Below are 241,222 nucleotides of genomic sequence, written 5' to 3' on the forward strand. Positions count from 1 at the left end.
TTTTTTTCTGGTTGCGAGCATGTGTAATTCAACGGCAGGTAGGAATGGAAGAAACTCGCACAATTATATTAAAAAAATGTATTAAGTGTGTAAACGCATGATATATATTATTATACACTATGACTGACATTATCCACTAGATAATTTAATATTAATGTATGCTTTCATTGTATTAAGCAGATATTCTCCCTTCGTATTTTCGTCCTTCTTTATCTTGGTAACAACAATTTTAAAATTATAATTCCTGTAAATAAGATGAACATGAAACAGAGGAAAACATATTTTATGTAATAACTATTCTTGATGATAAATGTGTGTATATAAAACAAAGGACCATATTTACTAGCTACGTGGAAAAGTATAATATCACGTGGAAAAAAATCAGTTATTAAAAACAACTATAAAAATAAAAGTTTCAGTCACGTGGAATTATGCATTATTCTTTACCGGATTCTCTACAATAGATAACTTAAATTGTGAAAATTGCAAGTGACATAAAAAAGTGCTGTGCAAATTTTAAGTTTTTTTTAGTTCCGATATCTTTTCTGTTGTTGATGATCGTCTTTTCAAAAGTCTTACTTTTACAGCACTGATTATTCAACTATCATGTTCAGACATCATTTCTGAGTTTAAGATGATATTAAACTTTCAATTTAAATATAATAGCAGCACGTTCGGCATCAAATTCCCCATGTATTTAAATGGGAGAACAAATGCCTATCAAAAGCATCGGGACACAACAGGGCTGCTGCCACCTACAATAGTTTGCTTTGACCTGGCCCATTCAAGTGGTATTCTTTTGTAAATATATTGAATTTTGAAAATTGGTGCTTTCCTGCATATTGCAGCAGAAGAAGGATGCATCTTTTGATGCATCGGCATACTTTATTTCACTTTACGTGCAAGTGAAGGAGTAGTAGTATTTAAAATGTCACCAATTTATGCCTGCATCTAGTTTATTTGCCCTCCGTGCAACAGAATCGGCATGACATTCCGTACTATTACCTACAGAAAGCATATAATGAATCAGAAGAAGCTTCTCAATCAAATCATTGAGAAATTTAACAACAACCAACATTATGTATGTATGTGGGTATATTGATTGATTGACTTAGTTTATTTCACTTTGTATTTTGTGCCTCTTGGCTAATTTGCGAAGATGAGGATGAGTGATGAAATGATGAAATTGATGAATGGACATTCACAAACAACCAAGCCTATATATATAGGGTGTTTCAGAAATACTTTTACAAACTTTGAGGGTTGGTTCCTCAAACCAAAACAAGAAAAAAGTTCGTATAAACATATGTCCGAAAACCCTTAGTTTCTCAGTTATTAATGAAAGAACATAATGACACATCTGTTAGACATTGTCAGCTTATTAGCAAGTGTTGAAACTGTCATCAACTCACAAACTCATAATAAATGATCAAAATGTCCTCCTCCTTCTTCCACACACGCATGCACACATCGGACCATGGACCGGCGCACCTTTTCACATACTCCCACATGTTGATGAAGTGTCTCTGCATTAGGAATGTCTGTGGCCCCTCAGATAAAAATTCAAAGGGTTGAGGTCGGGGAAATGTGCAGGCCATTGAACTTGTCCTCCCCTACCTATCCATCTGTCATGGTAGATATCAGGCAGTGCATCTCGAACAATGCGAGTGAAATGTGCTGGCACCCCAGCATGCATAAACCACATGCTTCTTCTTATTTGAAAGCGCACATCCTGTAGCAAGGCTGGAAGAGTATTCTAAATAAAGTCCCTGTAGACAGCGCCTATAAGATGTGCTGGGAGAACATATGGACCTACTAGACAGTCACCTACAATTCCAGCCCACACATTATCATTAAACTGATGCTGGTGTCTAGCATAAGAAATTTCAAACGCCCACAAATGTTGATTGTTAAAATTTGTTATTCCATCTCATGCAAATATTGCATAAATCTGTAAACAAGACAGACGAGACAAACAATGGATTGGCAGTTTGTGCAACTAACCACTGGCAAAAGTTCGCCCGTCGTGGGTTTTCGGCAGGAGAAAGACCTTGCACACATTGAAGATGATACGGATACATGTGCTGCTTGTGAAGTAACCTCCATGCGGTGGTAGGAGATGCACCACGTACTATGATCTTCTGCAACAACCTTATAATGTGTTCTTCCTAGTCAGGCATACGAGTGACTCTTGGTCTTCCTCGATCCATAGTTTGTGGTGCTACGGATCCTGTATCAGCAATTCGACGATAAACAGCAGCAAATGTTGGATGACTTGGCTGATTTCAGTCTACAAACGCCATCTAATACAACTGTGCAGCCTCGCGTCCATTACCATTCGCATGACCGTACATAAAAATCATATCTGCCTTCTCACGATATGGATGTCCTGCCATGGTTCACCTAACTTGCAACACAAGAGAAACAGATTACCCACGAATGTACACAAATGACAAATGTAGACAACTCACCATGGCAACACATCGCCATCTAGGATACAATGAGTACATCACCAAACTTCTATCGATAACATCATTCGACTATCTAACAAAATTCATTTTATTATTGATTTCAAACTTAAGTTGGTGGATTGTACCTTGAAATGCATTGAACGTAAACTTTCATTAATACGAGGGTGGATTGAAAAGTTCGTGGCCTGACCTAGAAAACGAGAAGATATTTGAATAAGTTATGTTTTATTTTTCCACGTAATCCCCCTCGAGGGAGATACATTTACGCCACCTCTCCGGTAACGCTGCTATACCACTTTTAAAAAATGATTCCTCAAGGTCTGCAAAATACCCCAGTACAGCACTTTTCACCTCTTCATCCGAAGAAAATCGCTGACCCCCCAAAAACTTTTTCAGGTTTCCAAACAGGTGAAAGTCCGAGGGGGCCAGATCAGGCGAATAGGACGGGTGCGGCAACAGTTCGAACCCACAGGAATGAATTTCTGCCATGGATGCAAGGGACGTGTGAACGCGCGCATTATCCTGGTGAAACAACACCTTTCTTCGCAGCATTCCTGGCCTCTTAATTTTAATTTCCTCGCGTAAACGTCGCAGCAGGGTGCAGTAGTATTCAGAATTGATAGTCTTTCCTTTTTCCAAGAAATCGATTAAGATAACGCCCCTAGCATCCCAGAATATTGATGCCATAACCTTGTTTGCCGACAACACCTGTTTGGCTTTCTTTGGGGTAGGAGATCCTTGTCGTTTCCATTGCTTTGATTGTTGTTTTGATTCCGGTGTATGATGGTGCACCCATGTCTCGTCCATAGTCACAAATCTGCCAATAAACTCCTCCGGATCATTTTCAAACAGTTCCAAACAATCACGGGAAAGGGTGAGTCGAGTGCGTTTGTGTTCAACTGAAAGCAACTTGGGTACCCATCTCGCAGACACCTTAGAAAACCCTAAATCGTTCACGATAATGTTTTGTGCTCGCTCATAGGAAATACCCACAGTCTCAGCTATCTCACGGATTTTGATTCTGCGGTCACTCAAAATCAGGTCACAAATTTTATTGACATTTTCTGTTGTGGTCGACGTTGCAGGCCTGCCACTGCGGGGGTCATCTTCAATGCTGTTTCTTCCACGCTTAAATTCAGCCACCCACTTTTTCACCATGGAATACGAGGGCACGGAGTCTCCAAGCGTCTCTACCATGTCCGTATGAATTTGCTGTGGTGTTAAGCCCTTTTTATGCAGGTACTTAATGACAGCGCGATGCTCTATTTTCTCCATGTCACAAATTTCCGTCACTTCTGCCTACTAAAAGTCCTCACCTGAAACAATAGAGCAATGAAATGAAATGAAATTTTACACAGTGACTACCAAAGGATATAGCTATGCAACTAATGTATGAAACTTAAAATTAAAAGCTTCCTTCCTACTCAGGCCACGAACTTTTCAATCCGCCCTCGTAACTAAGAAACTAAGGATTTTCGGACATGTGTTTATACGAACTTTTTTCTTGTTTTGGTTTGAGGAACCAGCCCTCAAAGTTTGTAAAAGTATTTTTGAAAAACCCTGTATATACATACATACATACATATACAGGGTGTATCATAAGTAATAGCGCAAACTGACACAGTTGAAAGTACACAATAATAGAAGCAAAAAAGTCTCAGTAAACATGGGCCTGCAAACGAGCCGTTTTCAAGGTAATTGCGAATGTGTGGTTACAAGCCACCACTGACTTCATTGCTTGTAAATGTCATCCTAGTTGGTAAAATGCTAATAATGTGTGCGAATGTGTGGTTAGAAGCCGTCACTGATTGCATTTTGTAAACACCGAGTGCTTTACTCCATGCACGTTCCGAGGTTTGCTCTTTGTTTACAAAACAGAACATTTCTGAGAGGAGGCATTGTAATCAAACAGGATGGATACAATCACTCAGTACAAAGAATTGTACTTAGTTCATTCAAATGAGGTCCATTTTATTTTTTCTGAAAAAGCGTTTTATGTGAGACAGTAATTTCATGTGATTTGTATACCCACAGGTATATGTGACATTTTAGTTATGAGACATCTGCACATGCGCAAGTGTGTCCAGTAGCACCTGTCCGTTATCTAATCACCTTCACTTTCTTCCCCTCAGGTGGAACACTGTGCTGAACAATGGAGCTGCCATTAAGGAACGTGTCCAAGGAAGACCAGCGGGGTATCATTCGATTTCTTCATGCCAAAGGAGTACATCCAGAGGACATTCATAGGAGAATGAAAGTTGTGTATGAAAAATGTATATCAGACAAAACAGTGAGAAAATGGTGTAGGTGTTTTCGTGGTGGAAGAAACACATTGAAGGATGATGCTCAGCTGGGACAGTTGAAAAATCGCATTCCTGATTGGATAGTATCTGCTATTGACAACTTTATTCAAGAAGACAGACGAATATCCCTAGCAGCCATTAGCAAACAAGTGAACGTGTCATTGGGTAGTATGCATGACATTGTGAGGCACAGACTGCATTACAGGAAAGTGTGCGAACAATGGGTGCCAAAGTGTTTGTCAGAGGAACAAAAAATGTGCAGAATGGGAATGTCATTGGTTCATTTGATGCGATACAGGAATGAAGGTGATGACTTTATCAGCAAAATCATTGCTGGAGATGAATCCATCTGTCCGTATTACCAGCCAGAATCAAGGAGGGACAGTATGGAATGGAAGCATACAGGATCACCAAAACCAAACAAAGCAAGTCACAACCTAAAGTCGGCAAACTTATGATGACCGTATTTTTCGATGACCAAGGGTCACTGCTAGTGGAGTTTCTTCCGGAGGGACACACAATTAACGCAAACACATACTATGAAACACTGCATCGTCTACGGATATCAATCAATAATAAGCGTCGAGGAAAACTCAGCAAAGGCATCATTGTACTCCAGGACAATGCTCGTCCCCATACAGCCAGACAGACACAGGATCTGTTGCTATCATTCCATTGGGAAGTGCTAGACCACCCTGCATACAGTCCTGACTTGAGTCCATGTGATTTTCACATTTTCAGACCTATCCTCAGAGGATGACGCTTTGCCTTGAGTCCTTAGCTGCAGGAAGCTGTCAGGGAATGGACTTCTACCAAGGAATTCATAACCTTGTGTTTCAAAGTTGGATCAGTGTCTTACCTCATACAGTGAATATGTGTAGCCAACTGCTGTAATAAAGTATCTGCAAGGAAATGGACCTTTTCAATTTAATGCACCTAATACATGCTTGTGACCAATTCCGAAATGAACCGGGGGTGTTCAAAAGCATTCAAAACTCAATGTGGAATCGCATACAGTATTGCATCCAGATGCAAGGACAACACTTTGAACACCTCCTTTAAAAGGTATGAGTATACAGTAATTGTAACATGTAACATACAGTAGCGATGGTTAGGTGGGGCGAAGGGGGGATGCTGCCCCTACTTTTGCCACTTTTGCCCCTACTTTTGCCACTTTTGCCCCAACTATGCTAAACCTTATCTACCAAGGGAAAGTAAACTATCCTCCCCCCCCCCCCCCGTTTTGGGACACAATCGCCTTTACTGGTAGCATACTACTGTTTGTTAGAGTAAGTAGAATGTTCAATAAAAGCAATGAGATCTACAATAACTTTTCTTACTTTATTATTAGCATTTTACCAACTAGGACGATGTTTAGAAACAATGGAGTCAGTGGCAGCTTGTAACCACACATTCGCAATTATCTCGAAAACGGTTCATTTGCAGACCCATGTTTACTGAGACTTTTTTGCTTCTATTATCGTGTACTTTCAACTGTGTAAGTTTGCGCTATCACTTATGATACGCCCTGTATGTGTGTGTGTGTGTGTGTGTGTGTGTGTGTGTGTGTGTGTGTGTGTGTGTGTGTGTGTGTGTGTGTGTGTGTGTGTGTGTGTGTGCATGCTGTTAGCAACATGTCGATTAAGTGTCCAGGGTGTAGTAGTTTTTTCACAATTAGTAGTTTTTTGGTCGCAAGTCGGAATATGGCAATACAATCTACAAACTGCAATAACTCGAAACCTATTGATTTCCGACCCCCTGTGCATAGGGTCAATTTTGTTGCAAATGTGCTCTAGTATTACCCCTTTCCAGGAATAGGTCGAATTACCAATCACCCTGTATATTAAGAAAAAATAATAATCGTGGCTTATTTTAATGGAGGTTTGCTTCATTGAGTTGGAGTTTTAAGCCCACTTTATGCACAGGAAGGTTAATCGGTACTGGACCTACAGTTTGAAGTGTGATACGAACCACTGTGTGCCTCCGCTGGGGTCCGAAACCCGGAACCCTTGATTTCAAGCGGCGACGCTACCACTGCGCCATCAGCGAGGCCAGTAATGGCGGTTTGCTTGATTGATTAATTTGATGGACTTTACTTCGCTTTTCTGCCACTTTTGGCTAATTGCGAAGATCAGGATGAGTGGTGATATGATAAAATTGATGAATGTACACTTAACAAACACCCATGCTCAGACTGAAATTCGAACCTGGGTCCTCTGGCGTCATAGCGCGATGTGTTAAGCACTCCTTCATGGAGGCGGCTAAGGGGGTTTGCATTTGCCACTTTTTTTCTTTCTTAGGTTACCAGTCCAAATTCTCTGACAGACCGACACCGAACAGCGGTATATTTATTTTATTTGTGAAACAAAGTTTCTACCGATTTCACTTCATAAACTATTTCTGGAAAGAGTACATTCGTGATTCTATTGTGTTCAAGCCGACAGAGACAAATTTGAGGGTGTACAGCCTCGCACACTTGCATTTAGGGTGTGACCAAATTGAGGAAGGATGAAAAGAAAGGGACAGACCGTCGGCCAAAGACAATGGGGTACATCCCATTCTCTCTGCCGTCGGCATTCAATGCCAGAAGCCAGAAGGTCCACTGGGCTCTTTTCCTCCCTCTCGTGTTTACAACCACGGGAGGGTTTCTCTGACATGAAATTGCCTTCCGAGTATCTCATACTTCAGTACTACAAAGCACGTACTGCTGTTGTTTCTTAGAGTAATGAGCAGGGGTGTAGATTTATAAACGCTAAAAAAAATAATTAAAATGGCAGGCAAATAGGCACACAACATGATGAAAATACACGTATGCACTTGATGGCACAAGCGTTGACTTGATTGTTTGTTATTTTATTGTATTTTTCTTATAGTTGCGTCACTTTATTTACATTCGGTTAATCGCAACGAATATGGTGAATAGTAGTTAGATGAAATTGATGATATGGAAAATGCTTTATTCAAAGACGATAAGAAGAAGAAGAAGAAGAAATGTGAATTTGATCATATTGCAGGGAAGAACTTGGAAATTGGGGATACATTTACTGCTTTTGCTTCATTGTTATCCTCCCCTTTTATTCCTACGATGAAAGGAAAATCACGAAGGAACATTGACAAGACAAAACAGAACCCGTCATAGGATTACACTGGCTGTGGGTCCACATACCGGAGCCTCATTAATCTGCAGCAGTGTAGTCGACGGTATAACTACGTGGAAGAAAGGTTGATAACTCAGCGCCCTCCGTAAACACCACTCCCTATTATAAATAATATTGGTGGTTTAATGGGATACCGCAAACGTGTGTGTGTGTGTGTGTGTGTGTGTGTGTGTGTATGTGTGTGTGTGTGTGTGTGCGTGTAACAAAAAATAATTATTACACAATATTAATAACCATGTTGGTTTTGAGAGTAGAATTTTACTAGAAATGGATGTTGTCTTGTCTGTTATTTCAGTTTTCATAATGTAACATAGACGCCGACATAAGCCTTGAGCGGTGGGCACTTGCGCCAAGATAACTGAAACATCGGAACTACAGACTTCCCTTCCTCTTTCTTTCACCCTGACACTTGTATGCTAGGGTTTCGAATGCGGTGATGGATCTGTAATATGGAATTTAACTCCAATAAATCCTCAGCTGGGCATCCCATGTATATAGTTTATACCAGAATCGAACCTAGAATCTTTTATTTCAAGGCGATCGTGTTACCCACTACCCTTCGGGGAGGTCCCTGTCTGTTTTCCAACTGGTTGTGAACTTCAAGAATGATGACGCTGCATAAGAAATTTAAATACGTTTATGGTATAATTTCTTAAAAAATAACCTTGTTTGTGAGTGGAGAACTAAATATTTGACCGTCGGTAACGCGTCTGACTACCATGCTCAAGGTCCCGGGTTCGATCCCTGGCCGGTTCAAATCCGGGAACTTTTCTAACGGTGGAAGCGGCCCCGGCGCCCACCCAGCGTCGAATAACATGGGTACCTGGGGGAAACCCTGGGGGGTAAAGGCGGTCAGGGGCGTGATGCTGATCACATCACCCCCACTCACGACCGGATCAAGAAAGTGTGGGGCGTTACCCCCACACCCCCTATACGCCTTCATGGCGTGGTGCTATACACAGGGGAACACTTCACTTTTTTTTTTTACTGGATATAACAGATTTCGTACAGTTATTGGCTAATTTTATTTTTATGCGTGAGCCGAACGTGGCTTTTTATGCATCCAGCGATGCTACTTTCCTTCAGCCCACTTTTACAGTTTTTGCAAAATTCCGCTTTCGACGTGTAAGCGTAATACGCTATGAAACCAGATGCGCCGGGCTCTAACTCTGGTCATGCTTGTCCCATCGCAATTTTTTCAGTTCATCATTCATCCTCACCGCCGCGATTAACGAAAAGCAACGAAAAATAATCAACCTAGGAATGGAAATAGAAAACGTTCTCTCGAAATGGCACAAGTTGAGTACACTACCCCGTGGGAAGAAGATTTCCTCTTCTATGAGTAATGATTAATTGACTTACTTTATTTTACATCGCTTTTTTTAGGCCACTTTTGGCTAATTTGCGAAGATGAGGATGAGTGATGATGAAAATCAAATAAAAATATATTATTATTACTACTACTATTATTAATTACATAAAGGAAACTAATTTGTTACTTTTATACATATTAGATATTGCAAAGCAGCTAATAATTAATTCCTTTACTAACTGGTTAAAGATGGTAATGAATTATGAAATAGTTTAAGTGGTTTTATTATGTGTAAGTTTTTGTTTAGTTTGTGGTTTATGATAAATCAATTAGATTTCATAGTTATTTTTGTCTTGCATTTTTGTTTTACTTTTATTGTGCGTATTGATATAGATTTGTTAACGATCTCTTGAGAGAGATTGCATTCAATACTCACAACCAGGGTTGGCATGTTTAAAACACTTTGTTTTAAACGTTTAAAACACACGGCTATGTTTTTTTTACAAATGTTTTAAACGTTTAAAACATGTTTTTTTTAGAAGTGTTTAAACACATTTTGGTACTTGATATTTTATAGTCTGTGATAATTTTTTTGTTTGGCAACCCTGTCTTTTCATTAAATCTCCGCGCTTTTCAGATTTCACCGGTGGACAGGCCGGTGCACCGCTGATGCACGCTTCGGTTTTCCGTATTTCACCGGGGTGCACCAAAGCTTTCACCAGGTTATACCATGACGTCATCAATTTACACCAGCCTCAAGAGGTGGTGCGGCTGCTGAATCAAAATGGCGTCGTCTGCACTGAAGCTTCTTCCGATTCGTGATATGCGTTCTGTAGGCAATAGCATTCTATGGCAATAGTACGGAATGTCACGCGAATTATGTTGCACGGAGGGTGAATAAAGTGGATGCAGGTAAAAACTGTTGACATTTTTAATACTACTACTCCTTCACTTGCACGCAGAGTGAAATAAAGTATGCCGATGCATCAAAATATGTGTCCATCTTCTGCTGCAACATGCAGGAAAGCATCTATTTGCAAAATTCGATATCATTACAAAAGAATACCACTTAAATTCGTACTGCACATGCAAAATAAGATGTCGTTAAGTGATAATATATAATATTCATGAAATATCTTCTGTGATTTAGTCACTGATGGTGATTTTTTTCCTGATAAACGCAGATATGCGCGCTCATTCCGAATCTATCTTCCATTTGCTGCAGCATGAAGCTTTCCGAATTTCACCGAAATTGACGTTATTTTTGGTGTACCAGTCTGACGTACGCTGATGAAATCTGGAAAGCGCAGTCAATCTCAATTAATCCGTGCTTTACGGGTCTCACTTATCGGACAACATTTGATCAATCTTATGTACTGACGTCACGGGAGAAAGCTTTTTAATTTTAGGCTAAATGCCTACGTTGTTAGGTTAGGCAGGCCAGCTACGTATGCACAAGGTAGCAAAACTGTTGTGCGACAAGCAAGACCCGTGCTTTACTGTAGAAAGCATTCGCGGAAAAAGGGGGCTATTACCCCAACTTTTGTCCCTGCAGTAGAGGTGTGTATGAGTAGTGGTTATGGACCGGTTGAACGTCATCAAGTGGCTCTCGAAAAAACCTCAAAAATTCACTTTCTCTCCACGTTCCGCGCCTCATTTATTGCGCTGACGATGTTTCACAGCATAGAAAACAGCACCAAAACATCAAAAACTCACTTTACTCATTTGGGTCTCACCAAAATCTCAAAAAACTCATTTTCCCTCATTTATTGTGCTGACGATGTTTCACAGCGAAGAAAACAGCACCAAAAAAACCTCAAAAAAACTCACTTTTTCTTATTTATTGCGCTGACACAGCGTGATGAGTAAATGCGCGAATTTCTTCCGGAATGTCTTTCAGCTCGTACATCTGACCGTACATGCTATTCATCATCAATTTAGCCGTATTCTGTTTGGCGTCCATTTCGAGCAGTTTGCCCGGCGGTAAAGTCTTATCGTTTTTAAATTCTTTGATTTTTTTACGCAAGGCCATGATCTTGCGTATGCATGTGGCATTGAGCGTGTCCCGTGAGAAATACACGTGAAGATCAGCTTCCGTGCAGCCTGTTTGGGATTCTTAACGCCGCGATAAACATCAACTTCCGTGCCGGGCGGAACGGACGTTCCGGTATGGAATTCGCGCCACTCCCAAAGTTCACGTTGAAAGGGGAGAGGCAGGGTTGGCATGTTTAAAACAAAAGTGTTTAAAACACTTTGTTTTAAACGTTTAAAACACACGGCTTTGTTTTTTTTACAAATGTTTTAAACGTTTAAAACAATGTTAAAACAATATGTTGTTAGGTTAGGCAGGCTAGCTATGTATGCACAAGGTAGCAAAATTGTTGTGCGACAAGAAAGACCCGTGCTTTACTGTAGAAATTGAAACCTCTCAGTTCCTTGTTTCGTATCGTCCTGTAAGTTTGAGACTGGTGGAAGCTAGAAATGGAATCTAATATCTAAATACACAATGCGTGATTTTGATCATGACGTGATTTTTTTTTCTTTTGCGATACGATTCATTGTTCTGTATAACTGAATGAAGCGCAGATGCTTACTTTTGGTAACATAATTTTGTACTTTGAAAGATAAATTCATCTGGAGAATCTATTATGACACTGCAGGTTGTTTTCTGCTATATAAACTGTCGGGAAGCAGGAAATATTTCGCCGTGATTTTTTCAGGACGAGGATAGTAATTCTATAATATTTAGTTTCTTGAAATTTAGATGATATAAATCTTAACCTACTTCAGTAGTGGCGGAAAAAGGGGGGCTATTACCCACAACTTTTGTCCCTGCAGTCACGGGCGCCGACTTGTCAAAATTATTGGGGGGGCTCTGATCACTGAAATAAATTAATGAATGACTCACTCTCTCCGTTTTTTAAGTTTTGGCCTCAGTGTTCGGAATCTCATAAAAGCTAGGGGTGTGCGGGATCCCGAAAAGTTAGGACCGGGACCCGTTCCGATCCGGACTTCGGGAAAAAAATTTCCCGTTCCGATCCGGACTTCGGGAAATGATTTCCCGAATTTTCGGGATCCCGTGCAGTCGGGAAATACCGAATTGTCATTTGAAAATGTCGTTATTTCTCGACGTTTTCTGCATTGTCAATTTCTGGAACTTACCGTAAATTGTTAGTTTTTAATCCAGAAATCACTTAAAGTGAAAATGACGTGTATAATTCGAGATTTTCAGAGCTTCGGGAAATTTTGAACATTTCCCGACTCAGTAGGGAAATTTAAAATTTTTCCCGTCCCGATCCCGTCCCGCACACCCCTAATAAAAGCCCATGAATTCCTCAAAAATACCATTATTTTATTCACAGTTCGAATGCATGTTCGTTAAAACGTCGTCAATTCTAGGCGTTCTCTGCATTGTGGTTTTGTACCAGAAGTGCAAAAACAAGCACTTAAGATGGAAATTACGGGTAGAATTCGAGATTTCAAAAGAGCTTTGGGAAATTTCGAACACATCCCGTCCCGAAAATTTTCCGACTTTTTCGGGAAATTGAGAATTTTCCCCGTCCCGAATGTCGGGATTTAAAGAATTTCCCGTCCCGACCTAAAAAATTCTGTCCCGCACACCCCTACCCTGCAGTATGGTAAACCTTATCTCCAAAGGTAAATAAACTGTCCTTGTCGCCAATGTACTCATAAAAATGAGTATTTTTTCCTCTTTAACGACTTTAACTATAATTTACTGGGAAAATGTTGAATTTGTTTAGTTTAAAACATGTTTAAAACATGTTTTTTTAACTCATGTTTAAAACTATGTTTAAAACAAAAAAACATGTTTTAAACAAAAAAAAACAGTTTGTTTTGTTCTTTTTTAAAAAAAAAACACAAATTTTGCCAACCCTGGGGAGAGGCCGGCGGCTACCATGACGCTCGGGTAGAGTGACGTAAAGTCTAATACCAAAATAATCTCGTCCTCCGTCCTGTTCTTGAGCGCCACGTTCATGTGCGGGTTACGGTATACGTAACCCCCAACTAGCTTGTGATGATACTCGAGATGTTGCCGTGGGAAACACAAACATCGCTTGTTTTGCAACGCTTCGCTGAAATAGTAATGCGAGAGATGCAAGTTGAGTTTGTGCCCTCGAATCTGGTCCGCACGCAACACGCTCTGGCAACACGTTGAGACGATCGTTTGCACGAGTCCGTTTTTTCAGAAACATACGTCCCTCACAAGCATCGAATCCTGGACGTTGTACTGCAACAGATCGTCTATCTTGTTTTTCTCGTAGAGCGTCTGCACGGTTTCGCCCTCTGGCATCAACTTCTCGCCCAGGTTGAAGTACAACGAAACGTACTTCAGCGTGTACGAGGAGTAAGGTTCCCGAAAAGGTAACGCACCACTTCGATGCCGTCCAATTCGAGTTGATGGCGTGCAGCGACGGTGTTCGGCTGCACACCCCAAACCGCTCGCACAATTCGGGTCGCCCTAAACTCAGAGGCCTAGTGAGTTGGCAATACTGACACGACCTAGTTTTTTGCTTATATTGTCATCGCAACCGGATGCGACGACGGGAGGGGGAGAGATGACTTTCGTTCTGTGGTGTGGATGTAGGTCAGATCAAACACAGTACTGTGAAAGTTTCTGTACAGAAGAGTAACGTTTTTTGCAACTGTACGCGATTATACTACCGTTTTGTGTGTGTTAAATTGCTAGCAGCTTTTTTGTAGGTAAGTTTTGTTTCTTGTTATTTCTCTTGCATGTGTGTGTGTGTTAATAATAATAATTGCGAGTTGTGTTAGTGAACAGGAAGTGTTGTTTTGATTAAACAACGAAAATTACGCTAAACAAAAATATGAGCATACATAACGTGCGCTTGAAGAAAAACTATTCTTCATCGCGAATAACATAAAAGCGAGGTAACAATCGGAGGGAGGGGAGGGACGATGATTATGATCATGTTAGTTTACTCATGGTGGATGGTATTGACGCGTGTACTCTGGGTTGCATTTGTTGTTTTAAGTCTACTTTATACACAGTAAGGCTAATCGAAACTGGACCTACAGTGGGATCCGAACCACCTCCGCCGGGTATCGAACTTGATGTTTTAAATTATACAAGTGTACAGTGGGAAACTTTATCTTTTTGAATTTGTTGATACTCTGGGTTGGATTTGTTGTTTTAAGTCTATTTTATGCACTGGACTGGACCTACAGTGGGATCCGAATTATACATGTGCACAGGGGGAAACTTTGTCTTTTTGAATCTGTTGATACTCTGGGTTGCATTTGTTGTTTTAAGTCTACTTTATACACAGTAAGGCTAATCGAAACTGGACCTACAGTGGGATCCGAACCACCTCCGCCGGGTATCGAACTTGATGTTTTAAATTATACAAGAGTACAGTGGGAAACTTTATCTTTTTGAATTTGTTGATACTCTGGGTTGCATTTGTTGTTTTAAGTCTACTTTATGCACAGTAATGTTAATCGAAACTGGACCTACAGTGGGATTCGAATTATACATGTACACAGGGGGATTTTTTTTTTTTTTTTTTTTGTCTGTGAAGGTTCTAAGGTTTTGTGAACATGTTGGAAAAGCACTAGTATATACATAGACCAAAGTTACAAGGTTCTAGGTCCCATAGGAGTCGAGATAATCAACGTCTTGTAAAATGTCTTGGCTTAGTTTTGACCCTAATTCAAAAATTTTAATAGCATTCGATAAAAAAAAAATTGGAAAGACTCTACAACCTATTGGAGGGATGATGACTTGTGCTAGCTGTTTCCGAGTTATTTTAGATTAAAATTTCAAGATGAAATTTCTAAGATGTTTTGTAATTTATAAACTATGAGTTGTAGGAAAACGATTCTTGCTCTATCTGCTATTGCTCGACGAATACTATAAACATAAATAATGCTTATGGTTTGATTTCAAAAAAATGGCGACCGGAAATAACTCTGTTTTCTGAAATTATGATTTATACTTCATACGCCAAGAGGATTGAGGGTTAGAAAGAGATTGTTTGGTAGAACAACTTAAATAGAATTATGTACACATAATATTTTTTGTGTTTTCTATCCACAAATATATTTTTTTTTCCATTTATTTACAGGATTGATTACGGAGCAACAATATCAGCACCATTGCGAAGTAGCCTTCCAAGGTTTTTTTTTTATTATTATTGCACAGCATTTATTTTGTGACACTCTACTATATATATAAAATAACATACCCCACAAATATTTCATTATCGGGAATTAGCCTTCCAAGGTTTTTTTTTTTAATTGCAAAAGCATTTATTTTGTGGCACTCCACTATATATAAAATAACACCCCACAAATATTTCATTATAGCGAAGTAGACTTCCAAGATTTTTTTAAATTGCAAAAGCATTTATTTTGTGACCCTCCACTAAACATACCCACAAATATTTTCACCAAGATGCAATCTGTGAAAATTTGCCCCACGTGTGAAACTGGCGTTTCAAGGAAAAAATTCCAAAGGCACTGTCGTACCTGCGCACCTGGTAAGCGTGTGACCGCTACAGAACCATGTCCCAGGTGCGACAAACATATTACCATTAATAATTTGAAAATTATTTGAATTTGAACCAGTCTGCTTTCCAGCGTTTGTTAGAGGACTTTGTCCTCACTTCGGAGGGCTCATGCGACGTGCGTAGTTTTTTGGAGAACGTGCAAGCCAAAATTATTTCCATCCTCGGCGATGCGCTTGCAACGCACTCCACCAAATTCTACGCATCGCTACGTTGCCAGTACAAGAAGCCGTCTGATGAAATTTACAGCTTCTGCCACAACACCAAGGCGAAGACGTTGCATCTGGCGGATGTCGAAAACCTAGAGGTCATCTACAACAAGTTTGCGGAGGAGCTGGTGACCAAGCAAGAAGAACACCAAGCTAAGGGCTCGGGGGGTTCGCTGTGTGGCGAGCCTCACGAACTGTGCGTCAAACTTTGCAAGTTTGTGCCTCTCTCCGCGTCCAGCTACGTTCCCTTACCACCTACCATTGCTGCAAAGAAGGCCGTCCTGAACATTCAGAACAGTGACGCCAAGTGCTTTCTCTGGTCGGTGCTTGCAGCATTGCACCCAGTTGAGCCAAAAAATAATCCAAAACGCGTTACCCACTACCTACCCTACGAGCCAGAGCTGGAAGATGCGATGGCTGGGATCGACTACCCGGTGGAGGTCCCGGACATTCGCAAGTTCGAGGCCCGTACAAACAACCATCGGTTGGCCATCAACGTTTACGGTCTCACTGAGAACAAAAATGTGGTGTACCCTATCCGGGTGAGCGATGTAGACGACGATGGTGCGCAGGAAATTCACCTTCTGCTCATCAAGGACGAGACCCATCACCATTACACCCTCATTCGCTCGCTCTCTCGGCTTGTTTCGAGCCAACGGAGCAGTGAAAGTCACCACGTCGAGGTGTGTCGCAGGTGCTTGTCCACTTTTGATAATCGAGAACAGCAGGATTACCAGCGCATCAGAGGTCCCAACATCGCTGTCGAGAAGCTCGCTCGCCACAAACTTTATTGCAATGCCAACGAGCCTGGGGTGGCAGTCTTGCCCAAACCTGGCACCGTGGAGCGTTTCCACATGCACGGTGCCATGGTGGAGCACCCCGCTATCATCATCGCGGATTTCGAGGCCTTCCTCAAACCCCTGTCCACTTGCGATCCCGATCCCGAAGTTTTCTCCACTACCCCTTACCAACTCCACGAGGCATCCAGTTTCGCATACGTTGTGGTGCGACGAGACCAGCACATCGCCCCCGAGCCCTACGTGTACCGTGGTCCCGACGCAGCCAAACACTTCCTCGAGAGGATGGTTGTCGAGGCCATCGAGATAGGGAAGGTACTGTTGGCCCCCAAGTCTATGCTCCCACTGTCCCCCGACGATCAACGTAGACACGACGAGGCCATCGCTTGCCCTGTCTGCGTCAAGGAGTACACCGCCAACAACGGTAAAGTTCGCAATCATGACCACTTCTCTGGAGATTACGTTGGTCCTTGGTGCAACGGATGCAACCTCATGGCCCGGGACCCGCGATTTATCCCGATCTTCTTCCACAACGGCTCGGGGTACGACTTTCACCACCTGATCAAGCATCTTGGGTACGACAACGAGGGAATCAACGTTCTCGCCCAGAACGAGGAGCGTTACATCAGTGTGAGCAAACGAGTGTCAATCCCGGGATCACGCTCTACCGTCGAGCTTCGCTTCCTCGACTCCCTGAGGTTCCTCCCGGCAAGCCTCGATGCTCTCGCGGGGAAGCTTAGCGACGAGCAAATACTCATCACCTCTGCAAACTTTCCGAACTTGGACGTCGGTCTCTTCAGGCGTAAGGGGGTCTACCCCTACGAATACGTCACAGACCCTACCAAGTTTGCGGAGACGTCGCTACCTCCCCAGGCGAAGTTCTACAGTCAGCTACGAGGCTCGAACATCACCGACGAAGAATATCACCATGCCCAGTCCATGTGGCGCGAGCTGGGTTGTCGAACTCTCGGGGACTACCACGACGCCTACCTCAAACTTGATGTGACGCTCCTCGCCGACGTGTTCCAGACGTTCCGGGCGACCGCAATGAAGATCTACCAGCTGGACCCCGCCTACTTCTATAGTCTCCCCGGACTGGAGTGGTCAGCCATGTTTCTGGTGACGAAAATCGAGCTGGAGCTTCTTTCCGATTATGACATGGTGCTGTTTGTGGAACGCGCTATCCGGGGTGGCATGGTCCAGGTGTCGCAACGGCACGCGCGCGCCAACAACCATCACATGGCTACTGGCTACGACTCCTCCCAACCGTCGAGCTACATCATGCACACGGACGTGAATAACTTGTACGGGCACTCCATGATGCAGCCACTCCCCTTTAGAGGGTTCGAGTGGGCTGATCCTTCCAAATTCGACGTTGAAGGTTTCGACGATGTGGAATGCGGATTTTTTGCCGAGGTGGACCTTGAGTTCTCCGAGAAGCTGCAGGATTTGTTCTGCGATCTTCCCCCTGCACCCGAGTTCAAGTGTCCACCCGATTCCAACCAGAAGAAGCTCTTCATGGATTTCGAACCCAAGACGAATTACGTCCTGCACTACCAGAATCTCCGGTGGTTGATGCAGCGAGGGGTCACGGTCCACGCAGTTCACCGCATCCTCAAGTTCGAGCATTCTCCGTGGTTGCGTCCATATATTGAAGTAAACACTAAACACCGCACCGCAGCCACGTCCGAGCTTGATAAGGATTTCTTCAAGCTCATGAATAATGCGGTGTTTGGCAAGACCATGGAGAATGTACGGAATCGCGTGGACATAAAATTGGTGACGAGGAAAGAGCGATGTCGTCAGCTTGTCGCGAGTCCATTGTTCAAGTCTCGAACAATCTACAACGAGCAGCTGGCTCTGATTCACATGAAGCAAGGTGAGGTGAGGCTCACCAAGCCCATCTACGTCGGAGCCACGGTTCTCGATCTTAGCAAGCTTCACATGTTCGAGACGTACTACGACATATTACGTCCACACTACGGCCACAACATCTCGCTTCTCTACACGGACACGGACAGCTTGGTGTACCACGTCCACTCAGCCGACGCATACGGGGATATAGCCGCAGTTCCATCTTTGGTTAACCTCTTCGACACCTCGGGCTATCCCCAGCCGAACCAATACGGTATCCTGGCCCGCAACAAGAAGGTGCCTGGCAAACTCAAAGATGAGAAGGACGGAGACGTGATTCTTGAGTTTGCTGGACTTCGGGCCAAGGCCTATGCCATCAAAGCCGAGGGCAGCGTTACTAAGAAGGCCAAGGGTGTCGGCAGACAAGTGGTTCGGGAGCATCTCACATTCGAGGACTTCGTCGATTGCCTCAAGACCAGGTCGTCGGTTCTAAGAGCAGAACAGCGCATCCAGAGCGTCGACCATGTGTTGACCACCAACGAGGTGAGGAAGATTGCCCTGGATCCCAACAACGACAAGAGGTGCGTTCTCCAATGTGGAATCCACACACTCCCATGGGGACACAACCGTTTGAGAGATGGAAAAAATGTTACAAATGTCCATAAAAAAAAAAAAGTGAACCTAATATCAAACTAAAAAAAAAAAATTGAAAATGACAAAAAAAAAGTATACCTAACATCAAACCAAAAATTTGAAAATGACAAAAAATCTTGCACGTACAAAAAAATAAATAACCAGCATGCCTATGAACTTGTTCGGATACAGAAAGCAGACCATCATGGAAACTGCACCACCAAATTCCAATAACCTCTTACCTTCCGTGTTATCTAAACTCAACGGTCTACTGATCGTTCACCTCAACAGCATTTGGACGAAATTGGATGATGAAATCGGCAAGATGTTTTACGTATTTAATAACAATTTACATTTCTACGAAATTCCGATCGACGGGAAACTTCGCATCACCGTGAATCCGGACAACGAAGGACGAAATATTAAAATTTCTACCGGCAAGAACATTTTTCGAATCAAGCACGACAAGATGCTTTCTAACATTACGTACGATGTTTCTGCAGGAGATTATCTTTACGTGGAACTCCTAGGAGATTACGATAAACTCGTTCCTCTCTTCGTAGAATTACGAATCGTCTATCCTATTATAAATAACCGTTAACCAAAAATGCCTAACGACATTTTCGGCCAAACTAAGCGTGTAGACCACGCAGAAGAGATTCTCATGTTGGATGTCCGAATTAAAAAGTTGAGGAGCGATTTGATCGCTTTGCAGGAGACCTTAAACAAAAGTTTAGAGTCGGAAATCGCTACGCTCCAAACGCAATGTCTCGACCCCATTCTGAAAATCGATTCCGAACTGAAAACGCTCATAAAAAATTATGTTGACGTACCTTCTTACGACAACGTTCAAAATATACAGTTGAGCGTGGATTCGCTTCAAAATGATTTGGCCAAATTACAGCAATTTCAATCGAAAAATGAAGATTTGGAAAAATTGAAACTCGAAATCGAAGAACGAACTTCGGCAATCGAAAAGAATTTCTCTGAACTTCAAACCGTCGTGAAGGATATAGATGTGGAACGCTTGCACGTCGTCGTTTCCAAATTACAAGAAGAATTCACCGGCACGTTGGAAGAAATTAAATCCAAGTTGCAGACTTTGGAAGATACCATGACGAACCTACCATCGTCAGACGAACTGCAGGTCATCGGTAAAAGCGTCGCGAACATAAAAATTCAATTGGAGGCCTATCAAGATTTCGAACACATTCAAACCACCATCGCTACGCTTCAGGCGTCTCTGGAGTTGATCAACGAAGAAATTAAAAATATTCACGCTGAAGCGAGCGCGTTGACGAGCATTCAAGACACGTTAAGCACGGTTCAGCAGAAGATGGAATATTTAGAAAATTTGAACGTCGAAACGAATCTTGCTCATTTTCATCACGTGCTGGACAACATACAGGCTGACTTGGAATCGTTACGGACGAGCGTGCCTTCGAGCGAAGATTTGGAAAAATTGAAAACGGCGGTGACGGCATTATCCGAATCGAGCGACGTCAAAAGTTCATTGAGCGATCTCGAGAGTAGGGTGGCCAATCTCCCCACCTCCAAAGAATTGCACGCTTTGAAAAGGAACATATCTCGAATGCTGAAACGACTAGAAACGGAAACGGCGAACGTGGAACAGATTCGAGACGAACTTGCTTCGCTGGTGTCGACGCTGCCCACTTCGCAGAGCGTCGCCGACCTTCACACGCAGTTTACCGAGATGCGAAGCATCGTGAACGATCTTACCGAGAAAAGCTCGAAATTGAATCAAGTCGAGAACCTTCAGAGTATTGTCGTCAACATTAGGGATCAAGTTGGAGTGCTGGAATCCACGCAGGAATCGACGCTGGCCTCTTTCGGTGCCAAGTTGCAAGAACTCAACGAAAACTACAAGCAGTTGAACGTGGAAGTGAAAATCAAACCGTCATTTTCTACAGTAACGGATACCATCGTCGAACATTTGTTGCCCGTACAAAATACACTGGGACAGCTTCACAGCAACCTCGTTAGCGTCGATACTAAATTCGCCAAACTGCATTCTCTGCAAGCCATCGAAATCAACAGCGTACCCAATCAACAGAGAATCTCCACGTTCGTCGAAGGTAACAAACTGTACATGTTGCATCCTTATCATCCGTACTACAAGTTTCTCCTCGATGGCACGATTCAGATAAACGAATTTTCGTACTGGTCTCACGGCAGAAAAGCTAGCGTTCCCACCATGACTTTGATATCGAATCGTGGTGTCCAGAAAGCAGGAAACATTCCTCTGGCACGTTGGAACGAAACGCGCAACGTATATGAAATACACGAAGACGAAGATCTTACCGTTTTCGACGTGAGTGCCGGCGATAAGCTGATCGTTCAAAACACAGGTGAGGTGCCACCTTCTTTGAATCCCATCAAGCTGGTGCTTCTCTTCAAACGTAATCTCTAAAAAAAAAATGTCTAGGCAGGCCATCGTCGAAGAATTGCATAAACCTGCACGCCGCAACTACGAACGTTTGGCGGTGGTGACCAAGGGAATCGATGACCTCTGGCAAAGTGACCTCGTGGAGATGAGCAGTGGCAATTTAAAAAATGTACATAAATTGAACAAGGGCAACAAGTACCTCCTCACCGTCATAGACACGTTTTCGAAATTCGCATGGGCTCTACCTTTGAAGGCGAAAACGGGAACGTGCGTCACGGAAGCATTCAAGACAATTTTTCGCGAAAGCGGCGGCAGACGACCTCGGTTTCTGCACACGGACAAGGGGAAGGAATTTTACAATGCCGTATTCCAAAAGTTTATTCGCAAACACGACGTTCGACATTACTCGACCTTCAGTGACGTCAAAGCCAGCATCGTGGAAAGATTCAATCGCACTCTGAAATCGCGCATGTGGTCACGCTTCACGCTTCAGGGAAACTACAAGTGGGTCACCATTCTTCCGGAACTCGTTAACGACTATAATCACACGGTGCACGGAACGATAGGCATGAAGCCAGCTGACGTTACCAAGTCCGACGAGCAACGTTTAATTTCCAGCGTTTACTGTCCAAAGTACACACCCACGACAAAGAAAGCTAAATACAAAATTGGAGACCAGGTGAGGGTCAGTAAATTGAAGCGAACGTTCGACAGGGGTTTCACACGAAACTGGAGCACGGAACTTTTTACCGTGGTTCGAGTTCTACCCGGGAACCGTCACACGTATATAATAAAGGACAGTGGCGGTGAAATTTTATTGGGGCGCTTCTACGAGGAGGAACTCTCTAAAACTAAATACCCCGACACGTACCTTATCGAAAAAGTTTTGCGTAAGAGAGGCGACAAACTTTTGGTGAAATGGCTGGGACTTCCGGACACGAGTTGGATCGATTCAAACGAAGTGATTCTATGAGTACATGGAATGTCGTGAAACGTCTACCTGATTCGGAAAGTCAAACGAAGAAAAGGAACGGAGAATTGCTCCCCGACAGCATACGATGTCTGATCGTAGGACCTTCGGGGTGCGGAAAGACGACACTGCTCATTGATAATTTTATCCTCGCACCCAATTGGTTAGACTGGGAAAACAGACACCTCTACGTATTTTCGAAAAGTCTCGAACAACCGAAATACCAGCAACTTATGAAACTGTACGAGGGACTGGGCATTGCAACTTTCGCATCTGAAATCATTCCACTGGACGATTGTCTCGAGAATTCCGTTGTGGTGTTCGACGACATGATCCTGGAAAAACAAAACGAGATTCGTAATTTTTTCACTCGAGGACGTCACAAAGGATTAGATTGTTTCTACCTGGCACAAACTTTTTCCAAGGTTCCAAAACAACTGCTACGCGACAACGCTAATTTCATATGTTTGTTTAGACAAGACCACACCAATTTAAAACACGCACATGATGATTACGTAGGGGCTGACATGAATTACAATCTATTTTCTAAAATCTGCTCCCAGTGTTGGAACAGTGACGATTTCGGATTCGTGACCATCGACATGACTCGAAAAGCAAACCATGGAAAATATAGGAATAAAATAAACGTTTTACTAGACGTCTCAGAGGCTAACAAGAGGACAATTTCAGATTTGCAACAAGAAGAAAAAAATAAAAGAAAATCAAAAATCGTAAGAATCTAAAAAATAAAATTTGAAAAAACGTTCTTTTTTTTTCAAACGTCTGACAAGCATATATAAAATAACCATTACAACAAAAAGTGAGTGTTAGAAAAAGTGGATAATCTCAAGCGGTGACAGCAAGAAAACTAGGAGAACCGAACGTATAGGCTGAGAATTCGACGTTTCAAAAACGTTTCAACGTATATAGCAAAATGTCAAAACGTCAATTTCAAGAAGAGGACAATCTCAAGCTTCGCGATTACCTCGTGAAACGCTTCAAAGGTTGGAAATCCGAGAATCGCGGATCCTACGAAGAGAAGAAACGTCAAGATAAACCTGTGATCGACGCCATCAGCGGTCTAGGTAAAGAAATTAAAAGCGTCACGGAACAAAATAAAAATTTGATCAACGAACTCGTACCGCTCGCAGCTAAAAGTTACGCCGTACCCACGCCCATTTCGAGCATTCCTTCGACTCCGTTCGAACTGAAGGATGTACCGGTACGACGTCGAGCCATAGGTAGCACGTCTTCGGATAAGATCGAGTTGGGACCTTTGGCACGAGACTACCTGAGCACGGGGAAGTTCGACAAGGACGAAGTGTTCGGATTGTATCCGAGCATGGAAACCAACGAGGGTGTCGTGTAGAAGATTGGGAAATCGAAGGTGACCTTCGAAGGCAACGACATTAAAGTCAATTTAGGCGATAAGGATAGTTGGACCAGGTATCCGGGTACGGTGGGACTGTGGGAACTCGTTGCCAAAAAGCAGCCGAAAGATTACACCGACGAAGATTACCAGAGTTACAAGGAAATTTTGATCATGACGGATGCCTTGTACCAGAACAACGACGCCTCGCAGAATAGGGTGAAATCGAGCAGCGGCGAAAAATACAAGAACCTCATCAAACCGATTTGGAACCAGGTCAAAACAGGCAGCGGCGTCAAACGCTACAACACGTTACCCAAAGAATTCGTTTGGGTGGACGACGTGCGCAAGCTCATAGACAGGTTGTTGGTTATTGCAGGAGAGGAGAATGCAGGCAATCGTAATTTCTACAACGAGAAGGTCGGCATCGTGGACATGATCAGCGCCAAACTTTCCAACTTCATCGTGAACGACGACAAGGGCATAGGGTACCTCATTAAAATTATCAACACGCTGCCTCCGAGATTCTGGAACGTGGCCGAAGGAAAGGGACTCGTGAACGACATCATCAACAAGTTACCTTTCGAGATGCATTTACCTGGCTACCAGTACTGCGGACCGGGTACCAAACTCGAGAAAAGATTGGAGAGAGGAGACAAGGGTGTGAATCCGTTGGACGCCGCATGCAAAGATCACGACATCGCTTACAACACCACGCAGACGGATCTGGATGCACGTCACGAAGCAGACAAGAAATTGGAGCATGCAGCTTTCGAAAGATTCGTCAGCAGAGACGCATCGCTGGGTGAAAGAGTTGCAGCATTGGGCACCACCATCGCCATGAACACGAAACAAAAATTTGGATGGGGTGTGTAAATAAATAACATACAGTAAAAAAAACATGTCTCGTATAACCGACTTACCGCCCGAACTGCTATGTAAAATTTTCAAACAGGTAGTAAACGGAGATGTTAATAAACTTTTAATCATAGCGAGATCAACGCCGGATTTTCGCATCCCTTGTGAAATGGCTGTCAAGGACCGTCTTCGGGAGATCAGTGGCATGAGGTGCGGTGATCTCGACACTCTTCTTTCGGCTGCAGGGGAAAAATTAAACAAGAGAATGGACGAACTGCACGAGGCGAGGCAGGGGAGAAGACGATACACGGATGATTGGCGTAAGTCGAAACAAGAGACGGAAGATATCATCACGCACATCATCGCGTTTTCCGAAGCACGAACTTTCTTCCTCCGTTAAAAAATAAATAAATAATAATATATATACGTGTCAAAACTTGATATATAAATAACACACATGGTGAAAAAAAAAATCTTTCGGTGTAAATATAAATAACACACATTGTGAAAAAAAAATTAAATTTCTCTAACACACACACTGAAAATTTTTCTCCTTCGATATGAGTGGAAAAAAAAATGAGTGATCTCCAAGCATTAAAACAAATGCTAAATTTGTAAGTCGAATATGTAAAAATTCAGGAATTGGAAGTCGACAAACCTTACACGATAACTTCCGGTTCAATCGTTTCTACCCAGTATGGTCCCAAGGTTCGTCTGTTGCTCAACGGACAATACAGTCTATTTTTACCAGATCGATACGCTAACATGTTATCCGACGAGAAGCTATCTATCTTAATCGAGAACAAAACTCGAATCGTGTACAAGGGGACAAAGGAACTTCTTGGTAAGAAAACAAAGCACGTAATAGAATTTGTTTAACGACGCTGCGCGGAGTATATATAAAAATAACATACCTTGAAAAAAAAAATTACACGAAACAAAAAAAAAATATCTCGGAACATACATATATATAAAATAACATACCGCGAAAAAAAAAAAATTACACGAAACAAAAAAAAATCTCAGAACATTTATATATATAAATAACATACCGTGAAAAAAAATATATATATAGAGCATCAACATGAAGCCCAAGGGTGTCGTGTACCAGATACCATATTCGAATCTCAAAAATCTAGGTGCCCTGGATGGGTTACTCACCAAGAAACAACGCGAGAAGAAACGTTCTTGCTTGACGAAAGGACACGGAATGAAATTACTTCTCAGCACACCTCAATTGAGACGCTTGCAGCGTTCGCGGAAACAGCAAAAGATCGGAGGTTTCATATTCAGCATCCCGGCCATCCTGGCAGCATTGGGGGCCGTTGGAAGTTTGGCTGGGGGTAGCGCCGCCATCGCGAAAACCGTCATCGACTCGAAGAAGAACAAGGCGGAATTGGAAGAACAGAAACGTCACAACCTGGCCATGGAGAAGAAAGGGGGGAAGGGGGTGATGAAAAAGTTTAAAAAGAAGAAACAGCAGCACTCACCAACCGAGACATTGAATCTCTGATCGAACCATTACAAATCAAAAACTTCAGAGGAGTTTTCATGTCCGACTCGTTACCTTCAACCGTCAAAAGAAGAGAATGTGGAGTAGTCAACTTGGACGGTCAAGAAAATCCAGGCACGCATTGGATATGTTACCACAAAAATGATAAAGCATTCGTTTTCGATTCTTTCGGAGGTGTTCCACCTACAAATTTAATTCATTATCTGAAAACGAACAAAACCTCTATATACTACAACGACGAACGCATTCAAAATTTCGGAGACGAGAACTGCGGTCATCTCTGCCTCTCCATGCTCGCGTTTCTCTCTAAAATAAATAAGCCGCAGGTGGAAGATTTCCAGAAAGCATTGTGGAACCTTAAACACGATGGGCGTGTTCCATCTCACGAGCGAATCTTCGATCTTGAAACTCACGCTGCACGACGACATCGTCTATCCTAAATCCGTGGCTCTGCGTGCATTCTACAGCATGTACCTCATACCTAACGTCACGCAGCACAACAACAAAATTAGCGTCGGAAGCGAACAAATCGTCGTCACGCCAGGTCAATACAATCTTTCTACTTTGCAAGCTCAGTTACCCAAAGGCACGTACCTTTCTCAAAATTCAGTCACGCACAGAGTGGAAATCGTGTCGGCGACGGAGACCGTGGACCTGGGCACCATAGGAGAACTTTTAGGTTTCGAGAACGACACCAAACTCGAAGCTGGCATCAAGCACGTAGCAACCAATATTCCTAAATTTTTGGCCATAGAGACTCTGAACGTACACTGCAACGTGGCGGAAGGCATGATCACGAAATCCTCGGACGGATTGTTAGGAAGTCACAAGCAGACGGGAATCATCGCCACGTTCAAACCCAGTTCCGAATTCATGGAACCGATCATCTACACACCCTCTTCGCCGATCTATTTTCCAGTATGTCGCAACCGCATAGACGACATAGAGTTGGTGGTGACGAACGAGAAAGGAGAGGTGGTGGATTTCGCAGGTGCAACGACCACGGCCGTCGTGGAGATCAACGTATAATAAATAACACGCATAGTGAAAATGGAACAAATCGAAAGTTACGAATTGCAATCTTTTCCTCCCAACCGTCGCACGTTCGCCAATTTGAACGAAGCGAACCGGGAGATCGAATACGACGTGGACGTAGGGGATGGGTTCGTTCATCCTCACAGAGCGGACCTCTACATTCAATTCGACGTGGTGAAGAAGGAAAGCGGAGACGCGTTTCCCGCAGCAGCAAATTTGATACTCGTGGACAACTTCGTGCCTCACCTGTTCTCGCAGGTGGAGGTGAGGAAACACAACACGGTCATCGACAGAATAGATTATCCAGGCATCACGTCGACGGCAGTGGGAACATTGAAATTATCCAAAACGGACGCGGCATACTATCAGGCGGGAGGATTCGAAGCGGGGACGAAAATATCGACGAGAAGTCACACGGTGCTCTTTCCCATGCGTCTGCTGCCGGGTTTCTTCTCGGACTACAAGGAGATCATGTGGAAGGGAGGACTGAGGATCACGTTTCGAAGAGCGGCCAACGACAACGACGCACTGATGCGATACAGTAACTTGAATGCAGACGGCACGCCACTGCCCAACACTTTACCCGAAGCAGCGAAATGCGTCATCCGGAGCATGGAGTTGAGAATGCCGATCGTGGAATACGAGACGAACTACGCCCTCAAGTACAAAGCGGAGATCTTGAAAAGTCCGCAGGTGCCGATTCACTTTCACGGTTACCAGTGCGTGCAGAAGTTAGCGTCGGGGAGTCACATGGAATTCGACGTGACGACGCAGTTCAACAACATACAGTTCGACATGCCAGATTTCGTTATTGTACTCTTTCAGACCGGGAGGGACAAGAATCAGGAAAAGGATTCCAGCAAGTTCGACGACTACAAGATCAAGAACGTTTATCTGAAGAATGGTAGGAACGAAGTGTTCCCGCGCGAGAATTACAACCTCGACATGACAAAAGACGATTACCTCAAACTTTACGAAGCTTACACGGCTTACAAACGCGTGACCGAGGGAAGCGTGGACATGTACTACGCGCCCAGCGAATTCAAAGCACGCAGACCCATGTCCGTCATCAATACCACGAAAAGAAAGCAGGTGGTGGTCAACGATCGCACCAACATCAAGATCGTCTGCGAGTTCAACAGTCCGTTGCCCGAGGATACTCTATGCAGTGTCATCCTGGTCGCTCGTCCACGACGTGAAGAACGAGAGGGTCACAGAGCAGTTTTAACAGGTTTTTAACATATTTTCTTGCACAAATAAGGAATTTTTGTACTAGCACAATCAGTTGCAATGGCACAATACGAATTTCACTAGTTCAGATCAGCTACAATGTCAATTTCATCAGTTATCAGTTACAATATCTTTTTTTTTTTGCACTATAGCACGAGACAAATCAGAATTTGCACAAAAAATTTGTTATTTTTTTACACGAGAAAATTAACAATAAAATTCTTTCTTTTTTTTATCGTTTCAGATGCTGTCGAACATCAAAAAACACATACACATACACACACACTAGAAAAAAAAAAGCATGCAACTTTATTTGTAACACACACACATACATTCTCCATCTTCATCAAGAAAATATTATAATAAACATAATTATTTTTTTATCTATCTCACAATAAAACTCTATATCCAAAAATATTACAACATCAAAATAACACTAGAGTCGTTAGTACACGTTGCATGCATTACGGAGGTCCTCTGTAGAGTTTCATGGAAGTTTGAGAAAAAAAAAGAAACACGTGAAACTCTATAGAGGTGTGGTTATCTACAACCGCAGCCGTTAGAGAACCTTTTACTTTTTTTGGTTGGGCACCACGCACCCTGGCGAGGTTATAGGGGCCAGGAATCCTAAAAAACAACAATTATTATTATTATTATTTGTTTGTTTGCGTCACAATACGGAAAATAATGAGAGGCGCCAGCGCGCGCGTGTGGCACATCGTTTTTCCCCCGAGAGAGAGGTTTACAAAAGGTCACGATATATATAAACATTTGGTCCGGACTTAGAAAAAAATTACGATAAGGTACATTCGTACTTCAAGGATGAGAAAGTGAATTCTCTCGTACCGGCTTTTCTGCGCTGTGAAACATCGTCAGCGCAATAAATGAGGCGCGGAACGTGGAGAGAAAGTGAGTTTTTGAGGTTTCGGTTCGATTTTCTGAGGGGTCGAAAAATCAGGGTTGCGGTCAAAGGCATATTTGTGACACTACTTGTATGATCCCAAAAAATCGGAACCGGGATCGAGAAAAAAAATCCCTTCCCGATCCCGACTTCGGGAAATGACTTCCCGACTTTTCGGGATCCCAAGCAGTCGGGAAATACCGAATGGCCATTTTAAAAAGTCGTCAATTCTCGACGTCTTCTGCATTGTAAATGTCTGGAACGTATCGGAAATTGTTAGTTTTTGTACCAGAAGTGCAAAAACAACAATTAAGATGGAAATTACGTGTAGAATTCGAGATTTCAAGAGCTTTGGGAAATTTCGAACATATCCCGTCCTGAAAATTTCCTGACTTGTCGGAAAATTGAGAATTTTCCCCGTCCCTAATGTAGGGATTTAAAGAATTTCCTGTCCCTACCCAAAATTTTTTGTCACGTACACCCCTACCCTGCAGTATGGTAAACCTTATCTCCAAAGGGAAATAAACTCTCCTTGCCGCCAATGTACTCATAAAAATGAATATTTTTTCTTCAACGACCTTAACTATAATTTACTGGGAAAAGGTTGACATTCTTTTGTTTAAAACATGTTTTTTTAACTATGTTTAAAACAAAAAACATGTTTTAAACAAAATAACAGTTTGTTTTGTTCTTTTTTTTAAAAAAAAACACAAATTTTGCCAACCCTGCTCACAACACAAAGTATATTTGAAATTAAAAGTAATTGCGTATCTTTTGTTTGTTATAACAAATACTCTCCCCCGGAAATTTTTGGAGGGGGGCTCTTTGAGGCCAAGATTGTTGGTGTGGGGAAATCCCCTGTCCCCCAGGATTTCGCACCCTGCCACCTTATTAGAACTTTGTTGAGCCTCTGTACAGTTGGATTCATGAGTATTACCGTGCAAATTGTCCACGACTATTTTAATTAATTTTTCTCTTATATCCTATGTGTTTTAAAGCGATGGATTTTTATGTATGCAGGTGCAGAAGTTGTCATCAGTTTGTTTTGAGTTTTCATTTAATTCTTGAAGCTCTTATTGGGTCAAATAAAGTGCACGAACATGGTGATGGACAATTTGCACGGTCATACTCATGGATCCCACTGTACGCGAAATTTATCTTTCCACATATCCCAGGACCCGCACCGGAAGTGATAATGAAATCCAGATTCCGGGGCCTCACAAAATCAGAGTAGCCAACCCAGAAAAATAAATAGCTTTAGAAAGAAGCTACGGACGTATGCGAATATGCCGTTTTCTTTAAACAAAAATGAGAGTTGTTAGTTAGCAACATTGCGACTGAAAGGCACATGGGCACAAGCACAGATTAGGCCGGATTAGGGGCACAAGCAAACGCAAATACAAACTTCGTGGCAAAGATGTTGCAATTGCTTCTGGAATTTTTTCTCTGCGACATTTGTGCAAAAACCTACAAATAAATATAAAGGGCCGGTAACAGTTTCATACATCGGAGACACATTTCTTCATTTTTACAGAAGAAACTACTTACGGAAATGAGTTTCTCTAAGCATAGAACGCCAGACTTTCGGCAACAAGATCGTGAGTTTCATGAAATAACTTCCCTTCCAAAGAATCGAATTCACCAAATCTTTCTTACGTGAATAACTCCCTCCAAATTTCCAAGCACTTTACATGGTGTCATTTCAAGCTGCAGCAATCCACTGACATGTAATATTACCTTCATTTGTTGTACATTTATGAGCTCATTTGGCATGTGCATTCAATGGCCCTTTGGTAAATGTCTGTTATATCGGAGACACATTAAAATCGGATATTTTGTGTTTCGGATGGTTCATACTTACCAATTATGTATTGCGGAACATAGTTGAAGGTGCCATTATGATTTTTACACAAAAATAACATCGAGTTTTCACATTACGAGTAATTCTTTTGGTTCCTTTCTTCCGTTGCGGAACATACAATATGCCACGCACAGCTGTGGATCATCGCACGTCGTGCTTGTGTTTTGTCGATTTGGAGTGGGTATGCAGTGTTTCAACCTTCTTAACCGAAAAATGCCTACTTTCGTGTTCATTATGTCATCCAAACCATTGGCTGATAGCCCCACAAACCATTGCCGGATAGCCCCAAAAATCATTCATGATAGCCCCACGAACCATTGACGGATAGCCCCAAAAACTATTCACGATAACCCCACAGACCATTTCCGGCAAGGTTAGGTTAGGTAAGCATAGTTAAAAAAAATTCTCATAAAAAAAGGCACCTTTGGAAACACTGGCGAGACCGCGTGACTTTCGACGCTCGTGCCATCTGCAGGTACATAATGGAAACAACAGCATAATGTTGTCGCTTTGCACAAAAGTTTATTATATCAAAAGTGCTTGTTTCTTGTTGTGCAGCATTCTACGGTGAGAAAATACCTCCACGAACTTTCCAAATGGTACAGAAACTCATTTCCGTAAGTAGTTTCTTCTGTAAAAATGAAGAAATGTGTCTCCGATATAACAGACATTTACCAAATTTTCTTTGAAAGAAACTAGAAATTCGTATCCAGGGGTGCTCTGGGAAGGAAGTGACATGGTGGCACACATTTCTGCACAAATCTAGTGAAAGCAAAAAGTGCCTACGTTGTTAGGTAGTTAGGGTTAGTTCTCTTAGCCCAAAGAATAATTTTTCATTGTATTTATGCTAATGGAACCTAACCTAACAGGCCTCACCTAACCTTGCAGGCATTCCTCGTCTGACATTGGAAGACAAGGTAGCAAAACTCTTGTCCGGAGAGAAAGACCCCGAAACAAATGACAGCAACTGTGTGTAAACAATATGGACGCGAACAAATGGAGAAATGCATTGCTTTTAGTAGCAGGAACAACTTTTTTTATGCGCAATAATATAATAGTAATCGGAAAAGTACCACCGGAAAATGGATGTAGAAGGTACGTACTTTCAGGGGATATAAATTTTGTACGTCTATTTAGAGGAAAAAAAGCAGCCCATGTACTGCAGTGAGACAGTTCTATTTCATCTTATCGTTGCATTATCCTCTACAGCAAGGAAAAAATATATATAAAAAGATGAAAATCAGTCAAAATTTAAATGTATTTAAAATTAACAAAATTTAACAGTATTAAATGTGTGTGTTGTAAAACTAGTTTTTCTATGTATCTTCTAAAACATTTCTTGAGGTGTTAATTGACTGCTACTGACATCATAATCTACTACACACTTGACTACTAAAATAATTTTGATGATACAGATATATACATCATACAAAATGAATGCACAATATTCAATCATAGTGCCTACCATGTATTCCAGCCCTTCCTTCCCAAAACCTGTGAGCTGTTGACCTTTGACGCAGATGTGGAAGGAATGTGGATTATGACATCAAGGTCAAATTCACAGATTTCTGTTTAAACGGGAGGTTGCAACAGGGGCAGTGAAGGCATAGCTCCCCTATGAAAGAAAATTCTAAAATCTAGAGAATCTAGAGATGGAGAAAGTGATGCCCATAACTAGATACAGAGTGGCCAAAAGTGGGAAAACATGTCATCAAAAATTTTAAATGTTTTCATCTTTTGGGAATTATGTATAGAATAAATTTGACCATATGACAAGATTCACAAAACTTCAAAGTATACATTTCAAATCTTCCAAAATCAATATCAATTTTTTTATGATACAATATTACATCTACAGTACAAAAATGTCTTAAGGTGACCATAACCGTTGCTGGAACGAGTTTACAATACCGGACCACTCTCCAATTTCTATGAAATGTTACCTACTCACTAATTGTGAACTCCTAAACACGAATCTGCATGTAATAATTGCGGTCAAGTATGGAAATCGAGGAAAAAACTAAATTATGTTTTCCTAACGTAACGTAACGTAACCCTACCATAAGAACAAAAGCTCCACGGAAGACGCCATTTTCTCAACATGAAGAAATCAACAGGCAAGACAAGGTATAGTTCTCATAGTTAAAATATTAATTTTTCTTTGTATTTATGCTAATGGAACCTAACCTAACCTCTTAGGTATTACTCGTCTTACTTTAGCAAGATTGTTGTGCATAAAGGAACACCATTAATGAAATGCGAAAGAAAGATAGTTCCGAATTGCTGTGTAGGGACAATCACCGTGGTAAATCGCAAGGTTATTTTACAATTTCTAGACGTAAATGTACAATATTAACAAGTGACTGCCAAATATGAACTACAGTTACGTCATCAGGACACCGAAATTAGTAAGTAGACGAAATTTTATAGAAATTGGAGAGTGGTCCGGTATTGTAAACTCATGCCCCGGTGCCTCCACCCTAATCACTTTCTTATAAATGAACACACAACATTTCAAATGACCATGCTTATTATTAGTTAATATTGTTTCATGCATACATGTATGTATGTGATCAGGGGCGTATCCAGGGGGTCTGGAACTCCATCCCCCCCAAATTTGGGAAATAACTATGGTTGATTCATAATACTTCCCGATGAGACACGATGTAGCAGGTATAGAAGAATTCTTTCTGTGTGCATGGTTTGTGGATTCTGAGAATAATATACACTGGGTGGTGATATGTCAGCTGAAAATCTGACATCAGTTCTTTTTGAACAATGTCACAAACTTGGTCTTGACATGAAAAAAATCACAGGTCAAGGTTATGATGTGAGTGGCAGATGTGTTCAATCGTGAATAAATCAACAATACCCAAAAGGAATGTGTGCACACTGTGCCAGTCATACTGTAAATGTAGCCCTCTCTTTAGCCATGTCGAACTCCACCGTGAGAAACTGTTTTGGTACAGTAAGTAAAGTTTTTTTTTTTTCCGTCAGAATAATACATGCAGTGGTGAATTCCTAAAAACAATATATTGCATTACTACCAGGCAGTAAGAAACACTATTTAAATACGGAGAAACTAATACTCACTTTATCCTGTTTTTTCTTCTTCGTTCTATTAAACACTATTTGTTAGTGTGTGAAACATGATTTTAAGCAAAACATGATTCACTTCGTATGTAGTAAATTTTATTATTATTAATAATAGATACGCTGTCGTCATTAAATACTTGATGTGGGGGGGGGGGCATGCCATTGGGAATGGGCACCCCTGGCTGGATTCTATTTCTGGATATGCCCGCGTACACTTGAAAAATTACAAAGCCTTCAATAACAGAAGGCAAATATCCACAAGTAGAGATGAAGCAAACACTGTCTGGTACTTTGGGGAATAGTTGTGCAATGATAAATTAATCAGATTGGGTGTACTGTGATTAAGTCCATTAAGATGAGACTGAGGGAGATTTCCAAGCCATAGCACCATTGCAGGCCACATTTGATTGGTGAAATCATCAAGTTACAAGTGTCTCCCATCACTTGTCAGTTTGGTGTCACTTCGAAATGATGAAATGGTGTGAATTCTCCCTAAGATCTCTCAAAAATGTGGATTATTCTTCAGAACAAACTCAAGGGAACCTATGTTATCATTTTAACACAATAACTTTATGTGGATACACTGTCTGAGAAACGAATAAGTGTCTTGAAGGATGCAAATCTCTCGCACAATGAATTAGTTTTATTGCTACATGAATTTAAACCATGTGTATGGACCCACTAAGTTAAAAAGCATATTAGTAAAAACAATTTAAACAAATATTCATGATGAAGCCATGTTCGATTTGATGGTAACCAGTATTACAGAATAATACAAGGTCTCCAAATTTTTGTTTTCAGGCCTCTTTGGATCTGAACCACTGGGTAATGTATCTCCATTGCAAATTGAATGTGGGATCCTTTAACATGTTGACTGTCAAGCTCCTGAGCTAATGATATTGCTTGGGGCCAAACTACTTCCTGATATTTGCTTATATGATCAAAAGGCTTGTATCTAACATCGACAATACCCACTAAGAGTTTGAGTTTAAGCCCACTTTATTCACAGTAAGGCTAATCACGACTGAATCTACTGTTTAATGTGAAATTTGAACCAGTATGTACCTCCACTGGGTATCAAACGTGGGACACCTTGATTACAAGATGGTTACCACTACAACATCAGGGAGGCCCTGCCAATATGATAAATATGCATGTAGTGAAGGCCAGAAAAAATTGTTGGCAATGAAGCCTGCAGGCGTAACTTGCAGTTTGATGTAATATTTGCATTAAACTAGCACCTGAAGTTGAAAATTTTATCTGGGGCAGGGTGTCTATCAGTTAGGAATGTCAAGGAAGTCAAGCAATTAACAGGTAGGCCAAGAAAGTCAAGAAAAAGTCACAAAATTATGCTTGTGGTCAAGAATTGTTGCTATTTTTTTTACAGTATAGTGAATGTACATTGTACTGGGATTTGATAAATTGTATTGAGTTGTGGTAAAGATTTGTTCACTGTTTCTCAAGAATTACATTCTTGTATGCGTGAAGTTTTGTAAAACTATTAAAGTAATGTGGCCATTCCCCATCCAGGGTGAAGTCTGAAGCATTAAGTTTTACATGTATTATTAATTAAAGCAAGTCTAAATCTCTTTTTAAAGTAGAGCTTCAATTTTCATCTTAACTGGCCTTGCGGTAGGGGTTTTTCATTGAATAAAAATATATATTTTCTTTACTACACCTAATTAGAGGACAATTAAATAAATGTTAAGAAAAAAAGGGGGGTCAAGAAAATGTAAAGTCATGAATTTTGGATGTTATTGTGGTAAACACCCTGTGGGAGATGCTCTTATGGTTTGACATGGTGACAATGGGACTGTTGAAGGATGCTTTGGGAAAATTTTGCTAGCTGGGGATACCATGTTTACTACTGAAATTAATGATGATTGGCACTGTGCCTAACAAGAAAAGATACACATTGTTTTCCAAACCTAGTGGATTCACAAAGAATGGAGGAAGCTCAAAACAAAGAAATCAAGGACACAAACTGAATAATCAATCACATCATTTGTTCATTCCACAAAACTTCTGGTCAAGCAATAGAGGATCGGTCAAGAATGATGGTGTCGATACTAGTAATTAAATAAATTCTTCCAATCAGCTAGTTTACTTCTGCATAGCAAATAGAAACCTGTCTAAATAGAAACCAGATATCATCCATCAGCACTCATCACATTCCTGCTGCAGCCTCCGGCGAGGTATGGTTCAGTTTGTTTTGGATTAGTGTTCTGTTTTTACTGTCAGATTATGGACTGCACTACACTCATCCTTTTGCCAGATACAGCATTTAAAGAAATCAATATATATATATATTATTTGCTTTTACTAATGAAAAGTTTGAGATAGACACTGTCTCCCATCTCTATTGACACTCCACTACTGCAAGCATTTATTATCTGATGTGATGGTTCTTCCATTACCATGAGATTTTAATGCACTGATTACATTTCTTACAACTACAAGCATGTACAATTCTTGTAGAATTTTTGAAGTGGAAACAGGAACTGAATAGAACCAACTATTTCAACAGATCAGGACAAAAAAACATTTCAGGATGGATGCATAAAACAGTGGTATGTTCGTCAACTAGCAATCGAACGTGTAAACTGTCCAGCAAGAATTGAAGCCACAGTAAATGAAGAAACTGGGCACATAACTGTATTTTATCATCATACTCATGTTGTTCATGCACAGCAACCACAAACCCTTCGTAAGCATGGCTATTTCAATTGAATTTCAACAAAATCTTAGTGTTCCCCCTTCCTTATATGGAAAATAGGAATTATGGTTGTGCATAAATAAGTCTAAGGATTGGGTTTAGAAAGTTGAGAAGATATTGTGACAGAAGTCTACTTACAGTGCATGAGTCATCTAAAGAAAGATGGTAGTTGTCGTCCTCAGAAGAATGTCTTGACACAAAATTTTAGATTGAGTATACCAAAAAAAATACTCGTACCAGGTGTTGTTAAACAGCTTCTTTGCACAGAATTTTAGTATAATGCCTTTGAAACATTAAAATAGCAACAAATATTTTGCCTCCTGTAACGTTCTTTAATGAGATTGGACTATTTTTTTGCAGGGTCAACCTGAAGAGTGTGAGTGTGTGTGTGTCACACACACACACATATGTGTATATATATTGTAGTGTGGCATCTGGTTAATTATGGGATCGAGTCACACTGGGACGTAGCTCAATTAAATAAACATAAGATTTCAATTTGGGTCACGCTTGACCACCTCTACCCTGAATGGTGTGGACTAAGGATGTTGGGAGCCTTAGTCGGTTGAATGATACTCACCACTTGCGTGATGATTTGGCCCTCGGCTATTGGCGTCGGCGACAGTTGGGCAGAGATGGGTGCACTGGAGATGGCGGGAGATGCTGGAGACTGCTGGCCTAGATGTTGACAGCGATAGGAGGCGGCAGGAGTTTTGGTGGCTTATCGCTGGACCGCTACTTCTCCGGACTTGGGCTGGCTTCTTAGCTTCTGGCTCTCTGTAGTCCAGACTGCTGGAATCGTACCGCACGCTTGTTGCGACCTCGTGATGATGTGATCTTGTCAATCAGCGTCGATGGTGTCTATTTACCATCTCCAGGTTTATTTTTATACTTCAGAATTCCTTTGAGATGTGGTGGACTTTGCACCTCAAGATATTCACCAGGGGTATCCCTTGATGCTGGTGGAAAGTTATAGTGGAGGTGCAATCACTGCTGGTAAGGGTCATTGCCTTGCTGACTGTGCAGAGCCGAGTGGAAATTTCTTATTACCAGGCTCTGCATCCGGTAGAAATTGCGGTGAATGAGCATTCAACCAATGAGCTTCAGGGTTATGCTTTAACAAATGGAGATTTCAATTTTTATGCTCCCAATTCCTTCATATCTATCTCTCTCTCTCTCTCACTCACACACACACACACAGAGAGAGAGAGAGAGAGAGAGAAATATGTATACACGTAAGTATAAATGAAACAAGATTAAGAACTCCAAATAAAAAAGATGTGATATTATACCCAATTCATAACATGAAGAACTGTTCCAAAGAGAAAACATTATTGGCATGTGTTACTTTCTTCTCATTACACATTGAGTGTTTGGGAAGGTGTTGAAAACAGAATGTTATAATACGGTGGCGCTTAATTGAACCTAATGACATGGAGAAAAATCTGACATGATGGGAAGAAATTTGTCATATCCTCCATCAGCATTCAAAATACTTCCAGAATCGCCTATTGGTTTGTAAACAACCGAAATTTCCCATGTTTAAATTAAGTTTATTGCATTCTGTAATAAGTGTAATGGAATGGTGAATGTGAGAATTTTAATTGTGAAATTTTGAAAAATCCTGACATGATGGGGAAAAAAATGGATGCCATTTCTGTGATCTGCGCTCAAAATACTATTATACTTTCAGAATCGCATACTGATTTGAAATCATCCAAATTTTTCCCCCAAAATGGAGGGCTGTGTGATTATATAATTGCAGCAGTTTAAAATAAGAAAGTCTAGTTACTGAGTTATGACAACTCATCACATCACATTAAATAACTCCTAAATTGTTCTCATGTAGCATTATAGCACTTTAAAATGTCTTGTGACATTTTATGTGAACTTCTTTCTAGACCCACAGGATGCAAAAGGAAGAAGTTTTTGAAATGTTGCAAGCCTTTTTAAAGTGTTGCAGTTACACCAAAAAATTGGTGGATTATTATGAGCGTCCCTACTTCAATTTGATGTAATCAAGATTCTTGTTGTTTGGGTTAACCTGGAGAGGGAGGAAAATGGCATAGAAATATATACAAATACAGAAAAATAATAATGCTAATTTGACCAGCTCTGTTTATGCCCCTGCTGCCCATTCTTTTCTGTCATGTCCAATAAAAACAAGCTGCTGCAGTGTAGGTATCAGTCAGCAGTCCCAGAAAAGACTTACACAGAAGGGTAGGAATCCACAACCCTCCCTCCACACAGTGACATTCATTCCTTTCTCAAGAACTCTGGAATCGGCCCAGCATGATGATAATGGTGGTTTTGAAAATGTCCACGTTCTTACCCAAGAGTTTGCAAGCAAGAATTGGCAATGGATGATTTGTTTCATTTTTCCACATAGCATTGACCACTAGGCAGTTACATGCCTTCGATGTCACATTTGGGTGCAGCACATCAGTTCTGTCTTGGTTCTTGTCATCTGCTTTCCAGAAGGGTACAGCATTTCTCGAAAATCTGTGTGGAACTTCCTGTGTCGAACCCCCAAGTCACAAAGGTGAATGAACCTTTGAAAATTACATATCTTGACTAAAGAGTTGTTTCTCTTGGCTGCTCGTCTAGTCACTCAAGATCATTGGCAACAGTGGAGAAAATTCAAAAGATACTTATCGATACCAACATGGCTCAGTCCTACTGTTTTTATGAATTCTTGTTCAGATTTCTGGCCTCCCCGATGGCATTGTCACCTTGTAATAATCAAGGGGTCCCAGGTTCGATACCCGGTGGAGGCACATAGTAGTTCGGATCTCACTTTAAACTGCAGGTCCAGTCCCAATTAGCCTTAATATGCATAAAGTGGACTTAAAACACCAACTCAATCAAATTGTTCAGATTTCTGTACAGCAATTGCAACAATTTTTTCACAAGAATAGAGTGGTTTAAGGAGTAAAAAACTCTGGAGATACATTTATTTGAATTTGAACTTAAAATTTTGGGTGCGTTAGCACCTAGGCTATTTTGCACCTGTCACGTTATACGGGGTCCAGCCCTTACCATAACTAAAATAGCATAATTGCAATGTTGTTTTACTAAAATATTAAAATATTCTGACTTGTTAAAAGCTAAGATGTGAGAAAATGCCATGTAATTCAAGTGGTGACATTTTATGATAAATACTACTCCCTCTGTCCCATAATTATAGTCCAGTAGGTGACGAAGGAAAGCGTGGGAGGGAGATCGGCAGTCGGTAGGTATGCCTAGGCCCTTCATGGGCTGTTGCGCAACGGATTATTTATTTTTATTTATATATATGCCAAAATGGTAGTACAGGAATGACAGCCGAAGAGGCAGATGGAAAGCACAATTTGCACTGATCCTTGAGTAGTAAAGTTGTATGACTCATTCCCTTGTTTCATGTTCTTCTGCCTACATCAATATGTCAGTTTGAATATCGGGCAATTATTATGAGACAACAAACAAAGTTGTACCGGACAATAATTATGGGACAGAGGGAGTAATATTTTTTTGTGACTTGCAAACTGTAAGTTATAGCAAATACTGCCATGTCAAACAAAGTAAGGAAAGAACATTTGACAGCCATAACTAGGAGTATTCAAGGATAAAAATTTGTGATGAGAACATGTGTAAAATTCAAGATTTTCACCATGTTCACAAATTTTGCAAGTTTCCCATCCCGAAACTGGTCCATAAATGGCAAATTTTATCAGTTCCGTATGATAGGATTTCCCTCCCCAATCATGTTTTGGGAAACTTACAACATTTGTGAACTGTAGGAGCTGGAGTCATTGGCTGTGAGTATGCGACTATTTTCGCAACAATTGGCACACATGTCTATTTGATTAACGATAAAGAGAAAATCCTCCCCCATCTTGACGAAGAGATCTCACGGTGAAAATCTTGAATTCTACACACTATCCCCCTCCCTCTTAAGTGATTGTTTTTGCACTTCTGGAATAAAAAAACATTAATTTCAAAAAATTTAGACACTTTTAGCAGAAAAAATACCAAGAAATAACCATTTCCCAACACAATCCTTTGGAATTTCTTGATTTCTCGGGATCTCGAAAAGTCGAAAATCATTTCCCCAAGTTGGCAATTCTCATGCTGTCATTTTGAATTACTTTTCTTTTATACAGTAACCTTTGATGCATAAAAACATTGATCATTGGTGCCACGATGGAGAGCAGATTAAGTGCTCTCTGCTTGATATCAATGCATCATGAAAAATTTCAAAATGATAAAGAAGTGTTCATCATCAAAGTGATAGATATTTATGTAAAGGAAACAAGGCAAATCCAAATTCTATTTAAATAGTGGACTCAAGTCAGAATTTGTCAACAGCGCCAAGGTATTTTCACTCAATTTCAATTTTATAATTTGTAAAATAATAATAACAAGAAAAGGTAACAACTTCTGTAACTGAGGGTCAAGATATGAAATCTTACTTTGAGTCTCCCTGAGAAAAAATCCTGCGGACACCTTTGTACCACATTACAATTGTTAACTTTGGATTGAACTCCATCCCTTATCACAAACCTCTATTTTACTTCTTTTGTATTGACCTGTGTTATCTCCCATGGCTCAATACTGTTGTCTTCATTACATCATTCACCATAACATGTTTTTCCTTGTTCTTTGTTGTCTGACAAAAAATGTTTGCAAAGAACCACTATTGAATTTTCTGGGTGCCTTTGGATAATTCTATTGCTGTGTTGTTCCTAAATAGTATTCATTATTTGTTTAGTTCACCTCTGTGGCAGCGGGTGTCCCAGGTTTCAAATCCCAGTCTGGACATGGGTGTTCTTTATGACTGTCTCTTCACCATATCATCTCATTCTCATCATCATGAATAGACAAAAGTGACAGAAAAGTGATACTAAACAAAAATACATTTGTTTTTTTTTGTTTAAGTGATCTTGCAGGTTGGCAACTTTAGGACCATGGTAATATTCAAGTATAATTCCCAGTTTTAAAGGTGAATTTTCCAAAAATTCAAGGGTACATGCAGATAGATGTTCTCTCTATTTCATTCCTACATATTAGTACCGTCTCTCACCACCTACACACAGATATAGTAAAAATATAAAGGGTCCGAGTCATTCCAATGGATCCAAAAATTCTAATTCAATTAAATGGTGTACATACTTCAAAAAATATTTAATTTATGGTGCAGAGTTTACATTTGCCATTTAACATACTAAGACTCGAAATGCATCTACAAAGATAAATCACAAATGTTACGGCATATACTAATCTATGAAAGATTGTTAATTGTATAAAAATTTCAAACTCAATTTAACATCAACTTCGAGATATTTTACCTTGCAATAATCTTCAGTCTGTCAGATAGATTGTTCTGCAAAGGATACTAACAAGGTAAACTGATTGAGAGAATTCTGTTCTATTTTCCATGCAGCTTTCTTTTCCTTCTTTGATAAAAATAAAGCTGAACTGTGAAAAACGTGCCTCAGGGAATTCATAGACATGTATAAATTCAATGGAATTTTGATTCACAAAAGTTGCTACTTTCACGTGCACAGAGAAAAATCCATGCAGAATTAGAATTGGTCGGGAAAAAATGGCTTTCTGCGGCTTTTTTCACAAAAGTGTGTCAAATCAATGAAAATACAGGAGTTGGCAGTAATTTTCCTGTTTCATTGTTTTCGTTTAGCTCCCTACTGTAAAGTGGACACTCATTTCATAATATAAAATACAATTTACAATATGAAATTCGTAGCTAGACATAAACATTGTTGAAACGGTTCCTACCGAGTGTTATCTTCATATTTTGGTTGGCTTATTAAATAAATCTATGTAGTATAAACATATTCATGTAATTAGAGTAGTTTTGTATGTTTTTTTTTTTTAATATAACCTAATAGTATGATCAGTAAGATACTATTTACGATGTTTGAATTTGTTATACGAACACGTACATGAAGCAAAAAAGAAAATACTGCTCTACCTTTTGAAAGTCTAGTATCAAATCTCTTTACATTAAACTTTGTGTTCAGTAAAATATGTATATTTGTATTCTGGCTTTCCCGCACATCATGTATAATTTGGATAAATGGCTGCTAACCCTGGTCGCAGAGCAACTAGTGGTGTATTTTCGCTGCTTGTTGCAAAATTCTCAACATTTGTGAGACCTCAGCCCAGTAAATTTATTTCTTACAAGTCGATGCCCTGATCCCAACAAATTTAACTGATAAATACATTTCTGATCTTTAAAGTTTATATGGAAATTAATATGCACCCTTAATTAATATTTATATATCAACTCTGGCATAATCATGGTTCAATTATGTATAGACTTGCTGTCAAATATAAAATTAGATTTAAATTTGTTGTCAATCCCTGGGTGCAATGGATTTTTGCGGCCCTGCAGTTGAAAAACACTGGCACTAAAACTGAAGCAGAAGCAAATAAGACTGGTAGCAAATGTCAAGCAAAAAAATCCTATTTTAGAACTCTGGACTGGACCTACAGATTGAAATGAGATCCGAAGCACTCTGACCACCGAGGTTCAACCTTCTTGTTACAAGGCAACATTAATAATTTATTCCACTCCAGAGGCCCATTCGTGATTATAAAAGGAAACTTCTATCAAAAAGCCGGCCTTTTTACAACAATAGGACTAGCAATTTGTTCTCTGTGATTTACAGGCTAAATTAAATCTTAATGTCTGATGAAGTAGCTAACAATCTTGTTAAGTTTAGAGAATATTCAGACCAAAGCAACACATGACAGTGGGGGGCCATGACAACTGACATGGGCCCCTTCAGTCTGTAAGCAAGCATCCACCATGCATGCACAAGCAAGACCAAGGTAAAATTATGTGCGCCATTGAAGGAGCTTTCAGACTGAAGTCACAGATGACGAGCGACACAGTCTCATTCAGTATAAAGTAAAACATTCACCGTGCATACCATTGAGAAAACAGTGTAGTCCGAGCAACATGCAAGTGACATGTTTAGGTTGTTGTCACACTTTCTTTTAAAAGGTTGAATGGTTTACTGAGAGTCTGCTTCCAAGTGACTGACACATGTCACTTGTTGCTTCGGTCTGAAAGTTCCCTGAGAAAATAGTACAGGCCAAGTAACAATTGACACTTGCTTCGGGGTCATTGGATGTCAATTCATCCAAGTTATGTCACCCACCATCCCCGATTTTGACTAAATTCAGTATACTTATATAATTTTTAATGCTGATTACAAAAACGACAATATTTTTTAGATTGGTCTAGGGGTTCAGAAGTTAACGCACTTTCTAAAATCTCCGTGTACGCCACTTGCAGATCCACTTTGAATGACACGCATTAGGTTATAAATGATAGTATCTTTCCTCAGGTTTGCCGTAGAAACTTCAAGTTTCCTTTCTTTTGTTAAAAATGGTGTAAGCTTTCATTCAAATAAGGTTTCAGATGAATGTATTAATAACCATGTATTTTTATGTATAGTTCCATGTAATTTTACAAGAATAAATTACTTACTTCAATAGTGAATTTCGTGCAATACCCCCCCCCCCCCCCTTCAATTTCCCACCAATTTTATATGTGGGTAGCTCGGAGTGTGTGCTAATGCCTGGTGGAAGAATTGGGATGGGCGGTTCAGAGACAGGGTGATAAAAAAAACCTGAGGGAAAATACCATCATTTATAACCTATTGTGTGTTATTCAAGGTGGAGCCGCAAGTGGCGTACACAGAGATTTTAAAGAGCACGCCAAGTTACAGGCTTGGTCACATGACAAGTGGAGTTGTTCATTTGTTTGAAATTGCAGAGGTAGAAAGCCAGCAAGTTGTTTGTTGCAGTTCTTCAAATGTGTGGAAATGTATGTATAAGAACATTTGCTATGTGATTTCTGTGGTGAAACACAAGTAGTGTTTAAAATGTGGAAAAGCAACGTGTTCTCGGTTATATCTACTGATAGTATTTGGCACTGCAGTCGAAGTGCAGTTTGAAAGATTTACACTTCCAGTCAACACCTTCAAGACCACACTGCAAGATCATTCTCGAAGTATACTCGCTTCAAGTATGGTCTTGCATCTTTTGGACATGGCCTGATACTCTCTTTGAATATTCCATAATTCATGTATTAATGTTAAATTTCAAGGGTACATATTAATTAATGTATAAAGTTGAAAAAAATAGGATGATATTTGCGAGAAAAATTGTTGGGATCGGAGCATCAACTTTGAAAATACGAATTTACTGGGCTGTGGACTTACAAATGTTGAGAACCACTGTTGTTCAGAGCATCCATTTTCTTGTTCACCTTCGACGCTTCATCATTTACAAATGATTTTCCTATGAGATCATGGCACATGGCAATGAAGGAGATTTCGAATCAACATTTTTAAAACTTTGTTTACATCACCTATCCCAATACATGTTTATAAACCTTTACTGTACACTAATGCCTTGCAATAACAAGTTAGTATTATGTCACTCATTAAGGAGAAGTCTGATTAGATAGTGTGTCTAACTTGGCTTGGATATCACCCTTTTTGTGCTACATTTTCCGTTGATTCTTCCATTTCTAGTAGATTCAGCCACATGTGATAGATATTGAAATAATCTAATGTGTCTATTCAGCCGACATCAGTGTTACTATTAATACCATGATCCTGGGTGGATTACAGTTGTAACTTTATGCACACAAAATATGCCTGTTATGGCATGCAAGACCTTTTAACACATATTTTGATTTTGAATTTGCTAAACAAGCTGTGATTGCTCAATAGTTCCAAAGTTATTGAACCTTGCAGTTAGCTACAATACTTATTGGTCAAATATGGGTCACAATTTTTGTTGTGCACCACCTTCTTCCACAGGCTATAGCTTTAGAACTATTTCTCAGCGAAACCTAATATTTGTATAGAACCTTTCTATACATAACTGGACCATCATCCAAATCCAAGACTTTCTGAAATTGGTCTGACAAGGAATGACCCATATAATTTCTTTACTGATATTTAAAAGTAGTTGCGGTAGCTCAGTCATTAAGGCATCTGACTACCACGTGAGAGACCCGGGTTCGATCACCGGCGGGGGAGAACCAGGAATTTTTCCACCTGTTCAAGCAGCTCCGATGCCCACCCAGCGTCGTATAAAGTGGGCACCTAGAGAAAACTCGGCGGGGGGGGGGGGGGAAGGCAGCCAGGGGCATGGTGCTGATCACATCACCCCCACCTTCGGCTGTGATCAAGATATTGTGGAGACCTAACCTCACACCCCCTATACGCCATCATGGCATGGTGCATAACACACAGGAGCACTTTACTTTACTGATATTTAAAAACTGTTTAAGCAATGTATATGATTCATCATATCTGGTTGAAAATATATGTAACTTTTTGAATTTGGTATTGCCTAGCCTTTTTATATAAATAAAGTTTACTATAAGTTGTCTTACTTCTGTGTACATGGACATCTCCAGGATCTTTTCGAGGGGGGTGGGCAGGAATATTTTTACCCCTCAAAAAACACTATTTCAGTCTGAAATTATCATGTTTCTTCAATGAATTTATAATAAATAACATGAATTACGGTGACTGAAATGAAATTATGTGTGAAATATGTAGTTTTTAGGTGGACAGTCATTTTCCTTGGCTCCTTTCGGATGTCCATATCTGTGTATGTAAATTACAGTGGCACATTCTCCTATTACCACGTTTACAGCTAGTAAACCAACTTTTTTCATATTGTATTTCATTTAAAGTATGGTTTATTGCTCATTATATATTCTGCAAGCTACGAAAACCAGCTTCTAAACCAGAATTTAAGTAAATTATTTAAAAAAAACTTAAAAACTGGTCTCCATCACACCTTCTGATGACCAGGTTTCCTCCCAGATTGTAGGTAAGGGAGACGAAAAGAAAGTAGGAGAGTGGTTATTTAAAAACATGAGGCTTCAGGGTGCTTGGCATAGGCAGTGTTGTTATGTGAAGGGAAATTTATCTTGGTACAGGGAAACCTATGTCCAATTGTAGGTAAAGAGGGAATTTTATGAAAAATTAAAAAAAGCAGAACATCTGAAGTTGGATTTCCATTTTCTTTCATTTACTTGCATGCCTTCATTAGTGTTTTTCTTCTATTACATATATTACATCTATTACATAGGCCTATATCTGGTACACGAGATCAAATTTTCAGAAACCTGTGCGTTACTGTATAAAAAGCAGGGTACCAGTTAGATATAGTGAAAACACATTTAACTCGTTTATTTCCGAATTATTTACATTTGTACTTACCTTATATGCATAGCGGAATATTTTTCAACTTGGGATTATGTTTTTTTCACTGAAAAAAGTGTAATTTTTCACATTACAAGTATTTATTGGTCGTTGCTAAATCGCTTTCGTTACACACAATATGGCGGGCAAATCTTGACTCACGTTGTCTATCGTCAGCTGATATGCAGTGTTTCCAAACTTATGAACCGAAAAATGCCGCACAAACTATTCACAAAAATTTTTAAGCGAAAATTGATCCACAAACCATTCATGGAAGGTTAGGTTAGATTCAGTTAGGTTAGGCAAACAGAAAATTAAATTGGGGGAAAAAAACGCTCACACTTCATCTTGTAAAACTACCGTGTGGTTGCTACACTAACACTTATTAACCGAAAAATGATGGTTTTTAGGCTAACATTGATCCACAAACCATTCACGGAAGGTTAGGTTAGGTTCAGTTAGGTTAGACAAAAATAGAAAATTAAATTGGAAAAAAAACCTCGCTCATATGTCATCTTGTAAAACGACTGCGTGGTTGCTACACTGACAGGGGGTTACATATTCGAATGAACGGAACATTTGATTCACTTAGTTGACGGTAATGGTGGCACGAGCTATCGTGCAACGGAGATACATTAATGTCGAAAATGACATTATTTACCGGCTGAATAAGTTGCACGAATCGAAAGAACACTATTCCCAGCTTCCAAAAGTCCACAGGAACTCAATTCCGTAAGTACTTTCCCATCATTTCTCCTGTAAATTTGAAGAATTCTGTTTTCACTATATCTAACTGTTACCAAAAGCAGAATTTATACTAGCATTAACGTGAACTCATTTCCTAAAGTATATATTTTGGCCCTTTTCATCGTGGACATAATGGCATTTTAACTTTGTGTTCTGTAATTTATCATCAAATTCTAAACAGGGTCATTCCATGTGAAAATGCTAAAAGAACTAAACCTGACCCACCTAACTACGAAAGTATGAGTGCAAAATGTGCAATTTTTTCAACACCTTTAAATTGCAGTATTTTGGCAATCATGGCACCTGTAGAAGGGTATTGAACAAAATTGGTATTGGAGTGCTTCCGCCGCTTTTTATTATTAAAACCCTTTGTATGCACACTCAAATAGCAAAAGAACAAGTCGATAATAACTATTGGTACCAAACCTAACCTAACTATGTAAAATTATACTTGCTGTTGTAGAATGTCGTTTTGGGTGCTAGATTCAATTGCTCGAAGCTTTCAGGCTCTTATTGGTAAAGAAACACTTTATTTCACAGTGGCACATTTTCGCGAGCTAAAATCAACTGAAAACGTTCACAAACAACAAAATATTCATATACCATACAAAACCTTTCACATTCTATAGAGGGTGTACACAGGGTCAAGGGTGCCAAACTCCACAGTATGTGTTAACAGACGTAAATCGAAATCGAACCATGTAAAAATTACGTACGTAGCATGATGAAATCGCAATAAAACAAAAGGAACTTGGGCCCCAAAATCACTATAAATTGGGCATTTATGAAAAAATGTGGGGGTTGTACGGATATATCACTGCCTCACATAACACACTCATATCAACATATTTCAAGAAGCTTGCACTAAAATATCATTAACTATTTAATGTAAAAAAAAAACAGTGCATTACAACCCCTCACAGAAGAGGTTTATTCGGAAATATTAATCTGGCTAGGTCTAACATTGCATTTAGAGGGGTGTAGGGGTAAATTTAGAGCCAAAATAACTGTAAATTGGGCATTTGTGAAAAAATGTGGGGTTTGTGCTGATAAATCACTGCCTCGCAGTACATACTGATATCAACATGTTGCATATTGCTGGAATCTTGCACTAAACGATCATTACGCCAATGCTAAGGTTTCTCTTACAGACATTTCTTTCGTCACAGCTCCTCTTGCAGTTTTCAATATCATAATTTTATACTCCAGTTATTGCATTATCGATTCAACTGTCTACTCACTTTCGGGAGTATGTATCTTGCAGTTTTCAATATCATAATTTTATACTCTAGTTATTGCATTATTGATTCAACTGATTGATTCTACTCACTTTCGGGAGTTTGCAAAAGGATTTCACCTGAAAATGATATCAATCCGACAAATTATTCACACTCTTCTTTATAATTAACATATATTCAATTAATATACAGAATAGGACAACAACAAACAACACGGCTTCGGTAACTGATCTTCATTTGTTTACATGACGATTGCGCGAGGCCCCTTAATCAGGATTTCATCATCACTTCCGGTGCTAGTCCTGTCCTATGTGGAAAAAGAAATTTCGCCCACTGTACAGGGTCAATGAAGTTAGTAATAAGTTGTGTTTTACACAGCCTATATTTGATAAATTTGTGTTTTACACAGCGTATATTTGATAAAGTTGTGTTTTACACAGCGTATATTTGATACACTTGTATTTTGAATTGTAACTTCTGCAAATATGCTGTATAAAGAAATGAACTGCCGGAGTACTAATTGAGTACGTACATTCTCAATCTTTGAATGCGACAAGAAAAGCGGTCTCTCTTATCGCACAACGCGAGGAGAACCTTTCGTTCTGACGTCAGTGCGAAATATTTTCATTGTTAGGCTAAATGCTTAAGTTGTTAGGTTAGGCTTGTTATAATTTGTTCTCTTAGCAAAAATAATACATTTACAGTGATTTATGCTAAGAGAACCAAACCTAATACACTTAATGTAATAACGTAGTAATTTTCATCTGACGTCAGTACGCAAGGTTATCCTCACGTTGTGCGATAAGGGAGACTCTACCAGAAGAAGTCGTTACCGGCGAGAATTTGCGCAACAAGCTTCATCCAGGTAGTACGATTTAGCACAGTTTTCGCAGAAATTTCTACGTTCATCTAGGTCGATTGCATTTCTATGGTAGATTGCGAGCAAAGTTTTCAGGCAAGGTAATTTCCATGTGTTCAAGCCTAATTTTAAGATAAATAAATGTTATGTGAAACAGAAACGTTATTCGTTTTGTAGTCGTACAGGAACCGGAATGGTGTTTTTTAAAAATTTGCTAGCGACATTTGATTGATTATATGAGTCGTGTGAAAGATTTAGCAGGTAATGCAAAACATGTTTCAATATTTACACATTTATTGAGAAGGAAAAGGATGAGTGAAATTACATGCTGTCACATTTTAATATATTCAGTCAGGTTTGTAATTTACATGTTGAACGTTTGTCAGTTGTATATCCTGTAATTTGCAAAATAAGAATTGAACAAATTATTGAAATGTGACAAAATTCTATATCTGTGTGCTTTAGGTGATAAAGGCATTATAAAAGCTTGTATTATGCTTATTTGTTGAGAACTGCTTGTGTGTAGTTTGTTACCTTATACTTAGGAATACTTATTGAAAAACATGATAACAATTACTATAGATAGACCACAAGGAAAAAAACCTTGGGACCAAAAGTCCCCGTGCAGCTTTCCCTTATTCCCTCCACCTCCGGCCATAAGGAAGCATGGTCCACTCTCCCCCTCCCCTACTCCCGGGGGTACGGTGTACAGGAAGCGGGGGTCTGCGCAGGTTGTTTTGCTCGTCGTTCCACTATACTTGAATTTTCCTGTTACAGAAAAGTACTGGTCATCTGTTTTAATATTTTAGTAACGTCGTAAAGCGTCTCTTTTTTGTTCATGTTGGTGTTTTAAGTCCACTTTATGCACAGAAAGGCTAATCGGGACTGGCCATACAGTTTTAAGGTGGGATCCAAACCACTATGTGCCTCCACCGGGTATCGAACCCAGGACCCCTTGATTTCAAGGCGATGATGCTACCACTGCACCATCGAGGAGACCCTTTTTGTACATGCCCACATGTAGCTACTTATTTTATAACTCCATTTCAGATAAATAATGATATTTTTTTGTCTAAGCTTCTAATTAATTAATATGGCAACCACACAAAAACCCAATTTATGTATTAATTAAATGCGCTTACATTATATCCATGGTTACATGAAATGCTGAAGTACCTGGTGAAAGCACGTTGTGGTTCGGATCTTACTTTAAACTGTAAGTCCAGTGCGAATTAGCCTTAGTGTGCATAAAGTTAAATTAAAACTTGTTCGAAATGCTGAAACTGAACTATTCCATGCCATGACTTTTGATCTGACCACTGAAATTCCTAGCTTTTTCCCCAGCCTGAGCTTATAGGTGTTATTTGTGATGACCCCTTCATCAATTTAATTTAATAGCAACTTATCCTCATTTCTATGATAGCAAAACGTGCGGGAAAAGTGATGTAACAATAACAATGTGCTGGTGAAATATGTATAATGAACATGTTTCCCCAGTGGCGTGGCGTGACTTTTTCAGAAGTGTTATCGACCATCAGTGCGACAATTATGCCCGCTAGACGTTTTCACCCCCCCCCCCCAGAAAATAAAACATGTCTTTGATCTAGATTTTTGTGCAATCCGCACAGTGATTTATCCACAAGCACTCCTAGAAAGAGCTACCACTCATGAAACAGTTACTGCAAAAATCCAATGAATCAACCCTTCTCAATTCTTCATCTGCCTCTGTTTCTTTGCAATGAGGTGCAAGGGGGAAGATGAACATCCACACTTTTCTCGGGTCAGATTGATGTTTGTGTGGTGAGCAGACGACAGAACTCACCTCCTCCAGCGACAGTCAAGGGAAGCCCAGTTGTATGTACTACTGTTGCCAACTTAGTATTTTGGAGCATGGTTTGTCCAAATCACGAATCACAGCAAGGGACTATCTTTCATCTAGGCGAATACCTAACTGGTCTCATTTGTAGTTAAATCCAACCTTGGCTTTGCAGTCTACCTCTAGTTGCTTCACAGAAATAGGATCCCCATTTGAGGCAGGATTTAGCTCTTTTCTGCCAATCCATTGTGACAACACTGGCCTGGGCCCCTAAACAGGCATATGAATAACCCAAGAGCACACTTGCCCCAAACTCTTTCCCTGCTCTTCCCTTGCATTGGCACCCCCTTCTCTTGTTACCTCTTGAGGGTAGCGGTACGGCCTCCCTCTTCACTTCTGTTCTCTACAATATCTACTCGACGGCAACGCTATTGTTAACGTATTTAACAATGTTGTCATTTTATTGAAGCAACTAAGCCTGGCGACAGACAGGTTAAGTTTGAAGCAGATTTTATGTATTAAACCACGCGAGAATGGCACTCTCCATCTCCCATGCAAGTTTTGCCTCAACTGCCGAGCTGTTCATATCACACACTGAGAAAATTGGCAGTATTACAGCGGAACTACATTCTGTGTGCACTTTTGGGTCTACTATATGTGAAAAGTTGCTGCAAACTTAACCTGTCGCAGGGCTTATTTAATTCTTTACATTTTGCTGTTACCTATGGTAACACCGGTTACATGCATGCCATGAATGAAGATGAGTCTCTCATGTATAAAACAAACAATGCCATTTCGTCCATTGAGAATGCAAATGTTCTATCTGAAATTCTAAACAAATTGAGATATTTTGGCTGTAGTCTATTTAGGATGCAATTGTTTCATCTCTGCTATAGTCTGAGGTAAGAATTTACAATACCGGACCCCTCCCCGATTTTTGTAATATTTCGCATACTCACTAATTGAGGCCTCCTAATCACGAATTTGAAGTTAAAATTTGAGGGTCACATGTAGAAATTGCAAAATAAGCTAAATTTGGCAAGGAAATTTTGCAGTTACAGTGCTATCAAACTAACATTTTTTATCAGTCTGTGATCGAAATTGGCCCACAAACTATTCACAGATAACCCCACGAACCACTCTCGGTAAGGTTAGGTTAGGCAAACATAGTTAAAATTTGGGGTTGTAGAACCATACATGGGTAGCTCCACAAACCATTCACGGATAGCCCCAAACCATTCATGGTAAGGTTAGGTTAGGGAAGCATAGTTAAAATTTGGGGTCGTAGTAATATCAGGAATATATACATTTCATTCTAAAAGGTAAAATGTTGCAATAACCATTGTTTTCGTGGAGAAATCCAGGATTTCTGTTCTGATTGCGGACCACTCAGTTTCGCTTATTGTGCACGTGACCCCCAAATTTTAACTTCAAATTCGTGATTAGGAGGCCTCAATTAGTGAGTATGCGAAATATTATAAAAATCAGGAAGGGGTCCGGTATTGTAAATTCGCTCCTAGTCTGATGCATACATACAACCAATATTGATATATTGAGAGTATTTTTGATTCATGTGCAAAATTAGGAAGCAGCCACAAAAATTCAAGCTCCAACAGCTAATGACACCTTACGACAATTTCCTCAACCAACTACAAGTGCTATCGGAGTATGAGATAAACCACTTACATTCTAACCTCAGTAACTTGTGGGGGCTGCTTAGAAATAGTAGTGGTCTTCGGTTCTTATTTTTGTTGGTAAAATACAAAGTTTTAAATAATAGTGTAATCAAAGTAGTTGATTGATTTCCCAAAATTTGAATTATTTATTTTACATTGCCACTGAATGAAAAATTTACAATGAAATTGTTTGATCTCCATCTCGTTTCCAGAATGCTGTGTTCTATTTGGTAGATACTGACACTCTCAAATCAAAACTAGTGTTGCTTTCAATTGTTCTATCTAGAATTTCAATTATTGACTACAGCATAAATACCTAACGAAACAACTACTTCTTTTTAGAGAGTCTTCAATATATCAGCCTGCACAATGCACAGTGAACCAGAATTCTGAAAATGGGGACAATCTGATTTGGTGCATAGAGATACTTTATGCTGTCAGTATTTCTAATAACAAAATATAATACATAACAAACATAAAGTGATAGAAATTCTGTTGTTATTCACATGATGACAGTGCAAAATAATAAAGTAACGGAATGTGTACAATGTACCAAGAAAAACTGCAGTTTGTAATATCACAAAAAATCAATTATATGCTGTGCATATTGACATGAACACTACCAAATCCTACAGTTGGAAGGGTGTTTGACTGCCAAGCGTAGACTCGGGTATGATTCTCAGGGTGGGTGATCTACAGTCGGGATTTTTTCGGGCTTTGGTCTTGTATAAAGTGGCTGTGAGGTTAACACAGCATGTAATGAATGGGTATCTGGAGGTAACCCGGAAATGTGTGTGGGGGGAGGGGGTAACGTGGTGCTGATCACATTACCTCCACAAAGGTCTGAGATCGTGAATGTGTGGAGCTGCCACGTTCTCCCATATTCCTTCAGGGCATGGTGCATTGTGCACAATGAAGTTCACCTACGTTACTCTACAAAATCAATTGTAAAGTGCACTGTGTTCATGTACTGACTGAGATGTACCTTAACCTTCACTGTTAGCACTTGATAAACATTTCAATTGGTCAGGGGGATTGTTGGGCTTGTACTTGACGCTCCGTGATGTCGAGCAAGCCAGTGACGTCTTCTGAGAGCGTGCATGATTTCTTAGTAGGCAAAGGCCGAAGGCTTGATATTAGTGGATCGCATGAGATAAGCAGATGATGCAAAAGATCTTTGTTTAGAGAAATTCGGAGCTCTCGGGGAAGTCACTCTCTAAATTCTCTTGATTCTTTCTTCTTAAGCCTCCTTTCAGAGCTGCCGACTGGAAAACAGCTGCTGATAAGGCATCTGGTCAGTGCACCAAGATCTTGTGTATGCCATCGGGCATACAATACTTGAAATATTCTGCTACAAGATGTTTTGCAGTTGACAACGTTTGTCGCATTATGAGTGATCTTGTCAAAATTGTTTAAATTTCTGTCTGCCAAGTGCCACAAATGTAACACACCTGAGCAGATGATGTACCGCTCACTCTGCTGCAAACTAATGTGTGAAACACTGTCAGATCTTCCCGAATGCCAGTTGAGAGGTACGTAGGACTGAAATGCTGTATCTAGTCTCCAATGTATTCTGATTCTGCTCGTTTTACTTAAATACTGTGTTCTATTGAAATTCTATTTCAATGCAGGCATATTTGTCATTGTGAAGCTTTATGTAACTGACATTCTTTTTCCATCTCGTAATTGCACATTAGCACGAGTTAGCAGCCAGGTTTCTCTTGGTTGCATTTACAAGACCCATTGAATCATTCACCATAAACATCTTCATCTCACCTCGTCGCACAAATTATGAAAGTCAAAGGGAATAAACACACATCATTGTAACTCAGCTGAAAACAGCAGCGCATGGACCTGCTCGTATAACAATGCCTACAACACAGTAAATTAATTCATACTCTACCCACAGAAAGTGCATACCTTGATGATATGTAGAATATGTACAACAGAAATCCACACAGATAATGTTCCGATAGTTCAACACCAGTCTCAATGGGTGAAACTGTGTGTGAGACGTCTGTTAAATGGCATTTGGAAAATGTATGTGTTTTGCCCATCTTAAATCCTCATTTATGTTAACACCTGGATGGAACTATTTGCATTTTGAGACAGTCCCAGCATTGCTCTACAGGGAACAAATGCTTTAAAGGCTCTGCTTTGAAGTATGAATTTCGATTTTTGTTCCCATTTTCAGAATTCTGGCCCACTGTGCATTGGTGACAAAGATTCAATCATGTCAAACTTTAAAGGGCTCTCTTGAAAAAATGAAAAGTGGTGGATGATTTGCTACATTCTATGATTGTTATCGTACTTTTTCAGTGATTCGAGTAAAAATTGTTGGGGAAGGGGGAATGGGGTGGATGACTGGGGGATGCTCCTATAATGAGACAGGTGGGGAGATGCTTTGCATAAATTTTCCCAGCTAAAGGGAATTTTTAGGAGGAAACATATTTTTTTCCTGATGCTTCGGAAGTCTGCCAAACTCAGTATAAGTGCCGACCATATGCCTACAACGTACTCTTCAGCCTTATTTAACATAAAAATGCATAATTATACCTTTAGCACAAATAACACATATTTCTAGGGAAAGAACATAAAATGTACATTTTTTAGATGTTCCAGACAGTATAAAGTTTCCAAATGCTTTGTGCAAATATATATTTTGGAGTTAATGCATAAAATGCATGTCCCGCACCATGGCCATGCAGTCTAAAGCATTAGGCTCTGGGCTCCATCTACGAGATGCGTGCAGGTTCGAGTCTCCTGAGGGAAGCGTAACAGCTTTTCTCCTGATATTTTGGGATGAATTTTGGGGAGCTACGAATGAGAGGCGTAACCTGGTCACTGAAACCTACAACATCATCTGATATCCACCTATCACTTGGCACTTTTTTTTTTGATTGTTTTTGAATGAAAATATTTTTAACTTTTAACCACTATTTTTAGAACATAATATTTTAAAAGAAAATTAGCACCTAAAAATCCTCTCCCTACCCATTATGAGTGGGTGAAACTGATCTGCCTTCCATATACTGGATGTTTTATTTTTTTTAAATTTGTGAGGAGTAAAGAAGCATTTTTGAAGATAGACCTAGGGGGTCAGCGTTTCGCATCAGATGAAGAAGTGGTTCAAAGAAATTGGACGGAATTTTTACACACAAGGAATTGAAAAACTAGTCACACGATATGAATAGTGCTTGGAACACCTTGGTGACTATGTTCATGCATTTTCGTCCAATAATTTTTTTCTGTCTAATGTGTTTCATTTGTTTTTAGAGGGGGGTGTAACTTACTTTTTGATTCACCAACATATTATGTGGAACTGAAGTATAATAGCAAATCATTCTTCTTTCTTTGCTTCCACCACCTTTTTTCCATTTTATTTTGTAATTAGACTAGAATAGAATGGGTCTTGATTTAAGTAAGTGTAATTGCAAGAAGCATATAAAAAAGGTAAAAAAAAAAAAGGTAAAGTGCTCCCTTGTGCATAGCACCACGCCATGAAGGCGTATAGGGGGTGTGGGGGTAACGCCCCACACTTTCTTGATCCGGTCGTGAGTGGGGGTGATGTGATCAGCATCACGCCCCTGACGGCCTTTACCCCCCAGGGTTTCCCCCAGGTACCCATGTTATTCGACGCTGGGTGGGCACCGGGGCCGCTTCCATCGTTAGAAAAGTTCCCGGATTTGAACCGGCTGGGGATCGAACCCGGGACCTTTAGCATGGTAGTCAGACGCGTTACCGACTGAGCCACCGCGGCCACTGCAAGAAGCATATGTGGGCATTTATTAGTGACGATATTTGGTTGATGCGTATAAAAGTGAAAACAGACCTACAATTGACAGACTATCATAAATAGGACTTGGAAGTTGACATAAAAAATCTTTAAAATATGACCTATAGAATAACCTTAAAGTTACAAAATATGATCCAAAATTTTTTAAAAATGACCTAAAATAATTTTCACTTAAAATGGAAGTCCAGTTTTTTTTATAAATTACAAAAGAGTTGTTGAGTTTTTCGATAAAACCCTTGTTTGGTGGTTTAAATCACCGAAGCAAAGGTGTGAAAAGCCTCCTGGTACCTATTGATATGAGACTGGGTGGGCCTAAACAGGGAAATGGCTGGAAAAATTCCTGGTGTAGATCAGCTGCTCCAGGATTCGAATCCGGGGCTTTCGTGGGGTGGTCAGATGGTCCACCAACTAAGCTACCGCAGCCCTTTGTAAGCATTAATGTAGTTTTAGTTATTTTTACTTTGAGTTTACATAAACTATATCACAAGGTTTTCTGTATAAGACATCTACCTCCTTTCAAACCTTGCACAATACAGTAGTCGGTTAGCTTTGAAAAATACAGTTGTATTTTGCTTGTATCAGATTATAATTTTTTATGTTCTGGTTGATTTTACTTTAAAATCACAAATTAAATTGATAATAGTGGCCAGCGAGGGAACCTCAAACTAGGCTTCAGCCAAAGTATTTTAAGTTTGCTGGAGGTATAATAAATTTACCACCATTATAATCCATTGCCAAAGATTTCAATAAAAATTAATATTGTGCTTTTGCATTAACCATATTTTTTATTAATGATGTACCTGCTGAAAGAAATTTAAATTATGCTAGCAAATGCATTCTTCAATTCCCAGAAAATATATGATTTTTCATCAACCTTCGAGCACTAATTATAAGGAATTGACAACAATGTAACATCATTAGGAAAGTTGATGCAGGATTGGGAATTTGAAACTTGAGTGAAAATTTATTTCCATCTGGAAATTAACATCATTGACTTATTTCCAAAGTTAACATCTTTATACTTTCTTATCACAGAGCAGTGGTTCTCAACCTTTTTCTGTCTGGGATCATCTTGAAGGATATTATACTTCCTGGGACCCATAAGCATGGGCGCTGGCAGAATTACTTGTAGGGGTGTGCACCCAGTTTATAACCATATTTTTGATAATATCGAGTACTTTAAGAAGCCAATTTTTACACTTGGTTAAACAAATTACACATACTTCATTCTAGAAAAGTATATATGTAATTTAAAAGACTCCATGTGAGAGACTCAGGTTCGATCCCCAGTGGGGATAACTGGGATTTTTTGACACCTGTTAAGTGGCTACAGTGCCCACCCAGCATCTTAAAAGTGGGTACCTAGAGGAAACTCCAGGAGGGTAAAGGAGGTCAGGGGTTTGGTGCTGATCACATCACCCCCATCATCGCCCGAGATCAAGAAAGTGTGGGGCCCTAACTTCACACCCCCTATATGCCTTCATGGCATGGTGCAAAGTACAGGGGAGTAGGGATCCGTTTGGATCCGGATCCGAGAGTTTCGTATCTCAATCCCATTATAATATTACCACACCTTAAAAGGTATTATGATCTTCGATTACAAAGAAATTTTTCATTAGTTAGTTCTACAAGAATTTTTTTCAAGTGTTTTCCTAAAATACTTTGCTACGGACGGCTAACACACTCATGCACAAAAATAATCTTACTTATTTAACATAAAATGTCAGAGGTGATTTTGTAAATGCCATTGAAACGAACATGTATTCATTCAAATGTATTGGAAATGGAAACACACATAAATATGAGACATTCCATTCCAGGATGAAACCTTTAACACATTTAACAAGATAGAAATGTTTATACAAAAATTATACAATTGTTCTACAGTTACAGTTTTAAAAATTAAAAACATTATAATATATGCAGTGTTATATAATTACAAAGTGTAAGACTAACAAGGGAGGTTATTTAAGTGTCCCCCTCTGATTTCCATGAAACTTGGCAGGTGTATAGAGGGGCCCAAAGGAAGAAATTCGTGTTTTTTTTTGTTTCAGCTAAAAAAACTGTTTTAGGGGGCAAAACCCCCCTCAAATGTCAAGATGAGGACAAATAACCTCCCTTGTAAGTGTATTAATTACAAATCGCGCAAGTGAGCACACATTCTTACTTTCCAAAGAAGCGCTCATGTGGGATGGCCAAACGGATTCGAAAATTCCGGATCCGGATCCGAAAAATTTTAGGGTCCGGAACCAACCGGATCCGGATCTGGCCGTCCCTACAGGGGACCACTTTACTTTTAATTAACTCCAGTCTAACATGTAACTAAACACACACGCAGAAATTGAAAACTTTTTTTTTTACTCACATGACAGGAAGTGTTGCAGGGCAAAACAAAGAACATTGAATGACTGCTCACTTTTTTTGCTAGCACACAGTCTTATGTGTTTTGCTCACGTGTATTTTGGTTCCTGCATGGCTATGTGCATTGTAAAGGGTGCGTCATGGGAAACTGATGGTTTTCAAATGGAGAATTCGAAGCAGTGAGGGGGAGGGGGGATAAGATGGAAGTAGGATGGCATTGAACTCTCTCGGCTATGCCATTTTCGGTTTGGATCGGTTTGGCTTGGCTGTACTTGCATGGCAGCAGTACATGCAATGTCAGTTGCAGTCATGGTGCCGTGGACATTTGAGCATCGTTTGTTTGCATACCATAGTTTCGTGAAAAGTGGCAAATGATGAAACAGTACTGAAAGAGCCGCTACTTTTCATGAAACTGTAGTTTGTGAAGACACAATGCTCTTAACTACAACCAGTGGCTGCTCAAAGTACAGAGATGTCGTGCCATGACACTACCCTTAGAAAAAACGCATACCTCGCCAAAGTATTGTTAACTTAATACATTTATAATTTCCATACAAGCAGATTCGAATCTCGGCAATTCGTCAAGCTCTTGGTGGAAAGAATTGGGCCAAGCCGACGACCGCCCCAACCTCATCGCTGCATTGCCAGCTGTTTCGTACACTCGCGAGGCAATGGTCCGAGCTGTCCAAGAGCTGGCCTAACCAAGTTGAGACATGTGCAGAGGGTTCAAGAAGTCTCAGTGGGGAAAAAGGTGGTGGGGGGGTAGCCATAAGACATCAGCCGAGCCCGTTTTTGCTTGGCACAACGAGGGACATAGTTGTCATCTCTAGAGATAAATCACTAAATACAACAGATTTGTAAGACCCGTTGGGAAGTAATTCGTGAGAAAGGTACTATCTACTTTTCTGCCTAATTTTGGAAAAGGAACGTAGTATTTATCCAAAGTTAAGTGAAGATTTAGATATAAGATAGATCCCTCAATTACAAGGTGACGAAGGGTAAATATGTTAATGACGACGATGAACAGATGTTACTATACACTTTAAATCGGTGGTTCCCAAAGTGTGTGCTGCGGTGCCCTGGGTCACCCTGGGTCACCTTGATTAGCTTACAGGGGCGATACAAACTGTTCCAATATTTTCATTGAATCGTTAGTCAATGCTATGAATGTTTCAAATATATGCTTATTTAGTATTTTTTTTTTTTTACATATAAAATGTTTCTGAATTTGAAATACGTGTTTAATTTTTAACGTAAGACAAGCAATCTTACAAGTAACTGAGCGTTGCAAGTGTTAGAGAAGGCTACATTCTGGCCCCCGCGGTAAAGTCTTGAAAAACTAAGGGAGCCGTGAAGCAAACAAGTCCTTTCTTTAAATGGTCGAAAATCAATATCTCTGAACCATGGCTAGGAGGAAAAATGCGAAACACTAGGAAAGAAGGAATACAAGCAATGTCACATTGACTGATACTTCAATCACAACCGAGTTAATGTGGGCGGGGCGAGGGGACATTCTGTACAATACCCAAATATCTTATACTATATACAATTTTTTTTTTCTGGACTGGAGGCATCCTCCCCTCTGTCCCGCTAACGATGCACGTGCTTTCAAAGCTGAATGAATGTCGTTCGTTAACATATGGTCGGTGTAATAGAAAGTAGATTGCAAAGTATGATAATCTTGCGTTGTACATACCTGAGATTGCATCTTATACTAATTAGTTTGCACTAGCCATCACTAATTGTAAATAACTTAATTAAAGGGTGTTAATTGAATAAAAAAGGATTGTATTGCTTCAGATATAGCATGATTTTGGGGGGAAATTGTTGAAAATAAGTTGAACTGTTATTCTTACTTGTTCAATATTGAAGATGAAGTTACAAGGGAGAGTAGTAAATCTCCAATCAGTATAAAAAATTTATTGTGAACACTCGTATGTGAACAGCACGGGGCGCCACTGTATTATGTGTAGTGTCTTATCTATAAACCACCCACTCAGTGGCGTGGCGTGAGATTTTTAAAAGTGTTACCGGTTATCAGTAGGACATTTAAGGAAGGAGCCGTAAGACTTGGGTGCCTCCCCACCTCATGCCACCCCCCTTCCCATGTCTTCCAAGTAGTTCGTATAATATTATTCTGGTACGACTGCAATTCAACATGATTTTGGTAAAGTTATTAATCAGGAAAAAAATGTCGGCATAAGCACTGAAGTGAAATCGCAGACATTGGTTGTTGACACGATAAACATTAGCCTAATAAAGAAATACTTAATTTGATACTTACAGAAACATCGAAGTAATTAACACCGCTTGTTAATTAATTGACAATGCCCGAAAACAACAAAAGGAGGAAAGACACCACTCACAAAACTCGCACTGCACAGTCCCTCCCCCCAACCCTTGTTTACTTTTGTAGCATAAGAAGCACCCTCCTTGCCCCCTCCCCTCTCAGCATCAGCGCTCCCCCAACAGACAATATTTCCTTTGGAACCTTACACTGCAAGAAATCCAGTTCTACTACTGTTGCTATCTTATTTCTTTTGAAACCAGATTTGCCCAAATCGCAAAACTTTTCGTTTCAAATAAGATGTATGTAGAGGAGATGTAGACTTCATCTGTTTCCTAACTACTCCCACTCCCATGTTTCGCTAAATCCACAGAAATCTCATTTCTCACACCACTACTATTTCGTATATTTTACGTTCCTTGCTCGCTTAATCATAATCGTGACTATGAGGATGCATGGTGAATTATTGAAATAAAATTATTATTACTTTGTGTATGTAATTACTAATTTTTATAATTATGTAAGTAAAAAAATAACAACGAACATTGAAATAACAATTTCTTGCTGAGGATTCAAACCTGCGACACTTGACACTTCAGAGCATGCTTAGATAACAATCGGGAAATTATGCTTCTAAGTAATGTTTTCACCCAAAAACAGTGCTGCTACCTCAAAAACATTGCTTCAATCCGAAATTATCGCATTCCTGTGATAACGTATGTCAATCTCAATAGGCCTTTCAACAATTATCACAAATTCCTGTAACTGAAATAATATTATATGTGTGAAATATAGAATTTTAGGTTGACATTTCTAGAAGGACAGCAGACCCCTTGATCATCCCCATCCTTCTCGCCCATGATGCCGAAGAAGGACAAAGAGGACTTTTGTAATCGCTGATATTTAGTGTAAAAACAAAATATCACTTGGTAGTTTGATTTTCCTCAGTGTGATTTGATTTTTTTATTTTGATTTGGCGTTTTAAGTCCACTTTATGCACAGTAAGGCTAATTGGGACTGGACCTACAGTTTAAAGTGGGATCCGAACCACTTGTGCCTTCACCAGGTATCGAACCCGGGACCCCTTGATTACAAGGCGGCGACGCTACTACTGCGCCATCGTTACCCAGTGTGAGTGGACACCTTCAGAGTAAGATAGACCGGATTAGGTGACTTAGGTCTTTTCTGTCAATTGAATATGGCAACACTGATCTGTATCCAGTAAGGATCATCGGCAACTGTGGCGGTTAAACCCGTGGCAATAACCTGCCTCCTCCTCCCACCGTCAGTCTTTGCCTCAACGCGAAGTCTTCCTTGCGTGGGCTCATGACCCTTTCCTCATGTTACCTGAGGAGGGTACTGGATCAGTCCTCCTCTTCGCTTTTGCCGGTGTCAGAAAAAATGTCAGTCTGCAATATTTACTTTACGACAATATACCAGTTTATGTATGTAATAATATTTTAAGACAGGTTCTTCCAATTCTTTATATTTTTTTGTTACCTGCGGTAACAGCGGTTACATGCATGCCACGCCTCTGCACCCACTCTATAATGTAATATCCTAGTGTCCGAAGACGAGGCCCAACATAATATATGTTCAGTTTGGGTCATTGTAGGCCAGAAAAAGGTGGGTTTTATTTGTCCTTTTTTGCCTTTTTCGGCGTTTTTTGGCTTATTGGTCCTTTTTTAGCCTTTTTTAGGTCTTAACAGTTTTTTTTGCAACTTCACCTTCTTTCGACTACGTTTTTACTGCCCATTCTCAATTCGAATCATCATCAGATCATCACCATCACCTCTTAAACATCCTTTCTGTAGTAACGAAATAAAAATAAATAAATATATTTGAACCATCCCATTTTTGAATTTGAATTTAAAATTTTGGGAGCATCAGCACTTAGGCTATTTTGCTCCCATCACACTATATGGGGGCCAGCTCCTTACCATTACATATAACAACTCTTAATGTTGCATAACTAAAAATCTTAAAATCTTCTGACTTCTTTTAAAAGCTGAGGCTGTAAACGGGCACTCAGCACACACAAAGACAAAAAACAGGACAACACACACAAAATTATACTGGCCATAGTGCCAGTCGCCAGAGCCTCGGCCTCGTTAGTCTTTAGCCCAGGGTGCACTATGTGGAAGTGAGGTTGACTTTTGGGAGCCTATGTGGAAGGTACCCCGTACACCCCTGAACCATCCCTGAAACGAGAGAAAAAAAATTTTGGGCGACTGAAGCAGGCACGGTACAAGGTCCTTTAACCGTAACTTGTCTGGAAGGTCGTGCTGTAAGTGGCAACTTTTCTTGTTTTGAAGCTTTCAGCACGGTGTATACGACCATATACATTAAATATGTAATTAAAACTTAAGTTATTAATTAATTTGGATCACATTTATACATACTTTTTTCAGTTTTAAGGTCCTTTTTTTATATATATTTTTAGGTCTTTTTATAGGTCTTTTTTGTGGCAATTTATAGGTCTTCAACTTCCGAGCCCTAGTAATTACTAAACACAATTTCTTTATGTTTCTTTATTTATTGTAGGAACTGATGTATTTTCTAAAACCAGTGAAGACTTCAAGATTTGAATGTCAGAAATGAGGAGGTAGTGAAATTTTCAAATGCCAAAATGAGAAGGTATTCCCAACACATGTCCAGAAGTGGCAGGACAAAGAGAATCACTGATGAAAGTGGGATGAGTTCTAATGTTCAAGCTTCATCTAGAGAAAATAACTCATCTGATTTGTCAAAAGATAATCTATTGAATCCAACTTCAGATAATTGGAAATTGTCAGCATCCAATTCAAGAGAATTGGGAACAAAGCGGAACGCAAGTAAAAAGAAGAGTGATTTTTACGGTAATAGTTCAAGAACTGACTTCTCGCAGCAAAACTTGAAGAATTCTGATAGCAAGAAGAATAGACAGGTTTCTGTTTCTGAAGTTACTAAACCTGGAGCCAAGAAAATGCCTGCTTCAAGTGTTGCTGAAAGACAAATTACAAATGTAAATAAAGTTTCTGAAGGAACTAAGAGTGCTAAGAATGAATTCTCGAAGAGTGGCCATTTGATGAATGCTTCAATATCTCATCAAACCCAACCCTTGCATGCTTCTGTTACTCGTTCCCAGTTTGTTGCTCAGGAAAAAGTGGAAGCAATGAAAAAGGAATTTGAAAATAATCCACATTGTGCAGTTGAAGATATACGCCCATTTGTAGCTCAAGTAAACTCACGGCCAGAAATAAATTTTGGTGGTCATAAAGTTGGAACCCATTTGCCACCAGTTCAGAGTGAAATTAATTTTACCAGTAGTGGATTTCAAAATGTGAGGACAAGGGTTATTTATCATGCAGGGGAAGGTAGAAGAGAGGCATCAACCAGTGTACTGGGAAGAGGCATAAGAGAAAAAGAACAAAGAAGTAGAATTGGAATCAGCAATTCTCAACATACTAATATTGGTGTTACAAATGATAGCACAATGCAATTTGGACGTAGTAACTCGGAAAGCGAGAATTCAAGTATGACCCAAAAAGAAAAGAAAAAGAAGAAAAAATATTTCAGGCCTATTTTAGGTTCAAATATAAAAAATGGGGTAAATGCAGAAAATAAACAAAATACTTCTTACCTGGGAAAAACTGAAGTAAAGGCCTACCAAGAAGAACCTGCTCTTACAAGAAACAAGGATGGAAGACCAACAAGCAGTGGAAGAGTGCCTCTGGAAACGTTAAGCAAACGTGGTCAGAGACAGGAATTTTTTGTGGTGCCCCCGTTCAACCCTTATGGTATAAATGCTTACGGCAACTATCTTCAACCAGAGTGGTGGCCATGTAATTATCAGTTTGCCATGCAACATGGTTCATCAAGGAAACAGGATCACAGAGATGATTCATTAATATATTTAAAATCCTTAATAACTAAAAGGCTTACGGCAGAAGTAATGTCTGAGTTGATGTCAGAAAAATCCAAATTTGGCAGAATTTTATGCTCTCCTCCCAATCCTTTGTGCATTGTATCTACTGTGCAAATTTTGGGAAATGTGTGTGAAGCCAATGTTCAAGGAAAGGATTCCTTGATATCGTCTGTTTTTGTAAAGGCTCACACTAAATTTCATGAAGGTCTTACACAATTTACAGCCAGCATGTATGAGCATAATATTGATTATGAAACTATTACATGTTTTCTTCGGAGCCTGTATTCATTATATCTTTATAGCATAAAGCTGCTTTTACCAGGAAGGTTGCTCAACAGGTGGAAAAATGTTCTCTGTAATGTGTCCTTAGTAATAGGAAGGTCTCAAGATAGAAACAGTGAAAGTGAGTGGAGAGATAAATTTGAGAATTTGTATGCTTACTTTTGTGATTATATAAATGAGAAGGAAACTTCTGATGAGTTCAGAAGCATCCCAGTACTCCCATTATCAGAGGATCTTTTGAATCTATCAAAGCCACCACTAAAACGCAATGTAGTAAGAGGCCCGTACATAACTGTTGACCAGTATTTAGATACCCAGTTTAGGCTTCTCCATGAAGATTTCAGCAGGCCCCTCAGGGAAGGAATATCGACTTTCATCCACAAAGCCTCTGATGAAATGAAGTTGAGAAAATTAAAGAATGTAAGGTTTTACAATAATGTGACCTTTGTGAAGCACAAAATAATAGGCAGAAGCATAGGGTATTTAGTTGAGTTTGATTCTGATGGCAAGTTGAAGAATTATCAGTGGCAAAATTCGAAGAGATTTCTGTTTGGATCACTTCTTTGTTTCACAAAAGACAATTTCAAAACACTTTTGCTTGGAATTGTATGCGACAGAAAGTTAACTGATCTGAAAAAGGGATTAACCTTGGTTAATATCTATACACCAGTAGATGACGATGACTTACAAGGTTCTTTTTTAATGGCAGAATCTGAAGTTTATTTTGAACCTTATCGTTGTGTGTTGCAGGCTCTTCAGACAATCACAGATGAAAATTTTCCAATGAAAGCTCATATTATAACAGTTGAAAATAAGAGAACAGCTCCTTTGTATCTGCAAACAAATACTCAAGTTTTGTATACAATTGAATCTCGAGTCGGTCCAATTTTGCAACTCTCAACCTGGCTTAAATGTGAAACTTTAAACTTGGATCAGTCACAGTTTCAAGCACTACAAACAGCTCTTACTACAGAATTTGTTGTTATACAAGGTCCCCCAGGCACTGGTAAAACTTACATTGGTCTAAAAATTTGTAAGATCCTCTTAGATAACTTGGGTGTATGGAACACTACGAACACACCTCTGTTTGTAGTATGCTATACAAATCATGCTTTGGATCAATTTCTAGAGGGAATAGCAGAGTTTACACAGAATATTGTTAGAGTTGGATGTCAGTCACAAAGTGATATGATGTCTAAATTTAGCTTGAAAGCAAAACGGAAAGAATTTAGAAGAGATGTACAAAATATCAGTGAAAGTAGGGATGCTAGTATAAATGTGGATGAAATTCTGTATAAAATAAGATCGATTATCTTAATTTTAGAAGAAATCAGTAACAGAAGAGGTATTATTTCCCTGCAGGTTTTCAGAAAATTTAGAGTTGTTGGTGAATTGCATTATCAACAAATAGTGAAGCAATCAGATGCGGCAGATTCATTCCTGAAATGGTTAGAATATGGTAAAGATGCAGAGGAAGTAGAATATTTGAATTCTTATCAGTCAGTGATACAGTCAGATAAGGACAGCGAAGAAGATCTTGCATTCCAGGAAAATGACATAGATGAGGATAGAAGATTTGAAGATGACCCTTTATTTGAAACAGATGAAACCATTCTTTCCTCGGACCTCAAATATATTGTGACAACAAAAAAATTAGAAAATGAAATTTCAGATCTAGAAGGAATGAAAAAGAGTCTCCATTCTGATATTGTTGATAAAGATGTGTTACATAGACGTGGGTGGATGATTGAAGATGAATTAACTGACTCAAAGAAACAAATGGAGTTTTTATTGAGGAAGATGGTCGAGCCTTCTGTTCAAGATGCAAATAAAATAGAAAGCCTTCTGACGGAGAAGAATATGCTGACTTTGTCAACAAATGAAAAGTGGCTTCTGTATTGGTTTTGGGTGTCCAAATTGAAAGAAGTGTGCAAGGAAGAATTCAAAAAGCTAGAGAAAGATTACAAAGTTGAATTCCAAAAATACCTTCAAGCTCAGCAGAGGGACGATGCTCTTATTCTACAAAAAGCACATGTAGTTGGTATGACAACAACGGGTGCTGCTAGACTGCAGACGATGCTACAGTCCCTCAAGCCTAAAATAGGTAAGTACTTTCAATTTCATGTAAAAATGTTGAACCTCAAGCCACATGTCCACATGCACCATAAATGGCCAATGACTAATGTCTAGACATGCTCCTTCAAATTCGAAGGATCCAAGCATTGGATGAAATTTGAAGTACATGTCTAGACAATAGCCATTTCACAATTTGTTTTTAATTTGTAATTCTGAAAAGAAAGTGTACAATGTGCAGTTAATTCTGGATATACTTGCTTTAATTCTGTAGTATTAAACCCCAGGTGAAAAAAAGCTTCGTATAGGGTTCATCAACATTCATAGCATAATTTAAAGTTGCAATTTTATAGTATGTGGAAAAAATATTTTTATCGAATGATCTTAGCACCTAAGTGTACTAAAAGGAATTTCATTTAGCATTTAATGATTGAATATAACCCCCGGCACCACACTTCACAGAGTAACAACTGAAGCACAGTCTACTGTAAATAGCAATTCATGCAAATTATAACGACACTGTTGCTGCATCGTGTATAACATACATACTGCAAATGCTATTATCGGGGTTGATGCAAGAATGATGGCTGAAGTGCTTCGCTGTGTGTTTTCCAAGTAATTTTTCCTAATACATCTCATTGATTATATTGTTTGTTTATATGTAATTTTAAAGCTTATTTATTGCTTAGTCGATCTGTCTTAAAATAATTTTTCTAACTCTTGGTTTATCTTGATTATAAGCTATTTACAACAAATGCGCATCATTCTGCTTCATGAGTTCAAACTCGCTCGCAGTACCACAGAAGCAACTTGAAATGCCACTAAAGCGTGAGGCGAGGGAAGCATTTTTGAGTGTATAGTGCCCAGGTGGTTCAAAAAATTCAGTACTGGTTATATGGGTTTCGAAGATGAGGAGGTTATGGAAGTTGACAATGACCACCTGAAGGTGATAATCGAAGCTGACCTGCTGGAAACAACACAAGACGTTGAAGAAGAACTCGGTGTTAATCAGCCAACCATTGTCTGCCATATGAAGCAAATTGGAAAGATGAAAAAACTCAACCAGAACAAAAATATCGCAGTTTTGAAATGAGCTTTGCGCTTCAATAACGACTAATTTTTCAAATGTATTGTGATGTGTGACGAAAAGTGGGTATTATACGACAATCCACATGGACCAAGACAAAGCTCCTAAACACTTCCTAAAGCCTAAATTGCATCAAACTAAGGTCATGGGGGCTGTTTGCTGGTCTGCTGCCTGCATCATCCACTACACCTTCCTGAATCGCAGCGAAAGCATCACAGCAGAGAAGTATTATCATGAAAACAATGGAATGCACTGAAAACTTCAACATCTGTGTCTGGCATTGGTCAACAAGAAAGGCTCAATCTTTCTACACGATAATGCTCATCTGCATATCCCACAACCAATGCTGCCGAATCTGAACAAATTGAGCTGCAAAACTCTGTCTCACCCACCATACTCACCAAACCTCTCACCAACCGAATATAACTTCTTCAAGCTTCTGGACAACATCCTACAACAGAAACGCTTCAGCAAGTAGGATGCTGTCGAAAACTCCTTCTGAGAGTTTGTCAACTGGAGAAGCCTGTAATTTAATGCTGCGAGAATAAATAAACTTGTGTCTCATTGGCGAAAATGTGTTGATTGCAATGGTTTTTATTTTGCCCAAAAAAAAAAAAAGCAAGTTACAGCATTTCAAAGTTAGCGTTCAGATTCGGCCATTATTTTTGCATCAACCCGATATCTGATTTTTTTACATTTTGCACTGTTGTAGGTGTTAAAACATGTAAAATAACCACAATAGAATGGAAATAAAGTATTAAGGGGAGGAGGTACAATTGTGCATTTATTTCAATATCGCCAGATTGGGCACTGATACTAAAAAAAAATCGTGGGTGTATCAAGAGTATGAATTTCTCTCCATGTTGCAAGTGGAAGCATTTTTTTTATATGTTGATTATTAAGCTGGACACGATATTTGAAAAGTATGATGAATAAGAATTTTCGGAATCCAATGTATTCCTTATGGTGAATCAACTTCAACATCTAGTTACGGCTAATCAAATGGAAGTTTCGATATTTCCGTTTGTCAAACCCATCTTCAAACTGCCCTCTTTCCATTGATGTCATTTTCTATTCCATCGGAAGTTTGATATTCCCAAGAGAGCAAATCAAATAATAAGGTCAATGCATTTCTCCTTGCCTGCTACGGCCATCCTAGCAGTGTTGCAAAACCTGTTGCGCATAGAAGAGCTAAATTTCACCTAAAATTGAGTTAAAACTAACTTTCAAGGAGCTAGATTTACGAAGTCGGGATAAAGTGCCTCCTAGGTAATGTTAGTTGTCAAAGAGGTGGAGCACTGCTATTACCGTTAACTCTAAATTGATGATGATTTATTTTTAGTTTCCACCATCTAGATCCGGCAGCATCACCCATCTCAATAATCCACCCATGGTCATATGAAATCGAAAATAAAGGATTCCCTGATAACAATATTATGTCAATTTCACGTCAACACAGCACTATAAAAAAAAGTAGCTGTGGATATAGGATGCAGACAATATAACAGTATCACGACACTTGCAAAATGTATTATCATGGCAAAAGTTAGTCCATGTGGGCCGGAACAGAGATGGCATCATAGTGGGGCAAGGGGCCAGGCACCCCAGTTCACAGCCAAATGAGTGCACGAAAGAGCCAGATCTGGCTCCAAAAGAGCTAAGTTGGCAACACTGCCACGGGGAAAGAACTTGGGAAGATCCCTGTGGAGACTGTTCCACATGCCCTTAAGCTGCAGGAGTTATTTGCTTTTTTATTTTCAATGGAAATTGAGTTTTTCAACCATTGGCTTGTAACCTAGACTGTACTGAAAAAGCGAGCTATACTTTGTAACTCTAGCATTTGCAGTTACCAAGTTATACATTTTTATTTAAAACCTTGCGCAATTTTAAACTTCCAGCTGAAAACGTCCTCAGCATTCAGGCCTCAGCTTCGAAAGCAAATTAAATTTCAGTCAAAGTTTTAGTTACATAGAATAGGACCCAGCATGAGAAAATACTGTTGCTTTAAGTCTGTATTAAGTTTATTGTTTTTGTGTGATTAAAGTACAATTACAACTTAATATATTAAATCATGAAACTGTTTTGTGGTGTTACTGTTAATCTTCTGTTATGTTTTCAGTTATTGTAGAAGAAGCTGCTGAAGTTTTGGAATCACATATAATTGTATCTTTGACACACTACTGCGAACATCTTATACTAATAGGTAATGTATTTTTTTTTTTAATGTAAATATCCATTACGTGTATATGTTGTATTCTTGATTACATCCTGGAAATTATTCCTGCAGGCTAACAAGGGACTGACACCTGGACCCACAGCCACGCTGCAGTGGGGCTTTGAGATTTTTTTATGCTTTATCCTTATATGTCCTGAGTATCTCAGCTTTTATGTGGGATGTGGCAGGTTTTGCACAAATGTGGAAAATCTGGAGAGCCTGGAAAAGTCAGGAAAATATATCTCTGAGCAAAAGATTAATGGAAAAGTTGAAGAATGTTGAAAATATATCTAAAACCTTTAAAAGTCAGGAAAGATCAAATGTTTTTTGTACTTGCTGGGATTTGGGAATGAAAATAAATCCCAATTTAGCAGTCAAATCCTTGTCCTGCCAGAAACCTCTTCAGTTAAACAAAGAGATGAAAGTAGGTACATGCAAGGCCAAGGCTGTACAGGGAGTGGTCCAAGATGTCTCACCTGAAGTGATGCAAAGGGCCCACGTTTACTCAGCTGTATGGGGTTGTGCACATTCGATTGGCCTTCCGTGAATTGTCTGCACCATCATCTGACCATACTATCACTCACGACGTCCGGTCTGCACACCTCACACGATTGCTGGTGGTTCTGTGCCAAATTCTGAACATGCAAAAATCTGATTACTACACGTAGGCTATATCACAGTCGGTGGGAGACTGTATGAGAGCTGCAATCTTTAACCTAGAACTGTCCTAAAAAGGCTGCATTGCAACTGTACCAGATTACAACTACATGCCACTCCTTCCTGTCTGCATGTGTGTGTGTCACTCTCCGACCACTAGTGCTGCGTATAGGCATCATTGGAGCTTTTTTTCAGGATGCCCCTCGTATATGAACTTTCAAATGCTGTTATTAACAGTGTGTTCCTGTGTTAGTGTGTGGTTAGGTAAATCAGGTACCTATACAATGCAATGGACATTTCCACTCAATTTTTTTTACAACAATTTTAAAAACTTACTCCCTGGAAAAATGACCCCTGCAAGTTCTCGTGTTTCTCTGCGTCCAGTTTAAGGCAAAAACGAGACTTCCAAAGTTGCGAGGCTAGCGTTGCGCTGAAAACATGCCCCGCCATGTTACTACGTCACGACTTAGAGAGAGCTCGTTTGTCGTTTGCTTCGAGCATCCAGTTTACTGCGGGTAGCCCACGGTCAGCGAACATGTGCAGCAGTTTTACAAATCTGTACAGATTTAAGTAATGCAAGAAGGAGCGATAGTGGAAAAGAAAGCTATGCTTTGTAATGATGATTCTTCCATGAAATATCCCTGCTGCTCACGTTCAAGATAAATGAAAGGGTTCTGCTGCATGCGTGTTCTCAGGTCATGCGATAAATATTGCTTGTAAAATTGGTTGCTGACCAAACTTTCAAAAATATATATATTTTATATATATATATATATATATACAGGGTGTATACAAACATGTGTCAGAAACTTTAGGGATTTATTCTTGACATCAAAACATAACAAAAAGTTCATATGAACATGGGTCCAAAAATCCTTCGTTAGGGAGGTATGAAAGGAAATAATATTCATGGCAAAAAAATTAGACATTGACCAAACAAATTTACATGTATGAAAGGATTTAATATTCATGGCACAAAAATGAGACATTTACCAAAATCATTGCCATTTACAAAAATTGCTCGAAGTGACCACCTCCTGCTTCCATGCATCCCCTGAGCCTGCGTTCCATACTTTGCCGTACGTTGTGGAAAACTCCTGGTGTGTTCCGTATTTGGTCAAATCCATGTTGGATACGCTCCCTCAGAACATCAACATTGGGTACGGGAGTTGAATACACCAAGAATTTTAAATGTCCCCAAAGGAAGAAATCCATTGGGTTTAAATCTGGCGATCGGGCAGGCCATGCAATGGATCCCCCGCGACCAATCCATCTGTTCGGAAACTGGTTATCGAGACACTGGCGAACTATCCGTGTAAAATGCGGTGGAGCACCATCGTGCATAAACCACATTCGTTGGATGAGGTCTAGAGGTACATCATCAAGTAAATGCAGAAACTCATGTCTGAGAAACTGTAAATACGTTTGTCCAGTCAGACGTTGAGGAAAGAAGTAAGGGCCAATGAGATGATCATGAATGATTCCACCCCACACGTTGAGACTGAACCTCTGTTGATGTTTGTCTTGTCGCACTGCATGAGGGTTTTCATAAGCCCAGATGTGATTGTTATGAAAATTGAAGATCCCATCACGTGAAAAGCCAGCCTCATCAGTGAATAAGGTACATGCTAAGAACTGCAGAAACACAGCACACTGCCCTAACATGCGTTGACAGAAATTTATTCGTGGCTGAAAGTCTGCCTCATTTAATCCTTGCACCCGTTGAAGGTGATACGGATACAGAAGATTTTCATGCATAATGTTCCAGATCGTCATGTGATTAACGCCTTCCCTTCTCGCAATTCTCCTTATATTGGTTGATGGAGTTTCATCCACAGTTCGAAGAACCCGTTCTTCAAGCTCAGGCTTTCGTACATCGCATGGTCTCCCACCATCTGCAAGTCTCTTCTCAAATGTGCCTGTCTCTCGCAAGCGTTGGTGTAGTCGTACAAACGTTCGTGCACAAGGTAACTGTCTCACAGGGTAACGTTCAGCATAACGTTGACGTGCTGCGTCCGCATTCCCATCTGCTAGGCCGTACATGTAGTGCATATCCGTCATTTCAGACACTGAATACATCGTTGTGATGTGTTGTGATGGAAGTTACTGTAAAACAAAACAAACAACAATGAAAAAATAAACAAAAAACAAATGCCATGCCCAACTGTACACAAGAAAGTGAGTACAAATGCACATTTGAGGTACATTACACAGCCAGGAGTCACTACAGGGAATTCCTTTCATACCTCCCTAACGAAGGATTTTCGGACCCATGTTCATATGAACTTTTTGTTATGTTTTGATGTCACGAATAAATCCCTAAAGTTTCTGACACATGTTTATATACACCCTGTATATATATATATATATATATATATATATATATATATATATATATATATATATATATATATATATATATATATATATATATATATATATCAAAATTTACCGTAACCTATGTAGTGCAAAATAAGAATTTTCACATTCTTCACTTTATTTATAAAGAATATTTAACTTTATTTTCCATAAAGCAATTTCAGTTTGTGTTTCATTTCTGTTGTGCAAGTTATGATCAAATATTTTTGGGCAATTAACAGAAAATACCTGAGAAGATTGCATCAGTTGCACAGTACATATTAATACTTAGTTTATGTATAATTAATACAAGGAAATAATGTGTATAACCAAGGGACGGTTCAATGGGTCCACCCCCCTTTGGTTCAGTAAAATTACCAGAGTTACCTGTTCATCCGCTTCTTCATAAAAATTTCTTTGGACTTATTTTATTGTCTTAAATTAGAGACGCAGGACGGGATACGGATGGGAAGGAAGTTACGTAATTCCACACACCAGATGGGACTGCAGACCAAATGTCTGCAATTTCCTGATAGTTTCAGAATTTCTGCGATAGGAAACTGCATTGAGACTGTCAAATCAGTTATTTTTTCACCCTCGAGTCATCTTAAAAATATTTGGTTTTTAAAAACGCAGTGACACAGGATGAACAGAAAAATATCAATACTAGTGTGACTTCATGACTACATACACACAACTTTGTCGGGTCCAGCACTCCATGCTCCCCAACAAGCTTCCGGCCAGCAGTGTCGTGATTTTCACTTACGAAGTAAAGCAACCCTAATCATACCAAAAGTTGATCCATCCCCCCCTCTCCACGTGAACTCTATATACGCCCATGTGTATAACAATATCCCATACTGAAATGGTACGATATATTTTGAATTTTGTACTGCGAAAAAAGCCACCTCATATCGTTATCCTGAATGCATTAATTTGTTGGTTCACAACTTCACCACTATAGATCCTATCGAGACGAGACATGGCAGCCTTGGTCTCGTTCTCGTTGAGAGTTGTAAATGTCTGTCTCTTGTTTATTTGTAAATGTCTCATTGACAGTCTCATCTCTATTTCATCTCTATTTATAAACATCCATCTCGGTTTGGAAGGGCAATTCTCGTTCTCGTCTCAAGTCTCGAAAAATATGGAATTAACAACGTATGCAAAGGCTTATCATTATAAATATATAAAAAAACTTTCTTAATATATATATATATATATATATATATATATATATATATATATTTTTTTTTGACTCCTCGTTTTGACGGTACGAGCCCTCGAAAACTGAATATTATCCTGCTTATATATGCAAACCAAACTGCAGATTCAGAATTACCAGGAATGAACTGGCATTGTAATAATGATACACAAAATTCATGATTTATCTAAGGAAGTCGCATGTTCCAGGGTTGACTCTCGGCCTGGGCATGATTGTTTCCTTGTGAGTGACATTTCATTGAACTGGAAATTGTTACATGGGAGGATGTTTGCTCGAGACTTTGGGGACAACTAGGGGGATGCTTCTATTGTTAATGTTAGTGTTGCTCACGAGACGAGACATTTTCCGCCTCGTCTCATAAAAGGAGATGGTACAAGTGAATGTTTTCGAAATGAAATGGGACAGAAGAAAAAGTTCATCTCGTATCGTGGCAGGTCGGGCGATACTTACATTGTGCTTGTTGGTGGTGATGGTAGTGTGTGTGTGTGTGTTTGGGGGGGGGGGGGGGTGTTCTCCTGCACCCCGACTTCGAATACTGCTTGTAGTCATTGATCTTCATTGTAGCGATTAGCCAAAAGTTAGAAGAAATGTGATGTTAGAGAAGATATATACTAAATTAACCATGCGTTCTCATCGTTATGGTTAAACAAAGTGACGGAAAAGCAACGTGAAAGTAGGCTAAATACAAGAATTTGCAATATATATATATTAGTTGAAGAAAACTGTCATTTACTGCAGGAAATTTTAAAACTCCCCATACCTTTTTATACCGTATCACGTCTTATACAAGGGTCACTATTTATATTTTGAGCCTAACAATGAAAAAACAGGAATTTGGCATTGAAAACTGCTTTATTGTTTTTCGAAGTATTCTCCTTTATGGTCAATACACTTCTGCATTCGTTCGAACCATTTGTCAAAGCAGTTTTTCCAATCTTCTTGAGACACCTCTATAATATGGTTTTTGAACGCATCAACGGCATCTTCTGCCGACGAAAATCGTTGTCCACGCAATTTATTCTTGACATTCAGGAACAAGAAGAAGTCATTGGGTTCCAAATCAGGACTGTATGGCGGATGACCCATCAATTCGATTTTTGGACTGTTCATAATGTCGGTTGTTAGACGAGATGTGTGACAGCTGGCATTGTCTTGATGAAGAATGATCCGACGGCGTTTGTTTGTTTTCCGTATTTGACCGAAGACCTCTGGCAAACAAATTGTAGTGTACCATTCAGAGTTGACCGTTCTACGTTCCTCTAAAGGCACAGTTGCCACATGACCAGTTTTCCCGAAAAAACGGGAGACCATTTGTTTCAATGTGCTTCAAGCGCGAACAACTTTTGTTGGATTGGGTTCATCTTGAAACACCCATACAGTCGACTGCTGTTTACGTTCCGGCTCATATGCATATATCCATGATTCGTCACCTTTTACAATCTTATATACGTCTTTTGAAGCACCACGATTGTATTTATTGAGCATTTGTTTGCACCAATTGACGAGAGTGTCTTTTTGAGTTTTTGTCAAATTGTGTGGGATCCAACGAGAACATACCTTTCTCACAGCTAAATGATCATGTAATATTTTATATATGCTGGTGGAACTAATGCCTATGGTTGCCTCAATCTCACAGTATGTCACATGACGATCTTGCAGTATTAGGTTTTGCACAGCATCAATGTTTTCTTGAACAACAACTGATTTTGGACGACTTTCGTGAATCTCGTCGGTGAGCTAATGGCGGCCACGATTAAATTCGTTATACCAGCATTTCACAGTGGCAAAGGATGGGGCTTCATCGCCAAATGTGGAAGTAAGTTGATCGATGCACTCTTGTCTTGATAATCCACGTCGAAAATCGTAAAAAATCATCGCACGAAAATGTTCACGAGTTAATTCCATTTTATTGTTGTCGCGCAATCTCCAAGGCAACATAAAGAACACAAATGAAGCTATTGACAAAACATTTGAAGTACGTTATGGTCAATAATGCCAGACGATTCCGTGCAAACGTCAAATCGCGCCTAACTTCAATCAGTGTTGCCAAGGCTCAAAATATAAATAATGACCCTCGTATTGCAGAAATTGGCATGTAAACCAGAGTATCTAAATGTATTATCTTAAAATTTGTGAAGAAAATATTGTGACGAAAATAATTGTAATTCCAGAAAAGGCATTCCTATAACATTAAGTTCTTGCCAGTCAGAACCAACCTATGTATTCACAATGAACAAGGCTGTTCATGTGTTCAGCCATTGACTGTTACAAGTTTTGCTTTGTCACCCTAATGGGAAAACCCTCTACCGAGTGGCTGATTTATAGTAAATACTGCTATACTGCTAGGGCATAATTCATCTCCAAGAAATGGAGCACAGATTTTTGCACTGGAAGTTACAAGATACTTGTTTTACACAGTAACAAGTGACTTTGCTGTCGCTTCATGCTAAATTGATGGGACGAGCAGAAGCCCTGCTTGCACGCATTTCTAAGTGATGACGTCAGAGGACCTCTTATCTGTGGAGAAGACGTTTTCAAATCCGTGACGTAGCAGGTGAATTTCAGCAGTGTTTGAAGGCGTGTTTCTCGAGAACCAAAACAAATATCGCCGAGATATTTTGCACATCTCATGTTTGTGTCATTATCTGTAAAATGAATGGATTTAAAGCGTTTTTCATGTCAAAGTGGAAATGTCCATTCTATAAATTCCTTGCGTTAAATTTCTAATACCTACATACCCTTCTCGTCAGCAATAATGGTATAACTGCATGTTGTCAGTTTCACAGTACTTCACTTGGATATACTGTACTGAAACAGAAATCCCATTGATAATGTAAGGAAATATGACACTTTCTTTTGTACAATTCAATTGTTTCACTTATATGCAAGAGTTAAGTTGTTTGCTTTACAGAGAATAGAGAAGTAGATTTATGCATCGAAAAATGAATCCGCACTCATGGTTCTTGCAAGCCGAGGGTTCCAAACCTCAGTGGAAATATCAACATATAATACGGAGAATGTATAAGGAGACTGATAAATTACAAATTGCATTTCTTAATCACTCTTCACTCTAATCCCATTTAGTCGTAACTTTAAAAATAATCAAGTATTTTATTTTAAACTTACTGCGTTAGATAAAATTCCGTAATCCTTCCCTAGCTTGTGAATTGTAATAATTTTCCAAATTCACTATTTTGCTGTTTGAATTCAAATCGCAGAGAAGAGAAAAATTAAGTCAATTTCATAGAAGATAATATTACTAAACAAATCCGAACCTGGATCTGTATGAGTTTATTATTTCCATTTGCAAAAATATAAATTTACAGGGTTATTCAAAATGATGGATACACTTTCATTCATGTATATTTCCTTGAATATACATTGAATATGAATAATATACATACAAGAGAGAGGAAAACATCTAAAGTTTCTAATACTACCGCTAGAGTGCAGTTGCGTAACCAACCACTCGAGTGTGCATGCTCGTGCCAAGAGCATTCACTCTTCGATTCGGCATAGAACCACCAATTAGGAGGAGCATATACCGTAACCAATTTCAGCAAACTGGATATGTCTGCAAAGGAAAATGCACGGGCCGACCGCGTGTGTCAGAGGAGGATGTGAGACAAATTGAAGGCAGTCTTAGAAAGTCAACTAATACAGCTAGTAGAGAACTTTGAATACCTCAAGCAACTGTATGGGGAGTTTTGAGACGCCGTTTCTCAATGAAGCCCTTCCTCACCGATGGATAGGTCGCATAGGAAATGAAGACCTGGCTCTTCTCTCGTGGCCCCCGAGATCTCCTGATCTCACACCATGTGACTTTTTCCTGTGGGGGTACGTCAAACAAGCCGTGTACGTACCTCCTCTACCACAAACTCTGGGCAACCTGCAGAACCTTATCACAGCTGCAGTGAAATCAGTCACACAAGAGATGCTTCTTCGTGTGTGGAATGAGTTCGGCTACCTCTTAGACGTTTGTCGAGCAGCAGGCGGCTGCCATATTGAACATCTGTAACCTCTATCGTAAGATTGTAAACTTTAGACTTTCCTCTCCCTCTTGTATGTATATTGTTAATATGTAATGTATATTCAAGAAAATATACATGAATGAAAGTGTATCCATCATTTTGAATAACCCTGTTGTTTAGTTTGTAATTCTCAGCGAAAAATGTAAATTTTGTCCTGGAAAACCTGGAAAAGTCAGGTTATTTCATTTCTTCTTGTTTGTAGCCACCCTGGTTATTGTAAATGGCATTGTTGTTCGAAGCGAATTGTGTTACTCTTGATGTTTACTGGATGTTTAGGTTTGTACAGTAGGATTCTTGAGTATTACCGTGCAAATTGTCCATTTCATTAATTTTCTCTTACATCCTAAAATATATTTTTTCTGCTACTTTTGGCTATTTTTTCCCCTTTTTTTCATTATTTTATTGTTATGCCATCTACTGTTGTAGTTAATGCCAACAATTACACAACCGCTAAAATTATTTGAGCTGTTCTTTCGAATGGTATCAATATAAATTTTGTAATATACGTAATTAAAATTTTGTGGTCGTTTATATTCACGGAATGTTTTTGTGTGTATATCGATCCTTGAATTATGTGTGTGCATGGGCGTCCGGAAGGGGGGGCAAGGGGTGGCCGTGGCCCCCCCTGAAAATTGAAAGTCAACCAAAAAATATGAATTTCACACATATAATTTCATTTTATACACAATAATATGTGTTAATTATTGCATGAACACCATAAATTCAAATTTAAGCAACGTTTCTTAGGGATCAACTCTATTTTTGGGGAAAATTTGCCTTCGTTTGCCCCCCCCCCTGGAAAAAATACACCTTCCTTGCCCCTCCCTGGAAAAAATCCTGCGGACGCCCATGTGTGTGTGTGGTACCTTGTTCACCTACTGCCAGCTAGCGACATGCAGAATGTTTCGTTTTTGCCTTCTCGACACTTGGCAGGAAGAGTGGGATGTGGCAACGGGGAAGAAGCTTCATGCCCTCCTCGTCCCGGTCCTCTCGACGAGAAGAAGTTCATCTTACCCAGCTAAGTATTGGACACAGCCGTCTAACACATGGTCACTTGCTGTAAGGGTTGGACCCTCTGATGTATTGTGTTTGTAATGTCGTTTTAAGTATTCGGCATGTTGAATGTTGTTGAATGTGCGATTTTGCTTTTTTCAGACAGACTTTTAATCTTTCCAACTGTTGGGTGATGACAACAGTGTTTTATCAAATGTTTTTAGCTTTTTCCGAAGAGCTGGTCTCTTCCACCATCTGTGCACTACTTGTTTTAACTTTTTTAAGTTAAAATTTTAGTTAAGGAGATATTTGCCCATATACATTGAAGGGTACAAAATGGTCGAAAGTGCTGACGCACCCAAAACTTTTAATTCAATCAATCAATCTACACTGCCATTACACTAATGTGAGGAATCTTGTTTATATCTAAAGTGCAGCTGCTTTCACATAACATATGGTAACAGAATTTTAATTCCCACTATTTTTGTTGCTTTCATTTACATCTATAAAAATAACATACATAATCAGACCCAATGCGAGTAGGAAGAAAACACTTGAAAATAACATATTTGTTTGAATCAGTTCTGAGATGGTTCATTATTTATTATTGACAAAACGCAATCGCTCAATGCCAGGTCTTTTGTTTTTATGCCAAATTTTTATTTTTTATCAGTAGATGATACTGTCTTCATTGTATATTAGATTATTCATTTCAAAGTACTGTTTTGTTCTTAACTCGTATGATAAGTTAATGTTGTGTTTTATAGGTGACCACCAGCAGCTTCGCCCCTCTACAGCATCCTATGATCTGGCTAGAGAATTCCATCTGGATATTTCTCTGTTCGAGAGAATGGTGAACAACAATGTCCATCGTGAACAGTTGTTGGTCCAGCATCGCATGCGGCCTGAAATTGTTCAGCTGATTGTTCCTACAATATATCCCAGATTACTGGACCATCATTCAGTGCAGAAATATGAGAACATAAAAGGAGTATGTAAAAATCTGTTCTTTGTAAACCACAATTTTCCTGAGGAACATGTGAGTAGAATTCTGGATTACCTTAGAGTAGATGTTGATCATTAGGAAGTAATTTAAAAATATCTAGCAATATATGTACCCAGTTTCAAAATATGGTAAAATAACTTCTTGCAATGACCTGCTCATTTGAAATACTTAAACTTAATAGTAATTATTTTTTGCTTACTTACTTTATTTTTGTGAATCATTGAGACATTACAGAATATAGAAATAAATGTGCAATACAAGTATTAGAAGTTGTGTATTGACTGCTGTCAATACGCGGCCTCCTTAAATTCTTTGTATAAGTGAAACATAGTTGATTGTGGCAGTGCATCTTGCTCATAAGTCTACTGCAAAACAGACACAACACGGAGCATGGTGCTCCTCCTGTGGCAACTCTGTCTTGAACAAGGTTGTAGCCTGTGGGGGGATATATTCATTTGCTGATTTGTCAATCGTCCACTGTTGCAACTTGCAGTTCGTCCACATCCACACTAGTAGTGAAAAATATCCTCATTCTCTCACAGCCGTATACTTATACTTCCTATTGTAATTTTACTCTAGAGGGCAGTTTTGTTCCAATAAATTATCTTTCTTATCATATTTGCTCATAAAACCTTATGAATATAAATGTCACTTAAGTGGGATGGAGATTTAATAGTGGCAACTATTTATTCACCAATGATACAAAATGTGAAACTTGAAACGTTTATAGCCCTTCAATGTAGTCACCAGCATTGTGTACAACCCGTTGGCAGCAATGTGGGAAGTTGTAGTATTTCTGTAACAGTGCCTGTTTTGTTGATGGTTCAAATGGAACGGTCTAATGCCTGAAGAATCTCTGGAACAGTTTGGATGCGAATGCCACGAAGTGGTTCCTTCATCTTAGGGATCAGATCAAAGTCACAGGGACTTAGGTCCGGGGAGTATAGGGGATGATAGAGCACCTGCCAGCCCCACTGAGCTAACAAATCACCCTCAGGTTGTGCTACACGCACCTGAGATTTGTCCTGCAAAATGATGGGAGGATTCAGCAGAAAGTGTTGCCTCTACTTTCGCAATGCAGGTCACAGGTTGTTCCAAAAATGAACAGTAATAGCATTGATGGTCTGTCCTTGAGGTACGGTATGCATTAAGATAACACCATCACAGTCATACACGAGAATCACCATAACTTTCATATTTGTGGGGTTCTGACTACGCAACTACACAACTGTAGATGGCCAGCTCCAACGATACTCTATTCCTCTCGTCACTGCACATGTGCCTAGTGTTAATGGGAGGTAAACTAGGTATCAAACTAATGTGTGGCATAAGCGAGAAGAACCGGTTCCATTTAATGGTCTATATACAGAAAGTGTTGCTACCATTAAATCTCCAACACACATATTTTTACACAGTTACTACCTCAGGACTTCCATCACATCATGTGGTAAAAGTCTTGAGGTATGTATCAAAATAAAGTGATTTTATATTCACAATGTTGGCGCATGCCGTGATCATGGTTTTATACAAGAACTTTTGTTACTGGAGCAATAGACTTGCAGGTTTAGGAATACCAGAGAGATAGTTATATTTGCTAGCTGACATTACTGTTTGCTCTATATTCCTGCTTGCCAATGGACATGAGCAGATGGAGATCAAACACAGTAAAACAAATATCCACAATCGAGACAGTCAAACAAACAACTAAACAATAAACATATCTTTCAAATCAGCATTGTCTGTTAATAAAAATAAATTGTTTTACGTATGTCTTTTTCTTATTTTGTGATCCTATAAAAGGCACAAAACCCACAATTATTAATTGTAAAAACTTATAAAAATCATGCAACCAATATTATTAGACTACAGCTTGTAGATGGCACTTCTATGTATGTTGGAAATTTAATAGTGGCAAACTTCTGTATATACGCCATGAAACGGCATTATACCACATGTTAGTTTGATACCTAAGCTACCTCCCAGTAAATGGACTCTTCCTTCCAACACTAGGTGCATACACAGTGACGTGAGGAATAGAGTATCGTTGGAGTTCGTGGTCTAAAGTTATGTGGTCAGAACACCACTAATGTAAAAGTTCTGATAATTCTCGCCATGCCTCCAGGACAGACCGTCAATGCACAATATTACCACAGACAAGATAATTTTATTAATTATTAACTTGTCTGTGGTGTTACTGTTCATTTTTATAACATAACGTGCAACCTGCATTGCGAAAGAAGAGGGGACACTTTCTGCTGAATCCTTCCGTCATTTTGCAGGACAATGCTTGGGTGCATGTAGCACAACCTGTGGCTGATTTGTTACCTCGATGGGGCTGGCAGATATTCTACCATCCCCCATAGTTCCCAGACTTAAGCCCCTGTGACTTTGATTCGATATTTATGATGAAGGGCAATCGCTTCTGAACTGTTCCAGAGATTCTTTAGGCAATAGATCACTTCATTCAAACCATCAACAGAACAGCCACTGCTACAGAAATACTACGACTTCCACATCCCTGGCAACAGGTTGTACACAATGCTGGTGACTACGTCACAGAGGTATCTCTTTCGTATCATTTGTAAATTAATAGTTGTCACTATTAAATTTCCAACTCATGGATTTATGCAATTTAGAGAAATGTGTAGTCGGTAAAATACAGCAGACGATTATTAATGCTGTAGTACATGATCAACCATTTCTCTAACACCTTACTACAATGTATTCCAATTTGTTACAGATTAATGATTCCTGTAGTCACCAGAATAAGCATGAGGCCCATTTCTTACTAGAATTGTGCAGATACCTGGTGTATCAAGGCTATCATCAAGACAACATAACAATACTTACTTTTTACTCAAGCCAGATGTTTTATTTGAGAGCCGTAAGTACCAATAGTGTGTTGGAAATTTTTAAATTGCTATCTGCCATTCATTAGATAAATGTAGACATACGTTTTTCAGCTTTGTTATTTATACAATTAATTGGAACGTAGTGCAACCCTCTTCAGATAATAATAGCATAAAACCAGTAAATGATATCCAAATAAGTTTTTTAAAATTTTTAAAGCCCCATCCATTGAGATGTTTTAAAATTAGTGAAGTGGTAGTAGCCAAAAGATTGGACAAAGGATCCAATATTCCCTATATTCAAGAAGAGAAACAGAAAAGAATGTAAAAACCATGGTGGAATAACAGTACTGTGTCACACAGCAAAGGTATATAAGATAGTAGTAGAGATGAGAATAAAAGGTGGCCATGGAGGCACAAGAAGTGTGTGGAGGTAGGGCTCCACAAATTCTTGATCTCAGCTAAAGGTGATCAACACCATGTTCTGGCCACCTTTACCCCTAGGGTTGCTCTCAGGTGCACATCGATGGAGGCTAGCCGAGCCCAGAGCTGCTCTTGCAGAGATATTGACACCCACCCTGGGAATCAGATCAGAGCCTCCCTTTGTGGCAGGTAAATGCCCTGCTTACAGACCCCCATATATTTGAGGGAGAAACAGTATGGCTTTAGAAGGGGCCTATCGCCAATGGACCTGACATTCGTCATAAGACAGTCTCAGGAGGAGAGAAAGGGTAAGAGAGAGAGAGAAAAGATATTATCGTTATATGAGAACCAGAGGAGCGTAACTCCAAAAAATCAGTTTTTAGTTTTGTTTAATGTATCTGCTCCAAAGAGCTCTATTTGGAGTCATCTTCACTTCTAATCCGTAGCAGTCGTGTCTCCAATTTACTGACTCTTTTTAGAGTCTGACATATTCCTAAGAAAGCTTTATTTCCTGTCTCCTGTAAATTTGATAAATTGGAGTCCTGTCCCTCTGGTTCTCACACTACTCTACAAGTGTGGAAGTGATATAATTATGGCACACCTAGATATAGAAGAAAACATATGATAATGTTATAATCAAGATTTGAACTGCACTAAGAAAAAAATAGTGTGTAGAATGCAGAGCACATGCAAGATGAACCAGGACTAGAGGCACAGATGCTGATGTGTTGGTATCAGGAAGTATCAGTTGGATACCTGTCCGATATTTTCCTGCCATTTTGATCTTTTGTTGGCTGTGAAAAATGTTACACAGCACTTCCCGGAGCTAAATTACCCTGGAAATCATTCAAAATTCTAAATTTCCATTTATTTTGTACCAATATTGAGTGAGGTAACTACCGGGTGATCTGTTTGGGATGTCATAAAAGTATAGTGTTATATACCAGAAACCATTCAAATTTATTGCCTGTTAATGGTACATACATGTGTAGGAGGGTCACAGGTTTTGTATCCCAGCACACTCAACAGGTCCACCATTGCGGACACGGCACAGTTCATACTGTGCAGACATGTTGCGCCACGTGGTGTGCAGCATTTCTGAAGTGAATTGTTGAAAAGCTTCTCTAATCTGCATTCGCAGGTCAGCTTCAGTCTGGTTTTTGTGCATACACCAATGACTTGATGTACCCCCACACAAAAAAATCTTTAGGCATTAAGTCCAGGCTATTCACAGGGCATGGGATGGGTTCACCACGGCCACACCAACGATCGTTGAATATCCCATTAAGATGATCCCACACTATGAGAGTCCAATGTGGTGGATCACCATCCTGTTGAAAGACAATGATGTCCAGTATCCCAATTTTGCATACCATACAACGCACTGACCACGCTGTCGTAGTGTGACCACCATTTTGTCTCTCATGCACGCATGCTAGCGCCGCCACGCAGTTGAAGTCTGCAAACCTCCACTCACTCGAAACTTACGATCTTACTGCTTAGAGTACGGCAAACTGTTCAGAGATATGTACATTATCCTTGTGTGTATAACACTTTACTTTTATGACATCCCAAACGGATCGCACAGTATATTAGATGATTACATAAGAGATATTTTAATATTCTGATGTAATTCTTGAATATTTTGAAATAGAACTCTGATAAATTGATGCTTATAATTGCAGTACAATACTTATACACTAATGCTAAACAACATTTTTTTAAACTTTTAATTACAGTCTTAAAGTATCAAAACTGGTGATAATTAGTAAGAGTATCAGTATTGTGTCCTGCGCCATGGCTGTGTGGTGTAACACATTATACTTTGGGCTCTTGACTATGGGACGCATGCAGGTTTAAGTCTCCTGGGGGAAGCATAACAACTTTTGTCATGAGATTTTGGCCTGTATATGGAACTGGTTGCCACCCACCATCATGAGGAAATTGGGGAGCTATGAATGAGTAGCATAATCTGGTCATGCAAACCTACTACAATGACTGGGGGTTCGACAAACAAAGATTACTATCAATTCATCAACAACCAGTTACGTTTTCTGTTGTTTCCTCTTTGCATTGTGTAACAAAGTCTTCCCTTTTCCCCTGAGGATATTTTCAACTTAAATTTCTTTAGAACAACATGCTGACATGAAGGCACAATACTTTTCAGTTTAAACAACCTGAAACTACACTGGTTACACAACTGGAAAGTGTGTGTGAAGAGGAGAGGGGAGAGAAGAGAAGTGAAGCTAAAATAAACACACTGTTTTATGTGATTGCTCGTTTTCTTAAACTTTCTACAGAGTTAAATATGCAGATGCAAGAAAAGGCAAATTACTATACGAAATCACAATCTTTGCATAGAATTTAACGTTTAGCAGACAGACTCGTGCATCTGTAAATGCTCTCTGGACGGGAACTTTTCAAGCATGCTCTCTTCAAACTTGCTGAAGAAGAAGAAGAAGAAGAAGAAAAACTCGTAGCTCGGGAACTAATTGTTGTAGAGAGATGAAATTGGTTTTGTTTTACATTGGAATGACAGGTATTTGAGCCAGGATGAAATATATACATGGGAGTTCCCAATAATTAGTGTTAATGGAAAGAACATGAAGAAGAAAATTGAAATTTTAAAAAAGTGGCATTCGACACACCCTGTGCCCATCAGAAGAGACCGAACTGAATGAAAGAATGTACGAGGGTAAGTCAATATATAAGTCTCAAAATGGAATAGAAAGAAAAGTTGAAATAGTTACCTGATGAAATGTGGTTTATTTTTCAATGTAATCTCCATGAATATTTAGGCACTTGTCTCAGCATTTCACGAGTCCGTCAAAGCCAGCAGCAAAAAGGTTTGTGGTTGGTGTCGTAGCCAGCTGGTAACTTCACGATGCACCTCCTCCATATCCTGAAACCAGTGACCACCCAGGTGATTCTTCAGTGGGCCAAAGAGATGAAAGTCGGATGGTGCCAAATCCACACTGTAGGCTGGATATTCAAGTCGTTCCCAACCTAGGGACCGTATGTGAGTGACTGGTATTGGCACTGTGTGGACGAGCCATGTCATCCAACAGAAGAACTTCTGTAGGACAACCTGAACAAACGGTATCACTGATGCTGGTTCGACCACGATTGAAATATTCCACCCAGTTGTAAACGACTTTCCTGGATAAACATAAACAGGTAACATTTCCTTGTGCACTTGCTCAGCGGATTTGCCCTGTGCCCACAGAAATCGGATTACGGCCCGTTACTCACCACGCGTACGCACTGCTAACACACCTGCCATCTTACCCACTTGGCACTCGAATGACTTACCCCCGCATGAGAACGCAACTACTAGCGCCGTGTACGATACACGGTGGTGCTGCCACCTACACCGACACTTGCCGAAAGGATCAGTGCAACGACTGATATTTATAAAACAATTTCACATTGCAGCAATTCGAAGATATTTCATTCATTTTATACATTAAATACATTTGGTTAAGAAAGGAGTTATTAGTGTTCTCCATGGAACATTTACAATTTGGTTGAATATCTGTTACTGTGTTATACTTGACCTGTATTTGTTAGATATTCATATTGGTCCACCTTAATCATCATAATAATAATAACAACAACAATGATAATAGAAATGTTTTTGTGCTTTCTTGATTAGTAACTGCTGTATGAAACAATTTTGGCTTCACAAACCAGCTCCAAAATGGTCAGCTTTTTAAAAAATTAACTTCCATTTCTTTTACAAAACATCCTACTATCCGTGACAAAAATATTGAGCCCTCTGTTTACGTGCTTGTAAAATTGTACTCAATGGGAGGAAAGAAGTCAAATATACCTCATTGGAAAGCCAGAAGTGTCTGCTTTTAGACAAAAGCAAGGCAAATTGATTTTAGCTCCGTCTGTTCTCTATTCAGACAAAAATGTTCGTAAATTCGTGTGTATTTTATGTAAGTCGAATTCAATTGTGTGTAGCTTCTTGTAACCCAGTTGTAAAAATATGAAATTTATTGTGATTGAAGCTTGTTTATGTGGGAATATCTCAGCTATATATAATGTTTCTATAATTTTTGGAACAGCCACAATTAATGTCTAATAACAGTGTTGCAATCTCGATAATGATCAGCCCAATGGAGATGCAAAGCATATCCAAATGATGAGCATGGAATAAAAATCAAATTTCCATGTGTTATTTTTTCATATTCTGCGAATTGAAAACGACAGATAGAATTGTTTATCTTGGCAACCGGCTCGCGCGTTTTCAGTCTCGTTGATAAGACAAAATGCGCTTTGTTGCCACATGCCGCCACCTGTGTTCAGCCAGCAGCTTTTACATGGAAAGTGAGCTGAAAGATTTGGTTACAAAGAAAATTGTTCTGCACAGGGAAGCATTGTTCAGATGCTGTAATTGACAAATACAAATTTTCTTTTATCACTCTTGTGTTCCTACCATGAATTATTGCCTGAACTCGCACATATACATAAGATCCCTTACTTGCACTTTTTCTTTCCTGTTTTCCTTTGTTTTGAAGTTACTCTACATCGCAGGTACATTATTTTTTCTTATTCAGAGGAGACTGCAGAACCAAAAGTCACAGGTTCAAACATTTGGTAAGATCTTTTATCACCTTCATCAAATCGTACTCATCATTGCACTTACTCTGTTTAAATGAGCGACATAAAATGACGTTCATATAAAGATTGGATAAAAGCTAGAAAATGTAACAAAAACTAAAGTATACGAAGAACATGTATTTCATTCATAATATGACAAATTGTTCATTCATTATTTTACACTGCCACAATGCTTTGGATCGGACCAACGGAACGCACTTCCAGTATTCCCGCAGCAATGACCGCGTAGCTGTAGCGAGGCGGCAATGCTGTGTAAGTCACCTGCATCCTGCGGAGTTTGAGATTGGCCGCATCGCCATACGTCATCCACGCGTTTTCCATATTAGGAGTGGTCAATAATAAATTTTATCTGTGGTCATACTTGAAATACAAATGTTAAACTTCTAGATTTGGATCAAATGTGTCATATAAACGGCATTTTACAATTTCAATGAATTTGCAATTATGCATTTCAAGATTGCACGTTTGCCTAAAATTTCAATTTTTGAAGAATGTAGTAAGGATCTGCATTTCACTTTTTCCACAGAGGTGCAAAAATAATCCGTCTTCAAGTACAAAACATATCATTATTATATCAATAGTTGATTATGAACTGTATGATATTAAGTTCCCCGTTCTTGCAAAATGGAAGAAAAAACTACACTTTTTAGTGAATTTTTCATTATAATAAGAAAATGCAATGAAGAATATTTTTTTTGCAGTGAAGAGTAAAAATGTAGACAGCACATATTATTTTGCTCACAACTTTGGTGAAGTATAAATTCATATAACATAAACATAACTACAGTAGAGCGTCGATTATCCGAACGTCGGTCAACCGAACGACCGCTTAACCGAACTGTGTACTCGCTCACTTTCAGATATCTGTAATGAAAAAAGTACGTGACTTAGCTGCTCGTAAGCGTGTAGGCTTGCTTAGACAGACCAAAATAAAGGATTAAATAAAGGATTTTTTAAACGTTAATTTTGTGTACTGTGTGTATTGTTCATGCAAAATGCGTATGTAATATGTACATATTTTTGTTTAATAAACTGTACCACATACTATATATTCCTACTAAAGTTGTCTTTGTACGTTACTTTGTAATACATACTTAAAGAGATGCCTGTTTTTATGAATAAATTTACTGTACAGTACTTCTTTTTGGCAAATAAACATGTACAGTTCGATTATCCGAACAAACCAGTTTTCCGAACACCCATGTCCCCCAATTACTTCGGATAATCGACGCTCTACTGTATTACATTATTTATCTGTACCTTCGCTACCCCTGTTGTGACCTTCCTTTTAAACAAAAACTGTGACTTTCATGTCATCATGCAAATTCCCTCCGCACCTGCGTCAAAGGTCAACAGATCCTAAGTTTTGAGAACGAAGGGGAGTTTCATTGCTTCGGCCGGGGGTGGAATGTACAGTAGGCACTGTGATTGAATATTGTGCATTTTTTTTGTGTAATTATAAATATCTCTATCATCAAAAGTAGTATGGATTGTTTTGATTTGAATTGATTTAGTTTATTTTACTTCGCGTTTTGTGCCTCTTGGCTAATTTGCGAAGATGGGGATAAGTGATGAAATGATGAAATTGATGAATGGACATTCACAAACAACCAAGCCTGACCGGGATTTGAACCCGGGACCCTTGGCGTCGCAACGCGATGTGCTAACCACTCGGCCACAGGGTCGGGCTAGTATGGATTGTGTAATAAGGGATGACTTCAATAGCAGTCAATTTACATTTCAAGCGATGTTTTTTATATATTTGTAAATCTTATGTAACTTAATTACCCCCCCCCCTTTCCACACACACACACGCACATAATTTACCTTCATTTAACACTGTTAAACTTTTCAAAAATGGACTTTTTTTTTACAAAGCCCCCCTCCCTTAACCTGTGAGCCCTTCCCCCAGAGATCAATTCTATCTACAGGCCTGAGTGGTACAAAAGACACACACTCCCCCTCTGCATGCAGATCATGCATGATTGAGAAATTTTGTTGGACTGTGCAGGAATTGTACCCGACATAAACTGATGTGGTATTATAAATTAATCACTCATGTATATTATTGTCTTCATTTCTAGGAACGGAACAAAGATGACTTACTAAAATTGGTAAGGGTGTCAGTTGTGGACAATTTCCAAGGTGAAGAAAATGACATAATTCTCCTGTCTCTTGTACGAAGTAATCCACAAGGGGACATTGGGTTTCTGAGAGACAGGAATAGAGTCTGTGTGGCCTTGTCCAGAGCTAAGAAAGGATTTTACATGATAGGAAACATGGAAACTCTAACGCAAGAAAACTCATTGTGGAAATCTGTGAGAAAATCATTAGAACATCAAGATGCCGTAGGGAGGTACCTAACCCTAAAATGCCAAACCCACAATGCACAAACGTTCGTGTCAAAGAGGGAAGATTTCCGCCAAGTGCAGGAAGGTGGTTGCTCCAAACAATGCAATGTTGCATTAGATTGTGGACATTCCTGTAGAAATATGTGCCATTCGCGTGACGTGAGTCACAACTTGTACAGATGCAAATTGAAATGTTCTAGGTTCTTGTGTTCGCGCAAGCATCAGAAGTGCAGCAAATTATGCTGGGAACCATGTGATACATGCAATGCAGAGGTAAACCAGCAGCTTCCGTGCGGACATTGCATTGTAGGGTTTTGCAGCAAACTTCCAGAAAAGTACACGTGTGAGCAAGTTGTTGAGAAATATTTACCTCTGTGTGGACATAAGCTGTCCGTTCCTTGTAACACTGATGTCAGTAAGATTCAGTGTACGATGAGATGTGAATTTCAATTACCTTGTGGTCACAAGTGTAAGAAGATATGCCATCCTTTGGACGACAGAGAGCACTTAAATTACAAGTGCCAGGAGCTTTGCTTGAAGGTAATACGAGGCTGTTCTCGTAACCATGTATGCCCCAAAAGATGCTGGGAAGAATGTGGGGAATGTACACTGTTGGTAATGATGAAACTACCAAATTGCAATCACTACTACAAGTTAGCTTGTAATAAGAATCCATCCTTTGCAAAGTGCAAGGAAAGATGCAGAAAGATGTTAAAATGTGGACATCCATGTTACAAACTGTGTTATGAACCTTGTGGAAAATGTTTTGTTGAAGTAGAGAAAGTAATTCCTGGTTGTGCACATACGATAAGAGTAAAGTGCTGTGAAGAGCCAAGGAGAAACATGTGCAAGGAAGCATGTCAGAGAATTCTTCCCTGTGGACATAAATGTAAAGAATTTTGTGGGCACATGTGTACACCCAGTTGCAAAGAAGTGCTTGATGCAACTGTCGAAGCTTGTTGTAAACACAGTGTGCCATTGTTATGCTATGAAAAATCTCAAGGTAAGTTTCTTATCTGTAATTAAAAATAATTTAATATAGTTTTTGGCAGTTTTCAAAATCAAGATAACTTTATTTTTTCCTCACAAGTGTTGTTATCTTTGATTTATTGGGGAGAGGGTAGGGGTTATTCTCTTTTACATGCACATAATACATTTTCCAGATTATTGGGGGTTCAGCACCCTGTTACATTACCCATCTTTAGCAACGTAAAAAATGTTCTTTTGCTCCTATGCGAAGAACAAGATGTTAACCCTAGAAAACTAAGGCTTTGTCAAATTGATGACGTGAAAATACAAAAATGTTTCCCCCTCCCTTTCTTACTACATGATGCACTTCGTACCCTCAGTACCTTCAATTGGCCTTTAGCTGTGGGGGAGGGATACTGTCTGTATTGAATTGCTGTCCAGTTGATAAATTATTTGGTATTATTTTACCTTGCATAGTTGTTCTGACGAAGCGTTAACTTTAATGTAAGCAAATTTGGCACATCTATATTTTGTTTCAACAATGAAAAATTCACTTGTGTTATACAAAATCAAAATTAAGCAATGTGGTTTTCTGATTTTGTTGTGTTCTGCTTCATGGCACAGCATCCTTCTATCAGACTTCCAAAAAACCTGTAATAGAGTTTTACAATTCAACTAAGGTTTCGGTGGACACATTGAGTCTAGTTACTAGCAGCAGAAAGACAAGAAGATGGCCGCTCTTTGTCTTTTATGGCATGATAAATATTGCTCTAGTGAACAGTTGTGATTTACACACACAACAAGGTTATCAATAATGATGAACCACTGAAACGGCGGCAGTTTGAAAACAAACTACACACTTAACTTATGAAGCCATGGATGATGAACCATTTTGCAAAGTGCATCTTATCGTGCCTGCTACGTTTGTCCATGGTAAAAATGTTAGATGTGTATACTCCTACAAATGAAATAGACGCAAAGGAAAGAAGGAGAAACAATATCAGCACTTTCTGTCCATGAAAGAATAGGAAATTGACAAATATGTTTTGCACCCATTGTTCCGAAGCAATATATGGAGAATACAAAACAGATTGTTGCTTTAAATGTAACTATGGACGTTAAATCATGTTATAACTTTTTTCCTTGTTAATTCCTTCTTATAGAAGGCTATAAGAATTAAATTTATGTTATAAGTAAATTTTAATTGCCAAAATAAAACTCTTCCTTGGAAGCAAAAGAGTAAAGTTGTCAAAATGACTATGGCTTAGCTTTATCGTTACTGATTTTCCATTTTAGCTTTCTAGTGTTAACAGACTACTCTGAAGCCATCTCGGATGTGGGATGAACCTTAAGACAGTGGATGAAGTATCATAAGTATTTACACTATTTTATATATTTCTTTTCAATCAACACTAATACAGCTTCCACTGATGTTAATTTCATATAATTCACACTTAAAAGAGAAAACATTGAACCAGGTAATAATGATATTAATGTCAAATAAGCTTTCTTCAATTACACCTGTCCAAATGCCACAAAACAGAAACCCTATATCTTTGAATCAGCACACATCATGTACAGTGGAACCTCGATTTTACATTTCTCAGGGAACCAAGCCATAAAAACTTAAAATACGATAAAATATAAAATTGAGGAAAATTTTGAAATATTTTGCTCTGTTAGGACCATCAGTATTGAATGTATAATGCGGGAAAATGTAAAATCCGGGAACTTAAAATTGTGGTTCCTCTGTACTCTGTCAACATCTACCATCTTCTAGCAACTGGAAGGGAACTTACAAGTTAGTGAATAACCATTAGATAAGATTACAGAACTGTGTCATAACAGAATTGAAGTTATAATAGAGACAAGTATTCTGTTTATAAAGGTAAAGGTAAAAGGTAAAGTGCTCCCCTGTGCATAGCACCACGCCATGAAGGCGTATAGGGGGTGTGGGGGTAACGCCCCACACTTTCTTGATCCGGTCGTGAGTGGGGTTGATGTGATCAGCATCACGCCCCTGACCACCTTTACCCCCCAGGGTTTCCCCCAGGTACCCATGTTATTCGATGCTGGGTGGGCGCCGGGGCCGCTTCCATCGTTAGAAAAGTTCCCGGATTTGAACCGGCCGGGGATCGAACCCGGGACCTTTACCATGGTAGTCAGACGCGTTACCGACTGAGCCACCGCGGCCACCCTGTTTATGAATTTAACATTTTAAATGTTGTATTATTGAGTTAGCTGATTATTATGTTTGAATTGAACCCCCTTTCTCCTGCTTATGATGCTAATGCTTTTATGAAACCTCATTGTATATACTTCACGTCTTGCTACTTCAGTATTAATACAAATGAGTGTTGAGAAATTATCCATGAAAATTATGAAATTGCATGCTGAACTAGCAAAAAGACAAACTTATTATGTTGTAAAATAATTGTATTATAAATATTTAAAACATTTATTTAGTATATTAATATAATTAGCTGCCTCAGTAAGTACTATCTTTATTTTTACTTATGATTTGGCACATACAGGAGATGTAATACGTAGAAATTTTAAAACTGAAAGCCAACCCAGGTCTCTGCCATACCATGCAATTGCTCTACCAACTGAGCTTCTGACTCAACCCTGGATTCTTTTTTTTTTCTGTTGATGTTTTGTCTGGGTGGAATTATCTGTCAGTGCTACCACAACAGGATCTGTTGCCTATGAGTCACTTAACGTTGCATGGTTCCTCCCAGCATAGAGATGTAAATTACATTAAAGTTTGGTATACGCAGATGTACTATGTATAAATTTTGTCGAAAAATGCAGGCTCGACCAGGACTCGAACCCAGGTCTTTGCCATTCTGTGTCATCAATTGCAAGAGTGACAGTGGAAAATCAGGTAAAGTCAGGGCTGGATCAGTTGGTAGAGCAATGGCACAGTATGGCAGAAATCCAGGTTTGAGTTCTGGTCAAATCTGCATTTTTTGCTAAAATTTCTGCATCTTTATATTTGTTTATATTATCAAAAAGACAGTAAAAAAGTAGTAATTTGCAGTCTTCAATAATTTATTCACTTCTAAACACGATTGTATAGCATGTGATAAAGTAAGTTAAAAATATCAATAACTAATAATTGTTGAAAATATTACCTGATAATACAGTAAACTTTTGTTAATGTCAGTATACAGGCGGTGGATAAAAAAAATGAACTCTCTGATATGACAGAAATCTTCATTCGTAGAAAATTGACCCAACCTTGGCCTGAATTACAGCCTGTATTTGATGTGGGTGAACAAATGCTGGACACGGACAATGCTCAAGAGAATACACATCCATTCCTTGTGCAAAGGTGTCTCAGGTTCAGAAAGTGTGGCTGGAGGAGGAAACCAAGCCACACTTTGGTCCCCGAAACACTCCACAAATGTTCAATTATGTTAAGATCAGACAACTTAGAAGGCCAGATGAGATGTTCCACTACAACTTCGTGCTCATCAAAACATGCTTTAGGATGGGAAATTAATGTCTTGGAACATAGTCTGGATCATAAGATGAATATGTTTGCCCAGAATGATGCAATATTACTCTGCTGTGACCCTTCCATGGAGGACTACAAGGGTCCAAGACCACACCAAGATATCACACACCACACCATCAAAGAACCCCCTCCCCTTCATGTTTAACAATAGGAAGGAGGTAGTCCACATGAAAGGCTTCTGCAAATGTTCTCACATCCAAAAACACCCCACCCGGTGGTCTGGAATAATGTGAATGCAGATTCGTTAGACCAGATGACCTGTCCCCACTATTGTTGTGTCCAGATTCTGTGCTCTCGGCAACATTTCTGCCGAGCTGTTTTTCCATGAATGTTCCCAGAATGCAATTCCCACCAGTTTTAGTTGATACAGGGTCCTCCTCTCATAGGTTATCTGGGACACCGTTGTCTAGTGATTTTGGGCCACTATCCACTTCAACACCCATCTATCTCTCTCGGTGAGCTTCAACTTTCACCCACTGTTTTGTTTCGAAGACTGCACCTTACTATCTTTACTGTAGGCTGTCATCACAGTTGACACCTACCTTGAAAAGTTTAATTTTGAGCCAAAGTGTAATTTAGTGTTTTCATTAGTTGTACATCTTCACATGTTATAATTTTCATGTAATTTCAGGGATTGAGCTGAAACTGGACGATTTGCTATCAAGGTGTACTGCACGATGTGAGGTGATATTAAACTGTGGGCACATGTGCAAAGGTTCTTGCAAAGAATGCTTCCAAAAAAGAATTCACATGCCTTGCATGGAACAGTGCCGGAGAACTCTTCTTTGTGGACATAGGTATTTAAACTATTCCAAAGTGTCTGAAATTAACAAAGTGTAATTACCTAGCCTTGCATATCTATGTGTAAATTTCATAATTTCAAATTTTTTTTTTTTTATATAGTGAAAGCTAGCTATTATTTTATGTTAAATATTTTATTCTGTGCCCTGCCTGCATGATCTAATGCTTTTAATTCTGTAATTTTTGGTGCAATGTTTTAGCTTCTCAAGATGAAACTTCTTATGGTTTTTCACCTTCAATGACAACCACAACTATGTTACTTCCTATGGCAAATTCACTCTTGTAAAGTCTGTGGTGCAACATCCCTTTGGGGGGCCAAGACTTGCCAAGTGGCTTTTCATTGGGTGACACATGGTTATCGTATCGTGCCCCAATGCTTCTTTTACCTGGCTTTCTAGAACAGAGCCTGGTGCTTCTTTTCATGCGGCTACATATTTGAAGAACTTACTTCCAAAGTGTCGTACATCCAATTTTTAAATGTTTTGAGCTTACTATCAGGGTTGTTAAAGGGTCCACGAACCCCTAAATTCTAATGGGTTCTATTGGGTTCTGCTGCAGGACCAGAACTTTTTTTCTCACACAATTTATATTTGGCCCAAGTTGCTTGTCGTTTCATTAGAAAAAGGTTCCTGAACCATATTTAAACTGATCTGTAAAAAAGGTTCCTGGACCATATTTAAATTCAGACGGAAAAAGGTTTCTGGACCTTATTTAAATTCATCCGGAAAAAAGGTTCCTGAAACGAATTGAAATACTTTACAGATAAAAAGGTTTTTTACGGTCCGGAACCCATTTACGCTTGCTGATTTTCTATCCTGGACTGGAAATGAATTTATTTAAAATTCCTATACCTTTAACAACCCTGCTTACTACATCATCACATTTGTTTACAGTACTAAAAAATAATGTTGCATATTTTGAAAACATCATACATATCATATATATTTGTGACGGTGATTCTGTGCTCATGTGCTGCAGAAGGCATTGCATGCTATGGCCAGCTTATTCACCCAACCTCAACAGCATGAAAAATGCACGATCACTCCCGAACACGGCTATTGCCAATCATTTGAAAATAACATGCTCCCAAACATAGGGTGGGGTGCACATACATACATACATACATGTATGTATTCACTGTCATTGGTAGTTCATCGATCAACTATCCCCTAAAGATAGACTTAAGACTATGATCAATCATGGTATTTAAGATATTATTGTAGTAACTTTTTGTTTTCCTCACACAACGAGTATTAGTAATAGTGCAGAATGCACTTCAGGGAACATGGAATGTAAAGCATTATAAGTTTGATGGCTAGTTTGAAAAAGTTGTTTTCTACATAGTATAGAGGATATATTCTAGTCTTCAAGAAACAAATTCAGATTCAATCCCAGGTGAAAGCCAAGACTTTTGTCGTTGCCCAATCTTTAAAAAATATATATTAGAAGGCTCTTAAAAAGGTTGTTGCATCCATTGTTTTTGAAAATATTATCTATGATTTTTAATGCAATTGTATGGTCAGTACTTAGGGACATGCTTTCTGCATCTGTTGACGAAATTATGGACTGCTAGTGTTTTTATCCAAGCATATATGCCACTAAAATGCCACTTTTTTCACTTCAATAAAATCGTTCTCAAATACAGTAAATGTTGCACATGATCTCTACCGCTGACAAACCATATGTCACAAAACTGAATTCTAGCCCTTTGATAATTACTTATCTCTTTTTCACCCTTGATATTGCCACTCTGAAAAAAGAAATACTCTGACATGAAACAATAATTAATTTTTAAGACTTTCTTATATGAAATAAATTGCCAATCAGAAGTATTTAAAATTATCTCAATGGATGAGGCTTTGTAATAAAGAAAACCCTTGCACTTTTTGTGCTCACTCAATTTAGGGTCGAGTGCTTTTTGACTCTGTATAATGTCAGTAAGATTGAATTAATTTCCCTTTCCTTTTATCTACAGATGCAACTTTTTGTGTGTGGATAATTGCCCTCCATGCAAGCTAAGATGCAAGTACGGATGTAAGCATTCTACGTGCTCAGAACGTTGTGGAGATTGCTGCAAACCTTGTAAGGTAAAGTGTAACTTTATTGTAGGATTCTTGACATTTCACAGGTTTCTCATCTGCATAGTCAAGAAAGAACTGAAGAAGAGTAAGAGCAAGGTGCTGAAAAATCTTTTTTAACTTTTACTTTGTTTTCCACCTTCCTTCATTGACAATGCAGGTGTGAAACCACGGCCAGCTCTATTAAGGCCAGAATCCTGAAATTTGGCAATGGTGTCTCGCCAGCTTAAAAATCAAGCTACAAAGCATGGGCGCGAATAGAAAATTGAGGTTGACTTTTAAAGAAACAAGGGAATCGGTGTAAAATGTTTTTCTCTTTCCAAATCTGGACAGAAGATTGGCATTACCATGTAAGTAGAAAACACATTACAATAGAAATGGAAATTTATCGTTAAATAACTGGAAATAAACAGAAAACCCAAGACCAACTTTACATATCATATGCAGCATGGAACTTTCCAATAATGTGTACAGTAGTTTGACCATATTTTATTTGCTTGAATGTCGGAATGACATTAGAAACTCTTTAGAAACTGAATATTTAAGTGATGGAAGATCTAATACACTGGCTTTACAGTTTTAAAAGTAAAACGTAAGAGTAGTTCTGGATGTGATAAACCAACATCGGCGAGTATTACACAAAGTGTAAAATGTATCTTAAACATAATATTTCTGTACAGCATCTTCATTTTAGCAGTTTATGACATAATTTGCCAAGATTTTATTCAACAGACAACACATTCTAATTACAATGTGCTTATGAGCATATTGTTTTGTGTGCATATATATGTACAAGGCTAAAATAATGCCTTCCACGAAATTAATTAACTAATAAAAATAAATGTTTCGAAACAAGTTGCATTTGTGATGTTGGTGGTTATATATTCCCTGAGAGAAAGTGGATAATTTTGCATGGTTTAGGAATTAGTTTTACATTTCCATTGTTTTTCTCTTGCGGAGATATATTACAGTGAAGGAATGAGTGCTGTGTTCTACTGCTTTCGTTTGGTTAGGCCTGTTAAGTTTATGCTCTTAGAGGTTATACGAATTGTTTTTTTTGTTTTTTTGGGGTGTTGTAGTTTCGCCCTTGTACTTAATACCAGTAGCATGTGGTGTCTCAAGCCAGCGTGGAATTTGCTTTTTGCGAAACATGTTTTAAATTAGTTTGCCTCTATGTCATGGTTATAGCTTTTCAACGTCGCTGATTTATTTTGCACATAATTAGAAAGCATAATGACATAATTATTGGATATTTATTATATTTGAGGGCCTCCCCGATGGCACAGTGGTAGCGTCGTCATCTTGTAATCAAGGGGTCCCGGGTTCGATACCCGGTGGAGGCACATAGTTGTTTGGATCTCACTTTAAACTGTAGGTCCAGTCCCGATTAGCCTTACTGTGCATAAAGTGTACTTAAAACAGCAAATCCATTCATTATATTTGATTATTCACCACATGTAAAAAGTAGGGAATGCTCCGTGAAATCCTGGTATGCGGCTCAAAAACTTTAATGCATATTTTGTAACGTACTTCAGTTGGACACCAGTCGTCAGAAAGTTGGTCTGCAACTCCTTTAGTCGGGAACATTAGAATCTTTGCAAATCATGAGGGCTTGCTGGGTAGAAAAGAAACACAACACAGTATTCAAAGTTAAACGCAGTTTTATAATCACTTATATTTCCTATCGTATGTGGACTTACAAGCAAGGTACAGATTTGCTCACGTTTCTGGCTGAAGAGGAACAATTCTATATCATATTAAATCACATCACAATCACTAAACACACTTGCATAAAGAAAGTTTCTGTACTTAATTATTATTTCGAGTATAGCCAGAATGAAATGAGAGAGAAAGTGACGTCAACACGAACAGATTATGACGTATTTATAAACATATATACAATTTCCAACCACAACTGTATCAATCTAACTATAGTTGTCTGTGACAGTTTGCACATTATTTGAAGTAACAAACATTTAAAAAATCTTAACTTCTTACAAATATAAAACCTTAAACTCTCAGGTTCGTTACAATTTTTAACAACTTAATAACATACTGCTTTACTTATGAAAAATAACGTTGAATAAATTAGTGAATACAATTTGAGCAAATGAAGTGATTACAGGATGCTACAGAAAATTTTACTTTTTTTACGTTTGGACATTCATTCTCTAATGTTTCTTGTGAATAACATTGGCTGACTGATGTCACAGTTTACAGGGTTGCCAAATTGAAGGCTCCGGCCTCCTTCGGATTAAAGATGACCATGGTGAAACCCATGAAACATCAGACTTTCAGTGTGTTATTTCGTGTTGCATTTTCTTCGATATCTCCTTGAAGGCCACTCAATGGAATGCATGCAAGCTTAGCCAGCATGTGAGGTTGTGAAATGTTATTGTTGATGAATTGGTTTGTTTTCAAGCGATGTGTCTCACTCGTAATTTGCTTTGTTTCACATTAGAAAATATATTATTCTGTTACTGTACAAATTCCTTGAGTATTACCAGTAAGTCTCATTTCAGCATTTGATGCTTGTATATTCTTGCAAAGTTGCACACTGTGGCCGTGCAGTCAAGGCGTCATGCTTGGTCTCCTGCTCTCTCTAACTTGCAGATTTGAGTCTCCTGGATTGATTGATTGATTGATTTGGTGTTGTATGTCCACTTTATGCACAGTAAGGCTAATCGGGACTGGACCTACAGTTTAACATGGGATCCGAACCACTATGTGCCTCCACCAGGTATCTATCCCGGGGCCCCTTGATTAGAGTCTCCTAGAGGAAGTGTAACAACTTTCTCCTGAGATTTCGGCCTGTGTATGGGACCGGTGGCTGCCCACCATCGTGAGGAAATTGGGGAGCTACGAATGAGTAGCGTAACCTGGTCATAAAAACCTACAACAATGACTGGGGGTTCTTTGAGCTGACCACATGTCACCCCATAACTGGTTGGATGATCGTTTCTAGACCTTCGAAGAGTTCAGACATGCGTGAAGAGCTCTCTCTTTCAGCTTGAGTTGCCCACTGTGAACCGCATGTATCAACAATAACGTCTACCCAACTTGAGCTTGGACGAAGGAGGGAATACTGCAGTCAAAGTACTTACTTTCTTGTGAAAATTACACTGATGAACAAATTCAAACTTTTTTTTTTGCTCCTTTGAACGAAAATAGGTGATTATTTATAATTCGACCTCGCTGAATCCAAATCTGAAAGTAGAAATGCTGTATCACCTATCGTTTTCCCTGGATTTTCATTTTTTGTTTTTAATAAAAATTTAATTCCCTTTGCAATAATACATCGAAATTTGAAATTATTTTTGTTTGTTTGCTCATGAAATAAGATTTAAATATTGAAGTGAATAACTATGAAATATAAAGAAATTATATATATATATATATATATATATATATATATATATATATATATATATATATATATATATGACCGATTTTGACTGTTCAATGAAGAAATTTCATGCAAAAAAAGAGTGAAAAAAAACAACACATTTTTACTCACATTTTCAAAATTTCTTTCTTGAACTCTGCCGTTTGTGACTGCCACCAGAAATCTATTCCTTGAGGTTCCAACAGTAGTCTGCTAAAATGTTCTGTACCAATTTTCCTGCATATCGTTTCTCCATGACAGAAATGTCTTGGTGAAATCTCTCGCCGCATTCATCACTAACCGTGCCCAAGTTAGGGGGTAAAATGTCCAAATGCAAATGTAAAAAGTGAATTTTGAAGGACATATTGCACCCCATCTGCCGATAACACTTCAAGTTCTTAACAAGTTTCTTGTAGTTGTCAGCTTTCACATTTCCAAGAAAATTACAGCATACTTGTCTGAAAGCTAACCATGTTTATTTCTCTTTTTCTGTTAGCAATTCCACAAAGTTGTCATCATGAATGATCTCACGGATTTGCGGCCCAATAAATATGACATCTTTTAACTTACTATCACTGAGTTTAGGAAATGTTTTTCTCAAGTACCCAAAACCCTCACCATGTTTATCCAAGCCTTAACAAAATTTTTCATCAGCCCTAACTTTATATGCAACGGTGGTAACAAAATCTTGTCTTTCTCAAGTAGAGGGTGATTCCTAACACTCTTCTCTCCAGGAATTAAGTTTTTTTTCGTATGGGCCAATCCACAATGTTGTAATGTTTATCTTTTGCCCGGCTGTCCCATTCGCAAAGAAAGCAACAAAATTTTGTAAACCCAGACTGCATGCCTAACAGTATACCAATCATTTTGAGGTCTCCGCATATCTGCCAACCATATTTTTCATAATTTATCACTTTTAATATTGTATCCATATTTTCATATTTTTCCTTCACAGGGGAAGAATAGGCAAGGGGTACGGATGGGTATATATTGCCATTATGCAACAATACTACTTTTAAAGTATTCTTAGATGAATCTAAAAATAGTCTCCACTCATTTGGGTTGTGACTCCTTCCAAGTTCTTGCAGAAGGGCTTCTACATCATTGCAGTAAGTTAACTCATTACTAACAGAAAAACAATGTTTCAGTGATTGTTGGCATTTCCGATATGACACCTTAACACTATCTTGTAATAAATTCCACCCTCGGAGATGAGAACCTAATAATTCCGCTTGAACTTTAGAAAGGTTGAGATCTCTGACTAGATCATTTAGTTCAAATTGGGAAATAAAGTGAGGTATATTCGGATCAGAAAAATTTGGATCGGTGTTTGAATATGAGGGTCCAGGTTCGTCATCTGGAGAAGCAGTGCTTGGTTCTGTTTCAACCACTGTCCATTCTTTACGAGGCTTAGGTATTGGTATAAAATCATGACTCATAGGTTTCTTGGCTGAAGGAACATCAGGATAAAATATAGAATGTTTTGATTTAGAACTATATCCCACTATGTTTGTTAAACAGAAGTAACAATCCGTAGTATGATCTATCTGTTCTGTCCATATTACAGGGTTTCCGTAGGGCATTGATTTGTGAGTGCCATTAAGCCAACCACGTAAAGTTCGCGAACAATTACAACGAATTTTACCTGGTGCCCAGCTTTTTCCCTAGTCTACTTTACTTCCAAAATACAACTCATATGCTTTTTTCACTATAGGAGTGATAGTATTTCTCTGTGACTTCGGAGTAAATTCCCCGCAAATATAACAAAACAAGTTTGGGTTATTCACACATTTGCATGACATGGCGAACTCATTAATTTAGTTATAATATATTTCTTTAAAAAAAAAAACAATTATGAATGCTCTGATCGTTTTGTTAAAATACAACTTACACTTCACTTCACTATACGCAATATAACATTCACAATTTCACGAACATACACAAACATAAAATACGGCTACTCGCGAAGGCTACTCGCAAAGTTATCGGAAAGGAAGTTAAGACTCGACTAACCCACAAAAGAACAAATTTAATCAGAGAAACAGTAAATTACTCTACTGACAGATGTTTCCTCCATGAAATATTAAGTGCCAGTCATAAACACACAAGGTCGCTAAAAGGGTCTTATCCATTTGCTAGGAACCGAACGTTAAGCCGGATACGGAGCAGGGTGCGGAGACCTGAAACCATAAAACTATAAAATGTGGGTGTTCTGAAAAAAATTTAGGTGATACAGGAAAACGGATGCGATATTCGTTATCAGCACATCTGATTACATAAAGATCACTTAGTTTTATTTAAAGGAGTATTTCATTGTTTATCAGTGTTATCAGTGTTAAGAGCAGTATTGTCCGGAAAATGAGAATAAGCAAAGCTGAGTGGCAACGCATTGAAAACTCCATCTCCACAGCAATAGCGAAGGAACTGAACCGGCAGTTTTGAGATCTAGACAGACACATCGCCCTGCCTTTTGCAAATGATGATGTGCTGAAAGAAATCAAACCAGCACTGACCACCATCATCAAAACTGTCATGGAGGATGCGATCCATGAAGTAAAAAGCAATCTCGACATAAAAATCTCTGACTTAGACAAACAGGTGAAGCAAGTGCGGAAGGATTTGAATTCCTTGGAGCAGTATGACCGTCGCCTTAACCTTTTTCCATGGCATCAGTGAAAGCGAGGGTGAAAATTGTGAAGTGATGGTGTCAAAGGTCATCAACGAGCAGGTGAAAGTAAAGGTACCTCAAGATGTGTTCCATCGTGTTCACCGACTGGGAGCACCACGACATGATGGAAAACCCCGGCCGATCATCTCACGCTTTGTGACCTACGCCCAGAGAGACTTGGTCTACAAGAACAAAAAACAATAAAGGCTACAGGGACAGGCATCTTCATAACTGAAAACCTCACAAAAACAAATCTGGATCTCTTTCACAAGGTAAGACTAAGGAAAATTTTCGAAGGAGTGTGGACAACCGATGAAAATGTACTTGCCCTACACAATGGAAACCTGGTTAGATTTAGTGACTCTGAGGACATTGCAAAGTTCAGCAGAAAAAACGCTGCTCTGCTTCGCCAAACTCCCTTCCTAAGGGTGGTGTGTCTATTTTTGGAACCTCTTCCCCCATCAACATAGGGCACCTGTCTGTGGCTGGTCAAAAACAGAGGTGGTCACCCTCCGGAGGGCGACCCTCATTAGGGCAGACCTCACCCTCACCCTCCAAAGACTTGTGAGGGTGAGGGTGGGTGAGGGCGAGATCGACCCATGAGGGTAAGGGTGTGAGGGTGAAGCCAAGCCGTGAGGGTGAGGGCATGTGAGGGTGAGGGTGAGTTGTGAGGGTGAGGGTGAAGCCGAGCCGTGAGGGTGAGGGCGACTGGTGAGTCGTGAGGGTGAGGGCGTGTGAGGGTGAGGGCAAAAGGCAAATCGTGAGGGTGAGGGCATGTGAGGGTGAGGGTGAAAGGCTAGTCGTGAGGGTGAGGGCATGTGAGGGTGAGGGCCATGACAATCCATGAGGGTGAGGGCAAAATGCGAGTCGTGAGGGTGAGGGCATGTGAGGGTGAGGGCCATGTCAATCCATGAGGGTGAGGGCATGTGAGGGTGAGGATGAAGTTGAGTCGTGAGGGTGAGGGCATGTGAGGGTGAGGGTGAGGGCAAGGAAAATCCGTGAGGGTGAAAGGCGAGTCATGAGGGCATGTGAGGGTGAGGGCAAGGCATGAGGGTGAGGGCGAGGCATGAAGGTGAGGGCGAGGCATGAAGGTGAGGGCGAGGCATGAAGGTGAGGGAGATTGAATGAAAATGACCACCTCTTGTTTAAAGTTGGATCCGAACTACAATGTGCCTCCTCCACCGGGTCTAGTAAGAAATAGGCTTTAATATTTTTAATTCGTTTCATTGTGTTTCTAGTCCAAAAACGCATTTTTATATTGCCTATAAATGCCTATTAGGTGAGTGCCTATTTTGCTTAATCGTCCCTAAAATGCCTATTCTGCCATTTTTGCTTATTTCAGCTTTGTTATGTGCCTTTGGCTTTCCCTATGTTGAATGTAAGCGTTCGTTGACATTGAACTGCCTGAAAGCCTCAATCGGGGTAAGCAAACTGGACAACCTGTTAGTGACTCATCATATATGTGGACGTAACGACGCCAGCTCTCCCCTTCTTTTTTTTTCCCCTGAAAGATTTGTGGGAATCAATCAGTACTCATTTGCTTTGTTGTGCCTGTGAAAAAATGTGGTTGTATGAGGAGGTATCATGTGTTTCAAAATGACAAGGGATATGACAGCCAGAAATGTATTAATCAGTGGCGTGCCAAGAGGGGATCGGTGGGGTTCATAACCCCTCCCCTTTGCTCCAGTATTATTTTAAAAAAGTGAAAGGCAGTAAATGATAGAAATTACTGCGAAAATCCTGGACACGCCACTGGTATTAATTAATAATTCATCTTCGCAGGGAATTGTGAATTAAAGTAATTCTGATATAAAGAACTTGCACTTACCATTCGGCCAATTTGAACAAATACCCCAATTTTGGATGGCATCCCATTTCGCCTAACCGCCTAAACCGGTCGGAAGGGGGAATGAGGGAAATTTTGATCCAAGTAAACACCTAACAATTCCCAACATGTGCCCATGCCAAATAGTCAGGTGTTGCTCCGAAAAAGGAGCATTGTCACACAATCCAGCAGCCGGGGATGTTTGTTATATTTTCTATAAGATAAAGGAAAATAGGACTCCATTTCTTGGTCGATCTTTTAGTAGGCAAAAACAATCCTCCACTCGACCCCCTTCAATCTCTGACTTTAGTCGGTTTAGAAATTCTAAGCTGCTTCATTGACGCTTAATGTTCTGCTTGTTCTTGTTTTATCTAACCTAACCAGGTGTGTGATATCAAGGATAACTAAGAATGACTTTCATAACTTGCACCCGAGTTCGGGCATTTATTTTGGTTAGAATAGGCAGACAAAAAGGCATTTATAATGTGGAAAATAGGCACCAAATTAAAAAAAAATAGGCACAATAAACAAAAATAAAGTGGGAAAGTTCCAAATAATTTATCTCTATAATTTCATTTTAAAATCAACTAGTAAACAACATATTTACTTTCATTTGTTGCCTTGATTACACACAACCACTAGTTTTTTTTTGTTGTTTTTTTTTTGCTTTCTTGAATATTCATCTGTCATAAAGAATGATTTTCATAATGAGAATGATCTCATTTGACCACCCATGAAATAGGCTATTGTAAGAACTGGATTCATATCGTGAATAAAATATTTTTTCTCGTTTAAGAATATCACAAATCGTTTTCAAGTTTTCCAGTTCTACATTTTTACTCATTACACCTTTGCACTTTTCTGCAACAGCTAACTTTTTCTCCTGACACTTCAATTAGTAGCCGCACCGATTCCTCCAAGAGTTTAATGGATAAGAGTTTCACCTCTTTTTCCCAGCTTTGTAATTGTTTCTGGCAACTGGCAACATCGTAATGTGCTAATAAATAATGTTTTTGAAAGAAAACTAAGTTATGTACAATTTTTTAAAAACACATTCTAAAAATGTCATTGAAAATTAAAAAAACAGGCGTGAAAAGTAAAGATATAGGCAGTAGGGTATAAAGTAGGTAAAACGAAAAACTTTCTAAATGTACATATATTAAGACAATTTTTTTCAATAAATGCAGCAGGAAAAAACAGGCATTTCGGCCTGTGGAGAGACCGTTAAATTTCATAAATCACATTATACGCGTACTGTGCCGATAAGCAGTTCTAACAAAGGGGATTAGGCGAAACTGGACTACATGCAATTTTGTGTTCAATTGTACGCACAAAAAGGGATGAAAAGCAATTTGCATCCTTTTAACCAAAAAAAAATATTTTAAATGGTGTTCCAATTAAAATTTCTGGGAAGAAATGAACTAGCGTTACCTATTGCGCTAATTGCGCACAAATGTTTCATTGACAATGGGTTATAATTTTAATCATATTCTCATTTGCATGAAAGCTAAGATAACATAACCTGATTAATTGAAAGCATTTGCATTATTTTATTTTTGTACGATTATATGACCTGTTTATCTGTGTATGTGCATCAAATTATAGAATAAGAAAGATTTGATTTTGATCTTCTAAGTGCACATGTTCTGGTGATCCAAGAGAGGCCATTATCCAAATTATTAGAATTATATTATTTAGTAGGAGAGACAATGAGCGAGCAGGTTAACCGAATGGGCATAAAGGTGTAACATTTCTCAAATAGGGCAAGTAAAATGTGCTGTAAATTTACCTTCTTGTGGAACTGTATTTTGTTTGTAAAAGAATAAATACAAGTGATGTATTAAGTACAAAAATGTGTTGAATTTAATTGTACAGGGTGGCTCAAAAAGTCACTTAACACCTCCGGTAGAAGGCCACTGCAGCGCGCAACATGGAAATGGTGATGACCAATCGTTATCAGGCCAAGAAGGAACCACATTGACGCCACCCGCGTGGTCGACGGCCATCTTGATGTCAGCCATCTTGAATTCAACTTCAGAATTTTAAATGGGAAGGGGGTGATATGATATATCAAATCAGGCTAGAATTTCACGAGAAATGCAATGGTGAAGGTTTTTTCGACGTATCTTTAACCAGTAAAAGGTTATTACTGAATTCTTGTACCAATTTGCTCCTTTTCAAGGTGTTAGAAAAATGTATTAAAATTTGTTTAGCTCATCGGTAGCGCATCAAGATCAAAGAGATGTCTAGGGAGAGAAGTTCGCATGCCATTGCACACGATTTTAAGAAGAGCTGCGCATTATGAATGGTTGATGCGAACAATTTACAGTGTGACGCTTCCATTGAATTAAAAGTCCTTCACAATGACAAGACCGTTTCGTTTCTACCTGGAACTGGTGATGGTGAGTGGTGAGGCGGTGGAAAAACGTATGTCAAGTGGAAATCACCACATATTAATAAATTATGAAATTATATCTCAAACGTTTGCACATAGTTAGCACATGAATGCACACTATGTATTTTTATAAGCACACAAATATTAATCAAGATATTAATGAGTTTATTGTGGCGATTCTGGCTTGATATCGCCACAAATCAAAAAAAATATTTTTCAGCAACAAAATTGTACTATCTTTTAGGCATTCGCTAGCACATGAAAGCACACTATTTATTTAAATTAGAATACAAATAGTAATCAAGATATTAATAACATTATTGGCAATTCTGGTTTGATATCAAGATAAAATCGCCACAAATCAAAAAAATATTTTTCAGCAACAAAATTGTACTATCTTTTAGGCATTCGTTTAGCACACGGAAGCACACTATTCATTGCCAGCTGATCTCACCGAGGGACGAGAAGCATGTGAAAGAAAAGTGTTGTATGTGAACTGTGGCTTCAACAGGACAATAAATATTGTGATTTGAAAATTAGATATGTGAGATTGATTAATCTATCTCTGCTAGACTAGCTACTCCTCAGTGCACGTCACTCCGTATTTTACTTGATCCGGAAAGAAGGTTCTACCTCACTCAAATATTATGAGATTTCAATCGAAGTTGTACCAATTACACCTGAATGTAGTCAGTTCAATGCCATGAATCTAACCTTTAGTGATCAGAGTGAGATTAAATTTGCTCGGATCATAGAATGCATCACCGTGAATCAATTTCGGTGCAGTGGCGGCGATTGGATTCCAAAACCGGAAGGGGCAATGTGCCAAAACTAGGAGGGGGGGCACAAAGGCACTATATTTTCCTTTGTAGATAAGGTTTAGCAAAGTACGAGGGGAAAAGTGGCGAAAAGTTGGGGGGCAATTGCCCCCTCGCCCTCTAATCGCCGCCACTGCCTCGCTGTTGTATTTCCTTTTTCATGACATAGGAGCTCCAATAATTATTTTAAACTTTCGTTTCAGAAGTAACTCAAACAAGAAAATAGTTGCTGGAGGGTAATTTAAAGGGAAGTTTTCCCAACTTCTTTAGATTTTCTTATTGTCAAGAAATTTCGGGGAGGGGTTATAGCCCCTTATTCCCATTCCCCCTCCTCCGCGTACGCCAATGGGGTAAGCAAATTGTGTGTCTTGATGTAGTGGATTCCCGAGATCCTTGGATTTCAAAGCGAAAGCGTGGGCACTACATTATATGGGAGTTAACCATAGGGAACCCAACGATACAATTAACCATGGAAAATAATTGTAGAAATTGACTGACATATTTAAAATTATAACACAGTACTATTGTACTTGTACTTTGATTGTTGTTCTGTCTCATTCATTTTCTCTTTTCAAAAACTTCCACCCAGTACATTATATTTCCATGTCCACTCTGTCTTCAAAACTCTTCATTCACCAAGCTATAGTAAATGCTCCTGTTCCTTCTGTGAGATTACCATCATGGTTTCCAAGAATGAATGTCTTTCTTCAAATCGAATCTGTCCCTCTTACAACAAAGGATGGGGTGGAGGAAGGGGTTTTGAACACCTGCGGGGCAAGTCTTCCTTTTCCATGGAATTCTAGTAATTGTCACGTAGTGAGATCAAGTTCAACATATTTGTGCAGAGGATGAAGTGATCCCACAACTTAGATGTTTACATATCAATAGCTTGCGGATTTTTTACGTATTTGCCTTTTTCATTCTTTCGTAGTAAAACATAGGCTTTAATATTTTTATTTCGTTTCATGGTGTTTCTAGTCCAAAAACGCATTTTTATATTGCCTATAAATGCCTATTAGGTGAGTGCCTATTTTGCTTAATCGTGCCTAAAATGCCTATTCTGCCATTTTTGTTTATTTCAGCTTTGTTATGCGCCTTTGGCTTTCCCTATGTTGAATGAAAGCCTTCGTTGACGTTGAACTGACAAAGCCTCAATCGGGGTAAGCACACTGGACAACCTGTTGGTGACTCATCAGTCATCACCGTGGACATAACGACACCTACCGCCTAACTACCCTTTCTTTTTTCCACCTGAAATCTTGTAGCAGTCAATCCGTACCCATTTGCTTTGTTGTGTGTGTGTGTGAAAGGAAGTAGACAGTTATCTGTGGAGATATCATGTTCATATTTTTGAAAATGCCAAAAGCGCAAGACTGCCAGATGTATATTGATTTAAAAATGGATTTCTGCAAAAGTTTGTTTAACCACCGACGGAAAATTTGATTTTTGTTATTCAGCATCGCTTTTTTTTCACTTTTGGCTAATTGCGAGGATTCGGATGAGGGATGACATGATGACATTTATGAAGGAACACTCGCAAAGAACATCCATGCCCAGGCCAGGATTCGAACCTGGAACCCCTGCTGTGCTATCCACTTCCCCACGGATATCGGCCCCACTGACAGAAAAGTAATTTTCTGTCAAGCTTGTGTTAAATTACTATACAAATAAATATTCTATCCCACATACACATACCTATATAGTTTTACAAAATATCCTTGTTCAAAACTCAGGTTCTCTGTACGTGATTTTAGGCTCCTCTGAAAATGTTTTTCTAACTATCGCGTTATTAGGAAACAAGAATAAATGGTGAACAATGCACACCGCGATGAACCCTCTTACATTGCCTCAGTTCTGAATGAAACAATTCTAAGTTATGTGAAAAACTTAGTGTAGTGCCTTTGTGTTGCATAAGTCAATGATGCTATTTATTCTAAAATGTAATGCCATACAAATTAACAGCTCACGTATTGGTGTAATGTGCGCAATCAGCGCAATGAGTAACCCAAATTCATTTCTTCAGATACATTTTATTGGGAACATCCACAATTTTTTTTAAGGGTGCAATTTTTTTTTCATAACTTGCAAACAATTGGGCATGAAACTGGTGGAATTTACGTAAAAATGGCAAAGGCAATAGTGGCAATGGAAAAGTGGCAAATTGAAAATGGCAAGAGGATAAAATGGCAATGATAAAAATGGTGAGAATAAAAGTGGCAAATACAATTATTATGATTTTACTTGAAAATTGAGAAATTTCTCGCATTTCACAGTTTGAAATTAAAATTTAATATAATGGTATATTTTTGCAGATATATTTACAAGAAGTATAACTTGCACATGTAGCTCAACACTGGACGAAGCAGAACTAAACCTGAAATCTTCTTCAAAAAAAAAAAAAAAAAAAAAAAAATGGCGGCCGGTACTGTTGTGCGTCGTTAGTGAGCGTGTAAAAATATCCAAATGTTCATCGAAATACACACTAAAAGTACGTCTGGAATACTACATACTCGTTGCGAGCATATAAAGATACTACAGAGCTGAAATAACAGGTAAAATAACGTGAGAGTGAGTGAAACGTGATATAAGAAAAATGCCGGGCTGCTGTGATTGCAACAGAATGTTACGAGAAATGGAAAGACTGAAACTGGAGTTATCGTCTAAAGACGAAATCATAAAACTGCTTGAAACAGACAAACTTGAACTGCTAAAAACGAAAAAAGGACAAAAAGGGGAAAATGTGTGGACAGAAGTAGTCAAGGGTAATGTAAGCAAAAAACCACTAATGCGTACCAGCACAAACGGACAAAACTACAAGGTATCAAACCAATTTATACATCGAAATCCATATGAGGTACTATACAATGCAGAAGCTAACCCCTCGACAACAAAATCTGTCAATTTAACCGGGCTAAGCAAAGAAGAAAATGGTAGGGATGGGACCGATTAATCGGTACTCTATCGGTATCGGCCGATATAGGCATATCGGTGTATCGGTTTATCGGTAAAATTACCGATTATTTTACCGATCCGATATATCAATAAATATCTGATAGTTTAGTGCAAAATTATGCCATTTTTGTTGTAATTTTTATGGATAATCTCCATGCCCTACTTTTTTAAAAAGTAAATGTCTAAATATGCAATTTCTCTTGCACTGCAGTCACTTTGAAACACACATTTTTAAGGAGGTCAATGAACCTTACAGGTTCTTCCAGGACCATTTCTAATTTTATATCGGATCGGTAGAATATCGGTTATCGGTATCGGTAAATTTTATATCGGTACTTTATCGGTATCGGCCAAAATTCCATATCTTCCCATCCCTAGAAAATGGTAACGAAACTGGTAAACTCAAAAAGCAAAACAAATTTAACCCAAATAAACAGTTCAAATGCAAGGTCTTAATTTTAGGCGATAGCCATAGTCGTGATATTGCATCGAAAATGTCAGAAAAATGCAATAAGTACGAAATAACTGGATACACTAAACCAGGGGCTCCACTGAATGAAGTAGTGAAATCAGCGGCTTCCATGAGCAAAAACTACGGAAGCAAAGACTGTGTAATCATAATGGGTGGATCAAACGATGTCGCCAAAAACGAGGCAAAAAATGTGATACCAGTACTAAAAAAGTGCCTCGAAAGTGTACAAAACACAAACGTCATTGTTACAGGAATCCCACATAGGTATGATCTCATTCCAACCTCTTGTGTAAACATGGAAATTGAAAGGGTTAACTCAAAAATCTCGAAAGTGTGCAAATTCTTCCCCACAGTAAAAATGTTGAGTGTCAACGACATTGGTAGAGAAGGGCATACTACGCATGGTCAGCATCTGAACAGAAGAGGCAAAGACGTTCTGTGTAATAAACTCGGCTTACTGCTGAACAATTCATCTCCACAAAACAGCAATGTTACCATAGTCCTCCCTGCACCTCAATCTATTGGAAAGGAGAAGGAAACAATCCCAGTGCAAGTGCTGAATAGTGAAAATCATCTCGAGAAGATAACTGAAAAATCTGCAGTTGAAAGGGAAAAGGTAACAAACAACACTACCAAAAAGGTGAGTAAAGAATCTTTGTGTAATGTGCTCCACCGTGAAGATGAAGTGAGTGACAACCTACCGGAAAAAAGTGAAACATCTGAAATTGCGAATACAAGTGACGGAGCTCTAAGACTGTCAAGAAGGGAAAAACGTGTACCACAAAAATTTCATGAAGATTTTTTATTGTAGAACCTAGTGACAAGAGTGATGATAAAAAAACAAAAGAAGGGAAAGGTACTCATGATAAAAAATTAAATGCAAAAGAAAACACATTAAATATATTTCATCAAAACATACAAGGCCTTACCACAGCAAAAAAGCTTAATTTAGAAATATTTATGCAAAATGAATTATGTAACATTGATGTAATTTGTCTGACAGAACACTGGCTGCGAAATGATGATCTTAACTACATAAACTTTCCAAATTTTACACTAGCAACCAGTTTCTCCAGAGAAAATAAAATCAGGGGTGGGTCATGCATATTCATAAAAAATAACATTAAGGCAAAAGGGAGCAAACAATTCAACTACCTGAATGAGGAAAAAGAATTTGAAAGTTCCATAGTTGAATTTCCACCACTTAGGCTAGTATTAATTTGTGTATACAGAACACCCGACAGTAATATCAACAACTTTACTAGGAAACTAGATGTAATATTAGATGCTTATTCCAAAAGAAAAATCAAATCCATACTAATAGGAGATTTTAACATTGATTTCCTGAGTCAAAAAATAGGACATGAGGTAGAAATATTCATGAAAGCTCACAATCTGACAGCAGTTGTGCGAGTACCCACACGAATCACATCAACTTCAAAAACAGCAATTGATCAGGTTTTCTTAAACACCAACTTATTTGTATACAGTGTCAATACAATTAGTACTGGCTTTTCAGACCATGAGGCACAATGCATAAAACTTACTGCAGCACAAAACACAAACCAAACACACACACCTTATAGACACATAAATACCACAAAAAGAGAATTTAATGAAGCTAATTTTAGTTACTTTAACTACTTAATAAGTAGAGAATCGTGGGATGACCTATACTACCAAACTGATGTGAATGAAGCATACGAGACATTGCTGTCTGCCATTTCATACTCATTTAATTTAGCATTTCCCAAAACAACAAAAAAAATATACATTGAAACAAAATCAAATTGGATAACACCCGACATCAAAGAAAACTGGAAAGATTTCATCATAATGAATAAATGTAGACACCAATTCAAAAGTGAAACATTCAATTCATATCTAAAGGAAAAAAGAAAGGAGTTTGAAAACTCAGTCAAGGAAGCAAAAAAAGACTATAATAGCAGTATGATCCTAGACTCAAATAACAAACAAAAAACCTTGTGGCATATTGCAAAAACCGAATTAGGTATGGTAGGGAAAGAAAAATACAAAGACAACATATCACTAAAACACGAAGGCAAAAGCGTGGTCAATCCCCAAGATGTAGCATCAACTTTCAATAAATACTTTACTGGGATAGTAGAAAAAATAACAAAAAACATCCAAAAACAAAATCATAAAACTAGTAATATAACTAAAGTAGATTCTAGTATATACTTACTCCCAGCAGACGAGAAGGAAATATTTAGCTTAATAAGTCACTTGAAAAACAATTATTCTGCCGGCATAGATGAGATACCTGACATTGTAATAAAAAAATGTGCCGCACACCTATGTGGCCCAATACGTCATGTAGTTAATCTAAGTCTCCTTACCGGTAAATATCCAGAACAGCTAAAGACTGCCATAATAAAACCTCTGCACAAGAAAGGGTCAAAAAATGAAATGAGTAATTACAGACCAATCTCTCTTCTCCCAGTCATCTCAAAAATACTTGAAAGGGTTATGTACAATAGATTAATAACATTTTTTAACAAATTTTCCATCATTTCTGAACAACAACATGGTTTTTGCAAAGGAAAATCTACACAATCTGCTATACACACATTCACAGAAGCAATTAGAGAAATTTTGGATAAAAAAGAACACTGTGTAGGGCTCTTTCTTGATCTAACAAAAGCATTTGACACTGTCAACCACAAACTCTTGGTAAAAAAAATGGACCAGTATGGGATCAGGGGAGTAGCAAAAGAATGGTTTAAATCATATTTAACAGACAGGAATCAGATAGTAGAAATAACTCACATCGATAAGGATAATAACAAGGAAAATTATCGATCAAAGAAACAACGTATTACATATGGTGTACCCCAAGGATCCATTTTAGGACCCTTACTTTTTTTAATTTACATCAATGACCTTCCACAAAACTGTAAAGATGCAAACACAACTCTCTTTGCTGATGATACAACTGTTCTTATAGCAGGAACAAACACAGAACGGTTAAAACACAAGGTAAAGAATACAATCACTCACATCTCGGAGTGGATAGAAAAAAATGGTCTTGTGGTAAACACTAAAAAAACAAATGCAATTAGATTTCAAATCAACAGCTGTAGCAGTGAAACTCCAGAAATTAACTTTCAAGATCAGGACATAGAATATGTATCTAACATAAAATTTCTTGGTGTACAACTGTCTGAAAATTTAAAGTGGGATCTACACATTGAAGCTACAGCAAACAAGGTTAGTGGGTTTTGTTATGCGATAAGAACAGTAAGAAATGTAGTAAATCTAGAAGCAGCAAAAACACTATACTATGGCATCATTCACTCTGTATTACGGTACGGCATCATTTTCTGGGGGAACAAGAACAAAAGCATTACATTATTCAGACTACAAAAGAGAGCTGTTAGAATTCTGGCAAATGCTCCAACAGATGCACCATGCAAACCATTATTTCAAGAATTACAGATATTGCCAGTTCCATGCATATACCTATATGAAATCCTAACAAGCATGAAAATTTGTCAAAATACACACACAGCAAATAAGGACTACCACACCTACAACACCAGGGGAAAGAATGACTTACATATGGAAGTACACAATACCACATTCTACCAAAAAGGGGTAACATATAATGGTATACGCTTATTTAACATGCTACCAAATGCATTCAAAAATATAAAGTCATTGCCAGTATACAAGTTACATCTAAAAAGATTCCTAAAGGAACATTGTTTTTACACAGTGCAAGAGTACATTGATACCGTAAGTGACAGGAATAATAACAATAATATAACAAAGTAGAACTGCCCTATCATCATTATTTTTTTATTTTTCCTTTGCTGTTCGATGTAATTTATCTAGGTGTAAGTATAGGTGACTATTTAATGCTCAATTTATGTTTGTGTGTGTTATATATGTTTGTATATATATATACATGTGTGTACATAATGTCATTGCAAATGAAGCGAACATTGAATATAGAAAACATATTTTTAGCCAATTTGTCTCAAGAAAATAACATTGAGCATGCATTTATTCTCTTTATACGATATCTTGTATCTCATACTATCTATTGTATTTTATATTATATTATGCCTATAATTTTATAGATGTATTCTAAATGTACATGTACAATGTGACAATTCCAAACTTTTGTAAAGTTGAATGGATGCTAATAAATCAATCAATCAATCAATCAATGTACGAATTTCCATTGATTGATTCTGTTTATTTTACTTAAATTTTCTTGGATGATCGCGAAGATGAGGATGTGTGATGATTAGGGTACGGATTTATAGGCACTAAAAACCTCTGAAATAGGCAGGCAATGTGCACGAAAATAATGCAAATAGGCACTTAAAAGGACTCTAAAATAGGCAACTAAAATAAAAATACATTAAAATAGGCATTTTTTACTTCCAATGCACATGCATACTGTATTAGCATTCCAGTTTACATATAAAAGTGTGCTAACAATTCACAAATTTCAGAGAATCATCAGTTAAAGTAATTCTCGCAGAAATAACTTGAGCTAACGATTGTTACGTGAATAATTGTTCTGAAGTGATGAAAAAAGGATTTGCACCATTTTAACAAAAAAATATTTTAAAGGATGTTCCGATTAAAATTTCTCCGGAGAAATGAATTTCTGTTACCCACTGTACTAATTGCGCACATATATTTCACAAAGAATTGACAATAGTTTGAATGAAATGATCATTTGCAGGGAAGCTAGGATAACACAACCTGGTTAATTTATTTATTTGAATGTATTTTACTTGCACTTTTTGCACGAGTAGATGAGCTGTTCATCTGTGTATGCGCATAACATTTTAGAATAAATAATATCGTTTGACTTAGTGTCAGTGCTCGAAGTGAGTCGGCATGCGAGCAGATGGCATCCTCGCAACTAGCGCCAAGACATGCTATTAGTGTAATTCTCCATATTCAACACAAAGCCACTAAACGAAGTTTGTCACATAACATAGCATTGTTACATTTAGAACTGAGGTAATGTAAGCTGAAGGCTCGTCACAGTGTGCATTGTTCACCATTTATCCTTGTTCCCAAACAACACGAGAGGTAGAAAAATATTTTCTGTGGAGTGGGAATTTATACGTGAGCAGCTCAGAGTTTTGAACAAGTGCAATACATAAAACTATACATATGTAGTACCTAGGTACATGTGATATTTCCCATGTGAAAGAAATTGTTTATTTGGAAGTAATTTAACAGTTAAAGATGTCTGCTTCATACAAGCTTGACAGAAAATTACTTTTCCGTGTGGGGACGACCTCCGTGGCGGAGTTGTTAGTACAACAAGGCTACAACTCAGGGGTCCCGGGTTGGAATCCCGGCCTGTGCATGGGTGTTCCTTGTGAGCAGTGTCGTGCCCAGGATTTTCGAAAGGGAGAGGTTATGTATATTTTTTCTTGGTAGTCAGCCCTCATTTTGTCATATTTTCCTACCTTTGACGTTCCTTTTTTTTAGGAATACTTTGCGAAAGGGGGTTATAACCCCCATCAAGCCCCCTCGTGCACGCCACTGCTTCTGAGTGTCTCTTCATCAGTTTCATCATATCACTCATCCTCATCGATGCGATTAGCCAAACGTGGAGAAAAGCGGCGCTAATAACAAAAATCAAATTTTCAACCGTAAAACAACCTTCTGCATCAATCCATTTTTGATTAATACACTTCTGGCTGCCTTGTGCTTTGGCATTTTTAAACATATGAACACGATATCTTCACACGTAACTGCCTATCTCCTATCACACGCTCAACAAAGGAGATGAGTACTGGTTGACACTAGAGGATTTCAGGTGGAAAAAAAGAAGTAGTTGGTTCAAATTTGGCGAATACCATATTTCAGTTAGTTCAATGTAACCAATGGCTTACCTTCTTCAATGTAGGGAAAGCCAAAGACGCATAAAACAAGCTGAAGTTATCAAAAAAGGCAGAATAGGCATGTTTAGGCACGATTAAGCAAAATAGACACTAGCCCTCAAAATAGGCATTTATACGCACTAAATGCGCTTTCGGACTGTAAACACCATGAAACGAACTTTAAACATTAAATCCTATGTTTTTCTGCAAAGGAATAAAGAAAGCAAATAAGCAAGAATCCGCACCCTAGTGATGATACTTTAAAACTGAAGAAGGGACACTCACAAAGAACACCTATCCAGGCCAGGATTCCAACCCGAGACCTGTGCCATCGTAGCGTGCAGTGCTAACTACTCCGCTGCGGAGTAGTTCTCTTAGAAGAAGATGAAAAACGGTTGTAGCAGCAATACCGACCTAGTTTAACTTTAATGTGGTGACATGATGACAGTGTGGCAGCGGGTGGGATGATCTTTGAAAATGTTGCTAACTCGGGGAAACCATGCCCCCTCACTTCGAGCACTGCTTATCCCCTTTTTTTTAAAGTGATAGGTAGAAAAACAATCCCTGGCCTGGATACGTTTTCGGAGTAGCCGAAAATCACGTAACCAGCTGATAGTTTTAAACAAGGCCATTACATAAAATAACATATTTTTCCCATATGGGAAATAAATATTAATCTGTCTTTTGATTTTAGGGTGTTTTTGAAGTGCTTATTTTTCTTTATTTTTGTGCCCATATGTCTGCCTATTTGAGGGCTTTTTAGTGCTTTTAAATCCGCACCCTCATTGTTAGACATTATACACGTACACATTAATATCTACTGTTTTCCGGGCTCGGTTTAAAAACTGAAAAGTGGAGTTTGATCTTTCCAATTTCCCTTCAATTATGTCCATGGAATGATAACTACCAATTTTATTGTATTGTCTTCACACATGTATATTTCTCAACATTTATCCCTTAATAATCAAGTAATGTAATTTTATCATAAATCGAATGTGTTTTAAATAAGAATGAGAACTTAGCAATATTCCAGTGGTTTCGAGGCCAAATATCTGACGCATACATAAAACATAAAAACTTTCACTGTCAAACGGGAGGAAAGCAAAGTAACAAGAGGATAAAAAATAACGGATCCTGGTGTGTCTTACAGTACCAAGTTTAGTTTTAAAGAACATATGTATCCACTATGTCGCAAACCAAGGGTACGAAAAATTCGGTTTTTGTCAGATGTCGTGGATAAGATCTGGCAAGCGTAAAAAATATTAGAAGTTGTTGATTGATGTGATGAATAAAGATAGAACTCTAAAATTAGTCTGCCAATGTTTTCGACATTGTGAAACAAAACATCGCAGTGTCTGCATGCCAATCGTATATTTCTTTAACTTTCCTATTGTTTTTTTGGCACTTGACAATTAATTAATTAAATATTTCCTCAATTATAGTATCAGTTACATTTCTTATATATATATATATATATATATATATATATATTTGTGTGTGTGTGTGTGTGTGTGTGTGTGTGTGTGTATTTGCATGCATTCTTTTACAACATACTTGTTTCTCTTAACATATTGCCCTCTCACCCCACATCAGTCCTTTTTATTCCTCTTCTTATCTATGTTCCTCTTTTTTAATTTACTTGTTGTTGCTATCCCCTCATACTACACAGGTCTTGTGAAATATATGCCGTCAAATATTTCTCAGTGTTCACATTATGTATAGATATGTAGACAGAGGCAAAGGAATTGAGAATGGGAAAGAAATAATTTAATAATTCCCATTCAGTATAGATGCCTCATATGCAAACAGGTAGGAGCAAGCGAGTACTCGACTGTTTCCCCTATTGACAATGACGTTACTGTAACCACATTCGTTAAAAGAACAGCATTCATATCATGACGATCAGATTTCCATTTACCTGGTAGAGGTTAAATCAACAAATTTTCTTGACGGAAAATAAACTAAACTAAATGTTTAGTAATTGCAACGTTGTGTTCTCTTAAAATCGAGACAAATTACATGGGGTGTAGGCAGCAGTAGCATATGATATTCGTAGTATCTTTGCCATAACCCACTCTGTTAAACGCATGTGATTATTTATTAATCGAAACACTGACCGTGTATTATGACGGATTTCTTCCGAAAAAAAAATGAAGTGAAATAGTTTTTTGGGGAGAGAAAATGAAATGAAAAGTTTCATGTGCCCAGATATAGGTTTTTCTTTGTGTTCCCTCGCCTATTCCTTATTCATGTATCTTTATCGTTGCTATTCTAGAGAAGTATAATTGGAACGTGAAGAAACCAAAATACGATTTGATTGATTTGCTTTATTGTACTCTGCTTTTGTGCCAATTTTGGCTAATTGTGAAGATGGGATGCGTGATGAGATGATATGATGAAATTAATGAATGGTGACTCACAAACATCCATGCACAAGCCGACAGTCGAACCCGGGACCCCTTGCGTCGTAACGCGATTTGCTAACCACTCCGCATCAGGGGCTGGTTCAAAATAAGAAGAAAAAGAAGCAATGTACATTGCCCATCAACAAGGTAGTAATATTTTATATTCGTTATCAAGGGATGTAGTTTGTTAGACGTAAACTTTATTCTCAAATAAGCTAATATCTATTGCACCTACAATTACAATGGGAGAAGTACTAAATTGTCCACCAGCTAGAAGTGGAATCCTTGGATTCCAAAACGCAGAGGTGCAACAACGAATTTTGTCGGTGGGGGGGCAAGTACCAGGGTAAAAGTACCAATAGTTGTAGTAGTAGTAAAAATGACATTATTATTATTATTATTATTAGTAGTAGTAGTAGTAGTAGTAGTAGCAGCATCAAAAACGTTATCATCCTCTTAAATTACGCAAAAAGGGGGTAGAAGTCGGTGCTAAAGTATTTGTTTGGTCAAACTATTTGAAATATCTTTTCAACACGTTCAATTTCACATTAGCTAATAATGGAAAACAATCACACAAACTGTATTTTTGAATGGCAGAAAATGCACGATAAATGCATTCTGATTATAATTCTTTTTGTACACATGACATGTATAACTTTCATGTACATCACATGTTGAACACATATGCAACATGGAGCGACATAAAATAAGAAAATACATATGCAACATGCTGCCACTAAATTGTGTACAAATTCAAAATTTATTCAATACATATATGTACAACAGATGTATATTGCCTAAATATATTACATTACAGAAAACAATTGTATTGCGAGCAAAGCGTATATGAAAATTTTTAGATCCAATTTTTCCAAACTGAAAAGAATATTGATTTAATATGACGCAAATAATTTCACGGGGCGCCATGGCATTCTCTCTTTTATAGCTTTTTTTTACTTTTAATTTAGATCGCTCAGCGTCCACGGCCGACTCCCGCCGCCCCCTAACTACAGCTCTAAACATGACGAGATTGAGAAAACCAGACAGTGCGAGCGAAGCGTGCAAGAAAATTTTACGAAATGTATTTTTATTTGCACAATATTTGAAATCAATGGGGGGGGGGGGCAATTGCTGCTATGTGCCCCCTGGAAATGCCCTTGGCCGTCAACGTTTGCCCCCTTAGAATTGACTTCCATCGAAGCTTTGGGGGGCAATGCCTCCCTGCTCCTCTGTAGTTGCGCCACTGTCAAAACGACAGCGTGGGCACTAGTCTGTTTGACAAAGGAAAGTTTATTTAACCACGACACAATACAATCAGCGATTCACGAATCAATGAAAAATAATTTTTGAAATTGACTGACATATTCAAAATTGTAGCACAGTACTATTGTACTTTGATTGTTCTGTCTTCATAACCACGAAATTTATGCCTCGTCAATATATTTGCCCCTTTTAAAAGCTTCTACGTTCTATTTAGTGAACATATTTCCATTTCCAAGCTGACTTCAAGCTACTCTAAATACTCCTGTTCGCGGTGCAGATTTCCATCACGGTTTCCAAGAAGATCAGTGAATGGAATGTTGTTTTTCAAATCCAAACTGTCCTTGCAGACAAGAGGGTGGGGGTAGGGGCTTTGAACGCCTGCGGGGCAAGTCTTTCTCATCTATGGAATTCCGGTAATTGTGACGTAGTGAGATCAAGTCCAACATCTCTGGGCAGAGAATGAAGTGATACAACTCAGATACTTGTATATTATCATTGTTATAGTGTGATAAACAACAATAAATAAAGACGGAGCAGTTGCATCTTCCATTGATAAGGTGTTTATAAAGTGAACGCTACTGTCAGTGGCCCACCCACAATACTGTATATGACACGATTTTTGTGACAACGTATAGTTAAAAATAATAAATATATTAAAAATAATAAATATATTAAAAATAATAATTATACTTGATGTAAATTAATTATGCAATATATAACTCAAATAATCTTAGTCCAAAATGATACTCATTGTTAAACCTTATTGCTTAATAAAGAAAATGTATTATTATTATCATTAATATTAACTTTCTTCACATGAATGAGTTAACAATTTCGTGTCATTTCAATGTATGAAATGCACGTGGTAAAGGAACCAGTTATTTCTTCAAACATCGCTAACTGTCTACGGAGGGCAACCCTCATGAGGGCAGACCTCACCCTCACCCTCCAAAGACTTGTGAGGGTGAGGGTGTGTGAGGGTGAGGGCGAGATCAATCCGTGAGGGTGAAAGCATGTGAGGGTGAGGGCGAAAGGAGAGTTGTGAGGGTGAGGGCAAAAGGCAAATCGTAAGGGTGAGGGTGAGGGTGACTTGTGAGCCGTGAGGGTGAGGGTGAGGACGAGAGGCAAGTCGTGAGGGTGTGTGAGGGTGAGGGTGAAAGGGGAGTCGTGAGGGTGAGGGCAAAAGGCAAATCGTGAGGGTGAGGGCGTGTGAGGGTGACTGGTGAGTCGTGAGGGTGAGGGCGAAAGGCAAATTGTGAGGGTGAGGGCGACTGGTGAGTCGTGAGGGTGAGGGCAAAACGCAAATTGTGAGGGTGAGGGCGAAGCCGAGCCGTGAGGGTGAGGGCATGTGAGGGTGAGGGCGATAGGCAAATCGTGAGGGTGAGGGCAAAGCCGAGGCGTGAGGGTAAGGGTAAGGGAGGTTGAACGAAAATGACCACCTCTGGTCAAAGGTAGAGGGGAGGGGAGTGAAGGAGAACATTCTGCGCAGAACCACACAAAGCATGCAAGACTCTGCATTCCTCAATGGTGGCGAAAAAAGGGCAAGAACCTGTCACATAATAGTCTGTTCAATGTAAACAACCCTCAGCTACTATTCCAACTCATGCCAGCATATATGCAAGCTCACCAATTCTTAGTTCTCCCATTCTTAGTTATCAACAAATACTTCCATTATTTTTTTTCTTTTGTGCTAGTACTGTCATTTTATACTTTTTTTTTTTACATTTTTATTGTTTTTTTCTTGACTTTTTACTTTTCTTTACTTTCTATTTTTAATATTTTTAAAATTTTGATTGTAGGTAATAAGTCACTATGAAAACTATCATCTGTTTTTTTTTTAATTAAATGTTATTTGCATACACATTTCCATTGTTATTGCCTTATGCAATTCACACTCAGGACAGTATATATACTCCATGACCAAGAGTGGAGGAAACGATAGATCAAAAGGATCCCACCAATGTAGACAATGGTGCAGCGAATCCCAATTAGAATTCACTCCAGTTACTATGAAGAGTCACCCATTAATATCTGCCAGAGCAATTACAACATCAAGAAACAGCTCGAAGCTGAAATAAATAAATCTAAAAATGGCTTTAAATTATGTCATCTAAATATTCAAGGTTTACTAAACTCCATAGACGAATTTAAACAAATAATATTGGACTTAAACTTTCACCTGATAGCCATTACAGAAACCTGGTTAAAACCGAATATTACTAATAATATGGTAGACATCAAAAATTGCACATTAGTTTGACAAGATAGATTAAACAAATGTAGAGGTGGTGTATACCTATACATATCTAAATCGCTTAAATGGAAATTTTTAGATGAGTTTGTTAATAATGATATCGTCGTAGAGTCCTTTGTAATCGAATTAACTATCGATAGGAAAAAGATTGGAATTATGGTAGCATATAAACCCCCTAATGTCAGCTATACTCACATCAGCCATGTAGCTGATATCCTCCTACTTAAATTATGATTACTTCATTGCGTTAGGCGACTGGAATATCAACATGTTAAAAAAAAACGAAAGTAGCACTCGACTCTTTCAGAGTATAATCAAGGAAGTTCACGGGAAAGAATTAATTACTAAACCAACCAGAGTGACAGCGACGTCAAAGTCATTAATTGATTTAATCTTTTGTTCACAAGATTTAATTGTAAAACAAATTGGGCAGAGTGAGTTACCAGGAATTACAGATCACCAAGTAACCTACTCCGTATTTGACCTGCACGCACCAAAACAATTTAAAAAATTTATCAAAATTATAAATTTCAAAACCATCGACTTGGACAAGTTTCAAAAAGACACTGAAAATGTGAAATGGTGTAAAATCGAAAGAAACAATGACATAGATGCAGCGGTGGAGGCCCTGAATGATAACATTAACTCTTTCCCTGGTGGCAAGATTATGAATTTGCTGTCTCTATCCTGGCGGGCAATTCAAATATTGATGTGCATACCGATTTGTCTCAGTAGTTATGTGACTTATGAAATTTTCGTCCAAAATTATTTTCAAAAAATCAGATGGGCTTTTTACACTTGTTAAATCAATTTTGATTACAGAATCTCCTGTAAAAGGGGCAATTGTAGGCACAATGTCACTCTTTGTCCATGCAATGTGTGTATTATGCACTGGGGGTAAGATCGAAGTATCTTCACTATCACTTTCGTCTGATCCATTAGAAGATATTACATCTTGAATTTCATCAAGTTCGGAAATATAGATTTCATTTTCACTTTCTTCATCAGCACAAATTTCATTCACTACTCTTTCAAAATCCTGCAACTTGATACCCTGATTTCCCTTTCGAAATGCTATCCATCTTCTTTCCTTTGATCTGCCGCAAACACACTGAGCTCTGGAACACAATAACAACAATGGGGATAAAAATAGACTTGCACCTCACAAAACAATGACTCAAACGTTTCCAAGGTCTAGAGCAATCTTCCCTCAACACTTGCGAAAGATTTCGCAATCATGTGTTCAGCTGCTAGGCGGCAGGATAGATCAGACGAAGCACATGTGTCTGGGTGTGCAAACACGCCCACGCTAGAAATAGGTTGGATTCTCTTCGGCGTGAAACATGCCCACACCAGGGAAAGTGTTAACAGGCTAATAGATAAGCATGCCACCCAGCAAAAAATTTGTGTAACCAAACCTCCCACCCCCTGGATTTCATATCGAGTAAGGGAATTCTGGAAGTTGCGCGACTACTTTCATCTGAGGTATGTAAATACAGGAGATCCAGACACTCTCCTATCATACCAATACTTCAGAAACAGAGCCAAAAAAGCAGTCAGCAACGCAAAATATAAACACTATAACGAAACAGTAAATATGAATATAAAATATGCTAAGAACTTATGGTCTAACCTCAGAAGCCATTGACTTTTACCAAATAAAAAGAGTAATGCGCTCTCCTCAAATACATTTCAGCCTGATGCAGTAAACTGTTTTTTTGTTAACCAAATGCACCCTCAGATAGCAATGCAGTGGTGAGGGATGAAACTAACACTTATCTCCAGTAACCCAACAATGGCCCATTCTTTTTTACCCCAGTAATTAGTGAACAAGTACGTAAAATAATAAACAAAATGAAATCAAATGTGTGCGGTTATGATGGAATAAACCTAACTGTTCTGCAACAATGCATCCCCTTTTGCTTAGAGGTTCTTACGCACGTTATTAATTTTTCCCTTTCCAAAGGTTTCATGATGAAAGTTGTGCGAATTACTCACAAATTTAATATAAATATATTAATAACTTACGTTTTGCGAGTATCTAGGTAACTCCTGTGACATATATCCTGAACTCCTGCGACGTATATCCTGTACCTATGGAGAGGTCAACGTGGTTATGATTTATACATAACCTAAACGTGAGCAGCCTGAGGAAGGGAGCAGTTGCATCCCGAAACGTTGCAGAAGTTACCTAGATACTCGCAAAACCTAAGTTATTAATATATTTATATTTCCAAAGGTTGGTTCCCTCAAGAATGGAAAAAACGTAACACCTATACCTATACCTAAAAAATCCAACTCCACAGAAATTAAAGATCTAAGGCCGATTAGCATTCTATCAACAATGTCCAAAATACTTGAAAAAGTAATTTATGAACAAATACTTCCACATATTCAAGGTTTCCTACCACACTTGCAATCTGGTTTTAGAAAAATGCATAGTACTTGCACTGTGCTGGTAGATATCGTAGACAATATAAGCAGTGATCAGAACGCTACATTTTAAAAGTAGCTTCGCTACATCTACAGCTACTCTTCCAAAATATAGCTTCGCTACAGCTACAACTACATTTACCAAAAAGTAGCTCGCTACGCTACTCCTGTTCGCTACTCGCTACTTCGCTACTTTTTGCGCTACTTATGCATAAAAAAAATGAAAACAACCATATGGATATTAAAAAAATCCCCTGGTAAATAGATTCTCTTATTTATTATCATGATTCCAGTCATTCGATAATTTTGATAGCAGTGTTACTTCAGTTACTTATTTTTACTATAGTTTTTGAGAATACCATACCTATGCAAGTGGCATATCAATTCAAATTTGATATATGAATATTGCAATTAGGGTGTTACTCAAATTAATGATTACAACTATACACAAATAAAATTTGGTAGGATTACGTATTTATGTTCACATCAACATATTTTTCTTTAGAATAAATATTTCATTTTTTATAGACTGATATGAAGTCAGCATTTTGAATGAAAAGTACCTGGAGCCCTTTGACTACAAAAGGGCCCCAGGTTCGATACCCAGCGGAGGCACATAGTGGTTAGGATCCAGTCTCGATCAGCTTATCTATGCATAAAATGGACTCAAAACGAAAACTAGGAAAAACGCCAAGTTGGGAGGATGAGATTCTCCATTCCCCACACTGCTCATCATTCATCATTCTTCCTCGTTCTCACAATTAGCCGAAAGTGGCAGAAAGCGACTATAGATAAGAGAATAATTAAATAAACCATTCATCCTTCATTTCATAATTGAGAGAAGTGGAAGAATAGATGAGGAGGTAAACAGAAGAGGATAAATGGATGGTGGACTATATCAATGCGTTCGAAGATTAATATGGAACAGGGATGTACCTATGAAATGCAAGAAGGTAATATATAACACATACTATGTGCCAATAATTAAATATGGAGCAGAGGCTTGGACAATGCCATAGAGAGACAAAGAAAAGATGCAGGCAGTGAAGATTAAATTTTTAAGGAGTTTTTTGAGGAAGACTAGAAGGAATAGAATAAGGAATGAGGAGATCCGACAGACAGTGGGTGTGGTGAAGCTTCATGACAGGATAGGTCAGGCACAGATAAGGTGGTTCGGACACATGAAGAGGATGGATGCAGAAAGACTACCAGTAAGAGCTTACAATGCACAAGGAGTGGGAATAAGGCCAAGGGGAGACCAAGATGTCAGTGGAAAGAGCAGATAGTGGAGAGTGTTAGGAGAAGAGGACAAGATTGGAACACTGTGGATAGAGAGGAGTGGTGGGAGACCAGAACAATGGAGAGGCTTGACTTCTATGCCGACCCAGCCAGAGGCAGGAAACGGCGAAGGATGATGATGTCATGATTAGCAAAAGTTACAGAAAAGTGACGCAAAAGTGGGAGAAATATATAAATTTGAAAACTATGTATATTAACTAAAGAAAGACTTCCCCGATGGAGCAGTGGTAGCGTCATCGCCTTGTATTCAAGGGGTCCTGGGTTCGATACCCGGTGGAGGTGGAGTGGGTTCGGATCCCACTTTAAACTGTAGGTCCAGTCCGATTAACCTTACCGTGCATAAAGTGGACTTAAAACAACTTAAATTTGTGAACAAATACTATCACGAAAATAATTGTAATTCCAGAAACTCTTTATCATTCTTGTAACAATAATTTATTGCTGGCGAGATCCTATATACTGACGATGATCAATGCTGTTAACGTACTGAGCCATTTATTGCTGGCACTATTCCCTTGTCAGTGCAGTGCAAAATCCATTGCTCGTTTTTGCACTGCAAGTTGTGTCTTACACAGCAATTAATGACATTTTGGTGTCTCTTACACCATGAATATCCACAGGATTTGTTCCGGGGGTGATGCAAACGAGGCACTTTTTTCCAGTGGTGCAGCAAACGAGGCATGTTTCTCCCCAAAATAGCGATGCAGCTAAAAAAACGTAGCTGTTAGCAGGAATATATTCATATATGTCAGTTAGTTATCTGGATATGTGAATTATTCAGATACTAATTAAATAAATTACGCAGATATCTATAATCTACAGTCTAGATAATCTGTATCTCCATGTAATAGACTGTCTTTATGAACCTCCTGCAAAATTAAGGGTCATTGTCGATTTTTTCTGACGCTGTTGCCACATTCAAAATTCATCTCAAAATGCTGAGAAAAAATGTAGTGAAATTTTCGCTACAACTACAGGAATTTTGTAGCTTTGCTACCACTACAACTACAATTTTCAAAATGTAGCGTCGCTACAGCTACAGCTACAAATTTTGTAGCTAGCTACAGTAGCGACGCTACAAGTAGCTCGCTACTTCTGACCACTGAATATAAGTAAAGGGATAGATGAAAATAAAGTTACACTTTTAGTCTTGTTGGACTATTCAAGAGCATTCGACTCGACCAATCATGAATTGCTATTGGCCAAACTGTATCATTATGGTGTTACCGGTGTTACTATATATGATTTACGTAGCTGATTTCGACCGTGCTGTTGAAAATTGCCACTACCATCAGTATGCTGATGATTCTCAAATCTATATTCAGTGTAATACAGAAAACTACGATAATGTGATGACCAAACTCCAATTCGATCTTGATGCTATAACAAATTGGTCACGGAGAAACTCCCTTCAATTAAATCCAACAAAATCTTGCTTCATGATCATAGGAACTCATGGTACACTTAAAAAATTTCACAAAAATGCACCTTCTCCTCCAACTCTCGGCAGTATACCGCTAAGCGAAATGGATACAAGCACAAACTTGGGGATTGTGTTCAATAGACAGTTAAATTGGGAGGCACAAGTAGAATTTGTTGTGAAAAGCTGTATGGGGAAAATTACATCTTTGTATGATTTAACACATACTCTGGACACTAATGTTAAAGATCACCTTATGCAAGCACTCGTTTTATCCACACTAGACTATTGCACTCCAGTGTACAGTAATATCTCCCAGGGCCTAAACTATAAACTTCAAAAAATTCAAAACTGTTCTATACGTTTCATATTTAACCTAAATAGAAAAGAACATGTTCGAGAATATAGATTTCATTTTCACTTGCTTAATCAGCACAAATTTCATTCACTACTCTTTCAAAATCCTGCAACTTGCAATTTAAAGAAACTTTCTTGGCTAAACATTAACAATAGAAGAAAATACTTAATACTCACCTTATGCACAAAATACTTATTTGATAAGATCTGTTCTCGTAGAACATCGGTCGAACATAATATCCGCAAGAAAGACAATCTAAAAATCCCCAAACATAAAACCACCACATATAACAAGTCCTTCATTGTCACAGGGATCAGGGAATGGAAAAAAACTGCCTGCACCATTGACTAACATTATTTGCCATCAAAATTTAAGAAACAACTAAAGAACTTACTATTGTCCCAACAACTACATTAACCTTCATATGTTCACAATTTCACCTGCACTTACACATCATACAATGAACTACTGAAGACTTATTACTTATCTTTTATACTAATCAATTCAATGTATCATTTTTTTATTGTATAATCTTTATATTATCTTTATTGTATTATCATGATCAAAGTGTTTTTTTCTTTGTTTTTATTCATTTATTGTATCTTTGACAAGGGTTGGTTGTAAGAATGGCCCACGAAGCCGAAACCACCTTCTTTAATAAAGAATTCTATTCTATTCTATCTCCCACCTTAGAAGAGTAAGTGAGTAGAATCAGGTGGGAGTAAGGCCGGCAGTCGGTAGGTAGGCCCAGGCCCTCAGTGGGTGGTTGTGCCAAAGGTTATATTCTTGCAAAAGAAACTATTAGACTATAATAATTTTTCAGACTTGCTTTACTTGAGATTCTTGTGACTTAAACACAAATGTAATTTTACAGGAACCCTGTGATTGGAAATGTCCACATTTTACCTGCACCAAGTTGTGTTTTCAACCATGCGATCGACCTCCTTGCAGGCAGCCGTGTGACAAACTTTTGAGCTGTGGACACAGCTGCATTGGCTTCTGTGGTGAACTCTGCCCTCCTTTGTGTAGGATCTGTGATGAAAGCCAGATGAATACAGATTGTGTTGCATACACAGGAGATGAATATTCACGGTAAAATAATTATTTAACATATATTAGTTTAGTTCAGTGCTTCTTATCTTTATTGAGACCGTGACCTGCTTCGATCCCACCAATTTCACTCTTAAATACTTTTCTAATTTTTTAACTTTGTGCGTTATTATATACACTTGAAATTAAATATTAATAAATAAATTATGGCATAATCATAAAGTAATAGTTAATAGTAAAGTAATGTGCTTGTTGATAATAGAAAATTACGCTTAAGTTAGTTGTCAAGGACTGGATCCAATGAAATTTTGCACTTTTCTCAGGCCAACGTCATTCAATTAATCTAGAACGAGCTGATTTTAATTGCCATGTTACATTTTGAACACTGAAAAATTCTAATTAATACTAATTTGGAAATTGATGACTATATTTCCATAGTTTGAAAACTGATAACTACATCATTAATTTAATTGTAGTAATATTGGTTGTAGAAGAACTGTTCCATGAGAACCTCTCACAATCTGGTATAATTGATGTTAGGATCCGGTGCCAGGCCACGGTCCAGCAGTTGAGAAACACTGGTTTAGTTTATTATTTCCTTAAATAATTAAGACCACACCTTCAAAGTCAATACAGCATTATGAATAATGAAAATATATTAAGAGTACACAAGATTAAATCTGAGCAAGTACCAAAATTGTATAAGATGTAATACAATGTTTCACTAGCTAAGACACACACACATGAATACACACCTGTTGGTGCACCCTACATTTCTTGCCACTGAAGTTTGCCACATGCAATATGTGTAAGTAGCCATAACTTTCACTCTATTTATACACCTCTCAGTTTCTTTGAGTAGAAGTTGGGATGGAATATACTAGACTTCTAGAAAAATAACCACATAACTGGAGACATACGAAATGAGTATGCAAACCAACTCGCCACATACAAACACAGCAGGTTTATTTATTAGAAAAGTAAAGAGTCAGTCGGAGCGTTTTGTGTGCATATCCATTAAACATATGTTAAAAATAGTTGGTTGTATGATGTACAAGCTGCATCCTGCAAAATTGTGAGGCTCTCATGGAACCTGATGGGATGGTGTTGGAGGGAAACAGAACGATCAGTGCAAATGCACAGAACATGTGTGTAATCAGAAAATTTGGCTATATTTGGTCCTCCTTCGTGGCCATGCGGTGTAAGGCACCTTGCTTTGGATGGCGGCTGCGGGACGGCATGGGTATGATCCCGGGTTCAGTCTCCAGGAATTTTCGGCCTGTGTATAGGGCCGGTGGCAACGCACCATCGTGAGGAAATCTGGGAACTTTGAATGAGTAAGCGTAATCCGGTTGGGTAGACCTACTACAACGGCTGGGGATACGTCGGGCTGCCCCCCGACTATTCCAGTCCTGGTTGAAGATCTCTACGCTTAGAGGTGACGAGGGAAAGTGTGGGAGGGAGACTGGCAGCCGGTAGATAAGCCAAGGCTCTTCATTGGCTGTTACACACAGGATTATTATTATTAAATAGGCCTTGAGCCAGGCAAGTTGCCGGTATCAGATGGGTTCTAACATGATTTTTTGGTAAGGTTAGGATGCCTAGAGATGGAAAATATGTGACAGCATGTCACAAGTCTTTGCCTTCTGTGTGTTATCACTCCATTTCCAAGATACCTTGATGTAAATGGAAAGCTTTGATAATTTTTAATATTTTTACTTTTACCATTAGAAATGACAATTACAGAATTCTGATCTAAATTAATAATAATGATAATAATTATTAAGATTATAATAATTTCACCAATTAAAATATGTGAATATTTGAATGATTTAATTGACAAGTTGGATTCATTTGGCTATTGGCCCATCATTATTGCCGATATATCTGAATTGACAACTGAAGTATGCAGCTGTGAGGATTGCAGTAGCAGTCCAACGATAGTGTAAGAGTTCATTGAGGAACGTGAGCAAGTGGTACAATGCCTCTAAAGTGCAATTTACTTGAATCCATGGCATGGAGATCCATAGGAAGGATGGAAGTTGGACAGACAGCGAGAGATATCTGTAGCCCTTGGCATGTCTGTAAGTGCCATTTCTTGCCTGTAGATTCGGTTCCAAACAACGGAAAATGTGCGACGAAGGCAAGGTCAAGGCCATTCGCGAGCAACAACAGCAAGAGACAATGGGTACCTCTTGTTAACAACCGATTGGAACAGATGACAGAATGCAATGAAACTACAACATGCCATCATTCTCATAGCAATAGGGTGCAGGTGTCATCTCAAACTGTCTGCAATCGCTTTCTTATAGATGGCCTTTATGCATATAGACTCATGGTGTGTGTTTTATCACTGTACGTACAGCTTTCAGTCCATAGAAACTTGACTGAGGAACATCGCAATTGAGGTCACAACGAATGGGGTTGAGCAGTGTTGTCTGATGAGTCGTGGTTTAGCCTCCAGCCTTACAATAGACGTGCCTAATCTGGAGTGAATGTGGGAAACGCTATAACCCTGCTCTTGTACAAGAAACATTCTAAAATGAAGGTGGTGGTCTGATGCTGTGGGCTGGAACCAAAATTGAGGGACATACGGACCTCCACGTCATCTAAAATGGCGGTTTGGCGATAGTATGCAGTGGCCAGCATGTTTACTAGACTTAAATCCCATAGAGAATGTCTGGATTTGCTTGGCAGACACATTGTAGGTAGGATGACACCTCCCTCAAATCTTCCAGGGTTGAAGATTGCCCTAAGTGAAGAGTTTTGAGGAATCCTACAAGATCTCATCGATCACCTCATTGAGTCCATGCCACACAGATGTGCAGCAGTGTTGGCTGTTCGAGATCACACACCATGCTAGGGTGAGTTACTGCTGTAGATTACTGCATTGAACCACTTTCGCTCGAAAATACTCGACCGAATCTCCTATGCTCAAGTGTGATTCGCTCAAATATCATTTTCAATGGGACAATAATCGTACAAATATATGTTTAAAAATTCATCCTGGTAGTTTCAGCCCATAATCATCCTTTCATTTTCATATATTGCTATGTATTGATGCGATAGACTAAATTATATTTTAACATGCAGAGGATAACAATGTTCACTTCAGTTTCAATGTCACAGCGTCTTACACTTCATGATCCATATTTGGAGGCCCACTACTACAGAAAAATTACGGTTACAGATGAACTACTGGGCTTCGAGCATATACCGATCATTTGAATGTTGGATGGTTATTCGCTCGAGCGAAGAAACTGTCCATTTCGTAAGCCATCTAGCGTCATCCGTGCAAACTATTAGACAATTGAGCAAAAAAACCTTGATGCAGCACTATCCTCTCCGTTTCTGAGCTGATCTATTAATACACACATTGCTCTATAGTGACGCACATCATGTGAGCATTAGTTCAAGCGATTGTAGGGTCTTTCTTTTACCTGTACTAATCCATACTGTACTGTATCTGATCTCTAAATGTTCTTTCAGTTGCATAAATATGTACATGGTTTTTGTCTATACTAATGTCCAAAGTTAGAGCAACAAACAGAAATTCTTTCCCCTGTGTCCATTTGACCACATAATACGATCAGGTGATAGTAACGTGTAAACAAATAATACTGCAGCGATGATGTCAGTGCCCCTATTAGCAGATGTACGTGGTGTGTGTGTATTGCCGTATTCGTCCAACTTACACGTTCACTGTGTAAACAGTCAGCTATGGCACAGAGAAGATGCCTGGACAACTCCCTGCAGTGGAGGGCGACTGGACGAATGGAAGCTGGACAGTCGCAAGCAGAAGTGGCCAGATGGCTTAATGTACATTGGTCTGTCATTTCCCGGATGTGACACTAGTTTTTAGAGTCCGAAAATGTGTCCCAAAGACCAGGACAAGGATGACCAAGAGTGACATCCGAAAGAGAGGACCGTTATTTTACCATACAGGTGAGATGGTACAACCATAGGACTGCACGGCAGCTGGCATCTGACCTCACAGCAGCCACTGCAACAGTTGTATCGAGGTAAACGGTGTACATAAAGCTTAGGCAGAGAAGCTTTACTGTCAGCGATCGGCTGTATGTGTACCCCTGACACTTTTGCACAGAAGAAGACGTCTAGAGTGGAGTCAACAAACAACATGTCACCTGGACAGCCGAACAGTGGGCCAATGTTCTGTTTACGGATGAGTCCCGATTCGGTCTTCAGAATGATTCACGACGGATTCGCATCTGGCGAGAACCTGGAAGACGGTTTCGGCCCTCACACATTGTGGAAAGAGGGAGGCATTATGATAACCCCTCGAACACCTCTCCATGAAGTTGTACGGGTAAACTGGCAAGGTTTGACAGCCATCAGGTATTGTGACGAGATCTTGGCACCTCTTGCTCGTTTGTTTCGAGGTGCTGTGGGCCCACATTTCGTACTGATGGGCGATAATGCATGTCCTCATAGAGTGCAACTGATTGAGGTCTTCTTGCAAACTGAAGATATTGCTCACATGGATTGACCTGCTTGCTCTCCCAACTTAAACCCGATAGAGCACGTCTGGGATGCTCTTGGGAAACGCATTGCTTCACGTCTGACTCCACCAAGCACTCTCCAGGAGTTAAGAGTTGCTGTACAGGAAGAATGGGTGTTAATACCGCAAAATGAGATTGATGACCTTATTCAAAGCATGCAATGTCGTTGTCGGGTCTGTATTACTGCCAGAGGTGGTCACATGCTCTATTGAGAAGCAGTATCCCATGTTCTGGTGTTTGTGACAGTGGATACATTTTGCAGCACAGCAGACAATGGTGGTTTGTGACTGTTCTTTCATCAACAACAAGTCAACACATACTGTGACAGTGTTTACTTTGTTTATACTTTATATTTGACTATACCTGACACTATTTTGTGATAAATGAATCAAACGCGGAAAGGATTTCTGTTGCTTTAATTTTGGACACTAGTGTAGTTCTCTCTGTTCCTCTCTTGATACAAGAAGAAGGCAGAGGATAGTAATTATCAGACACGACACAGAATCGGAATCTTCAAATGGGCTTTCTTCTAGCCAGGGTGGTGACAGACCTGGAAAACCGGGAAAAGTCAGGGAATTTGAGAGGTCAAAAAAAGTCAGGGAAATGTCTGGGAATTTTGTCTTTATAGACTTTTTCTTTCATGCGATATGGAATGAATGTGCCAGGTGTTTGCTTCGAAAGATGTTGTTATGTAGTGCTGCATGAGAACAGGAAATCTTATTGCAAAATCTCGGCCTCAACTTTTAGGCCCCTTTTATACACAACACAACTATGGCACCAGAACAGAAACCAGTGATGGGGGGAGGAGGGAGGGGGAGGGAGAGAGAGAGAGATTTCCAGGCGGGCAGAAAAATTTAATAAGCCTCTAAGTATAACGTGGAAAATGCATTGAATTTTCATTTTTCTTGTCTGTATGGAAGTAGTAAGGGGGCAGAACACTCAACAGATGGATGGTGGGGGTGGGGGTGGGGACATCACCACTGTGGCACTGTCCGATAGTTGTTGGACGTTGTACCATGGCATTTTGTCGGACATTCTGAAGGAACATGGAAACAAAAAGGGTGCTATGCGACCCTGTAATTGGTTGAATGTCATGGTACAGCATTTATCGGATGAATAGTCTGACTAATGTTGAACTACGAAAAAATGTTCACTACAAAAATTCCATGCATAAACAGAGCCTTGTACATCCGAGTTTGTCTGGTGTGGTACAACATTTCATTGAACAAACTTTTTGGCTGCATGCGATTTTTGTCGAACGTAGCACTTCAATACTTCTCATTCTTCGACATCCGACAAAAATCACATGCATTGCACTCTCATGAATCCGATGTTTCTTGGATGTTCCAGTATGACATTTTTGGTTGTTTACGATGTTTATCGGATGCAACATCCAACAAAAATGAAGCCTTAGTCTGCTGCATAACTGCAAATGTGCTGCTGGAATTTTATTACTCTTCTGCCTCACTTAATCTTATTCAATGTAGAAAAGCATACGAAGGTTATCTTTCATCATCCAGGCATAATACTGGTTTTTCACAGGATGACATTCGTTTACAATGACATGGGTAATTCCATGTCAAGAAAAATCCAACAAATCGGGATATATATATGTTGAATAATGTCACAAAAAAGTAAAACAGAACTCTGCATTGGTAAACGTCCTAAATTTGACAAGTGCATGATGCTCCAAACCTCAAGTTTTCTGCAACACTCGTATTGCAATTCATGCCCCCCCCCCCCCCCAACTTTCAGTTCTGTCTGTTTAAACTCGTGTCTAATGTTATGAAATAAAATTATAATAATAAATACGTAAATATTTTAATATAATATTTACTCGAATCATTCAATTCTAAAAGCATATCACTTTCTTCTTGATGTTTCTCTGCCAGATCTGCTAAATTTTCACATTTCATCTACTGATTGGTCCAAATGATGTAAAAGAGCCTGCATGTACTCAGCTGTATGTAGTCGTGCACATTGGATTGGCCTTCATCGTCTGATCATACTATCGCTCATGATGTCTGGTTTGTACACATCACACGATTGCTTGTGGCTCTATGCCGGATTCTGGATGTGCAAAAATCTGATTACCACATGCACCTCTCAGTCGGTGGGAGACTGTATGAGAGCTGCCATCTTTAACTTAGAACTGTCCTAAGACGGCTGCATTTTACTGCACCAGATTACAGCCACATGACACTTCTTCCTGCCTGCATATGCATGTTGCGTACCGACCCCTAGCACCGCGTACAGGTGCCTTTGGAACTTTTTTCTGGACACCCCTTGTACATAAGCTTTCAGAAGCTGTTATCAACAGCGTGTTCCTGTTTTAATATTTGATTAGCTAGATCAGGCACCTTTACAATGCAGTAGATTGCCCTTCCATAAATTGCTTGCGTTTAATTTTCAATACATATATACCCTTTTCGGCAGTAATAATGGTATAACTGCATGTTTGTGATTGAAAAAATACAAATTCCTTTTTGCATCAATCACTTCACTCTAATCTCATTTAGTCCTAACTTTAAAAATAATCAAATATTTTGTTGAAAAAAATCCTTAGTAATAATTTTCCAAATTCACTATTATGCAGTTTGAATGCAATAGACTTCATGTAGAAATGAAGTCAATTTCGTGGAACCTAATATAGGTACTTAATGTACCTTGATCTGTATGACATTCTTATTTCCATTTGCAAAACACATGAATTAAGTTTATAATTGTCAGGGGAAAATCTAAATTTTGTCCTGGAAAAGTCAGGGAATTTTATTTCTGCTTGTCTGTAGCCACCCTGAGAACCATTATCATGGTCTATAAAGACATACTGGCAGCAAAATGTTTTCCCAACTGAGGAAATATGTGGAAATTCAGCCACGGCGATTGATGGTATGGCTCTTATTCAGAGAATAAAGAAGAGGAGTCAGACTTAGGTGAGGTCTATTTATCTGCCTTGTCCATTGCTTTGTGCATGGATATGGGAGTCAAAGAATTGATGTCTGTTTGATACGTACAATGAGACATCTATAAAGAACACCGAAAGGACAATCACATGGGAAGAACTCGGCCATCAGTCACAGAGCATCTCATCTTCCCAGGTTGTCAGGAAGTGAAGAAAATTGCTATGCCCTATAATGAATAAAACAACTCTAATTGCATTTCTTAATAACGAATGTAGGAAACCAGAGCAGTTTGTAAAACATTTGAATGCAACACTTCACGAACTGTGGAGATAAATGATGCAAAATCACATCTGAAGGGAGCCCCAAAGTGCTGAATCTCAACACTAAACTTGAAGAAGATATGGTAATTTGCTAGTGAATACTGCCGCTGCTAATGAAGGTTATGAAGCAGAAATGAGAGGCTCAGATGACACAGATATGTGTGTATTATATGTTTGAGATTCCATGAAAAAATCATGGTTAAATTGTTTCTGAAATATAGTACCAAAATACCCATGATGGTCCTTGACATTAGGAAAATAGCTTCAATTCTTATTAAAAATGTTTGTCGAGGTATGATACGCATTTGCAGGAAAAGGAATAGTAAGTGCATTGAAAGTCCTTCTTGCCAACAGACATACACAGGAAATATTTTCGCAGCCTCGGAGATCAGTGGGATCTCAATGAAAAAGTAATGGGCAAATTGTAGTTCTCATGCTTACTGTATGCTCCAAAATCTTCCGTACATTGTGTGAATGACATGGCATGGCATCTAGTCTGTACAAAGAAGGCTGACATATTGTAATTATTATTGTGAAACTTTCTGGTTTTCCTTAGCCATGATTCACTTTTCTATTGTTCGGATGGCAGAGGTGGGAGATCATCCAAGCAGCCACGGAAGTTTCCACGCTGATTTTTGGAGCTCGATGAAGAGAGGAATGAGTTAACTAAGCACAAAATGTTAGAAAACATGTCAAGTTAGAATTTTTCAACTTACACCTTGAAGGAACTGTCTTAGAAACACACTTAACATGTGATTATCAAGCCGCTATAAGCAAGAGATGTCTTCTGAATGATCCATGTACACCTAGTCCAAGTGGAAGAAGGTGGACATTGAAAGAAACACGATGAAGCAGAGCAGCTGGTAGTGGATTGGATGAGTAGCAGCCAGCACCTCAAACTGTGTTAGATCTACTAGCTTGCAACTCCTTAGGAACTACAAACTGCCAACGTGCGTCTTCTGTCTAAATAACATCAGATGCACTGACAAGTGCAGACTTCCCGCATGTGAAAATCAAGGAGTGATGGCACCTATTCAGAAGATGATGATGAATATCAATAATAAGATTTTGTTTATATTAAATCATAACATATGTGTATTTAAGGTTTAGTCACTATTATTATTGAAGATTGTAAGTAAACTTATGTATTTAATGTCAGTATATAAGCAATATAAGAAAGTTTTATTATTATTATAATGATTATATTAATAATATTACACTCAATACTTTGGTTGAAATTAAATTTATTTATTCAAAAATTGTGATGAATTTATATGCTATTTATGAAAAATATGGAAGACCATTATTTTTCTGCTTTGGTTACTAATTCAATAATATTTTATAAAAGGCAAAGAGTTATGAGATGATGTCACTTATTTTCCAGCTCCAGGCATCCAGACCTTCCAAAAAAATCATATGAAAACCCACCTGAGTGGTACCGATTTCCTAAATTTGAGGTCCTGGCTCATGGACTGAAAAAGAGTCTATGTATGTGGACTCACACACTTTTGACATGACCTTTGGCCATGTCTTGTGCATTCGCATGTTGAGATGGGGTCCCTTAATGCTCCTTGTGACTTTTCAAATACCGGCATGTAGTAGAGAAGCAAAGGAAACAAGTGAGTTTGCTTGCTTGCAACATTAGAATGCAATGTTATGTGTGTAAATGCTCTAATATTGTACAATGCCAATGCTTTATTGACAGGTGTTTTGTAAGTATCGGGACCATTGTGTCCTTGACTTACTATCGTGTTCTTACAAAGTAGTGTATGTACAATATTTCTCTTGCTATAACTGTTGGCCAGGATTTGGACAATAGTTCATTTGTATTATTTCACTAATTTGGAATTGTTGAGTTCCTTGTTATAATTTTGCATTGACAGATGAAGGAAATAATCACTATTATTTTTCCAAGCATATTATAGTTTGATGCACTGATGAAAAGTTCTAATCACAAACTACATTTTTGCACACTTTAAAGACACATTAAACATAAAGTAACCGCATAGAATAATAATAATGATAACAATATATAAGTAACAATAAGTAACAAAGAAACAACAAAATCACAATCTGTGCTTTTATAGCTGCACTATCAAGGAACACTCATCTGCTCCATTGAAAACAGTACTTTGAAGTACTCATAAACAAGGAGTATATGTAACACATAACATAATAATACAATATCATTTTTGAATTTAGATTTGTTCAAAATTTCGGGGCATGGAGTGGGACATCCGGACCTGTGGTCGAGTTGCAATGTACCGAACTGCTGGATTTGGATGCTGTTGGATCTGGGCCCAGAAGTTGTAACACATAGCAGATTTAACATAATCTAGTTCATGATCCTCATGGATTTGTGAGATACGAGTATCTTGGCTAGGTCCAGTAATAAGTCGAGTTACATTATTCTGTATAATCTGCAATTTCCATATGACTGAAGGTCGGAGATGACCCCAAGCTGGTGTCGCATACATGAGTGTGGGACGTATCATCATCTTATACACATGCAAGCGAGTCTTCAGTTATTGTACAAATACCTAATATATTAGTCAATTTGTTAATAATAGACTGTGTAAATTCTGTCCATTTTACAATTTTTATAACCAAATTCAATAGTGACACCTAAGCAGAAAACCAATACTGGGGCTACAAGAAAGAATGGTGGCGTTTGGTGAGGTTATTGTGACTGATACATTACAGGATATGCACTGAAATGACTTATTAGTTATTACATGCAGAAACTCAAACATTTTATACAGTGAGGTAACAGGTGCTTTAGAAACAGAAATAAATTCTGCATGAACGTACACACAATACGGAGAGCATTTATGTTAGTAGTTTGTAATCACAAACACTTGGGGGTTGTAATGACTGCATTGCCTTTGAATAGAGTTGTTACAACCCATGAGTGTTCGTGACTGTACACCATTGACAGCAAGACACACGTCATAACGGCCTTCAATTTCAGTCCACACACTGTCAATAATGTCTGGAGTAATGCTGTCAGCTTCAGGTGCTTCTCTGGTGATGGACGCTGTGAATGGTTTCACTGTAAACCATATTCTTGACGTGGTCCCAAATGAAGAAGTCTAATGGGGTAAGGTCTGGACTTCTTTGGGGTACGCGATGGGTCCTTGTCTTCCGATCCACATCTCTGAGAATCAAACATCTAATGAATGTTGCATGTGAACTGCATGGTGTCCCATCTTGTTAAAATACGATCTTAAATGTTTCGTTAGCGTAATTTTGTCTTTCACTGTTGTGTTATGCTGTCGGCTAAACATGCATCACCTGTGCCGAAACTATTTGAGTTGCTGAACATAATGAACACATTTTTGTTGTCTCCCCGTGCCAGGTATCTCTCGCATATTTTCCCACCAAACCCCACCATTCTTTCTCTGTATTTACTTATTTTGTTAATGTGTGTTTCCGGGGCCAACAACAAACATGGGCAAATACGAAAGTAAGGCTGCTAGCAGGAGGTCAGAGAGGGGGTGGGGGAGCAGTTGCTTCCTTGAGATATCTGGAAAAAGTTAATGTAATTAAAATGGTGAAATGGTAGCGATGTTTTATTACAAATAATTCTTTTTCTGTGATTTACAGGCTGTCAGTTACAGCACTTAACTGCGCATGTTCAACAAAATAATGAGAGAATGTTTTCACAAGAGACATTAGAATCATGCAGACTGCCGTAATAAGAGATTTGTGGGACAGAGAAATTTAGGTTGGTACGGGATTGGGAAAGAAGTATTAATAATCTTGATGTTTGGGACTGAAAAAAATTCTGCATTTCCTGACCAAGTTGTGAAATACTCAGAACGGAATTTTTGAAAAATTTCCCAATGCGGTGAAAATCTCGAATTGTACACACCATTTCCCCTTGAAGTGATTGTTTTTGCACTTCCGGAATGAACCTGTTAATTTCAGAGACTTATAATGCAGAAAACATCAAGAATAATCCTCTTTTAAATAAGATCCATTGGAATTTCTCGGCTGTTCTGGGTTACCAAAAGTCAGGAAATAATTTCCTGAAGTCGGCATCTGACCTCGATAATAAACATCCTATCTTTTTAAATTATTACTTTTTTTTTTTCCAGTATCCTTCAACTCGTAAAAGCATGGATCAGAGGCAGCCTCGTTGCAAGGGGTAGGCTGGGGGGGGGGGGGGGGGAGGCTGAAGACTAAGGGTGTCATTCACAGTGGGTGCCAAACCCTTATAAAAAACAAGATCCAAATGTGTGACGGAAGTACTAGGGTGAAGTCAGCTGGTTTAGTATACGAGTAGTCACAGTGTGAGTATGGCACGTCGTATTGAGGTGGAGTCAAACATTGAGGTGCACTCCATCGTCTGATTTTTGTAGGCACAAAGGCATAATCGGAGTGAAATCCATCGCCAAATTGTCGAGGTGTACGGTGAGAATGCGATGTCATGCCCCATGATCGCAAAATGGTGCCAAATGTTCGAAGAGGGAAGATCGAACATGAACGACGAACCGCGTGTCAAATGACCTGCAACTGTAAACACTATCGACAACGCGGAGCGTGTGAATTGTTGCTAACCGCCAAGTGAAACTGAAAGAGATTGCAAGTGAACTAAACATATCCTATGATAGTGTGTCTATGCTGATTTGTGATCAGATGGGTTATGGTAAACTGTGCTCTCGCTGGGTGCCACGCTTGTTAACCGACTGGCACAAAAATCAATGTTTTGATGCTGTGCTGTCATTTCTTCGGCGTTATTCCACGGATGGTCCTCAGTTTCTGAGCAAAATCATCACAGGAGACGAGTCTGGGTGCACCAATACACTCCCGAGACAAAGAGTGCATCCATGGAATGGAGACACAAGGATTCGCCAACACCAAGAAAAACCAAAACCTGTCCAACGGTTTGAAAGGTCATGCTGACGATCTTCGATTCCGAAGGCGTTGTTTACAGTGAGTTTGTGCGCCGAGGAACAACAATCAATGCTGCAACATACTGTGAGACTTTAAAGAAGCTGAGAAAAGCCATTAAAGATTGAAGGCCCGGAAGATTGAGTGATGGGGTTGTTCTTCTTCACGACAACGGTAACCCCCCCCCTCCCATACAGCTGCTGTCACACAGGATTTACTGCAGAAATTTAAGTGGAAAGTGTGGTCTCACCCTCCCTATAGCACCGATTTGGCACCCTGTGACTACCACCTTTTCGGTTCTCTCAAACAAGACCTAGGGGGTCAGCGTTTCTCGACAGATTAGGAAATGCAAGAAGCAATCTCAAAGTGGTTCAAAGAAATTGGACCGAATTTAATCGAAAAACTGGTCACACAATACGAAAAGTGCTGGGAACACCTTGGTGACTATGTCAAAAAAAAATTAAATGTTCATGCGTTTTCGTCCAATATTTTTTTTTCTTCTAATATGTTTTGTTTGTTTTTTACAGGGGAGTGTAACTTACGTTTTTAATTCACCCATGTATATTGGCAGAGGTATGGTCTGGTAACACCCTGCCGAAATTTTCTGTTTCTCACAGTAGTAGTAACATTACATTTTTAAAGATATTCTTCAGACACAAAGGCATAACTGAAATATTCTAAAATATGCTAATTTATTTTAATCAAAAATGAAAACTACGAATATTTAAATAATACTTATATGATTTTTAATGAACTTTCTTTGTTTCCTCATTTCAAGATTCGTAAGAGGTTACAATATCACAAACCATGGCACAAGATGAAAATATCAAGGGATGCATATAAAATGTTGGTGCTTCATAGTGGAAGGGCAGGGGGTCAAACCACAATCCTACCCAGGATGAAAAAGTATCTAGGGATACATGATTTGATGTGTTAGTTGTGAGAAAGTGTTGCAAAATAGATGCTTGAGTATGCATTTAAAATGAAACTGAAATCCATGAATTTTTGTTGAAATATCTTACTTTTGGGAAACCTTGTAAGGTTTTTTATTTTGAGGGGGGGCAAATCTAAATAAGTAATAAGTATTTCAATTTGAGTTGCAAACAACAAACTGGAAATCGAAAAAAAAAATAATAATATGTTACGTTTCTTATTGCAGGTATGTATATATGGGAAGCTGCAAGCATATTGTTGAATCTAATTTCATGGACAAATTGATGGTTACTGCTGATGACACTATAGGAATCAAGAAGTGTCCCAAGTGTGGCATACCAATTATATGTCCTGGGCGTTATGGAAACAATATTAAGAAGCAGTTTTTTGATATTTGCAGCGCAAGAAGGGAACTATACTTGGATCAGAAAAATATTAAACAGAAACTCAGTGATCTTTGCACAGTACTTAAATCTCATCCCTTCAGTATGCAAGGTAATTATTTGATAAAGTATGTAAGTAACTTATGCTAGTTGAATTATTTTCATCAATTTAAGTGCTTTGCATACATAAATTGCCAAAATTGTTTGAACTCACACAAGAAAACGTTTTTATTTGTGGCTTGAATTTAAAAGAGGCAATGTTATATTTTGTACAAAAATGAGACTGTGGTGAAATTCAATTCCTCTGGGTGCTAATTTTCTTGTGCCAATTGAGTGGGCAGTAGTTTTGTTTGGATACTGTTTATCACTTGCAGTCTTATTTTAATTTTTAAAGTTTTATCTTACACATTTTGTGCCATCTGTTAGTATAGTATAGGTTAGTTTTTATTTTATTTCTATTTTTTCTTTCCTGTTTAGCTGCTGCTTTCATTGCACTTTATAATTTCTGCAATGTAATATTTTTTAGAGTGTAGCTTTAAATTTTTTTTGCAATATTTTGTTCTATGGTGCAAATGCCGATTGAGTGCCAAGGCTCATCATTTCCCGTTGCCACTGTTTTCCGGGTTTTGAGACTATTGCTTTCAAGTAGCTACCCAATGGTCCTACAATGTTGAGGTAACACAATAAATTTTGGTGTTGACCCAACACCATGGGTCGTACTTGGGACTGTTCACATAAAAGGCAAGAGCACTAACCCACAGCCAACCTGCAAGCATGTAACAGAGTTTAAGAATTATGCTGAAAATATTACAATATATAAATAATACGAAGGAAAGTCAATATATAAATCGCAAAATGAAATATCTTCGAATTGCTGCAACATGAAATTGTTTTATGAATATCAGTCGTTGCACTGATTCTTTCCGCAAGTGTCGGTGTAGGTGGCAGCACCACTGTGTATCGTATATGGTGCTAGTAGTCACGTTCTCGTGCGGCGGTGAGTCATTCAAGTGCCAAGTGGGTAAGATGGCAGGTGTGTTATTCTAGTGTATGCGTGGTGAGCAACGGACTGTAATTTGATTTCTGTGGGGGAAGAACAAATCTGCTGAGCAAGTGCACAAGGAAATGTTACCTGTTTACGGTATAGGCCCGTAGCCAGGCAGGGGCCAGAGGAGTGAAAATGTAGACAGCAGGTATTATTTTGCTAACAACTTTGCTGAAGAATAAATTCACAGAGCATGAACAGCAGCTATTACATTCGTTCATCTTATTTATAAGAAGAAGTCTTAAGTAGCAGCATGTATTTAGGAGATTCTCTTCTCTAGATTTCAGAAAGTTCCTTCACAGGAGAGCTTCTTTATTTGTACCTTCGATGCCCCTGTTGCGACCTCCCATTTATACAGAAATCTGTGACTTTGACGTCATTATGCAAATTCCTTCTGCGTCAAAGGTCAACAGCTCCCAAGTTTTGGGAACAAGAGGAGTTTCATTGTTTCAGTCGGGGCGTGGAATGTACACTAGACACTATAATTGATTATTTTCTATTTTTGGTTGTGTGATGTAAATATCTGTATCATCAAACGTAGTATGGTGTGTGTAGTAAGGGATGATTTCAGTTGCAGCCAATCAACACTTCAAGCGATATTTTAAAATAGGGGTGCCCATTCCCCCCCCAAGGCCCATGATACATTCCTCCCCAAAAGGTAGAACATCCCCATGTTTATGCCGAATTAATTACTCAGATTATTTTTGTCACAAAATTCGCGGAAAAATATAATACCAGAGGTGCAACAACAAAAAAATTACTTGGGTGGGGGGGGCAAGTACCAGGATAAACGTACCAATATTAATAATAATAACATTAATAATGGCTTTATTATTAATACTACTACTACTACCAGTACTAATGTTCGTAAATTACGCAAAAAGGGGTTAGATGTCTGTGCTAAAGCATTTGTTTGGAACAAAAGATTTGAAATATTTTTTCAACACCGTCAATTTCACATTAGCTAATAATGGAAATCAAGTTCACAAACTGTATTTTTGAATGGCAGAAAATGAATGATAAATGCATTTCGAAGATACATGTGTAACTTTCATGTAAAGCATATGTTTTACACACATGCAACATGGAGACATATAAAATAGAAAATATATATGCAACAGGCTAATACTAAATTGTGTACCTATTGAAAGCTTATTCAATACAAATATATAACACATATTGTTTAAATACATTCGAATACAGAAAAGGAGAATGCAAGCGAAGCGAGCAAGAACATTTTTAGATCCAATTTTTGCTATTTAAAGCAATATTGATTTAATACGGCGCAAATAATTTCACTGGACGCCATCGCATTCTCTCTTTTACAACTTTTTTTTTTTAGATCATTCGGTGCCCATGGCCGACTCCCGCTGCACTTAGCTACAGCTATGAACTTGACGTAAACGAGAAAAGCAGATAATGCGAGGGAAGCAAGCAATAAAATTTTACAAAATGAATTTTTATTTGCATAAAATTTTAAATCGAAGGGGTAATTGCTCCTCTGTGCCCCCCCCCCTTTGCAGGTGCCCTTGGCCATCAATGTTTGTCCCCCTTGCTACCCTAGATATGACTTCCGCCGAAGGTTGGGGGGGGGGGGCAATGACCCCCTGCCCCCTGTGGCTGCGTAACTATATAATACAGACATATTTAAGAAAATATATGTTTACTTTAGATACTTTAGGCTCACTGCCATTGTTAGTCAAACTTATTCTGCTCAGTTTGTCTGCTCGACTAAGCTTGTATGCGAATACTACCCTCCCCTCCAACCAAACCTATTCTAAAGACATAAGGGGTGGTGTTTCATTTCAACCCTTTCGCCCCGATCACCCACAGGAGGGTAGAAAAACTGTACATAATAATCAAAACTAAAAATCAATAACAAGGCAATCAAACGATACAAGTTTTGTGTGAAGATATATAGAATTGGTATAAAATTTTGTCCGCCCCAAAAATTCCCATGATGCAGGCATGTCATGAACTCCCCCCTGTGGGCACCACTGTTTTAAAAGATATAGAAAAAAATTGTACTATTTATGTGATATTTCTAAACTTTATGTAACTTAATGAGCCCCTCCCCCCACACAATTTACCTTCATGTAACACTGTTAAACTTTTGAAAAATGGACTTGATTTACAAAGCCCCCCTGATAATCCGTGAGCCCCCCCTGGAGATCAATTCTAGCTACGGGTGTGTTACGGTAACAAATGTTTATCCAGGAAAGCCGTTTATAACTGGGTGGAACATTTCAATCATGGTCGAACCAGCATCAATGATACCGTTCGTCCAGGTCGTCCTACAGAATTTCGAAGTGACGCTACCACGAGGAAAGTGGAAGACATTATCCGGGCCAATCGACGTGTGACTATCGACGAGGTGGCTTTACAGTTGAATTGCTCACATGAAACAGCGTACAACATTGTGCATGACAACCTGAAGTTTCACAAAGTGTGTGCACGATGGGTTCCTCGTAAGCTCACTGACCAGCCAGAATGGGCCTGTGATTACAGCATCTCATGAGATGCCCGAGAGGGTTGTGAGTTCCTTAACTGCTTCGTCAGACCCGGAAACAAAACGTGCCAGTATGGAATGGAAACATCCCTCATCACCCAAAACGAAGAAGTTCAAGGTCACCCAGTCAGCACGGAAGGTGATGGTCACTGTGTGTTAGGACAGTAAAGGCATCCTACTTGTGGAATTTCTGCCTCAGGGTCTCACTGTCCATGCAGCCATCCATTGCAGAACCCTGATGAAGTTATAGTCAGCCATTTGCGGGACAGGTCCAGGTGCTTTGAAAGATTGAGTTCTTCTGTTGGATGACAACGTTCGTCCACACAGTGGCGGACATACGGTTCCTAGGTTGGGAATGACGAACATCCAGCCTACAGTCCAGATTTGGCACCATCCAACTTTCTTCTCTTCGGCCCACTGGAGAATCACCTGGGTGGTCACCGGTTTCAGGATATGGAGGAGGTCCATCGGGAGGTTACCAGCTGGCTACAACACCAACCACAAACCTTCTTAGCTGCTGGCTTTGAGGGACTCATGAAATGCTGGGACAAGTGCCTAAATGTTCATGGAGATTACATAGAAAAATAAAACCACATTTCATCAGGTAACTATTTCAACTTTTCTTTCTCTTCCATTTTGTGACTTATATATTGACTTACCCTCGTAATGATAATACAATAGAAAATATAAATATAATAATAAGTGTTTAGGTATTACGCATGTGGAGTTTTGTGTTTCCGCATTGAGAATTAGATATTCTTCATAGAATGAAGGATGAGAGAGAGCCTTCGGCATTAATCTGAAAAACTCTCCAATTCTTCTACGTGGAAACACCAAACTGCACGTACATAATAAGTGTTTTGACATATTTATTATTTATAATCATTTTTGTATATCTTAAATGTGTGTAAACACTTGTGAAAATTAGGGAGACATCAGAGGGTGACTTGGTAGATCAAGAGTAGAGCATACTTTTTATTGCAGACATCCATGTCAGTCAATATAATTATGAGGTTATTATTAGGGAAAGGATTTTAAGGTGCAAAATTATGGTCAGGAAAGGGAAAAAAGGTTCTGAAAATGTTTTCAAAAAGATGGAAAAAAGGTGCTGATAAAATGCCTTTATTCAATGCTCTTTTTTTCTGCGGCTTCTGTATATAATGCGCACGGACCGCATAGAGAACTGTGGTTCTGCCCAATAGGTTTTGTTGAAGGTTTTGTTTTCTCTCGTGGGTTTTGCTACATTATCTTGGGAACTATTGGGGCTGCAATGATTATACATGTATTATACCATTATATAGCTCTCATTCTGCTCTACAAAATGAGACATTAGGATTTTCTGTAGCTTCTCAAGAAGAGTGAAAATCATTCATGTTTCTGTCCAATTTTTTTAACAAAACAGGAAAGAAAAGAAAGGAAAATGTGCTGAAGCTTCAAAGAGAGGGTAAAAATGGGATAAATGTGTTAATCTCATGAAAACGTACAACAAAGTGTTTTCATTTTACTTGATTTCATGTTCTAAAATACATATCTCAAATTATCGGTATGAAAACAGCTATATTTTTGGAAAGGTGCTGCACCATTCCCTAGTTATTATAAATGGAATTTAATAAATTTCAGTTATGTAACTTCGGTATTAAATCAGAATGAAGTAATTCAGAGATAGGCAAGTTACAATTTGAATGGCCTCACGTTTGCAAGAAATCAATAAATCGGTTTAATAACTTTTCATTTTGTGTTTGATAATAAGAAATAATTCTTCATTTTCTTCCATTTATTCATCAATTCCTTGGTATCTTCATGGTCTTTCCAGTGCTACTTTGTAACTTGTTTTGAGTAAAATGTATACAATATTCACTGTCACCGATAATCTTTTTTGCTGATGGTTATGTATGGTTTTCCTAACAGGTTTAGACATATATACAGAAATGAAACAAGATATATTGAAGGAACTGAGAGAATTTACAATGTCAAAAGAAACAAAGAATATCAGCCAACTAAATGTTGAGACATTAGAAGTTAAAACTCACATTTTAGATGCCATTAATGCCATCATGCTGCAGATCAAAGGGAAGCTGACTTGTTATTCGTTGCACAAATTATTGAAATACATGACCATATTTCTTTCTGTTATTCACCCCAGAGAAAGAGTTAGTAATCAGCAGGTGGATGACATCAACTTAGAATTACTTAGGCTGAGAAGAATTGCTCAAATTTGCCTGCTTGATAGTACGGTGGGATACATCAAATATACTGAATCTATCTGGGAAATGCATCAACAGTACGAAAGGAATATATTTACCGTGGAAAAGTTTTCGGGAGACGACGAAGTTCAAAGTGTGCTGCTGTCAATGTGTGAGCAGTTGGAAATGGATCCTGAAGTTCTGGAGATAAAGTTTAAGAAAATTCGCCACTCTCTAAATTTCAGTGAAGGACGCTGGCTGAAGTGTCCAAATGGACATACTTTTTCATTACAAGATTCGAACGAACTGCTGACTGAAAGAGCATGTCTTAAATGCAATGCAAGGTTAGGATTGCATAAACAGGAGGATGCACTTGTTGAATAAAGCAAGGTAAGTGTAATAAGAAGTGACCAGAATGCTACATTTTAAAAGTAGCTTTGCTACAGCTACAGATACTCTTCCAACAATGTAGCTTCGCTACAGCTACAGCTACATTTACCAAAAAGCAGCTCACTACGCTACTCCTGTTTGCTACTCGCTACTTTTTTGCTACTTTTTCATTAAAAAAAAATATGGGCATTCAAAAGTATCCCCGAGCAGTTGTACTTACTAAAAATAGATTCTGTTTTTTTATATGATACCCAACATTCTATCATTTTGATAGCAGTGTTGCCGCAGTAACCTATTTTTACTACAGTGTTTGAGCATAATGTGTGCGTATATAAGTGACAAATTAATTCAAATTTGATATCCGAGTATTACAATTAGGGTGTTACTCAAATTTGACATATTTTTATTTATGTTTTTATATCAACATATTTTTCTTGAAGATAAATAGCCATTGGCCAGATTATATTGATGTATGTCATTTCTGGTTATCTGGATATCAGAATTATTCATATACCAATGAAATAAATTACGTGGGTATCTATAATCTGCGATATCAGGACATTTATCATCTAGATTATGTGTTTTGCCATTATTTTGTAATAGATGTGGTCTTTTTAAACCTCCTACACAAGTAAGCGTTGTTGTCAATTTTTTTGACACTGTTGCTGCATTTTACCTCAAAACTCCAAGAAGAAATGTAGCTGTAGCAAAATTTTTGCTACAGCTACAGCTACAATTTTTAAAATGTAGCACCGCTACAGCTACAAATTTTGTAGCTAGCTACAGTAACGACGCTACAAGTAGCATGCTACTTACAACCACTGGTAATAAGTATAGTGTAGCTTGCTTTTGTCAGATTATACAATGTAGAGTTTTAAACCTCAGCTTCTTATCAGAAAGTCATTAATTTATCAAATGTAAAATCTGCTTTCTTTGGTGAGAATGTTCTCATATTGAGGTATGAATGAAAAAGAGTACATCTTCAGAAATTGAACAGTGCATATGCTATATCTATGAAAAGTCATTAGGTTGGAAACTGTGAGAGGAATGACATTATTCGTAGGGGTCAATCCATATCAAACTGTCTGAAAGAGCCAGTAATTGGTTGCTTGACCACTTTGAAAAAATATTTTTTTGTTGCTGTAACTGCCTGGCAAGGGTAGTTCACAACCGGCATTATTTTTTAAAAATTTGACTTCCTTTGAAAATGGTGCCCATTTTTGTTTCATGGCATCCATAATTTTTGGCCTTCACATGCGGCGATAATTATGATAACTCAGTTGATGATAATGATAGAAAGCTGTAGGTAAAATATTATTGTTTTCAGTATAGTTCAAGCTACATTTTTTGATCTGTAAAAAAAAAAAACTTTTATCATCTTTAATGCAAATGGCTGAAATTTAGGCCAAAACTAATATTCGAATTTGAAGAAAAATCAAAGTTGAGAAAGTTTTGTTAGCAGGGAAGTAATGGAATATCAGAGCAAAAAATTGTTTTAGAAGATACATATACATGCAAAGTTTTAGCAGAAAATATTTTATCTCTGTTACTGGTCTCCTCTTTTAGTTCTAGTTCTTTGAATCCAATGTCTCTGGTGAGAAACCTAATAAAATAATTGATATTTACAGCATGTATATAAAGTACTCAGTGAGAGGTGCCTGTACAAAATGTGTATAACCATGTACACACTTCTATCAAAATATTGAACGACTGGTTAAGTGGTGACATCACTAGCAGCCGATGTCCCGGATTTATGTTTCCAAACAAAACTTTCATCCTGCATGCTCCTATTCTTTTGCATTGAAAATGTATCAGTAATGTAACTTTAGTTACAGTGACAGCAGTTAGCAAGCAAAGAAGTGAGGTGTATCGCACACCAGTGTAAAGATTAGATTCTGGTAAATGCATAGATATTTTACTAATTTCTTAAAGATGAGGGGTAAATTACGAAATAATGTAAGAGAATCGGGTATTTTTTGAGGAAATGCATGAAAAATTGAACCCCTTTGTACGTAGGTGGTTTTAGCCCATATTTTCAAAAAATGAAGTTACTCTTTAGTAAATGTAGATGTAACTGTAGCAAAGCTGCTTTTAAAATACAGTATTCTGATCACTGGTAAATTTATATCGGCACTAAATTTTATACCAGCACTGTAACAGTATTGGCATAGTGGTATTTCAGGGGTATTTTCCTTTGGTTACCTTTTTAGTTTACTAAGTTTTTCTGCATGTGGGGGAGTTTCTGAACCTTTCTCCACTGGAAAATTTTCAAATACTAAACTGTAAATTTGCAGTGTATACGGCATACAGATACAGTTTCAGTGTAAAATAGTCTTAGAGAACTGAAATTTCAAGCAAATAAAAATAATTAAATGAAGTGTATTTTTAAATGGAGTGGAGTGAGTTTAAATGCACGTATCTTATTGTATGTTTATTACTTTTTGTGGAGGAATAAAGAAATTACATTAAGTTATGCCAGAATATTTTAATGAACCATGTGTAATGAATGCAAAAACTTTTATTTATTTTGTTATTTATTTATTTTGAGAGACTTCTGCATAATTACTGTCATTAATTGGAATGTTCTCTTTCAGTGTACAGTTGAAGCAAAAGAAGAAGTTTGCTGTTGCAGTGCATTTTTTTCAAGTAATCATTGTTTCAAATGTTTGTGGTTTTGAACGTTAGTTTCTTGTTAATATGTTTTGTTTAATTTTCACATCAGTTAAGATACATTATTCTTAAAAGCTCTTTTATTTTTAAACATGATTGTTTCATCGTATGCTTTAATACACATATGATTGATTGTGTTAGTGGACATTGAAGTCTGTTTGATTGTAAAAGTAAAAATTGTTTTGAGTTACTTTGAATTTCATAATAGATATGATTGAGTTTAAAATTCTACATCGAGCTCTTTGCGGACATTGAAGTTTGAGTTTTATTGTAAAAGTTGAATTGTTTTGAGTTACTTTGAATTTCATAATAGACATGATTGAGTAAAATTCTACATCTAGCTCTTTGGGGACATTGAAGTCTGAGTTTGATTGTAAAATTTAAATTGTTTTGAGTTACTTTGAATTTCATAATAGACATGATTGAGTTTAAAATTCTACATCGAGCTCTTTGGGGACATTGAAGTTTGAGTGTGATTGTAAAAGTTATGTTTTGAGTTACTTTGAATTTCATAATAGACATGATTGAGTTCAAAATTCTAAATCCAGTTCATTAGGTTAATCCCTTTATTCAAGCAAAATTACTTAACAAATGTAAAATTTGTGTATCTTCATTTCATTGCTGTGAGTCTGAATAAAGTATTAATAAACATTATAAACCTCATATTTTGAGTTGAGTTTTGTTCATTAACCACTAGATTAATTGAAGTTTGAACCATAGATACAATAGAGCTGCCAGCACCACAAGGACATAGTTCCTAGGTTAAAATCCTGTGTAAAGTATGGATGTTCACTTGTATTTGTTCATTCATGAAAATACAGTGTGTCTTTTCCACATTTAAATTCACTATAACATTGTAACGAACAAATATTTCAGTGAAATAAACTTTGTATTTCAAAGCAGTCTTTAAAATTTACTTGGCAACACTGCATGTTAACTACCATGCGAGAGACCTGGGTTCGATCCCTGGAGAGGGAGAATCGGGATTTTTTTTCCACCTGTTCAAGCAGCTCCAGCACCCACCCAGTGTCGTATAAAGTGGGTACCTGGAGGAAACTTCGTGGGTTAAAGGCAGCCAGGGGCATTGTGCTGATCACATCACCCCCACCTTCGCCCAAGATCAAGAAAGTGTGGGGCCCTATCTCTACACCCCCTATATCCCTTCATGGTGTGGTGCAAAGCACAGGGGAGCTCTCTACTTTTTTTTTATTATTTTTATTTTACACTGCATATCTGTTGTTCTCGTCGCCACACACCAGCACAAATCACGTCAATGCATTTGTGCAATCTCTTCCTGAAACCCAGAAAGGCTTTTCAGTGCTGCTCATCCGAAATGCCTGCGATCTTTGCAGGGTGTCTACTCACAGGGAATTATATGTGAATTATTGACTCCGGGAAGTATATGGGAATTCTTCATGAATTTTTCTCCATAGATGTGAAAAATTGCATCTTTTATTAATTTAAATCCCATTAAATTTATACATGCTTAATAATTCCCTGCAGTTGCAGCGATTAGGGGGGGGGCAGTTGCCCCCCACTTTTCGCCACTTTTGCCCTCACATCATGCTAAATCTTATCTACAAAGGGAAATATACTGTGTTTGCCCCCCTAGTTTTGCCACCTTGCCTGCAGGTTAGCTTTTATTTTTCTTGAGGAAGGAAAAGAATGCTGCTTGGAAAATAAAACAGAATTCTCTCAATGAATTTACTTTGTTGGTGTCCTTTACAGAATAATATATCTGACGACAGAAATAAGATTATTGCAGGATAAGAAATCTTAAAGCTGATTAGGTATATTTGAGTTTGAAATTCTTATAGAAGTAAAATTTTTTCGTAGATTAATATATCCCGTAACATTTGTGACTTGTGTTTGTTGATGTATTTCAAGTCCCAGTATGTGAAATGGCAAATGTAAACTCCACACCTTGAATTAAATATTTTAAATATATATACCGTTTAATTGAATTGAATTTGGATACATTGGAGTCGCACAGACCTTTTATATTGTTAAATATGTGTGTCTGCATGTGGGTGGCGAGAGGCTGTAATACATAAGGTTGAAGTAGAGAAGACATCTTGTACCCTTGAATTTTTGGAAAGTTCGCCTTGAAAACCGGGAATTATACTTGAATTTTATTGATCGAAGAGTGTGCTTTACTTTGATGTCATCCAGATCTCTTGGCTTTTCCATGTACACTTCTGTATTGACACATCCCTACAGCCAAAAGTCACACAGAGCAGGTCTGGTGACCTTGTGAGCCATGATGTGGGTTGCTGCGTCCAATCCACCTGCCTCTGAATTCCTTATCCAGGAAGTTTCTGACTGCAAGAGTGAAATGGGGAACAGGGCCCTGTCTTGCTGAAAGTGCATATCATCATTGATACCAAGTGCAACCAGATGGGGAAAGAGAAACATCTGCAACACGTTGAGGTAGGTAGCACCCATCACAGTATCTTCCTCGAAGAAGAAAGGCCCAATTAGGGCAATCCATTGAACAATGCACCACACATTCACTTTTGGGCTATCTCTGTCGTGGATTTGGAATTCAAACACCAGAATGCACGATTTGCGCTATGCATAACACACATCTCCTGAATCGATGCCATCTTGAAATCACCTGATTGCTCGTAGTCACGTGATCCTCCCAACATACAGTGTCGCCAGGTAAAACTTTAAAGAGTGCTATGCAGTACAAACTTTATTTCACTGAAATGTCTTGTTCGTTACAAAGTTATTGTGAATTAAAATGTGGGAAGGACTTTTGGAGAACCCTGTATTAAATCATGAAATCCACTTTTTCCACACACTGTTGGTGTAAAACTCATTAACACTATAACGACGGCTTCAATGACTATACGTTATTGTCGGATCGTTTCTATTCGACCCGGGAAAATATAATACTTTTATTTCAGGCGTTCAAATTTTCTAATTTATATCAATGACTGAATATAATGTTTCAGGTTATTTATTAATGACATTTAACCATTTACATGTTTCTAATATGTAACATGTTTTACAAAAGAAATTTAAACATTGAATAACATTTGTTATAAAGAAACCCTTGAGTTTTGATTATAATAGTTTTCTTACATTTGGAACATTTTTATCATACGTCCAGTTATCATTAATGATTTGTAAGAATTTATATTTTTATTATCTACTTTTTGTCAAGAATAAATTACAACATCGACTAACATGTGTTACATAGAACACGTGAATGCTGAGTACAAACGTTTGCATACATTTCGAGCACACTGTTCTTGTTTTCCGATCGATTTTTGATGGACAAATATAACACCTCCTTCTGGATTTCTTCTGTACACCTTGCTCTTCATTTGAACATCCGTTGGTTTGCTCGTCCATTACTAGTTTGCCACTGAGCTCCTTTCCCAGGTACTGCAAGAACCTTCTACATCTACCCGATTTGGCTCCAAATTCTTACGGATGTACTGTTTGGTACAAAACAAATGCATTTAGTGCACTGAAGTCGATCATGTCATGAAATATAACCATGGCCATCCCCGAGCTTTTCGTTCCACACTGTAGTTTCGTACCATTTTGTGTTATTAGCTGTGCTGTGGAAGCGTCGATTTTCGGCTGTTCATGGAAGTTGAAAGTAGAATCACCACCTTGTTCTTCTTAGGGCAATATGATGCTATCATTAGATCATCTTGAAATCCAAAGTGGAGCAACACACTCACTTTTGTGGCAGTAAACTCTGGCGGCAGCTCTCCTTTGTTCTTTCACATCGTGCCGATCAGAGTAAGTTTCTTGGCAAGTAGATCCCTTGCAAGAGATACACTCATGAATAAATTATGGCACGTGATGTTTCTTCCACTACCTTCGATTTCCATCACTACTCTCTCTACTTGATTTTTCTCCCTATACTCCAGCTTCCTTTCCTTTGTAGATTTGAGCCTTCAAAACAGAAGCTGTTTGAGAATCACAAATCAGCCACAGCTTGATTCCGTATTGACCAGATCTCGACGTCATGCACTGTCTAAAATGGCATCGCCCTCTAAAATTGACCAGTTGTTCGTATACAGTCATGATGCAATCAGGAATGTACGCTTCTCGGAGGTAAACAGTCCAAGTCTCGAATACATCTCTTATAGGTTCGAGCTTATCTGGAGACGAGACACGAGACCTAAGCCTTCGTGTATTTGGTACGTGAGCCATTGTATTTCTTCAATTATACACAAGAACTCGTGAGAACGAACAAATTCGTCGTCGAAACTACACAGATGCTCTGCACCAAACAAAGTGTGCATGCAGATTCGTTCAGAAAGTTCCGGAAAATTGCAGCACCTGTACTTTGAAACCAGCAAACTGAAATAACCAACAATGGTTATGCAGACTATTGTTGACAATAAAAAAAATGCTTTTCTGCAGTATTCGTCTGCAACTTAGGATATTTGTTTTTCCTGGGTAAACTGAACAGGCAAAGGGTACTGTATACGATTTCAATTGATTGATTTGTTTTATTTTACTTCGTGGTTTGTGCCTCTTGGCTAATTTGCGAAGATGGGGATCAGTGATGAAATGATGAAATTGATGAATGGACATTTACAAAGAACCTTGCCGAGGGGGATTTGAACCCGGGACCATTGACGTCACAATGCGATGTGCTAACCACTCAGCCACGGGGTCCAGGAATACGCTTTTCAAGGTTGTGACTAGCCTTGAAAAGTCACAGAGGCGAAGAGAGATATTTCTGCAGTAGAAAAAATAGGCCTATATATTTAAAAATTAAAATCGGGCCTAAAGGACCAGTCCGTCCACAACGCGAGTAATACATTTTCTGACCAAACTTAAAAAATAACCAAAGATTACAATAAATGATTTCAAAGGCCTTCGAAATTGACGAAAAGTCACGGAAGGAGAACACATTCATTTCCATTATTAAAAAATTAGACAGGTATAAAAATTGAAACAGGGCCTAAAAGACCCATCCGTCGTTACAGTGTTAAAATGATCCATGTGTATAACTTCAGAAATATTTAGAATCTACAAAAGTGTCATATGGCATTTCCAGGGGTGGAAACAGTCAGTAAAAGTCAGTTTTTTTAAATCTTGGTCTCTAATTTGTCAGTTTGAAAAAATATTGTTAAGTCAGTATATTTTCATGATCATGACCAATATTTGTGGTTTTATTTGTTTTCATTATTGCATTTTGAGGGCACATGATAATTTTTCAGTGAGCTGGTCAGTTTTTTTTTAACTTAGTAACAACAAATATTGCATTGACAAAGGTGCCTAGTTATGAAAACATTTCTTGAACCCTGGCTTTGAAATGTTGAAAAATGTAAATATTACTGTCGGAGAGCCATGTTTTGTTCTCTGATTTCATGTTATTCACCATGTGCACGTCATGTCACATTTGTTTATAGAAGACCAGCCAAGAAGCGAAGAGGCTTTAAAAAAGTATTTTACCAGCATGGAATAGAATTGGCACCCATGCTATAAATTAGGGATTGGACAGATTAATCGGTTATCTATTGTTATCAGCTAATATAGGCATATCGGTTTATCGGTAAAATTACTGAATATTTTACTGATCCAATACATCTATAAATATCTTATTATTTAGTGCAAAATTTTGCCATTTTGTTGTAATTTTCCATGCCCTACTTTTTCAAAAAGTAAATATCTAAACATGCAGCTTCTTTTGCACTGCAGTCACCTCGAAACACACATTTATTAAGAAGGTCAATAAACCATTTAGGTCCTTCAAGAACACTTTGGAACTTTATATTGGATCTGCAGAATGTTGGTTATCGATATCGGTAAATTTTATATCGGTACTTTATTGGTATCGGCCAAAATGTCATATCTGCCCACCCCTACTATAATATTTTAATACTGGGTGTTCCATTTAAAATGCAACCAGGTGTTGGGGATAGTACAACTTTTGAACCGGAAGTGGTACACATATAATCCTTATACCAAATTAAAGCCTTGTTCATGCATATATTTTTAAACCGGGGAACAATGATTTGTATTTCATTAGTGTCATTGCAGTGTCGCCAGATGTAGCGGGAAGTGTAAATTAAATTTTTTACAAAGCATGAAAATTACTGACAGCATGTTCGTACGTGTGTGTTATGTGCCATTTTTCATGCTTTGTAAAATAAATATTTTACCCTTCCTGTTACATCTGGCAACACTGCGTTGACACTAATGAAATACAATCATTGTTCCGTTCCCCAGTTAAAAAATATATGCATGAACAAGGCTTCAAGTTGGTATAAGGATTATATGTGTACCACTTCCGGTGCAAAAGTTGTACTATCCCAAACTCCGGGTTGCGTTGTAAATGGAACACCCTGTATAATACGTATTTTGCAAATTTGAAGTGTTACTTCTTGTAGACAGATATGAGGGGCTTACCATAATGAATTTATGGCAATCTACAACCTACAACCAGGACTGGTCATGACAGTCATCAGTTTGCCACCTATTAGCAGCACTGGACAGAAGGGTGCATGCACTCCCTGTACAACATGTATCACCATTCTCCTGTCACTGTCTGGGCACGAGGAGGCAGCGTGGAGAATGATCATCAATGGCAGTGCTAGGTGACAAGATTTCTGTTGAAAGAGTTTGTGACCTCCACAGAGATTCACAGGCAGTGTGTGTGAGTAAAAAAAGCAGTATACTACTGGGTGGTAGGGTGGAAATATAGAAGGGGACAAGTTCCAAAAGGAAAGTGGTACTGACGGTGCAAAAAGGGCTGATCTTTTATAAGAACTGACTGGCAACAGTGATCGGATCGCGTGTGCGCAGTATTAACACTTACAATGAAAATCATAGAACTTAAGACCTTCTGTAAACACAAACATGTACGCTAACAGTGTTGCCAACCTATGAAAATAAAATAATTCACATAGCCTACAAGGTATAAAGATATTCCATTTGCCAACCGTTGCGGGATAAGCAGTGTTGGATGTAAATGTACTGTGTAAAAAATGAAAAATCAAAATGTACATCTTGCCTCGTGGCCGACTTTCGGACTCGCTACCAAAGTTCCCTGGTTCGAATCCTGGCAGGGGTGTTATTTGTGAGTGTTCCTTCATCAGTTTCATCTAATGATCACTCACTCATCCTCATCGTCGGGATTAGCCAAAAGTGGAAGAAAAGCAACAGGAAATAACAATAATCAAATACAAAATTTACATCTTATCCACCAGGAGGTAAGGAGGCTTCCGCACCAAAGGCATAATTTTTCTCTTTTCATTTACTAAAAAAGAACCTCCCTAGAAGAATGTGACACATTAAGATAGATTACGTTTTAAAACCTGGATTTCTTGATTCAATTTATTTGGTGTTTAAAAGTGTTATGATTTATTATTATATATAATGAAAGTAAGCTAATTCATATGATTTGATTGACTAAATTAATAATTATTAATTAGAGAAAAAGAATGAAAATAACTAATTTGGAATTCAAATATCACCTATCCTTGAATCGTTTTCGTCGTCCCGGTACCTAATGACAAATGTGCATTTCACAACGTGGTTGATCTACACCTCAATGTCACATTCCAGTATCCTCCAGTGTGTCCTTGAATGTCTCTAAAGTTCAATCATCCAAAAAAACCACTCATATGCCCTTTTCACCCCATTCAAAAGTGCTGGATGATGCAGCACACACACACCAAGGGAATGTAAAATAGCAACTTAGTGATGCATTGTTGCTGGCAAAAAAGTGGGGGTAAAAAGACTGTAAAATACAGAAATATTTGAGGCAGTCACATTTTATTGTACCCTACATATAAAAAAATAAAATGCATATTTGGGGGTGAATTTTTAAATATTGTCACATTTTTCTTCTCTCTTGTTGAGAGGTGTTCATTTTCAATCAACCTCCCCCACCTTCACGGTCTGTCTTTGCCCTTCTTCCTTCACCTGCAAAAGTATTCCGAAGTGTGATGATGCCTTCATGATGTCACCATCTTATTGGTGAACACCTCTGGATAATAGATATGCTCCTGTGTGACCCCCTCCAGCGCAGCATCGTCCTCACTGACAATGTGAAATCACACTATCGTATGCTGACATTCGACATATCACTTCCGTTTTTGTACTTGACTTAGTGAGAAGTATTGAGGTTGGCAACAGCCTAATAGCAGATTTCTTCCGCAGCATGTAATCCGTTCTATAAAAGTACACTAATGCAAGAAAAACGTGTAAATTACATTGGATTGTACATTTTAAAATATATTTTCATTAAAGGCTTCTGTTTATAATAATAATACAAGATGATTGTATAAATTACAACCGATTACATGAGCAGCAAGAAAATAGAGACAGTTTCGAAGATGGCGACTTCCATGCATGCAGGAAAGTCTCAGTGTTCTCCGAGTTTCTTTCGGAAATACAGCAGTTTGAAAAGTGGCGAGAAGCGGGTTGTTTATGTGACACTGTCGGTGGTATCCTGAGAAAGCAGTGAAGTTAGTGTCTGAGTGTAGTTGTGTGTCTGTATCTTGTGTTTTCAGTCTGGTGAAAGAAAGAAAAACGGCCGGTCAAGTTGTGAGTCTCACTAAGAAACACGTTGTTGCTCGTATATAGAAAATACACTAATTTTGAGATAAGCACAATATGGTCCAAGGTGCATTCGTATCTTTTCAATCAAAGAAATGTCCATTCTGGTGAATATATTGGCAGATGTTAATAGTAATGATGACAATCTCCCCAATTTTAGCAGTCGACGTTACATTGCCTCTTGTGGCACATTGAGTTTGTTTTTGGGAAGCAAATTTGTCAGACGGCATTGACAAGAATGATATTATTGTCAAGGGTGGAAAATGCCTCCAGTTCACAAAGGAACTGCTGATCAAGGTAAGAAAATACATTACTTGCATGAGACGTTTGTAAATAATGTGCTTATTATCGTTTTCTTGTTTTCCAGTGCACGAGAAACAGAAAGAAAGACATACAATCCCTTTTTATTCCTCTCCTTAAATTTGTTTAGCTTCCGCTAAAACTGGTGGTATATTTGTGGAACAAAGGAGAAAACAATACTCTATGTCAACAACATTGGGCAATAATTTGGTGGAAGGGGCAGCAACAAAACCTAAAAGCTTGAATTCACCGCCTGCTGGATTCCGGTTGCTCGCTTGAACGGGATCCAGTAGGCTGTGCTTGAATTTAGTGGAACGATTCTCTTCTCTTGTAAGTTTTACTTTGGCGCTGCCATGCTGAGAGAGGAGTTAACCCAGTATTAGATAAAGGAACTTTTGGCATAGAAGAATATGTTCATTCTTCAACAAGAACACATATTTAATCACTTCTCGAAAATTTCTTATACTTCAATGTGTAGATCTATCAGTTAAAATAGGATTACGTTTTTACCTGTTACGAGGCTGCGCCATTCACGAACAGCTGATGCAGAGTGATACATTACTCGGAAGTGAGACGGTTTGTTTACATAGGGTCGTAAGGTTCGTAATTCTGACTTTAGTCCATTGGCGATCCAGCAACCATAGTTTCGTTAGTCAGCTGTTTGTTATCATGTGTGTTAGAGCATGTTAAAATGGCTGGGTGCATACACAATCCCACCAGGTGCGAAGTCCGTTCTATGATTTGATTTCTTCACACCAAAGGTCAAAATGCTGCTGAAATTCACCGAGAATTGTGTGAAGTGTATGGTGACAGTGAAATGAGTGAAGGAAAGGTAGGGCAATGGTGTCATGCATTCAAAGAAGGCTGTACAAATTCAGACCGACAACCTAGTGAAATGTGTGAATGCAAAAGTGCATAAAAATCGTCGCTTCACCATTAGCTCTCTCAGCATGATGTTTCACCATGTTCCATATTGCTACAGACACATTAGGATATCAGAAATTGTGTGCCAGATAGGTCCCTAAAATGTTGACAGACGTTTACGAAACGAACCGACAGACATCGACACGTGCATTTTTTGGATCGCTATGACAGAGAGGGTGATGAATTTTTTAACCACATTGTTACAGGTGACGAGACGTGGATTTCTGACGTCAACTTTGAGTCCAAACAATAATCGATGCAGTGGCATCATTCAAATTCACCGAAGGCGAAAAAGTTCAAACAAACTCTGTCTGCACGAAAAATCATGGCAACTGTGTTCTGTGACCAACGGGGTGTGCTTTCGGTGGATTTTGTGTGAAAAACAATCACATCGCAAGCGTACCGTGAAACACTATGCAAACTCAGACAAAACCGACAACGTTGAATGCTACATTCAGGAATTGTGCTTCTCCATGACAATGCCAGACCACACACACACTGCTGCCCTCACTGTCCAGACGATTCAGAAGTTTGGATGGGAATTTTTGATCACCCTTCGTACAGTCCATACAAAGTGACTTTCACCTCTTCCTGCACCTAAAAAAGTGTCTTTCATCTCATTGATTTGAAGAAACTGAGGTGTTGAAAATGGTTGTGTTGAATTGCCTGAACTCCCAGGCTGCAAACTTGTATGCAGAGGGTAGAAAAAAGCTTGTTCCACGGTACAGAAAGTGCTTGGAAAGTAATGGTGACTATGTTGAAAAATGAAGTGGATCTGTACATGTTTGTAACCACTAATACAATGTTGCTACACTTACTTTCTTGTTTGAAAGTCGCCATGGGACTCACTAGAATCACATGCCCTGCAGCTCATTGTGCACAAGCACCTAAAGATGCCAGGTGGGTTCCCAAATTCATTACTGCAAGGCAAAGACAAGCATGCCAGGACAGGAGCAGAAATCTATCTTGCATATTTGAAGACTTTTTCGGCATGTTTCCATACATATCTTGCTAGTTTGTCCTCAGCCTTGTTGCTACTTACGACTAGGCGATAATATTTTGTAGATTACATAAAGTATTATTTCACTTAAAAATTTATTGCCTTGATACTACATATATATCTAGTTAGTAATAACATCAATGTAACTTGAAACTTTTACATTTATGTGGATGTAATCTACTGCTTTTTACAAGGAACAGGAAATCCTAAGAAACAGCAGAAGGGAAATGGTGCCGTGACTCCTGAGTATTTCCAGTGGTTATCACATGTCTGATGATATAATGCAGCCTGAAAAATACAGAGGGAAATCAATGGTAACATGTTGAAAATATCATACTATCAACAGTTTTAACTAACATTTGATAGCTGTGATCATAACACGATGGTTGCTATGATTATGACATTCTAGAATTGGACCATAAACTACAGGGCTCGGCACAAAAAACTGGCCTCCCTCATCTCACTTCATCTGAAACTAAACTTTCTGAATTAATATTCTTGAAAAATAAGAAGAGGTGCAGCTACGGAGTGAGGGGAAGATGGGGTGATGGGTGGAATGGCCGAATGTAGAAGAAATAATAGTTTTTTTCTTGTGAAATAGTTTTTAAAGCTACTTCACTTACCTTAATTCAATGTTATTAGTTGGTACTAAATTAAATTTGCCATACAATAAAAATTAGCCATGGTGATCTAGTTGGTAGGGTGTCTGACTGCCACGTGGGAGACCCAGGTTCGATTCCCGGGTTAAGGTCTGAATATTTCTGGCCTTCTCCCTGCATAAAGCAGCTCTGGGGGTCACCCAGCCTCAAATCAATGGGTATCTGCTGGGGAGGAGGTAAAGGTAACTGGGCATGGTGCTGATCACATCACCTCCAAAATGGCCGAGATCGAGAATGTGTGGGGCACACATCCCCTAAATGTGCCTTCATGGCATAGTGCTATGGGCATGGGGAACTTTACTTTTATACAATAAAAATACTACAAAAATAATTATTTTCAATATGTATTATGGCATAAAGCTATTTGTTTATTGTTTTGGTTAATTTCGGTGCCAATTTCTAAAATTATCAAAATTTTCTGTTAATTTCTTGCTATTCTCACCACATGATTAATGTAGCCGAGCTATAGTGAAGTGACTAACTTTATAAAGAGGTAAGGTTTAGTGCCATTTACACCAAATATTACTTCCAAAAGCGATCAGCTGCTGTTAAACATGCAGCCCCAACAATTGCATCCAACATCAGCTCAGGAGTCAAGCAGATGATCCACCACGTTGTTTGTAAACTACAACTTCGATAGTGACTTCAAAATGACATTTCCTGTGACCATTTTCGTAAGACACTGGCTGGAGTTTAAGAACACACCTTATGTGGAAGAAACCAGTTCTTTGAAGACTGTTTATGATGAGAGTTGCTTCAATAAAATCTAATGGAAATGTAAGTATTAAAAATTTTAGTTGTTATAGATTGGTCAGAAAGTTATGCAACCCTAAACTTCATTGCTTATAACATTAAAACTGCGAGGAATATTAACACAGGGATTTTTGCAGGAAATTCTTCAAATTAAGGGAGAGAGAGAGACAATTTTCCCTAGGTCCTTCTCTCTGAGGCAGCTGGGAGCAATGTTGCCAATTTAGATCTTTTTGGGGCAGATCTGGCTCTCTTGTGCACTCATTTGATTGTGAACTGTGGCACCCACCTGCTGCCCTACTATGATGCCATCACTAGCCCCGGCCCACTTTTGCCATGCGTACACATTTTGCACGTGATGTGATTTATTATTTTGGCTGCATCATCCCACCCCCTCTTACCTCCCCAGCTACTTTTATATAGCACCTTCACTTAGGTGAAGATGACAATGTTGTTATCCGGTAATCCCTTATTTTCGATTCATACAACCATCAGTGGATTATGGAGATGGGTGATGCCATCAGATCTAGATGGTGAAAACTAAGAATAGATTGTCATCACTTTAAAGTTACTGGTAATAGCAGCACCCCCCACCCCTTTGACAACTAAAATTACCATGGGAGGCACTTTATCCAGCCTTCGGAAATCTAGCTCCTTGAAAGTCAACTTTAGCTCAATTTAAGATGAAATTTAGCTCTTTTATGTGCATCAGGTTTGGCAACACTGCCAGGATGGCCGTAGGAGGCAAGGAGAAATGCATTCCGCTTATGGGATAATTATTTTATTTGTTTTCTTGTGTATATCAAACTTCTGATGGCGTAAAAAAACATATGATCAAGTAGAGGATCCATTGAAGATGGTATTTGCGCTAGAAAAAGTAATTTGTTTAGCCATAACTTGAAGTTGTCTCTCCATAAGGAATACATGTGATTCTGTAAATATTCATTGGTCATATTTTTCAAACACTGTATCTAGCTTAATAATAAACTTTAAAAAACACTTCCACTTGGAACATGGGGAGAAATTCATACTCTCAAATTATGCGTGGATTTTCTTTAGTAGCAGTGCCCATTCCGACGATATTTAAATACCAGGTGTTTCTAAAATAACAACTCATTTCATGGAAAAACCTGACATCCGTCTTTTGTTTTAGATCTAACTAAAAGATGCACACCATCGAAGAAAGAACCGGTATTGTTTGCTGGAGACTGGCTGGTCAAACCTTTGCAGCCATCCAGGAAAGGTTTCGGCAACAATACCACAAGGAGGCACCAACGAGGGAGAATATCCGTCTCCTGATTAACAAATTCAAGAAGACGGGGAGGACACGATGTTCAACATCCAGGTCATCCGCCAATCGCACAAGAACATCAAAAGGAGCCCTACTGCATCTACCCGTCGGCTAAGTCGGGAGCATCCAGAGATCTCCCACACCAATGTGTGGCAGATACTGCGTTATACCCTTAAAATAAAGGTCTATCATATGCAGGTACTGCACCACATGGAACCCGAGGATTATGCCCCAAGGCAGGAGATGTGCACGAATCTCCTTGACAGTGTTGCAAATGAAAACCTAATGGACAACGCACTCTTTAGCGATGAGTCTAAATTCCACATCTGTGGGATGGTGAACCGACATAACACCCGTATCTGGGCAGATGGGTAGCCACATGAAACAATGAAGTGGGAAAGAGCAACGCCGAAAGTTAATGTGTGGTTAGGGATCATGAAAGGGAGGGTGTACGGCCCGTTCTTCTTTGCAGAGAACACAATTCAATCCAATGGTTACCTGGACATGCTTCAGCTCTTTTCGGAACCTCAGTTGCTAGCCAACGGAATCCTGGGTACTGTGTTCTACCAACAGAATGGTGCCCCTCCCCACTTTGCTCACATTGTGAGAGATTATCTGGACGAGACATTTCCAGACTGCTGGATTCGATGAGGTTTCACAATGGATATGGGCACCAAGATCACCAGATCTCACACCCTTGGACTTTTTTGGCTGGGGTTTTATCAAATCGCAAGTGTACAAGGTCAAGATCAACTCTGTTGAAAAACTCAAGGGACGAATTATTCAGGCTGTGAATAACATTACACCACAAATGCTGGAAAGGGTTTTTAGGGACTGTGTCGAAAGGTGGGGTTTCTGTGTTGACATGCAGGGGGGGCCATGTTGAACTGAGGTGAATGTAGATCTAGTGGGACTGTGCATTTAATTTGTGTTTGTTTTTCTTTCATGAAAGGATGTTTTCACAGAAATGAGTTGTTATTTTAGGAACACTGTGTAAATGCATGCCTGATGCGAAATTGTCAAACATCACCTTAATTAATGATATAAGCGAAGTCATGTTTTTTTTCTAGAGCCAACCTAGAGTGGTTAGTACAGTGTGCTACGATGCCAGTGGTCCCAGATTCAAATCCCAGTCTGGGTGTTCTTCATCAGAGAAAGCGAAGTAAAATAAACCAAATGAATTGGTGCTGCATTTATTATGTAACTGTGATATGAGTCAAAGGCACCAATCAGTACATTTCCATCTTCCCTGATTTATTGGCTTAGGTTTTTAATGATATTTGATTAGGATAATTTAAATCAAGTGATTAGCATTTGAATCCTAATATATTAAAATTATTTTCTTGCATTCCACCCATAATATATACATAGCAATATTTTCAGACATAATGCATGTATGGAGACATTATTCCATTTGCAGTTACATGGCAGTTGTCTCACTGAGTGTCATGTGGTCTAGAGAGGACACATCACACATTACAGGAGTAGTTGAGTCATGATGGTGAACAGGTGTGTATGTGAATGAAAGATGAAGTGCAGGTGGTTGTCTGCTACCAGTGGGCATGTAGCACAAGTGGTTATGACATCCATGCATGGCTCGTTTGAGATCTACGAGCCAGATGTGATGTTGGAGAAAATGGTCTGGTTGTGATGTCTGCAGTTCCACATTAGGTGTGAGAGTGTGGCAGACAAACAGCAGTCCATTATTTGAACATGCGGAAGCCATGATCCACACTCACCAACGGGCCACTGTGGAGACAGTTGCCACAGCATTGAAGATAAGATGTGCCAGAGCTCATTGCATTATTTGTGATATTGGTGTCACTATGGTGGCATTGACATGTGACTTTCAATCACGAGGCCCGAAGAATGGGCAGCCCGAAGAATGGGCAATAGTCTGCATCATCCCCTGCATTACGAGTAGGAAGGGAATCAGTTTTTGTCCCACATTGTGACATGGAAGCAAATTTCCAAAAAAACTCTGCAGAAAAGTCACATTCTTCTCATCTTATATAAATATATTTTAACTATTGCTAATAGGAGGCTGCTGCACTACCTCTCTTTTATTCACATTCTTGACACCGAATGTAAATGTATATTGTCACAATGAAATAGTTGTTTCTCACCATTCAACTCTACTGTTTAGCTCACATATTACACTATCTGCCCTAAAAGCATGGAATGCACCACCAGCTAATATTAAATTTAGGTGCCAATGGTGACACATACTAGAAGTAAATTTCAACCTCAAGAAATGATTTCACTTAAATGATAATTCTATTATTATTTTATTGCTATTTCCACATTGTTTTTATCTAAAAGTAATGTTACGTTATTTGTTTTTCTCTTTAGATTTTTCTCTATTTGTATTTTTTTCCAACATTTGTAGGTAATTTTTTAATGATTAGTATGATATTATTACTGCTGTTAATAATGAGCATATAGGTTTACATGAAATTATTATTTTACCTTCAATTTTATCTTCATTGTTTTTGTCTGGCTTTGTATGATTGATTGACTGATTGAGTAGATGTTTTAAGTCCACTTTATGCACAGTAAGGCTAATAGGGACTGGACCTACAGTTTAAAGTGGGATCTGAACCTGTGCCTCCACCGGGTTACATGATAACCCAGCCTATGGCTGAACTTTTCCCACTTAATAAAGGTATTATTATTATTAACACACATATACTATGCGACCCAAGTGCCTTTCCCTTTGAATTTGGTTTGACTTCCGTGGCAGAGTGGTTAGCACAGCATGCTACGATGCCATAAGTAGAATCTCAGCATGGGTGTTCTTTGTGAGTGTCCTTTCATCAATTTCATCATATCATCACTCATCCTCATCTTTGTAATTAACCAAAAGTGGCAGAAAAGCGAAGTAAAAAAACCTAATCAATCATTCAGCCTTTGAATTTGGAATGTTTCTGTTTTGGTTGGTTAATGAAACTGTTCTACATGAAAAGCATGGAATCGTTATAACATTGGTCAAGTTGACTAACCTTGAAACCAGTTGGTTCTGTTGCTCCAAGAGCCACACACAACATCACATCAGCTGTTTTATCTGCAACACGAGCCTAAGAAAACACATTTGTCAATTTCAAGTTAAAAAAGAAAACCATGTACACTTCATAATCAGTTTGCTATGGTGACACAAATCAGATTGATTTAAATCAAGACCAACTGAAAAATTATGTAGTATGTTCTTATATGATGGTCCTTTCATACATATTTATCTATATTTCATTTATTAGTACAAACAATTATTAGTATTATTTTAAGAAACGTGCTGCCCAGTTTGGAATTAAATTTAAAAATCAGACTGAACTGGTAAAACTTAAATGTAAATTCCAAATACACTGGACTCTTTTAAATTCAAACTCCATAGGGACATGAAAAAATTCAAATTAACAAATATACAGTATTAAAGAAAGTCAACAAAACTACTGCACTACAGTACAAAAAAATTAGGGATGGGACCGTTTAATTGGTACTCTATCGGTATCAGCCAATATAGGCATATTGGCGTATTGATTTATCGGTGAAATTACCAATTATTTTACCGATGCGATATATCGATAAATATCTTATAATTTAGTGCAAAATTCTGCTATTTTATTGTATTTTTGTGGATAATCTCCATGCCCCTCTTTCTAAAAAAAGCAAATGTCTAAATATTGAACTTATTTTGCACTGCAGTCACCTTGAAACACACATTTATTAAGGAGATCAATGAACATTTCAGGTTTTTCAAGAACCATTTCTAATTTTATTTGGATCGGTAGAATATTGGTATCGGTAAAGTTTATATCGGTACTTTATCAGTATCGGAAAAAAAATTCATATCAACCCATCCCTACAATAAATATAATCAACATGCCGTTAAATTTGCTGTATAGAGTGCAAATTAAAAATAATTGTTTAATTAAAACTAATTAAGCTACCACTAAATGGAAAACATGTTTACGTAATTACATTATTGCCAGGTCTGTGAATTTTTGGCAGTAGGTAAATATTAGGGGTGCAGGGGTTGTTTCCTCTACAACTGATGATGCAGCTTGCGGTCACGAAAATTTGAGTTTTTCTAGTGTCTTGTGTTTCCTCTTTCCTTTATACATTTACACACAGGGTGTACCAGAAGTGATAGCACAAATGGAAATGGTGAAAAGTACACGATAGTAGAATCAAAAAAGTCTCAGTAAACATGGAGTCGCAAATGAACTGTTTGTGAGATAATTGCGAATGTATGGGAACAATCTGCCACTTGACTTCATGGTTTGTACACATCGTATGCTTTTTCATGTGTAAGGTGCCACAGTCCTGCTTAGTAACAAATAACAGAATTAAAAGGTTCACCTCACTAGACATTACTGTTGCTTTTATTACCAAGGACTATTGTACTGTACAGTATGTTACATATTCAGCAGTGTTCAATTTTAAACAAAGAAACCGTGTAGTGCATAAGGAGACACACATATGATGTGTACAATCAAGTCAGTGGCAGATCGTAACCATACTTTCACAATTATCTTGCAAACACTTCATTTCCGACCCCATATTTACTGAGACTTTTTTGCTTCTACTATTGTGTACTTTTCACCTTTTCAGTTTGTGCTATCACTTCTGTTATACCCTATATATGTGGTATTCCGGGAGGAAGCGGCAATAATTTGGGAACTGGTAGTATGGGTGATTCTAAGCAAAAAAGTTCATATGAACATGGGTCCGATTTTGAACGATAACAGAGATATGAACAGAAATAAAAATGATGTAGGAAAACGTAAACAAAAACAGTAACAAGTAAAACATGGCAATGTAATAGTAATTGTGTAAGTAAATACGAGAAGGGACATGCTCATACTAATCTTTATTGCATGAATTTGTGGTGTAGCAGTAATTAGTACATGATAATTAAGTAATGAAGCAAGCAATAAATGTAGAAAAATGATATGTTAACACCTGCTGGTCAGTACTCACATGAACAAACGTAAGGATGGCAAAGGCCACAGAAATGATAGCAGGTCACAGCAGATTCTCAAAAATACCACCACCAACATCAATGCACTTCTGAGCGCGTCAGAGGACATCTTGTGTTACACTACAAAGTTCCCGATGATGTTCCCGGATTAACGCAGCAGCATTCATAATGCCAATGTGCAGTTTATCCCTTGTATTCACTCTTTCCCGGTAAACCTCCTGCTTCATCCACCCCCATAAACAGAAATCAAGAGGGGTTAGGTTGGGAGAACGAGGTGGCCACGGAACCAGACTACTAGCGCGACAACGACAACAACCAATCCATCAATTTAGGGTAGGTGGAATTCAGATGTTGAATGATCAACCGACTGGAATGAGCAGGTGCTCCGTCATGCTGCAAGATGAGGTTCCACCTTGTGTGCAAAGGAACATCGTCTAACTGGTCAGTCAAATCATTTTGTAACAGATGAAGGTACCGCTGTGCATTCATGTGTTCATGAAGGATAATTGGGACAAGAAGAATGTCGCCAACCATGCCACACCACACATTTATGGAAAATCTGTCTTGGTACCCTGTGGCAAGGGTTTCGTGAGGGTTGTCCCGAGCCCAAGTGTGTCTATTACGGGTATTATTCACACCAGTACGAGTGAAGGTCGCCTCATCAGGGAATAAAATGTATGGCACTTGTACTGCATGCTGTAGTAACCAATGACAAAATCGACGGCGAGAATCGTAATCACCAGGATGTAAGTCCTGCACTGGTTGGTGGTTTAATGGATACAAATATTCCCCATGTAATGTCCGTCACACACGAGTATGTTGCCATTCGGCTGGTACTAGTGGTACGACTTTGTTGCACCATGGTAAGTATTTCCTCCTGTTCATCAACAGATTGTCTGGTTTCACCTTCAGAAGTCACTTTAGCACTGGGAAGTGTTCTACACTCTCTCAATGCATGAAACATATTAGTAAACACTACCTTATTTAGTGTCCTTCCTACTGGAAAACACCTCCTGTATTCTTCAACAGCCGCATGCGAACTTCCATTACAAAACCCGTACACAAACACCATGTCTGCTACTCCTCATTCGTGTATGTAGGTGCCATTTGACGGTAACTGTCTGTGAACTGCTACAGAAACAACCCAGATAACAGCATCTCACAAATGTGCACGTGTTCCAAGTACACACTCTCACAGCACTGCAGGTAAGACGCTTCGAAGAGTAACTGTGTCACGTGTGCTGCCACCTGTTGGCAAGCTTGCAAAATTGTCAGGGAATATTGTGGTTTACTAAGGGGCCATGGTAGCTCTGTCTGTACGGCGTTCCACTACCAATCCAAGGGTCGCAGGTTTGACTCCCGACCGGGCAGGCACGTATCCAGGAATTTCTTTCGGGGGGGGCTCAACATCATTTTTTTAAGGGGTATAGTAAGAACCTCATAATTGTATGTTTAAGACCAATGGTGGCAATTGGGTTCCATCAAAACGAAGCGGAGGGGGGGGGGGGGGGTTGCGGAGGGCGTTGCAAGGAAAGTTTACTTTCTCTTGGTAGACAAGGCTTAACATTAAGAGGCCATAATGTTGAGGCAAGAAAATAAAAAATGGGGAGCAACTATCACTTAAATTGTCGCCACTGTAAGGCTGTCATTTTAATCAGAACGTGAAATCTGAACATTTTTTGCCACTCGACTCCTCTGTTTCCATGCATTAACATTGTGTGCCGGAACCATCTCAGTATGTGTGTTTGTTCATTTCTTCTCATCAGGCATACAAATGTCTATGATGTCTTTGAGTGTTTTTACGAAGCTGTTACACATGCACGGGATGGACAATCCACTCGACAACGCGTGATTCAAATTGTGGGCTGCAAACTGGACGCAGACAGCTCTCGAATATTTCTCTCCTGAACACCACTAGCATGTCTTGTCCTCCCATTTTTGCAGCTCTTATAAAAGCCGAAACCCACCAAATTGTTCAGAGTCAGGCCTTAGCACTCACAAGTGTTCAAAAATGCCTGTCACAGCTTCCGCTGTCTTGTCATATATTGGCACAAAACAAAGGAAGTCTTCTCGAATACAGGTGGATCACGAAACCATTAATGCACAGTGAAAACCCTTCCGTTCCCAACACATCTAATGTTTCGTCTCCCAGTATGATCAAATGCTAACTTATTTATCTCTAGTCACGTGCCCAAGGAAGGGTTGGTGAGGTCATAACCCCATTTGACCCAGTATTCCTTTTTTTTTTTTAAAAAAAAAAAAGAGGAACGTCAAAGACAGGAAAAAAATGGCAAAATCAGGACTGACCACCAAAAATAGTATGCGTAACCCCTCTCCCTTCCGAAAATCCTGGGCACGCCTCTCTTTATCTCGGACACATTTTTTAAAATCAACTCACCAGACGTTTTTTATAATTCCGTATTGGAGATTGAAGTAAGATGCGTTCTTCCTGCAGGATTGGATATGATCCTTTAGGATGCTGTCGTCTGCCTGCTTTCACACCTAACCTTAACAAGGCCCTAATTTTCCATCATTGTGACTTGGAATTTCAAGACTTAGGAAGGTTTCAGACCGAAGGGACACGCGATACATGTCGATTGGAATGGGCCAATCAACAGCAACGTTTCCCACCGTAGCGACACAAAAGGCCGCACAAACCTAATCTTCAGGCGACACGGTGTGAAATCTCCCTTATTAGGCCACTGTCATTGTCACCTCGAAGTAGTAGCTCTTGTTGACCACAGAAAAAAAATCTCAACCGGTGGGAATGCTCCTCAGTTTTCTTCTCTCTCCTATATTTTCTGTGCTTGTTCACTATACAGGCAACACCTTACAATTTGATATACACAGGACATGTACTATGTAGACATTTTAACGAAAAATCGGTTGAAGTCAAGAATGGCTCAGTTGGTAGAGCCTGCAATTTCCACCTAAAATGTCTACATATGCAACATCTTGCTTTCTCTTCTCAACATTCATAAAATTTTCGGCTGTCTCTTTATGGTAGTTAAGTGTTTGAATGTGTTTCGAACCCAGTAGGCTTAAACAAAAGTATTTTTTTATACCATGAAATTCTCGGACTGCATATACGAAATTTAGTTCTGGATAAACTAAATCATCACTCAAAACTTGGATTTTCAGTTGATCTATGCAGCTTATTTCTGTTTTAATAAACCACTCCAATATCCGGTACTACTGAAATATTCACTTGAGTGAGAGAGAGAGAGAGAGAGAGAGAGAGAGAGAGACCTTGATCTCTTCGGCCCTCGAACCGAACTAGCACTACACTGAGGCTCCGGAAGTTCTGCTGTCGTCAATGTCTTCATTTTCGAATCACTATATCTTATAAAGCAACCAAAGGATGCTGCCTGATCTGATCACCATTGATTTAGTTTATTTTACTTCGCGTTTTGTGCCTCTTGGCTAATTTGTGAAGATGGGGATGAGTGATGAAATTGATGAATGGACATTCACAAACAACCAAGCCCGACCGGAATTCGAACCCGGGACCCTTGGCGTCTCAGCGCGATGTGCTAACCACTCGGCTGATCTGATCACCAATCGACTGTATGAATTGTCACACTTACCTCAGAAATCTTATTAACTGATGCTTTGTACAGATCAACCGAAAAATTTAATCCGCGTATTTATATCCTCATTATATTCTAGAACGTTCCACAGATACGTAAAACGACTCGTTAATATTGCCAGTAGTTGACTCATTTTCTCATTCAAGAACGTACCCTCTTCCACCTTCCAGAGATTAGAATTTACAACGAATCGCCCTACGTGCTACGTGGCGCTACTTTTGTTGTGCAGCTTCCAAATGCTGACAAGTCTCTACATAGTCCTCAAGTGCGCTGAGACAACACCGAAAGCGTAAGAAAAGTTTACGTGCAATATTATCAACAACAGGGTTATAGAATATTCTCCGTCTTGCCTCGATAATTGTCTATCTCCTTAAATCATCGTCACATTATTCAAAAAGCCAAAAACCTAATTTTGTCTAGTGTAAAATAAAAAATTTCCTGGGATGGAGGGCTCGAGCCACCTCAACCCCACCTTGGATAGGTGCTATTAACAATAACTGGGTTATAGAACATTCTCCGTCTTGTTTCGATAATTATTTCTCTCAGATTTATAAATTTATTATCTTCACATTATTCAAGACGCCAAAAATCGAATTTTATCTAGTGTAAATTGAAAAATTTCCTGAAAGGGGGGGGGGGCCTCGAGCCACCTCATCCCCACCTTGGATACGTGCTATTAACAATAACAGGGGGTATAAAACATGCTTCATCTTGCCTCGATAATTATTTCTCTCCTACATTATTTTCACATTATTCAAGAAGCCAAAAACCTAATTTTAACTACCGTAAACTGAAAAATTTCCTGGGGAGAGGGTCGAGCCCCCTGTGCCCCATCTTGGATACGTGCTATTATCAATAACAGGGTTACGGAACATTCTCAGTCTTGCCTCAATAATTATTTCTCTCCTTAAATTATTGTCACGTTATTTTATTTCACACCACAAGAAACCAAAAACCTCATTTTATCTAGTGTAAACCTAAAACTTTCGGGGGGGCTCGAGCCCCCTAAGCCCCCCTCCTTAAATTATTGTCACGTTATTTTATTTCACACCACAAGAAACTAAAAACCTCATTTTATCTGGTGTAAACCTAAAACTTTCGGGGGGGGCTCGAGCCCCCTAAGCCCCCCCTCTGGATACGTGCCTGCGACCGGGGAAACCCGGAATTGTTCTGACGGTGGAAGAGGCTCCGGCATCTATCCAGTGTCGAATAACATGAGTATTTACTTACACAATTACCATTACATTGCCATGTTTTACTTGTTACTGTTTTTGTTTACGTTTTCCTACATCATTTTTATTTCTGTTCATATCTCCGTTATGGTTCAAAATCGGACTATATATATATATATTGCAGATTGTAACATAATTGTAAGGACAATGTGACAGGTAAGTGAAATATTGTAAGTAATAATATGTGCAGATTATTTATATTTTGAGCAACTGGAATGGTGTAATGTTTGCTTTAATATACTACAATTGCCTTTAACACCGTGACCATTAGGTGAGCCAGGGTTTCTACTTTTATATTGTTATGCAAATAGCCATGGTGAAAGAGGCGAGGGCCTCTCGGTATCTTCCACATTCTCACATTGAAATCAACTGATATCTGTGTTATTCCTTTTTAAAGTCTGGTGGACTACATTGGTGTCGTGGTTTATGTGAACTATGTGTTTATGATTCCCTTGGATGGTACAAATGTATGTAGCTAAATGAATATACTGACTAGGAAGTTGTGATTGTTGATGATGACGGTGATTGTAAAGAAAATTTTGTTCAGAAAATATACATGTGTCTGATATGGAGGAATTGGTCAACATACCAGAGATGTGACGGAATGCTATTATAGACCATGTATGGAAGAGTATAGTAGTGAAATAGTAAGGCTTTGTATCTCACTACTCATTTTGACATAAAATAAATTCCAATGATAAGCCTAATTTGTGATATTGGATTATATGCAAATAAAATTTTAAAAAACAATTTGAAAGAAAAAAGTATATTAAGAACATTTATTCAACTTCATGGTCTCCACATGCTGTGAACTTTGTTGATACCATGTAACAATGGTTGACCTCAATAGTGGAATGGTCGTCTATGTCTGACCGGGTTCGATGTGTAATAAAACATTGTGAACTAAATCTGTAGATAATAGTATACCAGAAAATAAACATTGCTTACCATTTTAAGGCATTCTTCTTTGCAGGTTTCTTCTCCTCCATTGTTGCAAGGTACACTGAACACTTGCTTCTTCAGTACGGGATTTCCTGATATTTTCTCATCTTCTCTCAGATTTTTGTCATCAAAGACTCCACACGAACAAATATAGTTGTTCGCCCTTAAACAATATTACAAGCATTTATTAACTGTAGTCATGTTTAACATGAATATTTTTGTTGATACTACACTGTTATCTTTTAATGTACCAAATTAGGTGGTAAACTATTCTAATAATACAAGTGTGAAGTATCAGAGAAGTGTGCATGGGTGCTCTCTGCCATTTCCTGTAGCACCCCACCTCCTGCAGCCTCATTCCGTACCATAAAAACTATAGCTGCTTGTACTGCTGTGCAACATTGTAGTGTTTAACTGGTAGAATCTCATATTTCTATAAATAGTATTTAACTGAGTGCACAAGTCTGCTCTGTTTGTTATTGTTTTTGTATGTACAAATAAAATTTATGAACTCTGGTTTTAGTAAATATCTAAATACAGAGTTTCTTTTTATAATGGAAAACCATTGCAGTCAGCTGGTTATAAACATTGCTTAAAGAGGTGAATCAACTGTTCAGAATCTTATCAGATCAGTAGAATATTAGCATCAGTAAATTTTATACCAGTCCCTTAAGAGCCAAAATTTCATATCAGTCCATTCCTACTATAAATTACTTTTAAATTTCAAGAGTGAATGTTTTACCATTCTTGTATTGTTTTTGAATCGCTAATTTTATATCCTTCCTCAGCAAAAGTAGTTAATACTATATGACATCATCTGTGGATTTCTTTCGAATTTTTTTAACACTTTGGATTACACAGATCCAAAGTGTTAACAAATTTTAAACCAAATTCCATCTCAATGCCACATCAAAGATCAAAGGAGACAAAAGTCAATTTGTACATATTCACCAACATTCTCGTGACTCTCAGATCATACCCTTAGTGGTGAGGAAACTTGGTAGCTTTGGGATAGGGAATGGCCGATGGGTTTTGCTTATATTGTGAAATCTAGAAGTGGATGTGTGCATAACATGGTTCTCCTAGCAGAATTGGTACTGCAAAGTTTCTTTCTTACTGTTTAGAAATAATGATGTATCCTGGCCAGATATAATATCCCATCTTATTAGCATACTCATCATGGTGATTCAAATACCATAACTGTGCTGATTTAGTGAAATAAAACAGCAGTAAAATTACAGAAGGTCGTTTCACGTCCATGGTAACAAAGTTAGAACCCACCTCACCTTAAGGAAAACCATAACGTCACGAGCGGTGGTGCTCCACGTGATACCCCTGTCTTGCAGCAATGGTCCTGCAGCGGAGTTTCCATTGGAGGAGACTGCGTTGAAGAACACATTGGTCCAAACGATCATATTCCTCCTGACAAGCTTTCCAAAGACCCTCAATTGTGCGGGGCCGTCTGCTTCCCAAGGTTCGTTTCAACAACGGAAACCCACAAAAATCCATGGAAGAGGCATCGGGGGATTTAACAGGGATGTCTGTAAAGGGGATTGCATGAATGACCGTTTCACGTGTCATCCGATCCATGTATGCCTGCGTGGACTTTGCCGTATGACTGGAAGCCTTGTCCTGGTGGATGACAACACGAGATGTGTCGCTGCCATAGAGAGAAGGAATATCATGTCTGTAAAGTGGCTCCAAAATATTCGTCTGGTAATAGGCTGCATTTATTTTAGCCTTTTTTTCCACTCTGCGCGGTGGAAGTTTGCCGTTATGGCAGTAACCACCAACAACCATGAACCAGCGTGGAAAAGTTTCAGCACATTCACGTACCCACTCAGATCGACCTCTTGCATCACGTGGACGATAGTAGATGGCCCTTTTTTTACCACATACCGACGGATACACCCATGCTTCATCCAGGGACACCACATACTTCCAGCGGTCCCCTGTCAGATGGCGTTCGTAGAGCTTCCGACTGTTGGTCTTCCTCTCCTGGACATGTGAGGCACGCAACTTATGAACTTGAGCCTTGTGCTTCCGCACAAGTTGTAAATCTTGGGCAATGATGCAATTTACAGTTGCAGGGAAACATTGCACTGCCTGTGCAATCACTCTTTGCGTTGCAGGGTTTTCACATCGCACCAAGGATCCACTTTCCACACAACATCGGAGGAACGCTTGGGCTTCTGATATGTCCGAGGCCCACTTTGACTGGTTCCAGCAACACGTACAGTGCAAGCTTTATGGCGATTCAACACTGCATTGATGCTCTTCTTTGACACATGGAATGCTTTCATGTGGCACTGTTTAATTATCTGGCTATAACTATAACCAACGTTGGAAAGGGCACAGATGTACCCCTCCCAAAAGACTGGAATTTTTGGTGCCATATAAACACTCACTCACACACCAACCATCGTCTTTGCAAGTCAACACACAGTACTTTCGTACTACTGACTCTGGCTGCTCTGTGCTGTGCCTACGTGCTGCTCGCTGGTGATCGAAATCGTTACCATCAACGTGAAACAACCTTATGTAGCAACATTGTGTCAGAAGGGTAGGTAAAGTCATTGCGCTTGTAGTGGCAGAGTAAATATTGGGGGTACAATGAAGGAAAGGCTTCTTGTAATTTGCATATTTTGTGAGGGTATGGATATCTTAGAACAACAGTAATGGTTAAGTAGTGTAAGAAAATTTTCAGACTGATGCAACAAGAAGCACATACCACTTGGAAATGAACTTTCAGAAATAAATGCAACTCTTCATTACAGAGTGACACAACATATGTTGCTTGCAGATAGTATGTTACTTGGACTAGGTCATTTTCTCAATAGTGTATATTGTGTATCCTCGGTGTATTCACTTCACATGCTCAGTGAAGTACAGATAGGAGAGGAGGAGAAAGTGCTTATTCCAGCACATGCAGTTTGTGGTTATGTTTCATTTCTGGTCTCCTTGGTGTGAAAATGAATTGTTCACATTTTTAAAAAGAACCACCAAATGTGTGTGTAAAAGAAATGAGAAAAGTTTCCCTATACAACTCCCAACTTGTTCGTAGATGTACAATGAATGATCTGATGCACATAATATTAACTACAGATTCCTGATGAAGTTTCTGAAATGTGGGAAAAAAAGATGGTATTAACCCTTGACTACTACTACCATACATAGCTGGTACTATTGGCCAAAAAGAAAATATTCTTGCATGGAAATGGCCAAGAAAATGTACGAATGCCTCTGGTTGGGCAGGACCGAAGTCTACATCTTGCTAGGACATCATTTGAGCACGTGACTATTGCAAGCAATGAGCAAAGCATGCTCATTACGCCATCTGTTGTTGAAAGTACGTAACCATGCTATTGAGGAGACCTGTGTGTTTTTGTTTTGTTGCATATTTTGTAAAACAAAAGCAGAAAAATATGAAGGAGGAGGCCAGGAGGATAGTAGTTCATCGGATTATGTTCCAGAAGAAAAGGAGAGTGACTGTAGTGAGTCTGAATATTCAGATATATCCGATGTGGAAGACGAGGTAAAGTCTGTCTGAGATTGGGCATATGTGAATGATCCTTTCAGTGATCCACGTGAGAATCCATGTTATAAGTTTGAAAATGACTATGATTTTCATCCTGCCGATGTGGCTGAAGAACCGTCAACACCTGGCAAGTGTTTTGAAGCATTTTTTTCGCATGCTGTAAAATATTTGTGTGCATGGACTAACAAGAGAGCCGACATGGAGTACGCTAAATCGGATCATCCGATATTAACAGTTTATGGTCTCAAGTGGTCCTTTGATTCTACTCTCTATCTACAGGCTGGGATTCAAGGGGTTAAGTCTTCCTCATTCACTGAAATCATGAGCCACTGAATACAAGAACACTCAGGATTTGCTCCCTTTTTTATCTATTTCGGCTATTTACATAACGTTTCTACCTCTTGGACTAATCATGATGATGAGGATGAATGAACAAACAAACATCAAGGCTTTATTCAGTGCTTAAACCTAGGACCTCTGGCTTCACAGTGGCCACTATGCCATAGAGGCTGGTGTGGTATTTCTGTGGGGTCAACAAATGCAATTACAAGAAACAAATTACCATCTTTGCCGGTGTATAATGATTTATCACTGAATATTATAATTAATTTTTAATATCTCAAATATAAAGTAATACGTAGCTTTCAACAAATAACTTAACCTAATCTAACTAGGAAATAATATATAATAATGATAAATAATATATTTTAATATTTTTCGTTAAAACCCAGACATTCATCTCCAGAGCTAAATGAAGAGTGACTTGAGTGCATTACTAATGCTTCACTTCTTAAATGATTTAATCATCATCTTAGTTTTCACAGCATCCCATGAAGTTTGACCCATTCATAAACTTGTGAAATGCTAGACCTCTTCCTTCTTCCTGATGGTGAAACCTGAATACAGCACATAAGACACACCCTGTTTTTCAGGCCTATTTTTAAAGGAAAAAAGTGCATCTTATATGCTGGCAAATACTGTAATTCTATTTCTCCCATTTGTTTCACGAAAATAAAATTTAATGGGGAAGGTCGAACCTTGGATATGTTTTGCCTGAGGAGAAACTTTATACACTTTTTACACTTATATTCACAAAAGTAATAACAGAATTGTGCATTCAATTAGAGGCTACTTGTAAAAATACGAGATCGGTAAAAATTATCGCCAGTTGTACTTATATGCCTACATAAGCAGGTACCAATTGAGTGCTGATACTCTTTCTACCCTAAAATCTACATATATTTTCATTCTGAAATAATATGAATGCTTTACAAAACAACCACCATTCATTTACTGGATCTACATGAAGCTGTACTTACCAGCAATATACAGGAAATGCCAACAGCAAGAGACCAGTTAGAAGATTCATTCTGTAATGGCAATGTATACACAATTTAAATGTTAACTGTAATGATCACATAGATACATGTTCCCAGACTGGTAAAAGTTTAATATTAATTGAAGCCATGCCAACATCATATAGTTTGGGTGCTAGAGAGAGATACTGGCAATGCATATTTCAAATGATTTGTTGAGTTGCGATATTAAGCAATGATTTAATGAAACAACTTTCACTTTTTCAGCATTGCTACATTCAGATTACTTAGGATACATACCTACTTGTTATGTATACATATAAACAACGGAAGAGAAATGTAACACTTGCAAGAATGTGTTTATTTTTATTGATTGATTGATTGAATTGTCCACTTTATACACAAATAGGCTAATCGGGACTGTCCCTACAGTTTAAAGTGGGATCGAAACCACTGTGCCATGTGCCTCCACTGGGTATCGAAACCGAGACCACTTGATTACAAGGCGATGACGTTATCACTATGCTATTAGGGAGGCCCTGTTTATTTTCATTAATATGCAATCATAATTATGCCTATTTTACCCTTTACTTATTCAAACACATTTAAAGAAGTAAAAAAGTAAAGTGCTCTCCTGTGCTTTGCACCATGCCATGAAGGCATATAGTGATGAGGAGTTAAGGACCCACACTTTCTTGATCATGGTCGAAGGTGGGGGTGCTGTGATCAGCACCATGCCCCTGACCACCTTTACCCCCCAGAGTTTCCTCCAGGTACCCACTTCATATGATGCTGGGTGCCGGAGCCGCTTGAACAGGTGGAAAAAATCCTGGTTCTCCCCCACTAGGGATTCAACCCGGGTCTAAGTCAGGTATTGGTAATCAGATGCCATAATGACTGAGCTACCGCAGATTTTATTCAAACACATTTAGACAGATCAAATGTTCTCTCATCTACAAATGAATTGTTGTGTTTGTTTTGCTGATGAGGGTGATGATTACCTCTGCTAACCACTAGTCTATCAACCTCCACATCCCCAGAAATATGTGTTTTCAGTTTCTAATTTTTTTGTTACTTAAAATCAGTAACATCCATGTTTGCTCTACTGTACTCTAGGATGGCTTACTGGGTTATTCCAGGGCTATGTGGTGATGGATCCATAAGTTACAGTCGGGTGGGGCGAATTTAACTCGGGTACCTCACCCAACAGAGAATCAAATCTAAGCTATACTTGCACTGTTCTGTAGTATAGTACTGTAAACAGAAACCAAGCTGACTTCCATGTTATAGATATTAGAGTATAATTTTGCAAAAATAGGGTGCAGGCTGGAGTAGATGGTTATTATTGTAACTTATGTTGTTATCATAATAACTCCCATTACGTTGGTTGATTGATTGATTGATTTAGTTTATTTTACTTCGATTTTTGTACCTCTTGGCTAATTTGCGAAGATGGGGATGATTGATGAAATGATAAAACTGAGGAATGGACATTCACATACAACCAAGCTGGAGTGGGATTTGAACCCGGGACCCTTGGCGTTGCAGCGCGATGTGCTAACCACTCGGCCACAGGGTCCGGCCCATTACGTTGGTAAACTGAGCGACCAGATATGAAGAGTGAAGTGAATAAACAAACAAAACCCTATTCTCTGAAGGGGTCTTTGGACAACCACTGTGGTTAGCAGAGCATGCTACAATACCAAGGGTCTCAGGTTAGAATCCTGGCCTATGCATGGATATTCATTATGACTGTCCCTTCATCAATTTCATATCATCACTCATCCTCATCATCGCAATTAGTCAAAAGTGGCATACACATGGACATCCGCAGATTTTTTTCCCGGAAGGAGCAAGCAAGGTAGTCTAGGGGGGACAAACAATGCACATTTTCCCTCATAATAGTATTGTCCCCTCAAGAAACATTACTTCAATTTGAAGTTATCGTGTTCCTGCAATGCCCTTGCAATAATTAACTTGTATTACTGTGATTGAAATTAAATTATATGTGTGAAATATGTACTTTTTGGTTGACTTTCATTTTCCAGGGGGGGGGGGGAGCAAGGGGTGCCCCCCATTTCTGTGTGTCCATGGGCATAAAAGCAATGTAAGAAAATCATATGAATTAATATAGGGGTCTCGGGTTCAATTTCCTTTTGAGGCACATTGTACAGTCATTCAGATTCAAATTTAAATTGTAGCTCCACTTCAGATTAGCCTTCCATGAGCATAAAGTGGGCTTAAATCAATCTTTAAACAATATTCTCACACCTGCTAAACTTGGTGATCAGACAGAACCTTTCAGTCTTCAAAATATTAGGCAACAGTTGTCCCCCTATCACCCTTCCTGTGGATCTGCACCTGCGCCTATATTTTATTCTCCTTTGTCTCCAATTTGATTCTTTGCTTACTATTCATCCCATACACATTCTGCTACTTTTTTTTCCTCCTTTTTTTGTGTGTTTCTTATGTTCATGTATCCTCTTCTTCAGAGAACATGTGGATTCTCTTATGTAAGCTCTCCCACATTTACATGGAATGTTGTACATGTACTTTTTAATGGCTTGTATGGGGTTAGTGTTTGTGTTTTATAATAATGTAGTTCTCAGTGTTTTCTTGCTGTTGAATGCTGTCCTCAATTGGACCCAATTATGATCATCTCTGATATAAGGCATTGTATGCATACTGTTCGCTGGACCTAGCTGTTTGTATACTTGGTTGTATATGGTTTCCTTTGTGGTGCTTGAAATTATGCAGTACTTACACTCTCAGGTTGGTTTCACCTATGGTGGAAATATTTACCAGTGTTGTCTCCTGTCACATCCAAGCACACATCCTCATCCCGCAAACAGTCAATTCCATGTACACTCATATCCACACTAGAGGTCTGCACGGGCCTAAATTGTAAGGCCCGAGTCCGGCCCGGCCCGAGGAAAAGAAACCCGAACCCGACCCGAGTCCGATAATAACTAAACACGAGCCCGGCCCGAGCCCGAAAACATAATTAAAATTACTTTCCAATTCAGCATTTGAAAAAAAAAATGGGCACTGTTGTACTTCGTTAACTAGCTGTTATAAAAAAATGTATTCTCATTCTCGAAGTAAACCATAATTTCAATAATTAAAAATTATTTTTCGATGACAATATTCGCTAACAAAATAGCCACGAGGCCCGGGCCCGACCCGAGCCCGAGAAGTTCTGGTTATTTATGGCCCGAGTCCGGCCCGCGGGCCGGGCCGGGCCTAGGCCCGAGGGCCTGGCCCGAGCCCGTGCAGACCTCTAATCCACACCTACACACCCTTACACTCCCATTTTCAATATACATGACACTAATTTTCTTTATTTTGCTTGTTACTATAGAACATTTTACGTATTCATGTAAAAATCATCTCATTTTCCCTAGATGAAGCTTTTGTACAGATTTTTTCACTATATATGGCATCAAGCCATTAATTGTATCAAGAGTTTTCTAAATGAAATATTATATGGCTTGATTGTAACCCTATTAAGATGATGATGATGATAATAAGAATAACTCTAGCTAACTCGCAAGCATTCTTAAACTCAATGGTTTATGGCTGTAGCAACATAAACCTTTCATCTGTCCCCATCCTGGGCAAGATCAATCCAATCTTTCCATCCTTACCGATTTCCTTTATGTCCATCTCAATGTTATCCCTCCATCTTCGTCTTGGCCTTCCTACAGGTCCCTAACCATCTGGTTTTCCAACATTAATCCTGTAAACTTTTCTTTCCTCACATGCGTGCCCATCTTAGTCTTCTTGACTGGACATGAATACATATTGTGGAGTTCTAAATAATGGAACCTTCTCCACTCTCCTGTCTCCTCATCTTTTTTAGGTCGAAATATTTTTCTAAGAATTTTATTTTCAAATACTCTTAATTTTTATTCCTCATTTAATGCAATGGACCAAGTTTCACATCCATGTAATGCTACAGGCAAAATTACTGTTTTGTATATTTTAACTTTTAATTTCTTAGATATTATACAAGAAGATAAAACTTTATGAAGAGAAAAATAACATGCATTTCCTGAATTAAGTCTTCTTTTTATTTCCTCTTTAATATCATTTTCATTTGTTAGTAGTACTACTAAGTACTTGAATTTGGAAATTGATTCAAATGAGTTATCAATAATTCAATTTTGATTATTACCTAACGCTTGGTTCCAGCCTGTAAGCATATATTTAATTTTCTCTTTGCTAACTTCCAAACCTATATCTTTAGCTGCTTTTAAAAATATTCTAGTATTATACTTAATTGTATTTATATCATTCCCTAGTAAGTCTACATCATCTGCATATCCTTCATTAGCATATTTTAAGGCAAAATTAAAGAGCAATGCATCTCACTGTTTAAATAATAATAATAATATCTCTTTAAGTGAAGAGGCATGTATGCCAATAATCACATCACTCTTCATGCCATAACAGACAAGCCTATGCCTATTAGTAAGAAGAAAAAGAGAGAGATACTTCCTTTTTTACTGTTAATGCCTCCAATGTTTCATCCACTCTGTAATGATCTCAGTGATTCAAATTGTGTGGATATTGATCCTTATTTGATCGAAACGGATGAGGAGAAAATGTAATGCTTCACTACAGTGAAATATTCTCAAGATAAAGTGTTAACATAGTGGCTCAAATTTATTATCCTTTCTGAGTAGTTTTATATTTCTTTATCAAAATGTATTTTCTGTTTCATGGCATTGAATGTCATTGTATTGAATGTTGAGTCATAATCACTTTGTCATGTTATAACAGAGAACATTTTCACTTAAGTCACAGAATCAAAGAAAATATTATAAGTATAATTTTATTCATAATTGGGAAAAGAGAGATGCGGTAGTATATAAATACGGAGAAACTAGTACTCACTAGCAGACGACACAGGCCCAGATGCACAGTTAACAACAGCGCATCTAACAGCAGCCAGAGAACTACAAACAAAAGACGCACGCCAAGCAACAGTACAGCCAGTTCCAACGAGGATGGTGGCAGTGGCCACTGACATTAATCGAAAAAGAAAAAACAGCTTCACGGATAAAAGTGAGTACTAGTTTCTCCGTATTTATAATTTTATATTGGGTATGTGTAAAGATTCTAATAACTAATGATCACCTCCAATTGGTCTAGATCGAGAATATGTTGTGGGATCCTAACCTCAAATAGCCTAAATGTGCCTTCATGGTATGCAGGTGGAACTTTACCTTTAACCTTACCTAGTATGGAATGTTTATTTGCAGCAGAGTCTATATACAGATTGTTTACCTTAGCTTCATTGTGTGGAAAGTCTTTTTATGGTTATTTTCTTGCATTATTTACGAAGAAGTGAATTTGCGGTTGCATCTATATATATATAGATGATTTCTTTTTGAATGCACTTCCCTTCAAGGTCGCCACATGGAAGGGGTTAAGAAGCCAAGACTAAACACTAAACTGGTTGATATGAACATTTTATTAGTTTTAATAATTAATAGAAAATACTTGCCATGAAGATTACTAATTTCAACAATTAACATGAACTAATGTAGCTACAGATGATGACCAGGAGTCCTCATGATATCTATGGGCAGGCATTTAATTCATGTCTCTGATACCCAGAGTGAATGAATGAGAGAGAGAGAAAGAAAGAGAGAGGGAGTATGATAGTGTGTGCAGTGGCAGACTTAGGAATTTTATGAGAGATACAGTTGTAATAGGGGGATAAGCGTAATCAATTTCTTAATGTGATATGCACAAAATTCAATAAAAAATTTGTCTAAAAGTTTTTATGTAAATACTAACAGACCAATTACTGTATGCACTGAATATAATATCCTTACTGCACATGATTAAAGAATCATGTATACAGTTTGAACCTTGGACTTCCAAGTCCATGAAGGGATTCCTGTTGTACACAGGTCATATTAATATGATTTTCAGATTTATAATTTTAGTATTGATGGATTTTTATAGAGTTGTTTTAGCCATTTCAGTTACCAAGCATGTTGAGGGATTAACCTACAATCTTGTTAACAATAATTCCATTTCTGATTCCTGGATGTTTCTTTGTAAGTTTCCCTACCAATTCATCAATTTCATCTAATCACTATTTCATCTGTTTTCACATTTAGCAAAAAGTGGCAGAGAAGACACAAAAAATAAGAGGAAAATAGAGAATTGTTTCTAGCCTTTTTTCAGCAACCTTTTGTGAGGTCAAATAAAGGCCAGTATTCTTTTCAGATTTCAAATGAAAATATTCATACTAGCTCCTCCAAATAATAATCAATCAATGGTACAGTTCAGCAACATATATGAATTGAGTTTACTTAGATCACATTGTCAGAAATAAGTTTCTCTTGTAAGCGATCAGCAAGACATGTGTATACTGACAAGTACCCATAAGGCACAAATCTCCAGGGATATCCAGAACAGATCTGTCAACCTCTGTGGTGGAGTGCTTAGCACAGCATGCTGCAATACCACAGGTCTCAGGATTGAATCCCAATCTTGGCATGGGTGTTCCTTTCTGAGTGTCCCTTCATCAATTTCATCATATCATCACTCATGCTCATCTTCACAATTAGCCAAAAGTGGCAGAAAAGCGAAGTAAAGGAAACCAATGCAATCAATCAATCAGATCACATCCATGGGTATTCATTTTTGATATCCATTGGATGTCTCTGGAAAATCCAGTCCTTGATATCCACAGGGCCTCCAATTGTGAATTTCCATGGGAACTCATTTCAGGATATCAATGGAATATCTGGTATATGTCTACATGTTATACAAAAATTGACATTTATGTTTTCATATCCATGGAAAGATTCATTCATGATCATGATTCATGAAAGATGCCCTTTCTTTGTATTTGGATTCATTGGATATTGTACATTGCATTTTTTACACCACTAGGTTAACTGTGATGGTAAGATGGATAAACAATTACAAATTAAATGGATAAACAGTCAAACATAAACATCCATACAGGAATTAAAGATACAAAGCTAATCCTTTGACTACGAAGAACAGCAATGTAACAAATAAGCCCCTCATCCCCCTTGGCCTAACTTATCTTTTATGACAGTTGGTTATGGGATCATTCTGCTGAGTGAAAGACATCTCAATAAGGAAGAGCATGGAAAAGAAATCCTGTATGTCTCATCAGAGCTTGTTTCTATCTACAAAATTCTTTTTACAGTTCTTGAAGACTTGCGAAAATATGTCAGAGAAAGGATTAAAGGTGAATAATCTGCCTATCTCTTCTATTATGTTCCACTCCTGTAGTGTTTCTACAGGTTGTGCATGTAGTTTCATTGAAAACTGTCACAACAGCAACCAGAAACATAACATCCAATCGATATCTACAGGATATTTCTGAATATTCAGAAGTTCAGCATGAATATCCAAAAACATCCATTATATCTCACTTGCATATTTGCATACTGTATGGGTTATGGGTAGTATCACCAGAGAATTTTGTTTGCATGAGTACAAGTGTGAATAAAATATCTCTGGTTGAATACTTTGATGTAACATGTCCACCTGACCTGACTTTGCAGAAGAGCTGATTAAAGTGTGACGTATGTGAATTTTGAATACACTACAAGATTTGCGCAATCATTTTATTAATGTTGATAATTCACATCACTTGCCAGCCAGACATATTGCTTAGGAACGTGATGCATTAATATACAAGGAATTTGATAATGCCATCAACTCATGTTCGATGAAAAGTGAAGATACGGTGACATAGGAAACAAGGATTCCTTGCTATCTAACACAAAACATGAGATTATTGTATCTCCAATCAAAATAACTTACAACATTTATGAAAAGTGATTAAAAAATTATAAACAAACATAATGGGAAAATGCCGGCAGCATGGCTAGGAAGAATTCAGCCCTGGTCCTGCTATTGGGGAAAAAATACTATTTGCATACAGTACATCATCTCCCGCACCCATTTTTGAGGGTTATTTAGAGAACATGAATGTAGAGGTTTGTTTTACCTTTTCATGTTGTTCACCTTCTTCATTCTGTCTTATTATCAGAGGTAAACTGACAGTAGATTATGAGGAAAGTTAAACTAAAAAAACAAAGAAATCACGGAAAAGTTACAGCAGTATACCAACATCATATTTTTACTTTGTTCTCATTATTATAATCTTCACTTTTATTATCAGAAGTTAGGGGGAAGTCTCAATGTATCCAAATTCAGAAAATTTCACTAATCCTCAATTATTTCATCTTACAAGCATCGGTTTCTAAATCATTATGTAATAATACAAGGATGAATCAATAGGTAAGGCACAGATGACCTTCATGGAAAAGTTGTTTGTAATGTGGGCCGCAAAACCAGGAAATCTAGATTTGAACTCTGAGTAAAGCATGGATGTATATGTGCCATTATTTCATTATTTGTCTTCACTGTTGATTAACTTAGAGATGAAAAATAAACACAATACCCATATGTACAAACCAGAGCAATAATCAGACTGCAGCAAAACACTAATTCCTCCACTAATCTCTAGACTTAACTAAGCATTTGTTCCACCAACAAGCTGGGTTTCAGACTAAAACAAAAATGCAAATGTGAACGTTGAATTTGAATCAACTACTCTACCCTGACAGCCAGGCAACCCAAAACATGACAAATGAGCATTACAGAACATTCAAGGATTTATGTTAATGGAAATCAGGTATTATCAGCAGGAAACGTTAATATCAGAGAAAAAATGCACTGGACTATGCTAGAAAATGGATGTGGAGTGGGGAGTCGAGTAGGGCAGGGATAAATTCCATACAGAAGTGCATTGTTTATTCTTGATTGTCAGGGAGCAGAGATGAGGGAGCATCTGCCACCATTGTGGAGTTGTATCGAAGTTCTCCACTGTACTTATCAATCACAACAGAATTTCATTCATGATATACTGTGTGTCCATTTTTGGTGATCGATTTTCTTCATTCAAGTTTAGTTCATGAAATCTGTGCTTATTATACACAGGAATTTGATGTCCTTTGCATGGTGTGGCTAGGAATACTGTAAGGGAAGGTAGAACTTACTTTTTTCTAGCAATCATTATTCCCCTAAATTTTCATTATCTGATTTTTTCTCTTTTACAAAACTAGACCAAAAATAAAGGGTTTTACAACACTCATCAACCTCTATATATATATATATATATATATATATATATATATATATATATATATATATATCCTAATAAACAGTGTGATACATAAGTACACATTTTATCAATGACAACATTTATCCAAATGTAAAACCTGTTTTTTTCCCAGGATTTTGCACATTTGTGATTTTGGTTTGATTGAGTTGGTTTATTTTATTTCGCTTTTGTGCCACCTTTGGCTAATTGTGAAGATGAGGATGAGTGATGATATGATGAAATAGATGAATGGACACTCACAAACACCCATGCCCAGACCAGGATTCGAACCCAGTACCCCTGGCCATGGAGACCGGCTTGTGCTTTTGGCATTGGTGCGAGGATATGTCTTCTGATTTACTGATTCATTCTTGTATATGCAATCATAAACTTTGTGACACTACAAAAAAATCATGTATTGTTACTTATCACATATGATACCTCTTGATTAAGGACTTGATTTGTTTCATTAAGTTACAATCATATCCTGAGGGCGATACTTTCTGTCTATCCATAGCATATTAATGATTTTGTATTTTCCTACAGGAAAATAAATACTAGTGGCAACCATGAATATGTGGTGCATGACTGCAAGAATACAGGGTACAAATGTTGTCTTTTGAGGACTCGTAGTTCTGAAGAATAGGTTTTATGAAGGTGGCAGAATATTGTAAAATAAAGAGCATTGTTTGAGAATTAATTCTTTTAATCATAAGAATAAAAGGGAAGGATAGCAATGAAACAAAAGCAGTAAATGTATCCAGAATTTCCTCCAACTTCTTCACAGCAATAGATATGCCTAAATTAAAGATATTTCTTTTTTGTGTGTAAAGTAACTTCTAACACATAAAGTAACATGTCAGAGAAACCATGCTATAGTAGTAAATGTGAGGGCTGGAAAAGAGCTCAGCACCTCTTTAGGACCTTGATGCTGACGGTTTGTCCTTTTCACCTTTTCTCAATCTGGATACATCCTAAAATCCCAGGGTGCATTGCTGCTGTTTCCTGTTGGCGAGTTTTGACTGGTGGCAACACATACTTCAAGGATGGGCACATAGTTGTGCTTGTGCCTACTGAACCACAGCAGCTACAGTATGTAATATTCTTATTCGTATACACGGATTTTCAAAGAAAATGCTTTAATATCTGAAAGGAAATACACTCTTTTGAAATTGTTTCTTTACAATTCATTAGGAACATAGAATCTTACCAAAATTCTGTATAAGCATTGACAATAATAAATTAAATGAAACTGAAAGAGAAACATGCCATTTTTTGTACAACTTTTCTATTCGTACACTTAATAATATAAAAGAAAAAGTACGTATATTCAGAGCAAATTGACTGACAGTTCTAATACTTTGATGCATTTCCTTTGGTTTTAATTACTGCTTGACACCTGTTCTTCATAGAATTAACCAGTTTCCGACATGTTTCAGAGCGTATTTTATTTCACTTGGCTTGCACAACAGTTTTCAACTCTTGTTTGGACTTGACGCCTGCTTTATGGACTCACCTCTCCAAACTTGCCCATAAATGCTCAATGGGATTAAGTCTGGACTTTGAGCTGGTGTTTGTAGTAGTTTGGGCACATTCCATATTAGCCAATTCATGTTAACTTGGCCCTTATTCTTACTGTCATTGTCTTGTTGGAATCTGTAGATAGGCGGCACGCCCATTTTTGGGCACTCTGCTTTACATTGTTCTTCAATATGTCCAAATAGACATATGCATCCATGATACCATCAATAAACTGGATGGTACCAACACCTTTGGACGACATACAGCCCCAAATCATTAATGACCCACCACTGTGTTTAACTGTTGGAACTGTGTTAATGTGATCATTGTCTATTTTTGATTTTCTCCAGACCCTACTTATCCCATCTGACCCGTATATATTAATCTTGGACTCGTCTGCCCATATGACACTATCCCAAAATTCCTGGTCCTTGTGGATGTGCTCTTTCGCAAATGGAAGTTTATTCCTGCGATTCACCTTATTTACATATGGCCTCTTTCGTTGGATTCTGCCATGATATCCATGCTTCCACAAGGCACGTAGGACAGTTTGATCGGACATCATCTTGCCTTGCCAGCAACATTTTCTACTAACGGTCGTAACTGAGGAACACTTAGTTGGGGGCCTTCTCGCACTCTTTTGAAAATTAAGCGTTCATCACATTTATTCAACCGTCTCTCTTTTGGTCTTCTCGGCAGATTCTGTGTTAAACATTCCTCTTTAAATTTGTTTACTATGTATTGAACTGTGGAGGGTGATTTATTTACTGTTTGTCCAAATTTTCTTAACGAATAACCTCTAAGGGCCAAATTTATAACAACATCCTTCAGATCGGAACTAAGTTCCTTCACCTTGCACATTTCGAACACGCTGATAGATAGACAATAGGCCTACAACAATACCTATGCCAGCATTCTGCTTGACAGGGAGCGCGCCTGCATGTTCAAACTTGTTATGAAATTGCAAACTGCACGAAATCACCTGAAAGCGGTGGCACTGTATGCGAGGAAGATTGAAACTCTTGCCTGTACGAATAACAATGTTGCATGAAACAGCATATTTTTCTCATTCCACACAAATTATATGCTCTGTTTATACACTTTGAACATAAATTTTTATTGACATTTGTTGGTGAAACCTTCATTAACATTAATTTCCAGGTACATATGAAAATGATTATATTTACTAGTAGATATGACATTTTTTCCTCGGAAATTCTATGTGTACGAATAACAATGTTACATACTGTATATACATAATGTTTTTTTTCCATAGTCTGATAGACCACTGTATCAATATAGTTAGTTTAGAAAAGACAACTGTGGATTATTATTTTGCCATTTTTGCATAGTCTAAAAACTTAGAAAATATTTTTTTAAAAAAAGTAGTTAGTTTGAGTTCAGTTGTAACCCTTTCAGCTGCTAAACAAGAAAGAGTATGTCAATTCAATCCAGTAACTTGATTTTTAACTTCACTTCATTTCATTTGTAACTGCAAGAAAAGTTGAATAAAACAGAAGAGCTACAACTTACCTGCAGTGTTGCTTTTAAAATAAGAGCTACAAAACAAGGTACGTAATTATGAAATTGCTAGGTGACACCTTTGTCTTGCATAACATCAGAAATTAATATTTCATGGTAATGCAAGAACACACAGCCAAAGGGCAAACATGTAAGTTCGAGTTATGTGCATATATTTTAATGACATTTGCCTTGTAAATTAAATTAGTTTCGCAAAGCTAATGAGTGTTGACCTGTATAGTGTAGCTGTGAAAACAAAGAGTCCAGTGTTCAATGATATGACATGATATGATACCACCAGGAGGGGAGGGTAAGAGGCATGGCTTCTCAAAATTAATTGTTCTACTTCATGAAACCCCACCACAAAAAATGACAATATTTGTGGAAGCACACTATGAACACAAAAGAGAGAAAAATGGACTTCCAATTCTTGCCTGTGTCTTCTAGCTGTGAAAGAAAATTTGGTTATGGTTCTGTTCAGTGGAGATGACTAGGGTTTTTTGTTTTTTTTTGCCATTTTTGCTCCTGCACTATGTTAAACCTTATCTAACAAGGGAAAGTAAATTGTTCTTACCCTCCTAGTTTTGGCACCTTGCCCCTCCCCCAGTTTTGGAACCCAATTGCCACCACTGGTTCTGTTTAATAAGACACAATTTACTGTCTCTTCATTTCTTAAAAGTGCAAGAGGGAATCTTTTGTTTGAGAGTTTGAAACACATCAACTGACACATAGTAAAGGAAAGAAAATTACAGTTCTTTGAAATCAGTGTTACATTACAATGGTGCTCCCTCTCTGCCGGAGATTCTAGTTACATTCCTGTATAGTTTCAGCTTGTTGTCACATATGGTTTAGGCAGAGACGTGGCGTGCATGTAGCCGCTGTTACCGCAGGTAAGACCAAAATATAAAGAATTGAAGAACCCGTCTTAAAATATTATTACGTACATAAACTGGTAATATTGTCGTAAAGTAAACATTGCAGACTGACATTTTTTCTGACACCGGCAAAAGCGAAGAGGAGGACTGATCCGGTACCCTCCACAGGCAACATGAGGAAAGGGCCCTGAGCCCACGCAAGGAAGACTTCGCGTTGCGGCAAAGACTGACCGCGGGAGGAGGAGGCGGGTTTTTTGCATGCCTGTTTAGCCGGCGCAGTTGGCGGTGATCCTTACCGGAAACATACCAGTGTTGCCATATTCAATTGACAGAAAAGAGCTAAGTCTATCTTACTCTGAAGGTGTCCAGTCACACTGGGGAACGGTGGCGCAGTGGTAGCGTCGCCGCCTTATAATCAAGGGATTCCAGGTTCGATAGCCGGTGGAGGCACAAGTGGTTCGGATCCAACTTTAAACTGTCCCGATTAGCATTACTGTTCATGAAGTGGACTTAAATCGCCAAATCAAAATTTTAAAAAATCAAATCACACTGGGGCAAAAGCAAACTACCAAGTGATATTTTGTATTTACACTAAATATCAGCGATTATGAAAGTCCTCTTTGTCCTTCTTCGACATCATGGGCGAGAAGGAGAGGAGAGGGATGGGTATGGTCAAGGGGTCCGCTGTCCTTCTAAAAATGTCAACCTAAAATTCTATATTTCACACATATAATATTATCTCGGTTACAGGAATTTGTGATAATTGTTGATAATACTGATTGAGATTGACATACATTGTCGCAGGAATGCAATAATTTCGGATTGAAGCAATGTTTCTGAGGTGGTAGAACTGTTTTTGGGTGAAAACAATACTTACAAGCATAATTTCCCGATTGTTATCTTAGCACGCTCTGAAGTGTCAGGTGTCGCAGGTTCGAATCCTCAGCAAGAAATGATTATTTCAATGTTCATTGTTATTATTTTACTTACATAATTATAAAAATTAATAATTACATACACAAAGAAATAATAATTTTATTTCAATAATTCACCATGCATCCTCATCGTCACGATTATCCTATAAAGCGAAAGCCTTAAAGGTAGCAAAGGACGTAAAATATACGAAATAGTAGTGGTGTCAGAAATGAGATTTCAGTGGATTTAGCGAAACATGGGAGTGGGAGTAGTTAGGAAACAGATGAAGACTACATCTACTCTACATACGTCTTATTTGAAACGAAAAGTTTCGTGATTTGGCCAAATCTGGTTTCAAAAGAACTAAGATGGCAACATTAGTAGAACTGGACTTCTTGCAGGTTCCGAAGGAAATATTGGGGAAGGGCCGATGCTGAGAGGGGAGGGGGCAAGTAGGGTGCTTCACGTGTTACAAAAGTAAACAACGGTTTGTGGGAGGGACTGTGTAGTGAGTGGTGTCTTTCGTCTTTATGTTGTTTTCGGGCATTGTCAATTAATTAATGAAGCTTGCTCCGAGTTCCGAGGTGGCGGTTTCATCCTATCTGGACAGTGTGTGTAATCATGCGATAGAAGATATTTTGAAGCAATCTTACGGTTCGTTATTTTGCAGAAAAAATCAAAATTGTGGTGAAAGGGAGGCCAAAGCCTATTTTGAATGATTTAAAAACAAAGTCGTCTGCTGGATATGACCGACATTTCAATGTTTCGTGGTATAACGACTATCCGTGGTTATGTGGATGTGTGGAGTTGTCGAAACTCTTTTGTTAGCCATGTACTCTATTTTCGGGTGAAAAAAAAAAAACATGTCGAATTCAGATGTGGATAACATGGACCATGACCATGACGCAACCAAAAATTCAAATTCAAATGAAAAACAGCATCATAGAAGTTTTTTGATTTGATTTGATTGATTTTGCTTCGCTTGTGCCACTTTTGGCTAATTTGCGAAGATGGGGATGAGTGATGATATGATTAAATTGATGAATAGACATCACAAACGCCCATGCCCAAGCTAGGTTTCGAACCCAGGATCCCAGCATCATATAACTATTTTCAAAGTCGGATTGATCTGCTCTATAAGTAGCCTTCGATGTTTCTGTAAGTATCAAATTACGTATTATTGTGTCAACAACCAACGTTTGCGATTTCACTTTAGGCCTTATGTCAACATTTTTTTTCCTGATTAATAACTTTACCAAAATCTAGTATTGAATTGCATACGTACCAGATTAATATTATATGAACTACTTGGAAGACATTGGGGGGGGGGGGGGCATGAGGTGGGGAGGCACCCAAGTCTCCCTTAAATGTCCTACTGATAACCAGTAACACTTTTAAAAACCCACGCCACGCCACTGGGTTTAGGTGTATATGATTGGTTCTTGTTTGTCTGCTCATTTTAGCTCTTTAGTCCATATTTTATACAGTTAGGTTTACACATGGAATATGGCGAGTAATAAGGACTGGAAGAAAATGATTTAATGCAAACCAGAACCACTGGCTTTATAGCACATTGTGGCTGCTGTCACTAGACCATGGACATCAACAGTTACTATTTGCACTACCAGCTAGGTGAAGAACTGGCTGACAAAAACACTGTGTACTGAAACATATGATTTTCCTTTCTCTAAGTAAGTATAGGTGCGTTTCACCTATGTCACAAACTGTTCCATTGTGGCTTCGAGCAGCCATGATTGAGGCCACTTCTTGTAAGCATACAAAATTCAAGCGGAATGACAGGAGATACTAACACAGACATTAGTGATTTAAAACAAATGTGCAGTTCGTGCAGATGTAATGAACAGGTGAATATTTAGTTGCAAACGACATAAAATTGGCCACAAACATGTGGCTCTGCACATCCTGACGTCACATGAAACCCACCTTGGAGATCAACTTTATGTATTATGCTTTACTTAGGAATCTGCAACTCATAGTGCAGTTGTCATTGTCTTTGTTAGGCTGGATTCTTAAGGCATCCTGGATAGGTAGTGGACATGAGAAAATATAATCAAAATATAGCATTTACAAAGATAATATTCGTTGTGTGTTCAAGTTGATGAACACTCCATATCCCCAGGGATAGAGCATGCTGCTGCTGTTTCGGGGGTAGGTGGTCAGCTGTTCTTGAACATCTAGGTCAACCAAGCGAGTGTGGAACCAACAATAGAAGTGGCACAAGATAATCATTCATTATATTACAGTTAATTTACCTAAAATAACCCTTTCTGTAATCTAATAGTGGTGTTGTGGAATTGTTACAATTAAAAATGTTCCTTGGGTGAATGGTTACAATGAAATACATAAACAAGTCCGTGCCCTCGCCAAAGCACTTTCTCAGGTGTACACATGAGTGAACGTAATTTTATCTCTTGAGCATATTTTGGGTGATCATGGTTTGCTAAAATAAGCATTAACTAACTTAAAATGTTTATTTTCGTCACTTGAAAATTTCTCATGTAGGTTATTAGGTCATGTAGCAGAGATGGGTCAGACTATTTCATAGTGGATCATAATCACCCTCACCCCTGCACCAAATATAAGACACCATGATCATTGGTTGTTTACGGATACTTCAGAATAAAAATAATGAAATACATAAGAAAGAATTTAAAGGTTATCAAATTTAAGAAGTTTTCTTGGCTTGGTTTACCGTGAACTTTCAATAAATTGAATATTTCCAAAACAATAGACTAAGCAAGATAAAAATTTTGAGATTTTGAATATCTATAGAATATATGTGGTGTAATATTGCTGGTATGTCATTGTTGTTCTTTATCTTGAAAAGTATTACAACTTATTTCAGTATTGACACTTATTATTCATCTAACATAGTTTGGCCAACAGTTTTAACTAAAACCATATATGCGAGACCCCTCTACGTTGTGAGCCCTGGGACTACACATATACAAATCTGGACCTGTACTTGGTCGAACCTTTACTTCTGCCAACATTTGCCTCCATTCCTTCCAGTTTGTTGCCTTAGTTCTCCAGTTTTGAGTTCCTGTTTCTCTAATTATTTTAGGACAGAAAAAATGGAAAGAAGCAAAGATTGCAAGCCCAGCAAAAGTAAGTATTGGGAAAGTAATAAATTAATATTATTGTCTAAAATGTTATTGTTTGCTTTGCTCGCATTCTCAAATTTCTGTAAGGGTTCTATCATATTTATACTTATTGCCTAAAAACAGTTATTGTATGTGATATGCTCATGATGACATATGGACACATCAGGCAATGGCTGGATATGAAGATGTATTTGCAAAACAAAACATACAAATATTATCATTATTGATGATATTTGTCATAAAATAATACACTTAGGACATAGATAAATCTAAACAGTTCTGTTCATGAAATTTCCCTTGCAACCTTCTCCTTCATTCTCAGAATGTGGCTAATCCAGCTTGAACTGTAGAGCTTTATAAGCCTATGGGTCAGGAGCATCCCAAGTATATTATATCGTACGTATGGTGTACGCTTTTAGAAGGAACATGTATTCAGCCAATATACAGCCAGTGCTATTGCGCTGTTGCCAAACTAACTGCTCACGGAAGGTAAAGAGAGAATTCGCTATGTGCATATAAGAACTCACACTGATTCAGAAGCGCAATGTTAGAGAACATCCACGACAATGAAGAGTCATTGTGTATATTCACAACTACTCAGCTATCAACATGGTGGAAATGAAAAAACAGACGGAAGGAAAATGAAAGGGTCATTGTGATGAGACGTGTTGCTTCCCAGCGTTTCTTCGAGAAACGATAACTCTGGCTGTAGGAGACGGAAATTTATGGGACTTGGACAGTCAGGTCAAAATGTCTTGCCCCATCTTACGATGAACTTTAAAGTGACAAGTGTAATGAAAACTTTTTGCATGTAAGAAAAATACTGACCACTGCATTTAACTTACGTGCCGCAGTTTCCTAACTGTACAACGTTGCACTCCTGCCATTGGCTGGTTGCCAAGGAAATGCTCTACTTGGCCCCACCTGATATTGCTTCTAAAACCATACACTGTATACATAGTAGGGATGGGACATATTAATCGAAATCTGCATGGGTGCATCAGTAAAATTGATCCAATGTAATGTAATAGTGTGCCATTTTGTTATAATTTTTATAGATACAAACATATAATTTCTATTTTGAACGTTTAAAAAATAAATATATAAATATGCAGCTTCTTTTGCATTGCAAAGGCATGGTTCACTGGTAACACACTATATTTATTAAGGGCAATGAACCATTTGCAATTTTATATCGGATCAGTAGAATATAGTTTATCGGTAAATTTTAATGTACCAATATCAGTACTTTTATCCTTGTTGGCCAAAATGTAATACTACATACTTAGGCATTGTAAATTATTCAATACAAAAGAGAAATTAATAGTAGAAAATCTGAAATATTGGTTGCAAGAATGCTCTGCCTGTTTTTTTTCCTTAAGAATAGAGCTTTGCCACAGTTCAGATATATTCGTATTGTTGTAGAACATTGTGTATACTACAGACAAAATTGATACATTTTTTGGCTTTGAATCCTCACAGCATGATGGTGTTATTTAGATGAAAATATTAAAAAAAATAATGGCAAAAGTCGAGAAGGAATGTTTTACGCTAATGCAGGGACCTGCATTCTATTCTCACCCAGAATGAAGAAATCTCTAGCATTGATTCTGTACAGCACAGGTCTAAAGTTAACATTTAGTGCAAGTTCAATTTTCGATCATTCAATATTTAAAATAGCTTTCAGACAGGTATGCCCATTTCTCTTGTATGTGCATGTATGGCAATGCCTCACATATGCATATGTACAGTGGGATGCATAAGTATTACCAAGCAAATTGCCCATTATAGCATTTATGCTCTTTGTTTTACAGTGAGAGCTTCAACAATTGAAACAAAGCACCAAACAAAAACAAATAGGATGTAGGAGAAATATCAATGAAAATACTTGTGTATCCCACTGTACACACACACACACACATATTATACGTGTGTATATTTTCAAAGTGAGGGGGTGGGTGGTTGTCCTCAACCTTCCACTAGCTCTCTTTTGGATGCAGTGATCACCACTGACTCGTACTGTGTATTGATTGATTGATTGATTTGCTTTAATTTACTTAGCTTTTTGTGCCACTTTTGACTAATTTGTGAAGATGGGGATTAGTGATGATATGATGAATGGACATTCACAAACATCCATGCCCAGGCTGGGATTCGAACCCGGGAGCCCTGGCATTGTAGCACGATGTGCTAACCACTCCAACATGGGGGTCGGCTGGTACTGTGTAAAATTTAGTTTTGGAGATTACCATACGATTATATATATGGAGGTGTGCCAATTTAATTCCCAGAATAACTCTCAGGAAGCACGATTTGCTCATCTGTGCAGTCATGGCTGGTAGTGTCTTCGGGATATTCTAATTATAAATAAATGCACTTCACGAGATATTGGTGGCACTGTCAGACGCAGCCTGGAATACCCGAGTAATACTGTGATACCTTGTATATCAGGAATGTCGGTAAATCTTTGTTCTTTCAGGACATTTTTTATTTTTCTTCTAACAGATTCCTGTAACTTTGTCAGGACTTCTAAATAACACTGTCTTTATGCAACAATCTTGTGATCGAAGAAACAAGAAACCATGGTCTTGAACTGAACTCTTCTTTTGGCCGAGGTGAATTCTACACTCCCCACTGCATGTTCTGGCAATTTCTTTCCAGGTCATATTGACACACTAAGTTGCATCACCAGTAATTACACAAACATCTCTGTATTGTGTAAAAAATCAGATGAAATTTGCAGCTGATATTTTTCTGGTTATGTTAAGATTCACAGCACAGTCCATGCAGACACATATTACTTCCTACGCCGTTTGGAATGAGCAACTAATTTGATCTGTGGCTCATGCAAACACAAGTTGCATGACCAAACATGCTTGCAAATACAAGTTTCCTAACTCAACACCCCTCGCTCCACCTGTTCCACATTTATATCATAGAAGCACATTCCAGCTATCACCAAGGTTCGAGAAAAAAAAAATAATGATAACCATCACATTTCTATGTTATTCCCCTTTTGCACAACACCTTATGGTTAATTCCATAGGCATAGTAAAATGGACTCTCGAGGAGCAGGCGACAAAACAGTCAGGGACCAGTGACGTATCAACATTTGGTTGTTACGTTTTGAGTGGTCCACTGGCTTCGCAACTTTGGATGTCTCGGGGTTTTTTTTTTTTTTACCTTAAATTGAACGGACAGAAATGTAACATCTTTCTATGGTGTAGTTTCGCTAATTGTTGTACACATACGTTCATCAACTTTTAGTGGAAATATCAGTTATAGAATGATTATTTTTCTTAATGATTTATGTCAGTCATAAATATCTATTCAGAATATCTGGTTATCCATCATGCTCATCATCCTTGAAATAGTCAGATATATATATTCTTCGTTCAAAATACTGCCTTCATATCAGTCTATTATAAAATAAAATATTTATTCTCAAGAAAAAATGTTTATATATGAACATGAAAAATCCTACCAACTTTTGTGTATAGTTGTAATCATTAATTTGGGTAACACCCTAATTGCAAGCAATACTTACATATCAAATTTGAATTGATATGTCACTTACATAAGTATGTTCTCAAACACTAAGGTATAAGTAAGTAACTGAAGTAACACTACTATCAAAATTATCAAATGACTGGAATAATGAAAATAAATAACAGAATCTAATTTCCAGCAAGTACGTAAACTATCATACATGGGGCTTCTTTTGAATATTCATGTGGTTGTTTTATTTTTTATGCAAAAGTAGAGCAAAAGTAGCGAGTAGCACATAGGAGTAGCGTAGCAATCTACTTTTTGATAAATGTAGCTGTAGCGAAGCTAGTTTTAAAATGTAGCACTCTGATCACTAGTAACAGATACACAAAAATTAACACTGTAGTTTAATTCAGTTTCATGGCTGGTACCGTGCAGTACTGTGATTTGAAAGCAATGAAGCTCATGTGACAACACAATGCATGTAGAAGGTAAAACTATCCATTCTACATCATGTGGGTGGCCACATATGGCCATATGCAGACCATCTTTACCCCTCCTCCCTTTCCTGTAGGTAGCCATTAATGAGAGGCTCAATGAGGCCTAGAGCCACGTATGTAGGGACATAAATGGAAAAAATACCACCATCAAAAACACACCAAGGTCTCCTGCTTGGCAAGAGATGACCAACCAACTGGGCCACACCCTGGTGAATGTATAGCTATGACTAGGAAATGGATTTTTAGGTGCTAAAAAGAGGGATTTAGGATTTATAAACTCTATTTTAGAACTTTGAGGTGCTTAAAACAAATTAATAGGCATTATTATTAATAATAATTTTACGAAATAACTGGTTTTAGATGCAATTTGTATATAAAGTTACTATTTTAGAGCAATGAATACAATTATTTGATTACAAAAAAATTATTTGTCCATGGTGAAGTTTTTCCAGTTGTTCATTAACTTTCAATGTGATTGTTACAATTCAGAAGTGTCCGTTGAGAACCTTCTCTCCACGCCACAGGAAGTTATTGGTGAAAACTTCATAAATGTAATTGCTTTTGATTACAGAGGCAAGTTTGGTTTTCCCCGAGGTATAGTGGTAACGATGTTCCCTTGTAACGAAGAGGTCGTAGGTTCAATATACATTAGCACATAGTCGTTCAGATTCCACTTTAAACTGTACATCAAGTCCCGATCAGTCTATCTGTGCATAAAGTGTACTAAAGCAACTTAACCTCAAACTTAAATCGCAGGCAGGTTCTCAGTGGTCTTCTCTTCTTGATGAACAGCCTCCATATTGCAGAGTTGACTTTCTTACTCGTCACAGCAGGCACTCGAAACAGACTATCAAATGGAGGTATTCTTGGAATCTTCCCACGCTCTTACACTGTTGGAGGCCGAGAATAATAGCGGCTCTGTTTTAACAACTGAATGATTTTGTAGCTAGGGTTCCATCCCACAAAAGCCTGAATTTTCATTTGGTATGCTACACCTACAGCCCCTTCAATTGTCTGGGAAGTACAGCATTTAACAATGGAGTCAGTTTGCTCCACATTTTTCCAATTTCATGATGCAAGCTGGAATATGGTGGAAATTTGCACAGACATTGACACCCCTTGCTGTTGCATTGAATCTTCTGCTGCTCAGATTTGTTCAATGGTCTCAAACCTTGTGGTGCAAATTAAGGGTTGTTCTTATTAAAAGTCATGTTTAAAGTTAAATGAATGGTTTAAAAGGTGTTTATCAAGTCAATAAAAGGCTTTTAGGCATTTATAGGAATTTGCAGTTCATTTAGGCCATATAGAATTTCAGTAGAGGGGTGCTGTGTATACAAAACACAAATATATCTAAATAGCATACGTTTAGGAAGTAGCAAAAAAAAAAAAGGTATGGACCTAGAAACCAGTTTCCTAGCTATGACATAGGCAAACATGAAAAAGCATGCTATTTTCACATGCGTAAACAATCCTTATATTTCCAATGTATCATCCGAGATTATATACTGTTAATTTTCTTTCATATTGTTCAGACTGCAAATGTAAAATATGATACATGAAATAAAAAAAAAATCTTTTATTTTTATATTATCCATTTTAGAGCACTCCACACCTACATTCTCTCCTAATATTGGCAGATTCCAGATAATGTAAACAAACATTCTTGGTTTTTGATCCTTTCCAGATGAGCAGGTATATCTTGAGCATTCACCAGTTGTTCTGTTGTAAACAGTTGTAATCTTGGTTCATAACCTGCCCATTTGCATTTGGTGGCAGCACAAGTGCTGTTTTGTTGCTTTTCGTGACATGTATGCTATGAATTAGCATGTTACATGCAATTGCAGAAAAAGCAGTTCCTTGTTGTTCCCAGGTTTAAGTTCACTTAATGCTAAGATGAACAGCTTCAGTTTCAAGTGGGATCTGATCCAATGTTCCTCTGCCAGGGACCCCTTACTTACAAGGTACATAGTTACCACCATGTTATTGGGGAGCCCCACTGGTTTTCTTGGAAGATACTGTCACCAGATGATATTCATCATTATCTAGACATTATCATCACTGCCCAATTTATTTAATGTGCTCAGATCTTGCCATAACTAACATCTATTTGTTTCGAAGATCGCAGTTAAATTTTACTTTTTTTGGCTTTAATTGAATGTTTTATTTTAGGTTTGCAACACTGGCAGTTTTTTACTCATACCGAATATACATGTTGACAGCTTGATACAAAAATGCCTGGTAAAACATTGGGATCTATAACCAACTTTTAAATGCCATCATTCAAACTGTAACAATTTATTTTTACATAATTAGTCATAGTAACCAGATTAATCATTTATAAAGTAACATGGAAAATTTTTAGGTGGAAAATGACATGCATGTTTTCTGTGAAAATGCACCAAAAAGGTCAAGAACTATTGTTAAAGGAGATTTGTTTTCTTAGATGTCATGCAGAGATACACATTTTAATCTAGAAAAATAGGAATTTTTTTAAAATTTCAAAGTATATTATGTGACCTTGAAAACAAACTATGCTTTTAAATGTAGAACCACATTGAAAATAATATTTCCATCAATTTTTCTAGTTCAACTTTTTATAAAATAGAAGGTGAAAGGTTCATATGCAAGGAATAATTACTACATTTCTTTTAAATCTCAATTTATTTCAATACGATTCTTTGACAAAGAAAGTGTGAATGGGTATTCACAGACACATAGTCATGTTACAAATATAATGAACATTGCATGTGCAATAAGGAAGAACATGTTTACTTAAATTACATGTGCAAAGTACACAGAACTATTATATACTCACCTTGGGTATTCATGCGACCATGCAGCATTGTGAAATAAGTCAAAGCAAAAACATGTAATTCCCCACAACGTTGACATTTCATGTCAGAAAACAGTTACACCTGCACTTTGAACACAGCACAGAATCTTCATAGAAAAAATTACTAAACTGGTGCACACGAAACAAAAATTGTAGACACACAAGGCACATTTCAAAACTACGAGTCCTGTATGGGACCACTTTCGCTTGCTCATACTCCTTCGAGTTCCACCATCTTCGAGTATGTTATGCTCATGCATATCATATTCGTAGTGTATTGGTTGGCAGATGATATCGCCTTGTTCGAGGTCATCCCGCATTAAAGAACCTAATAAGCAGCCATGTCAAACCACAATGTGGAAGGAAACTACTCAAAGCAATTACAATTCTAAATAAGAAGTCCATACATTACAATGTAACACCCCAATACGATATATATGAGAGTATGCAATATCTGCAGACCAATTTGGCAATCATCAGTTTAAAGAATGAAATTGTATCTAGAGTTTCTTATGACATTATGGAGATTGTTCTGACAAAATGGCTCATAAAATAGAAATTCAGTAACTTTTCTTGTCTGAGATTATGGCAAGGATTATTATATTATTTTATATAATCAAATTTAAATTACATCTAATTTCCTGATGCTGGTTGTATATCATAATACTAATTTACTTTTTTCCACACTCTTTGAAGCTGTAGAGGATAATTTTTACCTTCACAAAGAAGATGAAACGAAAGAAATGGGAAATATCACTTAAAGCCAATCAAAGTATAATAGTTTGAATTACATCTTTTGCAAAATAATGTACCAAGAAATAAATTGTGTACATACCAGTGTGATATTTATATGTGCAGCAAAGAAAACTAGTAGTTGAGTATGGTTTGCAAGGGCATCTCAAGGAGGAGGTGGAGTACTTGCCCCCCCTGACATATTTGGGAAAAGTTCATGTAATTCGAGCAGTGAAATTGTAGCAAGTTATATTGTTACTTTACTTTACTGGTAGGGCATTAAGCTCGCAACAGTTTCAAAAGTAAGCAATGGGCATATACGTAATTTCTTTGAAAGTATATGATTGATTGATTTGGTGTTTTAAGTCCACTTTGTGCACAGAGAAGCTAACCGGGACTGGACCTACAGTTTAAAGTGGAATCCGAACCACTGTGTCTCTCGACTGGGTATCGAACCCGGGACCCCTTGATTACAAGTCTACAACGTTACCACTACACCAAAGGGGAGGCCCTTGAAAGTATATGAAAACTGATGTTTGTCCGGTGACAGTATGCAAACTATTGCTCTTAAGGAATAAGATGTACCTTGAAATGTCAAGGTAACAGAAAGGGACTTCAGCGGATACTGTTCTGAAAACGAACTTTCACCTAAGGTTGTTTTCTTAAAGCTCGCACGATCAATGAACAACCCAGCCTTTTTTTCTCCAGATGTGGGAGTTTTGAAGTGCAAAAAGCAATGTTTTCACACAATGATTTTTGCTCATTGTAAATGACACCTACTGCTGTCAACGTGCACCCTTCACTCGCAGTTCAGGGAGAGAGAGAGAGAATCGGAGATCCATTTGTTTGCTACCCAGTGGTTAGCGTTAGTCTTAGCTTTACCTTGGTCACTTTGGGGGTGCATTTGCCACCTGTTTTGAAAACGTTTGCTGAAAGTTTGGCAACAAAGAATATCACACGATTTTCCCCCTCACTATGGCAACTGGATGAAGCCAATTGGCTCAAGGGTTCATATGACTCTCTCTCCCTTTCAACAGAAAAAAAATAGAATTTCAAGCTAGTTGTTTGATTGCTGAGACTTTAATGACTTCGAGAAATTTGATCATTGAGTTAGATACAGGAAATTATATTGATGATTTGACACATGGTAACCTTGATGAGAGCAAACCATTTTATTTGCTTACAATTTTAAAAATGACACAGAAAGACAGAAAAGAGGATTCCATTTTGAATGGTTAAGCATGTATCCATGGTTATGCTATTCTAAAGTCATTAAAGGTTCATGTATGCTAACAATATATATTGTTCCAATCACAGCAGCTTTGTAAATCATCCAATTACAAAAAAATAAGAAGTTTCAAGAATATGCTAAAGCACATATGGACTCAAAATGGTATCGTGAAGTGTTGCAGTAAACAGCTTTATACGTGTAATGGGAGATTATCGACAAAAGTGCAGATGTTCTTGCTATTGAGGGTTTAAAGAAAACGGTAGCAAAGGATCGTGTTAATTTAAAAGCTATCATCACTTTTATTTTTGTGCATTCCATGATTCTCTAAAAGGAGAAAGATGCATGAGTGCAACTTGCATTTATTATATCTATGAAGGTAATTGCTAAATCCCAATTATACTTGAACCACTGATGCAAATTCTTCAGGCTACAGAAACAGGTTTGTTGAAAACATCAGAGCATATTCAAGAGCTCATTAGATTTCTCAAATCCGAGAGGCAGCAAGCAGATAAGAGTTTCAAGAAATCATGGCAAGAGCAGAAAATATTTCTTCAGGTCAAATCATCCTTGGTACGCAACTTTGTAAATTCCTTACTGGGATTCTATTTTACTATCTTTCACATATTTTCAATTTCAATTTTATGATCTATAATAATAATAATAATAAAAAGGTAAAAATATAAGTTTCCATGACTGAGGGGCAAGATATGAAGCCTTCCTCTGCACCCTTTCAGAAAAAAACCCTGTGGGTACCATTGATGGCTTGGTACCCACTTTAGGGGCCAGTATAGTTTTTACATAGAAAAGTTACTCTGTGAGTAACAAGCTTTATTTGTTTATCTAGGATTCAAAATGTGGTCAATATTTTAAAAAAATGACACACGATAGAGAAATGTGAAAGACTGCAATTGCATTTACAAATATGCATAATTACAGAAAAACTTAGCACACATTTTGTTCGCATTAATTTTAGTGGCAATCATCCTCGTTGGAACTTGTCACAGCTTTGAAAAAAAACGTGAGTACTAAGTTTCTCTAACTATTTACTACTGCATCTCTCATTTCCCAAAATATGAATAAATATGCATATTAGATATATGAAGACAATTTTGAGATCGGTGCTATACAACTGCATAAAATACCATAAGCAAACATGAAGATATCAATCTCAAAAGTAGTTCGGATTATTGTTTCTTTAAGTAGAGGAATGGCTAATTTGACAAAATTACCTTTTAGGGGCAAGAGCATGATGTGTACAACTTCACTCATGTCTCACAGTAAAGGCTATTCTGTACAATTACAACAATGTAATTACATTTATATCTTGTCCAATCGGGTTGGCTGTGTATATTGCAACAAAGTATATTAAATTTAAGACTACATGAATGATGATAATGCCAGAGCAAAATTTTATAGTAAACTCTCTGCAAAAAAGGCTCTATTTATCTGTCTGTTGGTGTGCAGATATTCATCAGGTAAACACAAGAGGAAGTAGGTAGTAAAGATACACAAATGTTCAAAATGTTTGACTGGAATTTCTACTATCTACGAATGCTTATTTCTAAGGTAATAATAGAGAACTGTGAATGGGAAGATAATTTCCAGAAGTAAATGACGACAAGACATGCAGTCTACACTTAGAAATATGCATATAGAAAGTTACAACTACAGATCTTGTCCTAGAGATTAATTCTTTGTTAACAGCCACCAAACATGGGCTCTACACCTTCACACAACCGTTTTTCAATTTAGCCCTGCTTGTATAAACAAAGAGAAAGTTTTCTACAACTCATATACAGTTTCTTCTTCTTCCTTATAGGTTTAATTTCATTTACACAACTGAACAATAAATTCTTTATGAAGTGCCTGCTTGTCCAAAGCAATGAAAGTTGTCTCCCCCTCCCCCAAAACACACACACCTACCTAACAACTCACAATTAGCTAAGCGAGAGAACCACGTTTGTCAATGTCAATTGTATCTTTCACTCTGCTCCAACCTTTGGGTCCAACTCTTACTTCTGTTCCCACAATCTTTTACCTACAGTTGAAGATGCAGTCTGCGGTAGTGAAAATTAAACATTTCCAGTGTCTGGTAAGTGTTTCCAGTTTCCTTCTCATTGTACACAATGATTGCTCATTACATAATAACTTTAAATGTAATTGGGATTACATTTACACTAAAGTACTACATTGGACCACTTTTGCTTGAAAATACTCGATCGAGTGTGTCTCTCAAATATATAAAATATCAAATATCATTTCAATGGGACAATAATCGTAAAAATACCATATTTACACGTGTATAATGTGCGTGCATGTATAATGCGCAGCCTGGTTTTTGATAGGGAAAAGTGACAAAATATTATATCTCATATATAATGCGCAGTACAATCCAGGTTCAAAAAATGGCTTTCTTGGTTGTAGGTTGTAAAGCTGTTGATTGAATGAAATCATACCTATTCACTGAGCCACCTGTTGCTATGTGGACCAAGAGGAGAATATCCTCTTCTGTAAACAATAAGTAAACATGCCACCTCCCCCCTCTCCCTCCACTGTGTTTAGCATCCCAAAGCTTTCACTCTTTAACCACCTTATTTATTTTGTAATAGTAGAAAGTGAGATCAAAATTACATTATGGATTTGCAGTGCTCAGGAAGTTAATTTTCTATTATTGCTCACCCAACAAATACAGCTCATATGCATTCCATGTAACTGGACATGCATGCTCGAATTCCGCCAGAACAGCATTGCTTTCCTTGTTGTTGCAGAACATTACATTACAAAGTGAAAAATTGTGGGACATGGCCTTTAAACATTTTATATGGTTTTGCTCATATCCTCTTTACTTTTTCTAAAAAACTTCAAAACATATACTTTTTCCATTATTAACCTTTTGATTACAGAGCCCATTTTGCCATGTAAGCCCCTGGGGCCGGGCCAATTTTTATCTAAATGCAAAATTCCAAAATTTCTGAAAAGAAAAGAGCCCTCCCTCTCAATGGACAACAAAGTACAGAACATTGTCAAAATACACATGGAAATGATGGCAGGCATGTTTGTAACAAGAAAGTAATTGCACTATTATCATATGAGCAATAGAACATGACTTGTACCCTCAAAACGACATGTCTGTGCGTGCACCACTGACTCAAGCCTCAGATTTCAGCAAAATGCAGTTACCTTGAAACAACTGTAGATCGGAGGCTAATTACCCTAGACAGATGAATGAAGTACCGTTATACACGGAATGAACCATAGTTTCGGACTACATACAATTTATGCACATTGAGTGTATCTATGGATGCGGGGAGGGGGAGGGAACTGGAAAATTCCAAAATTTCTGAAAAGAAAAGAGACCCCCTCCTCTCAATGGACAACAAAGTACAGGACATTGTCAAAATACACATGGAAATGATCGCAGGCATGTTTGGAACAAGAACGTAATTTCACTATTATCATATAAGCAATAAAACAAGACTTGTATCCCCAAATGACATGTCTGTGCGCCACTGACTCAGTTTGAAAGAAAGCTGCCATTTTCCCAACTTTTTATGGAAGAACAAGATGTGCAAGAGACTTTACGGTGTATTATATGTGTTAACAATAATATACAAGAAGACAATCGCAATTCGCCAGCGAATAATAGCGACATTATGACGTAATGACTAGATATGTGGTCCCCCGGGGGTTACAGGTGACACGTCCTTTCCCATTGCACAAATATTTATTGTTATTAATTATATTTTCTCTTGTGCAAATGTTTATTGTTCTTTAATATTAATTTCTGTAATTTACCTATCACTGATAATGTCAGGATAGTGACTAACCTGTATATACTTATCTTGTTAAGAGCTGTTGCCATGGCAATTACGAGTGTCTTTTGTCTTGACTTGGAAGTTCGGGCTCGGTTTTTGAAATAGAGGGATCAAGTTGAATTGTAAGAAGTTTAATTTGTTTAAGTGACATGTTAGAAATATAAGTATTTAGTTTGCAAAGAAGTAAAATAGACTTCCTTTTTCTTAGTGCAAACTTAACTTTGATTTTTATTTGGTTTGAACAACGAAGAGAGATATTACCCCATACCCTGAGAGGCATCACGTGTATGCTTTCGAGTCTTTCATGTGACTTATTATTTGTTCTTTTAGTTAAATCATGTTCATTTGACTAAAGAACGTGTCAAGATTTTGGCGCAACAACGCGAAATCTGTTGCTTCCTTAGTGGTGTTCATTTTTGTGTGTTCGTGAAGAGTAATTGATTTGTGATTGTGATGGAAATTCTGTACTAGAAGAATATGGATAAGAAGATGTTGAGAAGTGCAAGTAAATCGTTGGCTGAGGAAAATGAATCTCCAGTGCAGTCAGTTCCAGTTACAGCAGACTTGCTTTCTTCAATACGGATTATGTTGGAGGAAAGTACAAGGGCTATGGAAACAAAGATGCAAGAAAACTCCAGTGCTCTGGAATCTAAAATTCAAGAAAACATTAGAGAAAGTTCCAGCAATCTGGAAGCTAAGTTTCAGGAGGATGTAGCCATGTTGGAACGCAGTTTGAACTTAAAGTTAGAGGAAAGTGGTAGAAATCTGGTGGAATCAGAAAGGCGCTTAAAAGAGAAGTTTTCACAGGGTTATTCGAAACTCACAGAATCTGCTTTGGAGATGGGACAGAGACTGGACAATTTGACTGTAAAAATGGAAGAAAATCAATAGAAGATAAAAGAAAGCATTCAAATAGAGATCGTAAACTTTCGTCAGACATGTGAAGCAAACTCTCTACAAGTGGAATCAAATGTGCAAAAAGAAATTGCCCTGTTGAGAGAAGAAGTTGAACAATCTCAGGGTAACTTTCATAAGGAAATCGCTGAAGAACAGAGCAGTTTCAGAAAGGAAGTGTTTGAAAATGTGAATCACCAGGTAACTGTTATCACAGACAAGTTAGAAGATACCCTTAATCAGAAAGTGGCAGAGAAACTTGCTAAGAATATAAATGAAACTGAGGGATACCAAAAAGATGACGAAGAATGGAGGAAAACAGTTGAAACTAAACAAGACAAATTTTCCTCAGATGTTGGTCATATCTGTAGTGAAATTGTTCATATTTCTGATCAGCTGAATAGGTTACAGATCCAGACGAACTCTGATCATCCTAAAATCCACCATGTTGATGAAGGTTCTGGAAGATCGACATTTTATCCCATCTGTTCAGATGAAGCTTCAAACCTACAAGGAAAAACCTCACGGAAAAGAGGTACAAGAAGATGAACGAATCCAGCTCCTCAGACAGTGAATCAACTGCTCGCAGCAGAAGAAACAGAAGAGAGCCTGCTTCACGCATGGTACACACTGGGGTAACTCCTAGAATGGCAGACATCAATTCTATGAGAAAGTTCGACGGCAATATTATCGCTACTTCAGCTGAAATATATTTAAAGGAATTGAATACAAACCTTGAAATTCTACAGATTCCTCAACAATATAGGCTTGAAATCATTCCACGTTTGTTAACTGGAAAGGCCATCACTGGTTTTATTCGCATAAGAACGATTTCCGCACTTACTCTGATTTTTGCAGAGAATTCAAGAAGCGGTTTGCTTCAACAGAAGCGAAAGAGAGAGAATTGGCGTCTGTGAGGACTAGGCGGTACAATAAGCAGAATGATAACAATGTGGAGGAATATGTTTGGTCTGTGTACTCTGTCTATAGGAATCTGAGTAATCATTACACCGAGCAGGAAGTAGTTAACCTAATCATCGGACAGCTACCTTTTAGAGTAAAGCAATTGTGCTTGGCTCATGCTCCGAACACCGTGGATCTCTTAGCAGATTTTGTTAAGATATATGAGCAAGCAGAGGAACAAGATGCTTGGCGGTCTACATGGAGACTAGAAACTGACTCTCAACAAAACAGCAGAGATGTTCAAAGAACGTCTAGAATTCGCTTAGTTCAGCAACAAAATAGGAGTAACCCAGCTGAGAGTCCATGCCCTAGAAATGGAAATAATTACCGTTCACAGCGTCAGTTTAGATCACGATGAGAATATCCAGCTTCCAGAGGTAATTCTTATGATAGACCGTATCCTAACAGCGGGTTTTCTTCGCCGAGTCAACAACATTTATCTCCATTGAGAGATAGCAATAATGCTCTCGGGACTCAAATGACAAGCAGTGGCGTGCAGACAGACATTGTTGAACCATATCCCAGTGCTGAGCAACAGCGTAGTGTGGCAGTAACGAGGAACTTCTGTTGGGACACCGGATCTAATCTTGACCAGGTGCGGGATTTTAACCCTTGCCTAGCATAGAAACGTCCCCTTATGTTAGGCAGTCTCGGGTGAAACTGGGGGCAGCAAAAGACTTTTCCCCTCTGGAGATGAAGATAAGAAACTCATACTTGTAATAAATCGTGAGGAAAAGGAATTTAGATGTAAATTAAGGCAAGCCGTTCAGTGAAAAATTCAGTGAGATAGAACTAGAATACAGAATTTGTAGGCAAGCGTTAACTCAGTGCTCGAAACTACTGAAAGCACCAATCTAATGGAAATCTTAATTCTTAAAGATTTACCATAAAATCTGCTGTTGGTTAATCGTTTCTGCGAAAGTATAAAACTGAGTTGTCTTAAACTATGAAAAGTATATTTAATGGTGGATGGAGTGTCAATTTAAAAAGGAGCTAGAAGAGAATAATTCTGTAGACAAGTAAATGAGGGTCCGGAAATTTAAAGCTAGCCATTAGAAATGGATTCCTTCACCAGAAGATATGAAGAAAAAGATTTATTCTAGTAAAATACTTGAAAATGGAACTAAGAACCTATTTAAGTTGAAATCTTCACGATCCATAGGAAGGTGTCTTTGGAAAGGCCTGGCACTTGAAACGTTTTCTATGAGTTTGTGGTTACGACATGTTGTAGAACGAGAGCATATTTGAATAGGCTGCTGAATGTTTATTTGATCTGGTTTTCTTATTTGTACGAAGTGTCATCGTTTATTTATGATGTATCAGAAGTCCCATGCTGTACAAAAAGTTGAATATTTCTTCAAGCATTCAGTTTTATCTCGGAACTTGTGAACTAAAGCCATGAAGAATTGTAAACTGTTTTCCAGAGATTGAAACAAAAATCTCCTAGACTGTTGAAAAGTTCTCCAGTTCGTCGTCGATTTTGATTTTTCTTCGGAGGGGGCAATTGACACGTCCTTTCGCAATGCACAAATATTTATTGTTATTAATTATATTTTCTCTTGTGCAAATGTTTATTGTTCTTTAATATTAATTTCTGTAATTTACCTATCACTGATAATGTCAGGATAGTGACTAACCTGTATATACTTATCTTGTTAAGAGCTGTTGCCATGGCAATTACGAGTGTCTTTTGTCTGGACTTGGAAGTTCGGGTTTGGTTTTTGAAATAGAGTGATCAAGTTGAATTGTAAGAAGTTTAATTTGTTTGAGTGACATGGATTATATGTTAGAAATATAAGTATTTAGTTTGCAAAAAAGTAAAATAGACTTCCTTTTTCTTAGTGCAAACTTAACTTTGATTTTTATTTGGTTTGAACAACGAAGAGAGATATTACCCCATACCCTGAGAGGCATCACGTGTATGCTTTCGAGTCTTTCATGTGACTTATTATTTGTTCTTTTAGTTAAATCATGTTCATTTGACTAAAGAACGTGTCACAGGAACACACAACTTTCCAAGATATGTGGTAAACGAAAGGTTAACATAACATTTATACGAGACACATTCAGGACCCTCGCATTAGTACAAGGGTCGTTCAAGGTTGACCGGGATTTTCGTACGTAAAAAATTGATGAATAGCTGGATCATGATGAAACGTGCGGGTGACGTAATGTATTCCTTCGCGAGTAACTAGCGCCCGGCATGACGTATTTCGCGCATGCGCAGCAGTTGCAGCGAACATGGCGGCAAGCAGTGTGTCTGTGGCTGTGGAGCAGCGGTGTGCAATCAAATTTCTCGTGAAGGAGAAAGTGAAACCAGCTGAGATTTTCAGACGATTGCAAGCACAGTATGGTGAACAAACGATGTCACGGACAAGAGTGTACAAATGGTGTGAGCAGTTTCGCGAAGGACGGGAGCTGGTGACAAATGAAGCGCATGGACACATTCGCCCGACTGCAGTCACACCAGTGAATATCGCACGTGTTGAGCAAATGATTCTTGAGAACCGGCGAGTAACAGTGTGGGATATTGCTGCCGAGGTGAATATCAGTGTCGGGAGTGTTGAGACAATCATTCACGACCACTTACGCTTCTGCAAAACCTGTGCAAGGTGGGTTCCCCGCCAGCTGACATTCGATCAGAAGTGGACACGCAGGACGGTCTGTGAACAGCTTCTGAATCGGTTTCGAGCAGAAGGTGATGAATTGTTGCAATCCATCATCACGTGTGATGAAACATGGTTGCACAATTCAACCCCAGAGACCAAAAGACGCAGCATGGAGTGGCGGCATAAAGGTTCCCCGCCCCCCAAGAACAGCAAAACGCAGCCGTCCACTGGAAAGATCATGGCAAGTGTCTTCTGGGACATGAAGGGCGTTATCCATGTGGAATGTGACAACAACTCTGGCCGACATGCGCTGGGAAGTTCTGCCCCATCCCCCCTACAGTCCGGATTTAGCCCCCAGCGATTATCATTTGTTAGCACTCCTTAAAGACCATCTGGGAGGGAAGAAATTCACGACAGACTAAGCACTGCGGAGCGATGTCCTCCAGTGCCTCGGCATGAAGGGAGAATACTTTGAAAAACTGACATAGTTTGGTGTTTCTTCTGCTATCTATTTCCTCTGCAGAAATAAAAGTCCCGGTCAACCTTGAACGACCCTTGTAGTAAGCCACAAGATTTATTCCATTACGGCATTTACACACTTCATATGTGTTATATCATTTGGCCAGTGATATATTTTAATTATTATTTTCTTTTATCCAAAGTACCATAAATATCAGAATTGTTTCATTTTCATTTTGTGATGAGCTTATTTCAACCACACTGCAAATTAGTGTCGCCATCTGGAATGGAATACTGTTGTCATATTCAGAAACTACAGAATTTAATCTTTACAATGATATATAACATGATAGGGTTCCGTAAACATGAAAAATCAATGCAAGTGACACAAAATCATGGAATGACCCTGTACAGTTTCATGTTGGCTGCTCGAAATTATTCCATGCATAATAATGCACAGCTTTTGGGGCGATACCCCCACACCGCCTATACGCCTTCATGGCATGGTGCTATGCACAGGGGAGCACTTTACTTTACAGCTTTTTGGGGGCAAAAAGTTTGAAAAAAGTACGCATTATACATGAGTAAATATGGTATTGTGTAAACCTTCGTCCTGGTAGTTTCAGCCCATAATCATGTATTCATTTTCATGTATTTGGTATTGGTAAGATAGACAAAATTGCATTTTATCATTGACATGATGACTATGTTCACTTAAGTTTCAATTTCACTGCGTCTTTCACTTCACGATCCATATTCAAAGGCCCATTACTACAGAAAAGTTACGGTTACACGTGAACTACTGGGCTTCGAGTGTATACCAATCGTTTGAAAGTTTGAACATTATTTGATCAAGTCAAGGAACTGCCAATTCCGTAAGCCATCTAGCATAATCTGCGAGAATTATTAGACGATTGAGCAAAAAGGCCTCGATGCAGCACTCTCATTTAAACATTACAAAAAGTAGATTGGGGAGTGAAATGAAGGTGCTACGGTGTCTGGAGCCTAGAACCCTTAGTGAATGAAGGCAGTGACCCTTCAAATTAATTTGAAGAAGAAGAAAAAAAAACTATCCACTTGTGCAACCTGGAAACACAAACCTTTACGTAACACTTAAACCACATCCATCATGAATTAATAGTTCCTGTTAAAAGGTAGCTCATGCCTGAACCTAAAACCCAATACTATCAACAAACCTGCATTTCTTTGAACATTAATCTTTCAGCTTCCTTTGTTGTTGGGCATGTTATCATACAAATGGCTTTCAGCAAGTAGAAACAGATGTAAGATTCATCTGGGGTTTTCCACCAATTTTAGTGAAGGTTGAATTTTCAATTACTCACAATGATGCATCCAATTGTATTATTCAAAATGTAAATGCATTTAGTCTGCAGCCAACTGGGAGCCATGCATTGTGCAAGGAAAATCAGGCTCAAGATTGTGTAAGCTGATAATGCAAAACTATCCAGAGAATTTCTGGAAGCCATTTTAACGTGTATATCACTCAATGTTTTTGTTTACAGTATGTTGTGTTGCAAGTAAAACATAGTACCTAAGCAAACTTCTACTTACTATGAAATAAGTGGTTCTTTAAGATGTAATATTATGAACTCATTACTCTTACCTCTGGAGAAACATATAATATTCAGCAGTTACTGTGGAACAACATAAAAACATTCACAAATATTTATTGCAGTGTAAGATTTATACTCAATATGGTAAAATGAGTCATGCAAAAGTAAACAAAAAATTAATTACATATAAACGGACACACACAAGAATAGAAAAAAATAAAATGGGACACACACAAGAATAGAAAAAATAAAATTGTGAATTTCAATCAAATTTCAACACAACAACAACATACCAAGTGTATCTCTAATGCTATAAGCAAAATAGGCAAGAAGAAAGGAAGAGAAAAAGAAAAATTGCATAAAAATGCTCAAATGTAAATTTCAATAAATATTGTAAAATTAAGTCCTGTGTTTATGGAAAGAACAACAAAATAAAGTAAATTGATGTCCGACTACCAAAAATAATTATTTTAGAAGAGTACGATACAACCACGTAAAAAGCATTTAGGTACAAAAAATGTTCTTTCCAGAAAATTTGTTTGTGCTTAAAAGCAAAATAATGCATGGGGGTGGGGGTTGACTATTACTTGAATATATTCAGGATCACATGGATCATTTCTTTAATATAACAGAGGTATGCAAAGTTTGAGTCACTGAGTTTACAAAGTTATGTTTTTTTTGTTTTCGTGTGCTATGACGTCTGTTTTTCTCTATCACACAGTGCTCTAACAAGTGTGTGGGGGGGAGGGCAGGATTCCCCCAGCTAGCATAATTTGCGTAAGCATCCTCCCACCCATTGCACTGTCTCCATTCTCCACCTATCCCCAAACTACAACATGTGTTCCCAATTAGGAATATCCACTTAATAGCACTACTATCATACGAAAATATTTCAGTCAGTTCAAATATAGGGAAAGAACCTACTTTATGCTTTTTCCTTTAAATATCTAACAGGTTTTACTTACATTGTTATTATTGATGGAAACCAATTGTCAACCCTCAATGGTTGACACAAGAGAGTGGTCAAAGTAATTCTCTATGAAGTCAGAGGTGCCAGGTTCGAATCTTGGGTAAGACATGGCTTTGTGTATGTTGAACCTTTGTGCATTATATGAATGAAAGTAGTCGCCAATGGCATTTCTGGATTCCCACCTGGTCACAGGTGATCTAAAAGAGAAATACTTTTCTCATACTTTCAGAGTTCTATTCAAGGCATTTTATGTGAAGTACATACAGTGCTTTTTACGGTCGTCATCCCTGGAGCGGCGGCAAGCATGCCAGGCAGTGAGAGTGCATCTGCCGGCATTTAGACCCACAGCTGCACGATAACCTTAGCACTGGACATGTTAGTGCTTCAGTATCCATATAGCTGGTGTCCAGTTTGTGTGTGTTTGTGAAGTGTTAACCAGTGTTTTAAATGGTTTTGTTTGTTTAAATATTACTGGTGCTTTCCTGCAGTTTATTAATGCCACGCTATATGTACAATTTGAAACAACGAATTTCTATGTACAACTCTTACGTCATTATGAATTCTTGTAGCGAAGTTAGAAGGCGTTTTGCAGTAGAATTCCCAGATGTTCCTGTTCCCCATGGAGACAGTATTCAAAAACTTGTGAAAAAATTTATGGAAACAGGGTTTGTTCTTGATAAGAAGCGAAGGGTGCTTACTGAGGAGAAACTATACGACGTTGGAGCACGATTAGAACATACTCCTCAAAAATTCCTCCAGTGCCTTGCATAAGAAACAAGAACCATACATTTCTATGACATCTGTGTGGTGAGCTACCAAGCTTTTAAACCATAGTGAAAATTACCTACAAAGATGCCATACATGTGTTAATTCACGAGGAAAACAGTTTCAACACCTCTTGTAATAAGGTACGTACTCATTTTAATTGTATGAGCTTATTTCATTACATAGCTAGTGGTTCCAGTTTACTGGCAGATGTGCATTCACTGCCCAGCATGCTATCTGCCGTTCCACGGTCGAGTGCTCCATGACCATGAGCTTTTCATGGTCGAGTCGTCCGTGAAAAGCACTGCAGATGGCTATCATGGTCAATCATCAACTTTTACATCAAAATGTATAATTAATACACTTGCTTAAAAAAATCTGTAATTCTTTTGTGCACTTCCACTACAAATTCCCCACAAATGTGAGCAGTGTACGGATGGCAGACAGAGGGGATACAAAAAAAAACAAAAAAAACAGTCATGACCTGACTTCCCTGCCCAATAAAATCATCAGACATGTTGCTGGATTTCACTTCATGATTGGGATATTCTTAGCATGTTTCACCACCTGGATTCAGCATTATCCTCTCTACTTGCAAATTTTGGAATGGGTGCTTTGAAAGTAGTTCCAGAAATCTCCCTTCCCTCATCGCATTTAACATGAGTTTGTGCTAAGCATCCTTTCCCTGTTCCCCCTATAACATCTCTTGTTCAAACCAACTTCCTTTTACAAAACTTGATAAAATTATAAGATTTTTTTTTTAAAAGAATAATTCATTGGATTTTTGGCTTAGAAGCTTAATCCAGTGGATCAGTTGCAATGGAAATGAAAATCTTGAGTTTGTGGAAAATGGTACTATTTTTTTTTTTAAATTGAAAGGAGTAACCAAGGAAATTGGTAGGGATGGAAAAGAGTATGTGGATCTTGCTCAGGATAGGGCATGTAGCCATGAACCTTCAGGTTTGAGGCGGCTAGAGAGTTAGTAACCAGAAATCTATCAGAATCACCTATTGGATTTCAAACACTTTTCCCATTGCAAGTTTGTATTAATGCTCATTTGAAAAAGGTAACACTTGATGGATTGTATTGTTGTAAAGTGGATAAAGTGCACACACACATATATATCTAGTGTTTGGTGTGAATTACAGCGCCTAGAATAACGTAGTGTGGAAAACGGCATGCTTCTGCGCTCTCAGGCTGGTTCCACTCGAAAATGATCCGCTAGAGGCGCTGGTGTTGACCCCGGTGCTTGGTGTTAGACTGCTTATAATGGAAGTAAATGGAGTTTTCGCTGCAACGTCTGATTCTTTTACATGAAGCATTTCTATGAATGTGATAATTGCTATGATATTTGGTACAGTGGTCGCGAAGATATTAACGAACATTCTAGACAGTCGACCACGTCCTGTTAGCGTCATACTTTCGTTAATAATACGGGAGAAAAAATACACGTGGAATGTTCTTGGCAAATAAATTTTTGTGTATGAATTAGGTTCATTATTATTATCATCATCATAATTTCTTTTAAAGATATACACACTGAAGCATTTGTATTTTGGATATTTACTGTCTCTTTTCTTTTCTTCCGCTTTAAAGTAATCACGGCGATGATGATAATGATGATTGCATGAAATGACAAGGGGAACCCCACAAAACTTTCTTAGTGCCATCGACATGAGTGTAAGGCAACTTTCAAACCAATGGGACAAGCGACACAGGATGTTCACACTGTCACACTAGTGACACACACTTCTAGACTGTAAAATAGCATTCATTGCACATGAGGGTCCAAACAGCAAACGACACATTCATATGGCGTATTCACGTGCTACTTGTTACTTCGGTTGGAAAGCTCCTTAAAGGAATGGTGCTTAGACTGAAGCGACGCGCTACAGGGGGAGTTCCCAACTAAGTGACAAGCGACATGGTGCCTTCAGTCTATTAGCAAGCGTTGCTTGCGAACAACAGATAGGCGACACGATAAACCACACAATACAACAACAGATCTAGGCGACACGATAAGCTACACGTGTCGCTTTGTCGCTTCTGCATAGCTCAAACTGGGCCATTTCCTCAATAGCTTGCAACATGTTGCCGTGGTTTGTTGTGTGCAATGAGTGTCTTGCTTTAGTGAGATTGCGCACCAAAGCGACAAGCGGCACGCGACACTTATCGCTTGAGGATTTCACCAACCGAACGCTGGCCTGTGCTTCCCTGTCATGCCGCTACGATGTGAAATGTTGCTCTTGATTGGCTCCTTTCCAAGCAACATGTGTCACTTCAGTATGAAAGTTGCCTTGGACCGAATGACCCGTGTCACTTTGGTGTGAAATCCTCGTATCGTTTGTCACGTGTCGCTTTGGTGTAAAATCTCCTTGAGAAAACGGTGCAGTCAGAGCTTTTGTCCCTACAGTTCGAAGGGCTGCATTGATTTCCGACTGCTCGCTTTTAAGCGACATTTATGGTTTGTCGCCTCGGTATGAAATATCTCTCAGGATACTATTTATATTCTAATAACATAGAAAAATAAACTCTAATATACAGTCCAAGACCTGACGTCCGGAATCACATTACGATGTTTCTTCTTGTGTTATGCATGCTATTTATTTATTGATTTTATTTTACTTTTCTTTCCAAATTAATGCCATTTCGTGACTGCAAATCACTCCACAAATATAACTGTTTCCATCAATTCACTTACCGCCTTTCTAGAGAAACAAATCTACACAATATATTCCAAAAACTAACTAAGCCGCATTACTTTCATAACAAAATTAGCACCTGGGTCGATCGCACTGCCATCTACTTGTCATCGTCTCGGGGAACCAGTTTCTTGGATCGTTTTCCACACTACGTTATTCAAGGCGCTGTAGTGTGAATCTATTTCCACTAGCTTCTAATTCACTGGCAATGCATTAAGGAAATCATTCAGTTTCATGTTGCACCAACAGATATATTGAAACATTTAATACCTGTTATCAAGTAGTTTTATGTTATTTATTACTTTTTTTCTTGAACAAGTGTGATAGATGACTGTACACTAGTTCTACAGATTCAAACATAGCCCTGTGCTCAATAAAGGAATACAGTATATAAATACTTATTTGTTTTGCACATTTTGCCAATCATTCCTGGCTAAACTGTAAAAGATAACACAAACCAGTTTATTCTAGCAGCTGGGCCTAATGAGACCAGAGACTATGTATGGGCCATTTGATTATTTGTTCTCCTGTGTGCCAGATGTGAACATTTGTACTCATAAAAAGGTAAAGGTAAAGTGTTCCCCTGTGCATAGCACCATGCCATGAAGGCGTATCATTTTAAGTGTAAATTCCAATGTAAAATCCATTTGAAAAACTCAAACAAAATATTCTTAAAATTGCAGAAGTGAGGAATGTCTGTTATTTTGTGTGTAGAATATTTACACAAATTGTGTGTTATTGTAGACAACTTGTCTAAATCACATTCTAGCTCATAAAACAAATGAAACTGAATGATGTTAGGAAACAGCTGATAATTTTAAAATTTTCAGTCATGCCAAAATGTTACGAGAGATTTGAAATCAATGAGCAAGAAAAACTAAGTGTCAGGCATCAATTTATTTTGTAATCTTGTTCCTACCTAAGCAAGGACTAACAAAGCATATGGTACAGTAAAATTCATACATATCACGGAATTCTTATACGAGGGAAAACAGGTTCACTAAGGAATCACAGTTTCTCACTTGTGTGAAAAATGATCACTACCATATTATAAATGGAATATAAGGGTAAAAGGTATGTTTAGTGCCAATACACTGAGAAGTGCAGTTTGACCAGTTTTTGAGGTGACTTCTTCATACACTCCTCACAAGTTTGAAATATTGTTGTATTAGACACGGGCTTGGAATGCAACACATGGCATCTGTCTGGTGGACATTCTTGATTTTTCGCCTACATATGTCACTGTGACTATCACCTATTGCCTAATATAATAATATTCCAAACTTGTTGTGCCTAATGTAAAAATATTCCAAATTTTTTGTGAAGAGTGTATTTTAAACCTCCAAAGTTTCAATTCCTTAAACTCTCTAGATATGATTCAGCAATGGTTCAAACAGCAGGATAAATGAAACCCTCTGAATGTTAATAATAATGCTGTGAAAGCACTGGGCACTCAAGCAAAATACTCTCATTGCGGCAGTCTACTGTACACACACTGATGGTAGCCATGCAGAGCACAAGTTCTTTGCAGAATATACTTTGAAATAAATTTATTTTTTCTTGTCTTAAACCCATTTTTCACAATTCCAAATATTTTTCAAAATAGATACTGACTTTTGAGACAGCCTTCAAAATAAATACTGACTTTTGAGACAGCCTGTAGTTGAATTTGTCAATCTCACCATTCAGATGAATATCCTATGTGAATTTTAATTATTCTTGTACAAATATCTGCTCCTTGAGCAAAATCTAACATATTTGATTTATTGACCTCAAAAATATAGTTCCATTATCAAAATGATCATGTGAATGTTAAATATATGCTAAGACATTTCTGTGTTGGTGTTTTAAGTCCACTTTGTAGGACCTACAGTTTAAAATAGGATCCGAACCACTATGTGCCTCCACCGGGTATCAAACCCACGACCCCTTGATAAGATATTTTTCTGCCCCATCCCTGGGAATCATTGCCGAGATGATTCATGATATTTTATTCTAAATCGACAGACTAATCCGAATATTTTGCTCAGAATCAATAGACTTTGCACGTTCCCTTCTTTGTAAGAATTCGATTTTGATTTTATACGTTGTTTTAAGTCTAGTTAATGCATAGATAAGCTAATTGGTACTGGACCTAAAGTTTAAAGTGAGATTTGAACCACTGTGCAATTGCCTAAACTGGGTATCTTTGTAAGAACTGACAACATACGAGGGCAAATCGAAAAGTGTTTGCCCCTATTTTTTTTTTTATTGAGAAACTGAGATTACATTGTAATAGTTTTTCCTTGGAACAGTCCAGCGTTAACTCTCGGCTGCTCCACAACATGCCGCAGCTGTCATTTTGCAAAGATGGTTGTGGTACCCAACACGTTCACGTCGTATGAGCAGCAAAGTGTTATGGCGCAAGGGACGAGCACCCATGGAGATCCATAGGGAAATGCAGCCGATGTATGTGGACTAGTGTCTTGTTTTGAGAAGTGTGCGGTGCTGGTGTTTAGAGTTCGAAAATGGCCGAGAAGACTTTCATGACAATGTCCTTGGTCTTTGCTCATGGAAAAAAATGCCCACGTGGATGCAATGGTGAAAGCAGATCGGTGTGTTCATCTGAAGGACATTTCCAACGAGCTTGGCATTTCTTAGGGCAGTGTTTACAATATCATTCACGAATCCTTGGGGTATCGCAAGGCTTCACGTGGGTGGATGACTAAGCTTTTGATGACCTCAACAAGGGCAAGCGAATGATGGCTTCACTGAAACATTTGCAGCGTTATACCGAGAAGGGTGAAAATTTCCTGGATCTCACTGTCACTGGAGATATATTGTATTGTATTTCACTCCAGAATCAAAGCAGCAGATGGAAATATGGTATGGAAATATCCACATTTGCCTGTCACGAAGAAATTCCACAGAACGCCATCAGCCGGGAAGTTGATGCTCATGGTCTTTTGGGATTGCCGAGAACCACTCCTGCTGGATTTCATGCCATCAGGTGACACCATCAATGCTGACAGCTATTGTGGCACACTCTCATGTCTGCGAGCTGCCATAAGGAAAAAGTGCCAAGGGATTCTCGATGTGGACAATGTGGTTATCCTACACGATAATGCCAGGCCTCGTGTGGCAAACAGGATCATTGACATACTTCAGTAATTCGAATGGGAGATTCTTGAGCATGAACTGTATAGTCCCGACCTTGACCCCAGTGATTTCTACATGTTCGGTCCACTGAAGAAGTTCCTGGCAGGACAGATGTTCATTTGCGAGGACGGTGTAGCGAAGATTGCTGTCCGGTGGTGGTTCCACGATCAATCAGTCAAATTCTACTACAGCGGCATCTCCAAAGTAGTGGTGCGATGGGACAAATGCCTGAACCACTGTGGTGACTATGTGGAAAAATAGTGCAAGGCACATAGAACAATCCCTATATTTTGATTTCCCTGCATTTTTATTTCGGTTGAAAAAAATTGGGGCAAATACTTTTCGATTTGCCTCATACTTGTATTAAGTTATATATAGCCTACGACAAATCTAATAATGGATAAATTATCCATCAACCCTGTTTTTGCAATGTGTCTCTCCTTAAAAAAAGCATAGGATGTAGAAAATAAAATATAGCACAAGACAATTATCTACCATTACCTTTGCTGCTTATTACAAATGGAGGTTTTCAAGCACGGAAAAATTAAGATAAGGTAGAGATTATATTTGTTCTGTACTCATATGTATGAATTTTACTGGACCATCAAATAAAATAAAGTTTATTTCATAGAAATATCTTACAAATCCTTAGTCAAGTCTGCATGCATGATTTTGTGAAATATGTTCCAAAACAATTATTCCGGTTTACTACTACACATTGAGTTACATGGGTAAAAAAAATATTTCACATGTTTAAATCTGGTACTAAACCTGCATGCCATAACAATTATACACAACAGTGTTGACAAGCAACAACATCCGATCACATCACGTAGAGTTAATGAAGTCAATAGTGGCATGCACATTTACTTGTAGATTGTACTATTTGATCTCTTTCATAAAGGACGTATATGAAACTTTGAATGAAGGATGGAGTTACATTTTGTTTAACTATTCTATAGTCTATGTATGAATTCGTATTTCATTTTTAGCTTCCACAACTGATTGTTACTTGTGCACACACATATACTCACTCTCACACCCTCGCTCTTTCTCTTTTAGTTGCAAAAAAAATATGAATATTAAAAAGCAACAATCACACTAACCACTCAAGCCTTGATACCTTGCAAATGTTGATTGATCTATCGTAATTTATTCTTACAGTACTGATATCTTTGTGTAATATGTAAATAATGTGGTTTGAAGTGGTGCAGTTCCATTTCACAGACCCCGTCTTGTCACTTACTACCTGAGATGTCTATTAGCCTACCTTGCTGAAATGCGTGACCCACAATCACATCAGTAGCTTCTGTTAACCGAAGCATCTACAGTTATGTCGGAGGTATCATACAACCCTAGAAAATGTTGAAAAAATTTGATTCCTCATTCATAAAAAATGGAACGAGTTACATACTAGTACACAATAAAGCATTTGCATCTGACTGTGAAAGTCTTATTACGAGTCATTTATTGTTAAGAAAGTATAGTTTGTTGAGAAACATTTTCACAATATAGAATTTCTAGCTTTTCTCTAATTATATCCAGTCCCTCTATTATCACTTCCATTACGATATATTTCTACTTCCTATCAGGGATATTATAAACTATAAATACATGGGTTTTGCTAAATACGAGGGGTGTCCCATAGGTAGTGAGCCTGATAGGGTTCCCATAGTTCAATATTTAATAATAATTTGTGGACTTGAAATAGCAAATCTTTGTAAGTGTATATGCAAAGCGATGTCCAGTTGGAACCATCCTATACGTTTTTGCAGGAGCTAGAAGTGTGCTAAGTGCGTAACGTCAGGAAAATTAAGAGAGAAGAGATGTGAGCAGTGGTAAATTATCTGTTGAGAAAGAGGTTGAGTCCCAAGGAAATCCACGAGGATATGGTGACAACATTAGGAGAGGATGCTCCATCCTCTGCCACAGTGAAGAGATGGGTAGCTGAATTTAAGTGGTGGAGAGTGAGTGTGGAAGATGACCCTTGCCCAGGCAGGCCAGTGGAGATGGTGACAAGAAAATGTAGAGAAAGTACACAAGATTATTCTTGCAGACAGACGTGTGACACTGTGATATATTGCAGAGGAACTGAAGATGTCCATATCAACAGTGGAGCGCATTGTGCACAACCAGTTGGAGATGAAAAAAGTTTCTTCGAATTGGGTTCCAAAATTTCTGACAAGTTAACAAAAGTTGACAAGACACATGATCTCAGAACAAAATCTTGAGCTGTTCCAGGCCGATTCAGACGGATTTGTTGAACGACTTGTGACTGTTGATGAAACCTGGGCTCGTCACTATGTACCAGAGCCAAAACACTGGAAACACCCCAGTTCCCCCACCCCAAAGGCAAAGTCCGGTCCCTCTGCTGGGAAAGTGATGACGACAGTCTTCTGGGACTCGAAGAGTGTTTTGTTCATTGATCATCTCCGAAAGGGAAACACCATGACTGGAGAGCATTATGCTTCCCTGGTGAGGCAATTACAGGGTGTTTTGAAGACTAAGCGACGGGGAAAGCTCTCTAAAGGGGTGATTCTGTATTAGGACAATGCACGTGTTCACACATCGCTTGTTGCGATGGCAACCATTTGTGATTGTGGTTTCGAATTGTTGGAAGATTCCCCCTTATTCACCCAATCTTGCTCCATCAGACTCATCTCTTCCCTAACCTGTAAAAAGCTTTGGGTGTGTGCATTATCAGTGTGATGATGACATAATCAGTGCTGTGGGTGACTATTTTGCAAGCCTTGAGGAAAGCTTTTATGACACTGGGATAAAAGCACTGCACAAGCATTGGCAAAAGTGTGTGGACCTGCAGGAAGACTACGTAGAAAAATAGGTTGCTATTGTGGTCTCATCCTGTTCTCTCCTAGGTTAGGCTTGCTACGTATGGGACACCCCTCGTATTACAAACTTTAAATTCATAAAATCAAATTGCCTTACTTATTTTCACATATACAATATTTTTTTTTAAAAAAATGAGGAGCACTTAGTTTGATTGTTTCGGTAACAAGCTAGCTAACAATAACCATTGTAGATTTTTGAAGGAAACATTGGATGCTTGAAAAGTAATGTTGCTTGGTAATGGTAGGTTTACATTTGAAGGTTTCTAGTAAAAATCTAATTTGTCCATCAATTAGCATCTAAGTTTGAGGTGTGCATACTAAATTCAATGATCTTGCTCTGTAACTCTGCTGTGAATCGTAAAATGTATTCTCATTGCTTCTTGAAATAATCCATGAAACAAAGTTTCACTACTCAAGACAGACAAAAAATTACAATGGGCATTCCAGCTGCTGAATCAGTGACAGAGCACAACACTTTAGAAAAATTTGCATGAAAAATTCGACAAATGCCTGTAGAATTACATGGATGAAATTTCCACAGTAAAACTGAACATCTGCAATACAATAGTATACCATCCCCACCACCACATCATACCTGAAAGTTTCTTCCTAGACCATATGAAATTGACCATTCATGTCAAGCATGTCAGGGTGGGCACAACAGGCACGAAAACAATATTATCACATACTAAAAGCTCACTTACTCAAATTTGATTGGACTGTGACCACTTTGAAAAATACTGTATGTACATGTTGGGAGTGTGATGGCTCATTAGAACAGTCATAGCAACCAGTGCCGTTCAACTCCACATATTAAAACTAGTGTTAGTGTACATAGAATTTTCAGCGAAAAATGCAGGTTCGACCAGGACTCGAACCTGGGTCTCTCTCATTCTGTGCCATTGCTATACCACTGAGCTACCGAGCTGGCTTTGCCTGATTTTTCGCAGTTGCTGTTTTACCAGTGTAGAATCGTCTCTGCTAGTGCTACCGCAATGGAATCTGTTGCCTTTGAAACACTGTAGACGTTGATGTTGCCTGGTTCCTCTCAGCATAGAGATGTTAATTCAATGAATTAATGGTATGTCATAGGTTCGAGCCCTGGTTGAGCCTGCATGTTTGGCTGAAAATTCTATGTAGTACATCTCCTGTGTGTGCCTAGTTTAATAGTATTAGTGTAGTTTGTTGTACATAACATTACTTTTATTACATATCTTTCCAATCAATTCAGGTATTGTGTGTATGCATTTTCATGTTATAATTTGTCGTGTACGAAAATCCATTAGGATACTTGCAATTCTAAGGCATTCACTGCGAATTCTTTCTATGTATTCTTTTGTTGGCCGGTGACTGCATGCATTAAAAAAAATACCAATGCTTCTTTCCAATGGCTGGGGGGCAGTTTCCTTGCACTAATATAAACACTGGTTGGGGACGATTTTTTTTTGGGGGGGGGGGCTGTTAAATGTGGTATGTAAAAGATCGATGAAAATGACCAGCTATTAGGAAATAAGAGTAACGATTGAGCCTTAACAAGATTTCCCAAAGAGGCAAGAGACGACTAACTCATACCTCACTCCCCCCACCCCCTTTTTTGCTACACCCTCCACAGGTCTACTGTGCATATGGGAAAGGAGATTTCTCTTGGACAATCCAAGAGTTCTAGCTTACAGTGCTGTTTGGTGGCGAGGATATTGTACTGGCAACTCATTAGAAAATTTTTCATCTCCAAAAATTAGAGAAGCAAAAATTAATGCCCAGCATGTAAAGAATGTACAAACCAAAGTGTAAATAAAGTATGTTCCAAAATAAGTATCTGGTGTTTCAAGTATTGATATATTGGAACAGACGAAGGTGAATATTTATACTGTACATGTATGATAAGAATGGCTGTGGAAGTTTGCTACCCTCTGCGCTTACCATTTTTTCCCCATCAGTCACAGCAGCGTAGGCGTATTACAAGATGGCGACCCATGCAGAAGTCTTTTTGTGTCATTGAATTTGCAAGGTGTGGTTCTGCTCTTTGAGTTCAGTGAGCTTTTTTAATGCAGTTTGGAAGTGATCCTCTGTCTGATAACAACATTTGTTGATGGTTTGATAACTTTTGAACAACTGGGTGTGTGTGCAAACGGAAGAGTTCTGGATGTCCAAGTGTGTCGATAGAAAGCATCGAGAATTGATGATTATCTCCGTGTCATGAAGGTGTTCACATTGAACATTTATAAGGATATAAACTTGTTTACTCCCATATAAGTTTGTCCTTGTACGCCACATGTAAGGGAAATTAAACAATTAACAAACTGCAATTATTTTTTTTGGGGACATGCTGTATATCCCATATAAAGAGGTGCAAATTATCCCCATTGTTGAAAAGGGTAGTTATGGTTTGCCTATTTGCTCCCAGACAAACAAGTTAGTCTAGAAATTAACTGATAGGCACCATGGTAGAACAAGTGAGAGTGTAATTACAGTTGACAGACGTAGCAATTTCTGAACCCTTTTTCAATATTGATACATTGAACTGAATAATGTTTTTAATAGAGTTACAGTGTTACATAATATGAAATTGGTTTTGTATACTACTACATATTGATTATAGTGATGTATAGATATGCTGTTCCGTATCTGGATTTTCAGATAAATGTGTGTTTAATATATTGGAGTCCCTCACAGCCACTTGCCAGGAAATCCTACAAGTTGCTGTTGCTAAGGACAGATTTGGTTAACATTCCTGCTACACCAAGGATAGACGAATTATCGTGCACAGAGGATGGCAGGAAACACATGGTTATCTGCACGAGACAACTGTCTCTACAACCTCATGTCATGAAGTGATAATTTTTACGAAAGTAAGTGTAACAGCGATGCCTTAACATTCAAATCTGAACCTGCCTGACCCTTTACTATTAATTAATAGTGACAAATCAATACTTGGTAGCCATGAATACATCCAGTGTCTCACTGAATTCCTTGCAAGGGTTTAATAGAAACAAAATTCCTGTTAACCTGCAAGGGAATGACCAGATGCTGTGAAGGGGAGGATCAAGCAATGACTCATTCTTCGTGTTACTCTTGTAAGGTCACTAGTTCCGAAAATGGATGAACTGCAGCTTATTGTAAAAGAGGATGACTTTCATTTGTTTATTTCAGAAAGCTGGTTAAGTATGGAACACCATAATCTCTTATTAGTTTACAGGGTTATGAAACAGTAACTAAAAATAGAACCAATATAAACTGTGGCAGAATTGTAGATGTTCACAAATCCTGTTTAACTGTCCATACAGTACAGACGAGAGTAAATACTGAAGGCACTGAAACATAACTTTCATTTTGAACTACATGAACAGACAGCTTGGTGTATGTTCTGCATGCAGACCACGTAATGTCCCATACACAAAACTCACATTTCTCAAAGAGTAAATCTGAAATATAGGCAATCTCTTTCTGTTCGAGTATGTAAACTATGATTGCCTTGCTCTGAATAAACCAGAAACATGGTTTTAAAAATCTATATTTGATTAATTTGCATTCATGCAAGTAGTTAATAAATCAACTGGCATCACAGAAAAAATAAAACTCCAGTTAACGTCACTGCTCCTGACATAGAATTACTATTCAAAGCGAACAACACTGGCCCCACTGGTAAATCGGACCACAGCATTACATAAACTGATTTCTTGTAACAGAAACCAGCACCTCACACTAGTTACGTATATAGCAGGAAATTTAGTGCTTTCAACGAAGACGTTTCGCAGAAGATACTCACACCATTAGTTGCATTTACATTCACTGATAACGCTAATTATGAAAGAGTTTTTAACCTCAAATAATCAAAATGTGTCAATAAAAGCCATAAAACAAGAGAAGTGCTTGGCAGATCACCAGTAATGTTAAATTACTGATGAGAATCAGAGATAATGCACTATTGTATTCCAGCGTTGTAGAACTCTGCTGCCTGTAATTGAAGCCACGTCTTAAATCTGGATTGCAATGGTTTGTTATTGTGAAAGAACTGCGATTATAGCCATTTACTGGCTCATCATGGACATTTGTATTGAATATACAGTACCATTGTCTCACACCACCCTCACCCATTACATTTTCTCCACAAACTTCGCAAAGTTGGTGATGAATTTCTTTTCTACACATTTACAGTCTCTGGCTAAGCGAAATCTTATCACTGACCACACCTCAGAGCTGGCAGGATTAATAATAGCAACATACATTTCCAATGGTAGTTGCTGAGAAAGCATGGGTAAGACACCTTTCCCTCTGCCACAGCTGGATGCATACAGACTCATTCCACACTATTGCCAAATATGATGCATTTAACCCCATTCGTCCACATGCCACATGGAAAATGAAATTACTTTCCGGATAGCCCTCTATTAGCTAAACTTAAACATTACAAGTTTTCTGCTACAACATTAAACTCGTTTCGATCATATTTGTTTAACAGAAGGCAAAAGGTCATATTACACAATTCACCTCAGCTAAAAGAAGGCATGCCTCAAGGATCGATATTAGGCTGCCCTCCGATTCACCCTTTACACTAGATTTCACTCCACATCTTTTTACGCAGATGATACTCGGTTATACTTTTCAGGTAAATAAATAACATTAGAACAAAACCTAGTCATCAACCTTTAACTTGAACATTGTCAATAACTGGTGATCACTGGTTCTAATTATTGAGGGGTTGTTAATTAAAAGTATTAAGATCAAACTCATAATCTGTCTGCTGCTGACTGCTAAAAATTTAGGTCTGGTCTTTTAAGAAAAACTGGATTAAATATAACATGTAAAGATACAATGCAGGAAAGCTTATGAAACACCCATAACTCATAGTTGTTTCCATGACTTCCTTGCTGTGGAATGTAAGCAGAGACTTGTACTGTATTTGTATTTTTGTTATATGGTGTCGCTTGTCTGCCACTTTTGGCTAATTGTGACGAAGAGAATGAGCAATATAAAACTGATGAAAGGACACCCATGCTCAGTCATGATTTGAACCCAAAACACCTAGCATTGTAGAATGCTGTGTTAACAACTCCACCACGGAAGTTGGTGTAAGCAAAGACTTGACCAGGCATTGATTTACCTTCTTTCCCTATTGTGATAGTTTATGGCACTCAGCTTTGGTAGAAGCTCAGTAAAAAAAAAAAATACAAATGGTGCAAAATGCATATATTAGATACATTACTCAACTGAAATGGTCTGGTGAAAAGCATGTTACCCGTAAGTGGAACAATTTTGATTTATCCTTATCACTCAACCACTGCCTACAAATAATCTTTCAGTTCCTTCCTAAAGCATTGCTTGCAAACATGGCATGTACCCGGTATGTTTCAGAAACAAAATAAAATAGTTACTATTAATGGAACATACTGAAGGTATCAAGTCCCTATGTTTGTTTATTGATTAAGTTGGAGATTTAAGTTCACTTTATGCACAGTAAGGCTAATCGGGACTGGACCTACAGTGTAAAGTGGGATGCAAACGAATCACTATGTGCCTCCACCGAGACTCTTGATTACAAGGTGAGAACGATACCACTGTGCCATCGGTGAGGCCCTCCACTCACTATGTGAAATTGTATTTTATTATTAGTATCACCATTATCTCTTGTATTTGTATTTAAACAGTCTGCATGTTCATTTAATTATGTATTAGGTGGCAGAGCAGCCCTAGGCTTAACCTCCCCACTTAATAAAGAAATGTATTATTAAATGCAGGAGCGAATCCATGATTTCTTTTTGGGTTGAAATTTTGTGCCTATCAGTGTGCACTATGTGATTATTGCATTCTGGTCTGGTCTTCGTCTTCCTGGGACATTTTTTTTTCTTTTACAGAATATGCATATTTAGTAACATTTGCAACAAAAAAAAATGGAAAATGCTAAATTTACATTGGTGACTTAGTATGCATTAAAAATGTTCTTACTATTTCACAAGTTTGAGCAATTTCAGGTAACACCCAATAATTAGTTCTTTGTGCTATTATGATTCTAAAAATGGAATTGAGGCTACGAGGGATAATTTTGCACCAAGTGGACATTTATTTCAATATAGTTGAAATGTGAACTGCTACTGAATAAAATGACAGAGGGAAAAGAGAGCATGGGTTTCTCCCGATGTTGTAAGTGGAAGCAGGTTTTTAAGTTGATTATTAAGGCAGATACAATCTGTGAAACATATGCTCAATAAGTATTTACAGGATCCCATATATTTCTTATGGAGAGGCTACTTCAACTTACGTCTAATGAAATGGACATTTCGACTACCAACCAGAAATTAAATCTTGTGCCTGTTCCCTTTACGACCATATTTTTTTTATGCCATCGAAAGTTTGATATTCCCAAAAGAATAAGTAAAACAATACTGCCATAAGCATAATGCTAAATTTTCTTCTCCTCCTACGACCATCCTGCACACAGACCTCGGTTTCCTCAGCTCACCATGGGAAAAGGTCAGTGGGGGAGCAGTTTATATGGTCCTTGAATCTGCAAACCTGTTCTTCCTGCCCTTAAAAACCCATAAAGTAACAGCCTGTAAGAGGTCAGTGCCTACCTACCAACTGATAGTCTCACCACAGCTGGGAGATCATATGAGCAGTTACAGGGTGACGTGTGGTCAGCACGACGAACCCCCAGTCATTATTTTGTGTTTCCATGACCAGGTTACGCTACTCATTCCTAGCTACCCAATTTCCTCACGGTGAGTGGACACTGGTTGCATACACAGGCCAAAATCTCGGGAGAAAAATTATTACGCTTCCCCCAGGAGACTCTAACCTGAACACGTCTCGAAGCCAGAGGCCAAAGCATGTGCCTTAGCCAACAAAAGCGTATGCCACTTTCATTTTTCAGCACCCCAAAAATTTATAAGGAACTGATATTTCTGTTTGTGAAAAAAAAATCACTGAGAAGAGATGTAATTTGACAAAATTTTAAGAGGCACAATGTATAAATTTTTACCTCTGCTAAAAGCCCTGTCATTAAGAAATAAAAAAAAATACCGATATCATCTCTCAATGAGTTTCTTGAGCTACGATTTTTTGTACTTCTGGCAAATTTGAAAAGCACGTGCTTGAAAAGGTATTGCCCGCAGAGGCTATCCAGGCACGCGAGACTCCATCCATAAAAGGTTAAATCTCAGCAATGGCTGTAATGATGGAAAATATTATAAAAATGACTAACATATGAGTACAAAGCACAACAAAGAAACTGACTTGTAGAAATAAATTGTTATTATTATTAATTTGGTGTTTTAAGTCCACTTTATGCACAGTAAGGCTAATTGGGAATGGACCTACAGTTTAAAGTGGTGTGCATCCACCGGGTATGAAACCCGGGACCCCTTGATTACAAGGCAACGAAGTTACCACTGTGCCATCGGGGAGGCCCCGTAGAAATAAACTATGACCCACTAATTTTATTGTTTTTAACTGTGTTCCTGAACTTTTCCATACCATCAGCTTCTGTAAGTTAATCTCATGTAGGGCATGGCAATAATTTTGTGGGGAGATTAAACATTCATAATGCCATTTTGCAGTTTTTGGGTAAAATCATTTAAGCATTTAATCCACAATTTTCTTTTTGGGAAACTACTCTTTGTCTCCTTGTACTTGCTTTGCAATCCAGAGGATTCAGATTATGAAGAAAACCAGAGAACTAAATATGAACAATTAATGAATACCAATCCAGAAATCAAATAAGCAGTGATGTGTATCATCCTCTCCATCAGCAAAAATGTATCCATCTGATAAGCCTCAAAACAGTCATCTGAAAATCTATAGTCAATCTGATACTATGGATAGTCAATTCTCACACAATACAAAATTAAGGTATCATAGTTCATTCTGTGCATGAACGTTTTTCTACTTTGTTGAGTTTTTTTCAACGTGGATAGTTGATACAGTAACCAACAATCAATATTGTACTGAACATTCCATTACTATTCCTGAAAAACTTTTGCAGCTATTTTGTCTGTCTATTTTCTACCTCTCTAGATTAATCACAATAACGAACTTGATGGTGGGGGACAAACCCACGACCATACCTTACCTAGAATTTCTGGGACAATAACTATGGCAATGACCTCACTACAGACTAAAGTTGAAAAAAAAAATATTTTTTTTCTTTGTTTTTTGAAAAATGGGAAATGCGGTCTGTTTTTCTTGGCATTTATGCCAATTGTGGCCAACTTATTTCATTTGCAGTTTCTGTTGTGAGTTTAGTGCTTCGTAATGCCATATTTTGCAACTGGTAGTTACTAATAAATTTTTGCCTTACATGTGTATGTATCTGTGCCTACCAAATGGCATAGAGTGGTAACACTGTTGGTTTGTAATCAAGGGGTACCACATTCAATCCCCAGTGGAGACATATTGGGTAGTAGTTAGGATTCTATTTGAAAAGTGTAGGTCCTGGTTCATATCTCATTTTAAACTGTAGGTCTAGTCTAATTAACCTATCTGAGCATAAACTGCTTTGGAGGCACCAGCCAATTTTTTTTTTAAATGGACATTTTTGCCATTTGTGGCTAGGCTACAAGGCTTACCTCCTTTTTTCAATCTCCAATAAGAACAAAATTCGATACAGAAATGAAAATACTGCAGCACTGTTCTGTTCAGCCATTCCATTCAGTTACAATTGAGCAGCAAGCGTGTAAATATGTCCCAACGATCGAGGCACCCACCAAGTATGAAAACTGTGTGCCATAATTAGCTTTCTTCTACTTGAAGGCCATAATGCATCCGAAATTCATTCAACCCAAATTTAGCACCGAGTGATTTTCACCTCTTCACCTGAATGCAACATAGGAGGGCAGTGACAAGGAGCTAAAGGACATCACAACGGTTGGTTGTATCATGAGGAAGCAGCCTTCTTTGAGAAATGCAAAGCTACTGCATGTGCTAGCTATGAATTCCATGTTGAAAGCTGTATTTTTTACACTAGAGATAATTGAAAACTGTGGAACAAGAAAAAATCTGCCAACTAATGTAACTGCATTGATTTGAAACACTTGGAAGAAAAAGGCCCAACCAAAAAAGCCTCTGTAAAAAAGGATTTTTTTTACCCTCCAAAAAAGCTGGCATTTCTCGACCCACTTCAACTCTACCACAGACACCAATTCACTGGTGATGTATTACCATAACCATCATATGTCTTGTTATTTTCATATCTTTAGGTTAAGGTTAATGACAATATGGATTATGAGTTGGTAAATGCATGTTAGGATGAACACACACCCATGCCTTACAAAAGATTTGAAGCTAGGAACCTACAAGCCATAACACAATATACAAACAACTCTGCTACTGGCTGGTAAATGGTAAATACATAGGGTGCACTAACAAACAATCACTATTTGATTGATTGATTTTATTTATTTTACTTTGATTTTCTGCCACTTTTGGCTAATTGAGAAGCTGAGGATGAGTGATGATATGATGAAATTGATAAAGGGACACTCACAAAGAACAAGCATGCTCAGGTCGGGATTCGAACCTGGGACCACTAGCATTGTAGCATACTCTGCTAACCACTATGCCGGTAATTAGTCCAAGAAATTCAAGATGGTGGAAAAATAATCAACTTTTTGTATGTTTAGACTATTTCAGAAAGTGAATGACAGTAATTTTTAAAGCACTATTTGCAGTAAGGAGCTGTGGTGGTCGGTGAAGTAGGGTGTCTTGACTGCTACACAGGAGACCCGGGTTCAATTCCGGGGGTGGGTCATCTAGTTGGAATATATCCAGCCTTGTTCCTCATAAGGTGGCTCTGGGGCTCACCCAGCTTCAAACAAACCTGGGGGGGGGGGGGGTAAAGGTGGATGGAACATGATGATGATGATCACATCAACTCCAAAATGGCAGTTTCATTTTCTTGTGGCTTTGAGTTTTGTTCTGATTTTCTGATTTTAACGAAGACAAGATTGTGTACTTTTCTGCAAGAGGCATGTTTTCATATTTGAGATAAAGCATATTTACTTGATCCTATGTTCAAAGCAAAGAAGATGGCATGCAGTTTTCACTTTTGTTACAGCTTCATGTTACTTAAATCAATATCTCACTCAATGTGGTTTTTGCAAGACAGAACAAAAAATTCCATTTTTACTTTGCCGTGTCTTCATCAAATATTGATAAAAGTCACCAT

The 241,222-nt window shown here is 38.3% G+C and overlaps 2 protein-coding genes across 2 annotated transcripts; one reads left to right on the forward strand and one right to left on the reverse strand.

Moving 5' to 3' along the window:
* The first annotated feature begins 50,291 nt into the window (after positions 1-50,291).
* Positions 50,292-155,967, forward strand: LOC145999684 (NFX1-type zinc finger-containing protein 1-like). Its single transcript, XM_083136893.1, has 12 exons — positions 50,292-50,427; positions 64,807-68,555; positions 71,731-71,814; positions 81,855-82,126; positions 84,834-84,977; positions 92,079-93,348; positions 97,469-97,634; positions 99,614-99,725; positions 132,420-132,637; positions 146,394-146,662; positions 152,013-152,677; positions 155,272-155,967. The coding sequence occupies exons 2-11, from the start codon at positions 64,892-64,894 to the stop codon at positions 152,669-152,671; spliced, it is 6,858 nt and encodes a 2,285-aa protein (XP_082993019.1). The 5' UTR covers positions 50,292-50,427; positions 64,807-64,891; the 3' UTR covers positions 152,672-152,677; positions 155,272-155,967.
* Positions 155,968-166,222: 10,255 nt separating this feature from the next.
* LOC145999460 (follicle cell protein 3C-1-like) lies at positions 166,223-196,698 on the reverse strand. The gene is made up of 5 exons (XM_083136422.1): positions 196,638-196,698; positions 184,415-184,465; positions 179,564-179,720; positions 171,818-171,892; positions 166,223-166,403 (listed from the first exon to the last, which is right to left on the reverse strand). The coding sequence occupies exons 2-5, from the start codon at positions 184,462-184,464 to the stop codon at positions 166,293-166,295; spliced, it is 393 nt and encodes a 130-aa protein (XP_082992548.1). The 5' UTR covers position 184,465; positions 196,638-196,698; the 3' UTR covers positions 166,223-166,292.
* Between the last annotated feature and the right edge of the window lie 44,524 nt (positions 196,699-241,222).

The sequence above is a fragment of the Lepisma saccharinum genome, chromosome 15 (genome assembly GCF_977018435.1).
Source record: "Lepisma saccharinum chromosome 15, izLepSacc3.1, whole genome shotgun sequence".
Lineage (NCBI taxonomy): Eukaryota > Metazoa > Arthropoda > Insecta > Zygentoma > Lepismatidae > Lepisma > Lepisma saccharinum.

Bases quoted from the DNA above. Each gene is read 5' to 3' on its own strand.
- LOC145999684 (XM_083136893.1), top strand. From the start codon at position 64,892: ATGAGAAGGTATTCCCAACACATGTCCAGAAGTGGCAGGACAAAGAGA. The intron at 68,556-71,730 runs GTAAGTACTTTC...TTATGTTTTCAG, and splicing joins GTCCCTCAAGCCTAAAATAG to TTATTGTAGAAGAAGCTGCT. The intron at 82,127-84,833 runs GTGAGTAGAATT...AATTTGTTACAG, and splicing joins ACAATTTTCCTGAGGAACAT to ATTAATGATTCCTGTAGTCA.
- LOC145999460 (XM_083136422.1), bottom strand. From the start codon at position 184,464: ATGAATCTTCTAACTGGTCTCTTGCTGTTGGCATTTCCTGTATATTGC. The intron at 171,893-179,563 runs GTAAGCAATGTT...GTGTTTTCTTAG, and splicing joins AAGAAGAATGCCTTAAAATG to GCTCGTGTTGCAGATAAAAC. The intron at 166,404-171,817 runs GTTAGTCAACTT...TGTATTTTTCAG, and splicing joins CAGAACCAACTGGTTTCAAG to GCTGCATTATATCATCAGAC.